This window comes from Amblyomma americanum, chromosome 6, assembly GCF_052857255.1.
Source record: "Amblyomma americanum isolate KBUSLIRL-KWMA chromosome 6, ASM5285725v1, whole genome shotgun sequence".
Taxonomy (NCBI): Eukaryota; Metazoa; Arthropoda; class Arachnida; order Ixodida; family Ixodidae; genus Amblyomma; species Amblyomma americanum.
Window position 1 is genome coordinate 35,643,356 of NC_135502.1, and position 252,883 is coordinate 35,896,238.

The 252,883-nt window shown below is 45.6% G+C and overlaps 3 protein-coding genes across 6 annotated transcripts; 2 read left to right on the forward strand and 1 right to left on the reverse strand.

Annotated features, from left to right (window-relative positions):
* Positions 1–13,578: 13,578 nt before the first annotated feature.
* LOC144136593 (pro-neuropeptide Y-like) lies at positions 13,579–219,165 on the reverse strand. Of its 4 annotated transcripts, none has more exons than XM_077669063.1 (3): positions 219,036–219,148; positions 14,676–14,877; positions 13,579–13,728 (listed from the first exon to the last, which is right to left on the reverse strand). In XM_077669063.1, exons 2-3 carry the CDS (start codon positions 14,852–14,854, stop codon positions 13,650–13,652), a joined length of 258 nt encoding a protein of 85 aa, XP_077525189.1. In that variant the 5' UTR covers positions 14,855–14,877; positions 219,036–219,148; the 3' UTR covers positions 13,579–13,649. The 4 variants fall into 4 exon arrangements, with proteins under 4 accessions (XP_077525189.1, XP_077525190.1, XP_077525192.1 ...); XM_077669064.1 differs by lacking the exon at positions 219,036–219,148 and adding an exon at positions 20,078–20,144; XM_077669066.1 differs by lacking the exons at positions 13,579–13,728; positions 14,676–14,877 and adding exons at positions 29,905–32,220; positions 33,190–33,382 and having other exon boundaries at positions 219,036–219,165.
* Positions 53,554–69,776, forward strand: LOC144094646 (uncharacterized). Its single transcript, XM_077628568.1, has 5 exons — positions 53,554–53,608; positions 55,768–56,175; positions 60,115–60,357; positions 63,029–63,252; positions 69,513–69,776. Exons 2-5 carry the CDS (start codon positions 55,828–55,830, stop codon positions 69,733–69,735), a joined length of 1,038 nt encoding a protein of 345 aa, XP_077484694.1. The 5' UTR covers positions 53,554–53,608; positions 55,768–55,827; the 3' UTR covers positions 69,736–69,776.
* On the forward strand, positions 72,773–234,577 carry LOC144136592 (uncharacterized). Its single transcript, XM_077669062.1, has 7 exons — positions 72,773–73,170; positions 178,348–178,500; positions 206,723–206,863; positions 209,572–209,713; positions 211,404–211,567; positions 219,060–219,157; positions 225,111–234,577. Exons 1-7 carry the CDS (start codon positions 73,032–73,034, stop codon positions 225,216–225,218), a joined length of 945 nt encoding a protein of 314 aa, XP_077525188.1. The 5' UTR covers positions 72,773–73,031; the 3' UTR covers positions 225,219–234,577.
* The last annotated feature ends 18,306 nt before the right edge of the window (positions 234,578–252,883 follow it).

Here is a 252,883-nt window from a genome sequence, read left to right on the forward strand (position 1 = left end):
TGCTTAATTCTCGGTTTTTATGTGGGCGCTGGTTTTTGTATGAGAGGGAAAGCGGGGCGCTGACAGGTGGGGCAAAAAAAGGTTATGAGCTTGCGGAGGGAGTTCATACACGGGGAGAGTCAAGAGGAGAGATATTGCACATGGTGCCATAGTTTACATACTATACCTCACAGTCCTGCAAGGACATGAAGTAAGGAGTACATGTTAATAATAAACAGCAAATTGGAAGAGCAGATTAGGCGGCTGAAAACCAGTTAACTGTAAGCACGAATAGTGAACAAGATACAGCGTTTTCCAATACTAACATATGCAGGTTGTCAGGCTGTCAGTCAGCCCATCAGAGCTTGCATGGAAGACATGACGAAATAACAGGCGGATAAACAGTACAAATCAGAAAAGATCACAAAACCTACCGTGGCGTCCAACAGAACGACTAAACAGTGCACGAATTAAAAAAATCAAGCTTTTAAAGAGTAAGTGTCTGAAGAGCACAGTAACAGATCGGCACTGCAGCAAAACAACATATCGCGGAGCAGCAGGGCAAGAAAGTACCAAAACATGTGGGATTAGTATATGAGCGTGTATTAATCAGTTACTTGTAGTTACAAAAAGCAAAAGACGGTGCGGTGGCAACCAACGCAAGATGATGCGACCAGAATAAACAATAGGTGTTCACCGAGTGTGTGCAAGCTGCTTTTCATGGCTCCGACTGCTTCATTTTTAGACACTGTGTTACACAATTTGCCCTCGCTACTCCTCCTACCCATGCTTTCGGAGAGCGGGCAGCCCTTCGTTTACTGGTAGGCAGGAGACCCTGTCGCAGGTGCTCCAAGAACACAGGTGCGCCGATAAGGACTACTATACGTCGAGTATACGGACGCATTGTCGACAGAAACGGGCAGTGAAACTATATAGTCAAATTATGGGCAATGAGCGTCAGTGACGGAAAACGCCGAGCCGGGTCATACTACTTCGCGGGCTGTTAGTCGCCTTCGCCGCGTGTCAACTCCGTATCTCGTAGTTTCGTATTCGGCGAAAATTACCGAAAAACTCTTCAGTGCACTCTACTGCCTGCGTGGACAGTTTGCAGTGTCTAATGGGAAAGCAGATGGAGTCATACCGAAAGCGACTTGCATATACTGTCAGCCAGCATCTATTGACGTATTCTGGTTGCTAAAGCCACACACTTCTTCATGTGGTACTTGATAACTTGAATTCCGCTTATTTCTATCGCAATAGCGGCATTATATGAGTTGTTCTGCGGCGTGCTGTTCTTCCGTTGTGCTGTGTTGATCTCGCACTGTGCTGTTTTGCAGCGTGCCGTTTTGTCATTGCACCGTTTGCATGCTTTCGGGGCCACCAATGTTGCCAGCAGAGCTTTTATTACTTCTCAACTGGCGAAAATTAGGAAATACCGCACCGAAAAAGAACGACGAATATTTTGGTGAGCAAACTGTGATTGAGCCAGAACTAATACTGATTGGCGTTTTAATTTCTGGCTAACTTGTCATTTGTTCCGCTTTCGCTACGCAGAGGCTGTCTTGTTTTTTGCGAGGTCTTTGCAGTCTAAAGCGGAAGAAATGGTCGAGCGTTCGGAACGCGGAATAAGCGACCGAATTGGTCCATTGTTTGTGACAGCGGCTGACGACCCCCTACGCATATCACCTGCCAGAGGCTCGCCGGGGTCATTCATTGTTCAGGCAGTGTAGCAGCTACGGAACGCACGTGGCAGTGTTTTGTGCGGTGCGTTCTCTGGTGCGGGTAGCTATGATAGAGTCAGCGGCTACGAGCAACAATGATGTGCCTTTGCTATCAGACGAGTATTAAACGTCGAAACGCAACAAGCCGCAGTCGTCTTTTAGATACGCCGCAACCTCTCTCGGGCTCGGAATGCATGTGGCTAAGCCTAGTAACAAATGCTTCGCAGAATTACCGCTTGCTGCGGGAAATCAGTCTCACAGGAAGAAAGAAGAAATGATGAAATTTAGAATTACTCAACTTGTGAAAGCCTGGATGTAAAAACGCGGCATTAGAAGCAATGGGAAACTCAAGAAGAGTTTGGTTTTATTATTTTAGCCGCATAGAAGATGTGGCAACATATATTTAGAGAAGCTCATGCATTTCTTTTTGCTAAACAACTTTATTAGCTTTCTTAAAAATCAAACGTGCCTTTCAAGGACAGAGAGAATTTAAGCGCGAAAAAGACGAAAACGCAAGAGGCCATACAAAATGACAAATAAGGACGCTCTTGCTGTTTTGCGTGCACCGGTTGCGTGTTTTTCCTGTTGACGTTGTACTTTTTTTCTGTTTGAGGAATCATAAGGAATCACCCTGTAATAGGAGTCTTCTTGAGGAAGGGGAAGGGAGGCGACCGACCATCTCTCCTTAGCGACAAAACTGTATTTTAGATAAGCACCTTGAAGCCCATGTCTCCATGAGAAAAGTTCAGAAAATTACGGCGTGTGCATGCAGCGCTTAAAGTCAGGGGAGCCAAGGGAGGTATCAGACCCCCTCCCAGTATTGACAAGGGATCTGAAGCCATCATGTGCTATAATGTAAAGACTGCATGAATCCGAAGCAGACAACCATTTTGTATTCTTCTTGTCAGTGGAGGTCAGAACATTTCTTCTCTAACGTTTCGAAAATTTAACTTTGATTTTTAGTAAGAACCAATAACATGTGTTGGAAAACTGAGACGGAGAAAAATTGAAGGTCGAGAGCACTACAAAAAGGCTGGAAGAAAAAGGAGAACCCGCGCCCTCACACCATGAATCAGGCCAGAGTTTGCACCTCAGCTTCAAGGCTACACAACAACAACGAGGACCCTGGCAGAGCGTGGGAATCGTTTGTTTAAGACCTGTTTCATGAATTATGCAAATAACCTCCAAATAGTGATTCCTCTTCCTCTCCGTGTGCTGTGCGGTGTCAGTGCACGTTAAAGATCCCCAGGTGGTCGACATTATTCCGGAGCCCTCCACTACGGCACCTCTTCTTCCTTTCTTCTTTCACTCCCTCCCTTGTCCCTTCCCTTACGGCGCGGTTCAGGTGTCCAACGATATATGAGACAGATACTGCACCATTTTCTTTCCCCAAAAACCAATTATTATTATTATTATTACTCCGCTACATAAAACGATGTGCGAAACAGGCCTCGAGCCGCTTTCTCTCTCGCCATCTTAATTTCCCTCTCCACCTACCCTCGAATCACTAGAGATCCTCTTTCGATAGAGTTAATCTTTAAACGCTTTGTGCATGGGACCTATAGTACAACCCTAGCATGAAAGTGCGGCCTTTCTTTTTTTGAAAGTATGTACTCGCGCGAAAAGTACGCGAATAAAAGAGGAACACGTTTGTGTTTTTCATACCAGGAACATATACGCATACGCATACGAGTAACACATACGTGTTCCTCGTATTCTATCCTCCTTTCATTTATTTGTCATGAATGTGTTCCTTTGTTCCTTTACACTTCTTTTCTTTTGCCGCTCTAGTTGCGCAAGTGCAAAGGAAACTTAAGTTCAAATATTAATTAACCACAGCTAATTACAGCTTTACTTTATCACAGCACAGAAACAAAACACCAATAAATACTATGATTTGCAATATCGTACTACACATAGCAGCTTTCGCTTGGACGCCTATGAAAATATCGAAAGGGACCCAAAAAGGTTGGGCAAGCAGGTCAATCGAGAGCACTGCTCGCGAGCTGAATGAGGATAAACAGTGGGTGGAGCGTTTCGACGGAGGCTGAAAGGAACAGGTAGCAGAGCAGGAAAAGCAGAAAAAGTGGAGCCACCAATCGATATCAATAAAAGGTGAACAAACAGTGCAGTGCCTGTCGAAAATGCTGAGGCCCAAGGCCGCTGATGGACGTGTCTCCAATGCCTAAGCGCATAAGAAAAATCAATAATGAAAGAAAAAAGAAGCCTTTCAATCAAATTTCTGAAGGAAAAAAAAATCACTCCTGCATTCCACGTGGGCTCAAACAATCTCCGTAGCCATATTCGAATCCTCACAAACTTTTGAAGTATGTTGAGCGCTTTTTTTTTTTTGTTGTGCCTCGCGTGTGCCACGAATGATGGATGATCGCGGAAGGACATGCTGAACGGGAGAAGAAAGAACCTCTGAAGTGGGTGGTCGGGGTTGCAAAATGCAAGACTTGATTTTAATTTTTTTTTGGCTTTTCGGTATATGTTTCTTGCGTCAGCCAATTTAATGCACCGCATCTCGCAATGCCGCAATGATAGATACCGCGCATGAGGCTGTAACGTGATGTCCCGTGAGCGGTTTCAGTTGAACCGCAAAAAAACGAGGATTCGAATGTTGGGAAACGAGTCACTTTGTTGGGTGAAAGGAGAACTTGAGGTGCAGGTGCATCAAGTACGCAACACGGAGGATGGGTGTGCTAAAGTTGTCGAAGGGGCTTTGCAATGAACTTTGCAATGAGCTAAGATTCCAATCTTTGGCCAGGTTTCTACCAAAGGAATAAAAATAATAAAACAAGAACAAAGAAAGAAAGTAGATTGAGCTTGGCGACATCATTAGCCATGATACTGCAGTTCCACTGGGTAGAGAAGACATCCTGAATATGGTCGCGGAAAGTTTTGTGCATAAATTTGTGCTACAAATAAAGAGGGAATAAAAAACCATTTCGGAGAATGGCCGTCTATTCGTGCTTTCCGCGGAAAATTGTCCAAGTGTTTGTCTGTTTCATGGGGGTTTAACATCCCAAAGCGACTCACGCTATGAGGGATGCTGCAGTGGAGGGCGCCGGATAATTTCGACCACCTGGAGTTCTTCAACATGCACTGACATCGCACAGTAAACGGGTCTAACATTTCGCCTCCATCGAAAATGGGACCAACGCAGCCGGGATCAAACCCGCGTCTTTCGAGTCAGCAGCCGAACGCCATAACCACTCAGCCACCGCGGCGGCTCCATGTGTCTGCCGTTGCAGTACATATTGACGGTAGACGCCGAGCAACGCTTTGTCATCTCTGACGGTTTTCACTCATCAAGGTCTGGACCTCTCGCGTGGCCGATTAAGCACATCCAAAAAACGCTAGCTCTGTGCAGAGTTTTCAAGAGCTTGCAACGGTTGCTTCTGGCATAGGATGACGTGCTATAGGTTTGCGTCTCGAACGAAGGCGATTATACACACGGGCATCATGACGATGCGCCATTTTAGTGATGCAACTTGTAGCGTTTTTTTTTTTTGTGACTCAGTTAAGCCTGAGAAAGTGTCTGACTTGGTGAACGAAATTCGCACAGGCATCTCGTTCTTGCGAGTTATAGCTGTCTGTAGGTCGACGGACTCCTTGCCATCGAAGCACCAGTACTAAATGAAATGCCAAACGAAATTTTGTGAGCATTTATGAAATATGGATATTTGCCAAACAACGAGGTGTCCTGATCATTTTAAGCCTCAAATGCGTCCTGGGCCCTTGGCACTGCTCATATGCTGCGATGTTTTGAACTCTGTAGGGAGTAAGGTCCGTAGGAGTAGTGCCATATTAACGAAATATATAATTTTTCAAACTCTTACTAAGCTGCTAGGGGCGCACCGCGAAAGAGGAAACGGTTCTTGTCGGGCCAATAACGGCAAATAGGTTTGTAATCATGTTTAACTGCGCAAAGAAACGAAGACAGAGAACAAGAAAGCATGACACGGGCGCAGACTATCAACTATAGTGCACAGACAGCAAACCAGGTTCACAGAGTGCAACACTGGAGTCGTGTATGAAGTCCCAAGTACATCGGGCAGACGGGCCGATGTATTAACGAGCGGTTGGCAGAGCATCGCAGGTCGTTGAAAGGCGCAGCTTCCTCTAATCTCGCCTTGCACTGCAAAGTGTGCAAAGATTGCTTTCCACGGTTGAACAAGACCAGCGTCTTGTTTAAACATAGGGATCAGTTATGCAGGGAGTTGGTGGAAGCTTACCTGATCAAGAAAGAATCAGATGACTGTGTAGCATCACCATCTGTAGGCCTGATTGATAGGGAGATACCTTTTTTGCGCGGTTTTTTTTTAGCGCAAGCAGGCGGTATGGAGTGTTAGCCTGAGAGGAGTGTGCCCGTGAGTTTGCTGTTTGTTTGTTTTGTATCTTGTCTCCGACGATGCGGAGATTGCGTTTAGGTGTCTGATCACAGTGGCATCACGTTACATGTGCCAAGATAGTGTGTGATAGTGTTTGCGTTTTCGGTTTTTTTAGCCTGTCTTTCCGCGGGATGAAGATACATATATAGGCCTCTTTTCCTTGAATAAAAAAAATCATTTGATAGTCTGCCCCCGTGTAGTGCCTTCTTGTTCTCTGTCTTCGTTTCTTTGCGCAGTTAAACATGGTTCCCCACCAACTCGCCGAGTTTTCCGTTCTTATTAGGTTTGTAATGATTACAAATTAAGTTTTAGGAAATATTCATCAAACATCCATACCCCTATCTTTTTCAGTGCCCTTGGCTGATATATAACAGGGCAGACATAATTGCACGCATAGTCCTCAGTCTTGTAAATGCTTCTAAACTATGCCAACAAGAATCAACGGCTTGTGCTTCACAAAATGTGCAATCTACTGACGGCCTATATGAACTGTTCAAACAAGAGTACGGCACTTTTGGTCATGCTGCGGAAACCATTCGATCCCAGATCGTCAGCACTGACTGCATGCACAATAAAAATGCTGTGGTCTCTCGTGAATTCGAACTGGCATAATTCGAGCAGCCGGTTTCCTCTAACGATGCTTTCGCCCCGTCTTCATGAAGGACATTAAAAGGGCTCCCGTTGATTTGGAGTGTGCACAATTCAAATAGACTTTCGTTCTCCTGCGATATCAAATTATTGAAAGCCCGCTGTACAATATTTATGCCGTCTCTTGCAAAGATATTGAATTAAAGAGGTTAGCGAAAACTACATTAAATTCCTCGACTCCCTTCAGGTTCTGAGGAGGCAAGTGCAGACGTCGTCCATACGGCTAGTTCAATTACTCAGACAGGCAGACAGAGGACGGACGGACGGACGGACGGACGGACGGACGGACGGACGGACGGACGGACGGACGGACGGACAGACAGACAGACAGACAGACAGACAGACAGACAGACAGACAGACAGACAGACGGAGATGGATAGATAGATAGGTAAATAGATAGATAGATAACCGTTATTAAAAGCATAAATACATACATGAGAATTTCGTAACTAAAACTCAACAAGAGTAAAGAAGGCAATGGCAACAACTTTTAAGGACAAATGTCTACTTTACTAAATCGTGTCGTGTCTCCTTGCTGTGTGCTGTTCTTTGTCGACTGGTGTTTTGAATGCAATATGAACCAGCTAGCGCAGATACAGATTTACTAAATCTTCTGCACAAGCTTTCAACCCGCTTGTAGCTGTTTAACATGTCCTCTGGTCTTGGGACAGTTTATACTGGCATGCTTGTATTAGAATTTCCCAACCCCACTCAAAACAAATAAAAACGACACAAAGTTCATTCGCTATTCGGACTTAGCAGTGGCTAGTGTTATCTGCATATTTTGAGAATTGAAGTGAACAAAAGCCACTCTACTCGTATTTTCGAATAGGAACGGCGGCCTTAGTCTTTGTATCCGAACAATGACTGTCATGTATTGTTCAAACGAGATAAAAACGAAACGGAAATAGCATGTCGTCTCGTGCAGCTTGCCCATGACGACCGGACGGAACAAGTGGCTACTTGGCGCTGTCACGACCTGATAAGGGAACTAAGAAAAATGCGCGTTTTGTGCTAGGCAGGCAACGCGGATGTTACAGCATGGGACACAACAAGTCGACGACCGCGGCACGAAAGAGCATGATAAGGTCGGCTATCGAATACTCCAGATTGTCACTGACACGTACTGGATCCGGTGTTTGTCGATTTCGCTGTCAAAAGAAACATGTTCCGATCGATAGTGCTACCTCTTATCGCTTCACATTGCATTCTTTTAGATATATGTAGATATAGCACGGTCCTCCAGAATCTGTTATTTAAGCTCCGAGGTTCCGCTCGGAGCTTAAAACCCTCCTCCCAGCGATTCGCGGCGCTGCCGCAGTACGGCGTCCGTGTCGTGAAGATCTCGAATACCGACGGCCGAGACAGGCTTACTGCGTCTAGGGAGAATAGTTAACGTGAAGTGTATTAAATTTTGACTAATCTGATTGCAAAACGAACCAATTCTTGGGCTGCTTGCACAAGCTCGACATACCTGCGATCAGCGACGACGCGAGCACAGCCGTCCAGACACTCGCCAAGTTACGTGAGCCGCTAGTTATGTCACTCGTTTGGTCGCGGTGACGTAATGCTATGATCGGAGCTGCTCTGTGTCCAAACATAGAGCAGGGGTCGACTGGTGGCTCACTTGATGAGCGGGATGTCGCACACGTGTAGGACTATTAGCAGAGTGTACGCTTATACTCTTTTATGTATCTCTATTTCATCACTCACTTGTGACTGTTTGGGAGAGCGCCGTAGTAAGTTCTGTGAACACTTTTTGCTCCATGTAACGAGGTGTCTAGTCTCAGAGTTCCAGCCGTTGCGAATGAATTCAGCGGCAGCATTTCTGCACATACAAGCAATAACTGAGCGGCATACAAATCTCGGGGTTGAATCAGTGGTTAACCGAGCTGCATAGCTCGAGGGTATATTTATGAGTGGGCGGCAATTATTGGTGGGTTTCTAAGACATAGCTTCTATAACACTTGAATGATTCTGACTATAAGAAACCAGCTACTTACTACACAAAGTAGAATTAAAGAAAATTAAAGGTCATTTATGCAATGATAGCAGAGTAGGAATTTCATAGAACTGTTAGGTGCAGATATTTTGTGGCTGTATTTCTTTTATGTTTGTGAGTGCGCTCTTCCACTGCTCTTGTGATCAGCTAATGGGGCTTCACCCCGGCAGTGGGCACAGGGTGGCTTTCAAGCTGCATCAAAGCAACTTTTCGCCCTGCGTCATTTCTCCTTTGTTACTTATTTAACCTTGAGAGAGTTAATAAAGGACTGCATGGTACGTACCGATGTGGAGTTAAGAACACACACCACTGAAAAAAACTTTTTAGACCCTAGCTGAGTGGGTCTAGAAATATTAAAACACTAAATAACTGGGCCGTACCCGTTTCAATTTAAGGACGGTAAGAACAAGACCTTGTGGTGAACGAATGTTTCACTGTGCGCCAAAAATGGTGAAGCAGCACCAGAACGTACGTATTCGTTCCTTCCCCTGACCAATCGATTTCTCGTTCCACGGCAGAACAACGGGCTCAGTGATGACGACACGATTCTACGCCGCGTGGTTGGTTTGCTCAGTGCGGTTTCGAGCACTGTCTCAGAGGCGCGCCTATCGACTGGCCTCCAAAACAACCGACCCCAATCGGCGAGCGTCAACTCGCACGCCGCGGTGCCACACACCGCGTGAGTAGCTCGTCACGGCAGCGCGCAGATCGATGACCGGTGCCAGACTCCGAAGCGCAGGGGTCGTCGCGCTGCAGCCGTGGCACTGCGGGGCAAGTTTCCGACTGGTCTGATCTGTTAATGCAGATTTGACTCCCCAACACGCTACTCGCTGTCGAATCGACTTAAGTCTGCGCCGTCGTCAAGGCTCGGTTGATCTGTGTATTTCTCGGCCTTGGCCTAATGAGCGAAGGCTCTCTCTAGCCAGCACTGCGCGCGACACGGGACGAGTGCAGCGATATAATAATGATAATAATAATTGGTTTTGGCGGAAAGGAAATGGCGCAGTATCTGTCTCATATATCGTTGGACACCTGAACCGCACCGTTAGAGAAGGGATAAGGGAGGGAGTCAAAGAAGAAAGGAAGAAAGGGGTGCCGTAGTGGAGGGCTCCGGAATAATTTCGACCACCTGGGGATCTTTAACGTGCACTGACATCGTACAGCACACGGGCGCCTTAGCGTTTCGCCTCCATAAAAACGCAGCCGCCGCGGTCGGGTTCGAACCCGGGAACTCCGGATCAGTAGTCGAGCGCCCTAACCACTGAGCCACCGCGCAAATCGACGTTTTGGATGAAATACGAGGAACACTTCAGAATGCAATTTGGGGCAAACAAGGCCGCACTGACATGTGATGAAAAACAAAAGCGGTGAGCTAGCAACGCAAATCGAAAACGTTCAGGTTACGGAGTGTGTGCATCCAGGGCCAAAAAGAAAGCTGTAAAATGGTGGAGGCGAAACGCTAAGGGCGCCCGCGTGCTGTGCGATGTCACTGCACGTTAAAGATCCCCAAGCGGTCGAAATTATTCTGGAGACCTCCACTACGGCAACTCTTTCTTCCTTTCTTCTTTCACTCCCTCCTTTATCCCTTCCCTTACGGCGCGGTGCAGGTGTCAGCCGATGTGTGAGATAGATACTGCGCCATTTCCTTTTCCCCAAAACCATTTTTTTCAAAAGCTTAAAATAGATAGGGAATGAAGTAATTCTAGTTAACAGCTCGTTGTTGTTTAAACTGATGCCTCTGGTGTTGCCTAATTTAGTAATTTAGTAATTTATCATAGGCAACTGTCTGCAAAAAGAGGATCAATAGAGAGGAGCCTGTTTCCGGCCGTTTGCGCATATACAAGGATATACGGGTAGGTTTTAAATAGAAGGTTGCTGTTTGAGGGTTTAGCTTCTGTGAAAAAATCCCGGGTTGTCCTGCATCCTATATGAACACAGGATATTACAGGCACTAGTAAGCGTCGCAGAGTGTTGGTTAATTAACTAGAGCTTAACAACATGATTTCTGCCTTTTCAATATCTTTCCGGCAGTGGAAATTGTGAAGCAGAATTTTTTGGAGTGATAATGATGATGATAAAACTTTATTTCTTCAGCGATCAATTGTCAGATCTTCGAGTGGTGTCAAGTTTTCTCTTCTCCACTTCGTCCCCTTGACCTTGAGAATCCGTTAAGTGGCATATTGCGACTTCCAAACCATGATGAACGGTTTTCTTTTGGGTTAGAGCTTGCCACCGTATCCTCCTACTACGCTTGGTTACAGAGGCCTGTGGGAGCTAGGTCCTCGTTTAAAAAATGAGCTATATCGGCCTTGCGATGGCCACAGAATCTGCATATTGGAAACTATGAACCGAGATAAACGAAGGACTATTTATATGGATTGGGTAGAGTACCTGTTTGGAGTTGCCTCCATGCTACCCGCTCTCGTCTGGAAAGATATTTGTCAGTATGGAAGCAGTACAATATTGCAAGCAATATTTACAGAGTGTTAAGTAAGCGACTGGCCATTCTTATGAAACTATTTCTGCTTTGATTCGGAAACTGCATGAGCATAAAGTACAGGAGCTCTGCTCATGCATGGACTATAAAGCTATCTCTTACACGATGTGGAAATCATTGATGCCCTCGTCCGCACCGCGCTTCAAAGCAGGGGCCAAAAAAATTTCCTGCACTTGCAAACAACAGTTTTTTACTTCTGTTTTCTCTTGTGCGTGTATGTGTGTGCATGCGGTTATGGACGCATTTCCAAATGGTAGTACCCCGCTATCTTTACCAGCAATACTGTCTTTGTTTTACGTCCCTATAATTTACCCTGTCCATTTTTTTCCCGTTAGCCGCTTATCAGGTGGTTTGAGGAAATATACAGGAATTTCCGCTACCGGCAACCATCTTTTCCTTCCTTTTTTTTCTATTATAGCATGAATAAACCACTACTTCTACTAATATTGGGATACACGCAATTTTTCGTTGTACTTGGAGCCCGAAAGCGATTGCCTTTCGGGCTAAGTAACACTTCGCTTTATTCAAAGGGTGATCTCAGGCGATGACTATGCCTGTTGGCAAAAAAACAAAAAACGAAATGAGATGGCTAGCGCAAAAAAAAAATGAGACCGATTAACTGCCTTTAAACAACCAAGATTCACAGGCCTCAGTGGCAGCAAAGCAGAGACGAATGAGGCTATGTAATGGTGAATTAGTTAGCAGGCTGTTACAAGGACACGAAAAGAGAACAAAAAGTGGTAGGGTTTTAACGTAGCTAAATCGGACGTGCGAAAGCATGTGTTTAGCGTGGTTGGCTCATGCTTTTGCTTTGCTGGGTCGTCGGCACGTCTGGCGACGATAGTACACACAGGTTAACCTCTGATCGAGATTAAGCTTATATGATATGTTCGCGCCACAGAAGGAAGGTGTTGAAGACGACGATGCGCAGTGCACAGTGCACTATTGTGCCAGTAAGCCTGAGGTGATCATAATAATCAGTGCGCAGTGCGAGAGTGCGTTGCAGCTTAACATGAGGCGCGATCAGCTGCGGCGATAGCATAGTGCCCTCGTGCAGTGGCCAGCAAAGCTGATTTATTCTTCTCGCCGCAGGTTCGGAACCCAGTCGCGGTAATATTTATGTTATTTATGCAAGGGCTTTTGCTATGATAGGTTTTTCCAAGGTCACCTTGAACGTCAATAATAATAATAATAATAGTTTTTTGGGGGAAAGGAAATGGCGCAGTATCTGTCTCATATATCGTTGGACACCTGAACCGCGCCGTAAGGGAAGGGATAAAGGAGGGAGTGAAAGAAGAAAGGAAGAGAGAGGTGCCGTAGTGGAGGGCTCCGGAATAATTTCGACCACCTGGGGATATTTAGCGTGCACTGACATCGCACAGCACACGGGCGCCTTAGCGTTTTTCCTCCATAAAGACGCAGCCGCCGCGGTCGGGTTCGAACCCGGGAACTTCGGATCTGTAGTCGAGCGCCCTAACCACTGAGCCACCGCGGCGGGGACCTTGAAGGTCAAGCTTAAAAAAACTGCGAGCCTGTTGGAGCTTATAACGTAATGCTTTCGAACTAAAACGTGCGTAATCACGGACGACATTATTAGTTCGACTTAATCAGCGCTTACGCATCTCTCTAGTCCGACCTTTTGAATTTCGAATGCTTCTACTATCTCTTCCTGAATTTTGCCGTGAGTAGTCAACAATACTCGCAGCTTCAAAGCTGGGTAGTTATCAGCATTGGGGTCAGAGTTATCGAGGGTGTTGACAGTTACCGGCGTGCTCTCTCAGACTGGAGTTCAGACAGCGGTTAGACCGGGAAACATAACACCTATCTCATGACAACGGAACGCTATCCGCAATTTTCGAACCGTACTCGACAAACTCTTGTTGCGCTATATCGTATTTCATTATATCGGAGCTGGAATGCCCTGCAGCACACAAGCAACCGCGTGTTTGATTATAGTAAAAAGCACTAGTGAGGACAAAACGTTTTTGTAGCCGGCGTTGCCATCAATGGCCCCGAGCGAGCACTCTTTTAAGTTTTCTGAATGTTTTGTGCGCATTAAATTACTGTGAGTGAAGATATCATGATAAAGAATCTGTAAATACTGGGAATGTCAAAAAGCTTTCTGAAAATTCTAGTTTGATTATTTTTGTGTGTCCTGAGTGCAACTTCTGCGAGATAAGTGATTTTAGCCCTGACTGAATAAGGAGCAGCATTTAATGCTTCCTGAACCTCCCTGTACGCCGCTTCAGGCAGACACATCAGGATCAGGATCAGGACACAAAAGTATGTAAAAAGAAAGAAAAATCAGACCAGGAAAAACGAAGTGGTGGCATGTTGTAGGGCGTCTTTAATTTGAGAGTCGGCGCGAGTTCTTCGATCTGCTTTTTTTGGCAACCGCCAAATGTCACACCGTTCGAAGGTATTCCGCGTAAGGAGAGTTCCATCGCTTGAGCTCGTTGCTGTCCTGGAAACTTCTCCCAAACCTGGAACAAGAGGAGGCAGATGTGAATAAACGATTATCTACTAGCTTAGAAAGCTTAAGGTTCACATGGGCGAAAATTTTAATATTTAACTTCCAGAGTTTCATGATGATGACAACGTTATTAGGCATTCTTTTCTCCGTTCTTTCGCTTCCTTTAGTGTTGTGCCCGATCTCTTCTGTTTGAGTATTTGTACAATTTAGGATTCTTTTTTCGACTTTTATTTATCTGCACGCATTACAGCATTTGTGCCCTATTATCTTAAGAGTAGAGGCAGCCGTTCTGGCGATCTAAGAACACAAAGAAAGGGAAATGCGGCCTTTATAGATATAGATCTGTAACGTCACTTGATTTGCCGCTTTGTCTTTATGGAGGAAAAACGCTAAAGCGCCCGTGTGCTGTGCGATGTCAGTGCACGTTAAAGATCCCCAGGTGGTCGAAATTATTCCGGAGCCCTCCACTACGGCACCTCTTCTTCCTTTCTTCTTGCACTCCCTTCCTTATCCCTTTCCTTACGGCGCGGTTCAGGTGTCCAACGATGTATGAGACAGATACTGCGCCATTTCCTTTCCCCAAACCAATTATTATTATATTTGTCACTATTCTGAATGACTCCATAAAGGAAAAATCTACAAAGAAAAAACTGCAGTCGACGTTCTCGAAGAATGTAAGAACGGCGTGAAGCGGCGATACCCACCTTTCAGTTTTTAGCTTTCCTTCGCATTTAGTGAAAACTTCGCATTTAGTGAAATAACCTGATTTCTTTAGATAGCAGTATCAATCAATCAATCAATCAATCAATCAATCAATCAATCAATCAATCAATCAATCAATCAATCAATCAATCAAATAATCAATCAATCAGTTTTGTCCTAGTGCCCTTTTAGGTGCTCGAACGAATGGCGATTGAGGCATACGCCCTTTTTCGTGCTGTGTACGTATGTACATACCTGGGTTTTCCAAGCAGCAGGTAGTAGTCGTCGAGCGCCTGGAGGTACTGGGAGAGCTGTTTCTCGTTCTGGAAGACATGCGGCATGTTTGGCTTCTGGCTTTCGCCCATGTTGGCCAGTGAGACGGAAGCAGAGGCCATCAGGACCACCAGCATGGCCACCAGCGTCGAGGGGGACATGGCGTGCGGAAGACGATGTTGGGCTGCAAGGCGGGTCATTATGAGTTCCTTGTTTACGCGTACATGAATTGATCTCGGCCGAGAATTCCCCATGTGGCCGCTGTGCTACTGCTTCCCAAATGATCCGTTACTATGGGACATGCGCTTTATTTATGCAGCATTACGTGGCGCAACAGCTCACGCTCAGCAACAATGCGACTTGTGTTGCGTGACTGGAAACACATTACAGCACAAAACATATTACTGACTTCCCTACCTTGGGATACGTGCGATAACTTAACGCCAGCGTGTGCTGCAGTTATGCAACACTCGCATTGACAGCTGAGAGAGAGAGAGAATGCAGAAGGAAAGGCGGGGAGGTTAACCAAAATTTGGTATCGGTTTGCTGCCTTGCACAGGGATTAAGGAAAAAGGCGATATCAAGTCAAAGGAAAAAAAATAGGTCAATGTAATTAACACTTTGCTGGGTATAGCTGTGCGCACAGCTGAGCGCGGCGCTGAGAGAGATCAGTAGTCTCTTTCTTTTTTGGCAGAAAGGAAAGAAAGAAACGCTGGTGAGATGTGCTTTTACGCCTCTGCGTGCATTTCCCTCTGCACAACGTAAATAACGGTAATAATGAAATACATAGGCTATTAAAGTGAAGCTGAGTTGTGCCAGTAGAAGGTGATTCATGAATAGAACAAATACTTCAAGCTCCTTTACACAGCGTACCTTCATCTACGTTACATACCTCTCCCTCATCCCACTACATATGTGCTCGTTTGCTTGAATAATATTCAGTCAGGCTTGTGCACGTATGTTCTTCTCTACGTGGCACTGATTTTTCGGCTGTAAAGTTATCTTGGATCTTTAATAGTTATGCGGGATAGCAAGGCTGAATGAAGGCAGTGATGAGCAACCCTGTGCTCTGATGAACCATGCACACGCAAAGCGCACGGAACGAATCTATTATTTCAGCGGATTCCGGTCAACATAGCAGCAAAGCAGTTGTGCACACTGTGAGAGTCTTATGCCACTCACAAATGGCGACACAAAACAGAGGAAATGCTCGCTTGACCACTACACGATGTCAACATTGCAGTAAAGCAGTTGCGCACACTGTGGGAGGCTTATGTCACTCACAAATGGCGACACAAAACAGAGGAAGTGCTCGCTTGACCACTACACGATGTATGTACCAGGACGATTTTCTGACTGCAAGTGAAAACTTCAAGACAACTCGTTAAATCACATTTGTTCCTCGAGATGCCGCTTATGTGTTCGACGATTCAAATGTTTAGCTAAACGTCCTCAACGGCAGAAGTTGTCTTTCTTTGTGGAAAACTGGACTCCAAGATATTGCTTTTGCACGAGCGCATCCCCACGCTCTTAGCACAGCGCATTCATGAAGGGCCGGAAGAGTAATAGTAGAAGAATCGTTAGAACATCGGAGCGACCAATGGAAATGTAATTTTCTCTCTATACCTCAAATGCACAGTGTCGCAAGGCTCAAGATCTGTTTGGCAGTGCACACAGTCGCAGTAGCGGCGAGCCAAGAGGCCGTGGTGCGAGATGAGGTCTTGCAGATGCTTTTAAGTCCTTGTCTTGCCTTTCTTCTATGATGTCTAGCATCAAAGTTTGCTTCTGTTAGCTTGACGTGCACCATAAGTAGGAAACGACAGGAACAGCCATGTTTCAGGCCGTAAAAACAACAACTTTGTGGAAAGGTTGAGCGAGCTATAGAGAGTGCAAAAATAAACGAAAGGACAAAGACAGTGGTACTGAATCATTGCTGCAATTCGTGCTGAGAGCGAGGCGTCGTAGCGTTCAGCTCATGGCTGCCAAATGGCTGCCAAATGGCCGGCTATGGCCACCATGGCGGAAACCATGATTTTTCTGATGGCTGTGGGAAGCTATTGTGTTGTGCTGACTTCTATAACGCGTCGGAGGCCACAATTCGTAAATCTCTTAAAGAATTCACAGTTTGCAACTGTGAGTCTAAAATTTGTACGATTTCAAAAGCTATGCGATGGGACCAGAAGGCATTGGTTGCCGCACAATATAGCGAGTATGCTCAGTGGTGGCATTGTACGCAGTCGCTTACTTAAGTGAGGTCGTTGCTTTAAGGTAAAATGGTGCAAAGTTAGAAATGCTATAATTCGTACCTGTAGTCTCTGCATGAAACATAACCTGCCAAATTCGTTAGGCTCGCTCTTCCTATGCAAAGTTCCTTTGGTGCAGGGAACGAAATGGGCTTATATTGATTAATGTAACTGCGAAGCATCGTACTGCTCTTACGTTTTTTTTTCTTTCCCAGAAGAGGATGATGCTTTACACCGCGATTCAGAGCCGCCGTAGTTAAGTATCGAGCATAGCAAACCTGTATCATCTTGGGCACACGTAAGAAAGTGGCCGGGTTTTAACGTACTTAAACAGAGTAGACATGCGAAAGTACCCCTTGCTTGAAAGCTACACAGGGCAAAGTAGAACGACCTAACTGTGTGTTTCGCAGCTCTTAAAACCGCTGCGACCAGGAAGGCAAAAAATGAGGATGAAATCCTACGAGTTCAATTTAACCAAATGTTATCGCTAGGTATCGCGTGTTCAGCCTTAAACACGCCCAGAACATGTTCTAGACAAGCGTTTTGCTGTACGAAAACAAGGGACCTTGAGGGTGCCAAGGTTGCCCTCAAGGCCACCCTCCCATTGACTGCAGCTGGCACCATGCTCCTCCGAACTATCCCGAACTTCCTCCCATTGGCTCCAGCTGGCATGAAGCTTTTCCGAACTAACCCGAGCTTACCCGAATGACTCCGAGGCTCCACACAATGTTTTTTTTTTTTTGTCGGAAGCGTGTAGTCTCGCTTTCGCACTGAAAGTGTCTAATATTTAGCTACAGATATGTGACCATTTTCAACGACGTAACTGCCGCAAGATTTCTGCTGGAGGATCGCCGCACCATCAGAAATCTGCTCCCGCATTCGTATATACGCTCTGCTCGCCAAAGCAAGAGCCTGGCAAGCGGTCGCGCTTCGTAGGCTACTTTACATGATGTAACCAAAAGTCGTGCTATAAGCCTCGTTTTCCTAATCCAACATGTTCACAGAGCTACCTTTAGTGCATCTCGAGGAAACAAGCGCTCACGCCTTCGTTTGCTCTGTGCTCTGTTACTCAGATTGAAGGTCTAGTGAATACAAAATTATGAGATCTAAGCTTATCGGTGTAGCGCATCAATCAGCGAGAGCGTCTAAAGGGCATTGAGTGGCAGGCACATTTTGACATTTCACATGTGGCTGCCTAGTTGGACGTCTCACAGGCCAGCTTTGGCGTCTATACGCTCGCGTTCATATTCGGCCTTTTCCCGCTTGCGTTCCTCGATTCGATCGCGTTCCCGGCACACTTCGCGGATTCCAGGGCCAACGTGCACAAAGCAAATGGTCTGCATGGTTAACAGCGTTGTCTGATTCGCAGTCTAAACACTCTTTTGGTTTTGAGGAAAGGAAGAGAGCATAACTGGCACAATGGTTCAGAGGGCGCCTGAATCGCGCTTCGAGGTACTACGTGGAGGGGGTGTCCACCTACAAAAACGCGTTACTCGACTGCCGTTGTGCACCCTAAATTGCTTCTACTAAATGGCTTGCACAAAGGTATCACAACTTTCGTTGTAAAAGGCAGCCAAGATGTCCTTACTCAGAGCATATTCCATCCAAAGCTGATTTCGGAGGCTAGATTGGCGGCTGAGGTGTCCACCGAGAAGTGAGACAGATAACGCGCTTTTCATTACGTTATAAGCAATCATTCTCGAACATACTCGAATGCTCCGCTGGCCCCCTTTGATGAGAGGAAATTATTAGAGAGAACCAAGACTGCACATTTGTGGCCATCACAGATATTTTTGCAAACCGGCATCTCCCATTCCGGAAGCACCCTGATGCGTAATTTTGAGAAGAGTTTTCACTGAACAAAATTTGTCCTTCTGCGGTAAACGAAGGCGATGCGGAGGCAGCATGCAAGGCAGTCAACCCAAAAGTGAAGATTTGCGAAGTCGCGTTTGCGGATGTGTCCTCCCAAGTCACTGAAACTAAGAACAGCAGAGAGGATATGCGCGCATACCAGGAGATCCCACTATACTACAGACTAAATCGGCAAATTTATCCGCCAGTGGGCAGAACGCTCAAAAAGAAAGAGGAGGTTATGTGGAGAAAACTACAGACGGGATTTTTTTTCCGAACTCAGTACTCTACAACAAGTTGCATCCTGGAGTCTTCAGGTCAATGTGAAAATTTTGAGATGAGGCAACAACTTTGGTCCACATGGTGTGGACATGTCCGAATAAGGACGGTAGCTCACGTACTCTAGAATCCTGGGAGGCTTTGCTCTGCAGCCGAGACCCTAACGCCCAGCAGGAAATCATCGGTCAAGCCCCTGCCGCTGCTGTGTCCCAAGAGATTCCGGCCGACGGCTAGGGGTGACGGGGGAGATGGACTTCTCTCCTGGCATTCGTTGACTGGTGTTTTAATAAAGTTTTCTCTTTCTCTCTCTCTCTCTCTCCCCCTCAAACACGTTTCACTAAGACATTGCGGATTTCTTTGACGCATCAAACCAAAATACTGCGTCAGCCTGACGCGCTTAGTAAATGATATGTTATCATAAGTATATCAAAAGACTAGAAAGTGCAAGAAAAAGGAAATAAAAAATGTTAAAATGTGATAAATATAGAAAAAAAATTCAAACGGTCTCAAGATACAAATGAAAGCACCCAGAGCTAAGTCCAATGGTGCAATACAAGCCTACAAGAAGGAACGCGCAGCCATCGACAACCGACCTATTGCACTGTCACCCACTAACTAAACACTTCAGGCAAACCTTTGAGGCAAGCACCATAAACCGGATAGTTATCGAAGTTTAATTTAAAGACCCGAGCTCGATACATGCCGACATTGACAGGAAACGCTCTCATTCCTGCAGACAAGACATGCAGTGCAAGTTGGCGCACAACAGTACATTTTAAACGCGCGTCTCTCAAAACCTGTTTGCTTTACAACCTCTCTTCTTTCACTCCCTCCTATATCCCTTCCCTTACGGCGCGGTTCAGGTGTCCAACGATATATGAGACAGATACTGCGCTATTTCTTTTCCCCCCAAAACCAATTATTATTATTATTTACAACTACTGAAGCGCACCAATAGAAATCCGGCGCAGTCTCTGCGAGAACCGCGAAGAAGCGCTCGTCTCCACTCACCGTTTCTACATTCACTGGTGTCGATGCGCCTACTGAGCCGTAACGGCCTCTCAACCAGGGGCTTATATAGTCCGCCCCCCACAAATCACCGCGGCTGGCCGCTACCACGCAGCGGCGCCACGTGTGCCGTAACCGTAAGCCGGCACGTCGGCATCGTCGGAGGAGACACAATATGCCACCGGACACGTCATTCTCCCCTTCTCTCTCTCTCTCTTTTCCTCTCACACTCCAGCCTCTTTGCTTCCGTTTACTGCACGTTTTATGGATGCGGCTATTGCTAGTCCCTATGACAGGTCGTTGGGAAGTACAAGCTGCCGAACACTCTTCACTTTATCGTATTTTCGTACAATAACGTAAAGAAATGTGGACGCGCGATTTACGCGGAGAGAGGCGTAAGAGTGCCTCCCTCGGAGCATAAGAATGGCAGCCACTCGACTCCCCGCCGGGCTGCATAAAGGAAACTCTCCACTGCTGCTGCCGTGGCGTGAATTTGCCTGCGGGCCAGGGTGGTGCGTTGAACGCGTTATAGCGAGAAGAAGGCTTGGGTGGGACGTAAAGGAGGAGGAGGGGGCGGAGCTTACGTCTCGCCATCAGCTTAACAATGATGAAGTATACACGTGGTTTAGAAATCTTTCTTCCCCCTCAACCCTTCCTCTTCATCATACTTCCCCCTGCTAATTTTTTCCCAGTTTCTTTTTAATCCCTAAATCCAACCCTCGCCCTCCTTCGGTTTCTGGGATCTTCTCTGATTGTGTAGTATGTAGCAAGCAACCAGCCTATCCGAAAGATGTACAGCCATATTTTGAGTGGAATACAGAAATAAAGCCTCATAATCTTTATTCTTTTTTGTTAAGATTGTCCAGAAAGGCAGCGGGGACGACGAAAGTAAGATGGGAAGGGGGGGGGGGGGGGGACATGATGTGTGAGCATGGTGGGGTGACGGGGGTGGCGGGAACGCGTCAGCGTTAGCGCTTGCAGCGTTCCCCACGCTTAGAGGCCGGGTACCTGTCGATCACAATTAACGCTCAGTAATTTTCACCGCACTGCTGCCTTGCTGGATGGGGCTAGAACGATAATGGGTGGCGGTTTTGTTCACAAGTCTTATTTACTTCAACTTTTTTTGCCGTTATGCTGCCGGAGATTTCGGGCATCTTATGAACTTGATAGTAATTGTGCTTTGATGTACCAAAACATTATATACGCGGCAAACATGAACTATGAAATTCAAATAAATTACTATAAAAATCACACGCACAAAGGATGGATTCAGTTATTAAAACCAGTGCGTCTGCTTTCGTGTAAAATGAAACATGTCTTCCGCGCCGCGCATTTCTTAGCTCTAGCTCTCAGACAGGCTGCAAAATCTCCTTTAGTACCTTTAGTACTGCAGGTGCAGAATCTAGCTGAGGCTCAGTGTTCCCTCTGAACGGCTCAAATCCAGAAACAGTAATTGCATCCTTAAACGTTTTTATTGAACAAAAACTTGCGGCCCACGTAAGGCTAAAGAAAAAACCGAGATTGGGCGGCTACATCTCGACGAGATTGATACAGGGCTAGCTGTTATAAATGCTTCATTTCAATATATCGTTTACAATTACAAATGTGATGCAGCCGCCGCGGTGGCCGAGTGGTTATGGCGCTCGGCTGCTGGCCCGAAAGACGCGGGTTCGATCCCGGCCTTGGCGGTCGAATTTCGATGAAGGCGAAATTCTAGATGCCCGTGTACTGTGCGATGTCAGTGCACGTTAAAGAACCCCAGGTGGTCGAAATTTCCGGAGCCCTTCACTACGGCGTCCCTCATAGCTTGAGTCGCTTTGGAACGTTAAATCCCCATAAAATAAACCAAACAAATGTGATGCTTTACTGTTACACTGGTGCACGAACGTAGCAAAGATAAAGGACAGCACACTTCGGTGAATGTGCAAAGGTAACAGGGACTAGCTGATTTTCACTGTGAAGAAAATTGTGCCGGACTGGTTACGAAAAAGACGACGACATACTCAAAATAACGACTGCACAAGCGAAGTGTGCTTCGTCTGTACAGTTGTTCTTTTTTGCATGTATTTGTATTTTAGTAACCAGTCCGGTGCGTCTTCTACACAATATGGAAAAATACTCAGTGCACTGAGCATCGCAGAGCAGCGTCTACTCATGGGGTTGCACGAAGTTTTTACTGGATGTCCCGCACAACGCACTTTCACGCTTTGCCACCCGGGGCAGCTTGTGTACGTGTGGATGTAACTCTCTGCATCAAAATTCGGCGAAGAATTTTGTCTGGAAGCCCATAGACCTTCTTAGCACGCTCTCTTTCTGGGAAAGATATGATGACATAGCGAATTTAAAAAGGGCAGAAAAGTTCGTTCGCTGGGCTCAGTCTCTCTCGGTTTTCGATGCATATCAAACGCGTGAAATACTTTATGGTAGAGGAAGTGGCAGCGTTGCAATAAAATATAAGCATAGTCCTCATCGGTCTATACTTATGGGATGTGCAGACAGTCATGCGTCACCCATAGGCTCGTAGACTTGCTGCACTTTTTGCACGAGTGACAGCCCACACAGCAGTAATTTCTGAACAGATTTTGCTTAAGGTGTACCTAAGCATAAAAAAAAACCTATTAACCAGCTATTCCTGGACTTTACTGCGAGGTTACCATGCTCCTGCTTGTCCTGATTTGCCTGGTTTTATTCCGGTATTCGTCTTTGGCATCACTGGCTCTTCATCGGGTACTAATATGATTTAGAAAGCATAACACAGGATAGCGTCTTGGAATCTAAAATTAGTGTGAACTGGCGTTTCGAATTATCTTTGCATGAAAGCAGATGCGACAGAAAACAGAATTTTGCACAAAGCATTTGAAGTCGTGTATAACTGCTATATAACATATTACATAGACGCTTTCGAAAGCCATGCACACAAAAAGCTTCGCTAACGGGCCGCTCTCTCAATCCCACAAATAGAACGTGGTTGGCAGGACGCAGAAAAACCTCACTGTCGTGTTTATGAAAGTGTTTGCATCCCCGTAAGCACTCGGCATAAACTATATATAAGAGATAAGGGCTGCAGGTTTATTCATAGGGCAGCATTTCGTAACCTACTCATCAACGCTACCATTCATATCACGTGGCGCGACGATCGCGTGTCTCCCCCTGGCGGTCGCACGAGAAAGCAATCGATGGAGAACGTTAGCTAGCAGCCAAACTCGCATGTTCCGCTGCTCCGGGAAGAAGTTATGCCAGCGCTTACTGAATAGATAGTCGTGTGTATGGTGCCCGGTCACAAAGTTTCATGTCAACGTGCTCTACGCAGCCTGGCTATTCCGGTCGAACTGCCTGGCGTCAACGTGAGCAAGCTGTGGGGAGAAATAGGCGCTAATGCATGACTCGTCTCTCGCTATGTGACAAATGTTGCGGGGAGAATTGGCAGACATTTGTTGAAAAAAAAATTTTTTACTGCCACTGGACTTCTGATTTGGTTCGAGGCTTTTAATTCTGTCAGTCAAGCAAGTCCGACTAGCTGCGGAAAATGGACCGTACGGTAATTGTTGCTAAATGTCGACACACTTATTTCTCAAATTTTTAGCGGCTTTAACAAAACTTTAATATTAGCTTTTAATGTGGGTACATTAGCTAGCAGCATAATGTGGAGGTAATGATTTTTCTATTTAATTCCTTCTCAATATGAATATTAAAGGCTAAACACGTACTTAAAAATGTAAGATGTAGATCCTAGAAAAGCAAACGGAGACAAAGAAACAAAATAGAGAGGCCATAGCTGGATATGCTCCATGTTTCCTAGGAAGTGAAGTTGTTACAGATCGCTGCATCGACCTTAAGTGCCTAAAAGGGGCACTCACAAAATGGTAAATGCGTTTTCTCCATGTGAGAAAGCCACTGGTAGAGGACAGACCTTCGGGCACACTAGTTAAAGAAAGCAAAAACAGTTTCTCACATCAGAAAGTATTAATGCTTGGTTTATGCTTAATGGGGTTTTAACGTCGAAAAACAACTCAGTCTATGAGGGACGCCGTACTGGAGCGCTCCGGATAGTTTCGGCCACCAGGGGTTCTTTAACGTGCACTGAGATCGCACAGTACATCGGACTAAAGCATTTCGCATCAAAATGCGACCGCCGCGTCCGGGGTCGAACCCGCGCCTGTCGTGATAGCAGCCGAACACCATGCATAACCACTAAGTTACCGCGGCGGCAGGAAGTACTAATGCATGAAATGTGGTATACGGTAATACTTCTGCTTAACCGTGTTCGGCCAGTGTCTGCTAATTTTTGTCCGTCCTTGCTTCCGTCACCTCGGGTGAACAGGTGCACCTCTATACAGATGCCAATCTACTCTTGCTCTACACCCGTTCCCGCACTCCACACAGCTGAACCTGTGCGGACACCAAACATTGTGGAAAGGGACAACGCTCCTTTTACATCTATTCCTGTGGACGTGACCTTCAGTGGGGGATCACTTTACCAAGGCAGGTCCGTGCTTTCCTGGATAGCAGAGATCACCCATGTTCTTCAAGCATAGATGATAGCTGCGAAGAATGCATCAGCTCCTGTTGGAGTTTCGTTAAGAGAAGCGCAGCAAGAAGGCACCTAGTGCATAAAATAATACTTAGCTGCATTTTATTCAGGACAGGATAATCCAGCCATAGCACGAACTAGTCATCAGGTTTCTAATGCGGAGGAATTACTAGTCCCATTACGAGAACAGCTGGCGGCGTGTGTTTGTGTGTGTACTCGCAGGTGGTTCAGAAAATCCCAGCCATGGCAAGAAAAATAGGGTGACGTCATCAAGCCGCCGTATGACGCACAAAGCAAGCCGAGCACCACCACTTCAAACGATCCTGCACATGTCGTTCGTCTATATACGGACTCGCCACTGGCAGTTCTTCATGTGGCGCCAGATTTCCCGACATTCGTATCAAAATTTGAAGCAACTGTTTCTCCTAGAGCTTCTCAGGTGGTTATACGATTTCGCTTTGCATATATCTTACGTGTCCTAGTCATGTTGGAGGCTAGTTTTAAACGCCGACATATGCGCCTTCAATTATGCGTCTTATTAGACTTTTGCATCAAAATTGTGATGCAACCGTTCATCGTACAGCGTTCCGAGTGGTGTCATACTTGGGCGCGTGTGAATGGGTGTTACTCTATACAATAACACCCCGAAAGTAGAAGACTGGACAGCCGTCGCCGTAGCTAAGTTGGCAGAACACCAGACGCCGAATTCAGAAGTCGTGGGTTCGGATCCAGCCGGTGAGATACGGTCGTTTTTTCTTCTGCTTTCTAATCGATAAGCTTAAATAATAATAATAATTACTCTATTTTTCTCCCATTGATGAACACCACAAATTATATATAAAAATATCCCCTATGCTACTTGGTTTCGGTGACTGTTGGCTTCCGTCATGTGTGTCATAGCGAGCCCCTCTTCTCCCTTCTATTGTAGGCTCAATTACAGGGTGTAGGGCATCAACGTGATTCGTAAAATGTTTTATTTCACGTCGCTGGGGATTGGCACTGGATAACGAAGCAGCAGTGTTGAATGGACACCAAGGACGAACTGAAGTTTGCTTGTATCGGTAGATTACCGTATTTGTAGGGCAAACAAGCTACCTTCGTTAAAATCAAGGTTTTTATAGGCCAGAAAAGGCAAAAAAAGGGAAGTACAGGTCTCACCAACACCAAGCGATTTTCTAGTAAACTGCGATGCATCGAGTGATTGAGTCGAGTGGCAGGAATATTTTTAAATGCGTGTTCTTTAGCAATAAATGCGTCTTTTGCAGTCGCACAAACCCATAGTGTTACGTGACAGCAAGGCAATGAATACAGTACGACGTGAGAGATGGCTACGTGATTCAATGGCAGACGGCCTGGCACAAGCGCTCTGCACGCGCCACTACCCACTTCGTCGGCTTCCACTGCGCGACAATAGCATGCCCAGAAAAAGCCGCATAATATGTTGTTACCGAGAATAAAAAAAAATAGCAGATGGTTTACCATGGCTAAGTGCGGAATATCATGCAGCAGCAGTTGAGAAGCAAAAACCTGCTGCTCGCTTACTTTTGGCAAATGGGGTATGTACGTACAGTCGGGGACAAAAGTCTGTGAACTACGTGCTCCGTAAACGCAGCCGTTAGCTTCATTAATAGCCGCCTGATGGAGACAACACTTGCAGTGGTGAGAGAAGAGGATTTTGTCTTTCACCTCCACAAGTGTGGTCTCCAGCCTGCGGCTAATAATAGAGCTATCAGCTGCGTTTACGGAGCATGTGTTCCACAGAATTTTGTCCCCGACTGTACTTGCGTATGCCCGAAATAAAAAGGAAATGCGCCTAGCAGGGCTACCGCACTAAAACTGAATGGTGTTGCCCTCGGTGTCCATCTAAAGGATTTCTGTATTCGCAGTGATATTTGACTCTCAACTGTGGAGTGAAACAAGAGAGCTTTTTCCATTTTTTTAAAGACAATAACCGCTAAGTAAGTTCAGTGTTCGCTGTTAAATAAATGTTCGCTGATAGCGTCGTTTGCACGAATGCGCAATGTCTAGAGAAGCGGCGCCATCCCTTGCTGCAATGACCTATCTTTTTTCCGACTTCATCTAGGCTTATTCGTCGCCATCACGCAGGGAGTTTCCAAGACCTATAGACCACCCATAGACCATGAGTGTCTTGACGAAAGGGATGCCGAGAAGGAGAGGTCTCTACGCCTTCACCCAGAGAGATGGTACCAGTCAGCTTGTGGGACGAAGGCGTCGGGAGAGGATGAATTGGCTAAATCTAATTGAAGTTGAAGTTGAAGTTTGAAGTTTATTTTCATTTCAAAAAGGATTGAGGGACCCGAGACCAAAAGTGAAGGTTAATTCCCTTGACAGCGCTCGGGCCCCAATACATGGCAAAACAGCAAGGTGTCGGTAGTAACATTTGGTGCACTTACAATTTAGGCAGTACATCCCAGTACATTTACAGACATTTTAGCTCTTACTACGCATAGTTAAGCATTTTTGTTGTTAAAGGTAAAGACACAATATGAATGACAAACATGATCAGCGAATAATAGCAATTGTAAATAGCAACAAACCCGCAAAAAATCCAAAAGACACAGGAGAAAACAACCCACGAAAAGCAGAAAAATTACATTTGCGAGAGAAAGAATGAATGCATTCTCTTCTTATTTACATTTTCGATATTAACTTTATTTTCGCGAAAATAGTTTAACAGAGTGGGCAGAATATGTGCAAGCATTTGCTGGCCAAACGTCGTTTTACGAAAGGTACCGCCCAGTTATGAGCAGAACGCGAAGGATATGTTGCTAGATTGGCGAATGTGTAGTGTTGTTAGATTGCGGACACCTAATGAAGAAGTGGCCCCGAAATAGCGCTAGAGCCATTGTAGAGGGGCTGTATGTTGTCTCAGCCACTGTACTCTCCTCGCCGGACTTCCTGGAAATCCTTCTGCCTCTGATCTCCTAGATTACGCTGCAGCTGCCCGCCGCCTGCTCACGCACCCTCAAGTTTAGATCACAGCTACGTTCACTCAAAGTCACACGAGTTCTGTGCTGTCATATGGGGTAGTGGCAGCTGACACCGAAATTCGTATATCACTCGGGTGAACTTTGCTGGGAGGCTTTTCTTTATTTTGCTTGAACTGGTGCGCTTGGTGGCAGCGTCTTAAGCCACTGCTCCTTCGAGGCAGTGACGACATCTTTACCCGAGGCAAGTCGCGGAGTGCTCCTACCTCAGCTTCGTCGGCGCTACTAGCTGGAGCTGGTCACTTGAATTAATATTTTCCAGCACTTATTAGGGGCACGGGCCAGAAAGGACGCATAGACTCGGCACCTTTTCTAGCATCACGCGTGTCAGTCCCATCCGTTACCGACAGTGCCGTGTGCATGTCTTCTAATAAGCGCTGGTAAAAGAAGTGACTGTAAAAAATAATGTACCTGAACGCTGTCTGGGGGTGGTAAAGGCTTGGAAGAAGTTTTTCAGGCCTTGTGGTTTGGTTTTGAGCCGAGTTGTGTAAGCGCTTACGGCACCCCTAATAATATCTTGAAAGGTGCGGACAAGTGTTCCCCTCAACTTGTAAAGGTTCAGAGCTTGATGGGTGCCGTAAGTGCTCCACTAAGCGGCTGAAAAGCGAAACGCGTGAGCAGCCTTTGTAAAAGCGTAGAGCTCACAGAGTTTGCTTTCAGGTCATGTTGCGTGATTCGTTATGCACGTCCAGCGTTCCAATCTTCTTGAAGGTGCACCGGACAGTCGTCCTCCTCGTTCAATAGCAAGTGCTTCCACGTGTGCCGTTTAAGTCCCATAAACACGGTTTAGAAGCAACTCCTTATTTTTTCATAGATTGTACATGTAACTTCGCAGTCGCCTCTCACACAGGCAAGAAAAAAAAGTAAAAATAAAGCCACCCTGTAAATGTCGGTACAATACAGACCGAAATATGAGATAACCACACATTTTTTTTTATTGAGATTTCGACGATTTCTGAACACTTTCTAATTAACGCTATACTTTGGAGAAGGTCTTGGGCAGAGAGGGGGACCCATATGTTGCGCATTACTGAGACCACTCGACTGCTTCTCGCTACCTGGAGCAGCTCAGTTAAAATAAAGTGAAAAACATCCTGGAATAACGCGCAGGGCTTCGACGGAACGAGTGCTCCCTTTCCCATTGGCAGCCGCTTCTAGAACGTCGATTTTGGCAGCTACATCACGACCACCCCTCTCAGCGAAAGAGGAAAAGAATCCTTTGTGCCCTGTCTACGCCGAGCGAGAAATAGAATTCTCCGATAGAGGGAGGGCGCAGGAGGGAGCGGCCCGCTTTAGCCGCCCACGTGGTTTATTCCTTCCCTTTTCTTCCTCCCTTTATATCCCCTCTTCTTCCCTTTGCAATTTTTTTTTGTTCCGGTGTTTTCACTCACCGCCACACATACTCACAGGCCTGCGGGAGGTAGTGACAGAAACAGGCTCAAAGAAGGATTGAGGGTGAGTGGAGGGGGCCGAGGTAGTTATGCACCACAGCGAAACTCATTATGTAATATCCGCATTGAGGCCGGTACGGACAATGCTTTCCCTTTAGGCCTATGTTTCTCTGTCCTGAATCGGGGGCAGACATTTCGAGCACTGTTCACCATCCGACGTCTTTTGCAGGGAGAACGCAACGGCGATTACAAAGAGTGAAAATATCACAATATATGCTGACATTTCAATAGCCCCCTACCAGCACCCCCTCTCCCCCTCTCTACCATATAGCTTGTTCCATTTTGCTTCCACTTACTATTGCGAAAGAAAACATGGAAGTCCTTACCCATGCAACAAGCAGAGAACACAATTAAGAGAACAAAGATTTTGAATGAAGAAAATGTAATATTTGCAATCTCATTCTAGAAAAGAAATACTCCTGCCGCTTCAGCGCATTCTGCTTCAACGGCCAGTACAGAACTCCGTTAACTTCGCCAACTTCTTTAGCACCATTAGAGATGTTTTTGTTTATCTCTTTACAGCTGCATATAAACTGATTTTTCATGATCATAATACGAATAAAGGCCAATAATAAAACCCTTATTGAGTCACTCATTGTTTATGATACAGAGTATTCCTACTTACATGTGGTGGCTACCATCAATGTTTGACTGTTGTGCGCGATAAAAGTTTGTCTTCTCGATTCCCTAGTTCGTACAAGCGGCCCACCCCAGCAAGTCTTCCGCATGGCGGTATGTGTTCACAACCCGTTACCGCACAGAATAGACGAAGCGAATGCGACAAAATGAATTTATTTGGAGAAGTGAGACAATGCCCCCAAAATTCTCGGTATTATTACATGTTTCATGCAGTAAATGGTCCCATGTTCTCCGTTTTACCTAATTACATTTGTCAAGTATTTTTAAAATGCAAAATGTCATCAAAGGTGGCAACTAGAGTTTCCGCTCATGTAAACTCATCACAGGTGACTTTTAGCGCATGCAGATGTATTCTCTATTATCAAAGAATGTAAGTCGTGTTAGGATGAGAACCGATATCATCCTGCTGCACACAAACGCTCAGCCAGTCGCTGTTTTGCTTCCATCATGAGGCACGCACTGCATTTTGAAGCCGCGATTTTCCCCATGTTCTTTTCTTACTAAGACCACTCAGCGTTTACCTTTACAAAGTCTTGGCAGGCACACTTGCTGAAACCAAGCTTTTCCTACAAGCAATTGTCGTATTACCACATCGAATGTGGTTTAGTTTTCGTTAACCTAACCTGTATTTTACGGATTTCGAAGTCGACGTTATCTTGTTTACTGCTTTTAGAGCCGCGCTCAGGATCATGACAGAAAAAACAAGAAAGAAAACTTAAGCAAGGATATCTTTATACGTTAACAGGCAGTGGCAACAGCAATCAATTTTCATATGCCATGTTCGAACTATCACAGGAAACAAATTCGTTCGGAGGCTGCTATCCCTCTTGAGTTCGTGGATCGCATCGCCATACCATGCACCTGGCGCATTTCTGAGCATTCCCTCATATGCTGTGTACTTCATTGAACTCCCGCAGTTCTCACTGCTTTGTACTAGACATCTATTAGTGTTTACATTCTGGCGGCGATCAAAAGAGAATGTTCAGAACAGCGAACATGTCTCAAAAATAGGTGGTTAGAGGACGAATACTCCTTCCAGATAAACGTTCAGGCTGAAAGGCGTGTATCAACAAAAAATGCAGTACTTTAATCATGTTTCCGCACAGTTAACGTGTACAGTGATAAAAGTTTGTCACACAGACCCAAAGCCAAGGTATCGTCAAGCGATCGAAAACGAGTAAACAATAAGCCACACAAAGTAGCGCTCAGTAGGGTGATTGTTTAGGGTGTATTTGCTCTAAGAGGTGGCAGTAAACGACACAGAGGTGTCTGCTCTGGTCAATTGTACATAGGCAATGCAGCGGCTAGTGACAATTTAGTCATCGTTCATGCTTAACAAATTACGGAAGGTTTATCATTTGCGGGGGCCAAAAATGGGTTTTCAGCAACACGTCCCGGTAAGAACCCTTTGCGTTCCTTACTTGCAGTGCCAGACCGGTCGAGAGGCACGACCTGAGAGTGCCAAGATGCCACATTATGCGGTAAAAATAAAGGCAAATACTCGGAGCACCTGAACTCATCTCCAGCCATAGTTAATTCGAGTTCACGTGCGCTTTTGAATAGACTTACTCTTGGTGGTAACTGAATTTGCTGTCGCCAAGTTTTGGTATTTTGCACTGAGTAACTCACTTCTGAGCACGTACACGTTATACACGAGATAAAACAATCGGGGTAGAAGTTCTTAGAAGATGATTAAAGTACACGCAATGAGTTTTGTACAGTTTTTTGAGAACTGAAGAGGATGTGCTGTTTTACAGAGCTTCAAAGCCGGAGCAGCAGAGCATTGAAATAAACAGGCATTATGAAAAGCATAAGATATGTGCATTGCAAGCAAAAAAGTCACAAAGAGAAGGCATTGATTAGCGTTACGTGGCATTGCAAATACACTTAAATTTTAAATATTCTTTGGAGTTTAAATCATGCATGCTAACGAAAGCGAGTTCTTCAAAAAGTTGCCAACGTCAGGAACCTTTTGGGCATATGCAATAAAGTATGAACTTGTAAAACAACGCGGGGATTTATCACATAGGCTCGCATACAAAAAGAAGGGAAGGGGAATTTTACGCTTTCAGACGTGTGCAGCTTTCATTAGGTGCTCCACTTTGTTGCAGTCTGTGAACAAGTATGTTCTGACGAAATAATCTACATTTGAAATACTGAGTTGCTTTCGTCATATTTCTCAAACTGAACGCAAGCAACAAGCACTCATTGCATGTCATTATACATCGGTCCAACTGCTCTGAAGATCTTGGGAGACAAATGAATTGAGAATGTATGTAAATGTCCGTGCATAGGTTTTCCACAGACGATTTGTTGACGCAGTGACAGCATAATCGTAAGCAGACAGTCACCAGGCTCTTGGACCAAAAGCAGGGACCATGTCATCGAATTTATCAGGTGTCAATAAGGTGCCGTAAATATTCGGGAAAGATGCCCGTCTTTAGGGCTGTTTTGAGCGCTGTATGAAGATGATGTCGGCACAGGCGTCATTTGCCTCTAGGCACACTGCGTCCAAATCTGAAAACAAAGAACAAAGAAAAATAAGGAAGGAAGATCGAAACGAATTAAGCCGGAGAGTCATATTGTTCGAATGACATCAAGCCCAGAACCCCTATCTAAAACAGTGCAAAGCAAGTTCGACCGTAGCGCTGCCTAGCTGCGTTTATGAACTAAAGCCTGTTTAAGCAAAATGAAGAAAAGGATGCTTCAATTAAAAAATAATTAAACAGTGCATGATTTTAGTGCATCTTCTAAAGAAGATACCGTAAAAACACATTACTAGCAGCAATAAGTATAGATTCCGGTTCGTTCTTAGGCCACCCAAAATTAAATAAATAAATAAATAAATAAATAAATAAATAAATAAATAAATAAATAAATAAATAAATAAATCATAAAAATACTCAGCGCATCAGTTAAGCAATTAACCATCCGTCAGTCCGTCAGCTAGTTATTCATTCAGTAAGCCAATAAATGAACCAATTAATCATTCAGTCAATTAGTAATTCAGTTTACCATCCAGTCAACCATCAACTAATCAGCGAGTCAATCAATCAACAAATTTGTCAATGAATTAATAAACTAGCTCATAATCAAGTTATTCGATGCATTAATCAATTAATTAATAAGCTAACCAGGCAATCAGTAAATCAGCCAATGAATTTCCAGTCAACGTGCAACTGAACTAATTTGTCAGCGGCTGGGCCATTCGGTCTGTCAGTCAATAAATCATCCAAGCAATTATTAACTCAGTCAATGGCCATTCAGTCCGTCGTCAGTCAGTCAGCCAACAAATTATTACTAAGTCAGTCAATGAGTGACTGAGCCACTAAGTCAATCATTCCATGAATCCATCCATCCATCCATCCATCAGTCAGTCAATCAGTCAGTCAGTCAGTCAGTCAGTCAGTCAGTCAGTCAGTCAGTCAGTCAGTCAGTCAGTCAGTCAGTCAGTCAGTCAGTCAGTCAGTCAGTCAGTCGACCTACCTTGGCTTGCCTATGAAGAGGTAGTAGTCGTCGAGCTCCCTGAGATACTGCAGCAGCTGTTGCTCGGTGTGGAAGACGGGCGGCATGGACGGCTTGCGCCTCTGCAAGGCGCCGGCCTCTTGGGCCACGCTGCCCGCAAGGATCAGGCACAGCACTGTCAACAGCAAGGCAGTCTTGCGCATGGCCCCACCCCCTGCACGTGCGCGCCGATGTCAGTTGCGAGTGTTAATAAATTTCTTTTGATAGCGAAGAAAACGCTACAACTTGACTGCTTTGAATGATTTCAAGTTTGTTGTTGCGGCTCTAAGAAATGAGCACGTGACAAACCTTGTTACACAACAGCACACGACTCATAAAAGGTTATGTATTCATTCCAAGGAGAGACGGGAAAATTTTAGACTGACAACCTCTGACTATTATGTTGTTTACGAGACATTACATACGAGAAAAATAATTTTGTGAGCGTTTGATTTTCAACGACTGCATTGACCTTGTATAACAATTTCTGGCGCGACACTTTGTCAAATACTATCGCAAAGTCAAGGTATATAATGTCTGTATGACCACAAAAATTTCTTGTTTCTGTGAGGTGATGAACTGTTTCTGTGAGTTGGGTTACTGCTGAGAGTCCCTGTGACTTTGGTTACTGCTAAGAGCCCATTGCAGAAGCCATGCCGGCGATAATATAGGACGTCATGCTGATCAATATAGGTGAATAGGTGCTTGGATGTGATGTATTCAAGTAATTGTGAAACTCTACTAGTGAGAAAAATTGGACCATAATTGTTAACAGAAGTATTTCGTTTTTACAGACCTGTATAACTTTTGGTTTCTACCAGTCAGAGGGAGAACAATCGCTACTCATAGATGACTGAAATGTTATCGTCAGGTATTCAGCGTACTTGTACAAAAACTCGTTAGGGATACACTCTAGGCCATGGGTTTTGACATGAAGGATTTCTATAGTTATTAAATGACTTAGTTTGTTAGTGCGCTTTGTCTTTTCTAGTAACATACCAATTAAGGCACAGTGCTGTCAATTCAGAAAAGAATTCCTGTAGATGGTCTGTAATTGCACCAGATTGATACAGCTGCATAAAATCTACATATGAATAATCAAGGCACTCCAGCACAGCAACATTATCAGCGGCCTGAATATTAAAAAACGTTGTTTCGGAGAAAGTATATATGACATCTGCTGAAGCCTTTAACGGCATCAGAACTATCCTGTGATCCGACAAGCCCTCAATAATATCACAATTGCACGAGATGATATTAAGCGTACACAAACAAAAATCAAATACAGAATGAATGCTGTTGTACAGAATATCCTTGTGTAATCAGTTACAACTTGAACCAAATGATAAGATATGCTTTAAGAGTTTTCAGGGCATTGAACTGAAAACAAAAGCAGCGCATTCTTTTAGGTTTCTGAGGCCTGCGTCGGTGCTTATAGAAGCCTTGTGGTGAATAGTGCCTGTTACGCATCGTAAGTGAGGACATTACCATAATTGACAGGCACGGACATTATGCATCAGAACAAATTGTCAGCCACTGCATAACAGCGTCAGCCACTGCGTAACATGCATAACAGCGTCAGGTGTAGTATTTCTGCACAGTCGTCACTCTGGATAGAGCGTGGCTCAAAGGTTCGCGCAAACGTGAAAACTTCCCATGAACAGCGCACGTCACCTACAAAGACGGCGTGCAGAAGACGTTCTACAATAATTATGTGGAATACCTGCAGCGAAAATGACCGAAACGACACTGATGGGCCCGTGTATACAGAATTTATTGTAGACTCCTAATCCCGTGCTTAAGCGCACAAAATAGCCGCTCTTGCATTTGCTCCTAATTTTGCTCCTGCTCCTGATTCTACTTCAAAAATGTATACATGTCTTCGCAGACCACAGATGGCCTACCGAAGTACAGTGAAAAGCTTCTCCTGCTTCTGAAAATTCCATTCAACTCTAAAACGTTCACAACTCTCGGACAACTGAGTATAAGGGCCACGAAGAGCTCTCAAATCAAGTAATGCACGTTGGTCTTTTCGGTCACGCCAAGGTCGACAACGTGCGAATGATACACTACATTCTTCCCAGTTGTACAAGGACACCTTCGATTGAGAGGTGCAACAGGCTGCTGCAGAAACGCAGTATGCCAGCTAAGCCTTTGGTAACAATGAGCTCAACTTTGCTTCTCCGTGAAGATATATCACTGGCACCCCACGGAACGGGCGGGCCCAGACAGTAGCTTACCCCACGGTTGTCTTTTGAAGGAGGTGCTTGAATTCTGCCCTCATGTTTTACTGCAATACACTGCTCCTGTGGATACAAGCAGCTTCAAAACCAGAAAAAAATATTTCAGCTCGAATCACAGAATTTCCCAGTCCATGTGAATTTAACATTTCGGCTTTTCATAATGGGAGCGGACGCCAAGGGCTCCAGATAACAACCTCACTAATTTTGAATACGACTTATTCTGAAATGGATCTAGACGTGAAGCTAAAGCTACCGACAGACTGCTGAATGAGCCCAAGGTCATGGAATGGAGATCTTAATTTGCCGGATAACCGAATATTCCTTCACTGCCGCAAAAGCGTACCTCCAGCTGTGTTCCAGCACATGGAACACAGGGCACTCCGGATGAATATGGTTGTTTCACGATTGCCGAGAAGTCTTAAAAGACACTGACTTACGGCTTGAGGTATAAAACTATCGGATAAGTCAATGAACGCCTCTTTCATTGCGGAAATCACTATGCTAACTTAGGCTTTAAAGCAGGTGGTAAAATCCGCCCGAGAGTGTCACGCGAGAACAAAGAGTGAGAATGAATGCATGATCAGCCGGCGAGAATTAAAGAAGATACGCCAAACGTCTAGCCATACGACGATAGTAAATGCCTCTTAAGTCCCAACATGAAGGTTAAGAGTAAATTACAAGCAATATGATATATATAAACAATATGATATAAAATATAGTATATATGATGTAAACAATATGATATTCCAGAGCCGTGGAACTGAACCACGTGCACTTAGCGTCACAGTTGTGGTGGTCAGCCATAGAATAAAAACCAGCTAAGAAACAAACCGAAAAACAAACGAACAAGCAGACAAGCAAACAGGCACAGAGAGAGAAAAATGCGACGCAAACTAAAAAGAAGGTAATCTATGTGTAACTACACACAAACGTGAACAAACACATTCAGAACTGAGTAAATGAATAACAAAAAGGTAAACGAAGATACGACCAAGAATTGTAACAGGGAACGAAAGCAATGTGAGTGAGCCGAAAGGTGGCTCTTGGCTTGAAAAAGAGAATGAACAATAGAAAACCAACAAAAACATAAAGAAATTAAGTATACAATACACTATTTTGAATCTAATCTTGCATGCAAGAATACGAATCAATAGCATATTGACGTGGCTGTAGTCTGAGAAATATGGGACATGGACAAGGCGCAAATGTTATCCAGTCCGTGATAGCGACACCGTTTTTAGAGAGCAATTTAGATGAGAGAATCAAAAGTTGGAAACTTTAGGAGGTTGTCAGGTACGTCATCCTAACGTTGAAGGGAAAGGGACGTGGACAAAACAATGCGGGAGAGGAAATTCCCAGCATCCTCTCCGTGCTGCTAGTTGGTTCGCCCGATGATGACTTAATTTCGCATACTTCTGCTATTCACGCTGCTTGCAGCGACCACTCCAAAGAAACCGGAAGCGGAAAGTTGAATGCAGTAAGCACGCCGAATTGCGCCCCAAATACACTTTCCCTAGCACGTGGCAGAAGCAGTACGGCGCGGGCCAATAAGATGCTCAAGAGCCGACTTACCCAGCGATTATGAGTGTCGAGGATGCTTCCGCACTCACAGCGGGCTGCTTAGTCAACGGGCTGGTAGGAAATGTGGAAGCCAGCGGACACGCGGGGGCCTTTTATCACTTCGCCTCCGCGCTCTTCCTCCACCTCCTCCGTTCAATACACAACATTTCTATCGCCAGGACTCTGCAACCTTTCCCACATCCGCGTCCGCTTCCCCCTTCCTTTACCTTTCCTGCGCGCAGGTCCATTCGCGTGTCCTCCGCGTCCCGGGGAAGGAGGTAGAGGGAAGAGGCGAAGGGGCCAAGCAGCTCGGCCCTTTACGCAATGGTGCTCGTGTCACGTCCAGGGAACTGGCCGGCTGAATTCATGCTTCGCCGGGAACGGGGGCCCCCGTCGTGCTGGTCGTCTTGGTGGAATATTCTCGTGCGATGCGCGCCGACTCGCCCAGGCCGTGGCCGAAGAAACTTACATCACCTTAGGGGAGTGAACAGCAGGTTAGCATAGGCTGCCCTGTGGACGACAGGAGCGCGCTCGGCGCTCGAGAGCTGCTGGGCTAGGTCGCGGTCTGGACGAGACTCATGCGGACCTCACGCATTGAGGCGAGTGGACCGTCCTCATATATACATAACGGGAAAGCGGTAGAAAGGAAAATACGAGACGCACAGAATAAGCTGGAACGTTGGAGTAGGAACTGGAAGCGGTGCTTGCATACGGGAGTCTCATGAGTAGGAACTGGAAGCGGTGCTTGCATACGGGAGTATCATGTGGCGGGAACGAGGAGGCGGGAACATCGTGGGGCCGCGTCTTTTAGATGCGCCTAGGATCATCGCGGGTATGAATATGTCGAAAAAGTCGCCTCCTGTGTGGGAATAAAGGAGCGCCCATAATGGGGGCTCTTTTCTTCCCTCATTTGTCCACTTTCTTGAAGGGGACAACACTCGAACGGAGCAAAAGGCCGCTCTAAATTCCTAGCCTAATTGTTGCCTCGGCTTTCAATGGCACATACATACAAGGAGGCTTATTGCAGTATGATCAGAATGGCAAAAGTTTTAATAATAGAGGACGGAGGGAGTAGATTTGGAAGGAAGAGCAAAACGACCCACAGAGAAACAATCATCTTTCTTTCCCCTAACTTCCTGATTCTGTAAGCGCGTGCGCATTGACGTGCGTGAGAAAACGTTTAATCGACAGAGAAGCTTAAAAAGTGACAAATATATTTAGGTGTGTCATTTTGGGGAATAATAAAAAAAGAAGAATATTGTAAACGGCATCAAATGCCACTTTTGGAAATTAATACTTATAATAGAAAAAGCAAAGCTAGAACTACCAACTGAATACATAAGCGAATTCATCATATATCAGCACCTTTGGCCATAGCATCGAAAAAAGCGGGAAGGATAATAAACTTGGTTACCGGTCTTTATGACCAAGAAGGATTGTTGTTTGCTGCGTGCCTGTTGCTACTTGGTGAGCGTGCGGCTTTTCGGATCGACAGACGAAAAGACGAGCTGAATTTTCTGCCTACGCCCTGGGAAGGCTGAAGGGCAACTGAAGCATATCAAACCTCATCACGCCGATATACACGAAGTGGAAAAGGGAAGAGATTAACAAAAATTTCAGATTACTCGTTATAGAAAATGTAGCCAGCGCGTTCTATACGAAGTTCTATTCGATCTACGGGTTTTTAAATTTAAAGCACGTAAAGCCCGCCGCTTGTCCGATGGATCAACATGACGGACGAGCCACGACTTTGCGTTTATCGTTTCGTCAAAGTCACCAGTGGACAAGCCTCTACCGACTCCTGGACAGGTCCGAGGTTATCACAATGTGGATCGATTAGCATACTGCCCTGCTACGTCGCACTGAGTAATCGACATGCTCCAAGTTTGCGGCGTCGCAAGTTGAATCGAATGGACGAGACTGTGAGGCTTGATATATCGCTCGACGAGCTATGTTGGGGAATAGCAGAGTGTTTGGCTTGATGCGTACACATATGCCAATGTGCAAGGCCGCCGCGTTTTCCGCAAGGCAGGCGGACCAACGACAATTCCCGAAAAACCTTGAGTGTGCTAAAAGGGGGGCATGGGCCCACTTTCCCAGCGACTTTGACGGCGCCAAAGCATTGAGAACCTGCCGAATCCTTCCGTGGGCTTATGCATCTGCCAGTGCGATCCTTAATACATCATCATCATCCTCATTATCATCAGCCTGACTACACCCACAGCAGGGCAATGGCCTCCCCCATGTCTCTCGAATTAACCCTGTCCTTTGCCAGCTACGGCCACCGTATCCTTGCAAACTTGTTACTCTCTTCGGCCCACCTAACCTTCTGCCGCACCCTGCTACGCTTGCCTTCTCTTGGAATCCACTTCGTTACCCTTAAGGACCAGCGTTTATCTTGCCTTCGCATTACATGCCCTGTTCAGGCCCATTCCTTCCTCTTGATTTCGACTACGATATCATTAACACGCGTTTGCTCCCTCACCCACTCTGGCCGCTTCCGGTCTCTTTACGTTACATTTATCATTTTTCTTTCCATGCTTCGTTGCGTTGTCCTTAACTTAAGCTGAACCCTTTTCGTTAGCCTCCACGTTTCCACCCCATAGGTGAGTACCGGCAAGATTTAGCTGTTGTACACTTTTCTCTGGAGAGATATTGGTATGCTGTCATCCATGATCTGAGAGAACCTGCCATATGCGCTGCAGCCCATTCTTATTCTTCTAATTATTTTCCTCTCATGATCCGGATCACCATCTGGACTAAGTTGACGTAGACATTTAATACCATCCTTCCTAAATCATCTTAGACTGAAGCCGCCACCTCGGAACGGGGCAGAAGCGCGCAATAGGTTTCAGAATGACCAAAATTCGCGGTAGAAAAAAATGAGTGTTGAGAGTTTCCTAACCGGTTTTAACAGCGACAGCTGTTAGTGCCTTAACTACCGAGATCATGGTCACGTGGTGCGGCGTTGTCGTCCACACAGACGCGCAGCAGGGTGGCGGAGTGAGGAAGGGACAAGGAGCAGCGAGTACGGAACCTGATGCGGCGCCTGCGCCGAGGAAAGATAGTCTTGCACCCATACAGAACTGAACAACTTGGTGGCGGCGATAGCAGCAAATATGCTCGGCGGTCGTCGAAGAACGCAACCGCCGTTGCTCTCGGCCAGAGGTGGGCAACCTCATGAGGTTTCGAGCTCATGAGGTCGACCTCAACCTCAAAATGACCTCAACCTCACGTCGTGAGTTGAGGTTGAGGTGAGGTCGGACACAGCTCGAAATTTTGTGAGTGAGGTCAGCAAATCAGACCTCAACCTCACACGTGAGTTTGAGGTTGAATGAGGTCGTCATTCAGTGAGGTCAAAATTTTGAGGTCGAGACTTTTTACAGTTTCCGCGGCTTGCTTCGACGAGTGCCGCTTCCTAAGCGGAGTTGCAGCGCACCACCGCAGTGTTTATGCAAGGACGCTTGGTGTTCGGTTTCCCCTGTTTGGACCACGGGATGCCGCAGTTCCCTCTTAGCTTCCGGTGCTGCTCTGCAATGTCCGTTCAGTCCGAGCCTACAGGAAGACGCACCCCTCTGGTCTTCCCGGAAGGAGTGCTGCTGTCACAGCACGCCACTCTTCCTCCCCCTTGCCCCGCTGGCGTAGCACCCGGCTGCCTGCCGGTCGGCTCAAACTCCCAGGAGCGCGCAAAGCACGTATCTCACGCTGATCCACAGTAGCTTTATATAATGCCGCAAACAAACATGTTCAGTCCAACAGGCACGCGATAAATTCGTCGCAGCGCGGATGGCCGCAAGCAAGACTGCGTCGTGTTCATGCTCGTTGCCGGCGCTGATGTCACGGCTCTTGCCTTCCAGTCGGGTAAAGGGGATCCTGCTGTACATAACAAGCTGACTTAACAGAAACTGAAACAGCCGGCACAGGCGAGAGAATGTCATTCAGGTGGTTCCTAAAAAGGACATCTGCTGATTTGATTAAAAAACCACGAAGCCAGAATAACCTGTATAACACCGTCGAAGCTTTTGACCGGTGACTTCCCCTTTCGAATCTCACACTAACTCTGCATATCCTGTTCTGTAATGCATGCAGATGCAAATATAATTTCACTCTTTTATCCTTCCGAATAGCCTCTCTTTTGGTTTCCGGTTTTTTGTTCCTTCGCGGAAATTCGCGTATTATGCCGAAACACCGCAACACGAGGCGAACGCACCAGCATAGCGGTGTTGCAGCGGCGAAAAAATGCAGAACTATAATGAATGTATGGTGATGTGGTAGCTGATTCCTTTTCCTTTTTTTAAATGAAGATGTGTGAATGGAACTGATTACATACTCGCGCTGTGGTGCTGAGTCGCTGTTTTAAACCTTCTAATATGACGTTTAATGGTGTACACTGTTCGCTTCTGTTTTGAATGTGCGATTTTTGTTGGCATGTTTCTAACCATTCTCTCTTTTTTTTTCTTTTTTCGTATGGGGTCAGCTTGGTGGCCTACCTTGCAAAGTACCAGGCACTACACGTTATCTTTAACTATTTCATCTTAAACGGCTTCGCAGAATGCTCGCGTGGTGCTCGTGGGTAAAAAACGTAGAGGATGCTGGCGTACAATTGATTAGTTCAGATTTGAAGGAAAACAAGTGATTGACTTAAAGCAGCTTGTCTCAGACTCGTTGAAGAAATGGTACCCAGAATTCTGGTGAGGCGTATGAGTATTTAGGCAGTTTTTTGTTTCCCGGGGGTGGGGGGCTCGGAAAAAGATTTCGCTACGGGGAAATTTGAGCGGAGAGCCATGGCGCTCTTGACAAAGAGAGCAGTTCACGCTGCCCACTCTAGGCCGGTTGTTTGGACCCGTGTGATTTTAATAGTTGGCACAGTGTTCGAAGACGCAATATAGCCCTTTCAAAATACCGCGGGTTCATCGAGTCATTGGAGAATTCGCAGGATTTCGAAACCATTATCATCGCCACCTGGAGGTAAGTGGCGGAAACGGGGGAAGGTCTTGACCTCCCAGGAACATCAACATCATCATCCTTAATTATTAGCTGCAGGTATTTCTATTTTCATGTACAATAATTGTCTTCGGTTGCTGGATAATGTACAATATTTAATCATTATTCTGGCAACTTTTAATTTGGTATCGGTATATCAAACTTCCCCGGGCTCATAGGAATACACGGTTAGCATCATCATCATCGCCATCATCTCGAGAGTCAAAGGCATGTGTCGTTGCATGATCCTTGCAGTGTATCATACATGAGAACTGGCGTGTTTATCTGCTGGACAATCCGAATGCCATTAATGTGGACCGAGTTGTGGGCACTCTTTGTAATGCGTCATGCGCGCATGTGTAGTAATGTGGGATCCATATGGATCATGAAATGGGGCTGGAAGAGGGTGGAAGGGGGTGGATGGGGGCCTGGTAGGAAAAGAAATTACATCATTGTCAAGGGAGTAGGTGTGATGTCATATTACAGCGTCGTCGCGTGACTAGGTTTGAGGGCACATTACATCGCTGTCACGTGACCTGACATGACACCACACTCGCATGATGGCCTCACTAATTATACTAATTAGACTTGGCGCTACTTAATTAAGTAGCATTAATTGGTTACGTGACGTCATCATCTTCGTCGCGTGACTCGTCGGCTCGTGACGTCTTATGGCGCCGTTTCTTGCGGACACTTTTATGCGGATATGACCTTGAAAGTGAGCCATCTAATCCTTTCGCATTAATAAAAGAAGCCGCTCGCTTCTACACAGACATAAATATAACGTGCCTCTGTTGGCGTACTACAGTCGCAGCTTGTTAAGTGTTTTCGAAGGCAACATACAGAGGACTGAAAAGAGCATTCTCGCTATGCCGGATGGAGCTAGAAAATCGAAATATACTGATATGTGTCTGCATAACCGTCGCACTGGAAAGTACATCGACGGCCAGTTTTCTTATATTCGGTAACTATTCTCAACCCTGAAAAGAGTACCATGAATACCTCCACCCACCTCCAAATTTCTGGTAGATGGTGTAGAAGGGCTGTGTTTGTCAATTGCCGGTTCGTGCGTGAATGAGCGAGAGGCTTCCAATACGAAAACGTATAAACGAAGCAGGTTGCCAAATACTGACACATATAAAGTACTCACCGACGTACTGGTAATAACCGCATATGGGACACCCCTGCCCGCAGGCCATATACTCTATGAGGGTTCATCCCAGATTATAACCTTCTCCTATTGCGTGCACATGAATAGTGTCTGTACACACCTTATTAAATAATACCATCATCATTCCGGCTTTCCTGCTTCACAGGATTCTCAGAATTGTTTTTAACTGAAAAAACTTCTTAACCGCTTTTTGTTTTATTTTTCGTTTGCTTTCTGAGGTCGAGCAGCCGACCTCAACCTCACAATTTGAGGCTGAGGTGAGGTTGAGTGAGGTCCGCAGTGGCCTCAGGAAAAGTGAGGTGAGGGCGTCTAAGGAGACCTCAACCTCAACTGATGAGGCTGAGGTTGAGTGAGGTCGGCAAATTCTTTTTGAGGTTGAGGTGAGGTCCAGATTTTTGAGGTCAGATGCCCACTTCTGCTATCGGCTGCGCTCAATTTAGCTAAAGTACGAAAAGCAACCCCAGCAATCGCAGCGCGTGGCTGCGATCATAAGAGATAAGTATTGTTACATCTTGCGTCACTGATAAAGTGGTAAAGCCGCGTGCCGGCAGCTGTGAGCATGAACAAACAAGCATTACAATCCTTCGCGTCAATATAATTTGACATTTTGACAGCAGTAATGCCTCCCTATTGTTCTAATAGCACGTTGCATTGACGTCTCACATATTAGGTTGTTGAAAAAAACACGAACAGCAACAATCAACAAATTAACGTGAGAATATGCAGTGATGAAAACTCTGCGGTAGCAATGATTGCAAAATATAGATAGATAAAGAGCAGGATGGTAAGGCAGGGATGTTAACCAGAAAGGGGTTCCGGTTGGCTACCCTGCACTGGGGAAGAGAGATTAGGGGACTAAAAGGAGGAAGAGAGAAGGAGAAGGCATAACACACACACACACGCACAATATAGGCTCAGTTGATAAGTATTACGATCCCGGTATTCACGTGCATCTATTTGATTACACAATTTACTCTAAGCTTAAAACGAGAAAAGAAAATTCTTTTTTATTATTGTAAGTAGCGGCGTGGGTAAATAATTCGGTATGTGGAAATCGTAGATCTAAGAACTTCGTGCACGGAATATGTGAGGCAACGATGTTTGTTTCAAAACTGGCCTAGAAGTAGACGGTGTGGCTGGTGGCAACAGCACCGGCAAGCGTCTGCACATAATTCGGTTTCGTAGGCACGTATTGAAAGCTGCCGCAACAAAAATGCGGTTGCTGCATATAGGTACACTTCGCTTTCGGAATTTTCGGCTATTATTCTGTTCCGTTTCAGTTTATTTATAATTTTATCATATGTTAAAAGATGGTCAGGCTAGAAGCCATTCCGTGACAGCGTGCGCGATCCCTTGGACGATAAACGGACGAAGAAAAACAGGCATAAGTGATATAAAATAAAAACACGGTAGTTTCGAAGAGGTTGAAATTCCTTTTTGAATGCACGAAATATTGATAACTTAGCAACACGAACCCGTCTTACTTCGGGATGGAGGATTGCGATTGCATGCATATTTATTCCTAGCTGCTGGTGTAATGAAAATGCTTTAGGGCCTCTTGTACCGAGAAACAACAGATTTTGGCATTAACCTTGATTGCTTTTCTTCATTGTATTTGCTTTACTGTGACAAAGCAGCCGCTGTCTACTCTTGGCTATCAGTAAAAACATTTCTTTTTAAATGGTTTTCACACGCCTCTGCTTAGGGTCTAGCTGTGGCCCACGACCCACAGAGCAGTGGAAAACTCCATATCAGTTTCGACTACCTCGAGTTCAGGAACGTGCGAAGAAATGTCAAAATTTCGTCATCGTCACCTTCATCCACTTGTGGCCGCCACGGCCAGGATGTAATGCGCAAGTTCCGTAGACAAGTGTCATAGACAGTGGGAAACTGGCGGGGGTGGACTTGTTTTTGCGCGGGGACTTAATTAGGAGGCCATAGAAGGGCTGCGGCATAGTTCAACACCTTAAAGCATGTTTTTTTACACCGTTTGTAGCTGATCACTTTGCGGTAAGTTTGCTCTCCCATTGTGATAGACTTTAGACTGCAGCTACATCTTGCGCAACAAGCCCGGCCCTCCAAAACCTCCACCAGGCAGAAACCTTTCCAATTGAGAGTAAACCACATGTGCTCTAACTGACGCCCATATGAAGGTTTTATATACTTATCATGATGGTGTATCTTGCTCACTTTCTTGAAGAAAGCAGGGGTTTAATGTAGAGTTTGTCACAAAAACTACATGGATAAGTGGTAACACCCTTTTATGCGAGTTTCTTTAAGAGCACTTCAGCCACCAAGTTCGTGTCTAGCAGATGAGGTTTGATACTTGGCATGGCATGTGTTAGGCAGAAGACGTGTATACTGTCCCGGAATCGGTATCTGAGCCGCGATATGCTTCCTTCAGTGTGCCAACTAACCTGCTTCATAAAGAGTTTTTTTACATCACTGGATTTGACACAAGTGATCGAAAGTTCGGTGTAAAGCTGGTTTACAGACTTTCACAGCATTACTTGGACGTCTCCCTCGGGAATAGTCGTAAATTCTTACAACTGAATCCACGTTTCCGGCCCAACGCTAGCGATACCAAATACGAAACCTCACTTTCCCAGCGTGCCCTTGGTGATTGAAGAGCAGTGCCGCCAGTTATCCCTCCAGGTGTATGTTAGGAACTCTGTGAATTTTTAGGAGTACAAAAGAGTAAAAGTTTTCCTTCTCACACAAATGAAGCACAAAAATGGCGGTGTGTTTGAGCGTCCTCATTCTAGGCTGATTCTCACGGCCGAGACAGCAGCGGCGGAAACGGACTTGGAGCGGCACGGGTGGCCGGCGAACCAGCTTAAACGACAGCGCTGCTCTCATGTGACTCTTGGACATGGTTTCTTTTTTAAGACGTAAGCCTTTCTTGGCTCAAGAGTGGCATGGGCGGAAGTTGTAGACAGAATTTGTGGACGGCAGTTGTCCGCTCGAACTGTCACTCATAAGTTGTATGGTAAATAAAATAAAATATAAGAGTTGATTAAGCAACAGTCAATAAGCTACATACCTGTATTCAAATAAAACACCAAAAATGGTAAAATAAAATAAAAGAAAATAAAAACGGAAACAAAAACAGAAATTAAAACAAGGCAAAGTTAAAAATAAAAGAAAAACAAAAATAACAATTAAACCAAATGAAAAATGAAAAAAATGAAGGGAGGAAGAGGGGACAGGGAAAGGCTTTCGCATTTCCGCTCTTAAGCAGACCTAAGTGCAATCCTGTAATTTCTACCGTCTCCAAACGCGGCAGCGGCGTAAGCAGAGGCGGCATGAGTCGTCTGCTCGTGCTTTGCGAACTCGTTTTGTCGCCTATTATCGTAGATGAAGCGATCTTACAGGCAGTCACTGCGCGGACTAGACTAGACTGCGCGAACTGCCCATCATGATGGCGATGGTGTGTCGATCCCCATTTCGAGAGCAGACACAGCGGGCAGGCTTCGCACACTGTTGCGGGAGATCACGCTTGCCTCGTGGAATTCCGGCCACTTTTAGAGCTCAGCTCTACAATCCACGGACACTGACCTGAACTTGCGGCTTCCATCCGGCCTATCCCCACGCGAAGCAACTTTGCCGTGCCGCCTGAGGCTTGGTGTAGCCTTAAGGACCGACTACTTTTTTGTAATCGGTATGGCTGATAACACTGCATGCGCTACCTGCGGCTGCGATGAGATTATAGCACACATTCTCTGTGTGTGCCCTGCGTACACTGCCAAAAAAACAGACTCTCTACCATGCGCTGGAGCGTCTTGATCCGCACCCACTAATGGAGGGGAAGATTCTCCGATACCCGCGGCGATCGTCGGCTGTGAAGGCCTACCAGGCACTGCCCTGCTCCTCTTCTTGAGAGCACCGGGGCTGCACGATAGGCAGCGACTGTACCGCACGCTCACTCACTTCGCTACTCCCTTTATATTCCCTTATCTCTTTCCCTCCGTGCAGGGTAGCAAACCGGTTTCTTATTCAGGTTAACCTCCCTGTATTCCCTTCTACTCTTCCTCCTCCTTCTTGGCGCTGAAACGGGATTGTCCTGCAGATTTTATGGCTACGCTCCACACTGCAGTTGACTGAAAAGATTTCTCATGAGAGTTTTAGTTTTCATGATTGTGTCTTCAAAGCTTGGTTTTTTACTTTACTGTACGACTTGTATACTTTAAAAGAGTGCGGTGAGGGGCTAGTTGGTACGACATTATGGAAACAGGGAATAACTGCGCAAAAAGGACGGGACAAGAGAGAAGAATCACACGAGACAAGCGCAGCGCTTGTCTCGTGCGATTCTTCTCACTTGTTCCGTCCTTTTTGCGCAGTTATTCATTGATTGTATACTTTACTAGGTTTCTTACTTAATTACTGTACCAGTGAACCTGCTACACTGATTTTGTTTGCTGCTAATTCTTTTATGAATGTGCTAGACTGCAGCCCCCCCCCCCCCCCCCCCCCTTCTTGCTTTGCTCGTTCTTGGAGTGAAGTTACTCAGTATATCTATGCAAACTAGCTTAAATTGTAGCATCTGTGTTACGCGTTCTTGTAGTGAGGCTATTCAATACATCTATGCAAACTAGCTGCAGCTGTAGCATTATTCTGGTATACACGTTTCTTGCCTCCATTTTTAATTGTCACGCTCGGAGGTAGTAAGGTTCTGGAGCCGACGTCCGACGTGTGCGGAACAATGCAGCCTCACAAGCTTTATAAGGAGCTCGGCACTGAAACTGTTCCATCTCAGTTTCAATTTCATGCACCACGCTACAGTCGACTGCAACACACCGCGCGTGCCCCACCGGAAAAACGTGTAAGAATAAGGCACGAAGCGGGTGTTTTTGCGTGATGGGGGCGCGAACAAAGGAAGGTCAGGTACAGTCTGAGTGCGCTGGAGTCTTTGGAGCAACAGTTTCGTGTAGCTTCCTGTTACGTAAAACGGCGAGATACCGGCCTCTTGTATCACCGGTTATCCCCAGTGTCACTTTAAATATTGAAATAACATTTTGATGGTGTTCTGCGCCACCAATTCAGTGTTGCAGATAAACTCTCTACTCCCTGTTATATTTTATGCATTTACTTTCCTCATTATACAAATGTCTGGCACTCAGAAATCGATGCGCTTCTATGCCGGTACCGATAATAGCACCGGGGTAGCGTATGCTCGGCTAGCACGGCACATACGTCACTGAGCTCTAGAAAAGCGGCGTTAATAAGTAGGCGTCCAACGGTGCGCGAGACGGCATACTGGCGTGCGCTGGGGGACCGCGCGCTGAGAATCCGCCACAGACAGCATCGCGTTTATACAAAACTTACGTGAGCCGCCGTCCCCTTTAGTTGCCCCGCGCACTTACCGAGCAGTAGTCTTATAAGCACGAGCTTTACGAGTACCGAAGAACGCGCACACGTATTACGGCTGATAAAAATAAGGATCTTTATAAAGGAAAGCCACGCAGCTGACATGAAAAGCACTTCTCTGATTTCTCGCGTTTTTTTAGAAGTCCTGCCTCTGCACTGTTGTACAGAGGCTCCCAAAATTTCTTGCTGTCAATCAACACAGGCCGCGGCGTCTTATTGCGTACAGTGTTTGGTAGAAGAAAATTAGAGTTTGCGGCGGATGAGATTAAGAAGTTTGCGGGGACACGGTGGGTGCAGCTCGCAAACGACAGGGTTAATTGGAGAGACATAGGAGAGGCCTTTCCCCGCAGTGGGCGTAGTCAGGCTGATGATGATGATGACTGGATCATGAAGCCTGCAATACAAAGAAATACTTTCTTTAATGTAATCTCAGGTAAAAAAGCGAAGGCTCCCAATATTTGGCGCAGCATTTCGGCGTATTTAAGCGCACTATTACATGGCTTGAGTTAGTGCAACGACCAAATTCAGTACCCACTGGAATAATCAAAACGATGATTTTGGCAAACAACTTTTGGTCTGGATGATATTCCGGCCACATGCCTTTACCGGGCATTTTTGTGCGCAGCTATTCTTTTATCTATCATCGTTGAAGCTGGGTACGGCTGATACTGTGTTGTTGACATTTGTACACTCGATTAAAAGCTCGATTAATAAACAGGTATTTAGCCCGGCATTTTGAGTTTGCTATGTTTCTTTTTTTTATCCCCCCCCTCCCTCCCCGAGAACCTTTGTTCGTAACACTAAGACAAATCCGGCATGAAAACATGACCTGTTTGGCTAATTAAATTCTCGGAAAAAATTATCGATGCATTAGGCAATCGCTATCGCTATTTTTTGTCCTTTTTCTTCTGCCATCTCCTCTCCTACTGAAGGAAGAGACACAGTGAGTACAGAAGCGAGGCCAACGACCCTTATCCAGTGAGAAATCCGTCACCTCTTATGTCACTCTTTCCTCGACAGCGCCACAACAGCCGTTGACGATTTAGTGAGACACGAAACTTGAACCGCCAATTTACCCTCCACAATGTGTATAACTACAGGCATGATGCCGCATCTATCTGGTCGCAGTGCAAAGAAATTTTTCTTTGTACGAAGTGAGGAAGCATTACATTAGAGATGAATAGCCGTGGCTGTTGTGATCGCGCAACGAAGTGTATCGTTTTAGTTATCTTGATTGATCTTCTTGGTATACGTGCATTAAAAGCAGAGAGCGCGGGCTTAGCGCGACACTCTTTGAAACCTGAACACGTGCGAATTGTGACGTTTCAACATTAAAGCTTGGTATCTCTGAGACAAAAATAAAAGTCAGGCCCATGGTATGTGCTATTTTTGTTCCGTAGTCAGTAGCTTCGGTTTGGGCTTTCAAAAAGGTAGCGGAGCTTCGTGTTCTTAAAATATTAAAAAAAATGACACCCCACTCCATCGTGATAAACAGCCGATTGTGACGAGTGCCATAGAGATGTCTTAGGACAAATATCTGAGGCGGAATGACGGATGCGAATGAGGCAGGATTATTTTGTAAGACTATTGGAATAATACAAACAACACGTGGCATGCAGCAGTTTGAGTTTGGCCGTTTGTCTGCGCAGGGTAATATGAACGAAAGTATTCTATTTGGGCCGTAATATTTATTGAGGCCTTTCTTTGTTACATTTGCCGATCTTAGGTACAGCGAAATCTGATCCTTTTTTTTTTCTACAGAATATGACACTCGAAAGGCAGCCGCTGTCGTAAGAATGGACAGAAAAGTTTGCTCAGTGGCGAGCTCATGAATTCTCATATCGGTGTATAGCTGCGCAAAAAGCTGTCCTTTGATGTACTTAAAACGCGGTTTTGAAGGTATGGTAACAATAGCAGCTAAAAGCATTGCATGCTTAAGTTTCTTTAGCATCCAGTTTATAGCGAAAATTCTTCAAGCGCCGACCAATCGTTTTAAAAATGACGTTTCAACCCCATTTAACGGAGCCTTGTCATTTATAAACCGCCATTTTTAAAAAGTCATTTTTCCGTCCATCTCTGGATTTCAGCATCCAGTTTATATTGCGAATGCGCACGTCTCCCTCTAGCTTGCACTGAATTCCATTGTGCAATAAACACCTTTGTGGAGCAGCCATGACTAGTAAGTGTTTTATATAAATGGCTGGTTTTCTGGTGCATAATGCAGGGTTATATTTACTTACTTAAGGTATTGCCTTTGTCGTGAAAGCAGCTGTCCAAGCTTTTGCTGAAGTTAGGAAACTCAAAAAGAGCGTTACGAAGTAGATGGGTATACGCGAACAAAGGCAAATATATAACATAAAGCGACCATAAGCTGCTTGCAAAGACCGGCTCCTCAATGTTATGCCAACTCGCATATACGCACTTAATACTGCAGCTGGACTTGATGTGGCATCCACCGCTATGTCCAAGCTGACAGAGCGAAAACTCGCTTGATTCCGGCGGATTTGTGACTCACATTTAACCATAAGTTCTGATGCTGAAGCAGGGCTGTGCCGTATTAGTGCAGCAATGAGCTTTCAACCACACAGAGACACCCGACTTCAGTATAGAGACACGTGAATGTCGGTTACGTTTCCTGAAATACCTTCAATTTCCGCAAATTTTCTGCACAGCGGCATTGGAGGTGATGAGGTGACTCATGTGGATACATTTTGAAGAAGCCACCATTTCATGCTTCTTCTATTCCTAATCACGCGTAAAGATGCTTATGTCCTCGGGTCATGCTAATTGTGAAATACAGCGCGAATAATGCTTAAGGGGTAGTAAGCTAGGATAGTTGTAAGTTTTAATCTTCAACTTAAGGATAATTACAATGCACTTCTCTAAAATGTAACTCCATAAAACATTCTTTTTGCCACTGCTGAAACCAGTAAAACCCTTTTATGCTCAACGCACAGCTAGCTAAATGCACTACTATTAGCTAGTAGACCCTTAATTTGTAAGGAATCTCGCTGCTAAAGTGGACTGTTCTTATGTGACATACTCTTCGAGGTGTTTGTAAAAAACGCATGATTTATCTAGCCCTAGCTCCGACATCTGCAATCAAGACCACCGTTGTCGCCATAGTGTAGCAAGGTCGTACAGAGCAAGGACATGCGGCGCCTGGTAACCAGCGTCTGTGCTAGGTCAGGAATAGTCGACTGCCTTTTGTTCTTGAAGAATAACTCACGACTCGGCGTCTAGGCAAATTAAACGAGTTTCGTGCAAGTGTCAAGGAATAAAATCGGTGATGTACATGAACAGCTCTTAACCGAACTACAGGGAAGCGACCTACATTTTACTTTCTCTTTGCTGACGTGTTTCGGAGGCCTCCCCCCCCCCCCCCCCCCCCCTCCCGCGCAGTTATTGAACGGGGAGACGAGGAAATCGCGTGCGATGTGTTAGCCTGATACGTTTTGTCGCAGATTCATCGCTCTGAAGAAAATGTGTTATGGGAACACAGAAAGGCCGGAAAACGTCCTAATTTTTCTTTTTTTTATTGAATCCAGTTATATTATTCTCAATTTTTTAAGTGCTCATGTTTTCCCGCCGATTAAACCCAAGCAAAAAAAAATTTAGGAACATTTCTTGGGGGGGAAGAAGGCCACGAGCGATGTTTTCATTTTTTGCCTAGAAATCAATACTACAAAAATATTTGCAGTACTGGATCCGCCACTGAGAATAATAAATATGCTGCGTCTAGTTACTACGGTAAAATAATCATACAGAGCCACGTGCAAAGACGGTTATTACATCTTTTATTTATTTATTTATTTACTTATTTATTCATTAGTGGTCATAGTATTGCAGATCCAAGCAGTACAAATACAGAAGTGCATGTTACAGATTAAGGGCAACAATTAAAAATGAACATCTAAAATGAAGCATGCCCCATCACGTTGCGGTGTCAGTCATTGTACCGGCGAATTCCCTTTCTTATGGTACGCAGGAAGAAGGAAAACTTAAATTTTTCAGTTCTAGCAAAGCACGGGGTAAGTAAACCGGGATTATGGTGACGTGCGAAGCTTCCAGCTAAAAATGATACATTGGGTGCAGGATCCAGCGCCAATTTGTTATTAATTATGAGCAAGGAAAGAAATCCTCGACGAATATTTTTTCTTCTTGCGTCAAGGGGATGGATACTGTTAGATTTCAGTTGCTCAGTAGAAGAATCGAACATTTTCGAATCGAATGAATTTCGCTTATATATTTAAGCTGGCCCTGATACAGCGCGTCAGAAATGTTTTCTTTGATGCCTGGTAGCAGCCTAATTGGAAAGTGACGTCGAATGTGGCACATAGAATAAATCATTTCTCTTCTCCCTTTCACCGCCTTTGGAGGCGTGCGGCGGCGAAAAGAGATGAAGAAGATGGGGTTACCCAGGGAATCGGGCGATAATCTGCACTTACCTATAATTGGAATGTCCGTTCGTGTAAAACCAGGCTCTGTGAGGTATCAGTGACGCGGCTGCGGTGCAGGATTCCCAGTTTGAATTTATATTTATGCAGGTGTGGGTTGACACCGACAAACATAGGTGACTCCTGAGGGGAAGTTGAATCTGTAGATCGTTTTCTCATCTACTTTTCGAAGTTCGCACTTCAGAGAAAGATTTACGTAGAGGTCCCTCGCTCCAGCTTAGGGCTCCCGTTAGCTTTGCCAGTATTATTATCGTTCGGTGCGAGCGTTTAAGTATTTGCATCGGGTTCCATTTATGTGATTTTACATGATAACATAATTGCAACTGGTAGTTTGATTTGCTAACTCTTTTCAAATTTTTCGAACTCTTCCTTTTTCACCAAAAATGCTGTTTGTTATTTAGTTTAAATATTCTTCTGTCGTTTTTCATCGATACACTTTTCAAAATTCACGCTTGGCGCTAATATTCTGGCGTAGTCGACTATGGAAATTTCCTTGTTTATGCCACTACACTTTGGCCAGTCCCCTCATGTGGGTATGTGCCATGTTTTAAGAGAAAGAAGAAGAAGATGAACCAGATGGTTGATAGACGCTGTCAACGTGTTCTGCCTACCAAAATCTGGTGAGTTCCTTATTTCAGTGTACTGCTGTATTTGAGGTGATTATGTGTACGCGTCGTGATGAACATTAACCAACTGCGAAAACTGAATGTGCATAACATCAACCAAGGCATGAAGGTGGCAACTTCGTACAGGTACAGGTGCAGGCAATAACTTAATTGCTTCCTTTTTGCTTTCCAGATGCCACAATTAGTTCTATTGCATTTTCAGCATTACTGTCACTAGTCTCAGTCGTCCATGTTTCATTTTGTCTCATTGCTTGGAATTTTCAACGAATCCAGTATCTTCTCAGTTCATGGGTTGTAAACGCCTTTCGGATGAAATTTATGCCGGCCTGGATCGACTGATATCTCTCAAATGGCCATTTGTGGAAGTTAGATTGCGCAGATTCTTGTGCTTAAAAATACGCCTTGAGAAATGTACTCTGCATTCGTATGAATTTCGGCACCTGAAATTCACTGAACCGGTGGCTCATGGAGCTGCTGATCTTGACGACGTAGGATTTGGTTTCCATCAAAACCACTTCACTTTAGTTGATACAGAAAGGTGAAAAAAACACCAGTGTTTTATTCACTCAGTACATTTTAACAAAACGGCAAAAAGTTTGTATTTAGAAATTATTCCCAAGCCCTTCACACTGTCGTGCTTCGTCGCACAGGAGTCAACATTTGCACCAAAAAGTGTAATCATTATTATTAGCAAAGTAAAGACAACAACGGGTGTGATAGTCGCAGCCTTGGCTAGCATAGATCCGTTTTCTGTCTTCGCGTATGTGTCTAATTGTATGTTTTATTTGCATCTGAAGGAGCAAATATGAACCTCTGGAGCTGAGCACTCAAAGAAATAGGCATCGACTCACGATAATTAAGAGCACATACTTTTCAATCGCTTTAAATATTGAATTTTAACGCAATAACGTGAAGTCTCCCGTTGTGCACAAAATCCAGCGTCGTCGGCGTCGACGTCGGCGCTGTGAGCGATAAAATGGAATAGGGTGGCCCAGGGCAGCCACCCCCCGGAGAAGAGGCCTAGTTGAGCCACCTAGGTCACGTGACCATGCGGAATCATTGAAACCTGACCACCGGGTTGTAAGCAAACTAACCACCCCGGCAGGTGACGTTACATTGAGTTACTCGAAAGGTTGCTCGGGATAGAGCAACTTGGGTCGCTCATGACCCACAGGTGGCAGCACCTGCCATCGCAGGGCAGTGGCGCATCCCTTAACCGCGGCACCACTGAGCAAGGAATTGTATGGAGAATTCCAGGGGACATACGAATGTAAAGTTGAGAATGCGAATTCCGCACATATGGGTATTAACTCATTTACGCTATCGTGGCATAGCCTTAAGGCGGAGCTTAAGTGCCCCCCCCCCCCTCACCTAATTGTTTTCATGCATGTGATGTACAGCACAAGGCTGCTACAGATAAGCACCTATCTCTGTCTTTTCATACTTCTACCATGACATCATGTAACACAGTAGGCATGCAAGCTAGTTGGTATACCCCATACAGAGACTTTAAAGCGCATGCATTATATGGTTACCTAGGTAGCCCCTTTCTGAATAAAACTTTAGGTGTTTGTGCAGGGCTGTCGTGTGTCCTTTAGCGCTCATTTTTTTTTTGTGTGTTGGCCTTTGTACGACATGTTTTATACTTTTTCTGCGTGTTCCAGAGTTATTTTCCCGCAAGGAAAATAAGTAACAGAGATGTCCTAGTGCTTTCATTAAACCTCTGTTTCTACGAAAAAAAGGTGAAACATGCGCAAAAATCAAATGCAATATTAAAAGATTATAATAAATGCGTATTGAGAGTAGGCAACCGTTAGTTCAGGGCTACGTTGGTTGTCTGATTCCGTATGAGACGCGGTACATGTGGCTCATGTTCTATTCACTCTATCTAAAATTCGGAAGGGTTTATTAGGAAGGTTTCCAACAATAGTAATGCGTTGATTGTTGAGAGCCAGTCTTGTTTTCTTAATTTCTGCACGAATGCTTACAGAGTGCAGCAAAAATTCGCGCACATGAAGACATAACCTGCGTATGGGGAAATGGAATCGGAGGCACTATTGATACAATCGACAGTGGCATTTGGAGGCTGTTTCCTAACATTATAATGCAGTCCGTCCGATTATCTTATAGCGCCTCTTATTTCTACTTCGCAGGACACTTTCAAGGCGCGACTGAACCAACTGCCGCTAATTAGAATAAAAGCTCCAAGCAGAATGGTTCCACCTGACATCAGCAGGAGGGCCTTCTTCCTGCCCCTCGTGGCGCTGACTGAGCTGGCAGCGCTGGCGCGTAGTTCGAGTCCTCTGGAGGACGCCTTGAAGGGCACGGTTCCGCTGTACCAACTCAACAACCACCAGGGCGCGGTGTCGTCCAACCAGTCATCGAGCTACACGTGTTTCGCGGTGACACGGATGCCAACCAGCCTCCGCTGGGAGGTGAACGGCTCGCAGGCCCTTGACAAAGAGTACTTCATTACGTACTACAGCCAGCTGGGCAGCATCTCCTCAAAGTCCAAGAACATATTCGCCCGTTACAGCACGCTGACGATGAAAAAGACGACGGTGAGTGCATGCATGCGTGCCTGCAAAAGTGACGTTTTTCTGCTTGCAGAAGGACACGGTATAACTTCATCGTATTTTGTTTTCATGGCAAAATCAGATTTTTTGGTTCATCGCGCCTGTCTGGAGTTTGTTCTCGAGCGAAAAAGGTGCATTTATTGAGGAAAAAATTTGATTAAAAAACAGAATATTTTTTCTCTTCATCAGATCCAAACTCGTGACGTCAAGGCTGAAAAGTACTCCGTGATCACCGTGACGAAGTAAATGGCAGTTTATCATGGCCTCAGGGATTCGCGAAATAAAGATTGCTTTGACGATCTCGATGACGCTACCTGTAACTTAAACGCGATGGCGTTGAGGCTCCCTTTGCGCAGAAAACCCGGCTTCCGCGTTGTGAATGAAACAACAGGTGGCCCGCCTGCCACCGAGGTCACGTGACTTTGCGACGTCATCAAAACCTGCCTAACGGATTGTGCGCAAACTATATATTGTGGCAGGTGGCCGTTAAATTACCGATCAGACGCCAGAAGTTTCTCTAGGGCAGCAACCTGGGTCCCACAAGCCCTCCACCGGTGGCTGAGTTTTTAAACAGCCACCTGTCGGGGTAGCGGGGCATCGCTTAACCGCTGCGCCACTGCACCAGAAGTGGTACGAGGACTACTCGTAATCTATGAATATAAAGCACAGAACGACAGTTTATGCGAAGTGATACGCAAAGAGGATCCCAGGCTGCTGAAGGGATCCATTAGCACTACCGCGTCATAACCTCACACCAGAGCTTAAGGGTCCCCTTAATTTTTGTTTCCACCTTTTATGGATTATATATGATTCGTTTCAATCACGATAGCCCATTTAATATTATTAGAACCTGATAATTATCGGTGCAGCCAATTTTTGGTTTGTGCTCATTGTCCATTTAAGAGGCGATAAACGAAGAAAGTATCGTTCGAGTGGTCACCTGTTGGGGGCCACGCGACACTTGCCCGTCTCAGTCTCCTCTCCTAGCCGGGTCGTGTTCTAAGGAGAGGTGAAAGTACGACCGATGCTACGCTTAACTTCCTCAAGGTATCCTTCCCGTCCTTACATGCAACATGCTGTTCCTGCTGCCCAAAGGTTAATACACTATGCGCATATTGTTCAAAGGGTACTTGCAAACGGGGAACTCCAAGTGGACTTGAAAAAGCAGAGTAACGAGACGTAAAATGAAACAGACTTCATATTGTGCGCGCATCCTGCTATGGTGTAGAATGTGGCGGTGCTCGGAATTTACTGATAATAGGATGATGAGATCTACAATTGGCCTCAATTTCAACATAGAAGGGCGAAAATTATCAAACGAAAAGACGCATCAAGGAGTTAGCGGTAAGAGGGAAAATAGAAGCGTTTAGGATCTCAAAGGAAGAGCAGAATTCTGCTCTAGAGGAGGATGACGACCTTAGAACTCGGGAGAAGAATGATAATCTCAGAAATATCATTCCGAAATAGGTAACAGAAGCAGAGGGTAGGTAACCAGGACAGAATGCTGGCAAGCTCTCACGAGAGACGAAATACCTGATTAAGAAACGGCAAAGCATGAAAGTCTCTAGTCACGTATATAGGACAGAACTGGCAGAGCTGTCAAATTTATTGAGTGAGCGTAAGGCAACCGACATTAGGAAGCGCAATATGAAGAGGATCGAGCAGGCTCTGAAGAAGGGGCCAGTCTAGAAGAAGGTCAGGAGGAAATCCGTTTTTTTAACTCACAAACATCATTTACAAACATTTTTTTATCGAAAAACATCAGTTGCACGTTTTTAGAAACAAGGAGTGGAATGTTTTACAATATGGACAAGATAGTTAAAATTTAGGAATTCTCCGCAGACCTGTACAGTATTCGAAATAATCTTGGATGTTAATGATGAAGCCAGTGGTGTGTGCAAAAATAGAACACTCCCGTCTGTAATGAGAGGAGGTAAAGAAAGCCTTATATGCAATGCAAAGGCTGGATACTCATGGTGAGGATCAGATATCTGCGGATTAGTTGAAGGACTGTGGGACATTGTGCTACAAAGATTTGCCACCCCTGTATATGCAGTGCCTTATGACCTCGAGCGTACCGAAATTTTGAGAAGACCTCTAACACCATCTTAACTTATAAATGACGTCAAGGGCATAAAAAATCACAGACCATTCAGTTTTCTCTTGCTTGTTTGGTATTTACAAAGGTAATAGCTAATAGATATAGATAAACCTTAGACTTCAGTCAACCAGAGGACCATGGTGCATTTCGGAAAGGCTACCCGACAATTAACAGTAAGAATCAGATGATACAAGATTGAGCAGAATACTACCAGCCTCTTTAAACAGCCTTCATAGACTATGAAAAAGTATACGATTCAGCGTAAACCTCACAAGTCAAAGGTGGTGAGGTTTAAAGTTCTCGAAAATATCTATAGCAGTTGCACAGCAACCATAGCCATTCAGAGGGCAAATAATAAAATAACGGCCAGGAAGGGTATCAGAGAAAGAGATACGATCTCACCGGCACAATTCACCGCGTGTTTAAAGCAGGAATTCATATAATAGGATTGGTAAGGGTTGGGAAAAAACTTAATAGAGAATACCTTACTAATCTCAAATTCACTGATGACATCGCCTCGCTAAGGAACTCCGGGAACAAAATTGAAAGCACGATTGAGGTACTATACACAAGCAAAACAGAATGATGGGTCTAAAATTGACATGCCAAAAACAAAAGTAATGTTCAGTAGTCTCGGTATGGAACAAAAGTTTACTGTGGGCAGTGAAGCGTTGGAAGTGGTAAGAAAGTACATGCACGTTGGATGACCGCAGGTCTGGACCACGAAGTGAAATTATTAGAAGGATAAGAATGGGATGGAGCTCTGTAGGCAGGCACTCTCAGTTGATGAAGAGCAAAACCGAAAATTGGGCGAGTTTAATAACGTTGATGATGAAAAAATAGCGCAAAAGGAACACGGGGGGACGTAAGGGGAACGACGCAGACAAGCGCTTGTCTGCGTCGTTCCCTTTTGCTTCCTTCGTGTTCCTTTTATGCTATTTTTTCGTCATAATGAGGAGCAATTAACCAATGTTCATCCGGAGTAAAGTATATACCAGTCGCATCTTTTCGGTACTCACTTTTATGGCAGAAATGAGGAGCCTAACGAAAAGGGTTGAACTTGAATTGAGGACAGTGTATCGAGCCATGGAAAGGAAAATTACATGGGCACAGTGCGTCAGGGTTGAAACGTGAGTTAAACACATCCTATCCGAAATAAAGAGAAAAAAATGGACATGGGCGGGGCATGTAATGCGAAGACAAGATAACCGACTGCCTTCAAGGGTAACATAGTAGATTCCAAAAGCAAGCGCAGCAGGAGGCAGCAGAAAGTGAAGTGGGCGGATGAGGTGACGAAGTATGCGGCAATAAGGCGGACACGGCCATCTGAGAGGAGGGTGAACTGGAGAATTATGGGAGAGGCCTTTGCCCTGTAGTAGGCGTTGTTAGACTGAGGATGATGACTGCAGACAATATGCCACAGGGCATAATAGCAAGCGTTACTGCCGCGATTAGTGAGAACCCATCATTGCAGATACGCCGAGGAAAGCTGTGGTCAAAATTTAAGGCCTGTGCATTCAACGTTTGGAAATGCCTAGATGCATGCCGAGGTCGACATACTACCCTTTTTTCTCTGAAGGACGCATCAAACCTATTTATTTCACTTTACTGAAACATTAGTTCAGTGTTCGCTGTATGTAAGGACACTAGAGCTTGAGTTATTAACGAAGTCTGAGCTATTTGCTACACACATTATGATCGGTGAGCAGCACTGAACTTCTGCAGCCTTGGCGTAATGAAAAAGCTTTTCTAGCAGTCGCTCTGCACACCTAACGCTACTTGTATGCCTCATGCCTCTGGATTAATGCCTCTTTTCCGCACAGAAGTCACAAGTGCGTTGCGTCGTTGAGGTGCACGACGCAAACCGCTCTCCGGGTTCCACGATCGTTAAGCTGAGCACTGTTTCGACGGTGTCCGGGAGCGACCAAGGCTTCCTGCACGTGACCTACGGGCAGCCCTGTCGGCGGCGCAGCCACGGCTGCGCGACCGAGCACGCCAGCTGCAGTACCCAGATGAGCGACAGTCCGATCTGCCTCTGTGAGACGGGCTACAGATACGTCAACACGGTAAAACAATTTGCCGGTCACTTAGCAGTATATTGCTCGGTCGACTGGCTGGTGAATCAGTCGACCAGTCAGATCAATCAATCAATCAATCAATCAATCAATCAATCAATCAATCAATCAATCAATCAATCAGCTGGCTGGTCGATCGGTTGCGACCGCTGCGCGTGTTCGGGATTTTCAGGAAGTGGGGAACCAAAGTTTATCAAGCAGTCTATCGCTCGGTCGACTGGCTGGTGAATCAGTCGACCAGTCAGATCAATCCATCAATCCATCAATTCATCAATCAATCAATCAATCCATCCATCCATCAATCAATTCATCAATCAATCAATCAGCTGGCCGGTCGATCGGTTCCGACCGCTGCGCGTGTTCGGGATTTTCAGGAAGTGGGGAACCAAAGTTTATCATGCAGTCTATCGCTCGGTCGACCGGCTGGTGAATCAGTCGACCAGTCAGATCAATCAATCAATCAATCAATCAATCAATCAATCAATCAATCAATCAATCAATCAATCAATCAATCAATCAGCTGGCTGGTCGATCGGTTTCAATCGCTGCGCGTGTTCGGGATTTTCAGGAAGTGGGGAACCAAAGTTTATCAAGCAGTCTATCGCTCGGTCGACTGGCTGGTGAATCAGTCGACCAGTCAGATAAATCAATCAATCAATCAATCATCATCATCATCAATCAATCAACTGGCCGGTCGATCGGTTCCGACCTCTGCGCGTGTTCGGGATTTTCAGGAAGTGAAGAACCAAAGTTTATCAAGCAGTCTATCGCTCGGTCTACTGGCTGGTGAATCAGTCGACCAGTCAGATAAATCAATCAATCAATCAATGCATCAATCCATCAATCAATCCATCAATCCATCAATCAATCAACCAGCTGGCCGGTCGATCGGTTCCGACCGCTGCGCGTGTTCGGGATTTTCAGGAAGTGGGGAACCAAAGTTTATCAAGCAGTCCATCGCTCGGTCGACTGGCTGGTGAATCAGTCGACCAGTCAGATCAATCAATCAATCAATCAATCAGCTGGCCGGTCGATCGGTTCCGACCGCTGCGCGTGTTCGGGATTTTCAGGAAGTGGGGAACCAAAGTTTATCAAATATAGCGGTGCTGTGGAGAAGTGCTTCCGGGCGCAGCCTGGGTTATTGCGCTTGTTTTAAAATTTTTCGATAACTTTGCGCTTTTTTGTCGACGTTGGCAACCTCCTGTGAATCAGTATTTTGTTGTTCGACGGTGTAAAAGTACTAAACGAGAGACAAGGAAGAACTCTCTATCTGGCGTATAAAAACGGTAGATGTGAATGCTGAGCTGAGGACGGTGGACGCACACTTTGGAGAGAATTTAAAATCAATAACATCGACGTGGGAGACTTGTGCAATAAGGGAATGACTGATCTAGGAGCGCAGTTGCTTTGGATTCAGCACTGCAGGTAAATAAACCTCAGAGACTGTGATGGGGCTTCCGCAGAAAACTCAGTAGAAACGTTCTCTACGTGGCACGAGTTTCAACTGCTAAAGTTGTCCCTGCTTTGAGTTTTTTCGTGCTCACAAGTTTTAATATAGACGCGAATATAAATTTTTAATCGTGCGTAAAGGTAAATGCGAGAACAATGTGAGATCGCCTTTTCTTCACACTGTTTTCTCGGACCAGCCGCGCCCTGCGCTTGGTTTGTTCATAAATAGGAGTTGCAAGGCAAGTGATTATGTTAGACCACCATGAAATAATTATTTTGTCCGATTCTCTTCGGTTCCTACCATCCGCCCGTCTGAGTGGATGTTTCCAGTCGCAGCCAAGGCATGGGGCAATAACGATGCGCAAAACTGTGTAGATTACAGATCACAGTACACGCACGCCATAATCTATAGGGCCTGCCATTACACGGCATTCATGCACAAAAATCCTAACGCTTTCGATGGTTTCGTGAGCTCATCCATGATTGCTAACAAATAGCATCTCGTTTTTTGCATAGGTCAGTGCAAATCATCGCTTTAGAAAAACAGGTTCGGTGCCTGATAATCACTGCGCTGTCATGGTCCTGCTTCTTGTCTCCATGCTTTCTCTGTATTGCTGGCAATAGAAAACTCGCGCTATAATACTTACCGCCTGTTCAATCTCTTCAGCATGCAGACAAGCAAGTAACAGGGCTCCTGATATAATGACGAATATTTCTGAGTGTGCCTGCGAACGACTCACTCAACGGAGCAAATAGCGTGGTTCTGCGCGCCGATCCTTTTTAGACTAGTTCGCAGCGCCGCCGCAGGGTGGCGTCGATTTCCTGATAATCTTGATTACAGCATGGATGATTGCTTACAGCAGAGTTAAACAAAAATAGAGAAAAAAACCTGAGCATGGTGGCAACTACCGATGCCCCGTTTCAAAGGGGACGCTCCTGCCTTCCATCCATCCATCCATCGCCGATAAGCGGGAGTTGAACGGGACACAAGAAAGGCCAGAGAACCCAGAACTCCGGTTGCGCTACAATCAGGGTCACATAGTTCAAGTGCAGAAATGTTTTCTAGGTTATAGCCACCACCCTTTCTTCTTTGCACGGTTGTGTCTCATTCTGCTGGCGCCGTTCGCTGTCAATTACGTGCCCCACATATTCACCTCAACGCCCGTTCAAGTTAAGCAGTTCGTTGCCCCCTTCTGATCTCTCAAACCTGCAGTCGGGGCTGTGCATGGCCCTCCAGGCGCACATGTCTGCCTGCCTACTGGACTACCCCTGCGCCCTGGCGGCAGACAGATGCAACGACGGCCGTTGTAACTGCCGAGAAGGCTTCCTCGCGGACAGCTCCGGCTGCCAGGCCAACGTGACGCTCAACAGTGGGTGCGATGAACATCGCTTGTGCCCCGAGGGAGCTCACTGCGTCAACAACATCTGCACTTGCAGGTAACTTCAGCTGGCGATGTGAGACGGCCTTCGCACTGTCTGTACTTTGTTACTCCCCAGGGCGAGTGTATTTGAAAGACGGAGGGTAGTATTGTATGCCTGTTAGCAAAAGGCGAACACTCGTGTGTAGGCTCCGGGTAGATTCAAATAGCAGCATTTCCCTGCCATGAGAGAACTTGCGAAATCATTACCACAATTCTATTTAGTTTAGCGGGTGATTAAAGGGACTTATGGCACGCTTCTAGTCGGTACAGCCGATAAAGTGCCTATAGAGCCTATGCAAGTTACAGTCAGTCTTCAGTCAGTTAGAGTCTGGCTTTCAAACATAAAAATGCTTTTAGCTCGCATTCTCTGAGAAGTAAACCGGAAACCACGGCGAACCTGAAAGATAGCATGAGGGCTCACCTAACGCCAAACTCATCCGAGATATTCTGAGCAGTATCCAGCAGAAAAAAAAAAATTCAGCCTCGGGCGTGATTCGAACCACCGCAGAGTAACTTCGACTCCCAGTGTCTTAGAACACTCTCCAGCTGCATGTTATAACTGGTAGTAGCCTCTCGCGTTCTGCGTTGGATATCGTCGTCATCGTCTCTGCACTTTCGTCATGCGCCGGAAAAGTTTGTGAAGACTGCTGAAGAGCAGGAGAGCGCTATGACGCTTCAAATGGACCTTACGTACGCAGCGACAGACGTTGAACGCTCCGCCCAGTAAGAAAAAGCTTATGCTGACTTTAAACAATAAAGAACGCAGTAACTGTTTCCCTGTAGGTGGACACCTTAACTGCGCCAAAAGGTATGTAGCAGGGAGAGAAAGATGGAAGAGTGAAAGAGGAGCTGTATAGTGAAGAGCTCGGGACTAATTTGGACCACCTAGGAGTTCTTAAACGTGCACTGACATCACATAGTTCGCGGGAGTCTTTTGCATTTTGCCTACATCGAAATACGAAAAAGAAAACAGCGTGATTTAAAGCACATGTGGCGACCTTCCTGAACAGCGCCGGCCACGTATGCGCATGTTCTACAGGTCCCGGTTCAGCGTTCTGTGTAACGCTTACTAGCACCACGTCATCTTTTTTGGCACTTGCCCGGCGCTAGTCACCCGGTTCTCTACGCGCAAAAAGCGGAGAAGGAATCCAAGCACGCTGCACAGCTAAAAAAAAAACAGTGGCTGATTACGGAGGCTCCTGAAGATAAGAGTAGAGATATGACAATCTATGAATCGCCCTTTGATGCGCTACTTGTTTACTTCATTGGATTTCACTCTTACGTATACTCTCGACAACGAGCTAGAAATTCCTCCCCCATCTCCAGTGCGAGAGTGCCTGTGCTAAAACGACATGCGCTACAGGAGTGTACAAATGAGCGACGTAGCACTGAAGACGAAGAGGGCTATCTGCCAAGTTTTCAAACAGACTTAGTTGTGTTGCTCTACAGGAAAACGCTCTACTAGCAAAGTCTTCTTGCAGAACTCACGCGTGGTCAAGTCCAGCTTTTTCGGGCAAGAATTTTGAAAATTGATGAAATTGCAAGATACTGTAATATAAACATTGATGGTAATGGTCCATTATTTTCATATCTGGCAAAATATTTCTTTCAATGTGTTTCCAGGGATCGCATCGAGCGGTTAAGACTTCCATATCAAACCAATGGGGAACGACTTTGACGATAGTAAAAACGTCGATGGAAAAAAAATACAAGACTGCCGTCGGGTGATCTGCGCATATATCGATTGCTATTGCGAAATCTTTCATGCTATGAAAAAAATGCGTTCATAAACGAATTACCGCTCAAAAATGCTTTTGTGCAAAATTTCTGGGTATGAAATAGAATAAAACTGAAGCGTCTAAATTCGCTTCAAATGGTTATCACAATTAAAAATGCGTAGAAAATTGTCTGACGCTTACCATGCCTTGAGCTATCTGTGGCAGCACAAGCCTACAAGTTCAAGACCTGAGCTTGCGCGCAACTGCCCTGGTCTTGGAGTGACCACAAGACAGTTGGGCAGACTCGCTTTCAATAACGGCGCTTCACTGGAAACATCCAGTCTAAATTCGATACTCTTAAGAAAAGAACTTAATTTTAAAAATGTACAATAATTTACGCCCTCCTGGAAGGTATGACAGGATGCGAAATTGAAAACATAAAGGAGTAAGACCATTTCGAAACATTTCTTAAATAACGAACTGCTGCTGAGCTAATCTCTGCCTTGCGCTGTTTGATTCAGCGATAGTCCTAACAAACACCATGGCATCGGCATAACATGTGCGGAGAGAGAGAAGCTAGGAGTTGTTCAGGTACAATTGTAGAAGGTCCAGATGCCGTAGATTAACCTCGCTGCCGCTTACTCCGGTTAGGCGCATGCCTAGTTTGCATTGGGCGTCATGAGTCAGTTTGATACCGCCGGTCGTCAGACTTAATTTCAGCATCTCGCACGTTAGGATTGTCTGCGCAGCGACGCTGTTTCTCAAGATTATGGGAGCAGACTTCTTCCTTCTTCTTTTGCTGCTGCTAATACTTCTTTTGTTTCTCTGTTCTTCTCTTCTTCATCTCTTCTTTCTCTCTTATTTCCCTTCTTCTTCACCCACTTTCTCTTCTTTCTGCTCCATTTATCTTCCTTGGCTTGGCTTGGCTTCTGTCTTCTTACCTTCAGCACCTGTTCCGCGTGTCGTCACACCGGCTACACGCGGTCGTTACGGCCTACGCTGAAGCTTCTCACGGGAGCTCTCGCTGCACAATAAAGAAACAGAACATCGGTGCCTCCACTCCATACATATCCGGCCCAGCTGAGGGATTTAATTCATCTGAGTACAAGCTGGGCGAGTCGGTTCGATTTCATAATTGTACAGCGCGAAAGATGACAAACGAAAACGAGGCGAGACAAACACGGTGCTGCCTAACGACTGAGTTGTTATAATTATGATCATCTCAATACTTGAACTGCGCAGAAATAATGGCTTTCATGTTAAGGCTTTGACATTCGGCCTCCGGCTTGACGAATTTCGTTCTGCACGTTAATACGTATATGTGGCTTGTCCTAGAGTTCTTCAAACCTGCACATTAATGGACCGTAGCCGCAGCCATCTTAAGATGGAGCAGCTATGAAGGCACTCTTCAGATATTTAAGAGCCACAAGGTTGAATGCCTGACTGCAGGTACCAAAGGCACTATATATGGCAAGGCATAAGAAGTTAAACGTCCCGAAGGAAAACATCACTATGAGGTACGCTGTATGGAAGTGTTCCGGATTAACTTAGACCACTTGGAGTTCTTTAACGCGCTTACATAGCACAGCATGCGGGAGTTTTTGCTTTTCGCCTCCATCTAAAATGTGGCTGCGGCGGCCGGGGTTCGATCCCACGACCTTGATTGAGATCAGCAGCCGAACGCCAAAGGCACTGAGCCACCGCGGGGGGTTATTGGCGAAAGCACGACACGAACACGCTTCATACGACGAATTTCTGAACCTTTGTAGCACTTTTGCGCTTTATTTTCTGCATAAATGCAGCTGAGCTGGACGCTAAAGTGAAATTTTAGTAGAGGAAGCTTTGACGATTCAAAGACAATTCGACCAGTCCTGCGAGATAAATATTGCACATTCAAAGAGAAATAGAGTTCTCAAAATTTCTGAGAAAATCTTGTTCACCTCATCTAAATTTAACAATTTTTTTTAGCATTGACCTCGTGCAAAGCAAATAAAATTTTCTTTCAAGTTTCCAACGCTGCACAAGTGACCTCTTTGTAATGTGTTCCAGCTTGCGCTACCGAATTGCGATGGAAATTTCTAAAAACATTTCATGAGGTTGGTGACTTTAACGGCTACTTGCGAGTAATAACTGGACATTCGACCATGATTTTTGGCAACGAAACTGTTATTTTAGATTTACCGCCAGCGCAGGTAATTTTTCATCCCTCCTAATGTGCGCCTGTGTACACACGTAACCCACAGCCTAGTTCTTTTGATCGTCTATTGCCAGCCCAGGAATCGACCGATAAAAATGACGCTGGGCATTGCGCAGTGTCCGGCTAGTGCCATCTAGCTTCAGTTGTGCAAAGCTTTGTCTTCGACGATTTTTTTTCTCTCTCTCTCTTGCAGCTCTATCGCAATACTATAGATGGCGCGAGCCGCCCGTCGCTAATTTAGTTCTGAAAGTTTTATCTCTCAACCTAGGTCACCTAGGCACCGGACCTATTTTGAGGTGAAAGACTCTGAAAGAATAAGTTATCTTCAAAGACGAGGATTCCATGGGGTCCTTACTCACACCCGAAAGCGTCGTATGGAAAAAAAATATTTGTACATAATTTCGTGAAGCACGCCTGCCATCTCCTTCTTTAAAAAAATAATGGAAGTAAAAAGTTCCTTTTCTTTATATCCATCTGAAAACATTAAATGTGAACAGTGATGGCAGCAAAAAAAAAAGAATCTATGTAATGTAAATACTTGATAGAGCTATATATTAACCAATATGAGCTTGTTGTGGCTATTTATACTAGCCATTTCTCAGTTTCTAGTTAGCTACATCATCCGATGCACCCCACCGTAATAATCATCATTCGCCAATAAAAATAAATCTATTGGGCCGGCGTTGCAATTTGGAGCTGAAGACATGTTTAGTTTTGTGTTAGAGCTTAATTCTACCAATGAGTAATTTATTCAGGTGCTCTTGAAAGTTTTTTTCTGCTTGTGGTAAGCTCATTACTTCGATGTGCTCTAGTATTGTATTGCTTTATTCGTATGCTAACGGCTGCATACTAACACTGTGTTCAGCTGGAAAAAAATTTATAAAGCATCGCTATTTGTTTTACTCGCTGTAATGCAGTAAGCTTATTGGCTCGACTGTAATTCACAGTAGCTGGCTTGTGCACGCAAGATAAGCGTACCTGCAATATGCGTACCTGTACGTCACTTGCGCGCGCATTATATAGTACATCTCTTTGGAGTGCAGTATCCCGATAGGGCTTTATATTTATAGCATTTCGCATTAAAGACAGTATATAATGCCCCCCCCCCCCCCTCCTTCTATGGCCACTGATATAAAGTATTTGTGATGAACTGCTTCGTTTAGAAGTATCACGTAGATGGCTTGCTAGTGTTCTATTTTCAAAAGATTGGGGCGATTGATGCAGATACCGTAAAAGACACACGTCTGAATTATACCTAGGCAGTTGCCGAAAACTGCACACCAGCTAGCAATCGGTGGGCTATTCCTAAACAAGATTGAGAGCCTAACATTCCTGCATCGGCAAGCAAATCCTACCACGAGCGCACTTTTCGTAGGGGAATACGTTTAATAGTTCCACCTATGAGAGGAAGTGACACCCATGTCACATCAAGAGAAATGAGTCATCATTCATGATCTATTTTTTAAGTGATAGGTGTATAAAATTAGGGTTCTTTGCTTTGTCGACGGAGATGTCTGTAACACAAATTTCCTGAACGCAGTGCCATGCGGTTAGGAGTTATATGTTTGCGCATTTAATGAAAAGCTGTTAGTTTTCTGCTCTATTCATACATAGCTAACTCTGCAGTGTTTGTGTCTCATGTATGATCAACAATGTAGACCTATGATTACTGCCAAGAGCGAGCGAAGAAAAAGCGAAGAACTCATCCAGTGCTGCGTGTAGCAGCAGACCACACCGCCTTAAACGCGGTGGTAGTGGTTAAGCTTGTTCATCCTGTACAAACCTGGAAGGAATATCATTCTGTTCCGGTGTGCGACGTGTCTGCGGTGCAGGCTATGCGCGATCACCTAAGCGCTGGAAACGCCTAGGTTGTTGACCTTACGCTTGGTTAAGTCAAAGGTCAAGATTATGCCTAGTCAAGTTCCAATGAAAAGTAGTTTACTTAAAGCTGCGGCAAGCCGGTCGGCGAAGCTGACTAGGCAAGCTAAATGTAAAGTCACAGGCAAAACTGTCTGGCCCGCAGGGTTCGTTGTCGAATCATGTAACGGGGCAACACACCTGCGTCATCCTAGAAGTTACAGAGCCTTGACGGGGCCAGGACGAGAGGTGTGTGATCACTATTCTAGGATTTGGAGGTACATGTGTGCTGTTAATCGTCTAATTACAACATCTCGACAACGAACCCTGTCTGTCGGGCACTTTGACAAAGTCCATGCACCACCTTCCCAATGGCCAAGGAATTGGACCCTGCAGGATGGGAGAAAGTGCGGACATTGCTGTCCAGCTCCATTTGCGGTGTGATGAAAACAGTTACCAAAGGCAACCCATCTCTGACCCCGGGAACGCAATGCACCTGCGCAGGCCAGGCTACGTGCCCTGGGGCTACGGCTGCCTGCGGAAGTTTCTGTCAGGAGACGGCATGCGCAGAGTTCACTCGGTCATCCGTTTCCTCCTGACGGCCGTCTTCACCGTCGCCATGGTAGTTCTGGGCGTGTGGCTCTACCACCACTCCCACAGCCCGTCGCTCATGCGGGAGCGCTCGGTGGCCAACTGGGAGTACATGCCCAAGATGGACCAGAGCTGACGCTCCCCGACCATCGAACGATGGGGTACTGTGGCTCGAACTTTCCGCCCAGTTTTTAGCGTTTCTTGCTTTCCGATATCCGCTTGTAGTGTACTGTGACGGTATGTGCAGTTTCTTTTCGCAATCTGTTCTCCTTGTTATCATTTCACTGTTATATTCCGCATTTAGAAGACTATTATGGTGCCTGCAGTGTATTATTCAGTGGGAACACAAGAAGGGAAAAAAAGTGCTGTTATTGTTTTTCTCGGAGGCGTTTGCAGATCTTACAATGAATGAGAAGTGTGTGTAATCGTTTGAAATGTTTCATTTATGAAATTTGTTCATGTTTTTTAGAACCCTCTTATCGCTCAACTGATCAACAGAATCAACAGAAAACCCTACTGCTTTCTGTTGATTCTTTCGTTCAGATTAAATATTACTGGTTTGTTTTCTGCAGAGTGTTCAGAACTTTGCAAAATACGTCATAGAATCACGGTTAGGTGGGATGGATACTATGTTCCTTTCATGTGACTGTTTTTGAAACATTTGTCCTGCTGGAGCAGCAACTGATTATATGAAATATATTTGCCTTTCACATCGGCCCCAAATAAAAAGATGAACTGTTGAATAGAATCATAAAGTGCTCGCGATCAATTTTATTCTTTTTTCTTGTCCATCAGTACCGCTTTTCCGTCCACGGAAAAGCCGGTCTATTGTAAACTCACCATAATTGTGTGATTAAAATCTATTTTTTTTGTTCGTGCCTTGTACTTAACCAAATGACATGCATCAGTACTTAACAGTTATCTTTAATTAGTTCATGTGGGACGAGCTCATGCTTATGTAAGTACCTTTGTTTCGACAGTTGACTTAAGTTTAAATAGATCTAGGCGAGACATAATTGATTATTTTTAAGGTAGTTTGAGACGGTGAAAATTTTCATTAATTGAAGTTAGCTGTTTAAATGTTTCACTTTCCTGGGAGAACACGTTTCTCATTCTGCAGGTAAGAGCCGCTGCGGTGGCTCAGTGGTTATGGCGCTCGGCTGCTGACCCGAAACGCGGGTTCGATCCCGGCCGCGGCGGTCCAATTTCGATGGAGGCGAAATTCTAGAGGCCCGTGTGCTGTGCGATGTCAGTGCACGTTAAAGCACCCCAGGTGGTCGAAATATCCGGAGCCCTTCACTACACTGTCCCGCATAGCCTGAGTCGCTTTCGGACGTTAAACACCCATCAATCATAAGTCATTCTGCAGTTAAAGAAACAGGCCCTTAGAGTGCCCTTGAAGCAAATGCAATTGTTACTTTTGTGAGTTTTGCAGCAGTGCTACCTGTTTTCAGTAGTAAATCCTGCATACTCCTGTACATCGAATCTTCCACGAAGAAATGTAACCCACAGACTTGTCCATGAAAATAATTTGAAAATTTCAACACGGAACGGGAAGTTAAGGTAAAAAAAAAATACAGTACCTATTTAAAGCGGCTAATTTCGTTTCTTAAATTTTCAGTGCATTTTGTTAGACCTGCCACGCCCGTGTTTTTAGAGAAAAATGGTAAATGCTTGTTGGCTCTAACTTGCAGATCACTCATTATAAGCACGACTTCACGATTACATACAACGGCATCCTTTTCGCTAATACATCGTTGGAGAAAGCATTTCCCTGGTTCTTGAACATTTAAGTAAAGAGTACGACATAGGCCCCTTCATAGAAGGGCTCTGTATCGTTTAATGTCCATGAACAAGGAGAATTTCGTAGCCCTTTGCCATTTTGAGAAAAATTATTTTTTTTTTTTGCCGGAAGGTTTACTGGAAGATGAACTGAACAGTTCAGTTTATTTTTTATCTTTTTCTTTGACCTCCTCTTTTTAGCGTCTTTCATACTTTAAACACGAGTTTTCAGAGAAAAGCATGTAGGTTGCTACGTATAGATGATTAATACGGTAAAACTTAGTGCTGGGCTACTTGGTGGGGCGTACAGACCCGATCACACTTGTCTAGAGCATCGAATGATGCTCTGCGGGGAAAATAAATTGAAATTATAAACGAGGTACAGACTTTCGCTCATAATACTTGCGCTCGAGCGCAGCTCAATAGACATGCGAGCAAAACAGGTACAAGAACCTTCTACATATTCAGAGCAGCTGCGATAAAATTTTACTTCATTTGTTCCACAACATGCTGCTCTAGCACTCTTGACAATTCTGATAGGGTCTGTACTGTACAAGTAAAATAGTGCTACAAAGTGACCACATGACGATGAAAGTGACCGCGACACCACAGTCAACTCGTTGATCTATGTCGTGTCGTCTATACTTCTTCCGGTGGTTGTCTGTGTCGCGCTTTTTTACTTTTAAAGACAAATATTTGCTCATCTGAATGCAATACCCGATGCAGTGAAAGAAAGTATTACACTGTAAGCAGTTATCAAAAAGAGTTAAACGTGTGCCTTGAGATAGGCCTTCAAGGCGTTGTACCCGTTGTATTCTTAGTGGTATCTGAGCCTTCATAATCGTCTTTTTTTTACGGGATTTAGGACCTCTAATTTGCGCTGCTTTATGAGTTCCGAAGTCGATGATATGTTAAAACTACGCTAATATGCTCCTTGTGCACGGTACCACTAGCAAATCTTTTGTGCAAGACTTGAATAGAATAGAATCAGATGTCGTGTGAAAGCTTCATTCCTTCACACAAAAACGCCTGGGCAAGAGTGTATAAGATGCCTTGTTTCGCTATACAGTGAATGATCCGGTTTTGTTTCTCGCAAAGGAAAGGTAGGAGGTTTCTCAAACTCCCAATAGAAGGCGCCACGTTTCAAGCCTCGGGATTCAATCTTTCATGGTTACCGCTCGATGTTTCTCTTTGGCAATCGTCGGGTTCCTCTCTTTTCCTCCTACCTGCATTTCCTCTTCCCAGAAAGAGCACAGATATCGCGCACGCACACAAAAAAAAATTGGAGGGGGGAGGGGAAGACAGGGAAGAGCCAAAATAGGGATACACAAAGGTATGGTCACGTGGTGTTCCACGAATGAGCAGAGGGCAGCACTGTGCGGCAAACATGTGCCTTTAGCCTAGCGGCGCTCACTGGAACTAAACGGGGCGCGGGCCTGCGGCGAAGCGGCCAGGGAAGGGCAGGCTCCGGGCTGGAGCTCTGGGGCTTTGCAGGGCGGCGTGTGTCGCATTGGTGCGCGCTGGCCTTCGACATGGGTGCCGTCGGCCGGAGTTAGGACTCACTGGTCGCGAGGCTTTCGTCCGGTCTGCTCGAAGGTGAGCGGGCGTAGGAGCAGCGTCCCTCTACGTGCTAACAAGAGAACAGCCACAATGACGGTGTTTTCCGTGCTCACGACGAGCGCGTCGCCGCTTTTTCTGCTGTTGCTGCTGCTGCTACGGGCAAGCCGGCCGGACTCGTCGGCAGTGTTGGCTGCACCGTCTTCGGCCCCCGGCAACGACACAGCGACCGGTGAGTAAGGTCGTACGTGCATCGGCCTTAATCTAGCGAGATGGTGCTGATGTAACTGGCAATCACTATCGCTACCTGCACCCGGAAGTGCTTCACGGATGGAGATGACAGAAGCACGTGCATCTCTGAGCATTTCACTCTTTGGACTGTGGCTTTTTGGAGTGGAACAATGGGATCAGTTAACATTCCGATCTATAAGGAGCAAATGTGCTTAGCACCACGCTTTATCATAAGCGCTTGACGCGCGCATGCCGCAGCGGTTACACATATCAAAGTAGGAAGATTGATAACAAGCAGGCCTAGACTGGCGTTGGACACCGAAATCTCCGAAACCGGTGGTAAGGCTACAACTTGAAAACGTCACCTGCTTTCGCAGCTGGCAGACAATAATATCATTTGCTTTGTGACCCGCTATCTGACCATTTCGTGACACTTTAATGAGCTGAAATTTGCGACATTGTATATATATAAAAAAGAAAACCCATGAAAAGTGCAATCTTCATGCGCACGAAAGTGCGTACGCACTTGTCGGGTAGCTGAAGTCCCCAGGAGATTTCCTCCTCTGAAAGTATTGCACGTCTAGAATGCAGGATTTCACACTACTATAAAGGGCCTCCTTGCCGAATCGATACCGAGATGACGCATCACTCTAATTCGTATTGTGATGACATGGTAGTGGAGGCTGTCCACACGTACACTAGGACGTAAAGCAATGCCACATAACCTGCACTCCATTCTTTACGAATGGCGTAAAGAACTACTAATTGATACATACGTAGGTCCGATACCACGAGGTTTTGTCGATATTTTTAAAATTTTTATCGATGTACAGTAGACGGTCTTCCGAAATAATCTCATGTTAACAATAAGAGCGCTAATGCTGTGGTTGTAAAATACTCATCAAGCTCCGGTCCCGAAATTTGTTGAAAAGTGTGCTAGATATGCGTATTTACTTACCTGCTAGTAATGAGTCGTTTACAGGATTGCCCATTGTGAAAATGACGCAAAAGTAGCAAGAAATGTAATGCACCGGACAATAACTTGACCTAACTATTCGAGTCGCTCAAGTCCGCTTCAATAAAAGGTCATAATATACAGCCCCGCAGATGGAAAACGTTGCCATAGGTAATTAAATGCGACCAGCGCTCGTTAACTCAAATGATCCTCATCATCTTGTGGTTAATGGAAGTGAATGCGTAAAGCATGCCCAGGATGCAGTGCAACGTCCTCAATTTTCCTTTTTATTGCAAAAATGTTCCTCCGTGCCATTACAGTAAACCCTCTGCGCTTAATGTGAGATCTAATGAACTTCCCCAGGGAGCTTCAGGGCGCCAACATTATGGCGTTAATGCTTCCTTTTCTTTTGTAGCACAGTAAAGAATACCTCGCTTTAGTGAGCAAAACAGGAAGGCGCATACACTATTTCAAGGCATTCTGGAAATCTGGGCTTTAAGCGATAATTCATATTTGGGCACTTTGATGAGTATGATTCTGACGTTTTCCGGAATTGTGTCTTTGGTACATTAGCTTCAGAAGGCACGCAAGACATGTTCTTGGTGGAAAACAGTAGAGCCTTTAAGCAAAGGAATCTCGAGGAGTAAACGGAGACAATGAACACCAGGCGAAAAATAACAGAAAGAGGACTTTCTTAGTGAAAGAAACGTGCTCTTTACTTTAGTCAGTGAAAAGGAGACAATTGGGAAGTACACGTGGCTCAAAGAAAGAGTTTAATGTAGACCCTTAAGTTTGTCAGTCCTCATTTTTATAATGGTCTACATTCCATGGCTTGCCCTCTTATACTACCGCTGCTGTAGGAAACTATTGTTTGCTATAACTACGTCTGCGCATTTCGCCAACTAAAAATGCACACCTTTGAAGAGCTCCTTGCATCTTGGGCATGGTGGCTATTTTAATTTCGTGCTTAAATATGATGACAGACCGGCAAATGGTAACTTATTTGTGTCCTAATACGCTCTGTTTATTTCATTTCCCGCTTGATTTCTCAATTAGAAGTTTTCGGGCAACGCTCGTCTAATAGCGCGCACGCACACACACGCACACACACGCACGCACGCACGCACACGAAATACACGTACGCACACGCGCGCACACACTAGAACACCTTTAGTTTAGGTCCTGGTTCTGACGCCTCGTTTACGGATTCGACGAGTGCACTGCCGCATTTTCGATTTCAGCCAAAAGCTCAAAAATCAAAAGCTACCCGTTGCCATGTACGAAATCTACAAGAGATCAGGAAGGGTGGCGTAACATGTCTAGCCTTGCAAATCTGTGATTTAAAAATGAGAAAACTTTACGACAAACCAATAACCTTCTAGTCAGATTGTGTCGCAACCTGTCTATCGAAAAAGAAGAGATAAAAATAGAGAAGCGACGCATAAAGAAAAAAGGCAAAAAGAGAAATTGATAGTGGTAAATAAATTGCGGCGTAGTGCGGCGAATTCGCCACAACTGTCAGCCATTCGTGCACACCATCTAAGTGAGTGATCACCTTCGAGCTTCAGCCCTGCTTAAAGCGTGACCTGTGTCGCCGCGGAGGAGGCCAAGCTATAGGAGGAAGCCAGCTCGTACAATGTTTCGCAAGGGGTTCCCCGGGCCGAACAGGAATGCGTCCGCTCCGGGAGCACTAATGGCGCAGCGCCCTTTCCCGTTGTCTCCGCCGCGCTGCCGCTAAAAACTGATCAATACTAGCGGGTCTTCTCGCCGGCCGGCTGCGGCTGCCTGTGCGTCGACGGCGTTCTGCTCGCTGCTGAGACGGAATACGCGGCGGGTGCCGGCTGCTGCCGCGTGTCAGGGTCACTGGCGGGTTTTCGGGGAGCCGCGCACAGACAGTGTTTGTGGTTACAGCGTCGTAAAAGTGCTCGCGACTCTTCAGTTGTTGCTTAAGTACATCGACAAAATCGTCCATGGAATATACAGACTGCAGCACTGTGCTCGCGACTGTGACACGCAGTTCTCTGAAGGAATGCTTTTGAATTTTTTAAAACTTTTCAACAGGGTCTGAAATCACTTTTCGTGAGCCCTTTGTCGCCGGAAAACACTGTTTTGTGCTCCATGTCAAGAGTGAAAATACAAGCGTAAATTCTAAATTGCCGGGTTTGATGCTCCAAAACGACACATGGGCTACGATCAGGGATACCGCACTGGAGAACTCTAGGTTAAAAACGCTCATGTGCTGCGCGTAGAAATCGGACAGTGCCTAAGCGTTTTTGTATTTTGCCTCGATCAAATTACGGCCGGCATGGCCGGGATCGAACCCGCAATATTAGGATCAGCAGCCCAACGCAAAAGCCACTGAGCCACAGCGGCAGGTTTATGAGAATGTAGCTGGCGCAGTTAGGTCTCCATCCTGAACTTGCAGCCACCCGCTGAGTCACTAGATTACTTTCCAGAAAATATTCCTTTCAGTGAGAGATAGGGAGAGATTTTCTAACGCTGCTAGAACGCTAGCCTTGCTGATCTCTAGACAGGCCTTGGAAAGGCATGGCGTAACCTGACATCCCATTGCGCCAGATGATGCGCCAGGTGATAATGATGAAGGGAGAGAATCACGACGCATGTGTGCACGGTGTTTCTGTGCACTGTGTTCCTAATGTATTTCGGTCTGCATGATGTTCGGCCACATACCCATTTTTTTTAAAGGATTTCATCCCAGAGTAGAAGAGCGCTACGCAGAAGTAAAGCTTGTACCTCATCAAGAAATCGGTGGGTACCCGGTGACGCTGATGATCAAAACCTGCGCCTGCCCCATACAAGGCGGATGTTCAGACCACGACGGCACATCCATGTCCGAAACAGCTGTTCTTGATAGGATCGTTCGGAAAAGGCTGTCCGGCAGTAAAGCGAAAGAGTCAGACGTTCTATTTGTTGCGGCTTGTATCGAAGGATATGTAGTGAACATGCAGAAATATCGGTTAGTTCTTTATATATACATTTCTTTCTCTTCGCGTTCCGCTTAGAAGTCATTTCCTGCTCTCCTGTAAAATGCGTTTGTTACGTGCCCAGATTTGCTTACCAGCAATGAAAGATGGCTCTCCGATTATTATTATTATTATTATTGTAGGGCTATCTGACACCAAAAGCGCGCTTCACTGCAATAAGGGTATTATGCAGGAAGAGCCAGCTTTAGACAAGTTTCAAATGTTTTTTTTTTTGTATCCATGCAAGGATTATATCAAATCTATCATTATTTGGGTAGCTAATATATGTACTGGGTCATTGAGTGAATAAACTGGTGTTGGCTTTATAACTAAATGTCACTGAGGTTTTGGTAATTCAGAAATCTACTTTTAATGTCCATTATGAACAGGAAACACTAGAGTGCCACTTGCACCAGCGAAACAACACAGTCCGTATTACAAGTCCGGCCAACACTTTCTTTCTTCTCCGAGCTTGTAAGCAAGAAAAGAGGTCCACACAAGCTCCCCAATGAACCAAGCAGCATGTAAGACAACACCGAGGGCAAAAAAAAAAAAGGAGGAGGCCAGCAGGAACTCTCGAATGCGTGGCTTGGACTGACATTAGCACCGTGGAGAGCTCGCCGCTTGGTCGGAGATCTTGCTTCGGGGTGTGTTTTTGGTGACTGACGATAGCGAGTGCCCTGTAGACACCCTAGCATGGTCCCAGATCCAGCGGCCAAGGCTGCGCGGCGCTAATTTTAATTCCAGCCATAAACTATAGCGCTCGTGTAAAGATTTTCGGTGGCGGTACAGGTTGGAACTAGATGATTAAGCAAAAATAATCAGACGAGGAAAAAAAGAAACGTCTTGTAGATGTTTTGTAAATTGCTTCACTGGGTGAGTTATTACCGAACAGAGTGATTAGACGATCTGCTTTTGATTATTGTTCAACGTTTAACAAATAATTGTTGAATGACAAAGTAGAACTGTTACTGTAACCAAGCGAATCAAAGGTTCAATCTGAAAAGCAACATATTCGATAAATGTGTTTTCCAGCTGAACAAAGCCCATGTGCAATTTTTTGTGTTCAGGTGCAACGAACCACGAGCTACACGCCGAAGCATGAAACTCACAGAAAACCCAGAAACAGAGCTGACACAAATTTATGGGAAAAAACCCCATAAAGCTGCGGCAGCCAAAGCAAAAAAATTATTCGCAAAAATAACTTTCGCAAAGGAAGGCAGCTTTGAAATTTGCTGAATCAAAAGTAAAAATTTGCTTTTAACTTTTCGTTGCCGAAGGTCATTCTGGAAAGTTGATATCTAACGATGGAAACTAAAACCACTGTCCACAAAAGCGTCCCCTTCATGCACCGAACTAAATATAACAAAACGCGGACTGCTTACGTTAATTACCTGTCGGGTACGGCTGCCACAGCACGGACGAAGTGTGGAAAGAATCCTTAGAATAAAAATGAAATTGAGGTATGCAAGCAACGGCAGCATTAAAAGATCGTCAACGCTGCTGTAACAGTCTTGCCTGTAAGTATCCAACTGCAGTGTCACAGTCAGGAGCACAGCTGCCCTTATTCACACTATACAAAGCCAGACTGCCGCCATTTGGCAATAGATGGATGGCTGAGGTCAGGGTCGGCTGATATCGGATTATGGAAGCCTGCTGTCGGTTGCATGCGTGTACTGCGGTCGCTTCTTCGTAATCCGTCTCTTCCATGATGTCGCCGACGGCGTCTTCGATCGCACCCAGCATGTGGGAGGAGAACGGCACGACCGATTTGGCGCCTCGTTGGTATTGTAATTTGTGTGTGTTTGTGTGGGGCAAGGCTTAGCCCGTGCACGTAGAACTCGTCGCAAGCGGTTGTGTTGCTAGGGCCGCTATGGTGTCCTTGAGCTGATTTACGGTGAAGCCGACATTTTTTTAAAGAGACAGAGCACTTAGTGCTTGTGTTTAATTCCAGACTTTTGCTATTACATATAAAACCCTGTAAACAAGCACAAGAAACTAACCACTCCTTCTCACAAGTGAATTAGCAGCATACGAGGATATAGAGATCAGGAGCTCGACAGGTTACGAAGAAAGGAGACAATAATAATTGAAACCAAGAAACCACAGTGAAGCCTTTTGGTTTCTTGATGGAGCTGAACATGAAAAAAAACATTTGTGTTATCAAAAATAGAAGGCAGTTTTAAAGTAAGTATAAAAAAGTCAGCCGCATGTCACCGGCGAGATCCAAACCCCCGACAGCCGAATGTAGCGCGCAGTGCTACGCCAGCTGAACTACGATGGCGGCTGTCTCACATTCTTCTTTAGAGTGAAATTTTTGTGCGTCTCTCTCATTCCTGCGAGGTTTCATCAGCACCGCTCCCCACTGTAGCAGCCGAATTAGAACGCCCTCTCATACCGCAAGTGCCACTCAGAACATGACCGAACTTGGAGGGTGTATACCACGAGATAGCCCTCTTAACTTCCTACCCAATTGTCTGTGAAGTGACATAACAAGGGTCTCGGTTCCGGCAGTACTAAGGCCGTAGGTAACGTAAAAGGTCTCTAAAACAGCTACCAACCTCCCTGCGCGTTTACGTTCTACTTGCCCCTTGCGGTATTACGGGGCGGTCCACGTCCGCCGATGTGGTCGAGGGAAGGATCGTGTGAACACTTCCAAGGTTAGGAGATACGACACGATTGCACCCCAAATGAGAAGGCGAGACAACCGCCTCGATAGGTTAGTTGGTGGAGCACTGCACGTGATATGCAGAGGTCCTGGGTTCGACCCTTACCGGATGCATGGCCTTATTCTTTCCCCCACTTTCTGTATTTTGTTTCTATTTCAAATGATTGCGCCAGTAATTTCTCAGTCTGATCAGCAGTACGATAAAAAGTATCCCCGCATGCTTTTCTTGATTTCATTCACCGTTGCCTTCTTACAAGACTAATGTTTCTTACTGCCTTTTGCCATGTGGAGCAGCACAACTTAAGTGTTTGAGAACTATGCCGCCATTCATCCAGGAGATATGGTCAGCTACAAACAACGCGTTCAAGTAGCTAAAAAAATTACCTTTAAGGTCACAATCAGTTAGTGAAATATAAAAGTCTGTATTTTTGTGAAGTTTCATTTCCCGCAAAAACTTTTCATCACTCAATGAAGGGCCGATAACACCACTGTTTGTCTGTTTCTACAGCTGTTTGCTTTAATGTCGCATCTTAAGCAGTGCCTCACCGGTCCTCATTTTTCGATATTGAAAAGCAATGTGGGGCGCGGTCTTGTCACGTGAATTCAGCCCTCCCGACTGCAAATTGCCTTACTCGCCTTCTTGTCACGGAAGAACGGGCGAGGAGATGGAGTGGGGAAGAGCGCGGAAAGACCGTGGCATGTCTGGCTACATCTTGTTCTGCTGAGCCGCGAGCATCGGTGGCCTCGCTTGCCAGTCGATACTATGCATCGAACATTCAAGTGCTCTTTTTTTGTTGTCCGGCTTCGAAAGAATAGATGCCAAAGGTCGGTAGAAAACGTGTGATCCATCATAATGAAGTCTGTAATAAATACGTGAGTTGCTGATATTGTAAGGAAAGTGCTGTGAGTAATATTTTGGCAGTATGTCTACAAAAGTAGATTCCAGCACACATAAACCACGGCCCGCGAAAAACACTACAAGTGTGATAGTGACTACCGCGACAGATTGTCATTACTGGTGGCCATTGTCAAGAATGTGTTCAGAAACAACTGCACAAGATGAGACATTACTTCTGTGTTACATGCCGTAATTAGGCAATTCCAATAGTTATTTTGTCACTCATTCCTTTGTGGCCACCTAATCACTCACTCACTCACTCACTCACTCACTCACTCACTCACTCACTCACTCACTCACTCACTCACTCACTCACTCACTCACTCACTCACTCACTCACTCACTCACTCACTCACTCACTCACTCACTCACTCACTCACTCACTCACTCACTCACTCACTCACTCACTCACTCACTCACTCACTCACTCACTCACTCACTCACTCACTCACTCACTCACTCACTCACTCACTCACTCACTCACTCACTCACTCACTCACTCACTCACTCACTCACTCACTCACTCACTCACTCACTCACTCACTCACTCACTCACTCACTCACTCACTCACTCACTCACTCACTCACTCACTCACTCACTCACTCACTCACTCACTCACTCACTCACTCACTCACTCACTCACTCACTCACTCACTCACTCACTCACTCACTCACTCACTCACTCACTCACTCACTCACTCACTCACTCACTCACTCACTCACTCGTCAAGACAAACGCCCAGCATGTAGCAACATCTGAGATATTATTGTGCGCCGTGAGCGACGCGGACACCTCACCGGGCTTACGCGAGACAGCACTCAGACGCGACTGGAGCGCTTGATCGCCGATACAGAAAAGCTGCCCGTCGCTGGCAGCCAGCATCCCCGTGGCCCCCGTTTTACTTTTTTGTGTGTGTGTTTCAGCACAGCGTCGGTGCATTTGTATTTCTTTCCAGTGCAGCTTTCTTGTCGGGGAGAGCGATGGGACAGCACACTGACTGCTGGCTGTCGCTATTAGGTTAGCCTGCCAGCCGGGCACGTCAAAACACTGCTTGTTTTGCGAACGCCAAGCGCGCATTACGGAGAGGAAGTGGCGGCAGAGGTCTTTTTCTTCCCGGCTTCCGGGCAACGCTTCTGACGTTGAATATGCATCCGCCTTCTCGCGCACTTCAGCATCTTCTTCACGTAGTCTCTACGCCCTTGGTTCTCAATGCTCTCGACCGATCCAGAAGAGATGCGCCAGGAAGTAGATGAAACTAGCATGGAGGAGCTACAAGCGAGGAAGAGCGTAAAATATTTGAAACTAAAGTTATTAAAGTAAGGATACTTAGTAAAAAAAACAGCAATGCAGCTTATAACGTTTTAGGTTCGCAAAAAAAAAAGAAACTCCCAGAAAAAAGCTGCCAGCTTCATCTTCATTATACGGTGCTGCTATACATCAGAGTGAATTGGCTAAGCATCACGCTCCTAAAGTGATTTTTTTATGTTACTACGTTGTCTATTTATGAAATTCGTAGTTTTTCAAGTTTCCTGCTCTCGGCCTCAGTAGTTACATTCCTGAGTGCGAAGATGTCGACCGAAAACCTTTAGATGTGGGGTATTGCCTTTTTGAGTTCTTGTTGCTGCTCTCGACGCAACGACAAAAATTTCCAACTAGAACATGGTCAAATACAAGATGACGTAATGGATTGGTTGGGAAGATTTTATTTTATTCCATCAGGCTTATACTGTGCACGTAATGTTTTCGTATCAGCTCGGTGCAGTGGAAATTGTTCACTGAGGCCAACACCAGCCAAGAGTGCGTTCAGGTGAACTTGAAAAAAATTCAGAATCATTTATTTGCTCTTGGTACTATGAATGCATGGAGGGCTTGAGTAGTTTTGTAAGCAACTGCTTAATAGTACGTTGCAGAAAGCTACGATATAAAAGCAAACAGGCTAAAAACTGCAACCGTTACTTGATTAAAATTGCATTTAAAGTTGCTAGTATTTTTTTTTTTTTTTGCAGGCGTTGTTCAGCAACATGAAGTATCTGCAAATAATGGAAATCGCGTCGGGAAGAAATAAAACACTGTGGGAATAACAACGTCATTACAAGATTCTCGAACAAATAGCTCTCATAAATTTTTTTTTACGTAACCTCGATGATAGAAAATGGCCTCCATTAATTGTTCTCGGACCTCCTATGGCAAGCCTTTAAACATGTGCGCAACCTGCAAAGTTAAGGTGAAAGGTGCTTCAATTTGATTCTTTTCTACCTCGCCTGTTCTGGTATTTGTGCCGCTGGGTGACCGGCAAACGTACACAGGCTTGCTGGAAAAGTAAAAATGTGTGCTCGTAAAACCCTTCACGTGCCCTGCGTTCTTGGACATTCAGTAACTCGCGCCATCTATTGGGTGCCAGTAGCGAACACCGCGTAACTTAATTGAGTTGTTTAAAACATGTATTTCTGAGAAGACTAGGGAGTTCTAAACAACTCTGATCGAACATGGTGATTTTCACTGCCAACTCTACCTCCTCACTGAAAAATCTGACCTGTGAAATTTCTCCTGCGCTCACACGAACTATTTCTGACAGACCTAGAAAATCAATAATTTACACTGAAAATCCGAAATTCCCGCGGTGGTTCTCAGTGCTCATTGCCGCGCGTCACGTATTGGCAGCAGTGTAAACTAGAGCGATTCGTCGATATATTGCTTGAGCTTCAGTGTTGAGACTCACTTTCCGCTTTCTTTTCATTTGTATTTTGGGTACTAATGAACCTATGCTGATGGGAGCATCGCTTTTCTTAAAGCAATTAAATATGTTAGTACCGCTACGTTTAGGACGCCTCAGAGAACTTCCAAACGCGCTCCCTTTTTGCGCTTTCCATAGTGCATTGTCAATTGAAGGATGTGCGTTGCACAAGCAGTGCCTTGTTCCGGGCGTCCTTGCGACAGCGTGAGGCAAATGCTCTTAACGCACCTCTGCCGCTTCGTGATGCTGCAAGCTTTGCATCGTGCCATTGCAGCGAAGCGTTCGCTCGACGGTAGCAGAACCGTTTTTGTTCCATGCAGGAAGAGAAAGTAAGGGGCATTTAGAAAGCTTTTGCAATCATCTCATCAAAAGAGGCCAGGCATATGTGCCAGCGTTGCGTCCACATTTTGAGTCAGTGCGCATACAAACTGCTTGTGCACAATCAGAAATGTTATTGAAATCATTTTGTAGGCAGAGAAGTTTGGTGCTCTTCTTCTAATGCTCAGAGACAATGGTTGTGAAGGAACTTTGTATAAGCAGCATCATAAAACAGTAGCGCTTGCTGGGCTAGTTAGTGTAACATCGTGTAACAAAAGTAAAAACAGCGCTAATTTTTACATAAACACACAGAAAGACCAGATAGGACGGGCGCAGACAGGACAGGACAGCGCCCATCCTTTCTGGTCTTTCTTTGTGTTCGTGTAAAAATTAGCGCTGTTTTTACTTTTGTTACACGAAGCAGCATCATTAAGTCGGAAAAACTTTAAGTACTTTATTTTTAACGATTGTATGAAACTTTGATGCCCGTATTTTATTTCCTTCTTTTATTATGCGGTGTTTCATTCTGACGTGTCTCATTTTGGAACCCAAGTTCCTTTACTCAGAGCGCATGTCAAGCTACGCTAATTTATCATCAGACCAAAAGAAGAGAGGCTCCCCACAACAATGTCTGCTATTTGATTATAATCCTCAAGTTTCATTTTCAAAGAAACTAGTGGCCCTAAATGTAAACCAATGCGCGTGTTCTATGTGCGCACAGAATTATAAGCGCTTGTTGCTTCCCGCGGTTGTTTCCTTAAAATGAAGCTATCATAGGATAGCGAACAGTTTCTGATAAAGAAAAGATTTCGATGGCAATACGGAGTGCTCGTTTTAATCACTGCTCATTATATAACATTCCTTTGAGACGTTTTCGGTCAGGTAAGCTTTAAAACTTGATGGATGACAAGTCGCAACAAGTCGCATCCTATTCCCTGGTGTGATGTAAGCGAAAAAAAAGCGATTCTGTTATTCATCATAGTTTTTTTTTCACAAATTTTAAACTCCTCAATAAATAAAATGAGTAACATGAACGATTAGCTTCATTTGCTGTTTACATTTTTTTCCTAGCGCCTCTTTTTTCAGTGCTTAATTTTGCAAGTGGTGTTCCTCAGTTGTGAATGCATAACTCGCCATATAATAGTAATAGTTACTGAATGATTGCAAAACTTAAGTAAAATGACACAAGTTAACAAACATTAAGATGATTACGCAAGATTTTTTTTCGTCGCAATGTCGTTGCTGTTTCAAGGTTTACTGAGGCGTGCAAATTCTAGTACTCAAATTTTTTACTCTTTCTCTATTTAAAGATTTTTGCGTAACGCATGTTTCTGTATTTTTACTCAGCAACTGCAAGTAACGCGATGCTTCTTTGCTCGGCTGTTTGAACTCGCAGCGGGGGCCATTTAATCAAGTGGCAGGTGCAGCCACTCGCTTTAAAGCAACAAAAATTGGTTGTGAAACACCTCACGGAGAGACGTGATGCAATAGAAAAAAAAATTGTGTTCGTGCATCGTGGTTCTAGCCTGAAAGCCATCACTGAATAATGGAAAAGTATGCGCAACGTTCCAAAGCAATCACATTGCTATGCATATTCATCTGTTCGCGTCACAATCATTATTTCATGCGCAGGCTGACTATTACTTAACACCTGCAACGGAGACAGTTGGTTCAAGGAGACTGTTGCTAAGCAGTGCTTTTTTCAGTAAATTTACTCAAGAATGGCAGAACGAGTAAATTCCGGACACGTTAGGCTGCATGTGTTCATACAAAGTGACCCAGAACTAATGGAGTATTTTTTTGTAAAATGAAAATTTCGTAAATAAAAAAAACACGATTTTGTGCCTGATTTGTGGCAGCCCTATTCTTAACAAGAAAGTGTTTTCTTTGTTTCCTAAACTGCCGTTCCTAACCTCTGGGATTGCACACTGCTCGTAAACAACAAGCTCACTCGTCAGTCCAGCACCGAAGTACGTTGACGCATATAACGGTATTCCGCGTGCCACCCTGCTTCACAGATGCAAGTTTGACGGGTTGAGGGGGGGGGGGGATGCTGCGATTGCACCCAGCTGCTGGGAGGTTTCTTAGGACCGTACGCGCCATCCTTTGAAACTGCATGGCTGATGAAAATGTGCACAAAGTTGTCGTCATCGAAAACATTCGACGTTCAGTTACACCCACCGTCATCGGCGCTTGCTTTATCGTCAGGGTTAACTCTAATAAGAGCTTATCCGATTCACAAGGCTTTTTACGAGAATTTAAAGTGAACTGCTCGTGCTGGCACCCAGAGCTTCATCGATTCAACTAAACGTACATGCGGGATTTCTAGCTGTGTTTGATTTTTCTCGCCTCGCAAGAGTGTGTTGCCAATGTGGCTTCTATCCCACACCTTCCGTCTGGATGTTTTATTTGAAACAGTTAGTAAATTCGTCTTCAATGGTAAAATATCTTTCGCAAGATCGCGTCTACGGGTGTATTAACTCTAATGAATTTCAGTTGAAAAATCAGTGTTCACTCGCTGATTGAAAAAAAAAAGCAACTGAAACGCGGCTCTCAAACGCACTTCTATCTTTTCCTTCCGCGTAAGCATCGCGTTCGCTCCTGTGAACATCTAGTGCGTTCGGAAAAGCATAGGAACAAGGTAACAAAAGATTTAAAAACGAAGAGAAAAGCGAATCAACAAATCAAAAATAAACAAAAGCAGCTGCAACGAGGAGACCCGCCTGCGGAAGAGTCCGCCAAATCCAGGATCTGCCCTAGAACACTTATCGCCAGAGTGCTCAGCAATGCGCATCTCACGGGATCGTCTCGCCGAGCAGGCGAATTTAAACTCGAGCGAGAGGAACCGAAACCGCACGCGCGAGCGCTGAAACACATTCAGCAGCGTCAGCGCCTGCACCGGGCGGTGAAGAAGAATGCATAGCCTTTTCTGGATCTTGAAACAAAGGGAGCATCCGGCGGTAACATCACGAGACGTCCTCTGCATTGTCCGGTTTATTCCGTGCAGTTGGTATGCGGGCGCTATATAGTTAAGAGTGTGACAAACCGGGAAATTGTTCCAGGTGTCGCGCAGTGTTGAAGTGCTGTTCCTGAATAATTACGTCTTGTTTTTTATTACTTAGTAGTATTAAAGGCATTACATGCAAGCCTGTTGAGTTCTGCACATGCCGTCAAGTTAAGCACACAGCGGAGACTCTGATACAAAAACGATCTGTTCACATTCGCTCCAACGAGGCTCTATCTATTGCCGCCCATCGCAACGGCTGCACAGTCTTCCGAAGCGAGCTTCCGCAGCGCTGCATCGTACTACGTAGATGGCGAGCGTGTACCCTTCCTCAGAGCGGCGCCACAGCGGCGTAGCGTACACGTATACCGCGCTGCCGCTGCAGGGGTGGCGAATGTAGAGGCTGCCGGAGAGCGCGCGCGACGTGTCGTCGAGTGCTCGCTTTATTCTTTATCCTTTTCACTCGGTTTTGTCTTTTTCTCTGTTTACACTTTTCGCGTTCTTATTTCTCGCCATCGCCTGTCCCGTTAGCGTTACGCTTTATCTTCTACTTCCTCCTGCTCTCTCGCTTAAGCCTTTCCTCTCTGCTGTCGGTCTGGTTGGTCGGGTTCTGCGCACCCTTCAGTGGCGCCGCCCGCACTGTTTGCCCGACTGCGGAACCGCCAGCTTGGGGTTCGGGTCTCAGCGCGCAATTTAGTCGTCGAGCAAACGAGTGCAGAGCGGGTCGCGCGTGCTTAACAAGCTCGCGCACAGACGCACCGCGTCCGCACGCTGAACACCTCCGCGCATATTCCACGCAAACACACTGGCGCAAACCTAGACAGACTAGCGAGTTCACATGCAACCCTGCGCTTTCACGGTCTGCCGTGGACGCGCCGGTGTAAGACGAAAGCAAAAAAAAAAAAAACGGAAGAAACACAGGCGAATGCGCTTTGCATTAACTCAGCAGAACTGTTTCTGCGGTTTCTTCTTTCGCTCAAAACACAACTCTATCTTTGTTTGTGATGGTTGTTCTCTGTTATTACAGAGTGCATCGTTCCCGCCCAAGCTGTGTATAGTGTGATTTGCTTTCGGTGCTACTGGGACTCAGACGCGTGTGTCCCTGTTTCGTTCTGTCTGTTGCAGGCACTGTTCTCTCACGGTTGCTCAGACTTCCAGTATGCAGTTTGTTAGGCTCCGGTCTTGCGTGAAACTTCATTTGTGGTTTTGCGTTTTTTTTTGTTAACGATGTCATAGATTGTATTCTGCGGAGTTAGCGAAGATCCTGAGGAGCGTGTTGATATTTTGAGCTTTGCTAGTCAGGAGTCATGTGATTCCCTGTTTTTATCGCTAATGACGAAATCAAGCTACACAATTTCATAATGACACTTTTTTGTTGAAAATAAAGTAAAAATAAATTCAGATGAGCGAAACTGGAAACTCTCATAAACAAGGCAACGTTGCGCAACTGACAAAAGCAATGTAGAGTTGCACATCCTCCATTTACGCTCATCATAGTTTTTATTTTAAGATATTTGAGAAATGAAGATAAAGTGCGGGCTGAATTTTTTGGTAGATTATTCACGTTGGAGGAAAATAAAAACCATAGGTTGTACTAACGCCTTCACATAAGCAAAATGACCAATATCGAAGCCAATGAACGGCTCCTAGGCTCTCCGTATAAGCTTTCTTCAACGTCTATATTTATCCTCCTTTTATTTTTCGTTCCACGTTAGCTCGTTATGAACAACAAGGCTGATTTTCTGGAAGCCTTTTCAAGCCTCGCTTGAAAGTCTCGGGAGCCGTAAATTTCTCTGACAATAAAAATCACGCGGATACCAAATCGATTATCTTCATCTATTTTAGTTTCCTCCAAATGTGCATGACGATATTCGAAGCGGAAATTGAATGCCGGATGTCGGATTGTTCCCACTGTGCCCCAGTTTTGACGGTAACGACTTTTATTTTAACGTCGCAAGAGCAGCTTCTCCGAAGAACAGCATGGCTAACGTGCTACGGCTAGACGAGGCGCGGTCAAGAACGAATTTTCAGGAGCAGTTCATCCCACAGATGGCAAATAGTAGATAAGGGAAATATTGTAACTATAGAAAAACCGGTAGGTACCCGGCAGCACTTAGGACCGAATTGCGCACCTCCCGCACACGAGGCACGTGCTCAGACCACCAGGCTACCACTGCGGTTAGAATAGCTACTGTTTTCTACTGGATAATTTTCAAATCGTCGCCATACATGAAAAGAAAAGGGGCAGGAGTTTTGTTTCGTCAGGAGCATTAGAAAACAAAAGCTCACAGTACTGTTGCGACTCCGTTACGCGAATTTCAGCGAGAGCTCGGTGACCTTTTCTGCCTTCGTTTGCCACAGGCGCCACCTTGCCTGCGACTCGGGCGCGCTGATAGCACGAGCTTTCCGTCGGTGTCGTTACACCTAGGTTGAGATAGATCTCATACTGAGGTCCAGACATTTCTTACTTTTGCGTGAAACAGAGTTCGCAAAGGAAACGGTTGGTATCTTTATCTTCACCTCTGCTCTGTGGAGGGTAAGACGCCACTCATTTGTTGTATCCGGCGAGCTATGCAGTGAACTGATAGACGAAGAAGTTTGAGCCTGCAGATTCGTGGCACTGCTCATTGGTGCTGCGCTCACAGACGTTGCACCAGTTGGGAGTGCCTTCCCCTCCTCATAAAAACGGCGAAAAGGCTCGCGCTCCCAGAAACTACCTCCCCCTTATCGGCTTTCGCTATCCCTTTGTACCGTATCGAAGAGCTCCGAAATAATTTAGACCACCTAAGGTTCTTTTTCGGCCACTGACAACACCGTGGCACATCACGCGACCGGCTTTTGTGTTTCGTCTCCATCAAAATCTGGCCGCCGCGGCCGGTATTGTACCTGGGTCCTCTGGCTCAGTAGGCTTGCGCGCTAATTATTGAGTGTACGGGTGAAAATACTAATTAAAATCTTTAGGTACACTTAGATTTTTTCTTCTGCGCTTCGCATCTTCCTGTAGAAATCTGTTCCGATAAATTCTATTCCACGGCATGCTGCTCAAAGGAAAGCCCTCAAAGGATGGCTCGTTGTTACCGGAAGAATGCTTCACTGCACAAAGAAGGCTACTCAGGTGGAGCAAACTTTAAACAAATTGCAAAACCCAATTGAAAGGGTGCTTCACTGTATAAACGGTGTTACTCAGGTGGAGCCAACTTTAAAAATTTCCAAAAGCATATATATATATTTTTTAATGGCGCCGGCTATTTTAGCTTTGTTTCCCGGTCTCGCGTAGTCATCGATTTCGTACCGTCTTCATCGTGCCTCATCTCAGGCGGTAAGTGCATCGTCATGGGGTGGAGCGCACTGGTCCACGATCACGTGATGATACCGTGCACGTTTGCTCATTAACGTCAAGTTCAAGTCGACCCTCGCGGGTTTCGATCGGACGACGCCAGTCGCCTTTTCGGCCGACTTCAACGCCGGCATCGTAACGCACAAGCAGTTCGTACTCGACGCCGCTTATGAGTACTTCACTCTCGGAACCAATCTACTGCAGTCGTCAACATAAAACGTTTACATGCACGCATTTCTCTAACCTAAAAGCAGCGATATAATCAGAATGCGAGGAACAGAAGTGGCCCAGTGTCAATAAATTTGGGGGCAAAGCGCATTAATACGCATTCTCATTATTTAATGGTGAACCATAGCGTTGATTACTTTTGTCATCGGGGAAAGCATCCGTCATTTTTCGATGCCTAGACATGTTATACATGAAATTTGCGTTTGATCTGTGAATAATATGTAGACTGAACCAGCAAACTATTAAGTAAATATTGGGTTCATAATAGATTGTCACCTCTATGATTGTATGTCAAACAGAAATACAAGCAAATTTGCATATCTCATAAATTGTTTTCTGAGTGATTCATTAGCATATCGAGTGATTAAAATGAGGTTTGCTTGACCTTCGGTGTGGTCCTGTTATTAGCATTAAAAAACTAGACGACAGAGCAGAACTTGTATTCAAATAAAACTAAGGAACAGTTTAAAATAAAGAGTTATGATGAAAATTATGAACTAATTTACTTCATTTTGAATATGTTTGCACCTATGTATTCAGTAATTACTGCTATTCAGAAAAGCTCGCTGCGCGATTCGGTCACAAGAGGGAATAAAAGACCCGAAAGCTAGGGAAATACTGAACGAAGCAAACAAACATGCGAGTAAACTGAAAGAGTGATTGTTGAGGATGAAAGCCGAGGGTCCGGTTTTGGGGGACGCTGGAATAGAAGGATCTGGATAAATTTCGACCTCAGGCACAGAAATCTTAGCGGAAAACAATAAAGCGCACAAAAGTGCCGTACATAAAACGAATATATGCCCATAACTTTTCATTTATGTTTATTCCTTTGCCTGAGTTCCTAACGAATGCTTTTCTATAGTTACATCAGCTCGCTGCTACGTGGAAGACTTACGGTTGCGTCCCTAGGAGCTGTACAGCCCTAACTGTAATAGTGGATACTGCGGTGAGTTCTACTTTTTGTTATCCGCCTAAGCACTTCTCTTTTCCGCACCCTCAGGATGGTTTCGCTTATTGAAGCCTTCCCGGATAACATATATCCTGTACTGGAAGTCCGAATGTGGTTGCAGTAAGAGTCAAGAAAAGTTGCAAGCAAGGAGAAAAATTGCTCAGTAAGATTTATTCCTAAAGCTTTTGTTTCGTTTTCTGAACACAAATCAATAATAGGTATGTTGATTCTTTTTGTGGCTATTTTGTGGCTAAATGACATCTGTGGCCTACGTTAGTCAACAGCCATTTGTCCATGAAATCGGCTTGGCTATTGTAGCCAGTGATGCTTTCAGTTCATCTATTCTGTAGCCGTTCAGTACATGGTCCCACCTTGACTAGCACGTTAGAGCCGAGCCTCACGACAGTTCAGCCCTTACTTAACATACACACTCAAATGTTAATAACTGGACGACGTCTAATTGTGCGTCGATTGCTTCAAGGTGGTCTGTTAATAACTGAACGACGTTTTGCTGAGATTGGCGGCGACCCTCAAACAGGACACCCATAGTCTATAGGAAAACATGTTTTTGCTCTACAAATATAAAGACTCGTTACACCGTTCAGCCGTTGGAAAAATACGTCGTTCTACGATGCAATATCTCACGCAAGCCTGTTATTTTTGCTAATTTGTTCTTATTTTACTGCATATGAGCTAGATGGCATAGATTTCGCGAGAATAGGCTACTCATTCAGCCACACATTGCGTCGATACGGAGCTAAGGTCCCTAATTCAGGAAATCATCGTGTTTATTCCTCCCTTTAAAACAATTGTTTTAAGCGATATCGGTAGCATCAAAGTCAAAGCTGCGAGACTAAGCGTCTGGCTGCTTCCGTCGAAGCACTCAATTATCAAAGTAAGCCTAATGCTGAACGATAGAAGCACGCACCGTCGAAAGGTTGCGCAGAATTCTTGGAGCCACGGTCGTATGTCCTGCTGCGCTGTAATGACGTATATAACAAATTACGAAAGCATCTCTCAAAATGGAAGCTTGCTCGGCCATCCTCGCAAGCAGTCGCATCGGTCTTGGTGACATCAGCTTGATGCCATGCACTTGCTTTGCTTCAATTGTGCTACTCGAGAAGAGTACAGAACAAGCAAATGTGCGTTCTAACATAAAGAAAGTTGTTGTGCATACAACAACACGAGATGAGGGACAGCGAAAAAAATTCAAATTACACAGATACAATATGAAGCGTAGATGTGCAACGGGTGAAACATTCGCAATAATGCGGTAAAAAAAGTTCTGAAATAAGGCAGTGATGGCAGCATAAAAAATAAATTTACCAATATGAGTTGAATCGTCCCAGAGTTTTTCCTATGACTTACTCGCGTAGGAATATAGCCCGGTAGCTTTGCATAGCAATGAAGTGTTGCAGGGTGTCCTTTTATGTCTTAGGAAATTGAACTTTCACTGAACCTCCGCTTACTTTTTCTTGCGTCTACGTTCAAGCTGTCTGATAAAATAGGCAACCAAGGCCATCCATTTGAGGCCATATTTTGTAACGTTGTTAGCGCGCAAACCCGATTTGTAAGGAACTGCTGTCCTTGCTGTAACCACTACAGATAGCTGCCAGTACTATAGCCATGGAGCAGCGCTATTTGTAAACCGAGGAGACTGAGCAGAATTTTGAGAATGTAAGATGTTATTTTTGGTTCGAATGACACAGGAGGAGACCGTATGATGAACCACTGAATGAAGTAGCGAAAAAGTTTGTCACGAATCCTAGAGAAAAAAAAAAGAAACCATAGAAAAGAGCGGCCTGGTCTACTCTTTAGGCCTTTCGAATCTGGCTCCGGTTGTTGCACTTCGATTTTGATAGCTTATTTAAACATAAGAAACGAAGTTTCTGATGGCACAGCGCCTCTATTATGCAATACTTTTTTTAGTGCCTTACTGAAATGGAGAATATCAACATTCCTTGGACTGCTCGCAATTCTATGTTAAACCGGTAAGCCAATAGTGTGATGGATTCAATCAATGGCTCAAACAGGGCCTCGTTGCAAGCATGCCGGGCATCCAGCTCATGGTGAGGATGTTTATTGTTCAATCGGGAGGATGGCGCCTGCATTCTGCATGGAGCTGTAGAATGGATACAAAGTTCCTAAATAAAGGCGCCCTTTGGTGAATTGCTTCGCTGCGCTCTTGGTGAATCAACAGAACTCGAAGAGTGTGTTTTTAATTGCTATCGCATTAGAACCCTTATCGGGTAAAAAAAAAAGATATGTCGTGGGTCATACAATTCACCCATTCGAAGGAGGGAATTGACGTCACAAGGCCGGATAATCCCCAATGACTTAAGGAAAGTGACGTCACCAGAAGACACGTGATGCCACTAGACTGGAAATGTTGTCACCTCCGGAAAAGGCATCAACAGCTTCTAATGCTACCTCACTGTCAACACAATGTAATTGGGTGTCCCTGTGAATGCTTTATTGGTCTCAACGTGAGGTACGACATGCACGCCACCACGCAAGCGAGGTATATCAGGCATTGTGATCTGAAAAGATCAAACGAGGATAAACAGAGACCACACATTTCTCGTTTATGGAGCTGGAAACAGAATCTTATGTGGAGAGAGCCTGACACGGGAATTAATATGACGCCAGCGAGACTTGTCGGTTGCACTCGCGGGCAGAGTTGTCTTGGTTGCCATTATACTTCTTGGCGTAGCATGAATACAGTGTGAAGGCAGGCTCGAAGTGTGTCCCTTTTATTGAATATATGTGGCAGTGTGCGTCGACCATTGCTCTGGAAGAATTTCATTCTTAGAACGATGGCGATACCAGAGTTGACAGATTTACGTTTGGATTCGTGACTGCGTCGTTTGGGGGCCATTCCAAGCCACCCAAGCGATTATTTTCGAGCTGGATGTTCACTGACTTCCCGGTTCTTCGGGGCTTCTGGTATGAAGAAATAGGCATCTTCATGAACTAGGGCTCATTAAGAGCGAAGGGCAACAGGATACCTTGTGATGAACAGCTGCGGTACATACTACGCGGTGAAGGTTCGTCAACAGGAACAGGACAGCCAAATCCATAGCTGATGAAATGCAATAGCGTGAAGAAACAAGGTTGGAAACGCACTATGCACACGACGGGCGCCAATCTAACAGCTGATTTATTATGTTGAATAAAAAGCCGCTTATAATTACAGAGGAGTACATATAGCAACAAAAAGAAACCGGAGCTGAAATGAATAATCCTATAGATACAATGCTCCGTATGCTGTAGACAGTAGACAGGATGCTTCGCGTCAGCTCCTGCTTCTTTCTGTTGCTCTACCTATTCCTGTGTCATTATAAGCGGCTTTTTATTCAAGATAATAAATCAGCTGGTAGCTTGACGCCCGTCCAGTCTACAGTGTGTTTCCGCCCTTATTTTTTCCTGCCATTGCATTTCAACAGCTTTGTCTCACTAGCAACTAGCTCGAACCAAAGTCTTGCCAAAGCCACTAAACCAGCACGTCAAGTCTGATTTAAAATTGTGTGCATTAAGGTATGGTTGTTTAAAAATGACTTATTTTATTTTTGAGGAAACTGTTATACGATATAAAATCTGCCACCAAGAATTAATCGAAGCTTACTTCATAGAATGAACGACTTAGTGCGCGTTAGCTTCCCATCAACCTCGTGTATGTGGATGAGTTTGTTTTTAGATAGCTTTTGTTCAAACAGAGGTGAGAGGCCTATGTCTTGTGTTTCCAACGCGAACACTTGATGCGTGCAAAGTGATTTATATTCCAGTACATTTTCAGCAATAACTGTCCCTCTGTAATTCTCTCTTGCGATCATCTTGTGTAGTGCTTAGTTCATCCTCAGCAAAAAATAACATAATTGCAGGCAGCATGGTTGCAGTGTGCCTGAGGTGTCGAAACGACAGGGTTGCAGAAACGATTTTTGGCGAAATTTTGCGAAATAATCCTGCAGAACTCTAGTGCGTAATCAGGTATTGCAGCTCGCCAAAAGAGATACACGCTGGATCAACACAGCAGATGTCATTTCAATGCGCTTACCTCGAAAAAATCTGCAGCATTTTGGCGAAACAGATAATGGTATCGGGATCAGTTTTTACCGCCTTGCGTCTCTGCCTTTTGTATGTTTTCTATCTCACTGTTGCCACAAAATGAAATAATGCTTGTATCAAAAAGCTCTGTAACAAATCAAAAGAGCAAATATAATTTTAGCTAATAACCAACAGATGCAAGGAAGGCATGCTAATGGCCAACCGGAGGTACGGCGAATAGTGCCAGTATCATCATCCGTGTCCACGCCTCCTAACCACGGGTGGGACGTGGTGGTTGCATAGGCTACACTTAGCGCCCAACCTCGAACGTCGGCGTAGTACTTGATAGAAGGGGTAAACAGACATGTCTGCGTATACGAAAGCCCGAGCATGCGCAGTCGCGGCTCTGAAAAGTATGAGCGCACCGCCAATGGCGCGGCTATGCAATTCGACCTGCTTCTGTTGGCGTTCCGTTGACCGTCACAGTTTTCTAACGGGTTGTGCCTAAAGATGCCTTGGCTAAATTTCTCTTCGCACATAGAAAGCTCGGTCACTACAAAAACTGTTGTATTGCAAAAATAAGTGTTATTTTATTATAATTATTGCAAACTGCAAGTTACGATACAGCAAGAAGTAAAATGCGTAAGAATATCTTATCATTTAGACGCGAAAAGATGCAGTGCGCCTGTTACGCCATGAAAAAAATAGAGAGTATTCCTTCAGGAATACCTGAATAATTCGGTTTTTGCCTCTGCCAATGTGCGTCACAACTTCAAAACTGTAAATCAAAGAACCCGCCTTGAGGTTCAAGGCTGGACGCCTGATAGCCAAGTTGACTGCAGCATTAGCTGAAATGTAAACAGTGCAATAAAATAAACGCACTTAATAGTCTAGCGGGGTTGTAACGCCCCATTACTGGGTCTTCGATGTATAAAAAAATGAAATGTTATCCAACGGCAGTCTGTGGTCATCCACGTAGTTTAAAGACTTCTTGGCTGTCTTCTTTCACGAAAAAGCAAAATCGCATGACGAGCACCCTTCATTCCAGGAGCTGGGAAGTCGCTAGCCTGTTGCGACATCTATATACCTATAGCTTCGGAGCGGGAGTCACGCAATCACCTGGCTTCCACTTTCGCATCGTTCTGCCACAATTCTCGACGACCTTCACCGCGCGAAAGCGAATCCGTGATTGAGGTTGCAGCCTGCTCGAGTGGCCGCGCTGCGATCTGTCGGAGCGCTCGGCCATCGAGCGGTATATCGCCGCGCAAGCAGGGACTCGAAGCGTGACGATTGCGGTTTCCCCGCCGGTCAGTGCCGGATCCGGCCAGGCAAAAAAAAAAAAAGAAACAGGAAAGGCGACGCTGGATTGGGCGGCGATCGCGCACGCCACTGCGCAAGCGACCGCACCTCTCCTTTTCATCCTTCCCGTCTTCTCCCGCAACCCCTCTTATTTCCCTTCGCGTACGCTCTTTCCTATACACCTGGACGCGCGACCGCTCGTACACCTGCGCCTGGTCCAACTGCGTCGGCGCCGCTGGCGTTCTTGCAGGGGGGTGAAAGCGGGACACCAAGGTGAAGCAGGGGATATCAGTTAAACTGGAGTGGCAGTCGCCTTGTCTCGGAGGCGGCGTTTTTTAGGGCACATGTAGATTAAAAAAAAGACTGGAATAAAAGAAGAAAGGGAGTGTATCGTATGCGCGACGGGAAGCCTGCGCAGTGCGCGCATGAAATGATACGCACGCAAGGGCTTGCCCTTGCCCTCTTTTGCTTTGGGCCTTACAGTAGTCATCAGACTTTTTGCCTACCGTTGCATAGTCACTGTTGCTTCCGTTTTCGGAAAAGGTGAAGGTGTTAAATACCTCAACGGCTTCTTCACCTGCTGTAGTCAGCAGAAGTGCAGTTTTTGTTGGCTCTGGTCGAGGCTTTTTTGTTGGTTGTGTCGCAGTCAGGAATAATTCGAACTTCTGCTTGAAGAGCTGCCAATTCTTCGCGATATCCCCTTTGAAGTGAAGTGCATCAGGTGTGCGTAGGAAATCCATTCCGCGGCTTATTTCTTCAGTCCGTGCCGATGATCCGAGAAGTGGGCGTCAAAGTAAGCCACTTCTGACACCATGCATCGATGCCCAGGTACGCCGAAGCCAAAGGGGGGGAAAGCCCAGCCTTATTGAGCAGCGCGTATTTATACTGAAAGCAGCAAAAGAGGGCAAGGGCAAGTCCTTGCGTGCGTATCAATAACATTTTATGCGCGCGTTGCGCAGGCTTCCCGTCGCGCATACGATACAGAGAGCTTGGCGTAAGGAAGCTGGCCCAAGCAAAGAAGTGTCCGTGTAAACTGTTCCTTCAGCTTACATTCTCGAGTATGGCGGTTTGGGGAATGCGGCAAGTTGTTCTTCACTTTGCAGCGCTACTTCTTTTGCATTATTTCGTCTCTCTTGCCCTTTCAAACTCGCCTCATGGTGAGATAATCGGAGGCTCCATACGGGCTCGCTGGGATTGGTATTTTTGGAGATGATTGACTGCTCGACTCAGTCGCCTTGTCTCGGAGGCGAATGGCCTCCGAGAAAAGGCGGGTACATTTTGACGGGCACAGCTCAATATTCACACCGCAAACTATTACGATGCGCACTGAGATGTGGCGAGAAGTGACAGTCCAGCAGCAGAAAACTGATAAAAATGCTGGTTGTGGGAGTCAACCACTATTGCCCTTGGCGGCACTACGGGCTAAGATGTGCAGAAACCACTCTCTCTGAGCGAATATGTTGCCATCTTGAACAGCTGTCTGCTGCCACGCGCTTTACCGGGTATGTTTTGTAAATAGGGAAGCGGGTGGCCTTGGCACTGCCGATGCTCACAGCTCCTTCTATGACAAAAAGAAACAGGACTAAAGCATACCAAACTGAAATGGCTTGCTGTGTTCTTTTGTCGAGGGTGTACCGACAATCAATCAATCAATCAATCAATCAATCAATCAATCAATCAATCAATCAATCAATCAATCAATCAATCAATCAATCAATCAATCAATCAGTCAGTCAGTCAATCAATCAATCAATCAATCAATGAATCGATCGAACTAATTGACTGATTAATCATTATTCAATCAACCAATAAAGCAAGCAAGCAGCAAGTAAGTAATCAATCAATTAATTGATCAATCGATCGATCTATCGATCGATCTTATTTGTATCAGTCAAGGTGATGTTGGGAACGAGACAAAAACGAACACGGCTCTTGGCTGTACAAGGGCCACGCTCCCGCTTGCATCTTTGCCATCAGCAGCAGAAGCAAAACAACCGGCAGCGGAAGCAAACAACACAAATTTGCATAGGAATTCGCATTTTTATGTGTAAAAAATGAAAAGAAAAAGCATATACTTACTACTGATGAGAACACAGACATATTTAAGGAAGTATATTGCATAGGGACACACAGATGGTATCAATTATGGGCAATGAGATATGATCCGCACGCTGACTCTGCTTTTTAATTTCTTGCTTTCGCGGAAGAAGATAAAAGGGCATCGGCATGAAGACCAAAAGCAGTCTCCTGCCACACTAACCATGCAGGATATGGCAAGATTTGCTACTTCTAAAAATCACCGGATGGATAATATTTCATTGGTTTGTTGAACAGCAAATATTGGATATTTGTTTGCAAAATTGAAAGAAGTTTGTTCAGTTTGACACTCAGTGTTTTATTCAGCAACACGAATCCGATTTTTCTGCGCCTTCAGTGATAACATAGAAAAAAATAACCGAGAAAGACGCATCTAGAAACAAAATGTGCACAGATATTCCGGACCTCGTTTCTATTATCACATCATCGATCTCGGGCTAAGTATTCTCTCATGGCGACAGCTAAACCATCGATTAAGCAAGCCAAAACTAATCACGAACGGTTACCTGGAATTTCCTCTATAGGACGACAAAATATTTACTCTCACTTCAGGTACATGTTAATGAAAGGGTTCCATCGTGCATATCTTCTTACCTTTAAAAAAAGAGAGAGAGTAGGACACAAAAGCAAACCCACAATAAAAGTTAACCAATATAGAGTTCTGGCCATGGACAGGCTAGACTCTAGCCGGTATTTACATTGTTCACGTCGTACAACGGAGGCGGTGCCGGCCCGTCGGTAGTCGTAGGTCGCAGCGTGTCTCCCGACCGCGATACCGCATACGCGGCCCGGTGGTACAGCGGCTTGCCAGCGTGGGACGACTGCAGCGCAGCGACCACGCCGTTGGCGCGTTGTGCATGCGACCCTGGTGTCCTAACGATTTTTGGGAGGGGCCCCCTCCCTCGCTCGTTTGGGCCGTGAGCCAACGCTGCACACACCGCGCTAGCGGCCCACGCGTTGTCCGTCCGGCGCCGCTCAATTCCCCAGCACCCTCTCTTCCCCTCCTCCTGCCATCCTTTCGCGCCTTTCTCCACCTCTATTCTCTTTTCTACACTTTTCTTTCCTCTGTTCATCTACATACACATCCTGTAACTTAACTGTTTTTATATTCTTGCCTTTTTCACCGCTTGGTCTCGTCGTGAAGGCGTCTTGCGGTTATATATTCTGAGGCGTCCGGGCATTCCCTCCCTTTTCTTCCCTTTATTCCCTGCGGCCGCCTTGCACTCTTCGCACTATCTTTCTCCCTCGCCTTCCTAGTTTATCTTCTATTTTTCGCCTCCGCCTATTTGTACGTGTATATACGTCAGGCGCTCTTTCATCTTCTGCGGTTTTCCTTCTCTCGCTTCTTCGTTTTCGTTTCTCTGCGCAGTTTATTACCCTTCTCCGGGCGCGGGAATCTTTTTCGCGGTCTCTGCGTCTTTCCCTGTTTCTCCCTCTTCCTGTTCGCTTAACGCCTGAGTGGTTTATATGGTCTCCCCATTCTCCCTATGCCTCCCCTCCCGGTTGCTCCCCTCACCTGGGCGGCGGCAGGAGGCGCTGTATCCCGTGCTCCCTCGTCGGCCCCGACCAGCTCGGAGCGTTCATTTTTCGTCCCCCGCTCAGCCAGTGCAGCTATCCCGGAAGAAAGACGCGTGGTCCATCGCTCGCCCTCTCCCCTTTTCCCTCCGCTCCCGGAGGTCCGGCTGTCGACGCTGGTCCCGAAAAAGGGAAGGCGTTTGATAGCCTATCGCTGGGCGCCGAATGACTCGCGTTGCTGGTTTGCCCGGGTGCCACTGCTTTCCCACTCACGGGCAGAAAACAATGGGAGAGCCGTGTGCTTGCTTTTCTGCGTGAAGGTGCCAACCAACAAGCAGGTCTCTCTGTACCTCCTGGGTGCTCTTCGTGACGGTGCTATAGAGACCAGCTCGCGCTATCTTTCCCTGCAATTTGGGTGAGTGGGAAAAAGGAAAACAAAGACACAAGGGGAAGGAAATCGCAATTTGCGGAAGTGGAAAGGCTGCTTGTTGTTGCTTTTGTGCTTCCGAGTGTGACAAAACGATCTCTTGAGTTGTGGGGCGAAAAACAAAACTGATAAGAAAGGTGGCCAGGACTGTTTAATCTGTTCTTGTTATAGTAATGAAGTAATCTGACCCACCTTTCGCATCGCCCATTTTCGGGAAGAACAAAGATGTACATGAAATTTATGCCTAGCTGAATATCGGCGTCAATGAACGAGTATGGCTGGCGTTTTAGGAACATTAAGGATTGATCAAGTGGAAAGACATGTACTGGAAATGAGGGAGTGCTGTCACGTGACAAAGTGGCTTTCCGAGGTGCGATAATTCATTCTAGTGCCCTGTGGAAAGTCGAAGTTCCCAGCGTGCCTTTCTTGTGCATCTTGGGCGAAAGAAATGTCTCAAACTGACATAAGGCGGCCAGTGTTAATGAGTGCTCACGTAATGCAGAACAATTGTAAATTATGGCTCTGTCAGGTGGCAATGACCACAGTTCACGTCTTCTGAGCGCGATACAAATTAGACAGTGCGCCTAACGAATCGAGGCCGAGATATGTTCGATGAGGAAAACTTATGTGTCGTGTTTGACATACAAGCAGAATCATAGATCGTACACAATGCGCTAACAGCGACCCGTAGGTGTATTATGTCCTGCATTCGTAAAAAGCAGTGATGCCACAAATCGTACTGAAGTGTATGAAGAATATCTATGAAAAAGAGGAATACGCCGCTCCGGGCGCAGTCTTCCTCCCCCTACCCGACACTCCGCTTACCGCGGGTCTATTTATATCAGACGAGCACAAAGCGATTCTTTCCGTTGCAAATTCTACAACCACCACATGCTTCAAAGCCCTGGACACTCACATGCCAGGCATTTGGCTTCTATCTTGACAATGCACAGTTATTATGGACTTGTCCACGGCCCATTCAGTTACTGCATTGCCTCCAACGCAAATTCCTATTCCTCACGTACACTTTTCCTAGGAAAGCTGGTCTGTTCCTTCCGCTGCGCTAACCGTGCACGTTATAGCCGCTTCTGGTTGCCCACGTTACATACGGGTCGCGAAAACAATAGCGGGCCAAGCTGCAGCCTCAACAAACTGACTTGAAACAGCAACCCGGGCCTGGGTGGGGAAACTAAGTCTTCTCTCTCTTTCTCCTGCACTTTCGGCCTCCTTCAGTCTCTGTAGAGGTTTAGCACAGTGGACACGTGCTAGCGCAGACAAAGCTTCTTGATCGCACCAGTTGCGAAACTTCTCAAGCAGTCTATGTGTCTTTTTCTTTTAGAAAATGGTGGTCCGATAACGCTAAAATTGAGGCGTTTTTAGACTGTCGCGACGCCCGTGGCAAAGAACGTGAACTGCAAATAAACTTTCAGGTTGTTTATATACGCTCAACCGTCTGGAAACAAAATCAGTGAAACAGATGCTGTAAGAAAAAAAAGTTACATATAATAATTCGAGAAATAAATTAGGAGGCAAAAAAGCACACAAAAGAACGCTTTTCAGGAGATAGTGGGGAAAATAACCAAGAGCTATTTGGCCGCTTTCAGATGGCGCAGCCATCCGTAAGCCCCCGCAAAGTGATCCCTTGGAGTAGTCAATTTTGAAGCAAACTTTCGCATTTGGTATGATCTAAGAGCTCTGAGCGCAGAAGCAAAACCGGATGTCTGCTACGCACAACCAGTGACGGGGGGTGCATGCTTACCTGGCCAATGGGCATATGCAGCAATCACACGGCTCTTCCGGTATGCGTCTACTTTAGCGCGCCTGCACCGTATTATATCCAGTTTTACATCTAGCATTTAATCGCGGCATACTATGCCTACACTAAATGCAATGCTTTCCGCGCCACTTTTTATTCTAGAGAAAACTCCTCGGACACCTATCAGTGCGAGATATGTTGGCTCACGTGAAACAGAGCCTTAAAACTAGATCATATTTTATACCACAGACACGAACTTGAATACTGAGGATAGCATTCAACTGTGATTTCTCCTAAACTAATCATATGAAGCTGTGCCCGTCCTGAGCCTACGACTAAAAGTTTTAATCACAAGGAACGAAACGCTTCTTTACTCAATGGCTCGATCATGAAATCTCCAGTCGCTTCATAACAAGGCTTCTCATGGTTGAGCCGCGACAGTGAGAGCCACACGGTATCGTGTATCGTTCACTCTGGGCATTGCGGTTCTGGTGTTCTCGACACTCCACCCATACTGAGGACTGTTCCTAGCATAGCCTAGAGCCTGCAGAGTGAAATTGTTTATCCTGCGCTTCATCTGTCATTACGGGTACGCGCAAAATGGCCTGGATGTCTATGAAAACCACTGCACTCAAACGTAAAGTGCCCAGGATTCCCACATTGAACGCGACTCTCTGAATTATGATTCTGATAACTACATTTGTAGCATGCCTCCTTACGACAGAATTCAAGATCAGGTTATTTTCAATAATTCTAAAGAAATCTGTGCGCACTAAGCATTCAGTAGATATTGATACATGTCCTTTGGTACAAACTGATTGTTCTGATAAGTTTCTACACCAAATGGCGCTGGCATAACAAAACGGGTTATAAATGCTTTTACTTGAGCGTAAAATCCGCTGTGAAAACCACAAGACGCGCCCAGGGCCACGGGTCAATATAATAAGAAGCACTGTCCCGGCTCAGTAAGCATACTTACTAATGAACTTGAACTAATGGTGGTGGCGAAACATAAATAGTATCAGTTGAAAGAATGTTCATGAACTTGAAAGGTGTTAATAATAATTTTATAAAGATTAGGGCGTATTTGGACGCAGTAATTCTAGCCTTACTTACATCCGCAGTGATACACTATCATTACGGAGCGCCTGTTTTAGGCGGGTGCCCATGCGCAAGCTTCCTTTCTTTACGCTTAGGCTAACGTGTCGGAAGAGACTAGAAACAACAAAACAAATCAAGACAAGCGAGTTTTCTTAGTTTTTCCTCTATCTCTCTATTCACTGAAGAAATTCTGACACACTCCACGAAGGCCTTCACATTTTCTTGACTTTTACTTTGGCCAATGAAGAACTATGCGAAGTTGACTTTCGCAATGACGTCGTACAGCACTCCGGACTCCGATCGCTTCGGACGTTGTCTCCCAGACGAGAGACTTTTTATCCTGACTGACGCCCGGATAGAGTGATGGTGCTCGCGCTTCCAAATCCCACGCACCATATAGTTTCGCACGGCCAGAGCGCGAAGCGCCGGCGCCAGAATAAATGGCTTTCGACGTCGACGTCGCCCATCGTACAACACGAAACACGAGCTTTAAAGCGCTCGACAACGCTCTCACTTTTGTCTTGGCCTCGTCCTCATCGGTGTTTTAGCTCTTACTTTACGAAGACTAGGACGGACTGCGAGTGTGGCGGGAGCAGTGAAGAGAACAACAAAAAGGGGCGTGGAAGAGGAGGGGGGAGAGATAGAGAGGTCGCGAGCGGTGGTGGGCGAGGAGGTCGAGTGGAGCGAAAGCTTTGACGTTTATGTCTAGATATGCGATTTTGCTTCGTACTTTCCGCGACCCGAAACGGCATCAGTGTAGCGCACTTGTCGAACCAGCTTTGAAGCCACGAGCGACATTCGGTCCTGTTCGCTTTTTTTTTTTTTGTCGTCGTCGTCAAACGCTTCGTGAAATGAGAGACTGCTACTGCCTAGCTGCTGTGAAGATTCTCTCTCTTTTCTTCCGGCTACCTCAGGACAAGATGTGGTCCTGCATTAAAGCAAAAGCGCCGAAGGATCAGAGTGTGAGAGAAAGAGAGGTCACATATGGATTCCGAGGTCAATGGCTTGTATGTACTTTCCAGTTTGCAGCGCTTACTGCCATCTTGGCTGCGTGAAACAGACTTGCGCCGAGGAGGAACAACTAAGAGAACAAAAGAGCGTAGGCGACGGGGCACACGGCAAAGAGCAACGCATCATGAGCCGACAAAAGCGTCCCCGTTATATTGCGTCCATTCATCGTAGCGTCGCTACTCCCGGTGCCTACCGCGTAGTCCAGGGCGAGGAAGAGAGGGTAACGTGAGACGCGAAAATGGCCGTGCGCAGAGAAGCTGGTACCGTAAGCCTTGCTTTTGTCTGCTTCGTGCCACTTCTGACGTGCATTCCTTTTCTATGCTCTTATTGTTTATGGCTGTATATTAGTACGAAGAAAGAACAATGTGTCATCCTCGCGTCGTCGGATGTTTTATCCTTTTGAAATACTCGACTCTCACTCCTTCGCCTGAGAAAGAGCGATGGCGGCCGATGTGCGACCTCTTCATGCGTTATTTAATTGGGGTCACAGCCGTTTCCACGAATAATGTGCGTCACAGTCTAGCACAGACAGCATGTGCTAAGTTATATTTTTATTATTTAAATCATAACTAGTGTGCAGTTGCCAGGTATAGATTTGACTCTCGAGAAGTTACAGCTTGGCACGCAGCTTTAGGGCCCAGCTTTGCGTTCGTCAGATCTCCTGGACCACTTCAGTTTTTTTCGTTGCGCGTCCATTACAACTTCTACATTACAACTTCTACGCGAAGCACTCCAAGAGGTGGGGCTGCCGTCAGCTAATCACAGGCATAGCTATTCACTATGTTCTTCTGATGTATTACGGTGTTTTTTTTTATTAAAGCGTTGGCCGCTACCAGACTTATCGATACAAGAGCTACGCGCTCGCCCTTCACAGGGGCAGTCTGTAGGTAAGCCTTTTGTTCCGTCTATCTCGCCATTCACGCCCGTCTCGCTGTTCGGATCGGTTATGATGTTGTAATAAACCGAGAGAGTTTTTCATTGCGCTATACGGCAGGTTCTACTACACGGCTGTATACGGCAGCTTGGAACATATACATTGCATGGTCAATCATTATAACGAAAGTGCCGGTTTGCCCAGAGTTCTCGGTACGCGTAGACAGTGTCGCGAATATATAAGATCTTGTAGGCAAAGCCCAACAGCATCCAGGAGAGCTGGACGGCACACATGCGTTTGAAATCGCTGGCATGAGCTGGATGGCTGCGTAATAAAGAACTCTCGCTATCATCGGCAGTCAGTAACTTCGTTTGTAAAAACTCATAAAGAACACACATGTTCTGACTGCAGCGACGCAAGTGTTTTTTTTCAGGGCGGCTCTTGTTAACGACTGGCATCACCGCGCGTTTTTAGAAACAACGAATGCGTACCGCACCTTTCCTGACAAGTGTTCCAGAGCTGGTCTGAATCAGCGCTTTTCTCACCGTGTTCTGTTTCCCGCGCTTGCAGATTCATGACATTTTGTGCCTGAAAACGAAGGGCATAAACGTTTTTTTTTTAAATGGCAGAAATGTTCTCCACGAGGTAAACTAACGCACATACTGAGTGAGTGGATGGAAGAAAGTTTATTAATGTGCAGTAGATAACCACCCCACTTAGAGCCCAAGATTAACTAGCAAATTCAGGAGCGTGCGAGGCATCTACAAAGTTGTCAAATCAGAAGTTCCCACAAAACTGCAGTCGCAGCAAATATTCGCCCTTCGTCTGACGCGGTGAAGGTCCTCGTCAGTCATGTCTCTGACTTCATATGCCCTATTTTCGAGAAGCAAGGCTCCTCCTGCAGCCGATCCGCGCCGCGTACTAGGAGCTAGCAAAGCTTTCGAGGACTTAATGGCTTTCGATCTGTTACACCCCTATACCGCGCGTACTAAAGTCGGGCCTCTACAAAGCCTGCGCGCCAAACCCCAATCTTTAATTCGAGTCGATAATTGCTTCCCGACCCAAGCTCACTGAACCGCAATCTCGAACCTCCACTACTTCGCGCGTCCTCTCAACTGTGCTGGAGATTAGACGACGTTCAGCGCCGCGATGTGGGGATCGCCGGTATGGAGACGAAGCGGAAGCCCTTAGCCGGGTCGTGGCAGAACCACGATAACGTGCTTTGGAAGTTATGATCGCATCTTTCAAACTTATGCTCGTCTAATGTGAAGTTAAAGCGAGCGGGCACTTTGTCCCCCCTTTCGTTTTTTTTTTTTGCGAAGACTTACTTTCATCCCTCTTGGGCTAGCACAAAGCAATGGTTGAAAGCACCTGGTATTCAAATATCTCCTTTGAGGATGGGTGCCCTAAGGGCCTCATTAAGAATAAAAACATGGCCGCTGGACCGTGCAGCTCCGAGGAGTGGCTTCGTCCCTACATTGCTCAGGTCACATCACACGACCGACTTCATGTCGCGTGAGCTTGGTCATGTGTTATAACGAGGTCCTGAAATAAAATCTCCCACAACACGTGAGTAAATCGCCTTAGGCCTCAGAGTAACTAACCGGCGAAAGTTCAGGGTTAAGGCGATCTTCTCTTTTCTCTTTTTCTTTTTTGATGCAAACGTGTTCTCCAAGAAACTTCAACATTAATTCAACGTTGATAGTCAATAGGATTCAACGACGAGTCAAGTGCGTTATCCGTGATTTGTGTCAACCGTTTATCCTGAAGTCCAGTGTTGACCCAACCGAACGTTGCGATTGCGATATGGGCTATGCGAAGAGCGTTAGCGCATTGGTCCGATTTTACGAACAGCAAAGCTATTTGGAGAACCATGATTTGAGAAACCTCTAAGACCCTCAGTCTTTGCCAAAATCTGTACTTTGTCTACTACTTCAGCAGGCCTTGTAATTTTAGTCAAGCACTTCAAAACAGCATTACCTCTGCATAAAGACTAAAACTGCAGAGTAAACACCCTGCACATCGTTTCCTAACTCCCTATAAAACCTTCCCTCTTTTCCTTGTACTTCTCGATTTATATCCCTGAACTAAGGGTCTTTTTTAGCTGTCCAGCTTTACTTCTGCTTTAGCTACTGTCCGAGCGGCTCATAAACCCTATGTCTGAGTAGACCAGGCCAAGTGGTGAATGATTTAGCAAGACAGCAAAAATATTTTAGGCTCTTTTGAATTCGTTAAACCCTGGCTGCACATTAGTTAGAAGGTAAGCAGAAGATCATGGTTAAATATTGACTATTCTGCTCAAATATTGCTAGTGTGCACTTAGGTTAGAGTCGGCTGTGCGTTCAAGCGTCCCGTTATATATTGTAGTTCTTCCACAGGAAAAAAAAAGCGTGGTTGGCAACAACAATGTCCTCGTTCCACTTCGTCTCCTCTGCCCCGTAGAAGCTTTCACAAAAGCTAGGCTGGTCTTCTTCTGGCCACCTAAATGTTCTTCCTTGTTACGGGCCCGCTCACTTTCAGTCAGCCTAAAGCAGGCGATAGATAAGGCATGCCTATAGAAATAAAATACTCTTGCAGAGCCGATACGTCACTTTCTTTTGGAACAAAAGAGACGCCTTAATCATGTAACCCTGAAATCACAGGAAAGCTATTAAACAACTATGTCATAGCCGTTTCAATGAAAAATCAGTATTCAAACCTTCATTCTCTCCTAATAGATTTTCTAATGTTAAATAGGCGCTTAGAAACGGGTGGTATATATGAGCGAAATCATTTAAGTATTTGCCGAGCCGCCGCGGTGGCTGAGTGGTTATGGCGCTCGGCTGCTGGCCCGAAAGACGCGGGTTCGATCCCGACCGCGGCCGTCGAATTTCGATGGAGGCGAAATTCTAGAGGCCCGTGTACTGTGCGATGTCAATGCACGTTAAAGAACCCCAGGTGGTCAAAATCTCTGGAGCCCTTCACTACAGTGTTTCTCATAGCCTGAGTCGCTTTGGGACGTTAAACTTCATAAACCATTTAGGCGTTTGCTTCGATGAAGCCGCCGCGGTGGCTCAGTGGTTATGGCGCTCGGCTGCTGACTCGAAAGGCGCGGGTTCGATCCCGGCCGCGGCAGTTGAATTTCAATGAAGGCGAAATTCTAGAGGCCCGTGTACTGTGCGATGTCATTGCACGTTAAAGAACCCAAGGTGGTCGAAACATCCGGAGCCCTTCACTACGGGGTCCCTCATAGCGTGAGTCGCGTTGGGACGTTAAACTCCCATAAAACAAACCAAACCAAACCATTCGCTTCGATAAAATATTCCATTACCGAGAGCTGAACAAGTAAGGAAGCATTACCTCGTGGCTGTTCCAGCAGACTTGTCAGTGGTTTAATCACTGCTCGGTATCCAAGGTTCTTCAACGTACTGCCACTGCAATTTTGAAGTCTCGACATCATAAATTCAGCTCGCGAGCGGAGATAACGGTGTGCTCAAAGAACCAGAAAATGCCGGGCGAGGTAAAGTTTCCTGCCATACTTTCACCTTGCACAGCGACTTAGCTGCAGTTACCGTTCAAAGGAAGCGGCATCAAAAAAAAAAAAAAAGAATGCGTGTTATGCGTTGATGGGACGGGAAGGAAAATATACGGCTAAATGCGTTGCGCTAGATTTCATCAACGCAAAATTTCGGCACTTAGGAGACTCCAACGTTTCCCGGATAGGAGGGCTATATTAAGGATCAGTGTTGGGAAAGCCGCTCGGAATAAATGATTTCGGGCTCGCACGGGGGGAAAACCGGAGATTAAGTTTAATGGCATCCCGTGGCAATCAATTACTAGTCGGGCGTCCCAGGTCACACTCGTGCCGAGATGGGGAGACCGCAATTAACTCTTATCTTGGCTTCTTATCGGAGGATGAGGAGGAGCGAACTAATTATGCCGCCAAATGAAAAAAAAAAGTACCAGGAAGAAGCTTCGGCGTTGCCGCCTAACCGTGACTATCAAACGTGAGAGTCGCTACTCCTGATCTGCGCGCTGGAACTACTTATTTAGAGGCACGCGAAGTCAACGCATGCAAAAAACAAAGCAAACCCAGCTATGCTCCTTAATGTTCTAATTTTTGTTCATGCGCGTTCCGGCTTTCCTTGAAAAAAGAAAAAGAAAAAACGTTTGCCGTGCACCAGGCTATTGCAGGTATAGTGATAACTACGTCTTGCTCAGATGTCAGGGGTCATAGTAGTGTGCAGTATCTCTGACAGGTACAGGACATGAATTATTTCTCGGAGTAAAATTAGCTGTGGGCAGCAAGATACGCCGGTTACAATGACGAAGGCTGCACACATTACCTCCCTCAATTGTATAAAAGGGAGTTTGTTGTACTTCGTAAAGAAGGACGGCATCCTGTTTAACAACTTTGTTGAGAATTTATACATATATGCAAACTTCGGGCAATTGTAGGTGTAGCAAGTGAGATGGGCGAGAAAGTTAATATGATAAAGTTTGCTAGCGTTTAAGTGGCGCGCTGGAAATGTGTGCTCGCCAAGGTGCGACTGCTAAGTACTTACGACCACTCGCCTGGATTGGGTATAGTATAGAGATATGTTTAATGCGATAGCGTTTAGGCTGCCGTTTTGAAAAAAAAACAATCTGCTTCCTTGTAATCAAATTTTTGATTTGTCAATTTCTTGATGACGCCATCAGGGTCACGTGACCCCTGCTGACCAATCAGAGAGCACCGCAAAATTTGAAATTCCCTACAAAATTATCGCCCCGCCGCGGTGGCTCAGTGGTTAGGGCGCTCGGCTACTGATCCGGAGTTCCCGGTTCGAACCCGACCGCGGCGGCTGCGTTTTTATGGAGGAAAAACGCTAAGGCGCACGTGTGCTGTGCGATGTCAGTGCACGTTAAAGATCCCCAGGTGGTCGAAATTATTCCGGAGCCCTCCACTACGGCACCTCTTCCTTTCTTCTTTCACTCCCTCCTTTATCCCTTCCCTTACGGCGTGGTTCAGGTGTCCAACGATATATGAGACAGATACTGCGCCATTTCCTTTCCCCCAAAACCAATTATTATTATTATTATTACTACAAAATTATCTGATTGCCTGAGAGAAGTCAGGTGACCTTGTGACATTATTTACAACATGCCCACCGTGCAAGCTGGAAATCTGTCCACTGTATTGTGAGCAAACTGCCCACCGTTGCCACATTCAATGCAGTTGCCACCTGCCCGCCGTGGCGCGGCGCATGAGCTTCACTGGAGCTCGGGAATAGCAACCTGGGTCTCATAAGCCCCACCGGTGGCTGCGTTCGAAACAGCCACCTGCCGGGGTGGTGGCGTACCACTTAGCCGCTGCACCACTGTGCCAGTAATGGCATGAGGACTCCCGGCGATCTATGTGTGCGAGTGAAAGGGTTGTGACGTCATCAAAACAACATTACAAATAGAGGACGAATCACTGGACCCTACAGAAGCTGAAAATGTGAGGACCCCAAAATGCTGGAAGCTGAGCCACCACCAGTAATTTCTAAGAACCTCTAAATGTTTTGAGGTAGAACCACCCTAGAAAATGTATTAAGGTGAATTACAGAGTCGGATTAGCGTAATCCCACAAAATACTCTAATGAAAGGTACTTGAACATTCTAAAAAAGCGATGACTTGTGCATACTTGATAAGCGCAGCAGAAACGGTTCCAACCTAAGTTTTGGCAGGAACATCGCAAGAACATTAGACTAAATGCTGTTGCATTTTGTTCGTTAAGAGTGTGGTTCAAAAGGCAAAAACTTTTTCTTATAATGCCACACCTTTAGAGGTCCTGATTATCAAAAAACCCGGTGTCGTCGTCTGCGTCAGCCTCGTTGGCCATGAGCCAAAAATCTACGAAAAAAACCCCGAGAAGCAACTTAGATGGGCCACGTAGGTCACGTCGCCTTGTGAAGTCATCACAATCAACCCACCGAATTGTCACGAACCCTCCACCGTGACAGGTGGCAGGTAAATTAAATTATTGGTCGTCAGAGGTTGCTCATCTGCCATCTTAGAGCAGTGGCACCTCGCTTAAGCGCGCCCCACTGCTGCAGGAGTGGCATGAGGACTTCTTGCGACCTCTATATGTGAAGTAGAGAATGACCAATTACGCATATATGGTCATTAACACTTTAGCGATATTTTTTCATACCCTTAAACCGGAGCTTAAGTGACCCCCCCCCCCCCCCACCCTAGTTTTTTTAATAATTTATGTTAAGAACAACAATGGCTTAGTTTTCTATGCTAGAGTCCTTTTATTGCGGTAGCGCTACCAGTGGCACTTGGCGAAAATGCCGGCGTCATCTGTGTGAAGCCCCGCCGAGGGAAGCTTGCACTCTTCGGAAGCGCCACCCGCCACTAGCCTACCTACCTCAACCCTACGCTCAAAAGGAGCCCACGCTGCAGCAGCAGGAAAAAGCGACAGCGAATCGTGTTCAAAGATGCTGGGAGAAAGCCAGCTCCCCTCCAGAAGCACCACCCAGCTGCAAACTTTCACCTCACCCTCCTGAAACGCCCCCTCTCCTTCCCACCTCTCTTCGTCCGCCAAAAATATTCCATCGCATCTGGGAAGCCAGGGCCTAAGCAAACGCGTCAAAGTAATCGTCGAGGGTAAATCCAAATACAACCCCAGCTTTCTCGCATCAGGTTTTGATGATATTCCTTTCAATGTTTCATTGTTTTTTTTTTTTGCAGCGCGCAGTAAAAGGAATATAATAGAGAAGCGAGCACATTTGAAGAGGCATACTGGTCGCTCAAGCGATCAGTCCTGTTTTGTTAGGAATAAGTACAGCGCAGAAGATGACGACTAGAGGAGCGGACAGACACAGGCGCTGACTTACGAATTAAGATTTTATTGCTATGATGGCGCAATCATAGCAATAAAATCATTAGTCATAAGTCAGCGGTTGAGTCTGTCTGCTCCTTTAGTCCCGTCTTTTTTTTTTTTTTGCGCTGTACCTTTTCCCGCGAAATGTGCCAACTAGCCCTTTTCCTGTTTTTTTTTTATTTTGGCTCGCACATAAAGTCGCAATTTTGTTTAAATAAACCCAGGCGCCTCTGTAAACTGCATTAGTAGAGCTCGTCGGAGGAACAGTTGCACGCTGAGTAATATAACAGGCACCGGCTTTCGCATCAGCAGCTCATTAAAAATTGACAGCGACTTCATCGCACCAACCTAGCGGCGCAAAGTGATCGCTCTGTGAAGCCGTGTATTTTAAACGACTGCGCTTCTTTTATGTGTTAGATGTTTTTTTTCTTGCCGGCCACCTGAGTGTTCTTTTGTACATCGGTTTTTCTCCTTCAACGACAGCTGCACACCTTAAATACGTAATAGCATTCGTCGACTTCGGCAAAAATAAAAAATACACGAAAAATAGGAGAGAGATCCGCTCAATGAAAACGCCCACACTGTTTGACTTGAGACACACCCTGCTTATGTAGAGAGGCAAATATGAGGTGCCGCCAATGTCATGAAATATCTGGCGCACTCTAGGCATAAAGGAATAAAGAGGGAGAAAGTGCTCTAAAGGACTCCCTTTTCTCGAGCAACTTTTAGTGTGCAGAGTCCTTTGAATGATGGTTCGCGGAATGCGCAAGCATATAAATTTAAAAACCGCTCAGAACAAGCACCTCCAGCAGGTAAAGTCAAAACAAAAAAATTTAACCGAACTTTCTCGCACGTGCATCTTCATGTTATGGTTGATATATGGATTGATAAACGCGGGTGGATACATAAACACGGGTAGAAGTATGGCGACTTCCAGAGAAATAGCACGCTAGATCGGTTGCCCCTAAATTGCTCCATTTTTCTCAGTCCTGTTTCACGGGCTCTGTGTTAGGACGAAACATCAATTTGTTTTTGCTGAGGTCGGCCAAAGTGTGCTGGGTAGCGAAATCTTGCGCCGCTTCCGCGTTGTTTATTCAGCGAGCATACGAAAACAGGCGCCGTACTTCAACCTCTGCCTTCCAAATAGGAGAGGCTTCTTCGGCTATTCGCGTGCGAAACAAAGTCGATACCGCCGATAAGGGCGCTGGCAACCGGAATAGCAGTAATAAGAACGAAAAAAAATAACCGCAACTAGCCGAGAGAGATGGGCGCCCAAGGCTCTCATTTTTCATGCTTATCTGCTTCGTATACGTGTCGCTTTCAGACTACAGGCTCCCGAGGGAACTAGAAGATGACGGTCTGCTATAGATGACTCAAGAGCGGATTTGCTGAGAACAATACGGCCACGATGCGCTGGCAAAAAGTTTTGCAATTACAAGCAAATTTAACTCAGAATGGGACCAGAACTAGCGACCACAAGGCATTCTTTTAGCGTAGCTGCAAATACGATAAACAAGCTATCGTAATGAAAATAAAGAAGATGCAGAAATAAAAAGGAAAAGGAACTACCTATTTCCGAGCATGAGAACAAAGGCCGAAAGCTTTGCAACTATTTGTGTGATCTGCCAGTGAAATGCTGTGTCTTTTAGCTTTGATTGAAAAAAGTCCAAAGGTTCTGCTCCTGTCGGTGACCACGAAGGAAGCGCCATGATTTGAACGCATCTGTTGACGGGGGGGGGGGGGGGGGCGCAAGCACAATGTCGCCAGAGTCTTATTAGACTAAGTCTAAAGTACTAAATTTGGCTGTTGTTTGTTGGCTCTTGTATTTTTTTGGCCAGAGAGTGGGAGCCGACATGGCGATACGTCAAATGCCGCGTTTACATGAATGCGACAAGAGTCGAGTTCAGTCCACTTTTTGAGAGAAAATGCAAAAACGAAGAGGAAGAGAGTAGAAGACGAGTAACGCATTTTCTTCTCAAAATATTTTCTTTTCCTTAAAAAAAGTTGACTGGAGTCGACTTATGTCGCACTCGTGTAACCAAGGCTAAAGTTGATGCAATAATATTAGCCTTAGTTTTGCAATTTGGCAACATGCCGTACAAACCCTGTAATTTGCTGTTAAAAATATCAAGGCAGTGTTGCTAGAAGACCCAAAATACGTGTAGCGAACAACATAGTATAAATTATACTTTTTGTGAGTAATAGATGCTCTTGGCACGCACACGAAAAAAAATTGACATGAATCAGTGTCCGTACATTAGAAATTCTGGTGTCATGGCTCGTCCTTTTACTTAATGCTCCTTCAAGCTATTTCGTCTGGTGGCAATAGAAGTGGTCAGCTAAATCGCTTTCTAAAACGCATGACTGGGAAATTGAGGTTCTGCAATCGGCCGCGGTGGCTCAGTGGTTAGGGCGCTCGACTACTGATCCGGAGTTCCCGGGTTCGAACCCGACCGCGGCGGCTGCGTTTTTATGCAGGAAAAACGCTAAGGCGCCCGTGTGCTGTGCGATGTCAGTGCACGTTAAAGATCGCCAGGTGGTCGAAATTATTCCGGAGCCCTCCACTACGGCACCTCTTTCTTCCTTTCTTCTTTCACTCCCTCCTTTATCCCTTCCCTTACGGCGCGGTTCAGGTGTCCGCCGATATATGAGACAGATACTGCGCCATTTCCTTTCCACACAAAAACCAATTAATATTATTATTAATCATTTAAATAACAAATTAAGGCGACTCGCTCTGGCTCAGTATTGACCACAACGCGATATATAAATTAATAGGTTACCAGTTAATAATAATAATAATAATTGGTTTTGGGGGGAAGGAAATGGCGCAGTATCTGTCTCATATACCGTTGGACACCTGAACCACGCCGTAAGGGAAGGGATAAAGGAAGGATTGAAAGGAAAGGAAGAAGAGGTGCCGTAGTGGAGGGCTCCGGAATAATTTCGACCACCTGGGGATCTTTAACGTGCACTGACATCGCACAGCACACGGCCGCCTTAGCGTTTTTCCTCCATAAAAACGCAGCCGCTGCGGTCGGGTTCGAAACCGGGAACTCCGGATCAGTAGTCGAGCGCCCTAACCACTGAGCCACCGCGGCGGTGCAGGTTACCAGTTCCTGCGTTCGCAATAATTCGTTGCTCTGCAAAGGAGACATTGGTGAGACTTTGATTTATTACAAAAAAAAAATTCATATTAACCCTGGTAAAACCTGTCAACTAAATTACATCAACATGAATTTGTACGAGCCGTTGTCGTTCCCAGTGTGGCTCACCCGTGTCTTGTGTATGTTTATGCCGACAGAATTTATTCATCAAGCCATGACCTCACCCAATATTAATCACACTGGGGAGAAAACGAAGAATGATAGAAGAAAAAGGGGGCCTAATTAATACTGTGAAAAAAAAAAGAATTCGAAACATGAAAACTTCTTAATATTTTGTACCAATTCAGGTCAACGACATTGCTCAATATCTGTACTTACCACCTTTATAGGCAGCTACGCCTAACGCAGGAGTGTCGAGGATTGTGGCTCAAAACGAAAAGTGAGTTGCTTACTGGAATGCAACAAAGGGAACTTGCTGGCGGCGCGCACTTCCTTTGCCCGCTCCACCTCTTTCCCCAATATTTTACCTTCTTTTCTTCTTGTACTGACCGCGGATGGCACGAAGACGACGCAAAACCGAAAAAAGATAAAGCTCCTGTTTTTGACTCGCCGAACTTTTGCACTGCGGGCTCCGCAGTTTGTCGACAAAGGCTGCCACTGCCACAGGTCGAAACCCTAAACATTGTCGTTAAGAGCTAACTCTTCTGCCTAGCAGCCCCTTTCTCTAGAAAACATCCCCACAGCCGCAACTACTTCGGTCACTAACAGAGAAAGCGAAGACAATAAGCCTGAAAAAAAAAAATAACCCAAGAACACAGCTCGTTATATATTATTTTCTCAAAAAATGTCCATTGGTTTACTTAAGGCGCCAAGTTCAGCTTGGGACCAGTTATATTTAACTGCAGCAGTGACCACGAACTCTAGTAGCCGTCGCAGAGGTTTCCGCTTCGTGGCTTGCCCCCGGGGCTTCTGGTGGGCATTGTATACGGTGTCTCCGAGAATCGGTGTTCAGAGAAGTGACCGCGGCGGCGTCTGGTGCCTGGGGCAACACGCTGTATACCTTCGAAGGTCACCGCGTTCTTGGGAACCTCAGGCGACGGTGATTTGTTCCGCAGAGCCATTAAAGCAAGTTGTCAAGCCTGTCAAACGGTCGGGAACGACCTGAGTCCGCTCGTTCCCCTAGCGACTTCATTTTGGTAGCTTGGAACTGTGTACCGCGCACTCATCGTAATACATATTGGCGCTAGCGCTGCTGTTTATATTTACTTGTTTGCGAGGGAGACCGGTGCGTTACATTTTGATTAAGCCATCCATTCATGCCACGTCGCTTCCGACAAATTCTCTTCTGCATTGGCGACGGCGGACTCGCGGAAACGTGCAATTCATCACTTGTCGCTTGCTTTGAAGCTTTTAAAGCCTAATTTTTTTTCATGTTGCCTTTCGCCCGTGACAGCTTTTGCCTGCAAGCTCCGTCGCCTACCACGCAACCTCCCCCCACCCCCCCTCTCCCACACAACACGCACCCTTCCTTCCTACATTTTATTTCATCGTCGAGTGGAGGAACGGCTTTTGCTGTTGCTGCTTTACTTTGACACGCTGTGAAGAATGACGCCCCAGGAATTCAGGTAATTCTGAATCTTCCGGCAAGCTGCCTCCACGTTTTCCGCTTTTCCTTTCCGATAGCCGTAAACAACCTTCAGTACGAACCTCTCTGAACGTGCTCGCCGCGAGTGGATTTTGCCGAAGGGCTCTCCGATAAACAACCTCGTAGCGATTGATCACAATATTAAATATCTCGTTACTTCAGGTTCAATACAATGCCGAAAGACACAGTGCAAAAGGGTAAGCCTTCCGATGGAACGATGCAAGGGCTCAATAAATAGATAGACTGATTATTATATATCTGTATCGTTCTTTGACAACGGTCTAGTTTTTGCACTACTTCTTTCAGCATTATATGGGTACTTACTTTAACAATTCCTTCATTTATATTTAGGCTTACACAAGGGCTAAATATCAGACAATTAATCAATACTCGAATCAACAACTGATTACTTATTGTGCCTCGCATTATACAGCGATACCTAGGACAATTCCTACCCATCCTTAGCCAATGCTTAACTGGTTGCTCTGAACTTTCCTAGAAGCCTCCGCAGTGACTAAGTGGTTATGAAGCTCGGCTGCAGATCCGAACGACGCGGGTTCGATCCCGGTCACGGTGGTCGCATTTCGATGGAGGCGAAATGGTAGAGGCCCATGCCCAATGCAATGCCGGTGCACGTTACAGAAACCCAGGAGGTCAAAATTATCCGGAGCCTGCCACTACGGCGTTCCTCACAACCTGAATCGCTTTCGCTTTGGGACGTTAAAGCCCACAAACCAACCAACATGTGTGATCAGTGAAACGGTGGAGAAGTGTGAATTGAATCGCATAGCAAGGTTGGGGCTTGAGCAGCATTCTGCCGATATTCTAATCCATTTACCTTTATACCGCAGCGGTGGCCAAGTGTTTGAGCATCCGCCTCGCATGCGGGAGGTGCGGGATTCGATCCCCAGTGCCGCCGGGTACCCACCGGTGACACAATGGGTACAAGCTTTCCCCAGCCTGGTGCTCGGATTCTTTAGGGTGAAATGCTTGGGAAATGGGTATTCGACTCCACCTTGAGTAGTCGAAAGCATGTTGTGCCATGGCACTTTTGGCCACAGATGCCCTTCCCCCTAAAGATTCACAGTCATCATCATTTACCTTAAAAAAGCCGTGGCAGTTGTCAAAATACTTCCGGTGAATTGAGCATTGAACCAGTCCGCCCGCACATCCAACGCTCTAACACAGTGAACGCGTCCAGATGGCTGTTAGAACGGAGCTTTGTAATTTGATTCCTCTAGGGCCTTTTTCATCCTGAAACAACGGCTCCTTTCTATACCACTCCCGGTTTTAGGTTCCAAATAGAAGGGCTTTCAGAGAACAGGCTTGCTGGGATTGTTTTTCCGTGCCTCCCGAAAAATTAGCTTCGTCTCGGTCCTTTTCCGATGATAAGCTCTTAATTTCCTTTTCCCATCAGACCGTGATTAAACAGGGTTTCGAGAGAACATAGAGCTTTGAAACAGACACTGCACCCTCAAAAGCAATCGAGGGTAAAGGTTTAGGGCAAAGGTAGAAGGAGGGAACGACGGCAACAGACGGGAACCAAAACGAAGCTAATTTTCTCCGCAGAAACTCGAGAGCACAATGCAGACAGTGAGACTGCCGCGACAAAGAGGGCTGGAACGTGCCGTATTGACTTCTTTTGGCTTCGGACTCGTTTCCTCATCCCCTCCGTTGGCACTTTCATTTTTGCTTGAGCTTAGGCTCTCGTCGTGAGAGGCTTGGCGTCTCTTAAGCCTTTAAGGCTCTTAGCTGGTCCAGTGAGTCCGACCTCTCTCTCCCCCTTCCATGCGCCGTTACACAGTCGCCTGTGTTGTTCGATTGGATTCGTCGGATTACGGCGTTGACTATTAGGCTTCCGAGGTGCGACTGAAAACAATACAAAAAACGCCATCCCAAAAATGGGATAAAAAATTTACTCAAGGAAACCAGGAACTGACGTGTCACGCTATTCTGACTGCCAGAGGGGTGCTTATTTCGCCGCAAGCTTTGCGAATGGCGAGACCTTGCAGCTTTATTTAGAGCGTTGTTATTGAGCTTATAGGTTAGACTCGGCTGGAAAATAAGAAGCAGACGGGCAAGTTCAGAGGTTGAAAGGAGGCAAGCAGATTTTCCGAAGCTGCTGGTCGAGCGGCTTTGCCTCACGAGTCGAGGCCAAGACAGCGAGCTGATCCGACCAAAACCCCCAGGAAGCAGAATGCTTAAAACGATATAGGTTGAAACGTTGCGCAGACGGCACTGTTTAACTCGGTGGATAGAATAAGGGCCAGATATTACAAAGCAACAGTGGGAGCAGGGATGATGCAAGATTGTATCAGCTCACATTTCACGAGTTTGTTGGAACGTTTTATGCTCCCAAAGCGCGGGACTGATCGAACTGTTCTCTTTAGCATTTTCCACCAAATTTTTGCATGTTTTGGGTCACTGCACTTCTCACAACGAGAGTGAATCACCGATAGGTGCTTTCAGAAACTGCGACAGAAAGACAGCAATGCAGCAAAGGCAAAGAAAATAAGCTGTTTCTACAATGCCTTCGCCGCCATGGTCCACAGTGTTCCATTGTGTGGAGCAGTAATGACGGCTTTGTCGCAAGAATTGGCGGCACGAGGCATACTCGTGAAAAGATACATTTTGCTGTGTACTCAGGCTCAACCATCTCTCAAGGCATCTTATGGATTAGAAACTTTGCACCAGGCCAGGGTGACCAAAATGTGTGATTAACTCAATCACGTGCTCGTATTTTAGCGGAAACAATACATATCGATAAGACCAAAGATAAATTTGAGTGGTCAAACCTATTTCACGTGAGCTGAAATGCAAATAATGGATAACAAGTCAAAGATCAGAGCGCCGTTTTAAGGGGTTTAAGCCATGTCACTTTCGTGGACTCTGATAGCTTTCACTTGGTCACAGAACTTTCCACGAAGTTTCATATAGACAGAGAACCGACTAGTACGGAAGGTGCCAGCATGCATTAGAGGGCTGCAGGCCTGCATCCTGCCAGCTTTCTTCAAGTGCAAAACTTGTTCAAATTGAGAGATAATCCTATAATATGAGAGACACAGAGAAAACGGTTAGTTTATCTTATTTAAGGAAACTGTGGAAGACAATTACGCAAAACAATATATTCTGTTTGTTTTTTCGTAGAAAAAAGTGCTCATTTAGGCCAGTTTTATTCTTTCTTGGTGCGCTTGGGAATGTCCTACAGGACAACTGATGAGTCTGCGACCTCATAGCCATGGCCAGGGTCATGTGCACGTCAGCGATGCCGAGATTGTTGAAATAGAAGTACTTGCTCTTAATATACGACGCGAAGCACTCACATTTAGCCTACATAGCTTTCCTACCGCTCTACTCGGGGCGCAGTTGTCTTTAAAAAAGTACAAAAACCCTAGCTGCAACCCAAGAGTGTTCTTTGCGCAGGTTCAAATGGGCGTGTTATTGATAACGACCATATATCAGCAAAACCATCCAAAAAAGGTCGCATTCTTCATTTTGGGAATTCATACATAAAGAAAAATTCGACTGCGACGTATGGCGTTGTAAGAAAAATTACGCTTAAATGAATGTCCTATCACAGTAATAAAAAAATAATTCCTTAAGGCTGCATTGCCGGGTTTAACGGAATTGTATCCTCTTGTCCTTCTTTACCGTATACTGTGAAACCCTTGGACAAAGTATGGCCCTTTAAACATGTTTCAGGAAAGAAATGGAGGTGTTCGGCGTTTTTTCGGGACACTCGATAGGCTGTGCAGCAGCGGCGCGAATTTTGTTGTTACCATTGTAATGTGTCCTCACGTCATGACTTCATCTCATTTAAACAGGGCTGCTCCATTGTGATGACACAGAACCTTGCCGCGATCAGCTTATCGACAACAGCATAAATATAAAATTTGGGTCTGTGTCTGCAGTTTGACCCTTTTCATACTTGCCTTTTTGAGTGAAGCCATACTAACATTGGATGGTGTCAGCAGCGTTCTGATAGCAAATTTCAAACAGGCATCTGCTGCGCATGCGTAAGCACAGCCCAACACGCACGCGCACTCAATCAAGTTACGAACAGTGAAAAGGTCTATATAACAATCGTCTTTTTAATCACTTTTGATCTGGATTAGTTCAATGACGAAGGACTATTGCTGATAGTGCCATAAAATGCCACTTCATTCCGCTTTCTGGTCGCAGTCATATCGTATTCGCAGATACGTTATCACTCTCTGCTCGGAATTTGAAAATCAATTCGGTGAAATGATTAATGTCGTGCAACATATACCTTAGTTTGAAGAACAAGGATTCCCGAACCATCGATCGTTTACCTGCACGACGATAAGGGTAGAACACGTTTGAAAAGAAAAAAGGAGGCGCTTTTTTTCTTTACAACTCGTAAAGCGACAGCAAAATTTTGAAGCGAGCGTGAAAGTATGAGGAATGTCAGTTGCTTGAAGAGAAAGCATACACATTATTGAATTTTGCGGAAATACTTTCCTTGACTGGCGTCTCAGGCTGGGAAGCAGAAACCATAGAATGAACATGCGGCTTTTACGCCGATTTCGCATGCTAATTGTCGGTTTGAAGCTGTTTCCAATACTGATAAGGGCCACGCGATACACTATTACGATCCGCCGGTTAACAATATTACCTGACCAAAACTTTTCTTATCGGCGCTAAGTGTTCAGTCAGGAAGCCTGCATGGCTTATGTTTATGCAGATGCGTTTCTTCCCTTCCTTTTCACTTTACCTTATTCCTAACCTTGTTTTTAAACATTCAGAACATTTCGTGAAACATCTTTCTGTCTGTCTTGCGAGTGCGCGAAAAACTAACTGCCTATAGCGCACGAGGCAGAGAGAGCTCTTAAGTCTCTACAATGTTCGGAGCGGCACGGCCACGTCAGCAGCAGGTGCTCTTGGTCTCAGAAAGAGTTAGAAGTTTAGCGCGAGCAGCAAGCTCAGAAAACGTTCCCGCGCCTGTGTAAACAACTGAGATTGCTTGCGCTTAGGTTCTCGCTTGACTAACACTGTGCCTAAAAGGGCCGTCTTCCTCTCCAACCCGGTGGGGCGAACTTTTTTTTTTTGTTACCGACTTTTACCTATCTTTTTATGCGGCCTTTGTAGCCGACTACGCCGGGAAAGATGCGCCGATCGATAGCACGACGCGGGTCATGCAGGGGGTCATGACGGCTTTCATAAACTCTGCGCGGAGGACAACACAGGTGCCGCCGACGTCCCTGGCCAGCATCGTGTTTTCTTTTTTTCTGGGTAATATTAACTCCGCAAATACTGCTCGCATGCGCAGTTTGGTGCATAGACTTTGTTTTTCTCACTTTGGTGAGTCAACAACATAAATTTTCCGTCCAAAACTTTTTCCTAACCTAGCTAAACAAGCAGTAAGGATAACCTGGCGGGCACTGGCCTTTTGAGAGGCCGCAGAAGCCGTGTCTGACTGCTTCGCAAAGTCACGACAGAACTCAATTACTACGAATGCTACCGCGCTCCGAGAGACGGCAGCGTGCCGGTGCACTGCCCGAACAATCTCGGAAACGTAAGCAGCGGCCTGACAGGTCGCCTTCCTTTCGTGCCGATACGTGCTGTCGATTGCGACAGGCGCCGCCAAAATGTACACATAACATTTGCAATGCTGAACAGCCGCGGCAGCCGTCGTCCACCTTCTATGATGGTTCTACGCGCCATCACGCGGGAAGTGTCCCCTCGGTATCTTTCTCCCATGCCACTGGCCTCCTCCCCATCCTCTTCGTTTCCTTTCCTGGTGAGCCCGCGATCGACCGTCAACGGCTTGATTAGCACCCGTATGTTTACAGCCCAATCGATAGCCGAACGGCAACGCTGGGACGTTCACCTGCATGGCCTCCAGCGGCGCTGGCGAGGCATCGACTCCTGGCTGGACGGCCCCTGACGCGCTAGGTGGGGAGAGGGACTTTTCTGGGAAAGGCACTTTTTCCCCCGTTCCCGTGAGGCGCGGCGATTTTCGCCGAATGTGTCTGGTTGCGGATGTGAGCACGGTGCCTTGCCAGAAAGAGACGATGCACGACCAGAGAGAGAAGGCTCTAGGGATGGGGCGGATAGGGAAAAGGCTAGAGAAGCTAGGAAGCGCGATATCCCGGTGCTCCTGCCATCCATGGGCGCCACCATTACTGGGAAACCGGCCGAGCGACTTTCTGGGTAGATGGCTGCGATCTCTCTTTCTGGCTCCGTTCCAGCTGCAACGCACCCCGGACAGGAGGAAGATTTGCATCAATCGCTGCTGCTTTCCATCATTGTCGCCTTCCCTTTCTCACTTTAAGCTATATTGCCCCCCCCCCCCCCTTTTTCTTTGCTTTTATACACAGCGTTATGTTACGCCACCATGCGCTCGCTGTTTCATTTTCTCCTTGCAGGGTAATGTAAGCACAAGAACAAACTCTAACAAATGTGAAAAGACAAGAGCATAACGTGACAGCAGTCGATGATAATGGAGACAGATATCCGTGATGCTGAGAAGCGACTGCTCAGGCTGTGGGAAGGAAAGTAACCATGGCAGAAAAATTGCAAAAGAACGAAGGAAAGTAACATTTCACTCATCCCATATAAAGCGGTAGGGAAACGAAATTCGGAAAGAAAAACGCAGGTGTTTCTCAATGACTTGCGAACGATATTGCATTGTGTATTTTTATCAGGAAGGTAGGTCAAACGCGTATGCCCCAGATCCTGTGTGTGCGTCACAAATTTGTCGTGTATTTAGAGGCAGTTGAAAGTACAGAAAGCAGCAGAAATAAAGGGTTAACAGATATACACCTTAAGTGCAATGAGAATGAGTGCGAAACTTTCTGCACTGAGCACGGGACATCGTTCGTAGCAGAAAATTAACAAATGCGTCTTCAAGAGCAAAACTTAGGTAAGAAAAACAAAGTGGCATTACGGCTGTGTCCAAGAAAAGCACGGTTTATGATACAATAAACGCCACCCGCAGATAAGCTGCATTTTCCCCGCATTTAATCGCAATCGGCAACAAATATCTTGGCAAGAAGCAGCAATTGTCGCCACCTTCGAAGCAACAAATCGCAACATAATGAAACCCTTAGAATATAAAATAATGCATGAACTTCTACAAAAACCTTTTGAATAGGAGTAGCATTTCTTTACAAACCTCCCTTGTATGCTCTTTGTACCCTAAACAGCTCAAAGTCTACATTATTTCTGTTCGTGAAGGCGTCAAGTGGTTAACGCTGTGTTGTGTATACAGAGAAACTAGCTCGCTCAGTTCAGCGTCGCATCGTTCGGGTGTTTAACTTGAAGGTCGCAGCTAAATGATTTATGGCGATGTCCAGCGTTCACCATATTCTTTATTATTCAGCAACTACTGCACAGACGCCAAGCATGCGTTCAAATAGTGAAAACGGCTGTTACGCAATCCCGAACAAAGTTCCTGACGATATCGCTCGCCGATACACGCCCACAATGGGGAGAATGGGTCCACGGTGGAACAATCGTTGCCCCTCACGCGGGGCCGCGGCTGGGCTGCGTAGCTAGGTGGCATGAACATCACCGGCGTCGCTCGGAGCACTGAAGAATCGATAGGCGTTGACGGCGCTGTCTAATTAAGCGCCGCGCTTTTCAAAGGAGCTAAGCGGCGCGTCAATAGCGGCGTCAGCCACGACCGTGGGGCAGTTTTATATTTTCCCTTCTTCAACACATTTCCATAGCTTGGACGGGTTGTGTCACAGCGTCGAAGCTTTAACACCTCTGCTCTAACGCAAGTGCTCGAAGAGAAAACTTCGCTGCGTCCTTGACAGCTTGTGATGAAGGTTCTGTCACTTATTAAGTTTTTTTATATATATATAATCACCGTTTTTTCCTGAGGTAAATGCACTTCACGATGAAAGGCCTCTTACAGTGGCCTCCAGTTTCTGTTTTGAATAATGGGTTCAATCTTAGACTTTGTGTTGTCTTCAGAAAAAGAAAGAACGGTACCTCGGAAAAAACAGCTTAAAAAGACAGGGACATAGACAGAACACCACAGCAGCTGCCTGCAGCGCTTTTGGTATCTGTTCTTTCTACGTCCGTGTATTGTGGCGCTGTTTTTTCCGAGATGCTGTACCAACTATCTCAAATGTCAGTACTACAAAAGAACAAGAAAGTTTTCCCGCGATTTATTACTGCAGTACAAAAACAGTATTGCGACCAACCTGCGACGTTTAATTTTGCGCAATAACTTTCGGGGAGGGCGTTTCTGAACTAGTGTCCGCAGTCTACTCAAGTACGGCAGTGGACATCTTAGAGATGCAGTGCACTTCATTACCTCTGCTTTCCTTTCCCATATTACTTAAGTGTGTATCGACTAAATCTATTGGTGACATCTACTCTTGGTCGGTTTCCTCGAAAACAGCTAGTTACAGGGTGCGCACACATTTATGTTCCAGCGACCAAACGAAAGACAGCGCGCGTTGATCGTACTGTAAAAAGTTGGGAGCGCTTGCGTTTTTTTTAATTGAGCATTTAAACCATCTTTTTAAAGCAGGCAACTCCACAAACTCTACAAACTGTTCTAGGCGTGGAAATTTATGGCACATCCTGTTTTCAATAATCTGGTAACAATGAAGTTGATAATTTGCAGGAATCGATTGTTTTAAACGAACGCGTGGCGATTTATTGTAGTTCATTGGTTAACTGAATGAGTACGAGCAGACGACATACAGCGAATATACAGGACAGGTGTTCTGGCGTTTGCACTGATTCGCTTCTACTATGAACTGGTACTGACCCGTTGGAGTGTTAAGTATGCAACGAAATTTTATGCAGCCGTTAGGTACGCGTGCATATGCCATTGCCCATCCCCTTATGACCACATGACAGCACATAGAGATGTATTGATTTTCAGTGCCAAAAATACAATTAGTTTCTGTAAATTAAATAAACACTTTAGATGCCCTGTCTCAATACTAGGGCGTGTTCTGATTATCGATGCGAGTGAGCGTGCAAACTGCCAGGGCTACGAAATTTACATGACATCAACAAGATTACACACTTGTTAACAACACGCGGCAGTTAATAGCACTGTTTGTTTTACAGTGCTATTTTATCACTAATTATTCTAGATTACAAATCGTACAGGGCTTTGGCACCAGCAATTGTTCCAGATGAACTTTGTTCTGAACACCACCAACCCTGATTTGCTGAGAACCACTAATTACCGCTTTGGTAACCCGTTCTTAATGAAGTATTCATTGCACGTGAACTCATTCAACAGTACGGTTTACTGCAGTTTCGACTGTTCTTGCTCAGGAGAGCAGCTTGCTTGGGACAACGCTGACTGTTTGGACGAGCCTTTTGACATGGCCTATGTCTGTCCTACGTACACATTTTTCAGTGCGTCCATCCTTGTCCGTATAGAGCTTCCACTTAGTCATTCGCACAGAGACGATTAGTCATTCTAGCAACGACAGCGCGAAGTGCACAGTGTCATGCTGCAGCTATAGCTTTTACTCCCATCAGCTGAGTTAGCCAGCCCTATACCGCTTGTTAAAGTATCTCTTGAGAAAAACTGCGTCATTTTTTTCTCCATCAGCTTAGGTATCGACACAATCAATTCTCGCCATGCTGCTTTCTTTCTCAAGTGCCTTCCCTTACGGCCCCAGTGTTCAGGCTCTGCTAGCTTCTAAATGTCAAGGGAACATGGATCGAGAGCTCTTCATTCTGACACAGGCGTTGCGCTAGCATGTTTTCATCGTGTTTATTTTTTGTGTTTTTCACTGTGCGCAGCTGGTCTACTTCTTTGTCTTTGTTAGTTCAACGTGCCTTGTTTGCAACAAAGAAAGTCCAAAACATCGCTTGTTTTCTTCTTTTTACCCGATTGGAGTGAGCGAGCCCCATGAAAAATTCAAGGCACCCACGCAGTGCGCATCAAGAAAAGTGCTCTTGTGCTTTCAAAGCGCTCTCCCCTAAACATTGTCCTTTTATACATTTACAAGAATTGTCGCTTTTATATAGATTCTTAAAAATGCTTCTGCTCGCTCGTAGCAACTTGAAGACGAGGCTCCCTTCAAGCAAGGTCCTTCGAGCAAGCCGCCACTCTTATATTAAAGAAAGAAAAATGAGCACACACAAAAGCAACTGGGCAATGTCGTAAGACAGCGGCCAACACGACTGCTTGCTACTGTACCGCTGCAGAGTTCTTGTTTGCTGCACGTCACTATGGGCTCAGCAGGCTTTGTGCTTTTAGTCGTACAAGGTCACGCGCCCGCATACCTGGCCGCTTCGTTCGAAACTGGACATGTGGGAAAGCCGACAAACAGCTGTCCCTCGTCCGAGCCCAGGAAATCGGACAAATGCTTCTAATTTGTGCGGCTACCACCATGGGCTTCATGGCGCTGAACACAAAGAATAACCGCGCGAATTCTGAATGTTTCGCACGCCCCATTTACTTCCTACGGCCGTCAGAACTAGTCAGTGCGAGCGCAGAAAACGGTTTATATCATTCTGCAGCACGTAGTATATTAGCGCGCTATCTCACCGTACTTTTTAGTTTTCCCACAATCCCAAAATTACAACTGAAAACGTTCCCCTGGCGTTGCTCTACTGGCAGCCGACAGATGGTGCTAGTTCGTGATGCGCAGAAGCTGCACATCTTTTGGAAATATGTAAAAAAAGTGTCTGAACTTGCCGTTATGATTTCGAAATATATAAGACAATATCTCTCACAGCCCTCCTATTGTCAGCAATAAAGTCTTTTAAGTTATCTGGGACACCAAAATTTCAGCTGCTCTTAAAAGGTGGGAAAAATTACCTCCTTCTTTTTGTTTTCCGTGCTGATAGTATTATCTTGCTCATTACTATCTAATAAAACTTTCAGTAGCACTTATTATTGCTATACGTTAGTGGGAACTCTATAATACTACTGGGACGATTATAATGATATCAAATACCACAGCTTTTACAACACATTTATTGTGATGTAACGAAGGAATGAAACGTTTCCAATTGAAGTCCAGTTAAGACATAAACCAGCATTAAAGAAAGTGCTCTGTCAGTATGCTTGTGTATCTTTCAGCTCTCGTCCGAGAAGTGTCACGCAGCAGAAAGTAGTTTAACCCAAATCCTTTTAGTCGTGTTACTTTTTTTTTCTAAACCTTAACACCCAAAATATTTTTTGTGACTCACGTCCTCCGAACTCTAGTGCAGACAGCTAAAGAGGAGCTCTTTAGTCTCGCCTTACAAGAAATAAAATCAAAGACTCCTGTATGCTTGGCTGGTGTATAGAACCAGCCCTCCGAAAACGACATGAACATTTCATTGCACCGAGCGTTCGTTTCGCCATAGAGAAAAAAAATAAACAAACGATCCGCGAGGGTGCACACTCAGATCCTAACTTACTCTCCTGCCATTTCACGAACGGAAGCCCTCCACTGCTGCTCCTTACCGCTAAACGAAGGAGCTCTTTCGTTTCCCGAAATGCACTTCCCTTCTAAATCATGCGTCACGAGCGGGCGAACTTTTCCGAATGTGCCTCTATTCAAATCGCGTTCCAGGAGATGGACACGAGCACGCGACCGCTGGAGCAGGCAACTAATGCGGCCATCTCGAAATGTGGCTTTACCGTATCTGGTTGCCCACCACTATTTCTAGCACAGTTCCCTATTTTCTTTCCTCCAGATTCCCGGCGCTCAGAGTCCTTACCATTTTTTATTTACTTTATCGGTTTGGATCAAAGCCTATCAGCGTGGTAATGTTCTCAAAACCTACCATACCACGGATATTAAAAAAAAATAACAGCAGTTTTGTGGAGAACCTTGTGCAACGTATTTATGTGGCTAACGGCAGGCCAAATACCTTTGGAAGGAACCAACGTTAACGCTTTATTATTTTTCGTTCAAGTTAGTGCACCCCTTTCTATTTTAAGAGAAACGATTTGTCATAATTTCCTCAGCAAAAGCTATTTCTGTTCCGCGCATTCCTACGAGCCCAGGGTTGGACTTCTGAGAGAAGAAAGCAACAATTCATAGGCGCGCTCTTGTTTTCTCGTCTTTTCGTAACCAAATAAAAGTGGGCCCATTTTATAGGTTGAAAAAGGTGTAAGTGCCTGGCGAAATTAGGCAAGGGTAAAAGGTTCACACTGAGCAACATCCGAGTGAAGCAGGTGTCACTTGACGTTTTTACTGGTTTTTATTTGACGCTCTTGCTGGTTTGAGTTCAAACCTATCTGTGTGAAATTGTTCTCAAAACTACCGAATAGATACCGAATGAATATCATCCGATCTTTTTCTGGTAAATACGGTCTTGAAATGTATCAGCTGCATACTCGTCAAGCGTCCCTTCTACACTTACACTTACCGCTGCTTGCTCCCTATCTTTCAATCTGCTGGCTGAGGATTGCAACCTACATGCGATATATCACTCAAATCAGGAGCCAAATTTTGGGAGCTGTTCATGCCATAAATATTTTCTCATGACTCGGTGTCTTCACTGCTGAAGCCGGTCTACCCCATCTGCTTAAGTCGTGTGCACGATGCAGTCACAAAGCTCGTTAGCCGCGAAGATAGTTTAAGATTAGAGTTAATAACTTTTTTGCGCCGTGCGTGGCTTCCGCTTCGTTATCATCATTGTCATGATTATTATCGTTATTATCGTTAGCCGGATAATGTCCAGTGAAGGCAGAAAAAGCCTCTCCTAATACCCCCTCTAGTTACCCGTGCTCCGCTAAAGTCCGGGCCATCATATTCAAGCGCACTTACTAATCTGACCTCTCTACCTGACTCTCCGTCTCCCAAAAAAATACCGAAATATCGAAACATGTTCCTTTCCGTTCTGTTCTGAAATGCCCTGGCTAGATTTTTGTGTGTTAGGTTATCGCTGACAAAATAATTGCCTTTCCGCACACGTGCACGTGATTACGAGGAAAGCGGAACAAGCCTAGCTTGCCGTAATTTGGATTTAACCGCATGCGTTGTTTTCAGTCTACTCGTTGGCTTTTATTTTAGTATTGCACTTCCTTTGGCTCCGTTGGCTGTTTAGGACTCGACGAAAAGTCGCTTTCAAGGCCGTTTCTTCGAAATTCTGACCTCATTTGCATACATAATTTTTTTCCATGTTCATGGACGTCCATTCGGCGAGCCAAGAGCGTGACAGACTCCATGCGAAAAAAATATATATATAGGACAGAGGTGAGCGCTAATTAAATGAAATTCATCCGCGCGTGTGACCTAAAAAAAGAAAGGAGGCGCTTCGCTCCGCGAACATAGTCGAAGTGAATGCGTACTAATTCGGTTTTAAAGCCAAGCTTTTTTTTATATGTAGGTATGAAACAGTCTTCTGTGCGCGCTTTTTAACAGAGGACCCTCTTGGCTATTTAATTAACTAGAGATAAAGATTGCTATAAGCGTGTTTTTGTTTTAGCTGCAACCTATGGCAAGCGGCACAGCGAATGTATACGGCTGTGACGGGTATCCTGAGAACCTGTTTTATGATACCCGGAACGGTCAGTATAAATATAGCTTTTTCATTACCATGGCTACGTGGGTCACTGCATATATGGCATTGTTGTTTATTTTTTAGTTGGTGTTTGTCGGCTTTTAAAGCGAAAGCATTACTTTGCTATGTCGGCGAGGTCGTGTCAGCAAAATGTGTCGGCAGTCATTGTGTCGTTCTCAAAATAATTAGGATCAAACGAATGATCGTAATCAATAAAAAATGTTGTGAGGGTGGTGTGCGACAAAATTTTGTGTCGATAGGCTGATCAGTTATTTAATTAGAGCTTAAAAAGTCGAAAAACTGTCGAAATAGCGCGGACGTCCAGTGGACGAGAAAACAACCGTGGACGGTAAAATAGTAGAAAAATAGACAAAGGAGTGGACATAAAGTTTGAAATGGATTGAAGTGTGTTTGATGTATGATAATAAATCGAAAAAAGAAGTTCTATTGACATACAATAATTAGTTAATTAATTAGAAGCAAAAGTCGTTGGATGGCCGAATAGGCTGGACGGGATATAGTAGGTGGACGGGAAAGCAACAATGGGCGCCAAATTTGAAAAAGCAAAATGTGTTATTGAGCTGAAAGGGGGATTTAATTACAGCTACTGTGCGAACATTCTTCTGAAATCCTCCTTAGAGGAAAAAGAGGAGCAAAGAGAGGCGACGAGTTATCCTCAAAACATGCAAGCAGACTTAAGTGCCCACAGCATTTCTTTTTTCTCAAGAGAAAGGTGAGAGTACGACAAAGGCTTTAAGAGCTCGGTCCACTTTTCCTCTCGTTTTTCAGACGACTAATGCTGCAGTTGATCTCAGCACGAGGTTTTTATTTTATGTACTCCCGTGCGCAAGTCACAGCTTTTATGTTCATCATGACAACCAACTGACAGAAATCAAGACTAAAAATCAAGGTTGTGATGAACTTTTCTCGTTCTCCGTTATTTCGTACAAAGACGATACATACACCTTTCGAATTTAAAAGGCGGACGTACACCCCTGATGTCAAATTCTTAAAAGGTTTTATAAAATTTATTGCTCTCTTCAAAGAGCGAGATCCAGAAACCTCGTATCAACCACAAGCGCCAGCTTCTAGCCCGACCAGCCCGTTACAGGGCAACACTTTCCAAAGTAATCTCATAAGAAAAAATGATTTTGCAAGCTTTTTCAATGAAGCATTAACTCTTCTCGAGAATGCTGAGAGTAGCTCCGCCCTAACTACCGACAACATTGCGAAAAAGATCCAGTACGTTTTCGAAAAAATCGATCGCCTGTAGCTTTGGTTCACGTTCGAGCTGCGAAAGTCTTAAGTTTAGGGACTATTGGCCCTGCCTTGCTACTATTTAATGCTTCGCTAACGGTAGAAACTTTAGGAACGGTAGTAGCAACGATATTTTCAAACCTATAAACGCAGTGTTAACAACGTACCTCTTGGTCTGAATAAGCTTGATACTCTTTAATGTGTAACTTATTTTCATTTAATTCTTGGTGCTCGCGTAGTCTTCGCGTATTGCCGTTCCGTATTATTTACACTATCTTAATACCTTCGTGTTTGCGATCCGGGAAGGCAAACACTCCCCTGTTCATTGAATCCGCGGCAAAACAAACTTTTTAGTGCTACAAGGACATTATGTTGGCTCACGTAAGGACACCAAGGCTGAAGTAGGTGTTGAATGAGCGTCGATTTAGCTGCTGATACATTCTAAATTTTTCACCTTTCTTTTGCATGCCATGTGTTTTGTATCTGTGGAAGAGCAATTCTTAGTGTCTTAGTAGACTCTGGCCCAAGAGCTCCGAGACATGTTGGTCCTCGATCACGAATTACATTGCACACATGACGTTCAACAAAAACTAGGATTTGTTGTGTGGAGCTGCGTGCCGGTAACGTATAATATCAGCCGAAGCGGAAAGAATAAAAAAAAGTGCACTTCGCAGACGCAAAGTGGCACCTTAGGTAAACAACGCGCAAGGGCCCATGTTGTGATGTGTATTTACCCACCAAGCAAAGGCTTCGTTGGTATCCATTAAAATCTACGGCGATGCGAGTGTACACAAAGGGGACACGAAATAAGATCCTTGCGTTCAAAGTGTGACGTGACGTAGTTGAGTGCATTAAGTCTAAAGATGGTCCTGAGTTTTTTTTTTTTTTTTATGTGCGATACGTACACCAAAAACCTGAAAAAATTATGAATTTTGATGTTTAAATGTTTTTAAACTTAGTTCAGTAACAACCACAGCTGCATCAGTGTATTGCAGCGTATTATATGCCTGTAAGTAAGGACCCCGACAGTGCCTATACTACGCCTTATTTCATGACTGACGAGTTGGCTCATGGCTACAAGTTCCAGCTTCTCAAATTAAGTATTCTGCGTACCTCGGGGAGTTATATCGGCCATACATGTACAGTAAATTTAATGAGCGCTCGAAGTAAACAGCTCCATTTATATATGGCAACTTTCTCACGCACTGTTCTTTTTTTACAGCACAGCATAATTAGCGTAGTCCACAGGCTTCGCGCCTTTGAAGTCTTTCTTTCGTATTTCGCACCAGAGTAGGAGACAACTATATCCATACGCACAAAGCTGCCGGTTCAGGATTGGCCACCATAGGGCCATTATTGCCGATTTTCGCGACTTTTAGAGGAGGCGCCTGGGGTCTTCCGATACGGCGGAACAACGGTGAACTGCTTCTAGGCGTAGCCTATGTAAAACCGTCCTTGTTTTAAAATTTCACTATAAATCCGCGCTTTTTTGTCGATGGCGGATACTTCCTGTGAGTCAGCGTTTCGCTGACAGACGGCGTAAAACGTATAAACGAGAGACAATAAAGAAATCGCCTGTGAGAACAGCTGGCACGAATGCGGAGCTATGGATGGTGGACGCATGCTTTGGCGAGAATTTGAAATCGATAACATCGATTTTAGAGGCTTGTACAACGGGTGAATCACAGAACTATAGAAGCGCAAATTTTTGCATTAAGCACCACTGGCAAGCAAGACTCAGCGACTGCCAGAAAACAAGCTATAACCGTACTCACTGTCGCATGAGTTTTAACTGCTAAACTGCCTTTGTATTGCTCTTTTTTTTGTGCTCACAAATTTAAATACCCATGCTTTACTTTAGATAGAAATATAGATTTTGAATCGTGTGTACAGGTGGAAAATATCGACAATATGAAATCTCCTTTCCGGCACACTACTTTTTTTGGAGGAACCGCGCCTAGCGTTCTCTGTTCGTAAGGAGTAGATGAAAGGTACGTAATAAATGTAAAGCTACTGCGATACAATCTTTTCGTCCGACGTTTCCAATCACAACAAAGTAATGGGGCATCAGCGAAGAGCAAAAAGAATTGCAACGGACTGGAGTTCGGATAAATTATTTTATCACTCTCCTCGCCTCCATCAAGGACATTCATGCACAAAACTCTTGAGGCTTCTGCTATTCGTGTGCGCTCAGAGATGGGTAATAAATCGCGCCTCGTATCTTAGGTCCACGCAAATCAACTCTTTATAAATAGAAGCTCGCTTCTTCATATGAGCTGCACTGTCGTGGTGCTGCATGCACTCCACTGCACAGAGTGCAAACTTTCTGTCCCCATGATCTCTCAGTATTTCTGGCGCCACAAAACTTACACAATGGCACCTACGGCCTCTTTAATCTCGTCAGGAAGCAACATCCACTTAACAGGGCTATCAAGATGAAAACTTATGCCCAAACCCCGACAACAGGGCCGAGGTGTTCCGACGAACGCCCTGACGCTATAATAATAATAATAATAATAACCGGTTTTTGGGGTAAGGAAATGGTGCAGTATCTGTTTCCTATATCGTTGGACACCTGAACCGCGCCGTAAAGAAAGGGATAAAGGAGGGAGTGAAAGAAGAAAGGAAGAGGAGGTGCCATAGTGGAGGGCTCCGGAATAATTTCGACCACCTGGGGATCTTTAACGTGCACTGACGTCGCACAGCACACGGGCGCCTTAGCGTTCTTCCTCCATAAAAACGCAGCCGCCGCCGTCGGGTTCGAACCCTGGAACTCCGGATCAGTAGTCGAGTGCCCTAACCACTGAGCCACCGCGGCGGGTGCTACGGAGCCGACGGCGCAGGTCCGCACGACAGTCCTTAAACTAGTTCGCGGCGCCGCCGCATGGTGGCGTTGATTTCGTAAAGATCATCACTACCGTGGGCCCGAGTGTCCAGGGAAGTACAATTAGGAAACCGAATACGAACCGGAGGCGCTAACCCGCACCGTGATGGAGAGCGCGCGTCCCCTCATCTACGTATCAGCACGATCATTTATAAGCTACTGCGGCTATTTGTGTTTGTTCAGTGGCAGTGCAGTGGCACTAGCAAAGGAGGTCAACGGCAGTGGCACTCATGGGTGACGTCATCTTCAGCGCCACCAGCGTGCACTGATCACTCGTCGTACCCTCAGTGTAAGCGGCTGTCGTCTTTTTTAATCCAATATAGGTGCACAATACAGCGACAGAAAACGATAAACTGACATCAGGTACAGCACAACCGAGCACTGAACAAAACAATTCAAAACGCTACTTAATTTCACATCATGCAAGTGCTATCAATACCCATGATGCTTTTGTAGTTTTTCTAAGCCTGGTCCGTTGGCACACTTACGTGCTAAGTGGGTGCCACCCACTTAACAGATACATTACAGAGTATTATGGCGGTTACTGCGCCACAACTAGTGGCCGAAGCACGGGTCGCGTGACCCCAATCCCAGGCTGTGTTTGTTGAGTTTTCTTTCAACTAATGAGCGAGAGAACGGGGCTCGTGCACAGCCTTGGCCGATTTTTCTGTTGGTTAAAGTCATTCGGGATTGGACAGCCCTCGTCCACTGAGCATGACCTAGATTCTCCTACCCTCTCCTTCTGCTGCTTTCTTTTGCGCCGGCGTCACCTGGCACTGAAAGGATTTATCTTCCTAATGCCTTGCGTCGCAGTGTGCCCGGTAGGCCCACATCAGCTTTGACAAAAGTTGCTTTCATCACTGCGCATTGGGAGTAATGAAACAACAGCCCATGAAAAGGAAGTGGTCGAGCACCCGCATATTTATTAAGAAAGGGCAGCGACTGGGATTATGTTCCTAATACGATGAAATCGAGGGTACAAATTCATATATGCTTCGTTTAGGTAAGAAAGAGAAATGGTGATGGCCGGACCGTTGGCGTAAGAAGTGTCATAGATCGATAGGAATGAATATACCCTCATGTTTTCGGCTCTTTGCTTAAGGTTCGCTTGCAGACAGCCACGAATTTAGCCGTGGTAACTAGCCGAGCTTGCCTTCACATTGATTGCTTTTGTTGGAGATCTGTTGATTTCTTTATTAGGCACAGGTAGGCCTTACCCCTCGACCGCCACGCCCTTGCTACAATGAGTAGAGGTTGATGAGTGGCTTATGGCATAAAGGTCAATGAGATGAAGCAATAATTATAACAAATAGCGAATCATCGCGAGTATTGCACCGTATAAGACTGCGGAAGCCACTCCCCGTTTGACCACTGCGTATGACGTTTGTGTGCCTCCACCATGGAGGCTGGGTTGTTGTGATGAGGCGATCGAACATGTACAGCCTTTGCCAAAAGCATAGAACCCAACAGGCTTGCTCTTGATCGACGATGCATGACTGGTTATGGGTAAACGCTAGTGGCTCGTTATGTCTCTCCAGCGTTCCAAGTCTCTTGAAGGTGAGAGAAACTCCTCTCCTCGCCTTTCCAAAAGTTAGGACTTTCACGGATGCTACAAGGGCCCCTCCACGTGGCTCAGGAGGAACAATGTTGGCTTTACTTCGTCTATGTCCTGCGTGCTGTACGGGAAGACAAGCATTGCGATTGCCAATGTGTCGTCTCAATACTCGACAACTTGCGGAGAATAAAATCTTTTAGCGGTGGCTCCAGCGACTGCCTGCCCTAAAACTTGCGAGGTACTGCTCCGTTTCCTGCGAGCTTCGTGTGCGAGCGACAGATTGGGACGGTGCGTTATGATTCTCTCGTCTACCATTTACGGGCTTCAACTTTCCTCTTTGAAACCTCAAAACTTATTTATATTACATTACCCTCCGGTCAGGGTAGCCAAGCAGAATTCTCTTTAGTATCCCTCCCTCCCTCTCTCCTCCCTCCCTCTCTCCTTCCTCCCCTCCCTCCCTTCACCTCCGCTTCCTCTCCTCTCTCCACAAATCACGCTCTTTCATCATTACGGATACAACCGGCTCTGTGGTTCTGTTCAAGATGAGGAGGATGCTAGCATCTGGAGGTGTGCACGAGTTGTCACTTTAAAACAATGAGCGCGAGCAAACAAAAAAAAATATGGCTGGAGCACTACTTTGACGGAACGAGATCGAAAAGCAAACGCTGTAAAACAGGAGTGTTTTCCTCCTTCGCTCAGGCTTAATCTGCAAACGACCCACCGTGGCACGTGCTCGGGCATAAAGAGACCTGGAGCCAGACTGGAGACGACGCGCTCGGTAAAATGAAAGTCTGCGAGCGAGGTCGGCTGCGACAAGAACGCAAGACTGATAGAGAAAGCGTGGAACGTCGCTAGGACAAATAAGATATCCGGGAATTGGCAAATTAGGATCGGCGAAACGAAGTTTCCTCCCAGATGCAGCTCTCGTAGGCTCCTCAGCACGTCGCGAGCAGGGACCCAGCTGGGGAAATAATTGCGATAATAATATGCGCCCTGGAAGCGGAGGAAAAACAAAAAGATAAGCTAGGGCAAATATAGGAGGCGTGCATTCGCAATCAGAAATGCTCATAGCGTTGAGCAATGAGTAGCGGGCCAGAAGTGGAACGAGAAAGGCAAACTCACTCGCAATAAGGAAACGGTGCGACGCGAAAGACTACATCGAGCCAAGGCGAAGAAGGGGATGGAGCAGCAGTCCGCGTTTGGTTCACGCGATGCAGGCATAATTCCATTAGTCTACAGAAAAAGAAAGCAGAATGGAATAAGGATCGAAGGACGACGACGAGGCAGACCGAGGCGAAAGCAGTTTTGGCGCCTCGACCGTGGCGTGCCGTCGGATTCCCCAGCCGTCGTTGCCGGTTGCCAGGGGAAACGCGCCGAGGCCACACATACGGACGGGCTCACTGCAGCGCACTAGCTTTGCTGGCGTTGCTGCCCCGCGGCTGCTGTGTCTCTGTCCGGCTGAATTCTCTCGCCGTTCTTCAAAGAGAAAGCGGCGAATTGCCGGTCACTGTGCCGCGCGTAATTTGAAGGCAAGTATGCGGTGCATGTTGAAACCCGCGGTGTGCTATAGGGCTGCCCTAATTAAACGGAAGCTGTTTACGAAAGCTTATAAAGGCCACTCTTTCAAGGACTCGTTTCATTTGGTTATGCCCTGATGTGAGATTCGGAAAGGAGTGAGTCCCGGCGCAGTATTTAATTAGTAACGCGGGAAAAAAGTAATCGGCTGAAAAAAAAATCGCTGTTTGTTGAAATATACGTGTCGAAGGCGCAGAACCCGCCTCATGCACGAGGTGTTCTACACAAGGCAGCAGAGGTGATGTTCGCCACCTGCTGTGGACATGTGCAGAGACAAGGACTTCAAGGACACACATTTTACAGAAAGTTCCGGCTCCTGCATCAGAACAGCTTACATGTTTTCCTTTAATCAGTATGCAGTGAACCTAAATTATGCCTCTATGGCAAATGTGCGAAAAAAAATACATGAGCATACTTGCAGAAAAAAAAATGAGTATTAAAGAACTGTAAAGTACTGGAACAGAAATATTGAAGGTAATGGTCCATTCTTCCGATATGTAGCAAGATTTCTTTTATAGCGTTTCCATCGCTCGCACCGATCAGTTAAGACTGCTCTATAAAACCAATGGGGAACGCTTTTGAAGAGAGCAAAAAACGTTAATAGCAAAAAAAAAACGCAAGCCTGCCGACAGGAGATCGGCGGATATATTGATTGTTATAGTGAAATGTTACAAATGTGAAAAAAATGCGCTCATAAACTCTTCCCCTTCAAAAATACTTTTGTCCAGAAGTGTTGAATATGATTCTAATTTTACCATCGTCTGCGCCAAGTGAACGATGTCGATAGCAGTTTCATGGCAGCTGGAGAGAGAGGATAAACAAAAAAGGCAATTGTTTCACTAAAACCTTCCGAGAGAAATAGACTAGTTATTTGCATTTTAAGGAAATATGCCGTCCCAGTTCAGATGTAGTTTTGGCAGAGCTAAGGACGGAAGAGTCTGCCTGCATCACAACACTAGGTCGCCACCTTCTTTTCGTTGCGTCGCACGAAGTTGGGCGAGTTAAGACGGGTCAGTGAATAAATCAACTCAGTCTTCCATCCTGAAGCAGCAGTAGCCGCGACACATTACTATGGCGTTTCCACTGCGTAATATCATTCACTACTCAGTATTCTCCAATGCGTTTTCACAGCACACTGCAGGAGGATTTCTCCCTTTCTCCTGGTAAAAATGCGGGCGTCTAAACGGCCCGAATTTTTTATGACGGCCTTGGCATTTGTGTTGGAAAATTGTGGTCAGGAAATAACAAACATTAAAAAACTCAAGCTTTATTTACAAAATGAACTTACCGAGGGGAATAAAACGAAAACTTCGTTACTTAGCACTGAATTAGGCCCTTCTTGTCAGCCTGTGTGAAACAGTTCGTGGGATGACGCTTAGAATAATTACAATTGCGCCGTGTAGTTAGAACCTTATTAATGCAGGTTGCAGGAGTGAGCTTCAGAGCGCTTCGGGTATATTGCAAACTAGGTTGCTGAGAGTGCGTGCGTGCATTCGTGCGTGCATGCTTGTGCGTGTTCTGTAAGCTGCAGTAAGAATTCCTGCTTTCCAAAGAGTAATAAGCAAGGTGTGCATGTATCTACATGATGAGAACAGAACGCAAGGTGTGCATGTACCTACGTGATGAGAACAGAGTTTTCTTGTGTGGCATTACGGGGAAATTAATTTGGAATTATTCTGATTCGGTCCTGATTGTCGCTAGGCGTTTGTGACTGTTTTCGACTCTTTTTGAGTGAGCTGTCTGCGGATGAAATGCTGCGCTTCTTGGTCTGACGTAGATTTTCGGCGTGTGAAGGAGGAAGCACTTTCTTTTGGAAACAATCTGACTGGTGTTATTCTCTGGCCTTAGCACAGTTCTTCACACTCTGACCGATGTGCAGCCGACATTATGAAGCAAGGTTCGCAAGCAGGTACAAGGACATGAGAGCATTGTCATGCTTGATCACATACTGTATACAGTTAACCAATACAAAGTGAAATAGAGTCAAACCAGAAGTATCTCTAGTGAAGCACATAAGTTGTAAGGCCAAATAAAAGGGTGCAGGGCAGGTTGGGGCTTCAGCAGAGAGACCGGTACTCAAGTGTAAGTCTTATTTAGTCCCTAAATGCCCTTTGTTTTATTTATTTTTATTCCCCAGGTTAAATTGCGGCAAAAACTCGTGCAGTATTTTTTGTGCGAAAAAATTGCCTCTGGCTGGGTCTGCGTAACGCTATGTGGATACACTGTGCAGCCGAATCCCGCGCGCGCTCTCTGCCACGCAGCCTAATCAATTTGTGAGCATGTAATCATGTGAATGCCATTTGACATGCAGAGAATGGTGGTGTTAATCTCATTTACTCGCTTGTCTTGCACTAATCGACGCTGCTGTCACTACAATAAGTCAGTAAGAAATTTTAAAGCACTATAAAGGAAAAGGTCCGGTTTTAGTGGCTGAAAACTTTAAAAAACCTCGTGTTTTTCTGCCCAGTTCTGTGAAAAATTCACATTACAGTAATAGGCGCCGCTATCAAAAACGGCCGGAAAGCGTGGAGTGTGCATCGTTAAATCCGCACAAAGATGTGATCTACTCACTACTGCTAATGCGCAAAATGACGAGTTCACCACGTCAACACTTGCTACTTTTGTAGCTTAGTGAACTGTGCACTGCAGACGTGGGCACGTAGCATTTTTCCAGCTGAATTCACTCCTTCTGACCTCGCAAGAAAGTGCCTTTGCGTAAAGGTTATCGCTAGCAATTCGGCTCAGTTCAGTTTCCTCTCGAGCTGAAGCTGGTCGTTTCGGCCTGCATAAGAACTTGAGTTTCTCGCACAATCCCGTGAATTGCTGCCTCGCCAATCTTCAGTTGTCTGTACGCTTCCAGCGTTGAGAAACGAAACTATTCGGCTCCTTCTTTTCCGGACACGTTTCTGTCCGAAGCGTTGTACGTATAACAATGGTTTGATTTATGGGGGTTTAAAGTCCCGAAGCGACTCAGGCTATGAGAGACGCCGTAGTGAAAGGCTCCGGAAATTTCGACCGCCTGGGGTTCTTTAACGCGCACTGACATCGCACAGTACACGGGCCTCTAGAATTTCGCCTCCATCGAAATTCAACCGCCGCGGCCGGGATCGAGCCTGCGTCTTTCGGGCCAGCAGCCGAGCGCCATAACCACTCAGCCACCGCGAGACGCCGTAGTGAAAGGCTCCGGAAATTTCGACCGCCTGGGGTTCTTTAACGCGCACTGACATCGCACAGTACACGGGCCTCTAGAATTTCGCCTCCATCGAAATTCAACCGCCGCGGCCGGGATCGAGCCTGCGTCTTTCGGGCCAGCAGCCGAGCGCCATAACCACTCAGCCACCGCGAGACGCCGTAGTGAAAGGCTCCGGAAATTTCGACCACCTGGGTTTTTTAACGTGCACTGACATCGCACAGTACACGGGCCTCTAGAATTTCGCCTCCATCGAAATTCAACCGCCGCGGCCGGGATCGAGCCTGCGTCTTTCGGGCCAGCAGCCGAGCGCCATAACCACTCAGCCACCGCGGTGGTTCGTGTAACAATAAGGCAAGAACCTTACACACTTCAGCGTATACTGCCTCCCATCTATGCTCCGTGTTGTTTCCTAGTGTCTCCCTCTACAGGTCTATTCCGCCGCTTCTGCCCAAACCGGATGCGTTCTTTTTAGGTTATTCTTTTTACCTCTCATCTGTCATTACTACTGCATTCTATGATAGCCTAATTTAACCAGCCCTGAATTTGCTTTCTCTGCTGCCAGCCTTCTATGCACAACTCGTTGCCAAGCTAGAGAGCTTGAGGACAACAGCAGCAGTATCGAATTTATGATGAACGGACACCCAGGTTACAGTGTTGCAGCCGTACTCTGCAGCTCTGAGATTCCGTTTACCGAGAAAAAAGAAAACAAGAAAAAGTGTGCTCGTGCACTCTTTCAGCACTTCGCCCAGGGTTCTGGAAATTCAGCTTCGAGGTTGCGGGTTTGTATTAGCCAGGCGTGCGTCTGCTGAGTTCCGCGTTCATGGGCTGGGATAAAGAAGAAGGTAAAAGAAAGGCCGGATGTCATGACCGGCTGCGCGCTGTTCGTAGTTTTCTTGTTTTTTTGTCTCGACCTGAAAAACCAAACGCGGCCCGGGAAGTGGACGAACCGCCTTCGTGAGGCACGTTTTGCAGACCATGCGCAATACGGAAGCGTACAAGAACGTGAGACGGGTAAACAAACAGCATTCGCAGTCTCTGTTTGTATGCCTTGCTCTCAGGTTTTCGTGTTGATAGTGGGGACGCGCATTCGAAAGAGGCACGCAAATACACAATCCGCGCCAGCTCTACGTATCGGTAGCTAGGTTTGGGCTTCATGAGTACTGTTTGAGAAAAAAAAAATCGACACTGGTGTTGGTATTCGTTTTGAGTAGTCTGTTACGCGACGAGCGGCTCTTCGTCCGTGCATTGAAAAGCCACCCAGTGCCCAGTGCCCGAGCTAACACTGAAAAGCGGTTTTCTGTTTCGGCGCAAAAAAAAAAAAAGGTGAACTGATGGAACAACATCTCTTATTGCTAATGCAGCATGCGTGCACTCTATTTGAGGCAGTGGAAATATTCAGTGTTAGCTCAAAATTTTTTCTCAGCGAAATAACGAGAAAATCTTGCATACGCCCGCATATACTCGTTAGGCCTTTCCACAACGTACCCCTTTTTATCGTGTGTGAATAGTTATATAGTATTTCGGATTTGCATTGCTCAGAGTGTCAGCGATAGCGAAGAAGTGAAGCGCGCAATGCCGCCTTTTTCCATTTTTACCGCTCAATCATTGCAGTGGCACACTGTACGTTGTAAGGCCGAACTGGTTCTTATAAATTTCGTTATTGGCTGTCACAAAACATTAGTTATCCTGAGGGCGGTTTCTATGTGCGTTACTTCCTTTAATACTTTATATTTGCTCTGCCGGCCCGAAAGACGCGGGTTCGATCCCGGCCGCGGCAGTTGAATTTCGATGAAGGCAAAATTCTAGAGGCCCGTGCGCTGTGCGAAGTCAGTGCACGTAAAAGAACCCCAGGTGGTCGAAATTTCCGGAGCCCTTCACTACGCCGTCCCTCATAGCCTGAGTCGCTTTGGGACGTTAAACCCCCATAAAACCAAAACCAAACTTTATATTTGCTGGGGCAGGTGCATGTTAAAGCGAAGATATAGTGCGGGAAATATATTTCCTCTAATCTTAGAGCACAAGTGCTAACATGCCTATGAAAAAAAATAAGGAAAAAAATAAATAACTTTATATCAGTCAAAGATTTATGTTTTGAATGGCTGTGTGTATTTCAGCAGAACGAAGATAACCAAATCAATCTTTCGAGCGCCTCACTGCAAATGCGAAAATGAAACATAAATTACGGTTTTCTAAATTTACATCAAAAACACTTCAACTGATACCTTGCCATGTGACAAATATCTGGCAGCCGCTTTCTGCAGTGTCGCCGAACCACGTCGGTGAACTTAAGTTGTTTTTTTAGAAACGTCTATCCAATTTTCTTGGAATTTCTTTGCGGCTAGCAATCCTTTTTCACTGGCTCAACTGTTTCTATCATGTATTTCCTAAAGTGACGCAGAAAAAAAATCATACAAAGTATGGTATATCATATGGCATACTAAATTTGTATGGTATACCAAAGTGTGGTACACCATGCAAAGGCAAAGTATGGAGCAATTTCAGAGCTGACTTAAAAAACCTGCTTTTGTGTTTGTTTAAATCGAGCTCTTTGTATTCCAAGCACTTGAAGCTAGAGCAACCGAGCGGCCTAGGGCACAGTGTTCGATCTTCAAGAACTAGGGCAATGTGCCTGTCCTTGTTAGCTATGCATGTCCGAAGCCGAGATGGTGGAAGTCATTACGTTGCTAAGTTTGTTGTAAACGGTGAGGTGCTTTAGGTTTAAGCCTGCACCGTGAACAAAAGAAGCGCAAGGAAAACAATGAAATGCGAACTAAATGCGAGCTCTGAATTGTTATTGCATAATTTTCACGGCTTTGATTTGTGCTTGTAAAGACAAAAAAAATGAAAAAAGATTCGGTTCTGTCTAGTAACCTACATTCGCTCCCTTCTGTCAGTTTTTTCTAACTTTGCCTAAACAACACATAATTTAATTTACCTTTGCCTTCAATGCCTTCAAACGGGAGAAACTGCATGCACCCAGGGAATTCATAAGTTGCACTGGATTTCTCACGATAGAAACCGGCATCGGCTTATCTGACGTAAGTATAATCTTCCAGTTGTTTGAGCACCCAAAACAATGCATTGATGCGAACTCCTAACGAACCAGTTTCAGGGGCGCAAGAAACGCTGCGAAAGTTTTCCTGTAAGGTAGACAAGTACGCGCTATCTTCCGAAAGCAGCTGCGGATCTCATTCAATGTGGCGGAGGAAACTTTTCGCACAAAATTGTTTCGTACCCGTAAACGTAATGAAGGAAAACGCGCGTGTGTTCTCAAATAAGCATTAGGATTGGCGACGCCTCGCGATGCGCCTTCCTGCTCGTACTCTTCTGAGGCGACATGGGTGAGGCAAATCTGGATTACTCCGGCGCCCCTACGAATTAACGTTGGTAATCTAAAGCAGCTCAGCTCAGGAGAACCAACTTTTAAACCATCGCATTTTTCACTAGCTTGGATGAAACAAAGAACGAAAACTGTAGGTGAAACTCCAGATTGTTTCAGAGTTTGCGGAATCTGTGAAATTGCGAAGCTGGAGATATCTCACCGTTTTAAAAAAATGTTTTCACGCGGATGGTACAAAATCGTGCTAAACATATTATTTGCGCACATCCAAGTGCTTCTACTTAACACACCAATGTAATGGTGAAGTGAAGACAGATGAAGCCTTCATGACGGACCCTAACCAGTCCAGCTTTCTTGGGTATCACTTTTAATTGAGGTAACTGCGGAGCTTTGTACGATACTGTTATAAAAATGCTGATGGGGATAGTCTAACCTTCCGATACGTAGCCAAAATCTTGCTTTTAATGTTTGCCCTGCGCTTGTACCTTGTAAGAGTTCGTTTTGACAATAATTGTGAACAATTTCGGAACATTTGAAGTTGAAGTTTACTCATTAGTGAGTGGGGTCGTCGAGAGGACAAAGCTCCCGGGATCTTGACAGGCTCCCAAGCCCTGACGATGACGTACTGTAAGACACTGTTATGAACATGCTCGTTGAAGTTGTTTAATCATCCGATGCATTACAAAATATTGCTTCAAAGATTGTCCGGCACTCACACCGAGTAGTGAAGACTATCATAAAAAGGAAATAAGGTGCGTTTTTGACAAAAAACAGAAATATCTACAAGCGTGCCGAAGAAGGATCTGCGGATACGCTGATTTTATGATAAAATTTTACGATATGCCAAAAAAATTGAAGTTCATAAACAACTTGCCCTGCAAAAATATGCTTCAATTCATTCCTTTTATTAACTTTAGTTACCCCTTTCGGCCTTCTTGGTATGATCAAGCCTTTCGTAGCATGATTAGTGAAATTCAAGACTGCCTTGAGCATCCAGCTTGAATCCATAGATCTGCATACCAGCAGGCGTTTCTGCCGGAGGACGTGTAGAGAGGGGCGTGTTTATAGCAGGTGACCATTGTCCACCGCGCAGGTGAGGGCAACAGTCGCCGGAAGGCACGTGAAACTGAGTCGCCCGCAACGAGGTTACCGCAGGGGTGAGGGCGAAACGGAGGTGTATCCTTCGAAGCAAGGCATCTGCCGATGTCGCCGGGGTGGTCGGTGCTACGAGGCGGGAGAAATGCTGTCGTGGCGCGCCGAAGGTTATCTCCGTTTTCTGAAACTCCTCTCGCGTCAAGAACTGAAAGAACAATTCGCTTTCTTAAAAAGAACGAAAAACATTGAAAACTGATAAAAAGACAAGAAAAATAGAATCAAGCAATCTTCCACTTCCTCCACACCAACCGCTTCCCTGCAGTGCCCAATGCCTCTCTGCATTCACAGGAGTGCACCTGAAATACCTTCTGTCTCTACGGCCGTGCTTCGAAGTGCGTCAAACAAAGTGTAAGACGAGAAAGAGATGTAAAAAGAGCAATGCTGAGAGAAACGCTGAAATGAAGAATCGGGTAAAATAAGAATGAAAGTCGATGGGGCCCACGCACTCCGCGCCAACATGGTATCTGCCTCCTGTGCGATCAAGCACTGTCCATTCGGGTCTATTTCTCTCTGTAGAACCTTGATATTGAAATCAGATTTCTCTTTTTTTATTCTCTCTCACTTGCTAGGCAGCAGATGGCGCCCACAGCTCAGACAAGGAATCAAAGCAACCTGGATATGAGTGGCACTCTACGTTTATTTTTCGCCCTAGCTATGTTCGTAGGAAAGGGACGGAAGCTAGTTCTGCAACTCAGAAAGAAAAATAAAAGAAAAATGACGCATAGAGTAAGCTCCCGAGATTTCGCAAGTTCGCTGGCCTGCGTTTCTTTGGACCGGTTGCGAGTGATTGAGAGCTGCTCCAAGTGGGCCCGCGAAAAAGATCGAATAGAATGATGGAAATCGCTGTCACTTACCGCGTTTCCTTCAACGGAAGCTTCGATTTAGGAATAACTGCTAAATGAAAAGATAAAAAAAAACACTGGCCGCACTGGCACCCAGCTTTACACGTAGTTACGCAAGGTGGCTGTTACCTCCCGATGGTGCACCCAGAAAGCAAACCGCAGAAAGTGTGAACCGTTCACAATGAACGAAAGAGGTCAAGGAGCAGTCGAGAGAAGACGTTTTGAACACTAGCATTTCCGTGAAACAGTACGCGAACGTAGCTCCATCTGCCTGACTAAAGATAAACGAAAAGAAGACAGCAGCACGGTGAAAGATCGAAATGGCCGTGCTCTCAGTTGCTAGCAGAAGACGAAACATGTTTAACTCGTAGTTTACGGTTGTTTTGATTCGAGCAGACATCAGCGCCACCTATGCGTTAAATCTATGCGAAGAATGACAAATGACCGAGCTTGACGAAGCAAAGTGCACTGTACTTTGTCGCCTTTCGAGCAGAAAACTTTCTATGGATCATTGATTTAGATCGGAGCATCAAGAACGAAAAAAAAAGAAGCTTCAGCCGTTAAATATTTATGAGGCAAGCAGAACGCTGAATGTGAACGGCGGCGCATTGAATTTTATACCGTGGCAGATGTTAACATTGCTCGAAAAGCTGTGTTCAGGTTACATGTGAACAGTGAGCTGTATTATCTACAACGCGTGGTAGGAAAAGTGTTCACAGAACAGTAACTCTTGTCACAACATCGTGCTCCTCTCTTGTCTGCATTTACGTTCCTCAACTTCTATTTCTATTCCTTCTTTCTCATCAGCCAGTGGAGGGTAGCGAACCAAAATCCTTCCCTTTATTTGTAAGCCTCGGCATCTCTTCTTTAGACGATTATTTCTTTAGCACTCACTCTTAACGAGGAACATGGAAGCTTGAAAAAAAAAATAGAAGAGTGGGAATCTTCTTTGATCACAACTGAATATCTAAATGCAGTGAAGTATTGCGATCGTATTCTATCTTGTGCTACCAAGCATCCTGTAGAGACATTGATTTGTGCGCCGTGCTGATAATCTACAGTTATGGACAAGAGTTATTAGTGTGCGTCGCATCGCTGCCCAGTCGACTGGTGTTTCTTTTAGCGGGGGATGGGACATGCTTGTTCCTGCATACTTCCAAGCTTTGCAGTGAACATTTTTGCTTGACTGGGCCGAAATTATCGAACCTTCATCGCGCAAACTTTGGTCCGTCAGTGTACGTGTTACGTTTCAATAAAACAATACGATTGCTGTCGTTTAAATATGAACAGCGGCGGAGCTACGCAGTGCTCGTTGTCAATTTTCCTTGCCCAAGGCTTTGAAACGCACCTTTAAACATTGCGTGCAACCTTCGAATCTGCTTTGCGCTCTTGGGAAACTCTGAACCTCACTTTTTTTTTTAAAAAAGAAGTTATTCTATGTAGTTTAGCAGCGCCCAAAGCAAGAAGAGCAGGCAGAGCCACACTGATTGAGCAACCGATATGTTTTAACAGAGCGAGCAGAGCACGTATAGGAAAGTTGTTGTTGTTGTTGTTGTTGTTGTTGTTGTTGTTGTTGTTGTATAGGAAAGTCGTGACATAGCCATCCCGGCTCTTCTACGTCATTGCGCTCGTGCGTGCACAGGTATCGGTGTATAAAACAGCAAGCGCAAGGCTCCTCCGGAAAACTAAAGTTGCCATTTCACGGAACCCCACAGTTCAGTTGCAACGGCGAACCCTTCTCGCTGGCTAGCCGAGACCTTGCCTGCCCGATTACGAGAGTTTTGTGGCGTGCCCAAACCAAATGGAGTTTCCGCAATCTGCCTTAGGCTCCCGAGTAAAATGACATGTTCGCGCACAGGTGGAATACATTGCGATGGCCACTTTTAAGCTAGGTATGTTTTTTGTATACACTTTAGTCGTCTTCGGTATTCATTTCTGTTTTACTTTTTTGTCTTGTAAACTGCTTCTGCTACCCCTTAGAGATCTTGGTATCTTCAAAAACCAGAAAAAACGTTAAACAGTTTAGATTTGTTCGGATCTTTTAATTTCATGCATTCTTCGCTTTCTTTCTAGTTTTGATTGCCTTCACCTTCTTGGCCTAATTTATATCTTATCCCAGCGATTCTTCCCTAGTTCTCTGTCCGTCAGTACTTCGTCCAACTCTCTAAATACAAATTCGCTTTTATGGGAATAAAAATGAATATAAGCTGTCGTCTATAATGCACGCCCTTTTATAAGAGGGATTGCGCTAGAGGACAGCTTACTCTATTTCTGACTCCTTTACGATTAGAGTGAAGCTTCCTTCAGTCAACAACCTTGCGAATAAGTGTGATTCCTTATCATACCTCGACATGATAGCCTGAGTTCCTATTTCCTTCCCTTCCATAATTTTGATTATTCATCGAATGGCGGTTAAGGCGCCAGTTCTAGTTCTCGTTACTGTTGTGCTTTCTCTTTACCGAAAGTAGCCTACTCGCACAAAAACATGAACGAAGAATATATGCCGGCGAAAGCTAGTTAGGTGCATCAGTGCTGTTGTAGTCGATTGTCGCTCCTAGGGATGCGCTACAACTAATCGATCCCATCGCAAGGAGGGGTGCAAGTTCCAGGAGCATTGAAAAAAGGTCTAACTCCCTTCGCTTAACTTTTCACACATTCCGAAATGCTCAAGTATCGTATCCGTAGGACTGGCGTGCTTTCGTATTCAGAAGGCCTAAAAATGTGTGTAGGAACTGAAAATTTAATATTTATTCATTGCATTTTACAATACAAAACCAGGGCACAATTTCAGACGAAGTTTTTGGTGGCAACGGTTTTAGTTTGCTTGTTTTAGGCTGTAACAAAAATGCGAACGATTCGAGACGTCGCTAAACTTCGATTGCGTAAGCGAGCTAAGCCACGCAACATTCCTTGTGATTGGACTGCGCCAGAACAGGTGTTGGTGATGTTACGATGCAAGCGGTGTAAGTCTGATAAGAGGGTTGTCGGGATGTGCTACTCCCGTGCCTTGTGATAACAACAAAGAAAAACAAAAAAGAGAAGTACAGGAATGAGGCGAGTACGTGCGCAAGTGCTCGCAAGGGGGCGCAGCTGACACGGCACAAAATGAATTACACGAGCGAAGAAATCACAGTAATGTGACGATCTAAGCGAAATAAAGAGATGGCACGCGTTAGTTTGGACGTTTCAAAAAACAACCAAACATTATATCCAAGCAAATTGCAGCACAGAGAGAAATAATAAGATACGGTGGTTAGACTCTGATTGGTTTCCGAGCCCCGCTGTGGTGTTAATACCCTTTTCGCAGCCTGTGCTGTATACTTTCCCGGCTGATGCGAAGCGCCGTAGTACATTGTGCGCAGTATGTCGGACGGCTCCAGACGCGGTGACCCCTCGCTCGCCGGCTACCGCGGTCCGTGGAGCGTGACAGGGCTCCCACAACCGTCACGTGACTCTGAACCACAACATCTTTCCGATATCAGTAAATGACAAAGACGAAGAAATCTAAAAAAAAACATAGCAAAGTGGGAAAGGGAGAGCCAGATTGCCGACAAAACAGCGACAGGAACAGCGTGATGATGATTCAACAACACAAACAGGCGACCAGGAGTACCGCGGAAATACAAACAAAAAATGAAGGGAAAAGAAAGACCGACAACCTCGTCTTTCCACCGAGCTCGTCTGCCCGCCAGACCGAGCGACGTGCGCTGCGCAATGGTCCGCCGACCAAGCGAGACCGTTTTCTGGTGAACCGAAGGCTGCACGGCCAGCGCGAACGCAGGGAGGATCTGAGCACCGGCAGCGAGGGGTGAGGGGTGGCGGCGGACACTGGGCCATGGCCGAACAGACCCGAGCTATAGACCCGAACCGCGGCGGCGCCAGGGCGGTCGTGCTCTCACGTGGAGAATGGCCATACAGCCTCTCCGAAAAATGTCTTTCTTATTTTTATTCTCTTCGCATTCGCATCGCCTCCTAGCGAGGACTGCTCTTCTCTTGCGCTCAAGAACGCATACAGAGACACGCTTCGGGCGGCCTTTCGCGTGGTCGTTCAGCGCCGCATGATATGCGTGCTTTGCGCAAGGCTATATACAATAGGTACACGCTGCTCATCGCGTTTACAAAATGCCCGCTTCTGCGTTTATGACAGCAGTTTTTTTATAAGCACTAGGCGCACGTGTCCTCGTAAAGCGGTTGTTTATATGCATCTCGAGATGTGTCTGGGGCTGGCGTTGATGTCGCTGGGACATCCGTGGATGTCGTTTGGACGTCCTCGGGACCTTCTTTGAACCTAGAATCTGTTGGACGTGTGTTGCCCGTATCGTTTCGAGCGTGTCGTACTCTCAAAGCGTTGTATGATCACGTAGGCTGTTTCACGCTATCATGAACAATAAGTTATAGTCGACTTAAAAAAGAGATTTTCCGCTGAAGGGGAGATGGATCTCCGCTCCATTATCGTGATTGCGCTGCGCAATCTAACTTTGAGGTAGCGCTTGGGTGGTCTGAAATTTGGCCGCTAGGTCATCACTTGTTGGTCACGAAACAATGGAAGCGTGAAATATCAATCAGGTAATGAATTCTTTGTGTGAGGTTACAAGTGTGTAAATAGTACGCAAGATATTCCTATAATCATTAGTTCGCCTGCCGCAAACGGAATGGTATCGTAGTTACTCTGTGGATGGCTCCACAATGGACAAAAAAAAAACAGAGAAAGGGTAAAAATTGCGTCGGGTTCTTTTCCATCAATTATGCACTGCAAAGCACACTGAGATATCTCAAACGGATGTGTTGCTCAACAAAGCTTGAGTCACGATGTTTTCAGATCTGTTGAGATTTCAACGCTAATGCATTCTTTTTAAAATATGCCTCGGCACGGGCACACTGTGAATTCATTGATTTTAGAACTATTTTTTATCAGCTTGAAAAGGTGGGCTAATGAGTTTTTCATCATATTATAAAAAGGCTAGCTCTTCAGACCAGGACCCCCTATGAAGCGCTAGTATTTTTATAATATAATGTATATTTTTATCTCTGTCCTTCTCTCACAGATTTTAGTGCTCCATAGAAATCAGGAATTTCCTTAGTGCAAGCCGGATCTTAATACGTACCGCAATACTGCGCAATTAAAATGCAGTGTAATGCGTATTCTCTAATGAGCGCTAAATCGCCTCCACAACCAGCAAAGAAGAGACAAAGTTACGGCTTCGTAATTCCCCCTGAAGCCTGGACATCGGTTGTGCAGAGTTTTACTGAAAGGATAAAAAAACTAGTCTATGAGTTCATAACTTGATATGAAAGCACGATTCATGGTAAGAATTTTATCACTTCCATGACATGCGACTACCATCTACAATTCATCTTTTAAGAATCTAATGATTTATCAACAGGTTACGTCAGTATAGTTTACCGCTGCCTCTCCTGTAGGGCTCGCTTCTGCTTGAATGTTTTCTGCTGGAGGTAAAGTGCGAATTGAAAGCTTATTTGGATGGCTCTTTGCTGCAACTGTTCCGTTTCCAAATGAAATTAACTTCTCAATCTGCTAATAAAGGGGACCAAACGTGTCATCAAAGGAATGTCAAAATAATTAATAAGTTGGACTACATGGCTATTTTAGGTTGCGGGAACTCTTCGAAAACGTTTTCCTGCTGAAGAGGGTACTTTTCCTTAAAAAGAAAGAACTCATTCTCTCGACACAACACCCCATACCCCCAGCAGAGGTTCAAAGGCTATGGAGCTCAGCTGCTGAGTAAACGCTGGCAGGTTGGATACCAGCCGCGTCGACCGCCTATCAGGGGAGACGAAATGCGAAAACCCGTGTGCTCGAAGATTTGGGCCTACGATTAAGAAACACAGGTGGTTCAAATTAATCTCAAGGCCTCCATAGTCCTCAATGTTTCTCTGCAACGTAAGAATCTACTGAACATGTAAATTTCCGTAGTTAAAACCCTCCGCCTAAACCCTAGTATTATTATTGGCCTTTCGAAGTGCCCATGATGTAGCATGTTCGGCGGCATAGCCGCATGCATACGCAGTGCGTTTTCGCGTTCTAAAAACTATTCATGTGGGGCCACGCCTGAAGTCGGGGACACACATGTGTGGAACGTAAGTGCGATTCACTGCGACACGCCATTGCGAACGGCATCGCAACGACTAATTCTAACTCACCGCCTGCGTCCAATCGGGTAGTTGTCAACGGTGGGCCGCACGCGCCACGTCACACCGACAAGCAGAAGCACCCAATGCGAGTGCGGAGAGCGTCAGCATCTTAGTGACGTAGGGGCGAGCTTCTCGGGGCCGGCCTGGCAGCATGGATGCCTGCCGCTGGCGTCAAAAAAATGCGCTAGCATTGTTTGTTCGCGCTCATAACAAGGCCTGGGATAGATAAATGTCAAAAGTGAATCACTTCTGAGGATCTTTGGCCAATACTGAATCGCTGATTGAAATGATAACTGCGAGACAAGCAAGTTTCATACAGCAGCCGCTTTGCTTCTGCTGCCTGGTGCAGCTCGCCTGGCGCCTGCTAGCTCCGCTGCCGAAGGCGTCGCGGAAATCGACCATATCTTTATTTTGTCCCGGAACCGGTTCGCAGTAAAGGGGTGGCGACAGCACTACCTTTATTACAGCGCTGGTCAGTTCCGAAGCGTCCTCAGCTGCGGCATCGATGCGAAACCAGCTAGGCTTAACGACGACCAGTGCAGCAAGGGAACCGCGCAGCAGTTCATCGCCAGGCGCTCCCGCAGGCGGCGTCGCTGCCGAAAGCTCGGCTGCTGTCGTTCCTCGAATATATATATCAAGCAGCCTTTCCGATATCATGGCTGTTTTGTCTTTTCTGGTATGGACGTGAAGCACAAAGAACCTGCCGGCATGCCGGTCAGCCTGGATCCCCTCCGCCGGCGTCAAAAAATGAGCCAAAAATTGTTCCTGACATACATAATAAACCCTTGGATAGAGAAATGTGAAAATTATATCATTTTCGAGGATCGTCTACCAATACGGAGAAGCTGGTAGTAGCAACAACAGTGATGCGAGCAGATGTCCTGCCACAACCGCATCCCAGCTACCGCCCGCCCGCCCGCCGTTGTTGTACGGCTCGCCTCGCGTCCGCTGGGTCCGCTGCCGAGGGTGGCACGGAAATTGGTCCCATTTTTATTTTATTTTCAGGTGACGCTCCTGTAATTAAAGCGATGTCTAGGGTAGCCCTTTTATAATAGCGCACGTGACTTCCGAAGCGCTGTTCGCTGAGGCTTTGGTGCGAAACAGGCTATATACGCCTAGCGACAACCAGGGCAGTCAGGTAGCAGCACAGTTCGTTGCCCGGCGCGCCCGTGTCCAGCGCCGTTGCCTAAAAAGTTGGATATTCGGGCAGTCATGCCTCGTCGTCACTCGAGTGCTGCAGGCAGTCTTTCTGATAACATCGCTATTTTGTCTTTTCTAGGGCGTACTTCAAGTACACCAAGCAAAACAGTGCCCAGGTACTGCTGTGCGATGGCAAGGTGTGACACAGGCTGTAGGTTTAGCTTGAGTCGAGCGGCGCATCGATGTTTGCCGCTGCTTCTGTCCCTGGTTGCAGTGGGGCTGCGGTTCGCAAGCAGCGGCCTGTGCGGCGCGCCGGCCAAGTTTTCGCACATTTGTCTCCTGCTTAATAAGTGACGTCTTGCAATGAAGAGGCACCGCAGTTGAAGGGCACTGGCTGTCCAGTAACAGAGCTGGCAGAGCAGTGGGAAGCTGAAATGAAACAAGACGTTCATTTCGGGATGGGCATTCTTCTCCTTTCCCCGACAATCAAACTCCAGGTGACGACGATGGCTCCCTTTTAGTGGTTTGAGTCGACTTTGCGATTCCTTCGATATATCGAGCCTCGAGCGTCGCAACCGACGACGGCAACCATGTATAGAAGCGAGGGAAGCTTTAGATAATCGTGCCTACGCGTCACTTCCGATGGACCTGCCAGGTCCATTGTTCTACAGCGTTAGCTGTTCGTGTGACATGTGACGGTGGGGCGTCATCCGCACGAGCGCGCTTTTGCGGCGTCAGCATCACGGGGCGCCTCTCTTATTAGTGCGCTTTAACTCAGTCGATCGACGCCGTGGTAGAGAAGCTTAGTCGCTCGAAGCAGTTTTTCATATAAATTCGAACGTCGCAGCGAACGCGAGCGTGAACAACGGCTAGGTGCATATCCAGAGCTGCACGCCCGTTGAACGGAACGAAAGCGTCAAAGGCGATATAATGTTGACCTGCGAGTTTGCGTTGCCGAGGTGAGACAATAAACACCTTTAGAGTAACCGTGTTATCGTCACAGTGACCGGAGTACCAGAATCCCGCCACCGGAAGTAAGCATGCGCTGATTGGTCCCGATGCGGAAGGCTTGCGCGCAGCTGTCGGGTACCTGACGCTATCTGGCGGCCTTTATGCGATCTGGGCATGCGCAGTGACGGCGCGCGGGCTCCCGGTACTCCGGTTATGGTAACGGTAACGCGGTACAAGGTATGCAAAACTGTGTAATGGCGCCAGGTTTAACAAGTGCGCGCCCGCGAAGCCGAAGCCTCCGAAAGCGAGAGGCAGGTGAACCACAGCGGCACCACTCGGCTGTTTGAGCGTCATTTCACCGCTAACCTCTTTGGTCTCGTGACGCACAGCATAAGGGGTACTTGTATAAGGGGCACTTGTACGCTTAACTGTACGCTGATCCATCAGTAACATCATAGGGAGGCGGGGTTAGACTAACAGCTACGAGTTAAATTTACAGGATGTCGAGTGATGGCTTGGTAACTTATTATTGATTATTGATGAATAGATGGCAGTGCCAGCCTCGGAATCGAGAGAAGGTATCATAACTTTAAGCAGCGATCTGCTTTTTTCTCGGGCAAAGCTGTTTTTAAGGGAACCAAACACGTTGCTTCTTTGGCGGCCAAAATTGGGGAGCAGCAACAGCGAATACTTTAGTGTTACAGTTTTTCTGGCTGTAGAAAATACAAGTCTTACAGAAATAGATCTTTTGCGCAAAGGCAAAGCTGTTACGCACCCAGAAAAACGTGGATAAATCTGATCGCTACTTACTGAAACGAGATCATTGAATATGTCCTCAAAACATAAATAAATTTCGCAGTATTGAGAAGATATTTGCTCTTACTAAAACAGCGGCATAATCGATGAAGTGCCAGTTCGAAAGAAGTAATCCAGTTACAGTACCACACAGCATTGCCATATTTACACAAAACATCGCAAGTATTAAGGAGAATTAAGGATATACGACAAGTTATACTGCAATGTGTGTTAATTTTAATTCTCTATCTTGACAAGAAATTCCTTGCGCCAATGTTGCTGAAGAAATGCATCACATACCGAGCCTTATCAAATGCACCAAAATAAATTCTATTGTATTGTACTGATGCTGCTGCTGAAGGAATCAATTGCACTATAAGAATGATGCTCTAGGCGTTGCATCACAATGCACTTTCGATATGTCCGTGTCGCATGCTTCCTCAGCGTGCCAGCCCTTCACTCCCACATTACCCGAGGTGCACATTGCTTTGATTACACAGGAAATATGGTTACACAGGAAAGACCAGCTACGCGGTGGCAGCGCCTTCGCTAGTTAGTATAACGCGGAATAGAATTATGTATTGCGGACAAAAGCAAACATTTTTTGTTAGGCACGGACGCATAATTCATGGTATCATTATTGAAAAACAAGCGCATTTTTATCCTTCTCAAGTGGCACAACTGGCAGGGTGTAGCAAAAACTTCACGTCACGAGCTGCTAATTCGTAGCTACTGCGTGACGGGGCGTTAACACAAGGGTAGAAACTTGGGCGAGTCGGTAACGGTGATCCATGGAAAGTGAGAGTAGCGCAAAACGGGACAAAGGGACAGAGAAAGACAGACACAACACAGGCGCTAACTTCCGACTGAAAGAAACCAGGGCGGCCAAGACGAACGTAATCCGTGAGGGGAAACAGGCGCATGCGCCCAGAAAGATAATGAAAAACAGGTGAATGAGGATCTACGGATGTGCACGATTCAGCGTTTCTTTAAGAAGGCCAGCTCTCTTTTGGACAGGGAGATAGACGGCTTGCTTACACATTTATCGTCCAAGGCAGCGATACGAGCTGCTTCAATAATCTCTCGCGTTAACTGATCCCGGTGTCTGGCAACGATCGAGCACTTGTCCAGAAATGGCACACAACCACACTCCTTGCAGTGTAAAGCCAGATTACTGCCAGTAAAAGTTCTCAAGTTATTTTTGTGTTCACGAAGTCTCTCATTCAAGCACCGACCTGACTGACCAACATACCGCTTACCGCAAGAGAGAGGGATGTCATAAACAATGCCTTCAGTACATTTCACGAATTTCTTTCTGTGGTTAATGGTGCACTGCAGCTTTTGGGGACGTTTATCAGCGGGCAAAGTTTAGGCAAGAGCCGTTTCTTAATTATTGCGTCAGCAGTACAGCCCTTTTGTGACTAAGAAGCCATGGCCTGTGTGTCCGAATAAAGCATGTACACCACACCGCCCATAGCGGATCAGGAAACCTTCTGGGCACCCTTCGAGCCCCGAAGGTGCTTCCTCTGGAGTGCCCTACAGTGGGTGCACCGCAGGGCACACACCGGTAAAAATGTATCTCCCGGATACGAGCCTTCAAGCACTACCCACCTTCATCATCCAGAACCTTCCACCCCCTAGAAGCCCACACAGCGGAGGTACGTAAAAAAAATGGCGAAGCCGAATTGAAAGACGCTAGCGATCAGTGTAACAGTGAAGTTTACAACCAATACTGCTAACTTAGATTTATCGCATCAGATTGTATAATCGCCTGAGAATTTCGTTGTTCTTTTTGTGAGCATTATAAACAAGCCTATAACGAGAACGATACAAACACCTTCGACATCTAAAATGTTATTATTCTCAAGTTAGGTTGAACTTGAATACAATAAAGTCAGTATCTGTAGATACCGATGTATATACTTCGTTCAATTATACTTATCGACCATCAAGGCACGGGCAGCGATAATCTCACACCGCTAACTAGCCCAAGTGGTCTGGACGCACACATCATGAACCCGTCCGCAACAACAAAGCGAACTAGATGAAGACCGTGCAAGAAGCAGAGAAACAGGACACTCTTATTGTGATAACATATCGATCCCCGGTTCAGAAGACCATGGCCGCGAATCCGCGGGGACGTATACCTGGCAGTTGCTACGGGGGAAACTGCTACTGCTGCTCGTCGGCCTCACCGAAGGCATGGCTCTGGAGCATAAACTGGGGCGTCGGCGCCTCCGGCAGAAGCCATAGCACTCCTTAGAGGCCGAAGCATCTCTGCATACATGATATACGATATGCGAAGCATCTCTGCACACATGATATATGCGTATATTCAGTGCAAGAGAGAGAGAGACGCTCATGCATAAACATGCCTTCCAAGAAGTACAAACATTTACAAGTACCAGACGGCGCACGTGTTCGAGTGCTTACCAGCGGAGAGGGCCCAACTCAGCTGAAGGGTTGCGATGATGTATGAACTGAAGACGTACAAAGCCCGTCTGCCAACAGACGAGTGGGATCGTTTGCAAGACCTAAACGCAATTCACCGGTCGTTTGGCGCCCACTTAAGGAACGGAGGTTTCCGTATGCACGCCTTACAACTTCGGCGCTGTAGGAGATCTTGCTTTCAGCAGAGGATCTTATCCAATACGTATATTTCTTTGAAAATCGCACACCCTCACGCAATGGCTTATTCCTGAGTTCCGGGTCCTCGGTAGATATATATCGACTTTAAGTCCATAGAGTATGTAATGAATTCATGCCAGAAGGAAACCGGGTAAGAGCGCACACTTCAAAGTGCTTCGTATACAGAAGCACATATCTGAAATGATACCAACTCAAGCTTCTCAACTGCCGTCAGCGCTCGAATCTGTACTGCGGGCTTGTTAAGGTTTCGAAAAGCTTGCGCGCCGCCGTGTCTGTCAGCTGACAAGCAGTGACGCGTGTGCTGGTTGTTAGACGGCGGCGGAGACGCTGAAAAATTCCGAAGCAATAAAACACCGAAAACCGGATTCCATAGCACAGCTCAAAGTTTGTAAGTGGTGTTGAAGTGTGTGCAAAGTGCTGCGCCACACAAACACAGGCACCAGACGCACTGAATTGCATTCGCGAACTCCTCCGACCGTGTACACTGTATCAACCTTCTTCTCCGCACCGTGTTACCGTCGTGCTCAATTCAGCCGAGCGGCTGGTTGGTTCATGTGGACACACCTCTTTTCACCGCTCTTTCCATCTCTGTCTCCTACGGCGGAATGCCTCAGCCGAAGCCCATCTTTATGCTGCGTGAAAGCGCGCAGTTTTGGCACGCATTGTTTCGTGTTTGGTGTTTGCGAAATCGAGACGGAAATATTTGAAACGCACGCGCCAGATCACGTCACTTCTGCACGTGTCTGCTGCGTCGAGATAGAACCAGACGGACTGCGAGCCGAGGCAGGATTAATATAAGGCTCGCACACGCTCTCTCACCTGATTGGGTCGACAAAGGGGGTCAGAAGTTTCTGCGGTCCTGCACAGAACAAAACTAAGGAAGGCTAGGCGAAAAGAAAGAGGGAATTGAAGGGACGAGCACAGGAAGTATGCAGTGAGGGGTCTGGGATCAGGGTAAGGGAAGAGGAGAGGAAGGGAGAGGAGGGAGAGGGCTCCCGCGAGAAAGAATATCGACCGTTGTCCGCGCGCGAACTCGCCGGCAGGGTCGCGTCGAGCGAAGGGAGGAGAAGGAGCTAGGCTGCGGAGAGGAGCCTTCCCTCCGTATGCGCGTGGCTTCCGCTGATCAATAATGGAGGCGCACACCGCGGCGCCTGACGGCCGGCGCGCGGAGCACTCTAGGGGGGCGCTGCGCCGACGGCGTTCCGCTCATCTGTCTACGGAAGCCGCTAAACGGGGCAGCAGCAGAAAGCGTTGGTGCAATCGGCCCGCTTGCAGCAGGCGCCGTAGCCCCCGCTCACTCGGCGGGGGGGATGCAGCATGCCGGGCTGGCATCTTCGCATACCTGAGGGCACCGTAATAACTGAGGAACGTGACCTACTGTTCTCTTTGCTTTTGGTTTCTTGTGGTGATGTTTGTTTTTAGGCTCAGCGCAATTGGTCTTTATCAATGTGCGTGTTTGGAATAACCGAAACGGTTTTTGATTGGATGTAAAGGGTATAAGCTATAGATAAATGCCATGTATCTGCATAGAGCAGTGATTGAAAGCACACGTCACCTAAAGTGGGCATACAAGAACAAGAAAAAATATGCATATACATAAGTGAACACCTAGAATTATATATATATATATATATATATATATATATATATATATATATATATATATATATATATATATATATATATATATATATATATATATATATATATATATATATACACACACACACACACACACACACACACACACACACACACACACACACACACACACACACACACACACACACACACACACGTATACCCATTGCAGTTGCTCAGGATCTTCGACGTTCGTTTGCTGATCCCAAGCATAGCTAGACATTCTGGACAAACGTATTTTTTCAACGGGAGGTTGTTTCTGAACGCAAACTTTGCGCATATCGTAAGATTCCACAATAACAATCAACATATCCAAATACCTCCCCTCGGGACGCTTGTAGTTTTCCGTTATTATTTGTAAAAAGAACCACCCGCTTTCATTTATGTAGAGGTCTTTACTCGTTGCGAGATCAAGGCAAACTCTAAAAGCAAGAGTTTGCTACACATCAGAAGAATGAACCATTCCCAACAATATGTTCGCACCAGCATCTTAAAATATTACGCAGTATTCTTACAGTATTCGTATAGTATTCCACAAAAATGCTGCACTTGTCGATGGAGGCAAAATACAAAAACGCTTTTTTTATGCGCTGTGTCAGTGGACGTTAAAGAAACCCAGGTGGTTGCAAATAATCCTAAGTCGTCCGATGGAGCTTCACTCATAGCCGATGTGTAGCTTCGGGATGATAAACCCCACAGTGGAAAATTTTATAATATACAATTTTACACATTACATTTTTTGCACATACCGCATAAGTATGCATGCTTGATGACCCTGCAGTGTTCCTGGCCGATTAGGAGACGAACGTTCAACTTTCAACGTTTGAAGAGTAAATCAGATTTTTTGTCTAAAATTTACATGTCAGTCTGCGACGAATGCAGGAGAACAGAGGACTAAAAAACTGATATTCGTTAAGATGAAGCTTAAACTCGGTCTTACCTTTTGCTTTATTAATAAAATATACAGCCGAACGCAGATATTACTCTCCTTAGGGGACAATTACAATGATTTATAGCTAAAATTTTGAACCAGGAATCACATTCAACGGGTAGTGACTGCAGGAGGCAGAATTCTGCATCAATTTCTAACACCGACGAAAGTTGTTCAAATTTGGGAAATCAGAAAGAGGTATGGTTTAACTTTTGTTATAAAAACGATTGTAAAATTCTTTAAAGCACACGTTTTCCAGCTTTTAAACGAACAGACCTCGTCTTAATGCTCGTGTAATTGGTACATGAATTCTTGGCATGAATTATAGCAAAGTCCATTCTGGGGAATAACAGTACAAGGAAGAATGAATTTTAAAATATTACTCCAGTCTCACTCGTGTTCTCCAAGAGACTGTGAGTTTGGAATTATTGGTTCAGTTCTTCGCTGTGAGGCCATTGGAAAATAAAAGTTGAGAATCAAGACCTTTTCAATATGAATTTTTCTGTAAGTTATCAGTAATGGCTGAGAGCCTTCACGAAGAATCCTGTCTCTCAAGTTTCATATTAACCTATTCAGAGGCCGGCGGGAGGATTCATTTCTCCGTCTCCAAGTTCTTAAACAGGAAGCCTGAAGTTAATGCTCTCGGTACACTGGCATTTCTCGGCACTTTGTTTTTTCGTTTTGCCATCGTCGACACGTGGCCGTCGCGTCAGATTATTAAAGCTGCGACGTCGCGCTCGGCGGCAGCCCGCCATATGAAGTCGCTGTAGCACCGCGCCCTATGCAAAAAAAGATTAAGAGAGATCTTACTCTTATATAGGATTTAGCTCTGATTAGTCTTCCAAGATGTGACTAAGCTAGATAGACATTTTGTGAGTCTCGTCGGCATTACCATTACGTATGGGTTTTCATAGTAGCGCCTATGCGCAAAAAGGAAAAGGGACTGGACAATCTTACATACCAAGTTCCAAACACTAATGCGCCCTCTACCCGGCTCTCTTTTGAAGCCAGCTCCGCTCTCCCTATATTAGTATTCTCTTTAAGGAAAGTACACGTGCCCTCATTCCCCCGTACGCTTTCCCCCTCCCTCATAACCCAACGAGATTTAAGGAGGTTGGTTTGGTTTATGGGGGGTTTAACGTCCCAAAGCGACTCAGGCTATGAGGGATGCCGTAGTGAAGGGCTCCGGAAATTTCGACCACCTGGGGTTTTTTTACGTGCACTGACATCACACAGCACACGGATCTCTAGAATTTCGCCTCCATCGAAATTCGACCGCCACGGCCGGGATCGAGCCCGCGTTTTTCGGGGCCGGCATCGAGATTGAAGGAGGCATCCTGCAGAACGATCAGGGCTGGGGCGGCTCTTAGCCCGTAGGTAAGGGAAGGACCCATCACTTGCCCGAGGTGTTCCACACCGGCTGCAGAGGTAGTTGTTCGCCATCTACTGTGGACCTGTGCAAGGACAAGGGCTTCGAGGACACAAATTTTACAGGGAGTGCCACTAGCGGCGACAAGGGAGGAGGATTTCTCCAAATGGCTGACCGAGAAAAATATGAGCAGGAGCCTTCTCCTGTTCCTGCACGAAAACAGCTTACATAATTTTTTATTTAGTATGCAGTGAATCCAAGTTATGCCCTTAAGGCAAGTGTGTGAAATAATGAAAAAGACAGCAGTAGCAGTCAAGCAGTTCAGTGAGCCGAGAAAGACATCCTTTAAAGCACGGTGTTTTAAAGCTCTAGTTGCTTCGTGTCGTGAGTAAATAAAAAATGAGAACGCATGTACAAGGCGCGTGATTTTGATGGAAGTCTGGCAGTCCACCTCGTTTTACCTTTCCAGCCGCTGAGACAGTAATGGTTAGAAAATTGGAAAATTGGATTTTGAGGAATAGAACTGGCGCAGTATCAGACTCACATCTCGGTGGACACCTGAAATAAAGTTAATTTCGTAGATACATGAATATCGGCGCCGGTTTCGAATGAAGCGAGGGTTTGTTAAGTAGAGAGAATTTGGCATACCAAATGTTATTTACCTCTCTGCAAAACAATGTGGCATGGCGTGCTGTAGCAGCGCGATGTGATAGAGGACGAAACCAAGGTTGTGACTGGTGACGCAGAACCTTAAAAATGTGACAGTACTTGTTCTTCGGTCCCGAAAGATGGTTTTATGTTCTAATGTTTTCGAACTAAAACTAGCTTGAGACAATTTTACCACATGCGCAGTTCAAATTACAAAAACATAGAAAAAGTCACAGGACGGTTACGACTATGTAACGCGGGATTCAGCGATAGCTGTGTAAGCATTTAGTTTTGGCAGGCGGCTGTTCCAAACAGTGCCACCCGCAGGTTGCGACCCTGGTTGGCCGTGACATAAGGTGACATCAGACGACGAGACACGAATAGAGGCCCAGCATTATTAAAGCCTTAACACATCCTACGTGGTGGCATCCGGGGTGACGTCCATACCCGGTTTTCATGGTTGCCATGGTAACGCACCCACAGGTTACCATGGCAACCATGGTAGCGCACCGACCTGTTACGCCGACGGCGACGCGCAAGCCAGGGACGGGCGCCTAACAGCTATCGGTGTAAAACATCTTTATATGAGCAAGCTGCGTACTGTATTTTAAGGATGAAGAAAGAGGTCGAATAGGCAATGGCCTAATAACATTTCTCGCACAAATGCAAAGATTTGTAGCATCATTTTCACGGAAACGTTGCGAAAAAAAAAACAGATCACTTCACAGTACCCCTCTTTCCAGTTCTGGATGCCAAGTACATTGTATAGCAAATGACCAAACAAATAGCTTAATACTAAATGCTTTTGTCAGTCATAATGCCACAACTTTTTTTTTTGAGAGCCAAACCTCTCGTAAACCATCAATAAAATTATGACTTTGCCGGCAACCTTTGCTAATAGTATTATGGTTTTCTGTGAAAACCCTTTAATATAGGAACAACCGAATCCTAATTTAAGGAGATGTTTGTAGACTTTTGCAGAGCTTATAAGCGGCTCCTATGCCCATACACTCGGTTCTTTTGTGTAGTTACGATGACCTCAGGAAGTCGGCGCCTATAGTTATCGCGTTGGAATAGTAAGTAGGAACGTCCACCCAGAACACAACCGGGGAAGAAGAGTGGCCAGGGCCAGAGCTCTCCTACACAGTCACTGAGACGAAACGGGGACAAGGTTCGCTGACGCCGCGGAATACGGATAACGCTCGCGATTCGCGGTTTTGGTCGTCGATTCGAGTGGCGAAACGCGCATAACGGCAAGTGTAGCGTGCGAGCGCGCAGAAGAAGCGGAGGAAGCGGTGGTGGCCCTCGCTCTCACGGATCCGACGTGCATCACGGTTCTCTGCGACTCGCGACAAACGGTCAAAAACTTCGCCAAAGGATGGATCTCACAGACAGCGGCCCGAATCCTGAGCAATCGAAAAGTCCAGTGGGAGGAAGCTTTTCAAACCAGAATCCAGTGGTTCCCGGCGCACATGGGAGAAGTATCGAACACATTTCGCAACCGAAACGAGACGGCACACGCCAAGGCGTGTCCATGGGACAGCACCAAAGACTGTTTGACCAGCTACAACGAAATTACCAAGGCCCTCTGCCTGGCCCGCCGAACCTTCCCTCCGCCCAACGACAAGCTGGACAGGGCGCACGCCGTGGCCCTCAGACAACTGCAGACGCTCACGTACCCCAACCCGGCACAATACCACAGACTCTACCCCGGAAGAGACCCGACAAATATATGCAAGGTCTGCCACACTGCTATAGCAACTTTAACCCACATGCTCTGAGTCTGTAGCAAAAACCCTGACGGTGCTAACTCCGGAACCCTCCCTCCGCCGTGGGCAGCTGCCTTGCACAGCCCCAGCCTCGGTGACCAACTCTGGGCCGTCCAGCAGGCCCGCGAGGCGACGGCAAGGCAATACCTCGACGTCCCCACGTGGGAGACCTAAGACCCCGTCGGCGAAAGCTCTGCAGGACTTTTAAATAAAGTTTTTACCAACCAACCAAAGTAAGCGGCACGTGCAGGGGCTGTTAATTATTTATAAGCGTTGATCAGGGGACTGGCAATGCTTCAAGTTCAATCCCCAAAACAAAGTTCTGCGACCAAACATAAAAGCGTCGCGGCATGTTTGCCAGGGTTTCCATGAATCACGATTAGAAAACTAGAAACCATTTATATGTTTTTCTCAGATGAGCTATGTCCAGCCCGGAAGCATGCATGAGAAAATGCAATGTTTCCGGAAGGACTCAGTCGTGTATCATTATTTAAGAGTATTAATGACCTGCCAAATGCAAAGCTCGACTGTAATATATAGTTATTTAAGTCGAGAAGTCGAGAATGCCACATCGTTTTTCGAAGGTAGGCACAGTGTTCGTTCGTCTGCATTACAATTTGCTAACGAGTCCCAGATGAGTAGTAGTTATCTGCGGTTAAAAAAATGAAGAGTCCAAAGAGAAACGCATGTGGCGAAAATAAAGCGTGCTTTCTTTATTCAAGAAAATTGCTCGGCAGGTTCTCGCAAACTGCTTTAGGGCGGTTGCATGCTCGGGATTTCTTTGGGGATATTTAACTCTCCTTTGAGCAATTCAGTACATCTTGCTCGCAGGCTTACGTTATTAATCTATTACCCCCCCCCCCCCCCCCCCCCCCCATGTAATGCCCATAAGGGCCTTTAGGGTATCTGAATAAAAATTCGAAAGGAATTGAGAAACCTCAAACGCAAACTGTAATTGCGGGAAATATATCGAATATTCTTGCACTTGAGTGGTTAATTTGGACAAAAGCAGGCATTCAAGTGAAAGCTTGCATTTCTAGACTTCGCTCGGTGTCTTTTTGAATTTGACGTAAATTTAGAATGGCGAAAACGATTTGTTTTCGTGAGTTGATCAGAGGTAACGTCACTCAGTTTTATCGCGTTTCAGTTTCAAGCGCCTGCGCGGTTTTCATAATCAGCAGAGCTTCTTCAAACGAAGGCTGGTGGCAAAGCAAGGACGGGTGATTGTCTCGGGTGGCTTTAATTTAGTGATTGAACTCTGTCAAAATCAACTCCATGGTGTGCCATAATTGCACTGCATCTTCTTGCGGGGTAAGTTACTTATTGAAGCTGAGAGATGCGGGTTCGATCCCGGCCGCGGCGGTCGAATTTCGATGGAGGCGAAATTATAGAGGCCCGTGTACTGTGCGATGTCAGTGCACGTTAAAGAACCCCACGTGGTCGAAATTTCCGGAGCTCTTCACTACGGCGTCCCTCATAGCCTGAGTCGCTTTGGGACGTAAAACCACAATAAACCAAAACTTATTGAAGCTGCATTCCAAAATTTGGAAACGGTTCTTTTCCCGTCAGGATTACTTAAGAATAAATGGTATGTGTCGAAGTGGACCAAATTGATTGATTGATTCTACAATAACGCATGACAGTGACGAGAAATTTGTTCATATAAAAAAGGATATTTATATACATGGTGCGTCCAAAAAGTATTCGGACTACAGCCGTAAGAAATATTTACTGCGGGTATACAAAAAAGACATAGGAAACCTCAAAACGGGGTCGTCTTTCGTCATCATACCGCTTCCAGCGCTTCTGGCAGGCATGGTACGGCTCCCAGAACTCTGCAAACACAATTTCCTTCGTACAATGAGTCGAAGACGCTCGAACTTTTGACATCGTTTCATAATGTTCCCTTCAGGCTTTGTTTCACCCGTCGGGCGGGCTAAATCAGCACTGCAGGAATCGAGGGTGAGCCAGCGTTGGCCCGTTGTGCTGCGCCAGAAACTCCCTTACGCTTAGCGCCGTGTGACTCCGTACCTTGTCATGGGGATAATCCAGGAATCGGCGACATCCCGTCGGACACGATGGGCTCCTAAACCTCATCCGCTCGAGCACACGCTCACATAAAATTAAGCGTTCACAAGCTGTCCGCAATCATTCTCATCACACTCACCCGTCGATCTCAATGCGAAAGTTTCTTCAGTTTTGCCCCATTTTCGCACCTTCGGCGTTTTGATGGACGTCTTGCGCGTTGCTTGTTTTCGACGTTCTCCGATCCTTCTTTAAACTTCTCGTGCCAGTCGAAAAATTGTTTTTAACATGGCTTTCTCCCCGTCAGCTTGACGAATCATGGCAAGAGTCTAGGCGCTGGATTTATTAAGTTTCACGCAAAACTGTATCACATATACCGCTGTTCAATAAAGCGTCGACTCATGATTCCTGACGCCTCGACAAAACAACTGCCAACTCCAGCATTCACTCCTGGCGCTATCCGTTCTATGCCAAGGCTTATAGGCAACTGAGCCGGGTTACTTCATATTGGACACATTGACAAGCTCTAATTTCACCTTGCATGTTGCCCTTATGCACTCTTTTCGCAGCGAACTTTGTTAGCCCATTTATCAGATTACGCCCTTCATCATTTCATATGTAACATCATTACTCGCCGGGGCATCTTACTACGCATTTAATGGCTGCATTTTATATTCTCACCTTTTATTGGTTTTATTTTACTTTTTCCACACCACTCTCCTTCCGCCTTTATCTCCCAATTCTTTTCCCCTTGCAGAGTGGCATGCCAGCGTTTAAACGCCGGCTAAATTCTCTGTTTTGTTTTCACTAAAGAGCTTCTCTCTCTCTCTCTCTCTCTCTCTCTCTCTCTCTCTCTCTCTCTCTCTCTCTCTCTCTCTCTCTCTATCATATGCCTGGAATCACACACCAACATCCCTAGCTAGAGAGGCCATCCTGCAGCCCGCACACATTTCGCTAGAGAAAAATAAGCCCGGATACGTCTTGGACAGAGTTTTGGACGGACGTTTTGGACAGACTTGATGGTCTGCGCATCCTTTATACGTGTACTGTTTTTCTTTCGTGTCGTTTTTGTCAACAAAGAGTGCAGTGGAAAAATGATGAAAAAAATCAAGCCTAATTTGTTGCCTCATTCATGACATAGCCCGAACAGTGCCCCTGCCATCGCCATTAACCCATTCATCTCTGGTCATGTGAGTATCAATGATCATATTGAAAGAAATGTCAACTGGCGTTTCACTCATTCTCATCTTGCTCGTGCCTGGATGAGGGCCAAGCATTTGCTAAATTTTGGATTTGAGAGGACGAAGATCTCTTGAAATTGTTGTTTACTGCTTAAGATTCCTCTTGCTTTGTGGTTAGCTGATTAGATAAGAAAAAAGAAAAAAGAATAATACAGTGCGATGAAATTATATGCGCCGCCTTATACACTCAAACTAACAATGTTTATAGCAAAAGTGAGAGTTATAAACGTACGCTGAAGACAGCCCCATTTAATTTTTATGCTAAGTAAAAATCCAATCCCAGCCGCTTATGTATATGGGTAGGCTCATAGTCGTCCTGCGGCAAAAGACGCATTTATCGCCTCGATAATTGCATTCAAACATCTTCCCGCCACTCGATTCGAACTGATGACGCCTTCGCCGAAAAGGCCTCCGTAATCACAGGTTTGAAGTGAACGGCGGTCTAGCCTAGCCTCTGGGATCCGCGGCTAAAAATGGTGTCGACGCACCGCAGTCTACTTGCGAAATCGGCCGGTGATGGCGACACTTTATTTTAAATTTTGGTCTTTTTATCTTTTAAAAGGTTTGTGAAAACAGCGTCGTTTTAGTTAGGATGTGGCAATATATCAATGCAGGCAAACTTAAATGTGTCCTCTAAGCCGCCGCGGTGGCTGAGTGGTTACGGCGCTCGGCTGCTGGCCCGAAAGACGCGGGTTCGATCCCGGCCGCGGCGGTCGAATTTCGATGGAGGCGAAATTCTAGAGGCCCGTGTACTGTGCGATGTCAGTGCACGTTAAAGAACCCCAGGTGGTCAAAACTTCCGGAGACCTTCACTGCGGCGTCCCTCATAGCCCGAGTCGCTTTGGGACGTTAAACCCCCCCAAACCAAACCTTAATGTGTCCTCTGTGCCCCTTAAATGATAACATCAGTTGCAGATTTATATCGCAGAAGGAAAGTCGCGCTCTCATTGGAGGCAAGAAAAAGCTGAAGCAAGCATACGTTTCGACGCATTTCACTTGCTCCCAAAGCATCATTTGCTGCTTTTATAATCAAAATCTGCCGCGCGCTCTGCACCAATCAAGCTGTTCCGCGTCCACCGCGGCAGATTAAACCGGGGCTTATCTCCGGATCCAGGCAATGCCGCATCACCGGTTCCAAAAACGCCCGCTCTGGGTCCTTATAATCCGCTTTTCATTTCAACACACGACGCTGCGAACACAAGCGAAGGAAGACCTCGGCCTACCGCTACGCAGTGGTCGGTACGAGGAAGGACACGCTGTCGAGGATTCGGCCGGCAGCCGGGATAATAACGAGCCTGCATCGATCGTGGGACTGCGCATGGGATGACTGTACGGCTGGCCTCCGTCCTTATCGCATCCCCTACGGGCTTTGCGCGAGGCTTCAGCGCTTTTTTTGTTTTCTCTCGGAGTTTTTTTGGTGTCTGTTTATTTCTTGACGTTGGGTGCGGATGCTCTTGGCTAAGACCTGGAAAGTGATCGGCGAGGGTACTGCCCATTGCCCGATTTGCGGGGTCGAGCTGGTTTAAAGTGGAGGGCAGGAGAGCTTAAGATAAAACGGTGTACCAAACATGCGGATAGTTTTGCGGTATATTTCCCTGCCACGGACAGCACAGATTGACCTCAAGGAGTTGGTGCAGGGATTATGAGATTACAGCGATGGGGTTAAACAAGCTAGGGAACTCAGCCGGATGACTCCGCCGGAAGATGCGAAAGTAACCAAGGATGGACTTTTAGGGATTAGTAGGATCCTACTTGTGCAGGTTTTTTTCTTTTCTTTAATGCTATGGGGTATGCCCGCAAACGTGAAGATCGGTCTTGACGCTGCCTTGAATAAAGCGTTTACATAGGGAGGAGGAGGAGAAGGGCTTTAATGGAGAATATGCGTATTGAAATATGAAGACGCATTTTGGTTACCCTGGTTAGATTTCTCCGACCAACTTAATCTTTTTGTAATGCGAAAGCAAATGAAAATTACGCACATTGCATTCGTGAAAATTTATTGGAGATGTTAGAAACTACGACACTAGAAGGCCAATGTAACTGGGTTGGGAGAATACCTCATTGTGAAGTAAATTTCTGGAAAGAAGGTGTTCTCTCATTAATTAACATGCACTTAAGCACAACCATACGGCTCAGAAAATTCGTAGTTGAATAAAATGGCAACATAGAAAAAGATGGCCGACTTTTTCTTCGATCGCAAAGTTTCAGGCAGTGCTGTAAAGCATTCCTATGTGTCTGCATGGCTGCTTTCAGGTGGGTATTAATTAGTAATTACTCTCTTTCTCAACTCTACAAAATGAATCGTTTGTACTGACTGCAGTTTCTTTACAGAGCACCGGGCATATAATTCGCACAAGCAAAAATAGTGACCGTATTCACAGGCAGAAGTAACGCAGTTTTTCCCCCCAAAATGTCAGAAAATTCATGTATTGCGTTCGTTAATCGGGGTAAAATATTCAGAAATGATTTCAGGCGCTATAAACAGGACAAAGAGTACCGTGGCGGAAAAAAGACTTCATCCGTCTTTACTCAATGAGCATGAATTTAATGGCTTTTACCTATTTTCATGCACGTATAGGGAGCTTCCTGCTCTGCACGAACACGCTGTGATATAACTAATACTTTGAGCATTGCTAGATGTGAACTCCAGGAGTGCCGTAGCAGACCCATGAATGCCGTACAAGTGCATTGTTATTTTATTTTGTGACATTTGAATGTTTTCCTGTGAGTGTGAGTGGGCATGTGTCTAGGTTTCTTTGTATTCAATATTGCTTGGGATATGATAGTTCTCGCTTTACAATTTCAATTATAACTGGCTTTATTGTATTGTAACGCTGTATTCTGAGTTATCTTAAACGTGCGCTTGCAACGGACGCTGCCGCTGCGCCAAACTGGACGTTGTGGGCCAGTCGCGCTGTCCAAGAGCAACTTTTTCTTGCAGCTCCCTTTCATCTGGAAATGTTTAGGTGGCAAATGAATTCATTTAATTTGACTTGATAAGATCCGGTACGACTATCCTTTTAACTAGAACAATATGCACTCTCCAGATCATGGTTCCGTGCTGGAGAGCATAGTAAACTTTTATCTCAAAACCATACGTTTAACTCGGCTAGCCACCCTCATTTCAGGCTGAAGAGACGCCAACTAGAGACCACTCTAGCACAACTGGGAGCATTTAGTGCGAAGCCCAACTGCAACAAGTTGCGAGAACCGTCAGTATGGGTGATCGATCATCACTGGCTGTTCGTCACGTATGGTGAGATATAACAGTGCTGACATTCGATAACTGGACCATTTATAGTATTACGTAGTTATTCCGGTGGTTGAAAAAGGGAGCCTGCTAGCATTGATTACCATCATCGGCATCACCTGCATACTGCACACAAATGAATGGGGTGTGTTTATAATGCGAGGAAGAAAAGAAATGTACTTTTTGACACCCAAAGTAGCTGGTGGGTTAATTATGCGAACGCTTTCATTACGCGTGTAAACTAATAAAATACAGATTCTTAATAGTTGTCACAAAAAGTGTTCAAGGAGCCTTTGTCAACAGCTGCGTTTCGCAGGTGATGAAAAGTGTTAACCGCAGTGAATCATGTTAAACATTTTTTTTTCCATTGTGCTTAGAAAATGGTTCTGATTTTAATGCTTGACATCGCTGTGGCGACTGCTGGGCACACCCTGTACCACAGAGATCTGCCATTATAGAGCGGCCATTTACTGATTTTTGTTTCTTACAAAGACGAATGAAAAAATTCGCACACAAAACATTAAAGCTAAGCTGAAAATGTCACCGACTCGTGCCTCAGCTTTCGATTAACCTGTCTTTCCCACCTGCCGCCTATGAGCGGCTGTCGACCGCTTCGCACCTGGCGCGTTCCGAGCTAATAACAAGCATGGCGGCGGACGAACAGCCAACGTAAGCACGGGCTGGAGAATGGCGAGAAAGTTCGCCAGCCCATGCTTATGCAAGACTGCGGGCCCGTGCCACTAACACAGTTAGGTAAGCAACCAAACAAGACGCGCACAAAAACACCCCTAATTACCCAACGCAAACGACGAGCGGGGTGCCACGGGTTCGGTGCAGCGAACCAAGCCGCCAGCGCTCCTGCAAGCGGGTCAAGACCGCACTTAATTCGGACGCTTCAACGTGACTCCCTAATGGGGACACCTGCGGGCCGGCAAAAGGGAAGAGGCGATGGTTTTGACAGATGGGCGGGTGTTTGTGCTCCGCGTATCTGTGTGGGGAGAGAGAGAGAGCGTGCTTGCGCAATTAGACGCTCGCGCAGCTGCTGCTCCTTCCGGAAGGTCGCGGTGGGGTGTCCGGAACTCGACACTGTGTATAGCCCAAGGCAGCGGCGTTGCGCGCGGTGTGCTCGCTCTAGCGTTCGCTCCTGGCGCATCGGTCGTACAACGGCCAAGCGCTAACGAATGAGAGAGCGGGGAAAGAAAATGAGGTAGAAAAAAGAGAGCGAGCGAAGAGCAAAGGTGAAGCACAGAAGGGGAAGATGGAGCACAAGATGAAGCGAGGATGCTGCGGCACCCAAGGACGACTGGCGTTTTATAACGCACAGGCCACCATATGTCCTCGAACGAAAACGCGTGAGCACCGAAAGAAAGAGAGAGGAGGAAAGAAGGAAAAACAAAAGAGAGAGTTTATGAAGCTGTGCCTTTTCAGGGGGCCACGTATTTGCGCCTGCGCCTTTTGTGCCCCAGCTCTCTATATTTCAAGTTATTGTTTTGCTTGTTTGCTTTGCAACTCCTCTAATTTTCCTTCTTTCCTCACCCGGGTGCGTTTCCCCGTCTTCCTTTTCATCCGCCTTCGTAGTGCACGCATCGAGCAGGCGTTTCCTGCGCCCGTGTTCTGGGTACAGATTCGCTCTTTCTCTGCACCTTTTCCCTGTTTTCCCTTTTCTATACATATTTTCGCTCGGATCTCAGAGGCTGTGTTGAGAACGATTGAGGCGTTAGCTGGAAAAGGGCTCCAATCGATGATGGTCCTCGTTCGACACGGCGGAGAGAATGAGAACTCTCTGAAGCGTATCTCCGTGGCCGTGTTTCACGCGAGCCATGGGGGGGAAGAGGGGAGGAGGGGGGGGGGAGGGTGGAAAGAAGTATGGCCCCTTGCGGAGCGCGAAGAGTAGAAGGCGACGGCAGGGGAGGCAAACACGTGGCCCAGATCAGGAAGGGAAGAAAAGCCGACCCAACGAGGAAGCAGTCACTCACCGGGAAATGTTTTCGCGGTGAGGCGGGAGCGGTGCGCATTTTCTTTTCTTTTTTGTTTTCTGCTTTACGTCACGAACGCGCCTGCTTGTGTCGTGGTTGATGGGGACGTTAAAGGGACGACGGGCGATTCACCGAGCCGCTACAAAAAGGAAAAACGAGGACAGCTAGAAAGTGGTTCGCGAATATTCAATGACATTTAACGAACGAGAGTCAGAAAAAAAACAAACAAGGACCTGCGCAGATTGACAGAGCAAAATGAATAGATAGGAGCTTCAGCAGCGACTAAAAAAAGAAAGCTCGCTATGCTCGAGTTTATTGGATCGCCTGAGTTGTAGGGCCGAAATTATTCTGCACTGCTTAGAAGGATTTAATAATCTAAGCCTTCTGTGCGCTAGATCTTTTTTCTTATATTTTCTCTTTTCCTTAAGACTAAACTTTGCTTCTAAATGGAAAGCAGCTCATATGTCTGTCGGTAACCTGTCTACGATGCGTTCGTTATTGATCTTTCTTCGGCATCAGTAGATTCTAACGGAGCTAAGGATATACGATCAACGATAAAAGCCGAACACAGCCTGCGCAGCCTGCATTCTGGTGGATATATTATTCATGAGAATACTCTTCTGCGTTCCCAGGTGCATGCGCTCTGTGTCTCTTGTTTTCTTTTTTTTTTTTACCTGGGCATCCATGCGCTGCAACCGTATTTCGCCGTATTCAATATTAAAGATGCAGTGCTTTCTGCGAAGCAGCACAGAGAAAGCTTTTGAACCGGAAGAAGTGAAGAAACTGTCCAGCGGAAGAATATTCAAATAGGTTACACCTTAAATTTGTGTCACACATGGCAATGGGCATGCTATCTTCTATATCGGTGACAAGCTTTAATGTCCGTAACAAAATGCGCCAGTTCTTTGAGGGATGATGATTTCTGTCAATTCTTGAAAAACCTTTTTGTACTCGTCGCTACGCGTGTACTATGAAATAATCATCACTCACGCTAGTATGCAAACAGCTGTTTCTTCCACGTGCTAGCTTTTCTCGAAGAAAAAAAAAAGAGTATGCTTTTAAGTTTGCAAACAATACTCAAAAGAAACAGTAGAAAAGGACCTGCGGCTACACGAAGAAAAACACCGGTAGAGTGCTTACTCTGAACAAATCTTGACTAAAGTATCTGTGACTTTCTTCCTCTGGTCAGCGTGTTTTTTTCATTCCTGATATTTTTATAATCAGCCAGCGCCAACTACACCAGTTCTCCCTCCTCCGTCATGGGATGTTGTAGTGCAGTGAAAAATATAAATAAATCCAATAAATATTGTGTGCAAAATTTTTGTTGGCAGTGGTACTCTCATGTAGAAGATATCAGCACCGATTGGAAGTGCAAAAAGCTTTAAGTGCTCGCGAAAGCTTATTCCGAGAAGCTCGAATCGACTGCCTTTGAAACACAAACGATACGGTCTGTCAATTAGCTTACTTGATTTAATGAAGCGAATTAAATTATAGGGCACCTTTCACTGCTAAACACTTAAAGCAGCTCAAATGATTTCGTTTTATCGGCCATTCAAACCACTTTTTTTTGGCTTCTTCTGTACTGTCGTTAGCGCAACGAAGACCCGTGATGTAGCGTAGCTAAACTACTAATAAACTTCTGAATACTTCTGAATAAAAGTTGTTGATTCGTTCTGCTTAAAATGTTCAGGCACATTTCTTTTTGGGTAATAGTCTGCGCTGATCAGCATCCTTGGGCGTCTCTGATGAAGCCTTTATGTTCAAGAAACTGAGCCTAAGGACTCTCACTGCTAGAACCTTGCGAATTTTCTCTTTTTTACGTTATCATTACATGAAAAATACGCCGGACAAAGTCTAATGCGTTCAGGGAAGGGAATTCCCCAAGGTAATGTAACTGAGCGATGTTGTAAAAGTTGCCCGTAGGCAGGAACTTATTCTCGCCTATTCTTCACCGCAAAAATGATGGCTTTCCTTGTTCGCAACATATAGCACGTGCTCTCTAATTGTTGCAATCGCTGCGCAGCCAGCTTTAGGTGTTTAACACCCGCCGGGACTTCTTGGTGCAGTTGTTAGCCCACTAGCCTCATATATGAGATGGGGTATGAGCCAACAATTACGTTGAACTCAGCGGGAATCAAACCAGTGGGAATATACGTGATACATTTCTGTGCTTAAATGGAAACTAAGGACAACTCAATCCAGTGATTGTTGTCAATAAAAAAAGTTGCTTCTCTGGCTCTTTCTTGGTATGCTAACGTTTGTCCGGCGGCAAAAACTCGTCGTGGTTTAATTCTGAAGTACGTGGATTGATACGGAAGAAGCGCGTACAAAAAAATGTAATACTAACAGTTCACACAATCGCCAACGTTTGAAGCACGCAAACCGGATGCTAATATTATCAATCAAGAAAGCAAAGCATTTATTTTTTGACTGATTACACACAGGTCTGAGGGAAAAAAAATCTCTAAAGCCTCATGGAAGTAAATAAAATCAAACATTCCTGGCGACCCTTCCATTTCCGCACTGAAATCGAAGGGAGCTACTCTAAAGACAGACTTCGGAGAGGTTGAAATGCTTAATTTGTATGTTAAAGCAGTGTTTTCTCAGGAACTAATGACTGCTACAACCACTGCACTTCCTCCTAACTGTGTCTCTGAGCATTACATGCCCGAAATAAACATCGATGCACACTGTATTCACTGTATTTTGCGAGAATTGTACATCTCGAATCTATGGGCCCTGATAAGTTACCATCCTTTGTTCCGAAGAAATGTCACAGTATAGTAGCACAATGTCTCTGTAATATATTTATAGCCTCTTTCGAGACTGGGCTGGTCCCACCGGAGTGGAAGGTCGCGGTTGTTAATCTGATCTTTAAATCAGGGGATTAGAAACTGGCGGAAAATTACAGGTCTATACCTCTAACTGAGTATCCTGCTATATTTCTGAGCATATAATATACAGTCAAATATATTTATGACATATATTCACCGACTTTTTACTGCTGCACAGCATGGTTTTCGGAACTCTCACTCATGCAACACACAACTAGGTGAATCCCAATATTTTATAGGTAACTTTCTTGACAAAAATAAACATGTGGATGCAGTATTCCTCGATTTCAAGGAAGCGTTTGAGAAAGTATCTCATCGCTTACTAAGTATTAAGCTAATATTTATGAACATACATAGTTAATCCAAAACCGGAAACGTAATTACTTAAACGATCGTAAACAAAGAGGTTGTAGCCCCTCGTACATTACCGTATTTTCAAGAGCAGCAGGGCAACCTTCTGGGGACACTTCTTTTTGATTTTTATTAATGACATTGCAGACGACATGGGAGCACCTATAAAACTATTTGCACATGACTGCGTTGTATACAGGAAACTAAATTCACCATGAGACGTAGCAATCCTGCCCAGCGACCTTCACAAAACAGCAAATTGGTGTCTGCGCTGAAATACCTAATCACGTCCGTTTTTCCAAACAAATAGATCGAATCTCAAACACAATGCAAAGTTTGAAAACATAGCAATAAAAAAACGTGTCAAAATGCAAGTACCTTGGCCCGCAGAAACTTAAATGGAACGCACACAACCAGCAGACAATATCTAAGGAAATTAAAATGTTGCTTTTTATGCGCAGAGATTTCCAATCAGCGCCCAAATATGTTCAAGAAATACTTTATTTCTTGTACGTTAAATCAATCCTGGATTACGCATTCATTATTTGGGACCCATATCAAAATTATTTGATACAATCAATACAAAACCTCGAAAATCACGTCGCATGTTTCGTTTCTGATAATTATATAACCCTTTTCAAAGTGTCGCCGAGATAAAGGCCTTGCTGGGCTGGGAGAAATTAAACGTAAAAAAATTTCAGGCTAAAAGTCTTCCACCATATCTTCGCTAACCAAATAGGCATTGATAAGCGCGACTAACTGCCGGAGCCACCTGACGTCTCGACTTGTCACGCCCACTCCAAGAAACTGAGCGAAGACTACTGCAAGACACAGTTCTGCAAAATATTTTTTTTTTCCGAAAAAAGTAAAAGAGTGGAACTTGTTTCAAGAACAATGTACTTTAGTGTGTGATAATTATGACTTTTATTCCCGACTATATTTGTGAGTGTAATATTGTTTTCGTTTTCGAACTTTTTGTTGTCCTTGTAATGCAAACTTACTGTTTTGTCTTACCCTGATGCTAACTCTGTTTTTCTACTTTCTTGCTTATTGTGGAAAATTACCACATAGTTCTAAATCTGTCTTCTCTGAGCTAATGCTCCCGAGGCGGCGTAGGCGTTCTTTAAATAAAATAAATAGTTATGGCTAAGAAAATTGAATTTAAAAATTTTCCCGCCAATCGATTCAAACTCGTGGCGTCCACACCAAGGACTAGTTGCCGCTGTTCTCAGGTGAATGGCGGTTTAGCGTAGCCTCCGGGATGCGCAAAAAATTCGGTGTGGACGCAAGCAGTTTAGTTGGGAAATCGGCCGGTGATGGCGGCACCTGTGCTTTGGTTCTGGGTCTTTTCTAACGTAAAAATGTTTTGTTTTAGAGGTCTGTGTGATAGAAGGCGGCAGTCTATCGATGCAGCCTAACTGTAATTTGTCCTGACTGTCCTTTTAAGAAGTTTTGTAGTTCCTTCATTCCTTTTCCCAGCAAGTAATTCGACGTAGCAGTCGAATTATCTTGCAGCTTGGGAAATTTTGCTTACATTGTCTTCCGCTTGTTGCAGACACATGGTCGGGTGACGCACTCTGTTTGCTGGAAATGGAAGACTCGGGACAAGAGCTGAGAAATTGCGGAATTAGAATTACACATACAGACGACATCTGCACCAAATCGATCTCTCGCACCTGTCTGGTTCTGTTAATTTTGTCAGTACTCTGCCTCGAAAGTTCCTAAGGCATACTCATAAGTATTACCTTTAACACAGTCGTCATCATGATCAAATCTCGCTTCATGTGTTACCAAAATTACCAAAATTACGTGTAGCTTTTCTAGTGCACCTTCACTATGTTACACACGTTGGCTGAGCCTTGTTGATGATGACGATGATGATGAATTTCTAGGGCGCAAGGGCATTTGTTGCCAAAGAGCGCCATGTCGCAAGGTTTTCCTTTTACTCAAGGTGGGCTGAAAGACCCGTTGCCCAAGCATTTCACCCTGAATAAGCCCAACACCAGGCAGGAGAATGCTTGTAGCCATTGCACCACTGGTGGGTACCCGGCGGTACTAGGGATCGAACCCCGCACTTCCCGAATGTGAGGCGGATGCTCAAACGACTACGCCACCACTGCGGGTTGCTGACCCGAGTTCCTCTTTCTCCTGGAAAGAGGAACCAGCGGCGATGTTGTCGCGGGTGTCTGGTAACGTACACGCGATTCTACTGACAGTAGTGAAAGAAGTACCCTGAATGCATTATCTATAGGGGATATTCTTGTGGCGATTTGTGTTGCCTTCAGCATGTGTTCCGAAGTAACAAACCTTTATCTTCCTTTGCATTCGAATTGTTCTTACAAGCCTGTTTATGCCTTGCCGGTCTTACATTGCAACTAATCATGCGTGTTTTCTCTCTTTCTCTCAAACGCAGGGAGCGCCGAGGCGACGTGTGAGACGGACGCCGACTGCCGGCGGTTGAGCTTCCAGGCGGCAACGGTGGGCATCGCGTGCGAGGCGTCTACGCACCGCTGCGTATGCTCCAACCGGACTCTCGTGCTCACGCGCCGCGGGACATGCCTGCCCAGTGAGTGCGCATGCGCGTAGTCCTCCCGAGTGGCACACTCGTCCGCATATTTATTCCACCTCATCAGTGCGAGCCTCACTGTGGACGAGGATAGTCTCAGTGCGAGCTCTACTCAATTGAGCGCTGCACGAAGCGACCTAGGACAGCAGAGCTCCTGGTGCATAGAATTTCAAAGCAGCCTGGTATTGAACAGCATGACGTCTCGGAAGCTTGAATGTGGGCGCGACAGGCGTTGCTGTCACTCTAATCCTGGATGCGGAACGACAGCGTGGTTTTCCTCAAAGCTGTGGAATGATAAATAGAGCTGGGAGTGCACTGACCCCCATCACCACCACAAAAGGAGGTCCGCTTTACAGAGCTTACGCATGACTAATGTCGCAGCTCTGTGTGAGTTAATTGGCAGTAATTTTTATTCAACGCGTTGGTCTTTCTTTTTTTTTACCTCGGGCAGCCACGTTATGACTGATGGTGAAAGGAAACCTACCGCCTTGTCCCTTGCCGACCGCTATTGAGCCAGCAGGCACAGCCGCCAGTTGCAACCATCCACCGAAACGCTTTCCCAACGTCGCACGTATCCGCATAAAGGCCAAGCGTGGTCAGCAGTAGACCGAGACGTAATTACTTTAGCCGCCGCCGCCGCCACCGCGCAACGTTTTTGCGCACAGTCCCTTTGTTCGGCTTCGCGAAAGAGAACTCTTTCATCTCCCAGCTCTTTCGTGCGCAATGCTCGGGTCACAGGTCGGTGCCATCTGGTGCGGTACTGCAACGGATGCCCTTCTCCTCTCTCCTCTACCACCGGGCCTTCATTTCATTTCCACCTCCCCAAAGTGTGAGCATGGTGTGCTATGCTCCTCTTTCTTGTTTACCGTCCCCGCTTCTGCGCTGCGACACATGGTTCTCGGTGCATCGGGCTATTTCCTCGCCCTTGCGCTCTCCCCCTCCCCTTCTCCTTTCACCCCTCTCTGGATATATTCTTCAGCCCAGCCCTCTCTACCTCAATCCTCACATCATTGTCGGTCGCTCTTCCCAATTTCATCGTCGTCGTCAGAATGCTCCTATCCCTCCTTCTCACTCTTTCCACTCGGCCAATGCTGATAGTATAGGGGTCGGTTCTTGACTTATAAAGCCAACGTCTCAACTAACATACTTTTTTCGCTCTTTCTCTCTCTGTGCCAAGCTTTCGGTTCCAGCCGAAGCCTCCGTTAGAGGGCGAGAATCAAGTCAGTCGAGAATAAGGGTGACCCTTCCTCCCCAACTTCAGCTTCTCCGCCAAGGGAGCAAACTTTTGACAGCTTGTGCCTCGGCAACAATCGCTCACCGCCAAGATTAATTCTCTCGTCCGTCTCGATTGATATCCTGTCTGACGGTCTGTTTTCTGTTTCTCTTTCCCTCTCTACACCGGACTTTGCCCTGAGACCAGACCGCCAGGAAAGACGTTTACAAACAATCTGTCGTCGTGCCGTGACCATTGCACTGGCTATCTATTTTTTCGCCTCGAGCGAAGTTTCGGGAGGAAAGGGACTAGGGTTGACGATCGAAGCGCAAATGGCGAAAGTGAGGGAGCAGATTTATGTGAGAAGGACGCCCAGCGGCGCTGCGCTGAGCGACGTGACGCAGATTTACAACCCCTGGTGTATTACATGGGTTTCCGCTGCGACCGCCATGGCAGTTCTCTCGAGGGTGTTCAATCTTGAGGATAGCGTTTCCAGCTCGATTAACAGCGTCGTTTCGCCGATGAGCCTGGCTGAGTGATTCGGTGTCTTGTCTAATAAGATGTTAATTCAGCTTATAGGTAGCTACGTACACATCTTTATCTCCAGCAGGCGCAGCTTCTCAAACTTTTTTTAGTATTATAAGTGACAGGTTCAAAACAGTTTAAGCGTATTCGGTAAAGCGATTTTCGGCAGTTCTCTGGTTAGTAGAGGTGAATGCTGCGAAACAAGGAAAGGAGGCCCAGTTCATCAATTATAGTATTAATGAATATGATCGATACTTCACTGCGTTGTAAAATGTACTTCTTCCCTTACGACATGTTTTTATAGTAAATCATTCCCCACTCCAATTTTTCACTGGTAGCGAGAGCAACCTTTATAGGGCTGCTGTTATACATGCAAAATAAATTCATCTGCTGGCTATCTGTGATGAGTCCAAAGCGGAGGAGCTGGTAACAACAGCAGTTGTATGCAATTCCCCGACGACTTCTGTAAAACCTGTAACACTTATACCAGGGGTTTCAAGGAAACCCGCCCCTAATTTTTAAAGATAGATTTCATTTTCTAGCAATGAGGCGCTTTTTGCGGCATAGTAATACTAGTCTAGGCGGACACCAGAAAACAGACGAATCATGTTAACTAGTAAAGTGAGTATCTGCATTCTAATCGTTAACTTTTTAACTATTACCGATAGACACTCGATTGAAATTAAAGATTTCTGGCCTGCTGGTAATTATAGCCTTAACAGTTCTTAGAATTTCGAAAACACGATTGCCCTCATCGCTGTGGCTCAACAAATTTGGGTTACTGCACGCCATTCGCAAACCGCGCGCTTGCAGAGAGCGCATAGCGACGTCCATCAAGTCACGTCACTCCATGACGCGCGTACTACGAGACAATCTCTGCCTCACCTGCGGTGCAGTGCTCCTGGCCACTTCTCTGCTCTCTCGCAGGCGGGGGAGGATATCACGTGCCACGGGAGTCACGGAGTGACCCGATTTGATGGACGTCGCTGTGCGCTCATTGAAGGCGTGGAGTTTTTAAATGGCTTGAGAAATGACCCAAACTTGTTTAGTTACAGCGGCGTTGCTAATCGCGTTTTAAAAGTTCGAAATACTGATATGGTTGTTATTAACGACCCGCCGCGGTGGCTCAGTGGTTAGGGCGCTCGACTACTGATCCGGAGTTCCTGGGTTCGAACCCGACCGCGGCGGCTGCGTTTTTATGGAGGAAAAACGCTAAGGCGCCCGTGTGCTGTGCGATGTCAGTGCACGTTAAAGATCCCCAGGTGGTCGAAATTATTCCGGAGCCCTCCACTACGGCACCTCTCTCTTCCTTTTCTTCTTTCACTCCCTCCTTTACCCTTCCCTTACGGCGTGGTTCAGGTGTCCAACGATATATGAGACAGATACTGCGCCATTTCCTTTACCAAAAAAAACAATTAAAAAAAATTATTAACGAGCGGCTACAGATCTCAAATGTCAGTAAGGCACATATCGGCGACAGCTGCAAAGTGAAGCATTAGAATTAAAATAATTACTATTCTTGTTAACATGCCTAGCCTGTTTTCTGACGTCCGCCTACACTAGTATTACTATGCCGCAAATTCACAGCAATAAATGACACGCAATACATCTCTCTTCCAATAATACAGCTGTTCCCCAAGGCAGCGTACTTGGGCCACTACTTTTTAAGCTCTAAATTAACGGTATTGACATGATCAACCCATGCAAAAAAAAATTGTCAAATACGCCGATGACACAACCTTGTTCATCACTGCGTCCAGCACTTATTAGTTGTCTAAAATTGGCAACCTCGATTTAAAAGATCGCAGGAATGGAGCGTATATACCAAATTAATAATTAATGCAGTGGAGACAAAATATATTCTGTTTACAACTAAAACCAAGGTAATATAATCCGTATCAGACTTGTTCTAGGTAACACAAACATACCCTGAGTAAAATGCGTTAACACTATGTCCCAGAGTGTTAAGATGCGTTAACACTCTGGGACATCAGTCAACTAACAGTTAAGGTCTCAAAAGTGTGCAGAGTTATTAAAACGTTTAGACACCATTTGTGTCAGAATATTAAGCTACTGATATATAGAGCTCAATTTTGACTAGGAATACACCCATTTAGCTTAGAAAATCGAAGCACATACGAATATAAATAAGATGCAGACGTGTGACACGAAAGGTCTTAAAACTATGCCAGCAATGCGATTTGTATGAATACATGCCCACACTTACATACATAGAAAAAAATAATGCACACTGCAGAATCTCACAAGAGGTTGTGAAACTAACACATCGCAAAAACAAGGCTACTTCACCAGACCCAGCCCTGGCATATCCCAGCCAGCCGGATGAATTGTGGACAGCGAAGGATACAACTTCAGCTACGGTCTATTATTAAGAGAATACATTCCCCAACCATTCACCCCATTGCTTTATAGTCAAACGACATAATCTGCCCTGTCTTGCATAAATGGTCGTTGTTTGCTTTGAGGCAGTATTCTCCTGCATTTCGTCTGTATTGCCTTACCTCTTGTTGTATGTCTTTTGCTTCTGTGATCATGGTTTTTCTGGTATATGCACTTTCTTAAATCTCTTTAGGCGTAATAGAAACGTCTGTGTTAGAAAACAAACGCGTGAAACGAGAAAGCCTTTATGGCCTGTATAGCTACAGTCAGATTCTTTCATTGTTCAGTGTGTTTAGAATTTGCCTTGTTTGATCACTGTTGTGTGTCACGGCTGCGCGATATAAGCGCATGTTAAAGAATCAGAGGTGGCGAAATTAATTCGAAGCTCTCAGCAACGACGTTTCATTAAACGCGCTATTTTATGTAGTCACTGGTTTAATCTGGTTCTCTACATGTGATGACACCGAAGGCGTGCTTTTCGATTACAGCATGACATGTGAAGAGTAAGCAAAAGCTTTGTTGGCGACTGGAAGATAGATAAATGGGGGGATAAAATCCAGTAGAAGATTGACGGGAACCCGCGTCACAGCACCAGTAAGCTAACTATTCAAGAGACATTTCACGCACTTCACTGAACATTCGCGTGCAGGCAGAATGAATGGGTATTTTTTGTTCCTTTTAACATTTACTATGAATTGAACCGCAAGCCTCGATTGCTTACATTTTCGTACGTAGATACGCACATAGAGAGAAATGAAAGGCAAGAGGTACGCGCTTTGAACTTACGATGAACGCGAATATATCAAACCGGGATTAAAAAACGTGGTGTACAATGAGTACAATCAGAAAAAACCGGCCAAAAAGGTTTTTTTTCAACAGCGAGGTTCCAGCCAAGCTCCCGAGTCTTACAGTAGCAAACACGCATGCGCAACATACCTTGATTGATGAACTATGTTTTAGAAGTTGTAGGCGGTTCACTTGAAGTTTGGTAAGCATGTAACTAATAAGAGGCGTAATAACAGGTGACGTTCTAAAACTGAAGATTACTTTGCGTATGTTTTTTTTTGTCTGACAGGCCAGCCAGAATAAATATGCATTATCTACTAAGGACTCGCACCATTTGGCAATTGATTTTGACATATTTCAATGAAGCGCATGCATGAATAACCAATATTTTCGAGCTTTTGTACCGCTGGAGCACTTGCACAAGACGCTTCGCTATTCGCCCGCAGTAGCGCTGCAAGCGTCGAATTATTTGAAGTGTGATCGATCTCCCAACTTTAATGCAGTGTCGTTCCTTTGTGTTCGAAAGCTGTTCGTTCAAGATGGATCGAAATTCCCGAACTCGCTTTTCCGGTACTAAATGTATCTAATGGGTGCCTTGAGATCGACTGAATTAAAGCCGTTTCTTGAAACAGAGTTTTTCCGGAAAGGCAAATGACCTCTCATTTTTTCCACGTTAAAGCAGCTTCGAGGACGGCACATTCATCACTAGCGCCGCCATAAAGCCGTTACAGAAGCGCCCCAAGCGGACAGCGGCAGCATTGACAAAACTTTTTTTTTTTTGCATGAAGTAACACTTTCTACGACAGTGTCGCTGGAGGTCGAGTCTAGAAGGAATTGACTACGTGGCATGTATACGGGCATGACTTGTCCAGAAACAGAGGTACGCGTTGATCGAACTGCCAAACTAATTATGTTTAGAGCTCGTTGTCTCTTTTATTTTCCAGTTTTACGGTTTTTATTTATCTGCTCGATCATGTGGTCGTTTGTAACGTTGCTTTGCTAACAACAACTTGATATTTGATCGACATGAGAGTGCAAAAAAAGAAATTTCTTTGCAGGGATGTTCAGAGTAACAACGAAGATGAGTGTGACATTGCTTTTGAAACATACTGCAGCTTGCACTGGAATGAAGAAATCTTCTTATGTACGTGCACAGTTAAACTTCTCGAGAAGGGACAATTCTGCTACGGATAATGCAAGGGATTCCAAGGAAACTAAACTTCTTTGAACGTATTCTTTTATTTTTGTGAATAATTTTTCAGCACTAGCTCGCTAAAATCCTCCTTTTATGTTAAAGCGCCATAATTATAAAAATAAAAACTGCGATCGCCTCAGATTAATCATCTCTTCTTTCTTATCGCGCATACAGAAAGATTAGGCACTCGTCTTTCAAGAAGAAAATTTGGGAAGAACGCCGAGCTCTTCCTTAATTCTAAGTTCCTTCCTTTGAGCTGAAATCAATAAAGCAGCCTCTTTACTGCCAAGGAAAAAGTTATGGAGGGGGGGGGGGGGGTAATAAATGTTTATAACATCAAAGAACGTGCTTGTCGCGAAAGAATTTAGCGGCAGATTGTGCACTCTCGATACCTGAAAATTTTGAAAGACGTGAGTTTGTTGGAATTTCGAAGCTTAGTACGCCCGGAAGGCCACTGCGCACGCTGAAGAATTTAGAAGCAATTACAGACTAGCGAACAGTTAATAGCAGGTAATACAAAACACCGTAGAGAGAAGCATTGTTAAACTTGGGATTAAATTACATTCCTCTTGTCGGCCGTTTCCTGCCGCCCGGAGCTTAGAGCTCGCACAAGCTCCAATTACTTTTTTCCCGATTATTCATGATTCTTTTTTTTTTTCTGCAAGACGGCACCTGTAAAGACACCCACACGACAGAAATAAACGTGCAGCTCTATCGGAGAGTAATTACAATTGCAGCTAAATTGATCGGCTCTTTGGGCTCGACACAACTACAAATTATAGACTCCGACGAGGAGGTTTAAGAACACCCACCAGCAAATGAAGACAACGTGGGTGGTGGTACCACTGCACATGACACGTGCCAAGATTTTTTGTAAAGGTTACATCATATCCAATAAATGCGCCATCATAATATCTTAGCGCTTCTTTTATGACATCCTCTTGCATTTAAAAAGCTCTTCTGCGTCTCGCGACTCGTTTCCCAGGCTGCTTAATCGAAAGCAGCAGCATATATATTAACATCAACTGTTAAAAAAAGAAGATGGAATTATTTTCGGAATTTCATGGTATAACTTTTCACTCTAAAATAATAGCTCACATTTTTCATGCAAACACAAGTTGGTTTTCAATGTCGGGCTCAATTAACTTTATTCGAAGGCCAGTATGGTAATGATTGCACGCGAAATCTCTATCATATGTACCCGCTCTGAATATGTTTGGCCATGCCTTCACACTGTCCATGTGTTGAGCTCCAGGGCCGAACACTAATAATATAAAACCACTATCTTAACATGCATAACGATTCTGGCATAAGTGCGGCTAGTCGTAAAGGTACATTTACTAAGTATATTTGCCGCTAAGTAAATAAAGCAGCCTAGAAGTCATACTCTTCACGATTTCGCAGTGTAGAACACTCTGGAGCGTTCTAAGAGCATCATGGTTTGTTTATTAATGTCAATAACTACAGAACCAGATGCTTTTAAAATCCAGAAATTAAGCAAATAAAAGTTAAAAGGTGAAATAAAAAAAATAAATGCATTGTTTACCACTCTTTCTACCTATACTTCTGTTCTTCAAGCCTCTTAGAGAAATAATATTACTCATTTATTCATTATTGTTAGAAGCAGCACACTTTGCAATACAACAGCGAACAGGCTAGAATAACTTACACAAGGATTGTAAAATAATAAAATAAAACTTCTCTCTTCCTGATCGCACCTACGAACATAAATATGTTTAACAGGCATTTTTCCAACGAATTTGGGAATGATTGAAAGTGGTATCAGTGCAACAATAGCCGCTAGAGTTACACAAAAACCACGCATCGATTTCAGCAGGCACAGCCTTTCTTCAAAAGAATAGAGAACAAGAAGGTTGTTTCTGGGCCTTGCTGTATGGCTAGGTATGCATCGCCAGTGTTCCAAATATCTTGAAGGTGGGTCGAAATCCCGTCTTCACCTCTCCAAAAGTTAGGAGTCCCACGGACTATATGGCTTATGAACAAACCCTTTGATCTCTGCATATCTGGTCTCTCTTCCACTGTGTGTTGATACTCAACTGAAACTCACCGCCTGCATCAAAAAGACACGAGCTGTCTTTTCGAAGTCTTTCATGCAGAAATACAGTCAGAAATTTGCCGGCAGTTATGCAACAATACGCTGGACGGTCACCGTTGATGGCGCGATGGGTAGCTTCCAAACTATATCAACATTTTGTCATGCACAGTGAAACATATTGACTAGTGCAAACACAGGCAGGGACCAAAGCAAGACTAAGAGACAGAACACACGCTAGTGTCCTGTCTCTTGTGTGTCCTGTCTCTTACTCTTGCTTTGGTCCCTGTCTGTGTTTGCGCTAGTCAATATGTTTCACTGCTACAACTAACTAGCCCAAATGAAAGCCTAAGTCATGCACAGTCCAGTTTCACTGAAAAAGAAACACCATGAACTTCATTTCCAAGAAATTATTAAGCGCAAATCAGCGAGTTTAGAGACGCAGCATCTCCGGACGTGCATGCAGATCATTCTCAGAAGTTGAACCTGAACTACGTTACACGTCAGCCCGGTGTCTCCTCTTTACGCACATGCCATTTTTGCTTTATTTTCTTTCTGCTTACTTTATTTCTTCTTTGCTGCTCTGCTGCTTATGAGTCTGTGTGAAAACTCTGCTATTTTTCTTGAAAGCCGCCATCAGTTACACCGTAAAATAAACTGAACACCTCTACTTCCGGCCGAGCTCCCTTAATTACACAACACTTACGCGTCCCAACATTAAAAAAGAGAGGGCTCAACAAGCTGCTGTGGCAGTCTCTGCCTGCGGCTCTCCTTTCTGAGAACATCGCAAAACACGCAGCCAGCCACTGCATGATTCCCTGTGCCCAAAGAAAACATGACGATCGAGACTACTTAGCAGAGCTCAGGGACACGTCTCGAATAGTAGCAGCGAAAAAAAAAAAACAACAAACTCAAACATATAAACAGCAAAACGAGAGCTTAATTTCCGGCAGGTTGTTTAGCCGCACAGTGCACCCGAGTTCCGCCGTCGGCGTTCTCCCTTCATGCGAACACACGCGGCTCCGGGAGAACAAACAAGCTGCTTCACCGAAAGCGCGAGTTATGAGTCAGGTGTGCCCGCGCACTAGTAAAGCTTTCCCTGAACCGTGAAAACCTCGGCGGCTGGTCTGTTGCTTCGCAACAAGAGCGTGGCGCTGCCATCGCCGTCGGCAGTTGGCGCGCCGAGCGTGTGCACAGCTGCTGGGCAGCCGAGCGAAACTCATAAAGCGAAAGATACGCAGAAGAACGGCCCCCTCCAACTTTTATAGCCGCGCAAGCTGGAGCATTGCCCGGCTGGCGTTCGTTGTACGCGGAGAGCCGCGGTTAGCGGACTGTGTGTTGTAACCACCAAGCATTGCGACATCGTGGTCCAGGTAAAGAGTGCGTGTGCTAGCTTCGCGGTGAGCGTGCCCGAGAGAACGCCACCGTAATTTAGGTGCCGTTAATTTCGCGATTTAGGTTGGCATTGACGAAGACAAGTAGGGGGCGTTTGTGGTGGTGAAGCCGCAGGGACGGCTGGAATCGTTCTTGCTGCACTGTCGCTGGAGCTTGCTTGAATTTTTGTGAAGCGAAAGCTTCACTACGCTAGGTTTTGAAGAGGGCAGCGTCAGTGCAGTCACGTGACATGTGTCACGTGGTGTCACGTGCAGGTCATGTGACCCACTGACGTCATCACAATCTGCCCACCGCGGCAGGTGGCAACTGCCCCAACGGGCATCGGGCATTTCATCGACGCTTTAAAGATAATCCGTTCAGAAATATGTCTGGCGTTTATAAAAGTAGCCATGCTTCTCACCAGGGTTAACCGAAGTTTAAACCGTAGGTAATTTTTTTTCTTCGGCTGATTTGATTCCTAACAGCTTAAATCTGAGTGAACCCATTCTTGGGCTTTCTAACAGGCAGCGGTTTTTCAGTAAAATAAAAAAGGGATGGCTTCACTGTTCCCCAGAAAATGATCGAACGTCATCGGAAGGTGCAGTGGTTACATGGTGGTAAGAGCAAGGAACTTTAGGAATAAAAAGCTGATAAATATAATGAAAATAAGCGCACATGAAAGATGTTTACCTGTTTTGCATATATTCAGGCTTCCGTACATAATATATGCCAGATTTAAAAAAAAAAAACTTGTGGTGCGCAAACTAATGGCCTAATCGAGAGCAAAGATCACACGAATGCGGATCATGGTTCTCGTTTTTTTTTATCGTAAATAAACATAGATGGTTGTCTGCATTTTCTGGAGTTGAGAATAAACTGCGGAGACGGCTGGGCATACAGTCTTTGCAGACGCGAGCCAGACCGCTCATCGAAAAGGCTGCTCTATTTGTCGGACAAAGAAGCAACCGAAAGCTCAGCTCGGCGGATGAGGAAGCTGCGCGTTTGTTATGAAGGCTACTTTCGCATTTTTCGGCGTTTTTGTTAGAGGAGTGATAACTTCATTTTGATTTAAATTTTAGTGAACAGACGAAAGGGCACCTTCACAGAACCGCAAAACTTGCCCCTACCGAGACAAGCATGTCAGTTGTTCTCTAACATGGAGGTGCGCAGCCCGTTGTTTCGGCTGCGCAGCCAGCCTTCTCAAAAACTACACTTGTGAGCGGAACCAGTTTTTCATTAATTGCAGTAAATGCAGGCAGGTGCAGATGTTAAAATATTTCCCAAAGATCGTGGACCATAAATTGCTACCTTGTGAGTGATGCTTGTTCTCGATTAAACATTCTGCTTACACACAGAAACATCCAAGTTCTGGCAGATGCTGAATGCAAAATGCTAAATTCTTAGTCTTAGTGCAGTTGAGATTGTTGAGAGTTAATAAAAAGAATAAGAGCGACGTGCATTGTGCTTGTGTAAGTGGTCTCTTTATGTATTCACAGTTTCCTGTTTAAAATTTGCATAGCTCTACTACAAATAGAACTAAATATCTTCGAGTTGGATTCTTATTATGCTTATGATGCTAGGATGCTTAGCATGTTCGGGTGCTCTCTTCGATGTGGTAGGTGTCTGAAACCAACGCCACTGCTTCCGATAAATGATAGATCGAGTCAACGTAAAGGACACCTGATCAAATACTCGCGCGCAGCTCTTATAATGACCATAAAACGCTGAAAGAGATAAAATTTTAGTTAAAGCCAAAGTGCAAAATTTAAGGACAAATAATAATTGGTTTTTTTGGGGGGAAAGGAAATGGCGCAGTATCTGTCTCATATATCTTTGGACACCTGAACCGCGCCGTAAGGGAAGGGATAAAGGAGGGAGTGAAAGAAGAAAGGAAGAATAGGTGCCGTAGTGGAGGGCTCCGGAATAATTTCGACCACCTGGGGATCTTTAACGTGCACTGACATCGCACAGCACACGGGCGCCTTAGCGTTTTTCCTCCATAAAAACGCAGCCGCCGCGGTCGGGTTCGAACCCGGGAACTCCGGATCAGTAGTCGAGCGCCCTAACCACTGAGCCACCGCGGCGGGGTTTAAGGGCAAAGTGAATTCAGTATTCTAATATTGCTCGGCAGATCTTGCGCACTCTTTGTCAGATTAGTTACGTTTTCCTATAGTGATTTAAATGATCTGCCCTCCACTCTGTGTCCTTGGTGCACTTCGTCAACGGCGTAAAAATAACTTACACATAAAAAATCGGCCCGAGCATGCTGAAGCCAGTTAAAAAATTCTAAAATAAGAACAAGCGACTGTAAGGCCAAGTATCTTCAGCTTGATGAGATTGTGATTGGCCCCTACAGACGTCATTTTGATCTCTTTTTCAGTTCCATGCGAATGAAACCTCAGCTAATATCCATCCTCTTTGATGTATCGACACGCGTGGACGCTGGTAGATCCATCACATTTTTTATCGTAGTGAAGGACTACAGCCTTGTACCGAGATCGCAGACGTTATCGGGTGTGGTCCAGCGTAGAACGAAGAGCGCCTACATAAAGCGGAGGCGACTGCATACACCTTGCCTAATCAGCGTCGCAATGTAGCGGCTCCGGTGAAGTCACGTCGCACCCGCTCATGAGGAATGAGAGAGAGAGAGAGAGAGAGAGAGAGAAAAGAATGAAAGGAAAAGAATAAGCGACAAAGCAAAGTAGCAGCGCTAGTACGAGGGAGGAAGAGCTTCCTGCAAACACAAAGAGTGCACATATGATCGGGAGGGCCGGGGCTACGGCCAGCGCCGCACAAAAGTGAAACGAGAGACTGGGTCAATGACAGAAGGCGAGGGTAAAAGAACAAAGCCAGGCGACGGGAAAGAGGAAGGTAACGAAGGACAGCGAAAAAAAAGAAGCAGAAAAAGAGCGAACAGTCGAGAACACGATAGGGCTTCAAAGGCCGGCTCGCCGGCGCGCGAATTTCTGGGTAACAGGCCCGTCGAGCCGCCGCTTATTTGATTGAGCGAGCCGAGATTTCGAAGTAGCGTTCTGTTGAGCGCCGCTGGTTCACGGCCTTTGTTCACTTGAGCGCCGATGGCCGGTCGTATCGCCTATACTTTCTTATCTCAGCTTTTGTCGTCTTCTATATTCCTTCCACCCTTGCTGAGATCGGCACGCATGTAACGCCCGTTCGTTCGATATTTACAGCCCGGGCAGTTGTGCTCCCGCTCCCAGACTCTGGGTTTGATCTTTTTTTTTACCTGTATTACTGGACAATACTTGCAGCTTTTGTGGCCTGTCAGCGCCAAAAAAGGACTACTGCGAAGTTGCTGCAGTGAGGTAAGGTAATGAAGGCGTATACTTTTGCGTAGTATGAATTGACCGTACATTGTATTAGGTATGGTGCAACGCCATTGCGCATCATTGCTATATAAAGGTTTCACAAGCATCATCGTCTGTGTGCTGAACGCCTTTACATCTGCCCGGCAGTTAGACATCGCCTTACATTATAGGCGACTACCTTCGAAGAAGTTCGTTTCAATAAAGAGCCTGTTTTAAAAAATGACTGAAATCTGTGGGCCCTCATACTGTAATACCCCGATAAACCAGTGCCTAAACTATTCCACCCCTGTCTGTGTCCATGCCATCCATTATTCAAGTGCAGTAATTAATTAAAACCAAAATGCTACATTTTTTTTTCTTAATTCTTAGCAAGCGTCTACGGCACGGCTCTTAGCATCGGCTTCTACGACACTTCGCTACAAAAGCGCTTATATTATGCTTTATATTTCCTATCGGCTTCTTTAAATTCTTTTTTATATCCTTTTTGGTGCTTTCCGCTCAGTAGAAAAAATAAAAAAGTGAATTGATTTACTTGCCTCTCAACAGCCTGTTCTCTACTTCCTGACAAAAACGTCCAGCTTCTCATACAGCGGAAGCCATCAAAATTTATGCTCCCGATAAGCCAAAAAAAAATCATCGCTCATCGGCCGAAGGCGCCGGCCTGGTCGACTTTCGCAGGAAAGGGCCTCGATTGCCGTTATTATCCTGGGCACTTCGGTGGCCTTCCCTTATTATTACACGCCCTGCCCCGTTTCCACTGACCAAGCTCATTTCCGGACGTTACGCCTCCTGCGGGCTCCCGCTTACGCTCCAGCAAACGCTCACGCACACTCACGCATGCGCATTCAAACATGCACGTGTATATATCGCCGCTTAAAGAGAAATGAGGAAATATTGGGGATCCACGGAATAAAAAGAGAAAAGAGGAAGGAAGGAAGTAAAAATGAAGGAAGAAAGTGCTCTCGGGGCTTATTCCGAAGGCACGTGGCCTTTCATTTGATGATGAACGACCATGGCGAAGAGCCGGCACCGTGCCTGCCTCTGGTCGGAACGCAAATCCATTCGTTCTTTAGCGCGGTTCCGCGCGCGCTCTCCACGGTTTATGAGAATCAGGAGTGCTCTCCATCTGCCGGCCGCGCCTTGCATAACTCCTCGTTTATTGTGCGGAATTGAATCGCGGGGGGACAGCGCCGCTTGCCCTCTCTTTTTCTCTCCCTCTGACCCGAGTTCCGGGCCTCTGTCTTCCAGCAGCGGCGAAGGGAAAGGGGACGCCCGCAGGGCAGAGAGGGTTGCGTTCACTTTTGGACGTGAATGCTTCCCCTCCGGTTTCGAACGATTACCTGACGTAAATTAATATTCGCGCTAACGTCGCGTCGAGATTATTATTTATTGCTGTTGCTAATGAATGCGTAATCACCACGGACGTCTGCCTGTTAAGCACTAATATTGTCACGCAGCCTCACAAACACGCGACGGGGCGGCCTCAAGGACAAACTCTTATGAAAGCGGGTTCTTGCGTAAAGGATATGAAAAGCCGGGAGAGCGCTCCTATATTGACACAAGCGGTAGGGTATAACGCTCAGGAACAGGCGTTAAGAACATTTCACGAAACACATAAACTATGCAAGTCCCCGGCTTACTATATATAGGTAAAGGTGAACCACTGGCGGGTAACCTGGTACCTGGTTCACAATGCTTGCATTGGCTCAGGTCTGTTTGCTGTCAACCAGAAGATAAACTGCATTCCCAGTAGCTGTTGTGACTGGTACAGACCGCAGCACTACATAATTAAAACCGTACTTGCACAACATCGCTTTTAATAGTGGTGAATTTTCTTCTGAACACAAAATCGTCTCACAGCATTCCACGTGCCATACGCCCGCAGAGGCCTATTTGCGCATTATGCAGAGTTCTTGCGGTTTTGGGGAGTATTTTACGGTTTGGTTCTGCGCCATTTCGTGCATACTTTGCTTGTTTAGCTGTGAATAAACTTATTATAAACTATTTTAAACTATTATCTTTTGTCCCACAGGGTCGTTAGGAGTTAGCAGGGGCTCGTGGTGCTGCGACACCACTGATCCAAGAGAGAGTGCTTTCTGCCCGCTCGTGCCTTGCTTTGTCATACTTTTAGAAGGCTTATATCTTCCAGCTTACTCAGGACGATGGGAAAATCTAAGTTGAATGTATTTGTACGCACTTTCTTCTCGTTTCTTCGCGCTCTTCCCGATGCAGCCAGATAACTGAAACTGCCAGACGCATTGCTGGACTGCTGCGGCACAAGTACCGCGTTCATCTCGATAGCAGCTGCAAGTGCACTACGCGTGTTTGGGATTGGCTTTCTACCCTTTCATCATTAGACACCGTTTTATCCACCCTTCAAAAGGCGGTAAACAGATAGTCTTTGGGACCTCGCGAGATAAGACGCCCACAAATGAGAGCGGGCCATTTGCGTGGCAGTTGGGCACTTTGATAGCGTTAATTGATAAAGTTGTCTTCCAAATGCGAGGCGACGGAAGAGAAGATCTTTCATGCCTTCGCGCGAATACTAAATCTGCATTACGATAGGCGAAAAAAAGTGCAAATTTATAGTCACACGCTGCAGTGTGACTTTCGAACCAAACCACATTGTGCAGGAGACTGCAAGCAAAAAGTCTTCGTTTCATTTTTTTTTAGTTTTTTCATGCTACAGGAGGAAGAATACGTGTAGTTGGTGACTTATCTCGGCTGTAGGAGCCCCAATACGAACTTGAGTTTCGCCATGCGCCGATCAGGATCCATGGCGCGTTTTTAAACGGCCCTTTTCCATTTATATTTTTTTTCATAAAAATTTGCCTCAGGCTACGCAGTGCAACAATGAAACGTTCGCTTATTCAGAAGCAGAATTCCATGAGTGGACGCCGTGCTGATAGCAAGCACCGCGAGGCGGAAGGTATGCTTCCTGCCTCCGGTACCCTCCATGACACGAAATTCCTCGCTGACGTCAACATGCTTTCGCATGACGTCAGCAGAATAGAAGGTAGGATAGTGACGTCTACAGCGAAGAAAAATAAATAAAATTTATCCCGAAGATGCGTGTAATTGAACCAATGACATTCAGATTGCGAAGTGAGCACGCAATCGATGAGCCACAAAACCGTGCTGCTTCTTGCCGAAGAAAGGGTGAACCTAGTGTATGTGTTTCCTTACGACTGTATTGTAATGAGTAGGTGTGTCATTCGAAAGGGAGGAATCTTTAATGAACCTCGCAACAGCGCTGACCATGAGACAGTGCTTTCGAATTCAAAACATGTAAAGAGTCCTAAGTGCCCTCCTTGACTTTTTTTTTTTTTAGTAGTCGTTGCAAGATGACTCTGTTCAATAAAAGAATCGAAATTGAGAAATCTAAAACAACATCGACTGTGAGTGAAGAAGCATTAGTGAAGCGTTATTTAACACAGATTTATCACTAGAGCACTTTATTTCTGTGTATTTTATTTTCAGTTGAAAACCTGGGCATAGAATGCCGCGAGGTACACAAATTGGACTGTATTCTAATTCTCGCAGTAGCTGCTGTGGCAGGTGCGAATAGTGGGAATTGTATGTGGAAGGAGTTCAGTGAAGTTGCACTCAATGGGTTAAATTGTGCGGAGCGAGATACCAACTGTGGTAGCAGCACAGGTGCTTAAGCTTTCTTATCCCTTTTGTATTACTGAGACTGCTCTTTCTGTGCAGCTTATTAGAGGCATTTACATTTCTCACAAATTTAATACTACAATTGTGTTCTTTAACCTTTTACTCTCGTGCTAACAACGATTTCGCAACAAAATTAGCTCGTTTATTGAACGTCACAACTTCATCTCTTCTGCTTATTCTACGCGCTATAGCTGGACAGATAGCAGTTACGGCGATAATCTCTTGATTTGAGGGAATTCATAACCAAGTCTACGCGACAGAGTTCGTGCGGATGCCTCACAGTGGCCTGAAATGCCCTTGCATAAAGTTTCCAGCTAAAGATGAGTCTTCCTTTTGTTCATTCCCTATAGGACAGCTAAGAAACCTTGCGTCACTCTCTCGATAATTATTACCCGAGAGTTTCTTGAAAGAGCGGGAGCTAATACTTATTCCATCGGTTGCTATGCTACGCTTCAACTCGCAAAGAAACTTTCTTTCTTTCGAACTTCTGAAAGTTATTAGCGGCGTTCCACTAACTTTCTGTCCAACGTTACACATTATACTTTCCGCATTAAAACTCCTCCAACAGGCCCGTCCGCATCATTTGAGTTATACTTCCCGTTGCCGCTCACCATCTGCATGTTCGTCGCATTGCGTTTCGCGCAGCAGTCATCTTCAACAGGGCGCGAACTGTTGTCGAGGAGCGGATATCGATTATGAGGGCCTGGCCCGTCCTGTAGCAGCAGTTCGCTCACGCGAGTCTTATGCGGGCCGTGCTCGCGTCAGTGGCAGTTGCCGACCATGCCTTGCGGCTGCCGCGGCAGCACCGCAGCTTCGCGTCCCTCGCTCGCATACAAATGAGGCTGGCGCGCGCGAGCGCTCAGCTCTTCTCTCGGGTTCGGGCCTTGCGCATGGATGCGCTCGCGCTATTCGATGTTTTTTTTTTCTTGCCGATTCCTCGCGCTGGTCACTGCTTTCGGCCGTACGCGTTAGCATTATTCGCCGCACGCGCCATATCAGGGAGAACAAAATGCGGACTCTCGCCCCCATCGAAACGCCTCCTAGCTACTCTACTTTCGGGCCCCTCGTTCTACGTTTCCAGAAAACTCTTCCTCCTTTGCCCTCGCAGCTAGCTTGTACCGTTCGAAGCCAATAAGCCGTAGCTCGAGGCAAGGTTAAAGAAATGCAGGGTTGAGGTTGAATGCAAGAGGAATACAGAGAGAAGAAAAAGCCTCGAAGTTAAGTTGGAACGAAGAAGCTATGACGCAGGAATAAGAAAGTAGCAGATTGCAACATTATCTCGTAATGCTAGCTACAAGCACTGGCCATCAGTTGAAAGCTCTATTTCACTCGGCAGATTGGACGAATTGCGTAAATGTCAGAGTGATTTAGGCTTTCGAATGTACTCTTGAATTTGACACCCACATTGACACCCGCACCATTCGTATTTTATCTAGCTTTAAAAGAATACTTTTATACCAGTGTCCCACGAACTGTCTCAGGTTTGGTTTGGCTTGTGGGCTTTAACGTCCTAAAGCGACTCAATCTAGGAGGGACGCCGTAGTGGAGGGCTCCGGAAATTTCGACCACCTGGGGTTCTTTAACGTGGAGTGACATCGCACAGTACACGGGTCTCTAGAATTTCTTCTCCATCGAAATTCGACCGCCGCGGCCGGCATCAAACCCGTATCTTTTGGGCCAGCAGCCGCGTACCATAACCACTGAGCCACCGCGGCGGGTCGAACTGTCTCAGTGGTCATTTAACTGATGGAAATAAAGAAGTTGTTGTTATTGTATGGCCTTTAACACTGCTGAAGGACTCTCTACTGACAAAACGTGCTCAGTTATGCACGAAATTAGCTATATGCTAAAAAAAACATGGTCGATTGTCATGAGCATCTGTTCGATATGCGGGAAGTATTAGTTCGTATCCTACGCGGCTGCTGGAGACATTGTGGACTTTGTGTGCGCGCGCGTGTGAGCGTGAGTGTGAGTGTGTGCGTGTGCGTGTGCGCGTGTGTGCGTGTGTGCGTGTGGGCGTGTGTGCGTGTGCGCGTGCGCGCGTGTGTGTGTGCGTGTGTGTGTGTGTGTGTGTGTGTGTGTGTGTGTGTGTGTGTGTGTGTGTGTGTGTGTGTGTGTGTGTGTGTGTGTGTGTGTGTGTGTGTGTGTGTGTGTGTGTGTGTGTGTGTGTGTGTGTGTGTGTGTGTGTGTGTGTGTGTGTGTGTGCGCGCGCGTGTGCGCGCGTGTGCGTGCGTGCGTGCGTGCGTGCGCGTGTGTGCGTGTGTGTGCGTGTGTGCGTGTGTGCGCGCGCGTGTGCGTATGTGCGCGCGCGTGTGTGCGTGTGTGTGTGTGTGCGTGCGTGCGTGCGTGCGTGCGTGTGTGTGGGGGGGGGGGGGGTAGAGAGATAAGTTATTTAATGAAAAACAGCGTTGAGGAAAGGGTATGGCTGGCAAGTTTTTTGCCGTGGGTACGTAATCAGCTAATCACTAGCCTGCCACTCAGTTTTCTAGAGCATTATTCCATTTTCGCTGCGGTGAACATGCGGCACGTTTAAAATATCAGGGTGCCTGATCACCACGCATTAGCGCCGTTGTTAACTGCCGATCGGGGCCCCTGGAGACACCATCTGTGTTTCCCGCTGCTATAGCGGATAGGCCGGTGCAAATGTACTCACTGTCTCGTGCTCCCCGCCATTGGAGTGCAGCGCTTAGGCAGATGACCACTCTGTCACTAATTTCCATTTGCTAATGCAAAGATTAATCTTAAGCTTGTTACGAGCTTGCAGAGGCCTTCCTGATTTCGACAGCAACCGAGCCGCAATACAGATAGCGCAAGATATCTGTTGCAGTAGAGTTGCCATAATTATATATAAGAGACAAGAATGGATGCTTACTGGGGGACATCTCTTAGGACAGATATGCCACACTTGATTGTACAGGTCGATTACACAGCACTGTGCACACCGTTTCTTAATTTATTTGCACAAGTATAGAAGCTACAACCGGTGCCATCAGATCACGGGGCGAATTACCAAAATCGTTAGGACATTAGAATGCTGCATGGTTGGCTTGCAGAGAGACGGGTATCATACGCCAGGCTGGCGGCAGTATCGGGATCACTCACGATCCACTGTTACGTGCAGCATCTTTTAAAAATTCGAGCTCTGCTTTGCACTAGGCCACTAGAGCTTCAACATCAGTGGAAACATACGGTGACACAAGGCGATGCCACGATACTGTTTTCCGGCGTGGGATCCGGAGAGCTAGAAGGGAGTTCTCCCGCCTTATAAAATTCAAGAGACTCCATTGGTCTCCAAATGGTGGCAGTGGCAGTTGACGACACTTGTGGGTGCTTATGTGCATGCGTGCTGGAAGACATCTGCTAGGTCACAGACTTATGGCACAAACTCGCGCTTATAATTATTATTCAAGCGTAGATACGGTGCAGCAATTGCCGAAATAATTGCTCACGGCTAATCCCATCTGTAGCTTTCAACAATTTCAACCTCAACCTGAACAGAATATGGACTGTACAACAAATTATGTATCATGGCAGCAAAAGTTTTTCTTCTCTACAAGCCATCAGCTTATAAACCATATCTGAGCTCAATACGTATCACACGTTTTTGTCGATTGGAAAAGGCAGCCGATATTTGCTCTGTTGTGGCTGCTTAGGTGTCGAGTTAACAAACAAGACTCGTCGTTCGCCACAGCGCCAAGGCTAGCCTGGCAAACTCAGAAGCCACGGTTTGTGCTCGGAGAGCCAGATATTAAAGCGCTGGATGACAGCTGGCTGCAATGTCACTGCGCGATAACATGTTCCTCGGCCTAGGCGTCAGCTTGTTCGCAGATTATCACTTTCTGCTCTTGTCGCATGCTTTCTAGTGATGTAGTAAGTGTATTTCCCTTACCGCAAAAAAATACAAATAGCCTCTAACTATTGCAGGCCGTATGATCCGGGGATCGTTAAAGGGAGATTAAGTAAAGAACTAATTCATTGTTAAGATATTTAAATTCCCACATGAATATTGTGTCATGAAAAACAAAGTAAACAGTTATGTGGCTGTGCTGCCGCACGTCTTCTGGATGATGTCAGGACGGCGCCAAAGGAACAAGGACGAAAGAGGCACAAGAACACAACAGGACAGGCGCCAACTTGCAACTCAGCTGGCGCCTGTCCTGTTGTGTTCTTGTGCCTCTTTCGTCCTTGTTCCTTTGGCGCCGTCCTGACATCATCCAGAAGCTATGCCCTAACTAGCCCAAATCAAAGTACTTCTTCTGCTGCACGTGGCCTAATGACGCACAAGCCACAGTCCGTAGTTTAGTCGTGTAGTGCTGCGCTTTAATATGTAATATTTGTCCACTTTCGCCAAACTGTAAGCAGGTTATATATGCTAGTGAACTGCTTATACTATGTTTCTTGCTTAATGTTGGCCAGATTCAGTCAGTACTACTTCCATACAGATAATTCCTAGCGTGCGCCCGTGTGGCCTTGGGTGCGTTTGTACGTCTGTGCGAGCTTTTAGGATTATAAATCACTTTGCGTAACCAGAGTTTGGGAGGTTCTGGGGAAGAGCATAAAAGAGCGCACGAAACAGCGTGGACGGTTTTCTGCATCTATGACAGCTGTGAATAATGGGAAACGGCTTCCCCCGCGTGTCTGCTCAGCCTTTGTTTTTGTTTTTGTTTGTCAATATTATTGTTTTGCGCTTATTTTGGTTCCGATACGTTGGATGGCGAAGTAATGCTTCCGCAAAATGAGTCCCTTGAGCGTGCGATCAGCGGGAGCTGGCGTTTAGACAAAGCACTTCGAATTAGCCTTTTTCTTTGCCAGAACACTGCACGTTTCCCGTGGAATGAAACATGTGGAAGCTTTCGCCGTCACAGTCTGCTCGTTTTTTTTACACCCAGTTTCTCTTGGTCACTATTTTTTCTGTAATAAATGTGGCGTTTATCCTTTTTAATGTCCTGCGTGAATGCAACCGCCAGGGAACGAATGGCCGTTTACGGGCATTTTTAAAATTCGAATAACACGTAATAAATAGTTTTTTAAAATTTTCTTGAAAACTTTGCTCATAGACGAAAACATGTCATAACTTCATAACTAACACCATTTTGTCATTGTTTCTGCTAGTGATATTCTAATATAAAAAAATAATTCCATGAGTTGGGAATTCTAGAGAAAAAAATAAACCTTCCTTAATTCATATTGTTGCTTCATTTGAAACAAGACAACGGAGTTTTGCGGGGAAAGGTCGGTGTTCTCGCATAGCTGTCTAGGACAACTTATATTAATAGCGGGGCAGACGAACCACTTTTTTCAGATTTAATGACATGTCTCTTGGTGTCATGTAGCGACTGCTAGCGTATGGCCTGTGGTAGAACAGTAATGCTTTCATTAGCGTTCACTAGCCTGCATTTCAATGCTCTGATAGGTTATTCCTTTTGATGTTCGGTTGTTATTTTGTACCTTAAGCAACCTGTCTGCGCAACTTTATAACATTTTCCCCGTCATAACGTTTATTTGCTAATACAGCTCAGTGCCCACGACAAACGACGACGTTAGGGTGAGACCAAGCACAAGCATGTGGAAAGCCTACGTGGATTAAATTCATGGCGTTACCTGCATCCGTTGATGACAAACAGAAAACTCTCCTAACTGATGCCGGCGTTAGTGGGCGGTACCATTTTTTTTAAATGGGAAGCACCGCTACGTAAACGACCAGCATTCAGTTTTGACGAGGGCGCATCAGGGAGGCGGAAAACTGCGTATGTTGGTAACCTGTGCTTTGGGGACCAGGTGGTGTTGGCGTACACTGCTCGAGCCAGTCGCATGATGCAGGCCTGTGTAGCAAGGAGCGCAATTGCAGTGACAAGCTTTTGTCCTATGTGATGCAAATTTTTACCAGAGGGTGCGGGACTCGCATTTTCAGTCACACTGTGGAAACAAACTAAAATTACTCGGAATCAATAGGAACCGTGTTCTAATCAAAAAGAGACCATTCTCACTGAAAACAAATTTTTAGGCTATAAAAATAGAAAGAAATACCGGTGCTGCTATCACTGCCTGATTTCTGCAAGTAAAACGTGTGCGTAGGAATTGAGTGTTAGGTGCGGATCGCATAGGCTACGCTACGCTGCCATTCCCTTCGAAACAGTGATAACCCGTAGTTTTTCAGTAAAGATGTCGGGAGTTTTAATGACTGGTGGGAAGATTCTTAAATACAATTTTCTCGCCGATAAATGCTTTTTTTTTTGCTTCTGGACAAACATCAACATAGCGAGAGAGAGGCAGATTCGATTTTTACACAGAACAATAATTCGACGGAGTTTTCTTCAGTACCCTTTGAAAGCTTATGGGAAAATCTTTCTTCCAGAGGTTTTAGTTTTTATTACGGATTTGATTTCTATAACTGTCCTATAAACTAGAAAGCTAGCAAAACATTTTCTTTTTTTGTTATCGAAAGCAGTAGAGATCAGAAGACGAAATGTGCAGCGCAAAAAAAAAAAAAACGCACCGACGACAGAGGACAAACACAAGCGCTGACTTTGGTCGTCCGCGCGTTTTTTTTTTTTGCGCTGCATATTTCCTCTTCTGTGACGAACCAACAGGCCCAAATCACTGCGTTTCATCAGTAGTGATCGCATAGCCTTCGATGAAACAAGTGGTTGAAATTCGTCTTGCTACACCATTTCCTGGTAGTTCACTCTTGCTACACGAAGGAAAAAAATTATTTAAACCAGGCAACGGCGTCTGTGTAGCGTTGGCGGTGGAGGCTGCGTTGTTTTGATGTTTACTACGTTCTCGCCACAGTGCGGCCCACCTAGCATGTAGTACCCCTCCCGAGGCGGCAGTTCTGCAAGTTGAAGGTTCGCGCTCAAGACGCCGTTGCCGGCGCCGTTCTCAACGTCTCGGTCTTCGTCACCCGTAATTCCTCTCTCTGGCTACGTTTCTCGCTCGACGGCGAGCACAACTGGGTAGAGGACTAATAAAAGGGTAATAAAAGAGTAGCTGCTCTGCCATCCGCGGTGGTTTTTTGGCTTCTCCTTTTATTCTTCCGGCCACAGGCAAAGTGAATCTTGGCTGAACTCCCTCTCAATGTGCACTTCGTTTCCGGGAGCTGCAGCTGCCATGGGAGAGAGAGAAACGCAGAACCGATCAGAAATGTTCACATGGCCGATGGCCTTCGCGGCTCCAATAGCGAGCGGTGGGCGGCATCGCTGCGTTTCTGTCTTCTTTCAACCTCTCTGTCGCCGATAGGGTCCCTCCATTTCGTCGCACTACTTCTTTCCTTCTTTCTCCCATCGCCGTCCCTCCATTAGTTATCTCATCTTTCTCTCCTGTCTGCTTCATTCGGTGACCTTGAATGGGCTTCATCCATTCAACTGCTCGAGGTGGATCCATTTAAAAGCACATGCCGTAAAAAAAAAAAAAACGAGTGCAGCTTTCATGAGTTGTGAAGCCCCCCATTAAAATGCCTATTTGCGAAAGCCAGACCACTTTTTGATAACGGCTAAATGAAATTAATCAATTAAATTGAAACAAATGCTAGCACTGGAATTGTTCAGTGATTAAAATACTCCGAAGTTTTAATTTTTTGTGTAACCTGAACAATCACTCTTGAACGCGACAATTTTTTAAATATTTATTAAGCTTGTACCAGAATTTTGGTACGGATCCAGGAACTCGCGAACGCATTGAGGCAATGTTTACACACTGTTTATCGCCTGAGCACTCTTGCATTTGTCTGCACAAACAAGTCCGAGAAATGAGATCATTCTGCCTGCATCGAGGATGTTTTCTGGCTGTCAAAACAGTGGGCCCCTATTTTCATTCTTAAGGAGGAAACATTGTGCATTTCTGGGGATTGCGACGCATTTCATTTCCGCCTCAAGTCACCGCTCTGCAACGTTCCATTTGAGACAACTTTTTTCTCATTGCAGTTTCTTATATTGAAACATTTTGTAGTGATGAAACTTTTTTTTTTACATACATTCACTCTTCATGCACTTCTAAATTGTTTTCTCTTTCACGTACCCTGTAAATCCATCCAGGTAAAAGTATTCATCCTTTCGACGATAACAAATAAGCGTGGAAAACGCACATAAACTCACATCCAGCGCTGCTCCTGAATGTTTCCAACAGTGAAAATCGTTTCCGGGGTTTGAGTCCAAAGGAGGCTCGCGAGTTGTATCCTTCAAGTCAGTGGCAGGGAAGTGCCGTTGTTTGACAAGTCTGATGACCTAGTTTGCTCTTTCATTCCACGCGCATACGCTAATGGACCAAATGTGCAATGTAAGATAGCGCGTACGGCAACGCAGTTCCTACCATTCTGCGAGAGTGCGCCAGGCAGAGGTCCGACTGTGCGTCATATAGGAAGATACTGTTGTACAGGTGCGGACATAAGTAAACGGAGCACGCTATTCCGCATTAAGTTCATTCACGCCACCTCTATCAGAAAGGATGAAACATTTTCTGTCCATTAGAAAGCGCCACAAGCGTCCACTACCAACATGCACATACCATAACTAGCAGTTCCTATCAGACACCGCGTGAAAGATTTTAGAAGGCAGTAGCGTGCTTCGTATAATTTAATCCGCACCTTTACCTAGCACGGAATAGTTGAAAGAGATAAAACCGCGAAAAGTGCTATTAAACATCGGAGCACTCATCCACGGTGTATGAAGTGCTCAGGGACCTGGGCGCCGGGAATACAGCTGCATGAGAAAAAAAAAGCAGAAACCATGCAAAACTAAGAGATCAGAGATAAAGTTTCACGACCTGCGGTATACAGACTGTTGCCGCCTTACCTCTCTATTACTTCTTTAAGCTAAGAAGAAGCGAGCGAACATTTTCTGGCGCGTATAAGCAACAGTGTAGGTCAGGCATGCAGCCGAAGTGAGGCCTAAGCCGTGTGGCCTTGTCTATTGACTCGAGACCGTCTAAAGCAACGTGACCGGAGTACGCATTTGGCTGATAGTTCGCGGTTCTTCGATAGACCTGGCACAAGGGCGTGATGTATCAAGGAAGGAAATAAAGAAGTTAGGAGCGGAGGCGTCAAATTAAGGCCGCTGTGCAAGCCTAAGCTTCGACACCGACCACCTCTCGCAAGCCCCGCCCCCTGGCCTCCGCCGTCCGTCTAACGTCATTCGAAACGACGCACGTCACTGGCATAATTGCGCACGTACGCAACGGTTTCCTCTTGGCAGTAGGCAAAGCGCAAGCCAGGCACCTTGCGCTAATCGAATAATGCTACTCAAACGAGTAGCGATTACGGCGCTGCGCGTGCATGGAATTAACTCTAGTCGAAGCTGGCACCGGGATATAATGCCGTTGAGGGTAAGTTTTTCGTATGGCCCCTTTTTCTTGCGAACAAAGGCAGATACTTCAGTGAAAGGACGGAAGAGAGGAAGTGGAGGGGGAGTGCGCTCGGGAAGTGGGAAAAGAAAGTAGACGTAGAATGGGCGCTGAGTCAGTGGTTCCTTTTTTCCCCTTATGCTGATTCAGCCTTCGAGTAACAACAGAAGTGATGCTGCTGACGGTGATATGAGAACAGAACAAATTCTTTCTGTGTTCTGGAACGACTTTACCGGAATCTACGTCACGCGATGGTGTTTCATTCAAATAGTTCGTTTTTTTTTGTATGTGCATGTGTGTTGTGCGAGCGAGAGCTTTCTCGAAGGAGTGTGTTTTGTTAGTGGCGTTTTGCCATTGGCGTTGCATTAACTTGACACGTAAAGCAAAGATAATGCCTGCGCAACAGGCTATCGGCGGCAGCTTAGGCAAATGGCGACTGGTATGATTTCTTGTGTCTTTACCTCTATTGTTTAGGCATTAATTTCCTTGTCTTCCATACTTAGTTGGCTGCACGGAGGTCTCCCGCACGCTTCCCACACGCACGCTCAGGTGACCTCTAGGTCCAACGTGCAGGAGTTCATGACCTCTCTAGGGACACTCGACTAAGTGGTCACTCTTGTAGTGAGTAATGACTGTATGCATTAATCTTAATGTGAAAAGAGTGGGCTAGACCTGGGTTTGACAACTTTTGACTAGTGCGACCTACACAAGAAGGTAGATGCGGGCACAGGCCAGAGAATATTGTCTTCTAGAGATCTTCGTTTAATACAGATAACGTGAGCTGTGTTAAGAAAAGGCATTAAGGAAATGTTGTCTGTAAAAGATCCGTGGTTATATGCATGGTGTGCTGCTGCCGGGAACAAGGTAGTGAGGTCGATAGCCAGCCGCGGCAGCCGCAAGTCGATGCAAGTGGAATGCAGAAAGATATCCGTGCGCTCAGAATTCAGCGCAGATTAAAAAACTTCGAAGGTGAAATTTTGTAAGAAATTCATTTATTTGTTTCTTTGTCATTGCGCAGTCATGCCCTTGACACGGCAGCCTATGGCTGACACTGTGTATTCTCTACATATGCCCCCCAAAAGAAAGCCAGTTGTTATAAGGCGTAAGTCGCTGCTTGAAAACAATAGGAATAACATGTATGTACCACATATGTCCCGAAGGAGTGCAATTCTATTCGTAAGAAGGGATCTATTTTTACTCAGCGATGATTCCATAGATCAGAAACTGCATTTCAACGGAAAATCACGGAACGGAGTAAGGCGTGTTTTCTGTCTGGCACGTGAAAGATGGTTAAGAGCACACCTTGAACCGCACTGAACTCTATAGCAGTCGAGAGCAGCAAATTTATCACGATCGTACGTAATTCGTACTCTCGTGCTGCCTTCTGAATTTCTAAAGAGCCAAACTCCTACCTGGATCGTCATGTCTGACTGTTCTTTTTCCACGAAAACTAGCGGGGACACTCTATGGGACCACTGGCATATTCCCATGGGCGTCGTTCGTCCCAGGCAATCCGGAAGTGTCTGAGGTCACTGCCACACACACACCCAAACCAAAATATCCCGTCCAACGGGATGCCTGCTAGCATCCCCACAAACGTATACTTAGCCCTAGCTAATGACCCTGCACCTAGCTTAAGTGCGCGGTTGTTTCTTTCTTTTTGTCACAACTCGCTTGCCGCCATGACTCGCCCGCATAAAAGGAAGGCTTGGGCGGAAAAGACAAAGATCCTGAGTAATGGGTTGGGCGACGTCCACGATACTTTCTCGGTATCCTCTAAGGAGATGCAAAGATCTCAAGTACAGAGGGTAGAAGCATAATGGCCGTGTGTGCCAAACGAGTACTAGGCCTTACACCAAAGTTTCAACAGTGGCGTCTCTACACGTGTCTCTGCAGTGGCGTCACAGCAGTTTATAAAGGCTACGAACTGTATTATATCTTCGGTTCCCGCCCTAAAGATACCCTTATTAAACATGGTACTGACCTGAACGTGAGGTAGTTCGGTGGACTCTCTTGTTTCGGTTCCATACTTGTGGTGCGCAATATATTTAGCAGATGTTTGAGCATTGAAGTAGAATAAACGGCTGTGAGGCACACCGCGTATTGGAATGGTCGGGAGTCACTTCAGTCGTTCTTGTTTTCAGTTATCAGTCCTAGTAGACGCGCGTTTTTGCATTTCTCCCCTAGCGTCAAAAGACAGCACCGGCGACCAACCACGTGCCGAGTAGCAGAGTACCATAGCCAGTGAGCTATCTAGGCGGGTGCTAGTGGTGTAAAACTTGATGAAGTGATTTGTTTTCCCAAGACTGAATGTTCTTCCTTTTCTCGTCGCTCGCTTTCAGTTCGCATGCTGGGACAGCCCTGCCGGCGCAACGAGCAGTGCCTGAAGATCGACAAGCACTCCGATTGTGAGGACGGCTATTGCAAGTGCAAGGACGGTTACTACCTCTTCAATGACGTGAATGGCACCTCGTGCCTACCAGGTTGGCGGAATTTCGCTTCACATCTATTACATGTAGGTGGCTGTAGAGCTTTCTGCTCCATGTGCACTTACAAAAAGTCGGCGGATTGTGCCTGTGCATCTGTATAGACGCGTTTACATGAATGCGACAGTAGCGCATCGCATTTCCCAGCGTATCTCGTGGAGCCGATGCGCTACTGTTTACATGTACGGTGGATGTGCCTGTGCATCTGTATAGGCGCGTTTACATGAATGCGACAGTAGCGCATCGCATTTCCCAGCGTATCTCGTGGAGCCGATGCGCTACTGTTTACATGTACCGCATCAAGTCTGGCGGAATGGTGACCCCTCGCCCATTACATGCCTCCCCTCCCCCCGCAGCTTGAGCGAAGTCTGCTTTTTATTCGGCTGAGGCGGTATTGTATAGCAATGGCAGGGAGAAGGCGGGGTACCTCCAAACCTGTTTTTATTCACCGCCGAAGTCCACTTGTCATTCGCGATCTATCCCCATCTGGTGCTTTTATGTGACGTGCTTTCCTAGCGCATTATCGCCGGTTACATGAATGCGATGCGCCAAAACGTTGATTCGATGCGCTGCTGTCGTATTTATGTAAACGCGACTATATGAGCGTATTCTTCTCTTTTCAGCCGCACACTTTTGGGGTTGTTCGCGTTTTTCACTTGCTCTAAGAGCTGAAAAGTGTCGGCGAGCGAAGTAGCCACTGTTCTTTAGACGGTAATCTACAACTCGTCCCCGTCGCCCAGCGAACTGGCCTTTGACAATAAGCTGATACATTTCATGCAAATTGTGCACCTTACCTCTGCTTTTCAAACATCACCGAACTTGATTTTTTTAGTATACGATATGATGGTTTGACTTGGTTTATGGGGGTTTAACGTCCCAAAGTGACTCAGGCTATGAGAGACGCCGTAGTGAAGGGCTCCGGAAATTTCGACCAGCTAGCGTTCTTTAACCTGCACTGACATCGCACAGTAAACGGGCCTCTAGAATTTCATCTCCATCGAAATTCGACCGCCGCGGCCGGGATCGAATCCGCGTCTATTGGGCCAGCAGCTGAGCGCCGTCACCACTCTGCCACCGCGGCGGCTGAGTGGTTATGGCGCTCGGCTGCTGACCCGAAATACGCTGGTTCGATCCCGGCCGCGGCGGTCGAATTTCGATGGAGGCGAAATTCTAAAGGCCAGTGTACTGTGCGATGCGAGTGCACGTTAAAAAACCCCAGGTGGTCGAAATTTCCGGAGCCCTTCACTACGGCGTCCCTCATAGCCTTAGTTGCTTTGGGACGTTAAACCCTATAAACCAAACCATATGATGGCAATGTATTATTCGGCCGGTACTCCATGTAAGCGCTGACGCCTCGGATGCTGAACATGGGCTAGGATAGACCCCGTAGTTAAGGACTCCGCATTTTTTTCAACCGCATGTTGTTGTTCAGCATGCCGTGCCATTGTGTAGCACATGGGCGGTGTTACATTTTACTTGCTTAGAAATACAGCTATGGCAGCCAGTATTCGATCCCACGACCTTGGCGTCAACAGTTGCACGCCACTGTTGATGAGGCACCACGGCGGATAGTGTGACTAGGTGTTTCGCTTTTATTAAGGAATATAAATCGCGATACTGAATCTCAAATCTGTGCTCTGGCTTCGGCATTCATCATTTGTTGAAAGCAAAATGCAAACACGCCTGCATACCCAGGTATTTATATTCACGGCAAAAATTGAGCACATCTGCTTAGCCAGTGTGTGGCACTGGGAAGTCAGAGGCCAATTGTAAGGATTTGAATCCTGCCCGGCGCTTAGAGCATCTTGCTGATAGTGCATCAGTGGCTTTGCCTCCACTCCTGCATGTCCAGCTTACTGACGTGCCCATTATGTATAGTTTTCCGGACTTTCTGACCGTTCTGGCATCGACAGAAGCTGCAAAGGCAGAAACTACTATGAGGCTAATAAGAAACAAGAGCAGCCAGTCTCTGTAACACCGATTCACTTTCACCTTGAACTTCCTTCAGTGGTTCCTTAGAATTCATTTTCGCTCTCAGTGCAACACGAACGGGAGACAAGACGAAGGACGAGCACAAACAGGCGCTGACTATCAACTGGTTTTTTATTGAAGAACGAAAAGCGTATAAATACAAACAGTGAACTACTTATCAATCAACAAAAGTTATCTGGAAGGCACGTGGGAGGTCAGATAGCTCAATTCTTTCTCGGATAACGTTATGGAAGGGCTGCTGATACATTTTGTGCCGTTGTCGTGAATATAAAAAGCCTCCATTACCTCGCGTGTTAATTTATTGTTATGTCGGAACAGGATGCACGTGTTCTTGTAATCGGGAACACATTGGCACTTTTTGCACTGGAAAGACGCCTGGGCAAGGGGGTCCCCTTTAGTTCTCCTTTCTGCATGATCCTTTTCATTCCTGCATGGGCATTTCCTGCTGTGGAAGCCTGTGTGAGACAGGGGGTCATTTTTCCTGGTGTTTTCATGCTCCATCAAGCGTTTGTTAACGCACCTGCCAGTCTGGCCAATGTACATGGCACCGCAGGCACCGTTCGTGTTGCGCTGAGAGCGAAAATGAACGCTTACCAACTCGCCCAAATTTCCGCCTTGCTGTTCCTTAGAATCGTGTTCATCTTCCCGGAGGACATGGCTTTGTCCTAGCTCCGGTGTTTTGACAAGCCACCATGGTACTCGCCTTTTCGCAGACGTGGAACTGCAGACCATGCGGCCCTTCGGCATGGACCCCAAGACGGACATTACCATGTCCGAGGAGAACATGGTGCCCATCATTGTTTGTCTCGCCATTATGTTCGTCGGCATGTGCGTCGCTTTACAGCTGTTCAGCAGGTACGCAACCCTTTTATCTCATGGTTCCTTGCGTCCTAAACGTCCCTGTCTTGTCATGTTGAATATGAAGGGAGAAAGTGACTAGACCATGCATATCGAAGACGGGTTCTGAACACACCCGACGCATCAAGAATTGGCATCCCCTGCGCGTACCGCTCAGTTCGCGCCGGCCGGTAGCATTTCTCGCAAGGGAGCGGAAGCTGCGGAGCCGAAACACGCCCTATCTTTCTACGTAGAGCAAAATAGTCCCCGCTGGCGATTATTAGTTTAATCTTAAAATATAATATACTGTCAATATTCGCTGTTTGACGCCTATTTCTAACACAACCGCCATCTTTGAGCGTTGAAGGTCAAACATGCTTTCTAGAATACAACAAATTCGCAAAGCACATCTACTTACAAGAAACTTCGATAGATGGCGCCAGGCGTTCCAGAGACAATGGTGTTTCCGCGGGGAGAGCAACGCGCCAGGCCAAATCTTCGGAAAGGCGGGCAGGCGCAACGTTACCTGGCCAGGAGCAGCGTCGTGCTGCTGAAATACTTGGGGAAAATGATATAATTACGGACAGATGCTCCGCCCCTATAGCCTTCCTTTCATTTGCCAAGAAAAGCTGTCGTCGAGTACAGAACCGGCGGAGGTAGCGCTTGCGAGACGACAAGTGGCAGGGAAAGGGAGTAGTATCGCCCAGGTATTGTCGCCATGAGAGGAGTTTGTTGTTCTGTCCTGAGGAAAAGCTTTGAATGCAGGTGAGTGCAGCAGCTCTCAAGGTGCAGCACCACTTCGTCCTACTAGCATCAACTGCATACTCTGCTCAAATGTCGTGGCGACTACAGGAAATATTTAAATCTTTTCTGGTTCATGTTTCTGCCTCACCAACACCGACCAAGAATCTTGTCACTGTACGTATACAGTCACCATTCACCGTTCGCGTGAATGTACGTACGTACGATCTTGTGCCGTTGCCTAGCAACGGGTAAGCGCGAGTAAGTTCGGAGGAGTGCCGCGCCAGTTGCGCGAGAAGTTGCTCGGGGAGAGCCACATGGGTCGTACAATCCCTACCCGTGGCTGCGACACCTGCCAGTGCAGTGGCGCATCGCTTAACAGCTGGCCACTGCGATTGTAGTGGTATGAGGACTCGCCGCCATCTATGAATGTTAAGTAGAGAGTGACCTAGTTTGCATACATGGGCATTAACCCACTAAAGCTATCGCGTCATACCCTTAAGGCGGAGCTTAAGTGTCCCCTCCAATTGAAGAATGAACACCTGCTTTCCCACGTCTACTCGGTTTTACTGCGGTAAACCCTTACCAATTTTTTTAGGCAATGCTTATTTGCTGGTTCACTTCCGAGAAAAATTGGAACATGAATAAAAATTCAGTTTTTTTGCTATAACGTAGATGCTTTTAGATTAAGTAGAAGTATTGGAAAAATGAAATTACGAAGTCACACACACTAAGACGTCGTGTCGTAACTGTGCCTTAATTGACGTTCGTCCTTGCTTTCTAGCTTTGTTTCGTCAAGGTCAAATATTAAGCACGCTACAGTACTGCTCATTTAGACCGCATGTCCGTAGTTTATGGTGCCAACCCCAAAGATATTCCTGATGCTGGCGAGCAATACGCATTAGCAGGTCTTGAACCTGCTTCTGAACCTGCTCACAGAGGCATAAATTTCCTTGCACGCTCGCAGAGCCCGGTTCCGAAACCAGCGCACCATCTTCAACCACCCTAATCCGCGCATGTCGCACCTCAAGCTAGGCAGTGGCAAGGACAAGCGGCGCCATAGCCACGCCAGCCTGCACGCGGGCTCCCGCAGAGCGAGCGCCTGCTCCCAGCTGTCCCCTTCGAGGGCAGGTGAGCACCCATTGCGCTCCTCTTTTGAGCTTCTTTGTTGGCCCCAGTGGGCTTACAGCCAGAGGAAGCCAAGTTTTCTACCGAGGTCTCTCGTGGATTACCTCGCCCAAAAACAGCCATTCATAAATCCTCAGGTAATACGGAAAGTGGTTTCCTGTGTATTATTCCCCAGATCTATCTGATTCCTGAACAAAAGAACTGTGTTGGCGATGCTAACGCAATATATCACCCACGTAATATCGAATAGGAGATATATATCAAATTTTTCCTGTAATTTAAAAGCGCTTCATGTTGGGCACCGTTTCCCTATCTGGTGTAGGCTGCAGTGATCCTCTTTTATTCTTCTGGCTGGTAAGCTGAAACTTCTCTGTCGAGAAACTGCCTCGAGTGGGCAGTTATATTCCAAATTTAATAGCCAAGCCATTATGAATGTCCTGCATATTCGCGTACCCTTGTTACCTTGAAACATGTACGAGCGGAGCGCTCGGAAATGATACCATATGTGTTCTCGTGTACATAGTCTTCCACCTCAAGCCCTCTTTCTATTGCAGCTAATAACTGTAGGTGGGACGTGATGTGTAGGAAGTTACGTATTTGTCGTAATGTGTCCTCATTCAAAACATCCGTGTTCATCTGCTTGCCAATGAAATTGTAGCCCAGGTCGACTATGGCCGTAAGGACAACGCAGGCCGGGAAGGGAGAGCACCGGACATTTAGCCATTTAGCCGTGTGGTCTACCACATATGATCCAGCTGCTATTATGAACGTCGCGCTTATTTGAATTCATACTTTCTTCTCGAATGTTGAGGAGAAGTCTAGAAAATTTTAACGGGATGAACGATCGAGGAAGGCCACGAAGGCAATAACTCTCCCGTATCGATGGTGGTGGTGATGGCGTCTGAGTGAAGCCTCCACCAGCCACCGTAACCAGATGGACAGAGAGAAATCCTCCACTTGGGGAAGGAAGGGAGAGGCTGAACAGAGACTGACTCTGCCAAAGGGAATAAAAAAGGCCATTTCGAATAAAAATGGAAATAAAAAAAGAATCACAAGTGGAATATAGTCGTGTCTTAGATTTCTGAGTTAAAGAAAATGGGATCAGAGTTAGTGCAGATGGACGAGTGAAAAAAAATGCTATCGCATTTCTTCTGCATCTGTTCAATTCATGGTCCCTAATTCTTTTTCTCGGTTTAATGATTTCCTATGCGCAATGAAAGTTACTGGATACTGAAGAGAAAGGCTGGCGAAATCTGTGGCCGCTAAGAAAGCATCTGCCACAGAATGCTTGCTGAAATCATCAACTCTAGCCAGCAGATGCTTCAACAATAAGGTTGATCGAAGCTGAATTCTTCGCTGAAATCGAAGCAACACTTAGTCATTTCTTCCTCAGCTGTTACAGCAGCGCCCCTCTCATTATCATCGCCACTACTAAGAGCCTCAATTGAGCTTAGGCGAAACATGCGTACAACTTATTACAGTCCCTTGGCCTCGTCAAAAGACCTTACATATATTTTCCCCCGACAAAAAGTTGCAAAGATAACATGAAGAAACCCTTCTAGTCCTTGTATCGAAAAGCTGCATGGTTATGCACAACCTCTTCAGTCCAGTAAGGGTGTATACAGCTGACTTATTGCGCAAATATATTTAAATACAACCATTGATGCAGCTTATCACTTCTGTGAACCGAACAAAACCCAGATCAAGATATTGTCTTTCATAGTTGTCAAATTCAATTCCCTTTAGGAGCGGTACACATCCTGTTTTAATTTTCTGAAGGTACTACTTCACTTTAGACGTGCTTCGTTTCTCGTGGCGTTCCCTTTCCTTGAACAGAAATAAACCTATGCTAATAAAAAGGGAAGATGCGGTTTAGAGCATTGTTAGGCTAGCGTTGCTGATTTGCTAGATACATATTTGTTTGGATAGATTTTCTGCACAGCATAAATTTACCTTCTATCGGGTATATTTTTTTATCATTCTGCGATGGTTGCTGGTGACTGAATTCACGCACTTGAATAGATAGCTTTTGTCTGACATTTTTTCTTTATTTCTTGTTCCTTGCTACAATTCTCATGCTTTCTCCAGTTTCACTGAAATTCAATGAGACAAATGGGAAATTCCGCGAGAGCTCTTCTATAGCAGGCGTATAATCGGGAGACATGCTGTTCTAAGAAGACGAAAGTAACGTATGCTCAATTCCAGTTTAATATTTCAGTAGATCCACTAAGGCGGAAGCGTATATTGCACCATTTCATAAATACTGAGCACCGCTTCGGAAAATTTCCCCGCCTAGGTTAAAGCGAAAATGTGGCCACTGCGAGAATCATGCACGCAAACGCACATTTAATACAGATAAAAAAAAATTTGGCCTGAACAGGTAGAGTGAGCAAACCATCATACGACGGCAGATGCCAGGAAAGTTGCGGAGAATCGACATCAATTTCGGCCCGAAGGGAAAGCCATCGATTTTTCCCTCGAGAAATGATGTGGAGAGTAAAAAAAAAAAACGGAGCGATGGAAGGTCTGTAGCGCTGGCAGCTGCGGCGGTCTTTGCAGACCGTGGCTCAAGGTCTTTTTTCTTGTTACTGTTTCTTCTCCACTTTCCATCTTCTTCCGTGTGCTCACTTATACGACCGCTGGGAGGACCCAGAAGTCGTAGATTCGCGATATCTATATCTTTCACCCGCCTACGCAAGCAGGGTTCTCGTACCTTCCTGCAAAGACGCAGCAGTGTGCGGCCTGACTCGATCGATGGATTTCTCTACAGCCGTTGCGGGGCCTTTTGAAACGCGCCGACCAGCACAACTTTGATCCTCACGAAGCGCAGAAAAAAAATACTCCTAGGAAGCGGCCCGGCACCCTGTCCTATAGCCATTTGCATGCCGACTGTTTTTGTTTGGTGTTTGTTCCTTTATTCGTTATTCCCATGCGGTTAGCTCGTGCCTTGCATCCCAAAGGGCTGGATGATTGATAGAAGCGTGTTCTAATTAAGCCGTTTCATGTTTTAAGCAACTTTTGCTTCTTTCGCAAATGCTTCAGTGCATCTGCAGGGTGATGGGCGAAGCAAGCCATTTAGTCCTCCGAGCTCCTCATTACGGCCTGGAGCACTGATTTATGAGCGTGACGTCAGTGTGTCTTCTAGTATGCTGGTTCGAAATTGTAGTTGGGCCCGCATGTAGTGTATCTGGGGCACCGTTCGGTGGTGCGAAGAGAGGTTTGGGCAAGGTTCCAAGGCAACTAGGAAATGAGTTTCGACATCTGCTCGCGGAGTTCTCCGCAATCGCCAGTTTCGAGCATCAATTACAGTGCAAGGTAATTGCGTAAGAGACTATTTGGCGTGAATGATGCTAGTTGTGCTATGTTAGATAGGAAACAAATGAGTGAAAAACGCACCACGTTCCCTTCAACTGCACTCAACTGCACTTGTATCACTCAACACGGAACAGGCGCACATCCTGCAAAAAACTCAAACTAACACTCTCTCCACCATACAAGTACTCTCTAGCTCCGAATGGCGTGAAGAAGCTCACTGTCCCAGCTGTCCGGAGGTCAGGGCAAACCGGAACACGTACAAAACACATGAGAGTGTAATTACCTTCCCCTGTTTTATATAGCCTCTGCTCGCCCCCTTACGTTTTTTGATTTATTTGGCTTACGCGGACCAGCATAAAACCGTAGAGGAGAGAGAGCGCTTTTTTCATGAGGTCTTAGTTGTTATCTTAAAGTTTTTTCAACCTCTCCGCAAGCTGTGCTTCCCACACTCCAATATAAAAAAAATTAATGCTTTCAAAAAAGCGCACATTTCAGTGAAGGAACAAGCCCAACCCTGTGCCATATATTCGTTTTTATACCTACGCGCATGCAGTGCACCTTAACTCGAAGATTGGAATAACCCTATGTTAATGTGCATGGACGCACTGGGAAGAAATAAAAGAGCTGTGCAAATCATATAAACAGCGCCAGGTTATTGTTTGGTGTGCCCTGCATTGAAATGATTGTCAGGTCCGCAAGGTGCCATATGTTGTGTGCACGTTCTTTTTTACAGGACGTTATGAGAGCTTTCAAAGAAAAGTTTGCCTCTTGTTCGCCGTAGCCTCCATACGTCTACAGCGTCAACTTTTCAGGCGAAACGTGCAGGGTTTTGTACACTGCAAATTTGCAGCTTTCCCCGAGGATGTGCTACAGCTAGCAAACATATTTTTTTTTTTGCTGCATTCTTTGCTGCTGAGGTTATTTTCCTCTTCTAGAGAATGAACTAAATATAGTTTGTCAAAACAGCGAGTTCAACGGCGCGTCCTTCGATCTATTCGTGTGGAAAGGTTTTGTCCCCCTTAATAATCTCACTTCTTTTTGCGTTTGGGTGCCCAAGCATTGTGACATCTTGTGGAGACTTTACACAGTATGAGTAAAACAGTATTAGCAAACTTGGCATATTAGTTTTTAATATTTCCAAAACGTGATCATTCACTTTTTTTTATTTGCTCACATTCGCGTCAGGGAAGGGTTTTAAAGCAGCTGCGTGCTGTCGTCGGGAACGTGGATCAATACAAGTCTAGCTTACTAAAGCGTAAAGCAGCGACAATGCGGGTGAAGAGAAAAACAGAGAGTTAAAATCTGCATAAACAGCAAACTATGCCTTTTACGTGATACTGGTCTTAGACGCCAGGAATTCAATTATCGTGTGAGTTTGAGATAGCAATTACGTTTTAAGTTTGCTGGTAGTTTCGTCACAGTTTAGGAACTGGCGCAAGCATGTGAGCTGCCTAAATAGAAGGCTGGATGAAGTTATCTGCAGTGAAGTTAGTACGGTCTGTAATCTCTGTGTCTGTGTGGGTTAGAGCATCGATTTTGGCCCTTCACGGCATGTTCACTTTCCGTCTAATAAAAAAATTGAGTTAGTTACCTAACTATCCTGCTCTGAGCGGCTCTTTGCAATAACTAAAGGAAGGTAGCGGCACTGCTCATGCGGAAATGAAAAAGCTTGAGCCGTGACCAAAATAAAGAAAGCGATAACTAATATGAAGTAAGATCACTTTGCTAGCAATTGGATGTCATGTAACACCGCTGGTCAACAAGGTTTCTGTTCGCCAGTTTTAAAACGAATCTTTAAGGAGTCCTATTTATCAATCTTTGCGAAACAGTATTGGAATTTTCCTTGTCTGAAAGCTAAATTGACGACGACTAAAAAACGCTTTCCTCTGAAAAGAAAAAAAAGGATAGAAGATAATGTGTTTTTTTTTTCACTCGGGAAAGTTATTGATAGCGCGGCTCATGAAGATTATCACAGAACTTGAGCCGGAAGTAAAGAAAAATTATGAGTGTCATCCACCAATTCATTCATGTGAAATATGCATATTATCGATGTTCGTGGTAATTTTTTTTTTCTGAGCGAAATTTATTGCCCCAGGGCATCAAAGATGGGTGAAGGTGTGATGAATGATGTAGTAGAGGTTAAATGAATGGAAAAAGGTTAGCGGATTTGATGAAGTCCAGTAAAGAAAGATGGTACGCTCCTTGCGTCCAGGCAAAGTATGAAGCAGGGTTAATTGGTGAAAGACCTGCTACCATTAGGTGCCGGAACCTTGTAGGCTTGAGAGCTGGGCAGTCCCACAGTAAGTGATGAATGTCGGCCTCAATGTCCTCGTGTTAACATATTGGACACCCTGGCCGAGGAAACAATTCTCGGTACTGAGGTAGTTGTGTCGTCAGAAAGCGAGACTGTTGTGTTACCCGGCTTTTCGAACTGAGTGTAAGCATGATTTCCTTCACAAATGCAACCTAAGATACATAATTATACCATTCCATAGCGTTGTCCAGATTCATTTCACTGCATTCAGTGCAAAAAAAAGCTTCTTACTGCATCTGCCCCTGAAGGAGACTCTGATTGTCGCCACAGTTTTATTCTCCTAGTGTCAGCAGGATTTAATCAAGCCCTATTTCGCGCTGCTGAGCAACCGCCTCATGTGGGCCGAATTTTGTATGAAGTGATCTTCTATCACTACAGTTAAATAGTTCCAGCCGCAACAGCTGTTTCTACCTAAACTAACTGCCTGATGACGCGGCTCCTATATAAGCACTTGCTTTCCCGTACTACTATCACTACAGTTAAATAGTTCCAGCCGTAACAGCTGTTTATACCTAAGCTAACTGCCTGATGACGCGGCTCCTATATAAGCACTTGCTTTCCCGTACTACTATCACTACAGTTAAATAGTTACAGCCGTAACAGCTGTTTATACCTAAACTAACTGCCTGATGACGCGGCTCCTATATAAGCACTTGCTTTCCCGTACTACTATCACTACAGTTAAATAGTTCCAGCCGTAACAGCTGTTTACACCTAAACTAGCTGCCTGATGACGCGGCTCCCATATAAGCACTTGCTTTCCCGCACTACGTCCTCGTATGTGTCATTACCGGCGCCAGTCAGCAGCATCAGCTGCTGGAAAGATGCTTACCTATCACAAAATCTGACAATATGTTCTACCCGATTGAATGAACGATAAAGAATTGATCGAAATTTTCATTTCTTTGGGCCTTATTCGCACGTTGTACACTGCATAGACTTCAGTCAGATCATTTGCGAATCATCCGGACTCAATACGTAATTTGCAGCGCGATAGAAACAACGGTCAAACGAAGAATATGCATAAATCACTGACGCTTGTGTACATTCTTTGTTTGTCCGCTGCGACTTAAGCTCTAGGAATGTATGGTGTGGAATGCGGACGCCCACCAACAATTACTATCCGAACTCCATGGGTTTCGCTTAGATTGCAGGTTTACTTAAACCACTCGAACAAACAAAGAATAACTTCATGCTTTCAAGAAAACGTCGCACGTAGTTTACCCACTGAACTAAGGCAGTTAGCGAGCTGCTCCTGTTCGGTTGTGCCCTCATTAATAATATGAGAGATGAGCACAATTTTCCAGCTTTACCGACTGCATTCCTTTGAACTGACATCAATGTGTGCGTGACTTTTGACAAAGAGCTATATATGATGTAGAACGCGGAATGCAAGCGAGCGCTAAAAAGCCCAATCATGTATCGGAACGCTAAGCCGACGCTCAAGATAATTCCGAATTCTATGTCCCTCGTGCACAGAAGAGTGCAAAAGTTGATCGCAAAACATGGCGCTTCAGCATACTAATTTATTTACAACACAGTCATTTTTTTTTCGTGAGCACTCATATCAATGCAAACATTGTGTCCTGTGTGATCGCAGAGATGCCATAGCTTGCTTGGAATCTTAGAGCTGGTGGCCCTACGGACTGGGGTACCTAGACCTGAGTTTTACAACCAGAAAACTTTTGAGAACCAGATTACCTGAACTATTTCCCATCTATTACGGCGCCCACACAACTAGGAGACCTCGCTCTCAAGTAGTAACTTAAAGAAATTTTTTTGCACAGATTTAGCGTCTAACGTACGCTAAGAATAATCTGCTGCTCTGACGCAAACCTTTACCTTTCCTTTCTTATTTTTCAACAGGAAGCAGGGCTGGAAGCAGAGCCGGAAGCAGAAGCGGAAGTCCTGACATACGGCGCTCCTCAGTTCTTCAGCACCACGTAGAGCACCACGGATCGAAGGTACAATGCCCTGAAATGTGTATACACAAGCCAGTTTGTAAGATCAAGCTCATCTCCTGAATTAATCGAATTAGAACCAATTATTTCCTTACGTTTTCAGTCTTCGAAGGTAATGCTGCATCATTTGTATAATTAAGATGTCAATATAGATTTCTGTGCATAGCTCAAATTGCGAGGACGGTCCATGGCTGCCACTGGAGAGCAGAGAGCCGCCGCTATAAATAAGGAGGAATAGCCTCATAGCAAAGTTGTTTGCTGTGAATCATGCTTTTGAAATGTTGCCTAATGCCTGCAACTATGCGAGAGTTAAAACTAAACTAAACCCTAGAATGGGTGTATTAAGCGCTGTGCACATAAGCGCCACTTCAGTTTCTCTCAAATGCTTGCCACGGCGTGTATATTAAACATGCGTGTTCACCAACGATATTGGCCGCGAGTGTTTGCATAAGAACAACACTCTTGTTATCCATCACTTTCCTCTCACTGCTCAGCTTGTGGTGCCACCTAGGAGTGGGTTTTCGTCGGCCTCCTCGTCTCTTCCAGGTAGATAAGCTGCTTCTCCAACGCACCTTTCCATGCAGCTCCGAGGCAGCTTCATTGCTTTCAGGGGAGTGAGGTAGACTATGGCCCCGGCATCACTGTGGAACTCGAGATACTAGATGTCACTTCTTGTTATCTCGGCGCAGTGGCCGGAGCGAAGCAGTCGAGGCGCTCTTGGCGAGAGTGACGGTGTCTTTATTCCAAGAGACGTGTATATAACATTCAGTGGTCGCATGACGTGTGACGCAAAATGTCCTTTTCTCTTTTTATTAAAACTCAGTAGTTAGAATGTTGCAACGGCAGTTAGAACATACGTTTCATGTAACAACAAGTACACAACAAGTACACAACAATACAATGTTTCATGCAAGAAGCACACAAACCTGGCTACTTGTTCCGTAGCGTTCCTGCTTTCCCACGGGGTGACAATGTCGTGCCACATAAGCTCTCTGCGCTCACGTCGGGCTCGCATCGTTCCGAACTACCAATTGGCCTGTTTCTTCACTGTCGGCCTGAGGTGTTCTCGTCTCCGATAGAAATTCACAACTACCCCTCACATCTCTTGCACGGGGCGCCGCTAATAGTTGGGTTGAACCGGCAACAGCACTTTTCCTAACCCGTAAGACGGAGAGTCGGCAGGGAGTATCGTAAGATACTTGACATCGTAGTTTGCCGTTACCGGTGGTGAACAGATAACGCCTTTAATGTAGGACAACGCTTGCTCCTGTGCTGGTCCCAAACCCAACAATTCTTTTACAAGCAGCTGACGCAAATGCTCAGTTTTCGAAGCCAAGTCGGGAATGTATCTAGCCAGGTGATTGACCATTTCAAGTAACCGCCGCACGTCCGAAACGTTTGCCGGCGTTTCGAGTTCCTTAATGGCAGGAACCTTTTGCCTGTTGTGTTTTATGCCGCCACGGTCCAGCACACAGACCAGAGACGTTACCCCGTCACACCGAATATATTTATCCTTGCTGAGCGTAATGCTAGCTCCTGCGAGTCGGTCCAACGTTTGCTGCAATTGTTCGTCATGCTCGGGTTTGTTCGCGCTGAATTTTAACGCGTCACCCACCATGCTGACAACACCAGGGATACCTTGCAGATTCGTGACAATTTCTTCTGAAAGAATTCAGGGCTGGCGTTATCTCAAACGGAAGCCACATAAAACGATGCATTCCGAACGGCGTAATGAAGGTTGTCAGGATGTGGCTCTCTAGAGCGAACTTGATGCAATACAAACCGGAATTGACATCAGTTTTCGAGAACACAGCTGCACTTTTTAACCAAGAGTGTCATCGACTGTGGGCATGAAAAAACGCTCTCTGCGCACCCACTTTTTTAGCTGCGTCAGATCGACACAGATTCGCACCTTGCCAGACGACTTAAGAACAGGGACTATGCCTGTGCACCATTCTTTCGGTCCGTCAACTTTCCTGATCACACAATCTCGCTGCATTCGCTCTAGCTCCTGCTTAACTGATTCCAGTGCGCGAAGGGCCACGTGAATCGCGAAAGGAACCGAGTCAGCTATCGGTGGCTGTATTGCGTTAGCTGTCCATTTTAAAATGGCCATTTCGCGCCCGTCTGGTCTTCTGTCATCGATCACTCAGATATACCCGCGGCTTTCAAGCGTCTGTGCAAGCGACCTGCCCATTGGGTGATGGCAACCGGACCTCACTATTGGCTGGCATTGAATACAATATGCAGCCATTGGTGACGTGCATCACAGCGCTCTGTCAACAGCCGACCACCGGACCTGCCCGCTGGTTGCCATTGGCTGCAATATGGATTCTTGTTGTGCAATATGGAGCCAACGGTTAGGTCCAGTCACCTTCTAATCAATGGCAGGCTCACTGTCCACTGACGCTTGAAAGCCGCGGGTATATCGGAGGGACCAAAGGCAGATGACCAGATGGACGAGAAATGGCTATTTTGAAATGAACAGCTTATGGAATACGGCCCCAGGTTGACCTTGTACTCACGAGCGATGATCCCCAGGCCGTTGAACAACCGCGGGTAAGAAGTCTTGGATGACTCTTTCGAACTAAATGTGTCTAAAAACTTTATCACCCCTAGTGCCTCGATTGCAGGAAGTCTAAGTAGGATGGAGCGCAGTGGTGAGAATACAGATCCACTGGTGTATCGCCTTCTGTTTCCATTGGATAGTCGTTTTGAACTTCCCTAATACCTGCAAAGTTTCTTTTCTGGGACCTGATAGTGTGACATCTGACTTCTCCATCTTAATAGGTAAGCTTGGGAACGAAGACGGAAAGACAGACACTTCCGCTCCCGAGTCTTCTTTAGCAAACTCTGTCGTACCATTAATTGTGACCTGGAAAAATCGATAGTTTGGGCGTTAGCTGCTAATAGAACCAACAAGTATCTATCGCTGGCTTTCTGCAAAGACAAAACCCGTACCTTCTTTGTCTATGCGACAACATTCTTGCGGCACACGGCAGCGATATGACCCGAGAAGCCGCAGTGGTGACACTTGGCTTACCTCGCCGGGCAGGCTGTCCTGGTGTGCGCTCCCTTGCCGCAATATTTGCACGGTTTGCTTTGCCGGGTGGTTTGTCCTTCGGAGCGTTGGCTTGCTGAGCTGCCTTTTCAACTGAGCTGGCCTCTTTTGCTGACGGCGTCGAGATTGCCTGCCGCTGTAGCTGGCAGCCCGCCGCCAGCTTCTCCCAGCATTAGTTGCTGCTTTTCGACCGTCTCTATAAGGCAGGCTTTCGACAAAGCGCTTTCCAGTGTCAGACTTGCGTCCATTTGTCGGAGTCTTCGAGAGCTTTGTATCACTAAGGAGCACTATGAATCGGTCGCGGATCATGCGCTCTTTAAGGTGGGGACGAAATGGTCGACAGATTCGCCAGCGTCTTGAATACGTCTGTGAAAACACGTGCTTTCGTAGAGTAGGTTCTGGTCGGCCACGAAGTGCATGTCGATACGTTGTTTCACCATGACGTACTTCATCGCGTCTTCTGACAAGGAAAACGTGCTGAAAATTTCCCTTGCTGCTTCTTACATGGTATACAGAAAAGTCCGCACCTGCACTTCTTTGCGGCGCTCATTGAAGCCCGAGGCAAAGCCACAATCGTCGAACTGTTGGCTGAACGGCGTACATACTGAAGCAATGCTTCGAGTCTGCGCCTTCCACCATGCCCCGTCGGCTTGGCGAAAAGTAGCCAAGACCCACGCAGACAGCAGTACCTTATCTCGGCTAGACAGCCGCCACTTTTGACACCATGTCGTGTTATCTCGCGGGCTGCGAGCAGGCACAGTGGCGCGAGCGAATCAATCGACGCTCGCTCTTCGCGGGAGTGACTTCGTCATTATTCCAAGAGACTCACATATAACATTCAGTAGTATCATCATTACCTGCAACGCAACATATCGGAGCATGCCATGGCCACAACTTCTTAAGGAGGGTCGGCTTATCTGCTGTGTGTCGACCAGGCATTCGCAGCGCAGGAACGTCGGCCAGTCGCTGCCCGGTTTGGCTTACAAAGCCGATCGAGTTGGTGACTTTCCGGACCTAGACCCAGAGGACACTTTTTGTGGCTATTTATTTACAGCGACACAGTATGAACTTGAGCAGGGGCCGTCGCGCCGGCAGAAAACGCAGTCATGTGACGGGGCACGTGACAAACCGCTATCACACCACAGCTTTCCGCCAGCACCGCCTATCGAGTAGACACTTGATGGCACATGTGTACGACCATCCGAGAGTGGAAACTGCGTGCCACTCTTGCCCCCCCCCCCCTTCCCTTCTTCGCCTTTTCACTCCCATTAGCTGGCCACCATTGTGCACCAAGTTTAAGCTTCCTATTTGATGGGACTGCCAGAGTGTCGTATATTGACCCTACGACTGTATCATAGACTCCCCGGGACAGTCTTTGTTATGCACATATCACAACAGCGTAAATGTTCTTGAAATACTCTTGGGCTCTTTGCAACTGACCAAAACTATAGTTTCATGCCGGTGCCAGCGATGCACATTGCCATCTGCCCATCCCCTTCTGCCGTCTTTGGCGATAGAAGGCGGCAAAGACGGCACTGGCAGAGAAGAAGAGTGAGTCTGGAAAATAAACAAGACTGCAACTGTCTTCACCTTTGAGTTTCGGTGTCTCGCAGTATGTTTTTGCCTTAGTATATTGCAATCGAGCTGCTTAGAAAATGACAGAAAGTTGAGTTTCCAAATTAGGATAATATGGCCACGGAATATTTCCATTGTAGTAGAATGCGCTTTTTTTTCGCCAGGAATTAAAAAAAGTTAGGCAGCCACTCAACTCCTCTTACAAGAGCGTACTTTGTAAATGGCCGCCGCTATTTACCGGCTATCCTGACTGAACCGTCTAGATGGGTGCCGTTCTTTGGTTTGGTTTGGGGGGTTTAACGTCCCAAAACGACTCGGGCTATAAGGGACGCCGTAGTGAAGGGCTCCGGAAATTGCGACCACCTGGGGTTCTTTAACGTGCACTGACATCGACAGTACACGGGACTCTAGAATTTCGCCTCCATCGAAATTCGACCGCCGCGGTCGGGATACAATCCGCGCCTTTCGGGTCATCAACCACTGAGCCACCACGGTGGTCTAGGGTGCCATTCTTAACTAGCGAGTTATGCAAGCGGAGCTCTGTGCGTCTCGCACTTTAACGACATTGCACATGCGAGAGCAGAGTTCTCTCAGTGACTTCTTGGAATGCGAGCCGCATGTTGTTCTGCTTAGCAGGGAAGAATGATTGGCGGGTGGCAGGTGCTTCGGCTGTTGTGTCTTTGACTTCATGTAATTTGCTAGTTCGTGAATGCTTCCTAATAATCGGTCATGGGTTGTGACGGAATTAGTCAACTAAAAATATTTACAGCTCAATGTCCACAAAGATCCAAATTAATTAAATATACTGCTGCCTAAATTGCAAGTTCTGGTGGGTACAGCACCTCCGTGACTGCAGCGAGAACTATGGCACAGACAAGGACACGCAACCCTAAAATATAAAAACCGCTTCAAGCCGTCGGTACCATAGCGCAGCTGCTCACGACTGGAAAGTAGACTAGCACGTTAGTCAGGTGTTTAATATTACCAGATTGTTTCACTATCTATTTCATTTAATCAGAATTTTAATATTTTAACTAAGGACGCGAACTAGTTCACGATTATCTCAGCGCCATCACTTAGTTCCAGTCAGCACAACCTTGTGAATGGATACACTCTAAAAAGAAAGGAGTGAAAACGAAACAAACTCTCCTCTAGCGCGCACACTCTTACTCCCTTTTTCACTCCCTTATGGGCGTATTAGTGTTTACAGTGTAGTAGGTGTGGTAACCATGAAGTGTAGATACGCTCTGCCCGGACACGACGTCATGAATGATGGGGGGATTCTTTACGACTCGTCTGCACTTCTCCCTTCGAACGCAGGATGGCGGCCACACCTTCGCCAACGGACCCGCCGAGTCTCTCCACAATGGCTCGCCCAAGGTGATCGTGAATCGTGGCCGGTCACCGTCGCCTCCGGCGCAAGCGTGAGCCCGCCGCCCAGCGTTGCCAGCTGGACAGCAGCGTCAGCCGCAGTAACAGCAGCAGCAGCAGCCTTGCGGCGCCCAGCCGGACGCCCAGTTCCGACCACCCGCCTCTCGTTCCCTCTCTTCCACCCGCCACGCGGTGCTTTCTCTCAGCCCAAACGCAGAGCGCGTCTCACAGCACACACACACCTGTAGGGAGTCACTGTGTACGGGAAGAGCGACCACCGACAACACCTGTGCACCCTTTAAAAAAAAACGAAAGCTTACTTACCTCGGTTGTAAAAATGATGCACTTTTTTCATTATTACCAAATTCCTAGATTTTTGGATCACCAGTGCAGTGCATGCCACTTCACCTACATTTCGTCTCTAACTGTCCTCGTCAATGTTTCGGCTACCAGATTCATGTTGGAAGTGGCCAGATATTTTTGTAGAACGTGTCTGTGTCTCATTAAGAACTTGAGATTCTTTAGTTGGCAAAAACATCTTAGCATCTTAAAATTCTTTTATAAACTTTAGCTGTAAGCACCGATCACAATTGGAGATGAAAACTTTCCAGACGCACCATAATCACAGTGCCACTAGGCGGCACGATAGTAAATAACCAGTTAACTAGAATTGCGATACTGGATAGCAAAAGTTAACCAAACATCGCTGTATGTAGCGTAGATAAAGTAAAGCAGACATGTTACCACTTACAACATCATCTTACGAAAGCCAATCAGTAGCTTTGGTAGCTTCGGCAGCTTCGGCCTCGGCCCCGTTGACCACGGGCCTAATTCTGCTTTACATCCCTACAGGCTACGGAAGTGCTGGAGTTGTGAATCCATTGAGGCGCGGCGTTGGGCTGCGCTTGCTCTTCTGCGCATGCTATCTCGGCCTTGAAGCCAGCAACCGCGCTCCTATACGCAAGCTGAGCGAGACGTATTTGTGTTGCAGCTTGCGCCCTGAACACAGAGCCAAAGCTCCTCATTGGCCTTCAGCAACCAGTATCGTACAGTCGTGAGCAATATGAGACGGAACAAGGTTTGATAAATCGTTAATTATCAGTGACAAACACAGTTGCCTGTATGTATTCTACCATATCTTCCACTTGATGAATAATATTCAATAGCTATTGTCAAATTCTTCGAAGAAATAACCAGAAATTTCAGAATATTTGAGAAATGTTTATTCTCTCTCATATCGTTCGCCACTGTAAATAGTGAATCTCCAGGTTGGAGGCGTGTGCATGGTGTTGTCATAGGTCACTCTTCTCTTTCATTTACTCTAACTGCTTGCATTCGTTCATGTTTTGAGTTTTTTTTTCTAGCGGTTTTCAGCTCTGCGCATGGGCGCGCCAAAAAAAAAGTAACGGTGGCTTTGTGGAAATGTTTTGATTTCTGCTAAATGCTAACGCACTGGAAACTTGTCGAGCTGTGAGGATGTATACCTTTTTTTTTCTCGAGTGCGTATGAGTGTGTGTGTCCGTGTGTATGAGTGCGTGTGCGATTCAGGCATAGCTATACTCTTTGCACTTCTGACCGCCCATTCGTAAACGCTTGGACCACTTGATATGCTAGTGTTCGGGAGTAGTCCCACCGAGCTTCGTCATCTTACGAAGGCTGGATACACGTAATCACGCTGTTATCTTAGTGAAAACCGGAGAAATTAAATGATCATTACCATGTTTCTTCCTCTGCGCTATAATTACTTTCTTTCTACGAAAAGTTATTCGAAACTAAAAGCAGTAATGTAAACAAGGTCTCTGACATAACTTCACCCTGAAAAAAGCATTCACAAAGAAATATGCGGGCAAGGAAGAAGGCTCTCTCAGGTGTCTTCCTGTGTGAATGTTTCTTTTACGCTGCAGGCATATTTCAGCATGAAAACCAGTGTACCTAAACGCTCGGCTTTCTTTGCTAAACAGTGTTAATGTTGGCTCTCGCCATGCAAGCCAGGTATAAGTTTGTTTTTGTTCTACCAAGGCTAGAATTTGCAGAACGAGCTTGATATCTCACTACTGCTGCACTAGCGCCTAGAGGATTAAAAAAAAAAAGGCGCAGACCGTTCCTTTTCGTAGGTGGATACACGTAGGGGACAACCATATGCCTCGAACTGAATGTTGATGATTTACTTTTATGAACAGTATGAGTGCATACTGCAGGCTTGTCGTAGGTACTTTTCTTCAATTTATTAACAATCTCGACCGTCTTGGCCGGACCTGAAGAATTGTTCTACGTACTTGCTTGAGAAACGTACTGGAAATGAAATGTTCAAGTAATAGTTTTCACGACGTAAACGTTCCTCAGTGACAATAACGGCGCACTTTCGGCATATCATGTTGTGAAGAAAATGTGCATTGGTAACATTATGAGGTCAATCTTTTCAAATTCAGATAAGCAAAATCAAGTAAGCAAGACATTACCGTTAATAGTACTCAAACTATTTCTGACCTTAAAATGGCGAAAATTATCATGCCTGAGAAAAAAAAAGCTGAGCTGTAATATACTTTGGAGCCATTAAGGCTAACAAACATAGTGTCCGATAGACAGTTGGTATGCTTACAGGGTTAATTCGAGAGACATGAGAGAGGCCTTTGCCTTGCAGTGGGTGTAGTCAGGCTGATGATGATGATGCTTACACTACAATCGTTAATTACTCAAAATGTCGCTAGTGCGCAGTCAGGTCTTGTTTTCTAAATATGCATTCCGTATTGCAGAAGTTTATTCAGTGCTGCAGTGGTATATGCTTACACGCTAATGTACTATTCGTATACGAAAGTATGACACAAAACAGGAACGCTTGAATTCTTATGGGGTATCTAGGAAAGAATAAGTTATTTATTTCGGTTTGCAATTGTATAAAGTGTAAGCCTTTACACAAATGTTATGGTGCTTAGCAAACTTAGTACTAATTCTTTTGGTTATCGAGCATTTAAACAAGTACTTTTATGCTAGCCTTGTTAATAAAGTATCAGAAGTGTGCTCTAGAGCAAAAACATTCCATTTGTATGCTTGCGCAGAGCAAAAGAAAAATGGTTCTGTTGCCGAAAAAATATTTCTAAATGAACTGTTCTTATATATTTCCCGTGTTTCGTTTTTGTACGAGTACTGCTTGTTCAATTGTTGAACATTCCGTTATCTGAGGAGAAGCTTGTTAGTTGTTATGTTTGAGTATCATTGAATGCTTCGGTACAAAGCTTGTGGAGGTATCGGCTTGAGCAAGATGGTATGTTATCGTTGAAAAAAAAAGAAACAAATAATGTCTCCACTGTGGCAAAAAAGGCGGTTTGTGCTCGGATGCGGTGGTGCAAGCCGCGCAATCAAAATTTTGATATTGTGTTTTTTTAGACGGGAACTTGGCGCTGAAAAATGTTACGTTGAGAATCACCCACGCTATCTACCTTGTGTGCATGAAAAAATGTGAATGCTACATTATGCTCGAGCAACACTCCCATGAAAATGTTACATATGAGGGAAGCTGGATAAGAGAGTACTATATATTTTGTTTTCCGCATAGCGGTCATACCACTTAGTAACAAGAGGTCAGTGGTTGTGTGTGCCTGTTTATGTAAGGAGCGATCCCACAAAACTCCATCGCCCTGTGCATTATGTATTTCTATATTCGTTGTTGTTAATCATAGAAAGCACTGATCAAGCCGGTACTCCTGTAATCGCTATTATTCTGTTATCCTCGTTGTACTTTTGACAGAATGATTAGCGCGCCTGTTTCTATATGTTTATACTATTCTGAACGTGGCTGCTCGATTTAAGGCAATTTGGAGGAAGGCACGTGTTTTTATGCTTGCAGTGTCGTAAGAACGCCAGTAAAAGTCCATATCTTACTGAAGCTGAGGGGCAAATCTAAGCAAGAAATAGGGCAGTGGGACATGTTGGAGGTAAGCAGCCACATCGGCGTGCTCATGATTCTGGAAAAAAGTAAGCTTCGAGCAGCAAAACACTAGGAAATGCTGCCGACTCGTACAGTTCTGGAATAACATGCAAACAACTGGTTCCAAACATATCTCAGAAATGCATTATTGATGGAAAGTTGTTTTTTTTTACTGATTTTTCAGTGATTGTTACAATATTCAGTGGTTATGCTTTGCGATGCCTCTTAATGATTCAGCCTCCAGGCGTCATAAAGAGGCAGCGCACAGAATTCATTCAAATAAGGGATGCACCCCGGCCCTTTCGACGCATTTTATTCACTTGGCCCGATTATCATGGGTACTCAGGCGAATTTCTAGCGAAGAAATTTGGTGGCTAGAAGCTTTCTAATTTTTTTTGAAAAACATCTGCACAGTGTAAATGCGGTAACACCGTTTCAACAAGCTGCCGTAACTTGACAAGAGTATTATGCATCATTTCTTCATATGATCTTTAGTGCAGCTTTTTTAAATTCAGACGATTATGATATCATTCTTAAGACTGCAGGTAGGCGTGCATGCCAAGAATGAGGCCTTTCAACGGCGACGTAACCGATAAGAAAAAAACGCATTGAAGGACCTCGTCACAGTTTTAGTCTAAAGGGCCTAGCGAAAAATTTCTCTCAGTTCTACGTATATGAAATGTACATTATTTTGGCTTCAAATTATAGACAGAGGCAAGATATCGAGTTTTTTACAGCTCCTCATCTTTGCCAAGTGCTAGCGGTAACATACATGTCAAAAAGCTGTGCGTTTGGTGCGAACGCGTTAAAATTGGATTCACGCTTCAAATTGACGGATGCGTATTGCCTAGGGGTCGTTGCGTGCACGGTAACACGGTTTCTTTAAAACGATGTCGTCAAGGAATTTCCGCGCTTGTTATCATCGACCGGTAGGCACGTCTATACCCTCCGGTTCACTTGGTTTAACGACAGAGCGCCACGCGTGAAGCGTGCTCATCGACTGCTCATGCGCCATGTTGTTCCCTCGTCACGTCTTGAAACATGATATTGGCGTGAAAAGCTGAGAGCAAACGCTTTATATCGACAAAGAGACTTCCCTCTTCTTTTTTTTCTATGCTCGTGAACTAAGCTTTTATTTGAAATCTAGTGATCTTAGTGTTCCTTGGTTATTTTTTTTCAACTACTCGGTATTTATCGGTTAATATGACGGCAGTGTTCTCGCCGGACCTATTGACGCTTTTAGCAGCTCTGCGAGCAAGTTTCAATGTTAAGAAGCAACTAAAAAGAGGAAAGCAGCGCAGGGCAGTACGTTGCGTTTTCGCAAGTGGTCGGTTTGCTGTTGGCGTGCGTAGCTTTAGTGCGACTTTGTTTATCGACCAGGCATTGCATGGAAACTAATTTTAGGATAACTTTTTCTTCAGAAAAATATTTGTTAACTGCCAAAAACTAAGCAGAAAACAGGCGCAACACCCGACAAAAATGTTCGATCAACTCAATAGAAAGGAACGAGCACATGCAAGCTAGATGCGCGCGGGTACGAAATTTGTTCGAGGTATTAGTCATCATTTTCGTTAAAGTGTACTGACCTAGATAACATACTAGCTTCAATAAGCCAGGTTTCATACGAACGAGTACGGAGCGCTGTCGGTTCCAGAAGCTTTAAGGAGGGAATCAGAAAAATGCTCCAGCCTTGTTTCAGAATCGCAACTTGGGATAGTTGGTGTGACATTGCTTTCAGAAGTGAAAAGCGTGAAAAGAGTGGTATATTTTCTTTGTATGTCCGCCAAGTTTGGTCGCGCTGTTCATTTCTGAAAGCTGCAACTTTCCTTGAGCAAATACGAGTACTTTGAGTGTAGATAGCCTGAACCACGTCGCTGGTCTATAATCTAAATGTTAATTTGTAAGTTTGGGCAGTAGGCACTTGAAATTTATAATTTAATACTGTTGCATGATGCATTTGAAGAAAAAGACACCACTGCGCTGTTCTAGCCATTACCCGGTTTTGGCAATGATGTCTTCCGCAAGTGTGAATTCGTGGTTTGTAATTTCTGGTGAGAAAAAGTAAAGGAGCCGATTGCCACAGAAATAATTAGATCTGTAGTTGCTTCGTGTTCTCGCCTAAAGAAAAGCTTACAGAAATGAAAGAAGTAGTGCAGTATCGAGAGATTCAAGTCTAGCGTCGACGTAAAATGAAAAAAAAAAAATACGAGAGCAAGACGTCTACCGGTCTTTTGCTTCTAACAGTTTCAGAAATTTAAGTACCAAAAGCTTGTGGTGAGTAGAACCGTTTCTTAGTACAATTACGAATACTTTATGGCTGATTGCTTCCTGTCGATTAATATCCCAAGGGGCAGATGGCAGGCAGGTGTCCATTTTATTAGCCGTTTCGGTTGGTCGAAACACACGGCTAAACATCAACGATGTCTTGTTTACTGGGTGCATGTTTCGTCGGGAATGAAGTTTACGAGTATTGCGCTATACTTATTTGAATTAATGGGAGAGCTAGAAATATCTGCGACTCCGTAATTTAAGCTGCGCGGGCCAAGGTCACCTTATTGTGTAAGAGCTCCATGCGAAGCGCTGAGAAAAAAACGTTGACTAAAAGTTAATTTAGCGCTCTTTTGAAGCTCATTGCAGCAAGAACTGCGTGCAAGTAGATGGAATTGTAAACCGGACAAAGATGTCGCTTTTCCTGAAGGCAAAAGTGCTTACAAGCGCTGAAATGTCTTGTTTATATTGATCACAAATGATGTCTCAAAGGCTTTGAAAGGGTATAGTTTTCATTTACCGAACAGAAAACGCAGCGTGAACAGGAAATATCCTACAAATTCCACACAAAGGCGTTGAAAGTTTATACTATTAGGGTGTTGTGGCCAACACGACCTGAGTTTTTCTTAGTTCCGCTAACATAACAATACGTGCAACTAGTGTTATTTCGCTTAACTATTCCAGTTTGCACCGTAGACACTAGAGAACTCATTGTTATTTGACATGTATGAAAATAGGCAAATATCTAGGGCATGTTTTCCTTTTAAAAACTTTTATGTAAATACCCAACTCTAACTGAGTGTATATAATTATAAATAACTCCAATACCTTTACCACCTTTTGCATCCTCACTACTTCTCATGCAGAACGTAGATTAGGGAACGAACTTCCTCTGAAAGGCAGCTCGAGGGTGAAGTTCTGTAACAGTGAATTTCGGGATCATTTGATACACATTTATTGAATATTCAAAGCACACTTTACTCTCTTCCTGCAAACGCACTTACAGATATTCACGGTGTACTAGCTGGCAAAAGCTAGAAATAAGGCTTTATTTGCTGAACATTATTTTACTGTGAGGCGCAATACCGAATATAAAAGCTTGTTCCATCTGGCGTATCTTCAGCACTTGGCCTGAATGAACACAAGCTTGGAGTATTACGTTAATGCACGAGAACACCCATTCTAAGTGAAAGTTTTCTTTTGGAAATCGAGATTATGACGGCCATCGCACGGAGCTGTTCGCGCTTGTCGATAGTGTGCTAGCTGAATTATCCTATTATGACTTTCGTGTCCGTGTTTCATGACAGTATAGCAAATGTCGACCTTCATATCCTGATATGTACAATGGCGCAACGGTACACAAAAACAGAGTGAAGACGAGACACGTGTGCTGTGTCGACTAATCTTCCATGTGTTCTCGTGTTTCGTTATGCTGTCGTACGCATCGTGGGCTCGTACCGACCAAACCTGATGGCGGTCGATCTTGCTTCATGGCAGAATAATACGTTGTCTCCGCCCCACAGGTTTTCAAATTTTGCCAGAAACAATGGAGGGCATGGTATAACATATATGCATTCATTATGTGCAGTTATCTCCCACCCACAACCAATGCGCAGTAGTATCGCTCTTTTGTAGTTACGGCAGTGCTTCGCGCCTTCAAAATGAGCCAGGGTATACGTTTTAGAGAAACAAAGAGTAAACCATGTCTGGTGCTCAACCTTAGGTTAACCAGAGCCCTTAGAATTTGATGTTCCTTTATATCTTGTCTGAAAGCAATTTGCTTCAAGAGCACGACCAGCAAAACGTCAAACCCTTGTCGTAAAACAAGCACTAGTCTATGGAATGAAGGATGTCCTTTGACAGTAGACTATAGCAGCGCTGGCGAGAGGACAATTTCCTGTAGATACGCTGCTATGCATTGCACACGTAATGGAAGATATAATCAAATTTAATCGCTTATAGACTGAACCCAGGAGCAAACCTTTCGCTACCACGCTAGGTAATCTTGCGAAGAACGAGCCAAAACGCTGAAACCAGCTTCTAAGAATGTAGCTCGCCTGCACATCCCATCATTATAAAATATGCTTTTGCCATACGAAGTCTCAGATGACGTTCTCACAAAATCAATTAGACGTGAATCTTCATTCGTTAAGCGTAGCACAGCATTGCTTTTTTCTTCTTCATGCGTAGTGCGTGCAGTTGTTAAAAGAGAGTGAATGAAACACTGCGGTACACAAAAGTGAGGATTGCGTTGCCTTTTCATGAGCTATTTATAGGCAAGCAATCCAAGGTTAGGTAAAAGTGTACTCAACGCCTCAGAGCATATTCGCGGAAGCTTGCACACACTTTGGAAACTCTACCATACTTTGTCAAGACAGCGCGCGAAATGCATTAGTAGCTTTGAGATTTTCAAGAACGCTTATTCAATACGCAGTAAGTAAGAAGGCTTCTACAATTAAAGCATTCATGTAATTCTAATATCAAAAATACATGTAACATTTGAGTAATCTATGAGCAAATGGGAATTTTTCTGTTCATACAAACATTGAGCACATTTTATTTAAAAAAATAAATAATATATAATAATGCAAATTATAATATATATAAATATATAAATTTTACATTCGCAAGAGAAGAACACAATTCAGTCTACTGAAGGCCCCTATATAAGCGGCATCATCTTATAGGCTAGGCGTCAGTTTACAGTTCAAATAGCAATGAATTTTGTTCTGCATTCATTTACTCATAAAATCTCCGAACTGAAGAAAAAATGCAGAAATAAATTTGTTCACATGGCTGCCTGTGTAGCAGCCTTTCTCGTGATCAATTAAATGAGCGTCTATGGCATTTTATTACTAAGACAAAAAGCTTTATCTTACCTGTCTCGAAAACCATCCAAGATTGACTTTATTTGCGTCTTTGTACCATCTTTTTACGGTGCGTGTGTGTGTGTTCGGGAACCTAAGTTTTGTTGTGTGTGTAGAAACCGTGCCTCTTAGCAGTGTGTTGCGTCCGCTGACAAAAAAGTGCACATATAGAAAGTGGCCAGTTCGTTGTTAGAGAGCCTCGTTTGTGTTAGCTATTGAGGATTTTCTCCCATTTTTGATACAGCTCCTTTTGCACCATTGGGGAAGTACGGTGAACACTCAACAAGTACTGATACTATGTACATCTCACGCCTTCATGACATTAAAAGAGACTGATTCCTTTTTTCTTACCTGATACCCAACCCTTTGTTCTCTCCTCATTGTGGCCACTGAGGAACATGCCTCATGAGATCTCCTGGCCATCATTTTCGGACCAAAACTGTGCAATCTACGTGGAGAACAAGCGCAGCTGGACTTTTATGTCTGTGACTTGAAAACGAAGGTACTCTGGAAGTGGATGCCAATGTTCACGTTTCTGCAGATCAATTATGACGTGTATCACACTTGGCCTTAATGCTACAGCAGACAGCATGAGTGTAACCGCTACTGCTGGAATTTGACAAAGGAAATCGGATATCTATGCATGGCGTAGTTCCAGCCAATTTAAAAAAAAAAGAAGTTAGACGAGTGAATGAGAAGTTGGAAGGTGCCCAGCTTTTTTTGCGGCCAAAGATGATATTTGGCCTTGCATGAAGGTCGAACGCGGAATCACGGCCAAGTATAAGCGTTCGCTGCACTTACTGATCGCGAATAAATGTTAAAGCAAGGTGAAAGGAAAAATGTGTAAAGTGTTTTAGTGATGTTACCGCACAAACACCGGTTTAGATTTTTCAATGAACATGATCTATTCAAACATACGGAGGGAGCCAACTCTCACCGAAATCACGGAACACGAGAAAATGTTTATATTCTTGTTTTAATTTGTGCTGTTAATCAAACGTAAATTAATATTGTAAATAATTTATCACTTAAAGATAATGCATTAAAAAGCATAAAAAAATATGGTCGATTTGAGCAGTTAGGCCTAATGCGAATTACGTGCGCTAGCAGTTCGATTTTCCCTTCGGTTCTGGTGTTCAGATCCAATGTTCCCGGATGGCAGTTGTTTGGATAGCGATCATGCGTTAATGTTCATATATACGGAGTTGGTCATTCTCTCCATTCATAGATCACTCGGAATCTTCCTACCATTCCTCGCGCATGGTGCAGCCGCCACATGCGGCCGGTGGGATCCGAACCCAGGACCCCGAATTTCGCGCCCGGTGCGTTACCAACTGAGCTGCGGCGGCAGCTGTCCAATCTTCTGGTTTCGAGGGTATTTATGTTTCGCGTCTAACCTAACCTCGAGAGTGTTCACCAACGCCACCCTCGTTCATAGTGGTGGACGTAGTACATCCTGTATTTCCTGTGTCACCGCGAATGTCACGTTGAACATGATCGAAAAGGGAGGGCGGAAGCTGTGCGAGAACCCACTTATGCTATGTTGCTTCAAATGGCGGTCTTCCTTGTAAAGAGGGCATGCAAATATTATGCTACGGGAAGATGAGCTCGCAGACAGCATACCACCGGTGAAGACAATCCAAGCCGTCTTATTTTACCTTTATACGGCGTGCAGTTAAAGCCATTTTCAGAGCAGGCTCCGTGTCCCTACAATCATCGGTGACTTTTTTCACGTTGCATAAAGCACACGTTTCGTTTCGCTGTGAGCACTTCAGACCAGATTTGTCGGAGTTACTTCCGCTAAAAGCGCGCGAGCGTTACTGATCATACTCCTTATGGACCTTTCCCCATTTTAAAGATAGATTGCAGGGGCATCTCCTGAGTGCTCTTGAAAATGCATATTTTTGGAGAGCGAAACACGAAGTATGTGAATAATTTTTAAGCCACTCTGACCCCGCCTAAAGGGAGACGACGAGGCGCAAAAAATATGTTATAGTGGAACTATGCTTCGCCCTTTTTTCCTTCGCTCTCCTTGATTTGGCGGTTGCATCGGTAGCATAAGCTTGTTTGTTTGTTTTGTTTTTTTTGACAGATCATAGACTAGTTCAGAGAAAAGCGATTTCAGAATTGACCCTCTTGACGTACCAAGTATTACCGCCGCTATGCAATATGTATTTCACCTTTGACTCGCTCGCGGGGGCAGGTGCGAGTGAAATGGCTTCGCTCCGTTTCGATGACAGGTAAATTACCGGCGCCTATCGCTTTGCAAAGCCATGTAAGAATGTGCAGCACACCGGAAAGTTACGTACACAGTTTCAAACAAACGTCGGAATAAAAGTTAAACAACAGTGCGATGGATCGTCAGCAATTTCGTGTCCTGAGCACAAGGCGCACGTCTGCAACGCGCACCTCGTGTTTTCTTCGTGCCCTATTCGGTATTGGCTGGCTATGATTTATAGTTTCTAGCTTCTTTTTCAGAAACGTACATTTGCAGAGCATTCCGGGTTCTTTGTTCAAAAGCATTGCCGAATGGCCCTTATCACCGGCACTATTGTCGTAAATTGAATCGCCTTGTGTCTGCGCTTTAGAACGCTGTTTTGGTCGCTCAGTTGTGAAGAGCATCAAAGAGCTAGCTCAACGGGTAGATGGAACCATCTTCCTATTGACCGAATACCTAAAGGTTTGTGAGTTCGTGTAGAGCACAAACTCGCTGCGAATGTAATTACCACGAACATTAGCTACGTTTTGTGGCTGAATGGAGGTACTTGCATCTAAATACTATATGAAGGTCACATGGATATTCGTCGCTAAAAGTACTACAGCGCGCCGCGCAAATCTTACCAATTTTGTGAAGCAGATATATGGGGATCAATTCAGGAGCGACTTGCCGTGGCATCTAGGAAGGCCTGGGAAGTGATGACGATACCAATTTTCAGACGAAAAGTGATTGTTTCCACCCGGTGCCTTAGTATCTTTCATCTCCTCACACTCTTAATCTCGCTCAGAAGAGGCTTAACGTGTTTCCAATCACAGTGGTCCAATACAACAGCAACAAGACGACTCTTTGCTCGAGGCTTTCTCGGTGTGATCGCCGAGCCTCTGTGATCTTAACGCAATATTTCTCATGTAGAGGTGTGTAATGCGCCAATCACACAATTTGCCTTCGCCTGCCTCTCCTCAGATTTCAGACTTTCGTCTAAAGCACCAGCTATGCCATAGACGAAATTGCGCCTAGATGCGGGCTCTGGATTCTATTCATTGGGCTTTTTCGCGTCTTCTTTGCGAACAATGCCGGTTGGCACCAGTTTGTCGTTTGAAAACATCTGCTAGCGTAGTCAAAACTACGCTCACTAAGTAGTAATATTAAAATTATGACGCGCATTGCTAACTAATCCTAATCTTAAAAAGAATCTAGTAAAGTTCATTCAGCGCTCAATCGTGGCAGCCCTGAGAATTAGCGCCATTCATTTCGAAGCTCAAAAAGAGGAAACCTTTTTACGGTGTCTGAGCGTTAAGATAATGTGAAATTTACAAGTTGTAACGTTAATAACTGAATTCATGTTGTCCTTAATGTCTCGTAACTGTTTTGCATTGAGCCATTTTCTTTCAATATTCTTCGCCGAGCATGCTTCCCTAGTCTATGCAACACTTTGCCTAGCGTTATGAGCACCGGCCAAACTGCAAGTACCTTTGCTTATCCTGAACCCTTTTCACTTTTAGAGCGTTAGCACTTACTCTTTCCTCAATTTGGTTCCGTTGTCGGCGTCCACAGTGCCTCCTGCCACCTGCCAACCGAGGCAGGTGGCATTGCGGAAAAGGGGAAATCGCACTCGCCATATTCACAAAAGAGGAGAGAGAGAGAAAGTGGGACATGTCGGAGGAGGAGAGTGTGCAAGGCCAAGGGTGTCAAATAAGAGAGAGGGAAATCCCTCCTGCCACATTAAGAGGAGAGGAGAGAGTGAGTGAAGAGCGACAGATGGTGGAAGTCGACGGGCCGCCTAGTGACTTGGGCTTCCGCCTTGTGTGCTTGATTCGAAACCCACCGCCGGACAAGGATGGATATAAGTGTTTCCTGGCCCGGCACCCGGCTGCTGTCACACCAGAGCTAACGCCCAAACTTTCGCGTTACACGCTAGTAACCACCCTGAGATTTTTTTTCCTCTGTATATTACTTCTAAGTGCTGAATTTTGAGTGTGCTCTAATTGTGGCAATACTTTTACTCCCTGAGAAATACAGTCCTCGTCAAAAGTAAACATTGCACCGCCGATTATAACGACCTTTCAAAAATGGTCTGAGCGTAAAAAATATGCAGGGAGGGGTGAAAAACAGCTTCCGTCTCTCTATCATTCTTTCAATCGCATGGTGAGCGCCACAATTGCCTCACTACTGGACCGACAGACATTGGCCCTGCAGACGGTCGTGCGGAGTCAAATGGCCTGCATAATTTTGATTAACCCTGTGAATTGTTTCACGCGTGAACTTAATTTGCTTTTGTTTTTTCACCGTCTCGTACCTGCTTCGTTACCCCAGCATACGTCATCCCCGAATTAGCAAAGAAAGGCGACGCTCAGCAAATTCCCACCACCTTTCCTTTTGTATCTGCGGATGAATACGCCCTGTGTGGCGTAGACCTTGGAGTCAAGTGACACGCATTGGATGAACAAATGTTGCTACACTGTTACTATACTGTTACACTTTTCACTCAGTCTAACGTATCGCATAATAACCGCTCCTATCACCGGCAAATCTCTTGTACTTCTGTCGCAGGAGCAGCCAGCCGAAAATGTTACGGGGTTAGACCCGTCCCACCCGAAAGCACTGACTCCTCGTGCTTTGCGACCGGACAGGCTAAAAAAAGACGCCCCCTTTGTGGGATAACGTCCACGCTCGCAAAAGTGGCTCTCCACGATGTCGATGTAGGATGGCGCGCTGGCATGCTCGCGTGACCACTCCTCAGCGATCGCGGCATTGCGTGATCCGTTGGCGTTCCTCAACTCTCCTTCCGTGGTCTTCATACTTGAAAGCTTTTCAAAACGGCACGCATCTCCTCGCATTTATTTATACTTTCCTTTCTTTTTATTTTCAAAATAATGCGACGTACGATATTCTCATTTTTCAAAATTTTTTAGCTTTCAATTTTCCTTCCCGCTACGAGAATCTAACAGGCCGTTATTCTTCTGCCATTCACGTGAGCTATGGAAAAATATCAGCAGTGTTTTCATCCCGAGATGCCGCAAAAACGTTCACACTCCGGGTTATGTACTCCTTATCAGTTTCGTTGGAGTCACCGAGAAAGCTCTTCGCTGTAATCGGAATATATGAATTCATTCAGACGAGCAGATATCACGCAACATGATTGAACGAAGATTTGCTCGTCGATATGAGGAAAGTGTAATGCAGACAACAACGCCAAGTCGAGGTCGGAGAAGATGAGTAGCCCGTAGCTCAAAGCAGCCTAAGAAGCGGGGAATCGTACATCATCTCCTCAAGGCAGTGCACCACGCTTTTGAATGTCACAGTCAATCGCTTAAAAAAAAAAACTCTGTACGCATCTCGTACAACAATGAGGTGACAAGTAAGTTTTCGTAATGGAGTTATTTTCGGCACCCTTGAGTTTTGATGCAATGTAAAAACGCGAGCTGTAAAATGTAAAAATGAAAGTATACAATGTAGAATGTAAAAAGACGGCGGGAAAGTGGAAAATTACGTACTTCGTTCAGGCGAAGTTAGCTCTGTTCGGCAAAGTACAGAATAATCCTAGTAACAATTTTTGTGTAGGTCCCATTACACACTAAAGAAGATATCGCGCTCAGGCTGCGACGAGTAAGGAAAGAAAACAGCGCTACAAGTGTTGGTTGAAACTGATTTTAAGAATAGTTTTAATAGACTCGGCTGAAAAAAAATCTTGGCTTAAAAACAGCAAAAAAGCCGCCGTCGGCCTGGTCAGGTTGAGACGTCGGATTTGACGCGACCAAATATGTAGTAACCAGCTAGTAGCTTCTGCATGGCGACTGTACGATAAAATATGAGTACCTTCCTATGTCAGCGCAATCGCTGTAGACACCTCGCAGCAAAGAGACACGGTCTAAGCTCGGTGAATTCGTCGGAGCATCAGAACTTCACCAGCGAAGCTTCCATAGCATGCTGGCGAAGAGACCAGTCTTGAAGACTTATATATAGAGGGATGTCAAAGAAACAAAGTAATTGACGCCTGTTAGCGAAGCTCGCGCGGAGCGGTACCTTCCCTCGTGAAGGCTCTTAGCAGGAAACCCAATGTGTTCTACTCCAGGTACACGAGACTGAACAAGCATTGTCTCCGAAACTCTCGCTGGTCTCTCGCTCTTTCATTTCACTTTCTCGCCTTTTTATTGCCATCCTCCTCTCTGTCCTCACAGCTGCCTTAAGCACGCGGCGAGAGTCAGGTAAAGACTGCGCGAAAAGCTCAAGACGAGACTGTCTCACGCAGGGCCACCGGCAAGACAGCAGTGCGCCTTATTTATTCGGAGCGCAGAGGCGGCGGCTCATGCAAATTCATTACTGCCGTGTGCAAGTCGATGTTGACACAGGACACGATCGACTCCCAGCAGTCTCAGTACCCGTCCACCCCTCGTCTTTCCTCTCCTGGTCTCTCCCCCCCCCCCCCCCCCCCCTCCTTATCTCTCTACGCTCAGAGCTCGTGCTCATGGCTCGCCCGTTCCTTCTGGCACCGCGGTGATGAATAACGAGATCTGTCCGAAGGAGGGAGAGAGTGTAAAGGCGACGGGTCTATCTTAATGACAACGGAGGCGCGGCGGCGAAGGGGCCCAAAATTCGTCGCCCCAGCAGCCCCTCTTCCGGCGGCGACAGCGGCCTGGCGCTTCTTCGGAGGACAGCCAATTACTTCGGCCCGCCGACGGGGGCCTCATGCTTTGGAGCCAGGGGCAAGGAAAGGGGAAGCGGGGGGGTTGCATGGCAAGGAAGCTTCGATAATGGCGAAGGCCTTGCCATCACGCACGATAGTTTGAAAGCGCCGTACACGGCAGTGTGTCTGTGCACACTTGTATCGCAGGCGCTGCCGGACGAACGGGCGGAGAGAGCGCCTCGATTCCCTTCCGGATAATGGGATCGCCGCAGGACATCCCGTGCGCTGGGCAGAAATTTGAACGTACGGCGACGGACTAAGCGAAAACTCATTAATGGCGAAACCGAGCGGAAGAAGGGAAACCCGAAAGCGGAAGGGAGGAGCGCGACGCTGGGGTAGCAAGAAGAAGGCGCGGTAATGGCGCGCAATTTGTCAAGTTCCTTATTGATTTTAAGGAGGCGCTTAAGCGAGTTACGTTGTTAAGGGCGGTTCCAGAATTGTCTGCTTTATTTGGATGATCATTTGGGTAAATTTAAAAGCCCGTTTATTTGTTTTTTATTATATGGCGTACGTCGCCTGTTTGGGCCCTCTGCAGCCAACTCGAGCGCCAATAAATTTTGGTTACACGTGCCGTGCAGGCGCAGAGCTGCTATTTTTGGAGTGCCGCTTAGCGTCTCACGCCATATCGCAACAAAAACCTTTTTAATTAGAAGCGCTTAAGTTAACTCATACCGTAATGTTGCCGCTCGAACGACTCGTTGGGTATCGCGGGGCGTAAGCCTTAATAAACGGATCACTGGCCTTATGAGATTGTGTGCTGCGTTCAGCCCACTCTTGAGGTTCGATAAAAAGAAACCTGACGGCCAGAACGATAAATTAAACCTCGTTGTACTTTCATGCGACACCATCTAAGCCATTAGTGCCATTCGAGATCACCTGAAACCCAAATCATAGACAAGCCTGCAGTTTTCTTGTATGCTCTTTTCGTGGCAAGTTTCATTCCTTGAGGCTTACGCCCCAATTCGGACAATGCGTTCCTGCATCGTCGTGGGCCGCACATAGCAACGTACGGAAGGTGAATAATATTTATCGCGCGCTCTTTATGGGCAGTTATACGCCAGTCTTATAAATTATAGGCATATGAACAATTAGAACACCTTTGTGAGATACAAAGGAGACAGGTAGCAATTTTTTTTTAATTTGTACCTGGGACAAAATGTTGCGAGAGGAAAGATATTGAAGCAGGCCTGCCGGCGACACAGTGCCTCCTCGTTGGATGAGCTTCGCGCTTTCAGTGCCGCTAATTAGAAATGTTCTGGCAACGCAGGCGTCCACGTAGGGCTGCATGAGCAGCGGCTGAATAATGCACCGGGTTCTGGGCGAGAGATACGGGTGGTTATTAACAAAGTCCCCGAGCTCCCCTTCCTTTGAGCAAGAGGGCGCGTTAGGGTTCGCGTCCACGTTCACTCATCTCGGGCCGAACAAAGGATGAGAGAGTGTACCTGTTCAGAGCCGCGCGCTCTTGGGAAACGAGTCTTGTTCCTTGAGACAAGCAGCGCTTGAAGCGGCGAAGAGAACGAGTGACTGCCTTGGTTATAACCGCGCGCGAAGTTTCTCAGCAGCCCCGTTGGTCGATTACCGCCGCTGGCTGCAGCGGAACCTCTTTCCTCCACACCTCGCTGGCGACGCCACGAGACGGCAGTTTTTCGGAGCATTGTTACTGTGTTATTTTTTTTCAGAGGGAAGATAGATGAAGCTATGCATGAGGATAGACATTGTATAAGAATTGAAAGCAGTAAAACCTGACATTGATGTTTTAAGGCTGCAATAGATAACCCTAAATGACACTACTCTGAGAGGCGATGAGTACTGGGAATAAGCACGCACTACAGAGCACGGTAATTAAAACCAAGGAAGCTTTGCTGAATAGCCTACTTTGTCCGGAAAAGCGCGACATTGCAACTAAGGAGACACGCAGTGCTTTTACGTTAGAAAAGCTGTGGGTTACGCGAAGAAATGTTTCTTTTCTTTTAGAACAACATCTACAGATGAGAGCGGATAAGGCGCTCGTTAAGGTATGCAGTATTTTCACATCTTTAGCCTCAATATTTCTAATAATTTCCCGCCTCAAGCGCTCGTTAGTTTGTGGTTAAACTTCGCACAGAGCTTGCATATTGTGGTAACTTTTGTCTTGTATTATGTTTGACAACGGCACTTAAATTTTTAAGCACTCATGATTTAAACTAGCAATCGTCCGCGCAGCGATCGACAACCCAAAAGTCGCCAACGCGGTTTTAGCCGAAGGGCGATGATGGCGTCATTTGTTGTCTGCGGAAGAAAGCGGCACAACGCAAAAGATGCCGAGGCGAGATTTCCAAGGTGCGCGGACTCCTTGATGACGCCACTGCTGCCCTTCGGCGGCAACCCGATGCTGACAGCTTTCAGTTCGTCGATCCTGGCGCAGATGACTACGGATTTTCCTTACGAGCGGCTGAACTAAGCGCCGTTGTCAGACTTGGTGCAAGCCAAAAGTTGCCACAATACGCAAGCCTTGTGTGCAGTTTCACCGCAAAGTAGTCAGCGGGCAAGGCGGGAAATCTTTAGAAGTCTTCATGGTACAGGTGGCCAATGCCATATGTCCGAAAAACGCCGACAGCCTTTGAAACTACTATATATATATATATATATATATATATATATATATATATATATATATATATATATATATATATATATATATATATATATATATATATATATATATATATCTGTGTGTGTGTGTGTGTGTGTGTGTGTGTGTGTGTGTGTGTGTGTGTGTGTGTGTGTGTGTGTGTGTGTGTGTGTGTGTGTGTGTGTGTGTGTGTGTGTGTGTGTGTGTGTGTGTGTGTGTGTGTGTGTGTGTGTGTGTGTGTGTGTGTGTGTGTGTGTGTGTGTGTGTGTGTGTGTGTGTGTGTGTGTGTGTGTGTGTGTGTGTGTGTGTGTGTGTGTGTGTGTGTGTGTGTGTGTTATAAGGAGAAAAGGAAAAGAGGGTCTCGTTATGCATACAAAAGAAGCCAGCAGCCACAGAAACCAAGGTGCATAGGACTGGCCTTTTTTTTTCCTTTTCTGGTCCTTTTCTTCTCTGCAATGGTATCGCTTCAGCCAGTCTTGATGTCTTGATGTGGCGGGTATCATAAGAGAGAGAGAGGGTTTATTGACGGGAAAGGCAGAGAGGTTGGCCGGAAAAACAAATATCTCGCCTGCTACTCTGCACTGGGGAACGGGAATAGGAGAAAAAAGAGGGTCATGATGGGGGATGATGATGATGGAAGAAGGAAGATGAAAAAAGACACAAAAAACAAGGCACACTTTCTAGCATCACAAACGCGAGGCAAGGCCCGTGTCGCTTAAAAAGCGTGAGAGCGCTCGCGTTGCCTGTACAGTTTTCGAACTTTCTGGCCAAGCGCCGAGGATCAAATCCTCCGAGAGGGGCCTGGTGTCAAAAGACCTCAAAGCAGATGCTAGCATGAGTCTTTCTCGTGCATATGCTGGGCACGCTACTAAAACATGCTCTACAGTCTCTTGCGCGCCAATGCATCATAACAGGGCTCTCGCACTGCCGTTTAGGAAAGACCCGCTGCGTTTCTTACGGTGCTTGCGTTGTAACTACAAATTGTTGAATTAGGTTGCAACCGAACAGCTCAATATCTTCGACGTGGAGATCACAGCTTCTTGGCTGTTCAGTACGAGGTACACTCGGTCACATTAAGAGAAGATTTACAAAACGCTGAAGCCTGTGCCATGGTGAGGAATGGGAATTCCGAGTTTTGAGGCACTCCTCCGCGAGCTCAGGCACATGCTGGTGGAGAACGGGAAGCTGCACAACCTCGCCAAGCGTCGCCTCTTTGAAGACAGTCGCAATCCACTTAGGGCGCATTTGCAGGCAAAGTGACAGACAACTTTGCAACCATAAAAATTCGCCGTCAACATGAAAACATTCACAAAAGTCTCGAAAAGTTTCATGTCCTGGCTTCAATGTCGAATGAGCGGCAATTTCTTCGCTGCCATCATCACATGAACCACGTGATGTGAGGCAAGTCTACTCCTGGATTTCGGCTGGGAACCGTAGTTTTTCTTTGGAAGTCAAAATTTTGTTTATGCGAGGCTTTTGTTTCTTTCATAACTTTTACCAGGAATGAAGTAGTTAGCAACGTGCCGCAAGCAAGAAATAAACGTAAATTTTCTACTGTCATATAAAGTGATTTCCCATCGGAGGAAACTAAACAGATATGTGAATAAGCATGCAGATCTCACCTGTTGCTTAAATGTGTTTGGTTTTCGTTTAGCGTTTTGCGCATCCCTGTTTATAGAAATGAACTTAAGAGCGTTTTCTCCATATATTCAGCTCACACATCTTCTGCACGGTTATTTTTTCTTATGTGATGTTTTCTTCTGCAAGTGCAGCTATTACCAAGACCGTATATGCGGTAATTACTGACACATAAACTGGTTTTACTAAAAAAACAGAGATAACGAAAAAAACGAGAAAAAAGCGCGACATTTCGCCGCACACGGTGAGATAACGAATTTTTGAGACAGCAGAAAAAAAAAACTGCAAGCAATAATTATTCAGTACGAATTCATATTCACTGACGAAAAAAACAAACAAAATATACGCTTTGAGATCACCGCTGAAAAAGGCACGCAATATTATCAAGAACTAAAAAACAGAAAATTCCAACCCGTAGACTTCCCATGACGTTAGGGGGGGGGGGGGGGGAAAGTAAGATCAGCAAAAATGACCGATCACCAGAGCGAAGCAATCGCGACTCGGGGTGCTGCGGTTCACAAAAACGGCGATAACGGCACTGGCAGGCCTTCCCCGATCCTAACTCAGCCTGGAGTGAAGTTCAGCAGAAAGTCATTGCCTGCAAAAAATTTTTGATTTTCTTTTTTTCCCGCTGAGCCGCTCGTCGGTCATTTGCGCTAATCTTTTTTACACGCTGCTGTATAACTTCCGTGACACAGAGTCATGAGCACGGATGAGATTTGGAAGTTCGCGGGTGTACGGTGGCCGGGGCTGGCGCATTACAAGGTCAGTAAAAGGTCAGTGGTAGAGGTCTTTGTCCTGCAGTGGACGTAGATAGGCTAATAACGATGATAATGTCCGCACGCATGGGGTTGTTTTTCACGAACCTATAATAATTGGTGAATTATTTTCGCGTCTAATATCGTTTGCAAAAATACAATAACACTTAACTTTCTCCGCAGCGTTTCTTAGTTTCAAATTCATGTAGCTCAGTGGTTATGGCACTCGGCGGCCGACCCGAAAGACGCGGGTTCGATCCCGGCCGCGACGGTCGAATTTGGATGGAGGCGAAATTCTAGAGGCCCGTGTACTGTGCGATGTCTTTGCACGTTAAAGAACCTCAGGTGGTCGAAATTACCGGACCCTTCGCTACGGCGTCCCTCATAGCCTGAATCGCTTTGGGACGTTAACCCCCATCGACCATAAACCTTTTTATTTATTTGGATTGATGGATGGAATGGATGGATGGTAGGAGCATCCCCTTTGAAACGGGGCAGTGGTTGTTGCCACTATGCTGTTTTTTTCCTTTATATTTGTTTACTCTGCTGTAAGTTGTTAATACAATTCGCCTTTTCCTTTAACAAAACGTCTTCCTATACTCTAAAACTTATGTCACCTTTCTGCTTTTGTGGCACCAATCCTCCAATCGCTTTTTGCTAATTTCCACCGCACATTTATTTACATGACTATTGTTATCTCTAAACCCTAAGGCCTCATGAAGAGTGACTGTGCCTGCATCGACATCGGAATGGATACCATCGCATTTTAGGATGAGGTGTTCTATTGTTTCTACAGATTTACCACACACAGCGCATGTGTCACCTTCTTCGTTTAATTTTTTTCTGTAGCTGCGCGTTCTAAGACACCCTGACCTAGCTTCAAAAAGGAGAGCACTGCCTCTTGAGTTATCATAAAACGTTTCCTTCCTCATCTGCCTTTTCCAGCATCGATATAGTTCTACACTATACTTCTTTTCCATTGAATCTATCCAATTTTGAAGCTGCCTTTTGAGCGCCATCTGGCAACCTTGCACTGAGGTCATACGTGCTTTTGTCTAGTAAGATTGCTCCAAAAGTAAGCCTTCAGGTGTTCGTAATCGAACAGCAGAATGTTGCCGCGAGAAGCTAGCGTTATAAGAAACGTATGGTACGCAATGTGAGGCAAGTTATGTACGGTTGGAGGCTGGTCATCACAGGCCGAACGATTTGAAAGCAGACAATAAACAGAACTCAGGTCATGCGCGCTGATATGCTGAAGGTTCGCGAAGAGTACAAAATATACATCCGAACCTCGTTGCAGCGAAGTCAAAGTATCTCCGCGATTTCGTGGTTATATTCGTTGCTTCGTTAAGCGGCAGGCAAGAGTGGTTGCAACTGTCGCACGCCAGATGGCTTGTATGCCCCTGTGTATAACGGGGACAACAAAGTAGGTGTTAAATGTGCCGCCTATGCATATGCTTTGCTGGAGACTTCATCACTCGCACCGAGCACCCACCATACCACCGAATATAGGTACACCAACCCAATATGTAAGCATTTTATATCTTGATATATTCCTAATAGGTCAGGAAGAAATCTATTCAGTTTATTTGGTTCTTATTTATTCGTGCTGAAGCAGTTGCGGGTGGGTGTAAATACCTCTTCTGGTTGACTTCGCCGCATAGCTCACGAGCGCGGGGGAACCACCCACCACACTCCTTTGGATTTCAGCATTTTTTTGTGGAGAATGCATATGCCATACCGAAGGCTTTGATTATGGCCGCATACTGGTCACCGAAAGTTGCGTTATGCTTTTCCGCCGCTAAGCCCTGTAATCCCAGCGGGGCCTTGATACCGCCAAGCACAACAAGCGCACCGCGAAACTATTTTAATCATGCGACCATGCCGCGAAAGTAGGAACTAGACTGCACATGGAACCAGCGAAGCGTTATAGTGGACCATGTGCAACAGGAATGTTGGAGCATCGGGGAACTACAATTTGCCACATCGAAATTGCATGGAAGTTTCGGGCACCGTTACAAGTAGGCATACTCACCGATAAATGTCCAGTGGGGTTCATTAGAGATATGCTATATGCCGTTGTGGAAAAAGTTTACTTCGTAAAAACGTGATGTCAAATCCATGGGATTTTTTGCGAGCTTCCAAGGGGATTCCCCATTCTCTCGTTATGTCTATTAGTTCATTACGAGCCGTTTCGTTATAATGAGCTTCTACTGCATCACAGGCGTCTGCTGCTAGCATCAATAAGAGCGAACGGGGCCATCATATATTGCAAGTGGCTACTCAAGCACATGATCTTTACAGTGCATATTGTGAATGACAGATACTCGGCACTAGCTTTTCAATTATATAGTTTAGGGGAAGCTCCCAGACAAATACAGAATATAGCAGACGTATTTAAACTGACGAGAGTGTTTGATTGTCGCTTCTATGGGCCAACGAGGCCAACCTTAGCACATATGTGTTTGCATCCTTCAGGCCACCTTCCTAAAGTACGACAGTATGTTACTTCAGTCGACGTCGGTTTATTTCCACCATTTTGTCTCGCGCAGTTCAAACATATCCATCTAAAATTCATCCTTATTAAGCAGTGGGCTCCTTATGTCAACGCATAAGAATAAAAACAACATTTCAGCCGCAATTAGCAGTCAAATAATTAAATGCGTTAGTTGAAGAGAAGTGCTTCCATTGAGTGTGATCCACCAAGAGTCCACTGACTTCGCTTCGCAAAACAAAACATGTCAAAGTAAATTAATGTTGAGTAGTGTCTTAAGTTTTATCTGCGTGAAAGCGCTCTTATTTCTGGTCTTTGTTCTTCCAGCAAAGAAAGTGCTAATGAGGTGTTGCGCTTTTGACTATTTGTCTTCTACATCTGAAAAGTACAGTTAAAATACGCATCGCTCGAGAATACTTGGTGGCTTCTCACCAGGAAATTAGCTGCGCAAAAGACAAGTGAAATACGAATATAGCTTGTGTGCTAATGAACGAGAGCCGAGTGAAAAACTTAGAGCTGGCAGCAAAACCACATCAAGAGAGCTACTCTTCTCCTTTTCACACTCCAGCATCGTTACAGTTCTCCAGAATTTGCACTTCGGTGCAGACTTCTAATCAATACGCACTAGCGTCCGCAGCGGCTAGAGCAGAACTCTTTGCAGTTGCGGTTGTCGTTTTCATTAATCATCCCTTTTTGGTGGAGGCTAGCCATCGCTAATATTTGCGGTCAGCGCCCAAATGTACAGCGTTTAATCTACGAAGGCTTGAAGCGCCTCAAACCACACAGCCCGCCTTGCTGCATTCACCCATTTCAAATTGGTTTCTACAATAAGCTAAATTATCAGTTACGCCCGCATTATTCGGCACGTTAAATGCTAAACATAAAATAGTTCCCCATACATTTTGCTTTTTCACAAGGAAAACATTAGGCCAAAATGCAATCCTGTTCCTTCACCACTGTGATATCTGAATGGTTCTTGGATTAAACTAGTTGAGCAACCAGCTGTAAAACTTATAAGCCACACAGATAATTCTTAATAAATAGTTTCCTAAGCACTCTATAAAGCTAATCGGAACTCCGCTTTCAAAGCAATACAAAAACGGGCTGAGCAGAATTTTGCAAGGCGGCATCAAACATGCCCGTCAGCAGTCTGTTATGCGTGTTTAGTTATCAGCAGCACGACGCTCCCCGTAACTGCTAGATCAGTTAGCATCATGCTAAGCAACTGTTCTATTATTTTCAGCTGTGCACACACAATACAAATATCAATTGCTCTTATTAAATTGCAAGCAAAAGCAACATCGCAGTGCCTTGCTTACGACTAGGAAAGGTCACAGAATACCTAAAATCTCACCATTTCATAAATCACTTGCTTAAAATACTGGCTACTCCCAGAATAGATAAAAAAACACTCCTACAGTACTTATGTACATACCTATACACTAGTGTAAGAGCCGCTCCTCCGAACTTTGACACCCAAACATAAAAAAAAAACTTGGGGGAGAGCAACTGCGTTCCTCCTGTGTATAATTTTCCTCACGCCATATTCTGAGGGAAGCTACCAACCATACCTTCACATCAACTGAATGTAAAATGAAAGTAAGATTGATTTTCGCTGCTTTCGGCAGTGAAGCAAGCCAATAAGCAAGTGAAGCGACCCTCGCTTCACTTGGAGCTAGTACCGCAACGCCAAGCGCTGCTTCGAACCGCCAGCGAAACCGTAATTACAGTCCACCGCTCAAATTGCTATACGCACAACACTCGGCCATGATTTTTATTCGGGATAACTTGGACTGACGTAACATCTGCCACTGAACTAATATAGTAGCCTGCTTTATTGCCGAAGGTGCTCACTGATTGTTGTAACATCTCGATTTTAAATGGCTTATTTCTACCAATGGTCGGCCACGTTCCCTTTAATTTATCTTAAGAAGGGATGACTACATAAACGGGTTTCCCATAATCCAAGTCTGGCTGTAGTCGAAAAAAAAAATAGTAGAGAAATCCGGTTTTTGCGTAAGAGCTGCACAGTAGTATTTTGCTTCCGAAAGTACTGATAATGTCAAGATCATGTTTTGTGAAGGTACTAATCCACTGAGCATAACCTAATTTTAACTAATATGCAGCGACAGCAAAGACCAGAACACTTCTCTTTTGCATATTTATTTACTGAGTGTTGAAGTAACATTACAATTTAAATTAAACGCCGGTATATAAGCGAATGCATACGCGTTGTCCGCAACTAATTTTTTAAATATATATTTAGAATTGCCTGAATAATTTCCCAGATTTATTTCAACACTTCTCTAGAGGCTTTGTTTATTTTTTGACTGGTTTACTCGCAAATGAACCAGTGATGAACGCAGAAATTTTCCCATCACGAATATGATAAAAACACCGCCGGGTACACTAACTGCACCATCTCCGCAAACTGTTATATAAGCGGCGCAATGATCGCTAATGACAACAGCAGATGCTCGCTCTGTCCACCACCCGCTACATTGTGCACATCTGCGTTTGAACAGTCACTACGTCACATGGCCATAGCTGTGATGCAGATAACCGATTCACCCTAAGACTCGTTGGGAATAAGGACGCCAAACAGTCTTCCGCAAGCAAGTTCTGCAGATAAGCGCCCACTCTCGCGAGAGCACAAATTCCGACCTGGAAGGGTCCTTAGCTTTCCTTTTGTCTCGCAATGCAAACCTGGGCACTGCCGATCAGGTTCAGCTCGAAGTGGTCGCAGTTGCCGCGGCCGATAGCCAGTGCCGGCGATGCGACGAGGCCAAATATTTGTTCAGTTGCGAGGATCGGACCCGCAAACACTCTCGTCACGCCGGCTGTGTCAACCCTCGGGGCGTAAGGTTGCGAACACTTGCTGCCGTTAGCCGGTGCGCAAGAATGGCCTTTCCTGTACCAGACTTTATCGGTTGTTTCTTTCGCGCTTGGGAGGGTCAGGGGACACCGTCTTCTCCTTCATTCCCTTGTTCGTCGCAGAGGAGAGATTGCGGCCACTCTGGTATTTTGGTTTTCTCTTTTTTTCATTCACTTTGTTCCCATCATTCTGATCATCCGCCTTCTTCTTGGGTGCAAGTAAACAATGCTGAGAAGTTCGCCTGGTTATACACAGAGCGTCGGGAACGAAACAAAAACCTAAGGATAACAGCGAACACTGGTTCCAACTCGTTGTACTGCAGTGGATTGGCAGGACAGTGTGCTGCAGTGGGCTGACAGGAATTTTGGAGAAAGACATTGGAGTAAACTATGCAATTTAATTTTTCCTCCAGTTTGTGGAAATGATAGTTAACCGGCGGAAGCCGCGCGCCCCTAGTTGTTCGCAACTGGCAGCGTAACTTCATTTCGCAGCTGAAACGACCTGGGGCTACACAATCAATGCTCGCAGCCGCGCGCTGACGATGTTCTTCGTGTCATTCGTGGCGGTCAACAACACTGACCTCGACGTACAGTCGTCTACGGACTTGTCTGGTACCCGTCATTGGCACGCTCTGTTGCACATTTATGACAACCACCGCAATATGGCGGGCCCAATATAGCTTTTAAAAACATGAGACACAGTAACCGCGATCCATGGGATTGTGTATGCAGGACAAAGTCTTGTTTCGAGTTATAGACCATTAGGAAATGACACACGTTCATGCCCCGGTGTGCCTCCCGACCGCTCTAGCCAGGTGTGTGGGCGACTGTACGAGAACAAGGATCGCTGCTATTCGCCTTCGATGCAGTCGACCATCCTGCATGAGCAACGATGTACTCAAACCCCTGCGCACGTAGAGGAACGCAAGACTCCATAGCAAAACGAGCAACGTCAAGAGCAAGAAGTCACAACCTTGAAATATTAAGCCTAAACGATATTTTCAGAACGTGGCTCATTACAGTTTGCCGGGAATTACAGTCACCGCTTTTCAATCGCACCCTACACAACCCACTATTAGCATACTTATAGTCCGAGTTGCTTCCTTAATTTTTAGCGACATCTGCAGACACTTTAGCACTGTGACTGACTTGGTTGGTTGGTTGGTGTCAATTAAAGATGGCACATACCCACTGCGGGGGAGTGGCCGAGACACAGTCGGTTAATTGCTGGAAACAGGAGCGTCTTGAAAGGAAAAGGAGTAGTAATAGTATATAGGCTGACAAATTTTAAGACGCAAAGAGGGTGGTCCTGTAAACCTGGAGATCGAAGACTTTAAGGCTTCGTTGCTGTTGAGCATAGAATTCATCATCATCATCATTATCGT

Excerpts from the sequence above, each read along its gene's own strand:
- LOC144136593 (XM_077669063.1), bottom strand. The coding sequence starts at position 14,854 with ATGTCCCCCTCGACGCTGGTGGCCATGCTGGTGGTCCTGATGGCCTCT. Across the intron at positions 13,729-14,675 it reads CTGCTGCTTGGAAAACCCAG|GTTTGGGAGAAGTTTCCAGG; the intron begins GTATGTACATAC and ends CTCTTGTTCCAG.
- LOC144094646 (XM_077628568.1), top strand. The coding sequence starts at position 55,828 with ATGGTTCCACCTGACATCAGCAGGAGGGCCTTCTTCCTGCCCCTCGTG. Across the intron at positions 56,176-60,114 it reads TGACGATGAAAAAGACGACG|AAGTCACAAGTGCGTTGCGT; the intron begins GTGAGTGCATGC and ends TTTTCCGCACAG. Across the intron at positions 63,253-69,512 it reads AACAACATCTGCACTTGCAG|GCCAGGCTACGTGCCCTGGG; the intron begins GTAACTTCAGCT and ends GCACCTGCGCAG.
- LOC144136592 (XM_077669062.1), top strand. The coding sequence starts at position 73,032 with ATGACGGTGTTTTCCGTGCTCACGACGAGCGCGTCGCCGCTTTTTCTG. Across the intron at positions 73,171-178,347 it reads CGGCAACGACACAGCGACCG|GGAGCGCCGAGGCGACGTGT; the intron begins GTGAGTAAGGTC and ends TCTCAAACGCAG. Across the intron at positions 206,864-209,571 it reads TGGCACCTCGTGCCTACCAG|ACGTGGAACTGCAGACCATG; the intron begins GTTGGCGGAATT and ends GCCTTTTCGCAG.